General features: G+C 42.6%; 4 protein-coding genes across 5 annotated transcripts; 1 reads left to right on the forward strand and 3 right to left on the reverse strand.

Moving 5' to 3' along the window:
• Nucleotides 1-1,682: 1,682 nt before the first annotated feature.
• Nucleotides 1,683-57,650, reverse strand: LOC139422071 (serine/threonine-protein kinase 32A-like). The gene is made up of 12 exons (XM_071173217.1): nt 57,579-57,650; nt 53,348-53,403; nt 52,954-53,105; nt 40,120-40,293; nt 20,760-20,797; nt 16,828-16,917; nt 16,015-16,118; nt 15,142-15,258; nt 14,450-14,575; nt 13,468-13,596; nt 2,985-3,049; nt 1,683-2,597 (listed from the first exon to the last, which is right to left on the reverse strand). The coding sequence occupies exons 1-12, from the start codon at nt 57,628-57,630 to the stop codon at nt 2,480-2,482; spliced, it is 1,221 nt and encodes a 406-aa protein (XP_071029318.1). The 5' UTR covers nt 57,631-57,650; the 3' UTR covers nt 1,683-2,479.
• A 31,655-nt stretch (nt 57,651-89,305) lies between these two features.
• On the forward strand, nt 89,306-131,185 carry LOC139420798 (serine/threonine-protein kinase 10-like). Its single transcript, XM_071171078.1, has 19 exons — nt 89,306-89,746; nt 101,874-102,038; nt 106,967-107,015; nt 107,666-107,815; nt 109,484-109,556; nt 110,315-110,509; nt 113,007-113,088; nt 115,471-115,611; nt 118,621-119,295; nt 121,517-121,647; nt 122,496-122,619; nt 123,585-123,764; nt 123,840-123,932; nt 124,055-124,184; nt 124,745-124,869; nt 125,042-125,230; nt 125,516-125,641; nt 125,928-126,041; nt 127,952-131,185. The coding sequence occupies exons 1-19, from the start codon at nt 89,588-89,590 to the stop codon at nt 128,090-128,092; spliced, it is 3,042 nt and encodes a 1,013-aa protein (XP_071027179.1). The 5' UTR covers nt 89,306-89,587; the 3' UTR covers nt 128,093-131,185.
• A 456-nt stretch (nt 131,186-131,641) lies between these two features.
• LOC139420799 (SH3 and PX domain-containing protein 2B-like) lies at nt 131,642-216,349 on the reverse strand. 2 transcript variants are annotated; one of them, XM_071171079.1, is made up of 14 exons: nt 215,862-216,069; nt 207,677-207,757; nt 190,715-190,790; nt 168,171-168,247; nt 158,883-158,974; nt 155,927-155,952; nt 152,168-152,203; nt 150,331-150,462; nt 149,844-149,945; nt 141,791-141,908; nt 141,393-141,607; nt 136,796-136,842; nt 136,509-136,634; nt 131,642-136,333 (listed from the first exon to the last, which is right to left on the reverse strand). In XM_071171079.1, exons 1-14 carry the CDS (start codon nt 215,931-215,933, stop codon nt 134,666-134,668), a joined length of 2,868 nt encoding a protein of 955 aa, XP_071027180.1. In that variant the 5' UTR covers nt 215,934-216,069; the 3' UTR covers nt 131,642-134,665. The 2 variants fall into 2 exon arrangements, with proteins under 2 accessions (XP_071027180.1, XP_071027181.1); XM_071171080.1 differs by lacking the exon at nt 152,168-152,203 and having other exon boundaries at nt 215,862-216,349.
• A 4,418-nt stretch (nt 216,350-220,767) lies between these two features.
• Nucleotides 220,768-225,432, reverse strand: LOC139422072 (uncharacterized). Its single transcript, XM_071173218.1, has 6 exons — nt 225,044-225,432; nt 224,800-224,872; nt 223,131-223,505; nt 222,938-223,028; nt 222,400-222,533; nt 220,768-221,482 (listed from the first exon to the last, which is right to left on the reverse strand). Exons 2-6 carry the CDS (start codon nt 224,840-224,842, stop codon nt 221,316-221,318), a joined length of 810 nt encoding a protein of 269 aa, XP_071029319.1. The 5' UTR covers nt 224,843-224,872; nt 225,044-225,432; the 3' UTR covers nt 220,768-221,315.
• Nucleotides 225,433-272,745: the final 47,313 nt, after the last annotated feature.

A 272,745-nucleotide genomic window follows, 5' to 3' on the forward strand; every position in this document is an offset into this window, starting at 1 on the left:
CTATTAACTAATTTACCACATGGTGATGTCACCATGGAAGGCCAAAACTCCATCCCACCAAAAAAGGATGACATTTCAGGCGGTCTTCTCAAACCGCTCTTACACTAAAAGGGACGTATCATAATTGTCACAATTTCACAGTATTATTCCAACCTCGTAGTGTGGAAGTATATACGGTACATAAAACACAGGGAAATCGTGTTTTTGACTGCACTGGACCTTTAAGAAACCATATAGAGAGGCACAGCTCCAGGTAATAGGACTGAAAGATATACAGGCTCTATGTGGTATACGCCAAAGCAGTTTGCACAGGAGGAGCCTAATACAACCCTTTTCTCTTTCACAACTATGTTTCTTTTTAACCAATGCCTCCAACTTGTTGCCAAATCCACGAAAGGCCACATTTATCTGGCGATGTATTAAATACGCACAATGAGCAGTTAGTTAGGCAACACCTGTGAATGTACAAGGAAACGTTCAACAGTGTTTCCGCTTGTTTAGAAGCAGCGCGGTAATAAAAAGCACAAAGCAGCGGTAAAGGTCGGTGTCCCAAAGAAACGTACGAAATTAAGGCACCAGCTGCTTGACAACAAAACAACAAAACAACAAATGGCAAACAAAAATGCAGTCCTTGTACAACTCTGCTTTCATTGTGCAATTGAATTACATACATGTCTGGAAAACCTAATGCTAGTTTGAATGTCTGTACCAATAAGGGTTGTTAGAAAGGTCCCAGTAGTAGATCTGATAACTAAGGACAGGAAAAGCCTTGGATAAGTTTTGATCGGGTCAAAATAATGGCAAAGCTATTTTCCAAGACACGTATTAAACTAGAGGACGGTGATTTACAGTGTAACAAACTGACTGTGTGATGATCATTCTCTACACGGGGAAACCCAGTATGTGCTATATACAAGTTAGAAGGCACATAGGGGAGAGTGGGGTAAGTTGAGCCACCCTTGTTTCTAGGGAAACCATACACAAAATGTTTCATTTGGCCAAATATTTAGGAAGAAGTCATCGTTTCATGGAGTCTGTGGAGGAAGAAACCACATGGGAAAAAAAGTGGTAAGCAAGTTATGTCCAAATAAAGATTTTGGGGTTGGGGTCTCTATAAGCTTCAATAATGATGTCCTAAACCTAGCATGAAAGTGCATTCTTGAAGCTGTGTGGGATAAAATAGTCAAAATGTTTGCCTTGGGGTAAGTTGAGCCAATGGCCATCGGGTAAGTCGATCAAATTGAAGTGTTTTTTTTCCCAAGGCATAATTATTATGTATTATTTCATTCAGCACAGAAATGTGCAGGCGGCTTAACTTGCTGAACCTGTCCCGGGGATCCACTTACCCCAGTCCCCGGGGTAAATTGTGCCAAGAGACCACTTTTTTTTTATAACAATATATGTTTTCAAAAGTATAATGTTTGACATGAATTCGGATTATTTGCAGCGATTCACAACATCCTGACATATATGTAGATATCTTTATTGGAAAGAATACTATGTTTCCCTTGGCAGACTTGACGCTGAATGTAACAAATGGGTCAAGTTCCCCCACTCTCCTCTACTGGCACCCCTCTAAAAACCAGAAGAGAATGAGGATTCATCTACTCCTCTTTGACCTCTGTGCATAAATGCTACAACTAATGGAGAAGCGTACGCAAATCATGTTTGTGCCCGGAACAGACAATACCTATCTATTCATCAATGAAGATTTATGTACAAAATATCCCATGTCGAGCACCAGTCATTTTGGTTTGCTTGAGAGCCACATTGATGCCTAATAATGTCACAGAGACTTATTACTTTCAGCAGTTAGCGCTCAAGCCTACAGTGGTTCTCTTTGTCTTCGAAGAGGAATCTGTGGTTGGAGTCTTGAAAACAAAGGCCTCATGTCGCATACTCTAATTCTAATTCATTTTGTGTGACGCTACTCACGACCCCTCTCTCTTCCAAAAGCAAGTCAGCACTGTTTTCAAAGACGTAGTCTCTTACTTGTCAACATTATGCTTCATTTCCTGCCTGGCCTGAGTCTAGCCTCAGCATAACAGGCATAGTGGCTGTATCCTGTCTGGCTCTGCTCCCTGCTGGGTTTGTAGTTAAGTAATTTCCTGGGCCTGGCTAACTTGGTGGAGTGAGGAGAGCTCTGGGGGACCATAGCGCATCAGGCAGGTCAGGTCAGGGTAGAGTGTGAGGAGGGCTGCCCCCTGAGAGGCACGTCCCCCATCATAGGAAAAGTGAAAAGAGCCAGGGTCAGTCTGTCTGTCTAGGTCAGCTACTCTGTAAAGTAGTAGTCTATGTGAGCTCCTGAAGTCTGGGGTCTGGGCATAATAGCTGGCTGTTGGGGGAATGTGTCAGGGTTAAAGTTCAATCTGAGTGCCCTGCGCCGGCCAGGGGAGAGGGGAAGTGGACGATTGGTTAGTAGTGATCTACAAGCTGTGGCCAGGTTAGCGTGGCGACTTACGGCTCAAGCCATAGTCCGCTATCCTGATATGTAGGCTGCCGGGTCCACGTTGTTGTTCCGTCCGTCTTCGATAGCCTTGTTCTTCTCTGTCGCGGTGAGGTCTGCTACCTCTGTGTCTGCCACAACCTTCTTTGACCTATCAGGAGAAGGACAAAAGATTGATTTCTTGCTTTCTGGTAATATGATATGTAAATAAATGTGTTTTTGCTCATGAGATTCTATCATGATATGTTACTCAGTATTAGGGGACACATTCAAGATTCATTAGTGCAACTTTTTCTGTAAATACGTCCTGTTGCCTGTGGCCCAATACATTTGCCGTAGGCCATCTAAAATATGTCTAACTGTTCAGCTGAGCTTGATTGGAGGGATGGAACAGTTCTCTGGCAACTCACATTGAATCTGGACATCAAATCTGGGCGATTTTAGACAAAACTCAGTACGACAGCAGGCGCCACATTTTGGTGTTATTGTAGGCCACCATATATTGTATCTCCTTTAGGACATATACTGAGTCTCCTACCTTTCTCTGTTGAAGATGATGAAGTCCCTCTCCACATTGTTCAGGCGCTGCTGGAGCTGACCATTCTAGGGAATCAACAGAGGTTTGAGAAGACGCACGCACGCACACACACAGTCATCTTTTTAAGACAATAAAGATCCTGCAGTTATGTGACCCAGATAACGCTTGTTGGGACTCGAAGAAATGAAGAAGTAGGTAGATGGAAGAAGTTTCGCAAACTTTAAAAGGAAATACATGACCTCTCTCACAGCTCCACTTGCCCTACACTGACAGTGCCACACATTTACATATGCTAATAATGTTAGAACAAAAACAACTCCGTGACGACCTGTCCTGGTAGCTATATAGAGTTATGACAGGCGTGTCCTCGCTCTCTCTGGGCGGTGGGTTAGTGTTAAGGCAGACCGATGGGGCCAGATTGGGACTCAGACGCCTTGTTGACCCCCTTTACAGGCCTGCCGGGAGAGCTAGTACAGGTGCTCTCAGAGTGGGGCGCCAGACCCTGGCAGACAAGAGAAGTAGAGCACAGAAGGAGAGAGAGAGAGAGAGAGAGAGAGAGAGACAGCGAGACAGAGGCCTAGGGGGTAAGGGTAGCTTATGGAGGGCTTGGTTTTTCATCATATGATACAGAAAACAAGCAATTGTTACATGAAAATAAGTTCTAAATAGGAGGGGGACCAGCATCATCTCACCTCTCGTTTCATGATGGGCATATTGACACATGTAGCCTACATGGAATGGGTTTTACACACATCCAAAACGGGAGTTGGCTAAAATAATGTAGTCCTACAATACATGTAGGCTAGACAAAAAGGGGATGTCCCTTGCTGCTCCCAAACTCAATCTTTTAATCAAGTTTTGGTGATTCAGATTTATTCAAAGCAGTCTCACAAGCTAAACCCTTTATTGATAGGCTTGGCTACTTGGCGAACGCATCCAGCAAGACAAATGAAACCAAACAGGGAAAAAAACGTGTTTTTATGTTTATTAATACAATGGTTACTGGCCCAAAAATAACATCACTCTTGTTCCATGAGCATAAGGGCACTGTGCATCACCGCTGGATAGGTTGTGCTTCCGCTCACAAAATCAAGGCGTTACTGCTAAGACCTGCTTTTCATTGAAATGCGCTGGAAGAAATTGACATTTTTGCACTCGTTTTCAAGAACGCAACTCAAATATTGCCACCCCTCCCTCCTCATTGCCAGCATACTGATTAGGGGTTGCAAAGGGAGGGTATATTTGCTACCAACTTTTGAAGTTTACCAGTAAACAAGCAGAATTTTGGTATCTCTCAAGGATTTGTGTCCCGAATCCCGCCGAAGATGGTGCCTCTTCCTGTTCGGGCGGCGCTCGGCGGTCGTTGTCGCCGGCCTACTAGCTGCCATCGATTCCCTTTCCTTTTGTTTCTGTTAGTTGGGTCTAATTGGTTTTTAGTTTTGTTTGTAGGCTATTTAAGGGCACTAGGCCCGCTGGGTATTGTGCAGGCTTGTTCTCTGTTTTATGGTGTTGGTTGATTATTGTGATCTCTATTTTTCCGGACAGTTTTAGTCCTGTTTATTTGGACGGGTTGTTTCATGCGCCCTTGTGTTTTGCATGTCCGTTTTTCCACTGTCTTTGGAATAAAATATCCACGTACGGAACTACCTGCTCTCTGCGCTTGACTCCTCCACCCACCATTCATAGAAGTAAAGGTGAAATAAATCAAATAAATAAATAAAGTCTTATTTAATTTGAAGTGATCTATCACAAGACATCTAGTAGCCTAGTTGTCTGTAACTTTCTCTGGACCTCTGTGTGGCCTTACCACATGTAAAATATATGAAGAAATTGAATAAGATTATTTAAAAAATATAGAATGGCAAACCATCAACATAGTGAACACCATTAGTGTTTAATTTATTTGACTTTTATTTATTAATTTATTTGACTTTTATTTATTTGAATGTATGTCAATATGTATTTGCCATTAGTGTTTTGGCTTCAAACTGGTGGCAGTTGAGAAAAAAGTAAATAGTTGGAAGAGTTGCAGAATTATTGCAGACAGACAGACAGACAGACAGACAGACAGACAGACAGACAGACAGACAGACAGACAGACAGACAGACGGGGTTGGTATGGGATGATCTCTCCACCTGTAGAACGAGAACCCCCTGTGGAGCCGACAAGGTAGCCAGGCTGAGCAGCGTAGTGGAAGTTCAGAAGTAAATTTTGCCCAGCTGTTCAATTAAACATTTCATTTTACAAAATGAACCTAGAGCAATCGTTCTGTTAGCAGTTTTCCAGGATGGTAAAGATACAGTTGACGTCATTGTCTATTTCAATTTTACAGATATAGCCTCAAGACGTCAATTCGGTAACATCATTGTGTATAATAACTATCTGACCGCCATACCGTTGGTTCTGACCGTTTCAGATTCCGCCTCCATCTTAGTCATAGAAGTGAGTCGGGTGAATGGAGGATGGAATTTGCATACTGCCCCAATGGATCCTCGGATGACGCAATCGCCATCGCACTGAACACTGCCCTATCCCATCTGGACAAGAGGAAAACTTACAAGCTCATTACCCTGGGAAAATGGGTCCTGGACTTCCTGACGGGCCAACCCCAATTGTTGAAGGTAGATAACAACACCTCTGCAACAGTGATCCTCAACACGGGGGCCCCACAAAAGTGCGTGCTCAGCCCCCTCCTGCACTCCCTGTTCACCGATGACCGCGTGGTCCCGCACTTCTACAACTCAATTATCAAGTTTGCTGATGATACAATAGTGGTAGACCTAATTACCAACAATGAATTGACAGGGAGGAGGAGGAGGAGGTGAGGGCCCTGGCGGAGTGGTGACAGGAAAATAACCTCTCCCTCAACATCAACAAAATGAAGCAGCTGATTGTGGACTACAGGAGACAGCAGAGAGAGCAGGTCCCCATACACAGTGGAGAGTGGGAAAAGCTTCAAGTTCCTTGGCGTGCACATCACTGACAACCTGATATAGTCCATCCACACAAACAGGAGGCTGAAGAAATTTGGCTTGGCCCCTGACCCTCACAAACTTCTACAGATGCACCATTGAGAGCATCATGTTGGGCTGTGTCACCGCCTGGTATGGCAACTGCACTGTCCTCAACCACAGGGCTCTCCAGAGGGTGGTGTGGTCAGCCCAACCCAGGCAGCACCTGGTTTCACAGGAAGGCCAAGACGATCATCAAGGACCTCAGCCACCTGAGCCATGGTCTGTTCACCACGCAACCATCTAGAAGGCAGAGACAGTACAGGTGCATCAAAGCGGAGCCTGAGAGGCTGAAAAACAGCTTCTATCTCCAGGCCATCAGACTTTTAAATAGTCACCACTAGCCGGCCTCCGCCCAGCATCCTGCCCTGAACTTAGTCATTGTTACCAGCCGGTTACCACCCAGTACTCTACCGTGCACCTTTAGAAACTGCTTCCCTATGAACATAGTCATTGAACACTGGTCACTTTAATTATATTTACATACTGCTTAACCCACCTCATATGTATATACCGTATTCAGTCAAGGCTTGTCCTATATTACTACTGCTGTACACACCTTTTCTTTTCATATACTGTCTACACTGTCTATACACACCATTATATACATATACACTGAGTGTACAAAACATTAATAACACCTTCCTAACATTGAGTTGTACCTCCTTTTGCATCGGGGTATAGACTCTACAAGGTGTCGAAAGCGTTCCACAGAGATGCTGGCCCATGTTGAGTCAAGTTGGCTGGATGTCCTTTGGGTGGTGGACCATTCTTCTGGGTTGGCGCCCCCCCCCCCCCCCCCCCCTTGGGTTGTGCCGTGGCGGAGATCTTTGTGGGCTATACTCGGTCTTGTCTCAGGATGGTAAGTTTGTGGTTGAAGGTATCCCTCTAGTGGTGTGGGGGCTGTGCTTTGGCAAAGTGGGTGGGGTTATATCCTTCCTGTTTGGCCCTGTCCGGGGGTATCATCGGATGGTGCCACAGTGTCTCCTGACCCCTCCTGTCTCAGCCTACAGTATTTATGCTGCAGTAGTTTATGTGTAGGGGGACTAGGGTCAGTTTATTATATCTGGAGTACTTCTCCTGTCTTATCCGGTGTCCTGTGTGAATTTAAGTATGCTCTCTCTAATTCTCTCTTTCTCTCTTTCTTTCTCTCTCTCGGAGGACCTGAGCCCTAGGCCCATGCTTCAGGACTACCTGGCATGATGACTCCTTGCTGTCCCCAATCCACCTGGCCGTGCTGCTGCTCCAGTTTTAACTGTTCTGCCTGCGGCTATGGAACCCTGACCTGTTCACCGGACGTGCTACCTGTCCCAGCCCTGCTGTTTTCAACTTTCTAGAGACAGCAGGAGCGGTAGAGATACTCTTAATGATTGGCTATGAAAAGCCATTTACTCCTGAGGTTCTGACTTGCTGCACAACTACTGTGATTATTACTATTTGACCATGCTGGTCATTTATGAACATTTGAACATCTTGGACATGTTCTGTTATAATCCACATCCGGCACAGCCAGAAGAGGACTGGCCACCCCTCAGAGATAGTTTTTCCTAGCCACCATGCTTCTACACCTGCATTGCTTGCTGTTTGGGGTTTTAGGCTGGGTTTCTGTACAGCACTTTGAGATATCAGCTGATGTAAGAAGGGCTATATAAATACATTTGATTTGATTTGATACACACATATACCATATACCCCATTCAAAGGAACTTAAACCTCTTATCTTGCCCATTCACACTCTGAATGGCACACAATCCATGTCTCAATTGTCTCAAGGCTTAAAAATCCTTCTTTAACCACCCCCCTTCCTTCCTCTACACTGATTGAAATAGATTTAACAGATGACATCAATAAGGGATCATACTATAGCTTTCACCTGGATTCACCTGGTCAGTCTGTCATGAAAATGTTTTGTACACTCAGTGTATATGTGTTTATATTCAGGACTCTGACATTGCTCGTTCTGATTTCTTAATTTGGTGAGGATTTGTGTGTATTGTTTTGCATCATTGGGTATTACTGCACTGCACTATTGGAGCTAGAAACAAAAGCGACAACTACGATAAAATCTGCAAAATATGTGTGCCCGACCAATACAATTTCATTCGGAAGGATGGGCCTATTTATGCTGTTCACGACAAAACAAGTCCAATTTCCCACTGCATTACCTGTGATTTAATTGAGCAAATTCTACTGTCCATTATAGGTTCAACAGCAGAGGGAGAGAGAGGGGGGGAGGAGAGAGATGTTGAGAGATAGAGAACATTGTAGAGGCTGAGAAGAAGAGAGAAAGAGAGAGAAAGAGAGAGAGGGTTGCAGAGTCAAAAAAGGAGAACATAATGTGGGGAGGAAGAAATAGAGAGGGGGAGGAAGGCGGAGACAGGGAGAAAGGAGGAAGCCTGGGGTAATGAGCCAACAGCAGTGTGAGATATTTGGGCAGCGCCTCGCCTGCCATTCATACAATATTGATCTGCACTGCTTTAGAAATGGTTACACGTAATGGCTCTCTCTGTCTCTCTCTGTCTCTCTCTCTCTCTGCACTACAGGCAAGATAATTATGTGTCCTCCTTCCTCTCCACAAGTGGTCCCAGAGGTCCCTGCGTAAACACACAAACACACACTCATGCATGCACAAAGAAACACAAGCATGCGCACAATGCTGTTTTCCCATTTTAGATAGTTGTCGGGAAAAAGTATGCTTGGCTCACTGGTTTTGTTTAAAAATACATGTAGTTAAGTGCACTTCCAGCTAGAAGGCATGTATGAAGCATTCTTAGTATGGTTCACAAAATGGAACTGGGAGGCCCAATGCTTTGAGGTTCCTAACTCCAAGACGTTGAACAGTATTCTTTATGCTAATCCAACGTAATTTGTCACCGTGTTGTGAAATGGAATCTCCTTGGAAAATACATTGGATTTGAAAAAAGTCATCAACGTAAACTGTTGTTTTGACGATACAATTTCAACAACAGGATTATGTCGTCATGGCAACCAATTTTCAACATAGACAAAATATGTTGCATTTTTACCTTGAAAACAACGTCAGATCTTAACGTAATATCCACTATAAGAAAACAACTATTGGCTAAGCAGCAGGGGTGACATGCACCCCCGCAATTTGAGGAGGCACAAAGTATGTGAGGATGGCTGGAGGGTGGCTAAACATAGAATCAATACGTTTTATCTGACTGTGACTGCCGATAACTTCAGAACGAAGTTTACTACAAATACAAAATTGCCTGAGTAATTGCAATTGTTACAAACAAGTGAAGGATAGAATGATGCTTCAAATGAAAACCAAGATGATACATAGCCTATATAGGACCATGTAGCCTAATTTAATCTATTTAATGTTCAATCAATTGAATTTTATTTTGTGCCTAGGCTACTGTCTGTCATTTTTGCCACAATGTGTTTCATGATGTGTGACAACATTTGCGCAATTCTGTGCCCAATCTGTGATTTACTGCATTATTATTTGGTAAGCATAATAAGTTGCCTCAATATCCTATTTTCAGCCCTAGGTGGTAATATCGCTCTTGTGGAATGATTCTAATGTTAAGGTAAGATTTGAATGGAGAAAGCTGGTCTGAGAGCAGCTCTGCTTTTCTTTCGATCCTATCAGTATCGACACATGGTGTAACAACACTGAACTTCTGGAGAGAGTTTGCTGCACTGAAAGTAAAGGGGCTGAATAATTTTGCACGCCCAATTTTTCAGTTTTTGATTTGTTTAAAAAGTTTGAAATATCCAATAAATGTCGTTCCACTTCATGATTGTCTCCCACTTGTTGTTGATTCTTCACAGAAAAATACAGTTTTATATCTTTATGTTTGAAGCCTGAAATGTGGCAAAAGGTCGCAAAGTTCAAGGGGGCCGAATACTTTCGCAAGGCACTGTATTTGTCACTTACTATTACCAATGTTCTATCGTGAGAATGATTGTTGAAAAATCTCCACTTAATAGATTCAGTGTTGCTATCGAAGTCTTTCCAAAGGGTATGTTCAACAGAGCAAATGAAATGTAACCCTACTTCAGCAATCACATATCATCAATGATGCTATTTAGGTCTATATACAGTAGCATTTGGGAAGTAATCAACAGCTATTGTTTAAATTCAGCCCAGGATGAAACAATACATATAGGCAATGTTCGTTCTAATGTTTTTCGTCAGTGAGCACATTTCAGGTCTGCTGAGCGCAAACTTGAATTTGTGAAAATGCTGTGCAACGTCCGGTGCGCATTTAATGTGAACACTGAGGCTGTACCCGCTTTAAGTTAGTTTTAACAGTGGTCAAGTAGGATTCTGTAGCTATTTGATGATAATGTAGGCCAACCAGAGTGGCCTACCATCAAAAACAATGGAGAAAATGCATCCCATAACATTATAATATGGAAAACACAGCCCCTTTAAGTAAAAAAAAAAGCTCTTTACCTGTCTAGAAATGCACATATTTTATGCTCTTGTAGGAAGCAATCACTACACCATCGCAGACTACAAATGATATATAACTGAGCTAAAATGTCACTAACTAGCAAAGGATATGAACAAATGTACACACGTGTTTGTAGCTCTCGCTTTGATCTCAAAACAAGCGCATCTACTCATGACCGCTCATGCTGTAAAAACAGTCCAGTTCAAAGTGAATGGCACAGATCCATATATGGCAATGGTCTATTTGCATATAGGCTTACTAAAGCGCTGATTGGTTATGGCTCACCAGTCTGTGTAGAGTACGGACCTGAGTCATGCCTGTAATGCAATAGAATCCTACTCCGATGCATTCAGCCTCTCTTGCATCGTTCGTTTTGCATACTAAATCTTGCATAGTTTTTTATTTATATTGCCTTGAAAGTGGCTAATTGATTCAATCACAATTCCCACAGCAAGGAGAAACATTGATCGAGTTAACTAATGGGGAAAACTCTGGAAAGTTGAGTGAATTTCAATCTCGTGCTTCTCTGCATGGGGAGATTTATTTTTGCGTGATTGTGCCGCATTCAGCTTAGAGGGAACATTGCATATAGGCTTCAGGTTTCAAGCTTCAGTTGATTTAAAATGGAATCTACAAGTTACAATAAATATGTTGGACTCACGTCTCCATCTCAACATAAAAGTTAAAGAACAGGATTCAATCAAATCAAACTGTATTTGAAGTGCATTTCAATTTGGATTTGATTTGGTCCTATACTTCAACTTAGATTTTTGGTTGGAATGTAGACGTGAATCCGACACGTCAATTATTAACTTGTAGACAGACTGGAATTAAAGCCAGACTCAGTGGCACAGATGAAACTATCCAAGCAGAAAATACATATCTTTCAAACGTTGATATTTGGTTGCGTTGACAACCAAACACAATTCAATATCAATTTTGCAATGCAAGTTAACAAATGACATGTTGGATTCAAGTCTTCCATTTCAACCAAAAATAAAAGTTAAAGAATAGGATTAAGCCAGTGGCTCAGATGGAACTATCTAAGCGGTAGATACATCTCTTATGAATGTTGATATTTGGTTGCGTTTTCAGCCAAAAACAATTCAAGATGACTTTTGTAAGACAGCACATAACCTAATGTTAAGGCCATCTTACAAACTAATGTAACACTACTTATTAAAAATGAATAACACATCCATGGCCACATGTCGAGGTTAATGTAACAATAAATGCCTTATGTAATCACAGAAAGCGTGCATGTTCAGGGTTGCAGGTCTGTGCAAATCGTCCCAATTGCTAAATCAAGACATTGATTTCCCATTGGAACTTGGTTGTGCTTTTAGATGGTTGAAAGCATAGTGAGAACACATTGGGAATTCAACAAACGTTTGGCTGTCTTTTGAGTGGGTGAAAATAGGTTGGAATCGCACTGATCAATGTGTCGACCAAATATGACTCAATTCACCACATTGAAATGAGGTGGTGTGCCCAGTGGGTTAATACACTTACCTCATTACTATAGAGAATTTCAGTTTGTGCGAATAAACCTTCTACATTAACCCAGGGAAGAACAATCTGCACCATGTCTTTCTAAAGCACTGCAAGATTCACAGAGCACCACTTGGGCGAGTTCCCACAAGAGTTGTCAGCTTCCATAAAACATGACTCAATTTGGGGCCAGCTCTGACTTATTATTGCTACTGACGAACAAGATTTGTACCCATGCCACCCAAATGTATTACCTCTATTGGAAAAGAGTCACATAAAATCTATTTCATGTAGCTGACAACGGAGAGAAACTAAACTGAGAAACTGATATACTTTATAACGGCCCTTTGACATGAGGCGTTTAGTCGATGGTTCCTGATTAGCCGATAAAGTCCCTCCGATCATGTGCATTCATGTGCACCGCCTCGTGTTGGGTAAACAACATTTAAAAGGCTGTAACTCAATCACTCACACTGGGATGGCAAACAGAAGCAGTCTGCTGTACTGAAGGAGAAATAGAAAGTAGAGAAGCTGCACGAGGAGGGAGGGGAGAGAAGACGAGAGGAGGCGAGGAGAAGTGAGGGGACAGGAGTAGGAGGGGGTGCTGACTGGTTGTGGGACTGTCTGTCATAAGACTGCTGAACAGTTAATTAAATGGTTACCCGGGCTTTCTGCTTTTCACCCCCCATCTACAGTACATGTACATATTACCTCAATCAATCACCCCAACTACCCCGTACCCCAGTACACTGACTTGGTACTGGTATATAGCCTGTATATTTCCTCGTTATTGTTATTTTATTGTGTTAGTATTTTATTTGATTTATTTGTGAATGTTCCCGCTTTTTAACTGCATTGTTGGGAAAGGGCTCGTAAGTAAACACTTCACTGTAAACTCTACACCTGTTGTATTCGGCCACATGTGACAAATACCATTTGATTTGAACAAGTGGCATCCTTAACAACATGGCCCCCAGCAGCAGTCACAGCAGCCAGTCCAGTACAGAGCGGCACTCTCTGCCCGTAAACGGAGGAAGACGCTTGATGAATGCCCACCAGCACGGAAAAAGCACCTTTAATGAAATCACTGATGCCAATCTTTCCAGCTCTTTTTCGTGTGTTCGTGTGTCTGTACGTGTGTGTTTTACCCCCCCCCATCGCCTCTCTTACTGGGGGATCAAATTAACCTTTGGGTGTTATCCTCACGGTCAGAGTAAACACCGAGAGGACGTGGCTGATTTATGTGGACGTAGAGAAGGTGTGAAGGGGAGAAAAAAAAAGAAAAAGAGAGAGAGAGTGATTGCATTCTTCACATTCTCCTTCTCCCTCACGCATGGAAAGTCCACATCGTTCATTTATTCAGATAAGAAATGTGCTTCTTCCATCCATTACATCACTCGGGACATATTTAAGGGACAAACTAAAAGCTGCCGCCGAGCTAAATGGGCACACATGCACACACAGTCGGTTCTTGTGACTGATGGTGAGCTCTGGAAGGAAGTGGAACCATTGAGAGGCAGGGGTTTGCTGTTAGGGTGAGGCTTTACCTGGGGGGACCCATTGGAGCCCTGTTCTCTGGTCTTCCTGGCTAGTCTTTTCTTTTTCTTGTGCAGCGGTTTGGACTCCAGGATCATCTCCTCCAGCTCAAAGGTGGGGTCGCAGTTGAGCCTCCGCCTCTGGAAGAGGAACAGAAGGCCACAACACAGGAGGAACATTTAAAGGGGCAATCTGGGATTTGAAATAGATCATAGCGGCCACCCTGCCACAGTTGTTGGTAAGGAGCTGAGGAAGAAAGACAATACAGGATGAAGCTTTTATTCTATAGAGAGAGGATGTCGATTCAATCGATCAACATTCCCTATCTCTCCTACCTGGCCGGCTGAGGTGACCACAGGGAATTCACTCTATAATCACACACTACAGGGAATCCGATACTGTAATTTCCTGTTAGCTTGGTAACCAATGACAGCCGGTAGTGTTGCTGTTATCAGTCTACAGCTGATAGTCCCCTTAAATCAGTGTCCATTCATCGTTCAACTCCTCCATGAGCTGTCAGGTATGAAGCTAGGGTTCACAAGTCAAAGCTCCGCTCCCTGGCACCAAACGACCAGGCGTTGGAGGTTGGGACAAGCTTGGCTTGGTTTGGTAAGTTTGTGCAAGGATGGGAGGTAGGTACAAGCTTAGCTTACTGTGCCAACCGAACAGCTCGACCTACTGCATGACGGCTGATGACGCCACTACCTTGCATGCATCATTTTACCTGCCTGTTACACACCTGCTTCCTAACACCTGAGGAGATGCAGAGGCTGTATGTGTGTGTGTGTGTGTGTGTGTGTGTGTGTGTGTGTGTGTGTGTGTGTGTGTGTGTGTGTGTGTGTGTGTGTGTGTGTGTGTGTGTGCAAGGGGCATGAGCTTTAATGACCCGTAACGGCCTTCTCAGACCAGCAGGGGGGCCGTGGTGACGCCCCTCTCTGTTGGGGCTGTGGCAACGTCGGCGCAACGTTAGCGTAATGTTGTGGTCTGACTCACGTTGGGGATGAAGCCGGGGGGCAGCTGTTTGCTGAGCACAGCGTCCCAGTTGACATCAGACAGCAGGTCTAGATCCTGCAGCTCAGCCAGGCAGGACACACGCTGGTGCACGTCAATGCACAGCAACTAGAGGAGGAGAAGGGAAGGGGAAGAGGAGGAGGAGTAGCGGGAGGTGAAGAGAACAAGAGGAGAGGGGAGGAGAAGAGAACAAGAGGAGAGGGGAGGTGAAGAGAACAAGAGGAGAGGGGAGGCAAAGAGGAGGAAGAGCAGAAACACACACACACACCGCACACACCACACACACACACCACAGGAATGTAGATGAGTGGTGTGGGGGTAGGCTACTTCAGCACTGAGCTACAGCTTGTCTGCAGTGGAGAATTACCAACATAGAATCTGATCACTCAGCCTTATAGGCTTCCAGTTATAACCTCATGATGACAAAGGATACGGCATACATGGCTTACAAAACCGATCATCCTAGCATGTAGTAACAATTTAGTCTTTCAAGGAATGTAGGGGTCAAATACAACTATAGTTTAAGTAAACAAGATCATGGCTCAAAGGTCACCGGTTGTCAATAGCATACAGTATAAAAACAATGCAGTATTTATTATTCATTCAGGGAATTTAGGGATGAAATACAAGGTGACCAAGTGTCTACAGTATACAGTATGCAGATCTTTCTGTACCTTTCTGAGCATGGTCTTCATCTCCACAGACCAGGCTATGGGGTAGCTAGGGTTGACCTTGTGGAACATCTGGAGGATCTCATTGGCCGGTGTGCTGGAGCGCATGACGTACGGCCTCTGGAGGGCCAGGACAGAACATTATTATCAGGTCGTCAGGGTTACCAGGTCCTCACACAGAGATACACACAATAGTCCCTAAAACTGCCTGAAGAGAAATGTCTAAATCTGGGTTTAAACTAGACCAGATCATTCTTATGCTGTGTTACCTCTCTCAGGGGAGAGACAGTTTTCCTGTGTTTGGGATAGATTATGGCTGGGGCTGTGACAGTGATTGATGTGTGGTGCTTTAAGGATGCCAGGGCTGGCTGCCACTGATAGTCCAATCCAGCCGGGCCTGGGGTGAGGGGGTTTAGGGCCTGGGGAGAGGGGGTTTAGGGCCTGGGGAGAGGGGGCTCAGAGGGCTGCTGTACAGCTTGACCCTGTCATACTACAGTAGGTACTCAGCAGGGGCTTAGTGGGAGTCCTGCCCCTGCCCTCCCTGTCTTTTCCTCTCCTAACTAAAGATATGCCATGAGGGTAGTCACAGGCTGGTCCCAGATCTGTTGGTAAAACAGCACAAACAGGACCAAGCTAGGGTAATTACACGTTCATCTGAATGGTGAGGCTGGCTGAGATGGGTATTTTCATGATAATATTAAGGGGTATTTCCATGGTTATATTAAGGGATCATCTCAAGGACAGGCTTGGAGAGAAAGTTGTTGTCACTGTCTCTTCTTCTCTATCTTAAATGGCTATTCTAGGAGCAGTAACAGCATGTGTTGTAGGTTTTAGCATGCATTATTTACAGGCTGGGGATGGGCTTTGTTTCTGTACCTGTCCTCGCAGAAGCTCGTAGGCAGTGACGCCCAGAGACCACCAGTCCACAGAGAAGGAGTAGCCAGGGTGTATTCCCTCGTGTGGCTGGAACAGCTCGGGGGCTGGGGGGAGGGAGGCACGGACACTATCAGCTGTCATTGCTCATCCAGACTGGACAGTAGTACTAGTTAGTACTGAAAACCAACACTTTTAAATGGAACCAAAAAAGGAACCCATCAAAACTGCTACTGAAAACTCACGCTAGAACCAAGCCCTTCAAAACCCTTCACCAAAAAGGACTCTGGTCCTTTTTATAAATAAATGAATGTTCCTGGAGATCCCCACCCTCTGAACACTTGGAATATGAATGTACATTTTTCTATTAAATTATACATTATCCTTTACGGCAGTCTTAATTCTGGATCTAAATCCATCCTCTCCTCCTCCCTCCCTCCATCCTCTCCACCCCCTCCATCTCCTCTTCTGTTCCCTGCTGCTTCCTCGGTGTCAGTCCCACTAAACCGATCCATTCGTCATGCCTCTTAATCAGGCTGGACGAGACACACCGGTCGGCCAGGACCCGGGGTCAATGAACTCCACATTCGAATCAGTCTGTAATTCTATTAATTTACATCAGATCCCCCAGAGCAGAAGGAGCAACATTGATCTGATACTGTATGATACGTTATGAAAGGGAAATGTAAGGAGCATAAGCATCCACATTGAAAGGGAGATATATTTACTCTGAAACTAGAAGGACACAGTACTGTAGTGTTGAGCTGTGTCGTCTTTACATTAGCTCAGTGGTATAAGTGTTGTGTAGTTACTGACCCATGTAAGGTTTGGTCCCTGCGAGAGACGTGGCTCTTAGATCGTCTTTGACGATGGCAGCGATGTTGAAGTCTGTCAGGTGACAATGTCCTGTAGAACGGAAACAGGAAAGAAAGTCGTATTTGAAATTCTTGGTTACAATTGATTTGAAACGAGGTTTATAGGCAGTCTACTTAAGGCAGCATTCAGGCATCAAGCAGATAAAACTGTCTTTGCCCTACACGGTGCTGTGCTGGGTGGTGTGCATGAGTTTATGCAGTCGTTAGTAATAGGGCATTCTTTGTGTTTGAACCCACAGTTCACTCTGGCTGCATTCAAAATGTGGCCACCGTGAGTGAATGATTTGGTTGGGGGTTGAATGGTGTAGCGTCCTAGAGCAGGTCACAGAGGGAATAGCAGCCTCAGTGCCTGCTGCCAAAGTCACCAGCTAACCTTTCTGTGTGTGGGGTGGACTGAAGCCTTAGCCATGCACACTGAACACCCTTGTTTATAAGCTGATGTGTGTGTGTGTGTGTGTGTGTATGTGTGTGTGTGTGTGTGTGTGTGTGTGTGTGTGTGTGTGTGTGTGTGTGTGTGTGTGTGTGTGTGTGTGTATGTGTGTGTGTGTTTAAACAGAAGTCCCCACAACAGTAGAAACAAACACAAATTTGACCAACTGGGGACATTTTGTTGGTCCCAACAAGGTCAAATGCTATTTCTAGGGGGTTTAGGCTTAAGGTTAGAATTAGTGTTAGGGTTAGGGTTAGGGTTAGGAGCGAGGGTTGGCTTTAGGGTTAGGTTTACGGTTAGGTTTACGGTTAGGGTTAAGGTTAGGTTTTTGGGTTAAGGTTAGGTTTAGGGTAAGATTATGGTTAGGGTAAGGTTTAGGTTTAGAGTTAGGGAAAATAGGATTTTGAATGGGACTGAATTGAGTGTCCTCAGAAGGTTAGCTGTACAAGACGATGTGTGTGTGTGTGTGTGTGTGTTTTATGCCACAGAGCTAGGATCGCAAAGCTACCAGAAACTTCAGTAATTTTGGTAATTAACAGAAAATCTTTGGAAATCTATCGTACATTTGGTAACGTATACTTGAGTAACTTGAAAAAATTACTCAGACAAAGTATACATTGTTTATGTCTGTTTCCATAATGTCCATTACTTTCTAGTAGATAGGCCACATGGTTCAGGAGAAAAGCGCCTAATTAATGAAAAAAGCATGAATCAATATTGGCCTTATTTTCAATTAACTCATGAAACTATTTCAGCTATTGACTGTGTTCACAACGGCCACCAGTTTGATACCAGAACATCGGCAACAAATACATACTGACACAGTAAAATAAAAGTCTGTGAAAAAAAATACAAAGGACATTTCAAGACAAGACAAAACATTTTGGTTTACTATCCTTGTGGGGACATTTCGCCAGTCCCCATCGGTCCCCAACGGTCCCCTCTATTTTAGGCTTAGGGGTTAGGATCAGGGATAGGGTTAGAGGTTAAGGTTCGATTGAGGGTTAGGGTTAGTGTGTGCACACACATTTGTGTTCATGTGTGTGTCTGTAAAATCACAGGAGAATGACCAAGTATGGCAGTGATGAGAATGCGTTTCACCAGGCTCTCTCACGGATTATCTCTCTGCTGTGAACCCTATTAGGCATGAAAGAGGTGAATATATATTTGATGGTGCTGCTGAGTCCATGAACTACACCCGTGTCACTGGACCTAACCTGCAGAGGGCAGTGCAGGACCTAACGCCTTCTGTCACCCTATAGACACTGGGTTCGTTTGTTTATTATTTGTTGACTTGGTTCCCCATTGGCTTTCGCAGAAGCATCAGCTACTCTTCCTGGGGTCCACAGAAAATACAAAACATGACAAGTAACTAAACTCTGACAGACAAGGACAGTCACGCACATTTAAAAAACAACGATCTACAAAAAAAATCGAACAAAAAAAGTATACAAACAACACAAGTTTAAAAAAATCATGTGTATGTTTGTGTGTGTGTGTGTCCACAGTCCCTGCCGTTCCATGAGATGTTGTTTAATCAATTTTTTCAGTCATTTTGCTGTTTGCTTGAGTAATTGGGGACGGAAGCGAGTTTCATGTTATCATGGCTCTGTATAATACTGTGCGTTGCACAGACTTGGGGACTGTGAAGAGACCTGGCGGCATGTCTTGTGGGGTATGTACTGTATGGGTGTCTGAGCTGAAGGCTATTTGATTGTGCTGACAAACTGGGCATTTTCATCACAGTAATATTTCTCATGAAAACTAGAAGAGAAGCAGTTCATCTCTTGCCATCCCTTAACCAGGAAAGACTGGCATCCATGTTGTTCATGTTAGATCTATATGTGCAGTTAAGGGCAAGGCATAATGCTCTGTTTTGAGCCAGCTGCAGTTTTGCCAGGCCTTTCTTTGCTGCACTTGACCATATTACCGGACAGTAATCAAGATGGGACAAGACCGGAGCCTGATCAACTAGTAGAGTTGATTTTTGTGTCAAACATATTTTAATAACAGACATACCCCTCCCTATTTTCACAACAACGTTTCAATATGACTTGACCATGATAATTGACCATCCAATGTTATACCTCGGAGTTTAGCTTCGTCAACTTGCTCAATAGTCACACCTTTTATGCACAACTCTAGTTGAGGTTTAGGTCTTGGAGAATGTTTTGAACCAAATACAGTAATTTTAGTTGTAGGTGTATTATAAGACCAGTTTATTAGTAATCACACATTCTGGTACTGACTGTAACTCCTTATTTCAAATTTGAGTGAGCTCACTGGCTTTGGGCGCTGACATGTAAAAGTGTGGAATCGTCCGCATACATAGTGTGTGTGTGTGTGTGTGTGTATATATATATATGTGTGTGTGCTTAGAATGTGTGTGCTTTGAATGCGTGTGCCTACACGTGCTTTGTGTATGCTACCGCACGTGGCGCACACGCTTTCTGTGTTTTGTCTGTTTTTGTCTGAGAGAGAAAGACACACACAATCACACTAACCTGGGAGGACAGTTCCGGCTGAGTAGCCAAGGAAACTATATCCCTCAGCTCCCTGACACACCCCGAGGACATCACATTTAGTGCGTCTCCTGTACCCGGACATGACTTAATTGTTTTGCTGAGATACCAAATGCTATTCTCATCAGAAAGGGCACACGAGGTAAAGATAGGTAAACTCTTCCAGGACTCTGTGCTCTTTGAAAACACTTCATGGGGATGCACTTTTGACCTGTGTTGTTTTTCAAAGTTCAGTGGTAAAAGGTAGAGAAACCCAGGCTGAGCTGGACTCGGCTCCTGTGTAATGACAAATGGTGTTCCAGGAGAGCAGCTCAGTCCCGAGGCTACTGCATTCAGACATCTACTGTGGTTGACAGGCTATGATCAGGGGACGTGTACATGAGGCAGGTAATGTCTGGATAAAGAGCACAGGCACAGCATGAGAAAGAAATAACGTTGAAGTTAATAGCATCTCAAGGCCTGGGGGCAAAAGAGACAGGCTCTCTCTCTCTCTCTCTATATATATATATATATATATATAGGAGGTTAAACCAGAGAGTGGGCGAATGAGAGTTTGTGCATGTGTGTGTGTGTGCGAGCAAGTATGTGTATGGAATGGTGTGTCTGTGTGTGCTTGAGTGTGTGTGTACATGTGTGCACGCCTTCATGTGTGTGTGCGTGTGTGTGCGTGTGTGAGAATGTTTTTATGTATGGGTGTGTGTGTGTGCATGTGTTTGTGTGTGCAAGTGTGTTTGTGTGTGTGTATGCACAGACTGTATGTGGCTGCATGATGTTAGTGCCATTGATAAAATCTAAACTTATCTATCATTCATTCAGTGGAGGTTGTTCATTACACAGCATGGATGGAAAACCACACCACATAATTTGTGTACAGACATAATTTACGACATAAATCAGATATGATTGGCTGAGCCGTCTTACCGTGTTCGTCCAACAGAATGTTGTCAGGTTTGATGTCTCTGGAAAAGCGCACACACACACACACACACACACACACACACACACACACACACACACACACACACACACACACACACACACACACACACACACACACACACACACACACACACACACACACACACACACACACACACACACACACACACACACACACACACACACACACACACACACACAGAGAGAGAGAGAGAGAGAGAGAAACAGAGCAGCATTAGGTCACTGACCATCTCCATCAACATCACCATGACAATACTGTATCGTTGTTGGACAGAGAACAAAACATCAACAACAAAAAATGTGTCATGTCACGTTACATCCTTAAAACAATATCGGCCTAGAACAAATAAACAAAAACAACACACACAGAAACGCACAATATGTCAAACACAGTTATATCACTAGCAATAATGTCCCAATGTCTTTAAATTGGACTGACAGGAACTGTGCTTTCCAGCCAAACACTCAATGCATCCCAAATGGGCTGGAGAATCAGGCCCTCGGAATCAGGTTGTGTTCTAAATGGCACCCTATCTATCCAAATAGACTGCACACAGAGCCTTGTCGTCAAAAGTAGTGCAGTCTATTTGGATAGATAGGGTGCCATTTTGAACACATCCTAATTCCGAGGGCCTGATTCTCCAGCCTAGTCAGGACAACCTGGTCTCAGAAAATGTTGCATTACTCTGTTGGCAAATCTGTGTTAATTTGTGGATGTCCATCACCCATTTGGTAAATGTTATGAATTACAATTTGTATTATATGTTACAAATTTACATAACATACAATATGTTACAAATTTGCAAAAGTACAATATGTTACAAATTTGGAAAAATATACAATATGTTATTACTTGCAAAAAACGTATGATATGTTACATATTGTAGCTAGGTGGCTAACATTAGCTAGCTCGCTAATGTTAGCTAGACTAGGGGTTAGGGTTAAGGTTAAGGTTAAGTTTAAGAGTTAGAATTTCTGCCACTTCCAACAAGTCCCGGAGCCGGTGTAGTACAATTCGACCTTAGTCCTGCATTGACGCTTTGCCTGTTTGATGGTTTGTTGGAGGGCAGAGAGGGATTTCTTATAAGCTTCTGGGTTAGAGTCCCGCTCCTTGAAAGCGGCAGCTCTACCCTTTAGCTCAGTGCGAATGTTGCCTGTAATCCATGGCTTCTGGTTGGGGTATGTACGTACAGTCACTGCGGGGATGACGTCCTCGATGCACTTACTGATAAAGCCAGTGACTGATGTGATGTACTCCTTCACGCCATCGGAAGAATCCCAGAGCATATTCCAGTCTGTGCTAGCAAAACAGTCCTGTAGTTTAGCATCTGCTTCATCCAGCCACTTTTTTTACAGAATGAGTCACTGGTGCTTCCTGCTTTAATGTTTGCTTGTAAGCAGAAATCAGGAGGATAGAGTTATAGTCAGATTTTCCGAATGGAAGGCGAGGGAGAGCTTTGTACGCGTCTCTGTGTGTGGAGTAAAGGTGGTCTAGAATTGTTTTCCCTCTGGTTGGACATTTAACATGCTGATAGAAATAAGGTAAAACTGATTTAAGTTTCCCTGCATTAAAGTCCCCGGCCACTAGGAGCGCCGCCTCTGGATGAACGTTTTCCTGTTTGCGTGTGGTGGAATACAGCTGTGTGGTTTTAGTGCCAGCCTCGGTCTGTGTTGGTATGTAGAAAGCTACAAAAAATACAGATGAAAACTTTCTAAGTAGATTGTGTGGTCTACAGCTTATCATGAGATACTCTACCTCAGCCGAGCAAAACCTTGAGACTTCCTTAGATATCGTGCACCAGCTATTGTGTACAAATATGTATAGGCCCCTGCTCCATTTCTTACCAGAGGCTGCTGTTCTGTCCTGCCGATAGAGTGTATAACCCGCCAGCTGTATACTCTTAATGTCGTCGTTCAGCCACGACTCGGTGAAACATATGATATTACAGTTTTTAATGTACTATTGGTAAGGTATACGTGCTTTCAATTCGTCCCATTTATTTTCCATCGATTGAACGTTAGCTAGTATGCTCTGCTATTATAAGTAGTGGGAGGAGCAGACTGAGGGGCCGAGAAAAGTGCAAGGAACTCAAGATAGCAGTGGCAGCTGTACAGATAACTCATCCAATGTGCTTTGACTTCTCAAACACAGCGGTAAGCTACACTATATGATGCCCCGTCTCCTTATTAATTCAGCCACTTACTTCCTACGGCAAGAAAAAGTATGTAAACCCTTTGGAATTACCTGGATTTCTGGATAAATTGGTCACAAACTTTGATCTGATCTTCATCTAAGTCACAACAATAGACAAACATAGTGTGCTTAAACTAATAACACACAAATTATTGTATATTTCTTGTCTATATTGAATACATAATTTGAACATTGTAGGTGTAGGTTGGAAAAAGTATGTGAACCCCTAGGCTAATGACTTCTCCAAAAGATATTTGATGTCAGGAGTCAGCTAACCTGGAGTCCAATCAATGAGACGAGATTGGAGATGTTGGTTAGAGCTGCCTTGCTATCCACACGAAGCATTGCCTGATATGAACCATGCCTCAAACAAAAGAGATCTCAGGAGATTAAGAATTGTTGACTTGCATAAAGCTGTAAAGGGTTACAAAAATATCTCTAAAAGCCTTGATATTCATCAGTCCACGGGAAGACAAATTGTCTATAAATGGAGAAAGTTCAGCACTGTTTCTACTCTCCCTAGGAGTGGCCGTCCTGCAAAGATGACTGCAAGAGCACAGTGCAGAATACTTAATGAGGTTAAGAAGAATCCTAGAGTGTCAGCTAAATACTTATAGAAATCTCTGGAACATGCGAACATCTCTGTTGACAAGTCTACAATACCTAAAACACTAAACAAGAATGGTGTTAATGGGAGGACACCACAGAAGGAAACATTGCTTCATGTCTGAAGTTTGCAAAAGTGCACCTGCATCTTCCACAGCGCTACTGGCAAAATATTCTGTGGACAGAAGAAATTACAGTTGAGTTGTTTGGAAGGAACACACAACATGTGCGGAGAAAAAAGGCACAGCACACCAACATCAAAACCTCAACTCAACTGTAAAGTATGGTGGAGGGAGCATCATGGTTTGGGGCTGCTTTGCTGCCTCAGGGCCTGGATAGCTTGCTATCATCGACGGAAAAATGAATTCCGAAGTTTATCAAGACATTTTGCAGGAGATAGTTAGGCTATCTGTCTTCCAATTGAAACTCAACAGAAGTTTTGTGATGCAACAGGACAACGACCCAAAACACAGAAATAAATCAACAACAGAATGGCTTCAACAGAAGAAAACATGCCTTCTGGAGTGGCCCAGTCAGAGTCCTGACCTCAACCCGATTGAGATGCTGTGGCATGACCTCGAGAGCAGTTCACACCAGACATCCCAAGAATATTGCTAAACTAAAACAGTTTTGTGAAGAGGGATGGTCCAAAACGTTGTGCAGGTCTGATCCGCAACTACAGAAAGCGTTATTGAGGTTATTGCTGCCAAAGCAGGGTCAACCAGTTATTAAATCCAAGGGTTCACATACTTTTTCCAGCCTGCACTGTGAATGTTTACACAGTGTGTTCAAAGACATGAAAACGTGTAATTGTTTGTGTGTTATTATTTTAAGCAGACTGTGTTTGTCTATTGTTGTGACCTAGACGAAGATCAGATCAAATTTTATGACAAATTTATGCAGAAACCCAGGTATTTCCAAAGGGTTCACATACTTTTTGTCACAATCGTCGTATGGAGTAGAAGGTCAGGACCAAAACGCAGCGTGGTTAGTATACATTCTTCTTTATTGAAGAAAGAACATGAAGTAATCTGAACCAAAACAATAGACAAATAACGACAGTGAAACTATAATAACTGTGCTGACACACGCAACTGACATAGATAATCACCCACAAAGTACCCACAGAATATGGCTGCCTAAATATGGTTCCCAATCAGAGACAACGACAGACAGCTGCCTCTAATTGAGAACCAATCTAGGCAACCATAGACATACAATTTACCTAGAAAGGAAACAAAACCCCTAGACAAGGGAAAAAACATACATCACCCATGTCACACCCTGACCTAACCAAAATAACAAGGAAAATAAAGAATACTAAGGTCAGGGTGTGGACACTTTTTCTTGCCACTGTAGCTAACTAGCAAGTACACAGCTGGACTCTTTCTGTTGTGCTGGTTAAAAACAAACACGTGACTCTGTCAACTGTTCTGGGGAACTACGGTAAGCTTCATAATGTAAAATAATGTGACAGGTGAAATGAAGAATGTGATCTGCTTTATCTCCGAATGTATTGTACAAGTTGTCTGAAGGTATTTACTTAAAAGTAGCTATAAATGTTCACATTTATTGAAAAACTTCAAAGAAATAGTTTCAACGGTTTACCGCACAAGCCTAGTGTGTGTAGTTGTGATGCGTGTGTTTCAACCAGCAGGTAGGGCCATGGAAAAACCAGAGCAACCTGAGGAGAGTGTGGACCAGACCATCCTTTTTTGTGTGAGAACCGCACAGGGGACAGATCACACAGACTTTACCATGAGCATCAAAGATCAATGATGAAACAGAGAGAGACACTCCAAAGAACAACCCTACTGTCTTTGTTGTCCATTGTATGAAAATGACATGTGATGAAGAAAACCCTATCTTTGCATTCGTTCTCATTTTCATAAAGTTGCCCAAAATGGTCCTTCTCTGTAATAATCAGACACTACTTCATTTTCTAAATGTCCCTTAAAGGACTATGATGGAGGACAACGTTGGATAATCACCTCAGTGACAGAATAAAAAGATCTTGAGTAAGATACAGTACATGACACATCACCACATCTGGCTATGTGTCGATCAGGGCTTTGGAGATAGCTGACAACATACTGTAGAGTTCTGGATCATAACACTGGATCAATCACTCAGCGGGCTAGTAGCAGCAGCACTTGTCGGGAGATCATGTCCACTAACCATGAGCCTTTGGAGCACGGCTTCCCAGCCTCATTAGTCCTGACAGCCACATCAGCGGACAGGGTTGATTAGCATATTAAAAGGGTGCCTGCTGCAGCAGGTGGGGCGGGGGTGTCTGTGTACCCTGAGGCGTCAGTGTACCCAGCCCAGGGCCCGGGTTAAAAAGGTCAAATGTGTTGCACTTAATTAGTTGACATTTCCCTCAACGGTTGCACGGAGAGGTGTTTTATATTTAAAACCCATGGCAGCCATTGTGGAACACCAGACAGGAGCTGCTGCGCCACTCAACTGCCTGCTGATGGTTATGGGTGCGACTGTGAGAGCCGGAGCCAGCCGGAGCCATCCACAACCCACCCCTGCTGTCACCCAGACAATGACCTTGGCTGAGATATGGAAACATTGGGGCTTTATCACCCGTTCTCTAAAAAAACACAGTTTATTGTTTGGCATTTTCTATTCAGCTGAATCACATGCACTCTGCCTGCGTAATTCTAGGATGAGAGCCCCGACTGCTGTCTGATAAGAATTACCCAGGCAATTACCTTGGCCCCGCTCCTCGTTCATGGACTTTTATTAGTAGAAGACAAAGGGGTGGAAAGCTTATTTGTGTTGATAGAATGTGCTGGTGTTCAGACTTAGCCTGGTCCCAGATAAGTTGCCATGAATAAAGCACATACAGATCTTGGGACCAGAGAAGTTCAGACTCATGTTGTCTCCCTCTCCTTTACTGTTGTTGTCCTGTGTCTGCCCAGTCGCTCTGGAAAAAGAAAAGGAGAGCCACACACTCTAGGAGCTCACATGCAATTAATAATAGCCAACGTTTCGACAAACAATCTGTCCCCCCTGATGAAGACAGCTTGTCCGTGGAAACGTTGGTTATTAGATTATGAAATGATTGCATCTGAGCTCCTAGAGTGTCCTTTTCTTTTTCAAGTGTTTCTTTCACCTCTAGATTTCCCAGTCATTCTACCTCCTGGCCGACTGTCACTCCTGGTGTAGCTAGAGGCCAAATCACCTCCACCTTCCCTGGGCGTAGTATTAGCATGGGCCCCACGTTATCATTTTCCATCCTTTCAGTGGTACAGCACCGCGCTAGGCCCTCGTCTCGCGCTACAAACTCATTAGGAAATGGAATCGTTATATTCCAGCAATAAGAGATGGCCAACAGATGGACTCGGGCCTGATGTGCCCACAGCCAGCTGGCTGGGGGACTATTAAAGGTGTCACGTCAACAGGCCTATTTTTTTTGCCACTTTTAATAGAAGGATATTTGGAGGTGCTACCAAGGGCTTCATCGGTCCCCAAAAATGCTCTCTCTCACTCGCTCTTCATCTCTCTCTTGCTCTTTTTCTCCCCTTACAGAAAAAAAAACTTGTGGAATCAACGTGTTTTTGGTCTCCATCTCTCAATTCCTCTCTTGCTCTCTCTTGCTCTTTCTCTCCATTTCTCTCTCTCATCACTCTCTCCCGCTCTCTTTCATCTTTTCTAGAGCTTGCACAGGCAGCGTTTGCAAAGGCTGAGTTGTGAATAGAAAAATTGCTGTACAGTGTATATTCCCATTGATGGACACTATATTGAGTAAAGGAGCATATTTGTCCTTCAAGATCAATGCCCTTCTATGATGTTAGATTAAAAACTCATCTCCAGCATAGGCCAGCTGATTCCCTATATAGTGCACTAGTTTTGACCAGAACCATATAGGCCCTGGTCCAACGTAGTGTGTTAGGCTATATAGGGACGCGTCCTTGTTGGGATCCCCCGTCCGGAGTGAGGCTCATTGGTGATTCTGCCGAGGCAGCAATGGAAGGGCGGGGTTGAAGGGCAGTGCAACCGATCCGCCTGGCTTTTCTCTCGCTTGACTAGTCCAACAACCTATTACCTGGATCTAATGATCTCATTACACCAGCTATCAGGATGAGAGGAGTAACCAAAACCTGCACCTGGTCACCTGACACCCCTCTGATACAGGGAGACAGAGGACAGCCTGGGACAGACCCAAAAGTCCTTCAATGTGCTCCGCCACACACAGGTCAGAAGACCGGAAAGAGGGGGTTTGGGCTGTTAGGTTCTGTATCATCGTCTTTGTACATGACCCACTCTGCAGTCAACTCCTAACGAGGACTGCTTTGATGACTCCCTCAGTACTGTGGGAGGTTAGAGATAGCACCACAGATAGCGCATACAGCCGCCAGGCCTTAGGGCAGGTTCTGCCCCATGATGTCCCAGAGTAGAGCAAAGCAGGCTGGAGCAGCACAGCGAGGGAGCGCCAGTCATCCATCAGCAGAAGCCAGCCGCCCACGCCCACCAGCCATGAGAGGAATCAGCAGAGAGCAGCACGCTTTGAACGTGGAGGGAAACCTCAACTAACCACAGCAGGCAACTTACATCTAAAACGAACAGCCTCAACCCCATTAAGAGCTAAGGGGTTAGCCAAAGCAGAGCTTCCATTCACTTGAGTTTGATCAGTTAAATAATAGCAGTAATAATAACAGCTCTCACAGAAGGAGTGGCAGAGTGGAGGATGGTTATGCTATTTCTTACTCGTAGACACAGCGCTTGGATTTCACTGCCTGACGAGCGTTCATCTGGCTCCCATCTAATTTGGGCCGGTTTGAGTCGGTTGGTCTTTAGAGAGCGCCTGTTTGAACAAGGCATTCTGAGGCACGGCTCACTGAATCACAATTATTACAGATGAATTATTTACTAACTCAAACTCATAGGGAGAACGCTGAAAGTTCACAAAAAGTGGAAGGTCTTGTAAGGTACGTGACTGTAATATACAAGTAGTTAACTATTATTTTAGGGTAGACTAAAAAGGTAAATATGTTGTCATGCTCCCAGTAAACCAACGTTCACAAATCCACTGTTGTGAGTTTAAAGGATGGTTAATTTACCTTTACCTGACATACAGTCTGAAATATGAAGACATATGTCTCCTCCTGTCATTAAATAATTATGCAGACTATAGATACAGAACACTAAACTTTTCATTGGGAAGACGGAAGCTTCCTTTACTCACAGAACCATCCCTCTCAGGTGCCATAATACTGTGGGATGAGAAAGTGTTGACAAATGTGTGCCATTTATCTTCCTTTAACAAATGAGTTTCCGCGGTAGAGAGACTTGCTGAGCGAGATAATGTGTCTGTGCTCTAGGTGTTGCTGAAGCCAAGCCAAGTCAGGGACACAGTGGGCCGTGACAGAGCTGTGGGGAGAAAGATGATGAAACAGTACATTTGGAGAAACAATGTCTGGTCAGTGCCACATTCATTTGCACAGGGAACCAGAAGGATACACAGTGCCAGTTTGAGGCTGTGCTGCGCTGAGCAGAGCTGAGTTTGGCTGACTTGAGCCGCTGCAAAATCTAGCTCTCGTCAGAGAGTAAAAGAAAAAACACACAAAAACAAACCAGGGTGAGAGAAAATGAGAGAGCTCTCCAAGAGCATCAAACAACAGACATCCACATGATGCAACAGGCTTAGAAATGTTTTTATTAGGATATGCAACAAAATGTCTGGGAGAGATTTAGAGAACAGACGCACACTCCCCTATATGAACACCTCCCTGGTGAAAGCAGCCCAGCGGTGTTGGAAATAAGCATGAGAGAACAGCTGTGGGTTACTATGTTCCATTCGATAGCAATCTGAACAAAGACAGAGCCAACCTTGAAAGACTTTCAACATGGAATGAGTTTCAGTTGAGGCGGTAGAAAGGCTCAAATGTGATTTATGCATTCAGTGCTGTTGCCATTTGGGGGGTGCAGGATTGAGGCTTTGCAATCACATTTGACAATCTGACTGTATCTTTCCTCTAAACATAGCCTGGGCGTGTCTGTAGCTTCTAAAGCTCTTGTCTAAAGCTCTTGTCTAAAGCTCTTGTCTGAAGCTCTTGTCTAAAGCTCTTGTCTAAAGCTCTTGTCTGAAGCTCTTGTCTAAAGCTCTTGTCTAAAGCTCTCGTCTAAAGCTCTTGTCTAATGCTCTTGTCTAAAGCTCTTGTCTGCCTCGGTGTAAAGCAGGCGGCGGCTCTCTCTCTCTCTCAGAGCTCAGAGCACAGCGTTGTTCAGAGCCATGCTGTACTTTCACAGTGCTGTAGTCTGTAATTAATTCAATAATTCAAACTGAGACCATAAAGACAGTAGAGAGGGCTACAGTCTCTGTGGCACTTCTGTTTTTAGTTTACAACCTTCGGCCTCAACAGCAAGCAAACATCAAATTGTATTCCAGACGCAATATGACTTCTGATGTCAAAACAGATAATTTTACTTAGCTCCATAAGACGAACCACTGTCTTGGTCTGGAGCAATGGAAAACAGGTTTCATATTCTAAAATCATCTGTCAAATGCAATCTTATCTCGCTTAAGGACATCATCTACAATCTATGTGCAGACCAAGCATCTAGACATCATGAGGTTTCATCAGTCATCATGTGGTTTCATCAGTCATCATGTGCTGTTGACCCTTACCTAACAGCCCAACGGGAAGTACATTCAGCATGAAATATTAAAACCTATTGAGGATTTCAAATCACTTGGTCACTTTGGTCAAAGTGCAGAAGCTACTGTGGCGAGCTAGTGAGTCAATAACACCACAGCTCCACCACTTCCTTTTCGACAAGTCCTAACCTGTGGACTAGTGGTAATGCTCCCGGCTTGAGTTACATGGATACTGCTCCCCACTTCCACCATTCTTATTCCCACTTGCCTGTCTCCCCCTCCAACTGTCTAATCAAGCTGCTGTGGGGAGTGAGTCAATAACTCCACCACCTCCCTTTCCCTTTGTCTTGTATGAGAGGATCGTCTCTGAAGATACCACTAATTGAGATGCATCTTAGTGTTAATAATTGAAAACCCTATGAGAAGGTTCTGACAAAACAGGCCTTGATGATTTGTTACCCTGATGGTCATAGATCTATTGTGAAAAATTCAAGCTGGAGTAAATATGGAGAAGTGCACTTACAAATATATGATTTTTCTTTTAAAGAAATCGATCATCAGACCTGATGCAATGTCGTTATCAACATTATCCTCATGAATCATCCGTCATGAGTCATAGGATACTGTATACTAGATAGAAATTCTGCTCAAGGCCAGGGTATCACCAGCAGACACACACACACACACACACACGCACACACACACACACACACACACACACACACACACACACACACACACACACACACACACACACACACACACACACACACACACACACACACACACACACACACACACACACACACACACACACACACACACACACACACACACACTGAATACACAAAACTACTCACAGTGTGCACATCCAAATATTCAATTTCTATACAGATTAGATTAAAATTAGAATACCCATCTTTTCCTTCTTCACTAATAAATGCAGATTGAATGCGGTTGATTTGATCTAAACACACATCTCCCAAACACCTGCTATTAGGATCCTTTGTTGGAATGGAATGACAGAAACAGAAACTATCCCACTGAATCGATTCATGAGTCATGTATTGAGAAAAGATCACCCAGTCTATTTCCCTGCAGTGGTTTCAGCGGTCATGAGGCATTTCTAAGTTATATTCTTCAAGAATCAATGGTTACATATAATACATTTTTAAGTCCAAAAATGGATGTTGCTACTGTAGATTGTCCCTTTAAGGCCTACCACTAAATGGTGTCATTTGTTATCCTGCATGTGATTAATTAGCACTCGAACCCTGAAGCCTCCCATTTGTCCAGGTCTGATAAGGCCATTCGCCATCATTATTATCTCGTTCCCCTGCACACAGGTAGAGGGCTATCATACAACCTGAGGAAGGTCTATAGGGCCACCTCTGCCTGGAGTGTGTGTTGGCATGTTCGTGTGTCTTGACTTATCATCAAGCCAACCCCTCACTTTCTCCAGGCTGACCTGACCTTCACAATTGAAGGTCTTTCAGGTCAATCCAATTTGTCACGATGAATGACAGGACAGTCAATTCATTCGTCAGTTGCTTGAAGGAGCTTGAGGGATGCTGTTGGGTGGTAGCCATCTATGTATTTTGGCGGTCGGCCGTGGACGTCGGGGGCTTTGGCATGGCAGCATATACTTGTGCCTAAAAAGCACTTATGTGCATTCCAAGATTGAATAAGGAGTCTATGTTTTTGGGCCTAGACAGAGTTTGGACATATCATAAAGAAAATAGTCAGCCGCTCTGTCAACTGTTGTGTCAGGTGTAACTACTTTCACGTCCCTTTGCCCTTCATCAACACAGTATTCGGAGGTGCACTATCTGATGCAGCAGGAATCCAGGACTGGCAGCTCACAGTGTTGGGCTCAATTCATAATTGAATTGAGGGTGCCTCGTAAACGCCAATTCAATTCTTGAATTTGAATTAAGTTTGAATTTTATATAGTAAACAGCATACAGAATTGTAAGGAAATAGAAATGAATTCAGTGAAATTCTAAATGATGTGTAGTCTACATTTGATTATCAGGAAAAACTACAAAAAATGTATGATCAAGGAAAACTAAATCCTGTTTGTGAATATTCTAAGTTATTATATTTCATTAATCACTTACGTGTTGTTCAATATGGGGACATTACTACATTTCTCAGAATGCATTAGTTCAACTCTCAAGTTAACCCTGAGGGCTTGATAAATAAGGCAAACAAATTAAATGGTTGGTGGAAATATAATTGGCTATTCTAAGTACTAAGGGTTAAAGAGTATATGAACATTATTTCCAGGGAAAATGTATATATTCTTTGTTTTATTTTTTTGTTTTCCTGAGTGAGGGAGCTCCAAAATGCAGGTGTTTCAGCCTAGCTCAGTGCTTTCTGTGGTGGTGGGGCAAGCGGGCAGAAAACACGGAGCGTTGAGCCATGATTGGCTCAGTGATCTGTCACTCATGGGGACACTACGTCACCTAAGGGTAGACTTTGAAAGTATTTGCCCCTTGGGTGCTGCCATAGAGTTACATTTCAAGTGCCCATCCAAGGCTCAAGGTCATTGGCCACAGAGAAAATGATGACAAATCACATTATATCTACAGTAGCTTTGATTGGACTGTCAACATCATACTTTCAAAATCTTAGCTAGCAGTCATCATTATGAATGAAGTTGACAATCTACTGGCAAATCCTTTTTAATCATTGTCATATGAAGATAAATAATGAAGAGAAATTATAGATAAAACATATCGGTGCTCACTGGCCATAGGATATAAACATTACACAACAAGTTGGAAATCGCAAATTCAACAATGAGTGGTTTAGAAGGAATCAGTGGCTAACTGTGAGTTTAAGACAACTGGAACCTTGGGAAAAAATGAGCTACAACTGGGAAAATACGTTTAGAAATGTAATCCAACTCGGAATTGTAAATTGGGAACTCCGGCCTCTTACTAGAGCTACGACCTGAAGATCACTGACGTCATCATGATTCAACCTTTTTTTTTAGTTCCCAGTTGTCTTGAAAGCACCATAAATCCAGAGAATGCAAGACTTTGATGACAAAGTTTGACAACGAAATTTGCCCAAGTAGGACCGCCACGCTACCTTCCTGTTCAAGTGAGCACAGCACAACAAGGTGAGTCCAAAAATGTATTGTATGCCGCTGCATAAATTATGTAATTTGCCAGGAAGATATGTGTACTGTAGCTAAGAAAGTCATACTAAGTGTTTGTTGTGTAGTAAGCTGTTAGTAGCCCATTTGCCTCACCCTAATAATTTGGTCTATTTTCACCTCTTAATTTCGCCTAATGTTCTGACTTGGTGGTGTTTTCGAGAAATGTAGTCATTGAATAGTGTAAGAGCTTTCTTTGTCTGCTTATATGTCCCCTTTATTTACCCTATGATTCTGACTTGGTGTACAGGGAGAACACTGTAAGAACGGCCCATGAATTCTGTTGCTGTACATTTCAAAAGTGCTGAACAAATAGTTATATTGACGATGTCCATCCTTGCTCGCTCGTTAATGTCTTAATCGGAATTACGGATTACCTCATGTACTTGTCATCCACTTATGCCATAGTTTGTACATCTCAATTGTCTGTAGAAACCACATTTGTTATGGTATAGGGGATGCTTGCGTCCCACTTGGTCAAAAGCCAGGGAAAATGCAGCGCAGCAAATTCAAATAAAATTATTTAAAAATCATAATTTCATTAAATCACACATGTAAGATACTAAATTAAAGCTACACTCGTTGTGAATCCAGCCAACATGTCAGACTTTAAAAAGGCTTTTCGGCGAAAGCATAAGAAGCTATTATCTGATGATAGCACAACAGTAAACAAAGAGGGTAGCATATTTCAACCCTGCAGGCACTAGACAAAACGCAGAAATAAAATATAAAACATGCCTTACCTTTGACGAGCTTCTTTTGTTGGCACTCCAATATGTCCCATAAACATCACAATTGGTCCTTCTGTTCGATTAATTCCATCCATATATATCCAAAATGTCCATTTATTTGGCGCGTTTGATCCAGAAAAAAACCAAATAACGCAACGTCACGTATTTCAAAAGTTGCCTGTAAACTTTGCCAAAACATTTCAAACTACTTTTATAATACAACCTTAGGTATTTTTAAACGTTATTAATCAATCAAATTGAAGATGGGTCTATCTGTGTTCAATACAGGAAGACAACAAACCAAGCTACTTTTCAAGTCTTGCGTCTTCAACTCTCAACAGTGTTACGCAGTTCCTAGATGGCCGTACTTCTTCATTGCACAAAGGAATAACCTCAACCAAATTCCAAAGACTGGTGACATCCAGTGGAAGAAGTAGGAACTGAAAACAAGTTCCTAAGAAATATTGTTTCCCAATGAGAAATACTGAACAGACAGAGACCTAAAAAAAAGAAATCTGAACGGTTAGTCCTCGGGGTTTTGCCTGCTACATAAGTTATGTTATACTCACAGACATGATTCAAACAGTTTTAGAAACTTCAGTGTATGTTCTATCCAAATCTACTAATAATACGCATATCACATATTCTTGGCATGAGTAGCAGGAAGTTGAAATCGGGCACGCTATTTATCCAAAAGTGAAAATGCTGCCCCCTATACCTTAAGAAGTTTTAAGCAAGTCAGCTTTATCAGCTATCTTTTTTGAAAGGCAGTAAATGTGAAAGGCAGTAATTGAGGCTGAATGAACTGTTTCGCTGCCAGACTAGAATCCTCTGACAGCCAGGTATAGCAGTGGTAAGGTGTAGGGACTGCTTTTGGGACTCTGCTGTTGGGACAGCTTTATGTAGGCAATGCAATTCATGTATTGTTTAGTGTTGTGTTGTGTAGTGGTTTTGCAGGGAATGCATCCCACCTTTTTTTTGCCCTAGCAAGATTTACATGCAAAAATCCCCACTGAGAAGGTGCTTCTCATTTCAAGCACATTTTAGTCCCCTTTCCTTCTCCTTGCCTCCTCTCCTCGATAACCTTTGACCTTTTTCAAAAGGAGGCCAGAGAGGACGGAGGAGAGAGGACGCAGAAGTTGAGCAAATCCAATTGAGAAAAGGCTTATGACTTTGTGGAATTTCATTGAATTGCACCAAATTAAATTCTACTGTCACTCAAACTCAAATTCAATTTCTACATCCTGTGTGATGTGGTCAAATCAATTCAAATTTCAACTCATGAGTTTTGAAAATCAATTAGAAAATTATGAATTAAGCCCAGCTCTGATCGGTCTCTCTTAAAGGAGAAGTTTTATTTTTTACAACCAAATCTCAATTTATGTTGTAAATGACATATTAAAAAAGGGTCCAGACACTTTTTTTTACATGTTTTTGATAAATATACCCCAAACAGCAAATCACTTCCTCATCCTCAATCTAAGAGACTAGTCAGGATCGAGGCAAAGATGATCGGAGCAAAGTACAGAGAGATCTTTGATGAAAACCTGCTCCAGAGCGCTCAGGACCTCAGACTGGGGTAGGGCTCACCTTCCAACAGGACAACGACCCTAAGCACACAGCCAAGACAATGCAGGAGTGGATTCAGGACAAGTCTCTGAATGTCCTTGAGTGGCCCAGCCAGAGCCCAGACTTGAACCCGATCAAACATCTCTGGAGAGACCTGAAAATAGCTGTGCAGCAACGCTCCCCATCCAACCTGACAGAGCTTGAGAGGATCTGCAGAGAAGAATGGGAGAAACTCCCCAAATACAAATGTGCCAAGCTTGTAGTGTCATACCCAAGAAGACTCAATGCTGTAGTCGCTGCTAAAGGTGCTTCAACAAAGTACTGAGTAAAGGGTCTGAATACTTATGTAAATGTGATATTTCTGGGGTTTTTAAAATACATTAGCAGTTTTTTGCTTTGTCATTATGGGGTTGTGTATGTAGACTGGTGAGGGGGGAAAAATAATTTAATCAATTTTAGTAGAAGTTGTAATGTAACAAAATGTGGAAAAAGTCAAGAGGTCTGAATACTGTCTGAAGGCACTGTACTTCAAGAAATTCGGACAACCTCATCAATCACGATGACCTGAGTTCTGACACTAAGATTATCATGAAACCACGAACAGGCATCAGAGCTCAGGCCTATCGAGGACAACTTATTCAATAAAATAGCATGATCAACAGTATCAAAAGCTTTTGACAGGTTCTCAAACAAAGCAGCACATTTCATTTTAGTGTCTAAAGCATTGACAAGATCATTAACAACTAAAGTGGTTGCTGTAATAGTGCTATGCCCAGGCCTAAACCCTGAACGGTTTACATTCAAAATACATTTCTCAGATAAAAAATATCAAAGTTGTACATTTACGAAGGAAATGGGTTGATAATTATTAGAGGAAAAATCCAGACAAACTCACTCATTCCTTTATGTTACAGTGTTAAATAACATTAAGATGTGAGAACAATATTTTTTGTGAACAAATGTTTCATTTTGGCGTTATAATAAGTCTTGTAGCAACATGGAAATTTGTTGTGGAAATCTGTTGCAGGTCAAGTCGACTACAAAATCCACAATGCAATGCTGTCTCTATGGGCCAGCTGGCTAGCTAGATAGCAAGGTAGCAAGCAAACGCAATAATACACAATAATACCAAAGACAATATCAGCATGTAAAGTAGCTGGCTAGTGTAGTTTGTTTAGGTGATTTTACAGGTTTCTCCTTTCTATAATATCTCTGGCAACGGCACCATGCAATGTACCCTGGACTAAAGAGGCAGACAGGAAAAATGTGCCAGAATAAATAACACACTTTTCAAGGTAGGAATATCGCAAAAATATGATCAATGGCTCATTCGAGAGAAGACATTCCCCCGAGTTATCACTTTATCACAGTGCTACGTCATACCGGATGGATTTCTGCCTGCTTGAATGCCAATAACTCAGAAACACATGAAAACATGAAATTACCCATGGAATCGATAGAACATCAATCAGAGATGCACAAAAACAATATCATATAACCCATTTTTTAAAACATTTCCTTTAAGATCACTACTATCCCCACCCTTATGGAGAGGCAACACAAGAGCTAATTTCAATACTTTTGGAATATTCCCTGATAACAATGTTAAATAAAAAATGTGGGTTATTGAGCCAACAATGATGGGGTGCTGCACACTTGGTCGGCCGCTGTGGATTTCTTGTTGTCTATTGCTAGCAATGAATCCAGGACTTATTTTTATGTTAGTAACCTTAAAGAAAATCTTGGACAATCATTCATTTGATCATTCAGCAAGTTTCCCCTATCAGCATGCAGCCCAATATATAACGCTCGTCTGTGATGGAAGAAGAGGAGGACCAATGCGCAGCGTGGTAAGTGTTCATATTTTTAATAATGTAATGAACACTGAACAAAACAAATAAACCGCCAACGAACAGTCCTGTATGGTGCTGGAAAAACACTGAACAGAAAATAATCACCTACACCACACAGGTGGGAAAAGGTTACCTAAGTATGATTCTCAATCAGAGACAACTAGCGACACCTGCCTCTGATTGAGAACCATACCAGGCCAAACACAAAAACACCACATAGAAAAAGGAACATAGACAACCCACCCAACTCACGCCCTGACCATACTAAAACAACGACATAACAAAAGATCTACGGTCAGAACGTGACACAATATCATTGTGAATAGGCTTAGAAGTTATTTCAAAGAGGTAGCCCGCTGAAATAAAATGGTGATTAAATGCATCAATGATGCCATTTTTTTTCCTGGAACGAGGCCCATGTCTGAATTAATTTGTTATGGCAGAAAGAAGGAAGTAGAACCCTTCAGGGATTTTAAATTTTTCCAGAATTTAGCCAGGTTTCAATTACAATCCAAAAGAGCGGTTGCATAATAATTCCAGAGTGTACCAGGCATTCGATCTACCTTTAACCCTTCATTTTTTGAAGGGAGCATGATTATCCACAATAGTATTGAAGACATCTGTAAAAAGGCTGAAAGCTACATCAGGTTCAGGGACAGCTGAAATATAATCAAGGTCACTAAAATAAAGATCATGTAAAAAAGCCTGTTCACTGAAGTTTTTAAAGTTCCTCCTTGTGACGTCACTAGACTTAGATTTTTGGTATTCCTACATCTCTAACACAAAGAACTGGGCAATGTTCATTAATATCTTGGGTGAAGACACCAGTATTTTCCTCTGGTGTATTCGTTGAAATAAGATCAATCAGAGTTGACTTTTAAGGCTCTTTAGAGTTGGGACGTGTAGGCTTAGTCACCAGCTGGGTTAAGTTTAAATCATTACACGTGTCTTTTAGATTGTCTGAAGCCTGCATTTCCCAATCATAATTTAGGTCACCCAGGATAATAACTTCTGATTGAGTATAACAAAACAACAAACTAGTTAACTCCTCGAGTACACAAAGGTTAGCAGAGGGAGGACGGTAGACCCCTATGACAGTTATGGATACATTTCTCCCCAAACAAAGGTTGAAAGATAGCTCAAAGGTTTTGATAAGGGAAATGGATTTCGTTAAAGAGACAGCGAAAGGATTTTTAATAAGAATGGCCACCACCTCTACCCTGTCTATCGGTTCTAAACACATTATAACCCTAAATATTAATAACAGAGTCCCAGAATGTCCAGATTTGTCTGCATAGCCCATATCTCGATGTAATCCAGTTTAGGAAGTAAGCTCTTAATGTTCAGATGGATCAATCCAAGTCCTTTATGGATTTTAAAATCACATAACTACGTTCAATAGGAAGTTGCAGGCTCTTTCTGATGGCTGATATTGATATAGTTGATATGGCTATAAGGTTGCATAGAACTCCCCCATTTACTCTACTCTATAGAGGAAAGACTGCAACCAATGTCAATATTAGGAACTCCCAGAGTAACCAATGATGGAATGTTATTAACTGACTTGCATGGGCTTTGGTTGCTATCGTGCATCAACTCAAGTCCTCTATGTGATTTGAAAACCGAGTGGGTATTACATTGTACATTTAAACTAATAACACTGGGTGAGCAGACCACAGTGGGCTTCTCTTTTGAGCTAAAAATAGCAGATCTAAGAGTGGAGTTCAATTGAATGAGTACAATATTACAACTGACCCCTGGCAGTATCGACAACAGTACGACAGTAATGCTTAGAAAGGATGGGAGGTATTACCTGAGCAGTGCTTGGACTGTCTTGGACTGTAAAAATCTTAACGCAGCCTTGAAATGTGACAAGAGGGTCCAGGATCCTAGATGGCTTGGGTGGAGTCCATCATCTCTTTAGAGCATCTTCGTTTACAAAAAGTGTCCGAATAGTCAATACAAGTTATGAGTGGCAGCTGTCTTTAAACCAGATATGAAGTGCTATGAGCCTGCTGAACTTTTCGCAGCTGCGACCCTGCGAAGGCACGAGGCCAGAGCCTTTCAGGGTGTTGATGAGCTCAATAAAATCCTGTTTCATTAGCTCTGATTGACCCTTTTTGATGTAATCTGATTCCACATGCGCTACGACAGCAGCTACCTGTAGCAGCAGACTACACAGAAAATCTAACAGCTGGATAGGGGAAACGTCTCGTGTTGAGCAAAAGGGAATGTATAACATTGTGGATAAAGTTTGGAATAACACAATTGCATGTGTACAACATCTGAAGACCTGCATCACTATACTGAGAGCTTTGCCGTTTCTAAAAGATCGTATATGTGTGTTTTTGGAGCCTTTGTTCATGTTTTTTGGGGGCCCCCATACTACACAATGAGGATGAGGAAGTGATTTGCTCTTTGGGATGTTTCTTTAAAACGTGAAATCTCCTAAAAAAATGTCTGGACCCTTCTATAACATGCCATTTACAATAGAGGTTTAGTTGTAAAAAAAAAAGAAAAAAGATTTGGTTGTAAAAAAATAACTTCTCTGTGGATGATGATGTGGATGATGAAGGTGTCTCTCCCACTCACCTGTGGATGATGCGTTTGCTGCGGAGGTAGCCCAGCGCCAGGGCGTTCTCACAGACGTACAGCTTGACAGTGCTCTCTGAGAAGTGAACGTTCTGCTGGAGGTGGTAGCGCAGGTCTCCTCCCAGCAACAGATCCACTACCATGAACATGTCCTCCTCATCCTGGAACGAGTACCTACAGGACAGGAGAGGAGGAGGAGGAGGAGGAGGAGAGGGAGGAGGAGGAGGAGGAGGAGGAGAGAGAGGAGGAGGAGGAGGAGGGTGTGAAAGAAGAGATGGAGGAAGAGGAGGCGGAAGAGGAAGATGTGGAGGAGGAGGAGGATGAAGAGGTGAAAGAGGAGGTAGAGGAGGAAGATGTGGAGGACGGGCTTGTGGAAATGGAGAAGGAAGAGGAGGAGGAGGAGGAGAGGGAGGAGGAGGGTGTGAAAGAAGTGGAGGCAGAGGAGGCAGAAGAGGAAGATGTGGAGGAGGAGGAGGATGAAGAGGTGAAAGAGGAGGTGGAGGAGGAAGATGTGGAGGACGGGGTTGTGGAGATGGAGAAGGAAGATGAGGAGGAGGGGAAGGGAGAAGAAAAGGAGGAAGAGAAAAAAGGAGAAGAAGAAGAATATCAGCCTATGACGTCCCATATTTCTTACATTTCTTACATATCCTAACAGCTTACAAGGTTTGATATTATTGTATTGTATTGGGAGTCAGAAACCAAATTGCTGTAATGTGACTCTTATGCAACTTGCCTCGGGGCGACAGGTAGCCTAGTGGTTAGAGCGTAGGACTTATAACTGAAAGGTTGAAAGATCGAATCCCCGAGCTAACAAGGTACAAATCTGTCGTTCTGCCCCTGAACAAGGCAGTTAACCCACTGTTTCTGGGTTGTCATTGAAAATAAGAAATTGTTCTTAACTGACTTGCCTAGTTAATAAAGGTATATTTAAAAAAATAAATAACACAAAATAGAAGAAACCAACACACCAACATCTATTCACTTCAATTACCTTGGTTTGCCAATATCCAACATGTGAACACGTTCTATTCAAATTTAGTGTGAGGCATGTAATGAAAGTGGAGGGTTAAATTATCAAGGCTAAAAGACAGCGCTGCAATCTTCATGACTACATGATGCAAAAGCCAGCAGAATATCCCCTTACGTTGCCGGTGAGCTCTCACAATGACTAAGCCAAGCCAGAGATGTCGCTAGGTATTCTAAGCCCAAACTAATTCCCAGAAAAGGCTATTCATTAGTGGCTAGTGATGGAAACACCACTCCAACACACTGATAGAACTGTTCCATCGAAAGAAGAAGCTTTATGTCAGGTGTGGTATGACAGAGCACATCCATCTATCAAGGGCTCCATCCATCTAGCAATCATGCAGCGGAGTGCCACAGCAGGCCTGCCAGATCAGACCTTGCCTGTTTCACTACTCCCCATTGATTTCACATGACGGAATTCCCACTGTTATCTGTACTTTCTCCTTTTGAATGGCTGGATAATGAGTCTATGGCACTGTAAAATAATTTGTATTTCACTCAAGACCTTCCTTGCTTGACTAGCCTAGAGTGAATCTCCAAGATAATCAACACAGATCAAAGGCAACTTTACACTTTCATTCTGAACATTCTGTTAGGTTCCACAGAAGTTTCTTATCTACTTGTTCGAAGTTCAGTGTAGTCATTTACGTCAGCGATCCATCCATACACTATCTTGTCACCTGTCAATGGAAGTCAAAGGTTTATTAGTGCTTCCATGCCTTTACTTCCTCTGTGAATAATACCAATCATTCAACTAAGGATGGTGGGGGGCTTGCTGCAGTAGGAGGACATCATGTCAATGACTTCAGGGCCAGAGAGTGAAGGATGGAGGGGGGCTTGCCAACCCTAAGTGTAGGATGGAGGGGGGCTTGTTGCACTAGGAGGACATCATGTCAATGACTTCAGGGCCAGAGAGTGTAGGATCGAGGGGGGCTTGTTGCACTAGGAGGACATCATGTCAATGACTTCAGGGCCAGAGAGTGTAGGATGGAGAGGAGCTTGCTGCAGTAGGAGGACATCATGTCAATGACTTCAGGGCCAGAGAGTGTAGGATGGAGGGGAGCTTGCTAACCCTAAGTGTAGGATGGAGGGGAGCTTGCCAACCCTAAGTGTAGGATGGAGGGGTGCGTGCTTCCTTCAGGGAAAACTCACCACTTTGTCCTCTCAGCAGCTCAGGTAGAATGGCTTGTTGGTCTATGGTCTGTCATAGTCATTGCAGAATAGAGCTTAACTGGTGTTTGGTGAGATCTCACTGTAAGTGCAACACAGTGAAAGCATAACACAGAGAGTGAACACTACCTACTGAATAGATGTCACAGAGCTGCAGAGTGGCTGTCTAACATCATTCCCTCAGGGGACAATGCCTTAAGGTTCACTGCTATAGGGTATTTCTCCTAAAAGGTTCACTACTATAGGGTATTTCTCCTAAAAGGTTCATTGCTGTAGGGTATTTCTCCTCTAAGATGCATAGATTTTAAAAAAGGCTCTGTGGTGAGCCTGCGAAGCCTCAGTGCCTCGTGGGGAACGCAGGGTTGTAAATTCGGCAAAGAGTATGAGGGACATCTGCAAAACAGAGCAGATTAATGGCTGCCTTTTCTAATAAACATACAGTATTTTTTATAAACAAGTGGAGAAGAGATGGCGCCGCCCACTAACCAGTGTATTATGGTCCTGAATGGCCGGGAGCATCCTGCGCCCCATAAATCACACAGACAGACAGAGGATGATAACTTAGGCCCACAGACGATGGTGTCATGATGTCACCAAAGTTTCCCAGTGTTCCGTCACGAGAAGGGCTGAAGGAAATTGTAAACCCAAAGTTAAGGAGGAGAGGAACTCACTCCTGGGAGCCTCTGCAGCTCTGCAGTCTTTAAAGCGGCAATCTGCGATTGCTAAAATGCATGGTATATAGCCATTGATTCTTGAAGAATATAAATTATAAATGCCTCATAAGCTTAGTTCAACTGTCACACTCCATGAGAACCCCAAAAATAAGCTTGTTTTACTTGTTATTGTAAACAAATCCTGTATAGCCTCAAAACATGATTAAATCTATGATTATGGATAGTCAGTCCTTGCACCATAGCTCTGTCTATAAATTTGAGAGCGGTCACATTTCTCTAGCCCCATTACTCAGCTGTTCACCAAAACAGTGGTGGGGTGGCCGCTGTGTTATTGTTTGAACTGCAGATTTCCCCTTTAAAACATCAAGAAATCAGTTGTGAGATGTTAAAGTACCTCTGAAGAGACAGTCTGACATGTTGGGGAGCTGGGGGATAGTTTGACAGAGCCACTGAGGCAAGTCAAAGCACCTGAGATCAAACACATGTAACTATCACATTAACATCAGATGCTGTACTGTATACTCTCACTGACAGTCTTCTCATGGGTGACTGTAGGTAAGAGTGGACTAGTTTAAAGTGTTGGACAAAAGTCTGAAAAAAGAAACAAGGAATTGAACTGTTTAGAAATTACAGCACTTTTTGTACATTGTTCCCCCGTTTTTAGGGGACCAGAAGTACTGGCACAAATGAACGTATATGTGCAGTAGCCCTTTCCTGCAGTCAATGACCAAAAGTGCCCTCTTTAGACTCATGGGTGAAATGTTAATAATATGTCATCATTTCATCATTAATTAAGATAATACATTTTTTACGACAAAATTACGGTTGCCACACCTGTCAGGTGAATGGATTATCTTGGCAAAGGAGAAACACTCTCTAACAGGGTCGTAAACAAATTTGTGCACAATATTTGAGATAAATAATATATTTGTACATATGGAAAATGAATCAGATCTTTTATTTCAGCACATGAAACATGGGACCAACACTTTACATGTTGCATTTATATTGTTGTTCAGTATATATCTGACATGGTACAGGTGTCTTCTTTTTTTAAGCCCATTACCACGTGTGTGAGATACAGTATATACTTTCGTTTCAGAGTAGATTTGTTAAAGACTACCAAGAATATCGCTGTTCGAGCATAAATAGCCCAATGCAGTAAAAGGTTAATGCAGTAAAAAGTGAAGTATTTGGTCCCATATGCATAGCATGCAATTCTTACATCAAGCTTGTGACTTTACAAATTTGTTGGATCCATTTGCTGTTTGTGTTCCAGATTATTTGTGCAAAATAGAAATGAATGGTAAATAATGTATTGTGTCATTTGAGTCATTTTTATTGTAAATGAGAATATAATATGTTTCTAAACACTTCTACATTAATGTGGATGCTACCACGACTACGAATAATACTGAATAAATTGTGAATAGTTATGAGAGGTCAGCGTGTCTTTGGGATATGATATTTGTGCGTCTGTAACTAATTAAGTATGCGAGAAATGGCAGTGGAAACTGGAAAAGCCTCTATGGGCAAATATTAATATAATAACCATCATATTGAGGTAAACTTGGAGTAATACGATTATATGGTGTGTGGTCCTCCCACTATGACTCGGGAAAGAATGGAGTTTATTAGGATACAGATCAAATAAATGATGATGAACTTCACAAGGTGGTGAAAGTGCACAGTGATCTTGACGCTCCTTTCCAATAAATATCGAGGGTCCTTTTCCGGTGACATGATCATTGATGCTTGAGTGCCATTGAAAAAATAACAAAAATTCTGCTCTCATCCATAATAATCTCATCATGTAGACTATCCTACCCGCACAGCCTACACGCACTGTATCCTCGAGCTGTTGGCTACTTAGCTAGAGCGAACGTGCCAAGACCAGAGTAGGCACATTTTCTATTTAATGCAACAGATTTTGTGACAAAACTGTGGGTAGAGTTGAAAATGCGTTGGGAACACATTGAACTTTAGATTTGTATTCAGTACATGAAAACTTAAGCGAAAAAGATACATTTTGTGTGCATTATGTCGTCACACTGATTTTTATCGCAGCAAGTCCATTTGGTGGAAACACCACTGGTGGGAACACATGCATATTTTCTTTGTGCAGATTCTAGAATATTCGCATGAAAATCTGTCACCAATTGGATGGAAACCTAGTTTATAATGGAACCAAAGAAGTGATTGCCACACATTCTGATGACTAAAACCTTGTCTGGTGAGTTAGATGTGTTTAGAAGGGCTTGCCAGTCAGATCTAAGAGAATCTAAGCATCTCAGTAGTGCTGTGCTCTGCATGGCAGTGCTCTCTATTTCTCTCTACAGAGCTCCTTCTGATGTTGGAAAAATACTCCTGGCTCAGCGGAGTCTGCCGAGGTGAGAGCGTCTGGGAGCTGTCACTAGCACTTACATAGGGAGAGGGACATGAATTGCCTTGTTTCCTGCAGGAGAAATATCAGTTTATTTTCCTTTACATTGTGGGCACTTATGGGGGAGAAAAGTAATGTTATTTATTTTTCTGTAATGTAGTGGCATGATCCAGCCAGCTTCCCCTCCTAAAGCCAGTCGGAATATTCATGAAGGAACGTGTTGGTTTAGCTGGAGTGGCCTGGAGAAGGGGGGATAGCAGTTCCTACCGGGAATCGATAGTGCACGAAGAGTCCGTAGCCTACTAAAGCCTAATCTAGTAGAAAATCAGATTCTTATGTTTCACTGGTGGTTTATTATTCTTGTTCCCACAGCACACTCTACTAAAGTGGGAAGTTGGTGAAACCTAACCATTATAGAATCTTATGCGGCGGTGGGGGAAATACATTTATAGGGTGTAATACAATACAATGGGTGTTTCTCAATATGCAAACAACCGTGCTCCACACTCTCATGTTCCGAGTGTAGTCTCTGACAATGTTCTTTTTAGTACGTTCTTGTGAGGATGAGAGTGTTGAGAATGCATAAAACATTACATTTGAGAAGCACTCCCCCTACTATATTACCTCACGCTTCACCTCCCATTCACGGAACTTTCTTCCAGCCAGGTCAACGGCAACAATAGACGAAACAAAATGTACACAAAGCAAACGTTTAATTTCATAACTATCAGCTAGATATGTGAATCGTAATAATCTAGTTAACCAGACAGTTTAACAGGCAAAGTGAACTAAAACGAATTGTATGCAAAATAGATGCCAATTCTTTGTGGCTATCTGGCTAGCTAACAGTGATAACTAGTCAGTTAGCCCTATTGACATATTATGGGCTTGCAATCTAGGGTACGTAGGCAAGTAAACATGCCAAAAACTAACAAAGCATGTATTTATTAATGTATCAAGATAACATATTTTAGTCAGGCAACATATGAGATGTATAGGCAACATTTCATTCCGAAGTCGGAGTGTATTTTCTCTCGCTTCAGCTCAAATAATGGCAGCCATTGATTTCAAGAACTTTTGCATTGCTCTTAATTGGTTGCGTCATATTTCTTTGCATACTTTCCATTGAAGCTTGCATCAATGCATGCTTCAAAATATTTACAAATGGAGTACGCAATCGAGAAGTGCCCTCCGTGCTCCGTTTCGCATACTTGGATTTGGACTCAGAGGCTGACCCTCCAGTGCTCCAATATGTGTGCTCGGAGCACGGTAGTATGCATTTTGAGAAACACCAAATGTAATAATCTATAATTTATGTTCTTAACCCTGGGCAACATGGGTCTGGGAGGCTCATAGGGATATTGGTATCCACAGTACTCTTCTACCATTACACATTGTTCAATTCAATACAATTGCGCTCCCCAAAAATGATGTTTTTTTTTTTACAGAAATGCACTACAATTTAAGCTTTAAACTTTCTCTCTGCCTTATGGCAAAATGGTAGAATTGCAGGATAATAGCTTTAAAGCTGCAACAACAGGAAATCTCTCTGCCCAATGACAACATTTTGAGAATGCAGGAGCTTGACAATGGCAAAAATGTATCTCCGATGCCAAAACAGACGGGCCTTTAAAATGTTCCAAGACTTGGTTCGTACAGTCCAAATACTGCCGAAGTCATAGTAAAACAATTTACTAAACCTCGAAGCCGTAAGACTGCTAAAAAGTTGGTTAAATAGCTAACCAAAAAGCTACCCGGACTATCTGAAATGATCCTTTTTTTTTTACTCATCACATACTGTATGCTGCTGCTACTGTTTATTATCAATCATGTTGCATCGTCACTTTATTCCTACACCGAACAAAAATATAAATGAAACATGCAACAACTTCAAAGATTTCACTGAGTTACAGTTCATATAAGGAAATGTGTCAATTTAAATAAATAAATTAGGCCCTAATCTATGGATTTCACACATCTGTTGGTCACAGATACTTAAAAAAAACTAGTCAATTGACGCACCTGTGCAACAATCTAAGTAACATAATGAAAAAATCCCATCAAAATCTGTCAGTTTAAACTAGAGATGGGCTGCATCTCAATCTACCACATCCACCTATGGCGGCCTTCAGCAATTCTGTCCCTACACTCACACCATGCACGCTACAGAACTCAAGTGTCTTTGAATATGTATGAATACATAGCTGAAATGGTCATCTGCCGTCTTGGCCTCGATAAATTACAAGCAATCACCACAGCTTACTGTAGAACTAAGACTATACTGTCCTAATGAGCCACATATGAGGCAGTGCAAACTTATGTAGAGAGCAAGAGAGAGAGAAAGAGCATCCCCAGCAGGTTGTGAGGGTGGCATAAACTGCCACCTGTTCATTATTTTCAACAAGCCTGGGATTCTGATTAGTTTTCTTGGCATGGAGTCTCCCACCCAGGTCAGTTTGTTCTACCGCACATGCAGTTTGAAAACACCATTCAGGCCAATTAGGAACCAGCATATCTCACAGTATGCTACTTGAGAGGTGGAATCCCGTGCAAAGAAAAGTAATGGACTGTGGACCAAAGGGTTCCAATTGATGTTTTTCCTGAAAAATATTCACACCCCTTGACCTTTTCCATATTTTATTGTGTTACAGCCTGAATTTTAAATAAATTAAATTGAAATAGTTTGTCACTGGCCTGAACACAATATCCCATAATGTCTAAGTGGAATTCTGTTTTTCATAATTGTTTTAAACAAATTGTTATGGCAAGCCTAAATAAGTTCAGGAGAATAAATGTGCTTAACAAGTCACATTATAAGTTGCATGGACTCCTTCTGTGTGCAGTAATATTGTTTAACATTCTTTTTTAATAACTACCTCATCTCTGTACCACAGGCATATAATTATCTGTAAGGTCCCTCAGTTGAGCAGTGAATTTCAAACAGATTTAACCACAAAGACCAGGGAGGTTTTCCAATGCTTCACAAATAAGGTCCCCTACTGGTACAGTAAAAGGGTAAAAAAAAATTGAGACCATGAATATCCCTTTGAGCATGATGAATTTCAGGGATTTCACCATGAGGCCAATGGGGACCTTAAAACAGTTACAGAGTTGAATTAATGGCTATGATAGGAGAAAACTGAGGATGAATCAACAACATTGTAGTTACTCCACAATACTAACCTAATTGATAGAATGAAAAGAACGAAGCCTGTGCAGAATACAAATATTCTAAAACATACATCCTGTTTGCAACAAGGCACTAAAGTAATACAACAAAAGTTGAGGCAAGGAAATTACATTTTTGTCCTTAATACGGAGCGTTATGTTTGAGGCAAATCCAATACAACACATTAGTGAGTACCACTCTCCATATTTTCAAGCATAGTGGTGGCTGCATCATGTTATGGGTATGCTTGTAATCATTAAGGACTGGGGAGTTTTTCAGGATAAAAAAGAAACAGAATGGGGCTAAGCACAGGCAAATTCCTCAATAAAAATCTGTTTCAGTCTGCTTTCCACCAGACACTGGGAGATGACATAACCTTTCAGCAGGAGTTGCTTACCAAGAAGAAAATGAATGTTTCTGAGTGGCCGAGTTACAGATTAGACTTAAATATACTTGAAAATGTATGGCAAGACCTGAAAATGGTTGTCTAGCAATGATCAACAACCAATTTGACAGGGCTTGAAGAATTCTGAAAAGAGTAATGGGAACAATTTGCACAATCCTGGTGTGGAAAGCTCTTAGAAACTTACCCAGAAAGACTCACAGCTGTAATTGCTGCCAAAGGTGCTTCCACAAAGAATTGACCTGGGGGTGTGAATACTTATGTAAAAAATACATTTCTGTATTTCATTTTCTATAAAATCTAGAAACAGGTTTTCACTTTGTCATTGCGGGGTATTGGACGTAGATGGGTGAGAAAAAACAAACAATTTTGAATTCAGGCTATAACAACAAAATGTGGAATAAGTCAAGGGGTATGAATATTTTCTGAAGGCACTGTAAGTCCAGATATTAGTTTCGCAAAGTGGCCTATAATGCACAACATAATGTATATTCTAGCACATTTACAGCACATTTACTATAATGTATGTTTAATTGACTCCCATTTTGTATCTGTAATTGCCTCCAAATCAATGAAATGTTCCAAGGCCATTACTCTCTGGTTTACGTTGGAGTTTGCATATTTAGACAGAACAAACACACCTTGAATCAATAACAAGAAGTCTAATGAATAGCTTATAGTTCAGCTCAATTTAATTGACAAAGTCAACACAGTGCTGATAGAAATACTGGAACAACTTTCACAATCAGGTAGCCTACAAAAAGCAATCACTGACTGACACACACACACACACACACACACACACACACACACACACACACACACACACACACACACACACACACACACACACACACACACACACACACACACACACACACACACACACACACACACACACACACACACACACACACACACACACACACACACACACACACACACACACACACACACACACACACACACTTAGAGAGAGAACTGAGGCCAGCTCAGAAGTAGCTGATTTAAGCCTGCCTCTGCAGAACAGACCTGGATGAGTCCCCCCAATGTGACGGTGTTACATTGATTCCGGTCCCTCGGTTGACTGACAGCTCCCTTCAGCCAGAGGCTAATACTCCTTCAGCTGCTGTCGACCGTGGGGAGAAATTTCGCCCCATCCCAGCAGCCCCGGCTGAGGAGGCACAAACTACAATATGAGGCATCAAGGTCACGCCACTGTCTTCTGCCTTAACGCGCTTCATCTGCAGTCCACTGAGCTGCCTCCCCCTCAGCGAGACCATCCCAGCACTGTGACCTTCCACTAACTGACCTGACAACCTGCCAAAAGAAGGGCATACTAGTGTCCTGTAACATAACGTGATGTTTGAATAAACCAAGACACTGAGGGAACAGTGACGTTATGTAGAGAGGCCCCCGTGTGCATTATGGGGATTGTGGATCACTCCCTGGGTCGTTCGGTACACAAGGTATTGCAGATTGTATGGCAATAAGACTAATAGGCGTGTTTACTGTATGCAGGTAACCTTCCTGGTTAAATAAAGGACAAATAGTGAAGAACTGTTTTTGACGCATTGAGACCATTACAAAATAAGCATGTTGAATGAAAGACATGAGACACTTCCCTACCTCACTGATGCCAATGAACATTCTTGTCCATGCACTTCATTAACTTCAAGTCCTTGTTCTTCTTCATTGTCGATTCAGTAAAGCAATTTCTGCCTTGTGATGCTCGCCACAGGATGTGGTGTGAGATAGAAAATTCACCTTCAATAAAATATCTTCCTTCATTGTCTCCGCTCCATCCAGTTTCACTGACAGCAACAGCTCAGGATGACGCCCACACCACCCAGTTTCCATAAAGGCCCTGTCTGTCTCTGAGTAGGCACTTCTGCATCATCAATAGTAAAAATACATGCTTGCCTTGGTAGAGTGAGTGATGTGCAGCTGAGTCGGGCTCTGGGTCGGATGCCTAGTGTGTGTGTGTGTGTGTCTCTCTCTCTCTCTCTCTCTCTCTCTCTCTCTCTCTCTCTGACTAAGTTCAGTATCTCTTTACAATGTACTTACAGTACCAGTCAAAAGTTTGGACACACCTACTCATTCAAGGGTTTTTCTTAATTTTACTATTTTCTACATTGTAGAATAATAGTGAAGACATCAAAACTATGAAAAAAGACATCATGTAGTAACCAAAAAAGTGTTCCCAACAAAGATTCTTGAGGAATGCTTCTCCAACCGTCTTGAAGAAGTTCCCACATATGCTGAGCCCTTGTTGGCTGCTTTTCATTCACCCTGTGGTCCAAATCATCCCAAACCATCTCAATTGGGTTGGGGTCGGGTGATTGCGAAGGCCAGGTCATCCGATGCAGCACTCCATCCCTCTCCTTCTTGGTCAAATAGCCCTTACACAGCCTTGAGGTGTGTTTTGGGTCATTGTCCTGTTGAAAAACAAATGATAGTCCCTCTAAGCGCAAACCAGATCGGATGGCTATCGCTGCAGGATGCTGTGCTAGCCATGCTGGTTAAATGTGTTTTTGAATTCTAAATAAATCACTGAGTGTCACCAGAAAAGCACCCCCACACCATTACACCTCTTCCTCCATGCTTCACAGTGGTAACCACACATGCGGAGATCATCCATTCACGTACTCTGCGTCTCACAAAGACATGGCGGTTGGAACCAAAAATCTCAAATTTGGACTCATCAGACCAAAGGACAGATTTCCACCAATCTAATGTCCATTGCTCATGTTCTGAGCCCAAGCAAGTCTCTTCTTAATATTGGTGTCCTTTAGTAGTGGTTTCTTTGCAGCAATTCGACCATGAAGGCCTGATTCATGCAGTCTCCTCTGAACAGCTGATGTTGAGATGTGTCTGTTACTTGAACTCTGTGAAGCATTTATTTGGGCTGCAATCTGAGGTGCAGTTAACTGTCATGAAATTATCCTCCGCAGCAGTTAACTCTGGGTCTTCCTTTCCTGTGGTGGTCCTCATGAGAGCAAGTTTCGTCATAGCGCTTGACGGTTTTTGCGACTGCACTTGAAGAAACTTTCTGTTATAAAGACATGTTCTTGAAATTTTCCGGATTGAATGACCTTCATGTTTTAATGTAATGATGGACTGTCGTTTTTCTGTTCATGCCATAATATTGACTAGCCAAATAGGACTATCTCCTGTTTATCACCACTACTTTGTAACAACTGATTGGCTCAAAAGCATTAAGAATAAAATAAATTCCACAAATGAACTTTTAACAAGGCACCCATGTTAATTGAAATACTACCTCATGAAGCTGGTTGAGAGAATGCCAAGAGTGTGCAAAGCTGTCATCAAGGCAAAGGTTGGCTACTTTGAAGAATCTCAAATATATAACCTATTTTGATTTGTTAAACACTTCTTTGGTTACTACATGATTCCATATGTGTTATTTCATAGTTTGATGTCGTCACTATTATTCTACAATGTAGAAAATAGTCCAAATAAAGAACAATCCTTGAATGAGTAGGTGTGTCCAAACTTTTGACTGGTACTGTACTTCAATAATCCTTCACAAGTAACTACCCACAGGATTTTCAAAGACAAAAAGTCTGAGGTTTTGTTCCACTTTTTTTGTGTTGTTTGTCCTCCTCCATTCTATACGTCAAAGCCTTGGCTGAGCAAACATAAATGTTAGATTGGAGAGGGCATTCAAGCTTCTGCCACTTTCAAGGTGAGAGTCCTCTCGCTACAGATGCTTTATCACTGTATTCAAAGCCCTTGTTCCTAACAGTTGCTGTTGTTTCTTTCTTTCTTGTTCCTTTCTTTCTTTAACGAATGCCCCCCCCCCCCCCACCACACACACACACACACACACACACACACACACACACACACACACACACACACACACACACACACACACACACACACACACACACACACACACACACACACACACACACACACACACACACACACACACACACACACACACACACACACACACACACACACAGAGAATGAGCCTTACCAGAAGTTGACAAGGAAAGGATGCTCGAGGTTCCGCATGATCTGCATTTCCTTGAAAACATTGCGGACCTCGTTCCGTTCCACACACTTCAGTTTGTTCATATACTTCATGGCGTACATTTTCTTTGTGTCCTTCTTCTGCACAATGCACACCTAGAGAGAAACAGACAATAGCTCTGCATACTCTCCTGCTATCAACTTAGTTTACTGAATGGGTTCCTTGCTGATCATTGCATTGTGGTTTTACTTAGATGTAAACACAAGCTGTAAGAAAGTTCTTTGATAGAATGTGAAAGTACTGTTCTACTGCATCTGTGGCTCCTATTGTCAAGACAACTAAGAACCGATTATTTCAAGTGGAGGTTGGACTCAGCAATTTACCAAAACAGACTTACCTTCCCGAAACTTCCTTTCCCGATAGCCCTTAGGATCTGGAAGTGGTCAAAATTGACTGGGGAAAGAAGAGGAGCATCTCTTTATTTTCATATTCGCAGGCAAACAGCATACAATTTTATACAATCACAATCTTGTTGTATTACATAGAGCATGCACGAGAAAACACTAAATGGCACTAGAAACAATTGACATTCAGTGTCCTTTTTAACTTATGTGAGGCAGTGTTATTATCTCAAATGGAAAAGGATCTAAATGTGAAGTCATTTTGGCCGGGGTAAGTGGGACTACACTCCCAGTCAAAAGTGTCATGCCCATTGGGGGCACAGGGGCATGTTCCCCCTCAGATTTATCCTGTTTTAAAATATACTGTATATATATATAGTTTTAGTGGAGCATTTTTTTGTTAAATGTGTTGTTGTTTTTCTGTAATACTGCTTGTCAACTAGCAATTTTATGAAGTTGGCCCAGATAGGTTCCCAATCTCACACCTCATAACTATCTGCAAAGAAGCCATTTCAGGTTATTAATGAAGTTAGAGTAGCTAGCTTGTCTAACTATCTTAGCTGGCATGCCTGCTAGCAAGCAATAACTAAATGTACTGATGATTTTTGGGGTGCAGGACGCCCCTGCTCCCAGTCCCAATTTAACCCGAACCTGCACCAGTTATCAGTCTAATCTCAAAAAACATTTATATTCAATTGGAACCAGTTGTGGCCTGTCTTCACAGCCATGGCAATCGAAACATAGGGTTATCCCTCTTTCTATCTGCCATCTCCCAGGGTGACGTGCAGCTGCCACCAACTCTCTCTCTCGCTCTGGCCCCGGTCATGTGACCTGTCCGGTGTACCCCCGCCGAGCAGCGACACCTCACATCCCCTCCGAGTGGATGGATTGGATGTGACAGTTAATGATATGCTCTGTTAGTCCTGTATCAGTGGCACTTCCCCTCTCCGCTACTTGTGTTTCACTGTTCACTACAGGCTCTGAGCCTAACTCTGGTTCTGATGTGGTTTTAGGGAAGGACAGCTGTGGTTTGACTGCGAGGAGAGCAGAGCAGCGGGTGCACAGAGACAGAGGCTGCGGGTGCCGGTTAGTTACTCTTTCTCTATGTCTCTGTCTGTCTCCCCTCCCCCTCTCTGTGATGATCACAAAGGCAGGAAGCTCTAGCGGAGCCCCATATACACTAGTACGCAGCCATGACTGAGTAAGTCATGCGGTTGCTGTGGTGACTGAAACAGAACCCACAGGTCCCAGTCAGCCGGAGCGTGAATAAGGCATGATCACCAGACAGGCGTGCCCATTAAGAGAAGTGAAAGCCCCAGGGGACAGACAGACAGACAGCAGACATGGAGGGGGGACAGGTCACAGCTTTGGCATGATTGTCAACAGAACAAAGTCACAGAACAAAGAACACTTAATTCCCAATCCCATTCTTAATAGACTTATAAAGCACTCAGTCCTGTTGATGTACTAAATCTCTCTCTATGGTTCTCTATCTGTCATTTGTCCTGTTATTTCTCTGGCCAACACCAATCCCAGGTGCCCAGGCAGTAAATTCAGGGCATTGGAAAATTGAACACTCAGCTGCAATGTCAAAGCCACAACAACAATGTCAAGGAGCACTCCAGTTATTTTGAACTCCCAAGTATAACATTTAAGGAAATAACAAATGTTGAAAGAAATGTATGACGATTATTCTGGCAACGGCATAAGAATACCACGTGGCTGGAGTCACAGCAAACAATGTCCATAGTGTACACTCTAGAAAAGATACTGTACAATTGTACAGATATACAGTTGAAGTCAGAAGTTTACATACACCTTAGCCAAATACATTTAAACTCAGTTTTTCACAATTCCTGACATTTAATCCTAGTAAAAATTCCCTGTTTTTGGTCAATTAGGATCACCACTTCATTTTAAGAATGTGAAATGTCAGAATAATAGTAGTGAGAATGATTTATTTCAGCTTTTATTTCTGTCATCACATTCCCAGTGGGTCAGGAGTTTACATTCACTCAATTAGTATTTGGTGGCATTGCCTTTAAATTGTTTAACTTGAGTCAAACGTTTCAGGTAGACTTCCACAAGCTTTCCACACTAAGTTGGGTGAATTTTGGCCCATTCCTCCTGACAGAGCTGGTGTAACTGAGTCAGGTTTGTAGACCTTCTTGCTCGCGCACGCGTTTTCAATTCTGCCCACAAATTTTCTATAGGATTGAGGTCAGGGCTTTGTGATGACCACTCCAATACCTTGACTTTGTTGTCCTTAAGCCATTTTGCCACAACTTTGGAAGTATGCTTGAGGTCAATGTCCATTTGGAAGACCCATTTGCGACCAAGCTTTAACTTCCTGACTGATGTCTTGAGATGTTGTTTCAATATGTCCACATAATTTCCCTACCTCATGATGCCATCTATTTTGTGAAGTGCACCAGTCCCTCCTGCAGCAAAGCACCCCCACAATATGATGCTGCCACCCCCGTGCTCCACGGTTGCGATGGTGTTCTTCGGCTTGCAAGCCTCCCCCTTTTTCCTCCAAACATAACGATGGTCATCATGGCCAAACAGTTCTGTTTTTGTTTCATCAGACCAGAGGACATTTCTCTAAAAAGTACGATCTTTGTCCCCATGTGCAGTTGAAAACCGTAGTCTGACTTTTTTATGGCTGTTTTAGAGCAGTGGCTTCTTCCTTGCTGAGCGGCCTTTCAGGTTATGTCGATATAGGACTCGTTTTACTGTGAATATAGATACTTTTTTACCTGTTTCCTCCACCATCTTCACAAGGTCCTTTGCTATTGTTCTGGGATTGATTTGCACTTTTCGCACCAAAGTACGTTCATCTCTAGGAGACAGAACGGGTCTCCTTCCTGAGCGGTATGACGGCTGCGTGGTCCCATGGTGTTTATACTTGCGTACTATTGTTTGTACAGATGAACCTGGTACCTTCAGGCGTTTGGACATTGCTCCCAAGGATGAACCAGACTTGTGTAGGTCTACAATTTTTTTTCTGAGGTCTTGGCTGATTTCTTTTAATTTTCCCATGTTGTCAAGCAAAGATGCACTGAGTTTGAAGGTAGGCCTTGAAATACATCCACAGGTGTATCAGAAGCTTCTAAAGCCATGACATAATTTTCTGGAATTTTCCAAGCTGTTTAAAGGCACAGTCAACTTAATGTATGTAAACTTCTGACCCACTGGAATTGTGATACAGTGAATTATAAGTGAAATAATCAGTCAGTAAACAATTGTTGGAAAAACTACTTGTGTCATGCACAAAGTCGATGTCCTAACCGACTTGCCAAAACTATAGTTTGTTAACAAAAAATGTGTGGAGTGTTTAAAAAACAAGTTTTAATGACTCCAACCTAAGGTTATGTAAACTTCTGCTTAAACTGTAAATGTATAGGTGAAAGGTACAGCTTTCATGTATGTGTGTTTTTCTCTGAAAAGGAGAGCATTCACTCTGTCTGTCACAGCTGACCTACAAATAAATAATCATTTGCTAATGCTTTGTCACCTTCATTCATTTGATACAGCTAAACATTTGCATAACACGTTAGCCTACTCCCACTGATGTGCTCTATAAGCTGTTACAGTAACTGTATTCTAGTGAGTGAAGAAGGTTAGCTGTAGAAAACCTTAGATCATCACTTATTGGCTTCCAAAATGTAAAACACCCTCAGATGACAGCTGATTCATTATGTAATATATAGAAAAACATTGAGTCTTTAATTAAAAGGGAACCAAGTGACAGTCCTTGAATTGCTGATGTACTCTTAACTCTGTCGACTTGTTGGGGTTTTGCCAAAGTGAGTGAATTCAACCTAGAGGATTTGTCACATTCAAAGATGTTGAATTCCACTTAGCTAGTATATACTGTAAGCCCAGCACAGTGCATAATTACACATAGAACGCTATATTATAGGAATTATATGATCTCTATGACACAATGTCTGCATACCTGAATGATCATGACTACCATCACACTTTTCAGAAACACATAGCTAGCTACCTTATGAGACTTTAAGAAATCTGTTAGGAACCGTGGCTTTACTGATGCTTACATTTCTATTGATGTACTGCATCTTCTTCATCTGTTTGTTCAATCTATCGTCTTCATTTTTGATACAGAGGCCACTGGAGTACACTCAGAGAAGACAAATCCAAAAGGAGAAATGTCTAATAGTCCTCATTGCTCACTTTATAACAGGCTCGGTCATTACTCACCCTCCTCTGTGTCATCGGTGACGGAAGCCTTGTTGGATTGTCCCAGCCCCATGTCTGTTCCTGTAGTCCCCAGCCAGGCAGGTCCCTCTCAACTCAGTATGGTATAGCTGTCCCACAGCCAGGGAGACATAGCCTGGAGCCTGGGCTGGACCAACCTCCCTAGATCCACCGGTTGGGTTGATTGGAACTTGGCCTGTACTCTTCTCTGTACTCTATGGTTCCACACCCAGGGGTGTGGATCTATCTCTGACCCCCCTTAACAGGAAACCAAACTATATAAGAGAAGAACACACAAACATGACACAATGTGTCAAAATCAAGAAGGGAGGGGGCTGAGTGGTTGAGCCAACACATCACGGTAATGCTCTACTCGTGTTGGTAGGAGATTGTCGAGAGATGCTCTTTCCGATTGTGAACGTGCCAAATTCTTCGAAGGAGTAAACCCAGCAAACCAAAATTGGTTCTGTGAAAGTTCCCAGAACATTCGTTAGGTTGCAAAAAATGTTCTCCTAACACAAAAACTGTCCAGTCGTGATGATGATTATAGAATGTTTGTCTAAAACATTTGCCTGATTTTGCAAGAATGTTCCTAGAAAACATTTAATCTGTTCTTTAAAAGTCCCCAGAATGTTTAATTATATTGTGGGAACAGTCTGGTGAGAACATTGGGGTGACATAACAAAATATATTCACAACAACAACAAAAACATGTCCAGTTGTGCAGATGATTCTACAATGTTTATTTTAGGCTGCAAAAAAAAATATCACAAAACACATTTACCTGAGGTTACAAAAACATTCCCAGAAAACATTTTGTGTGTTCCCAAAACACAAATAAACTGTCCAGCTGTGCTGACATTCAGATAATGTTTGTATCAGGGTGCACAAACCATTCCTTTGATGTTGCAAGAATGTTGACAGAACAGCCTTTCTGAGATCTTTAAAGGATCCCAGAACATTTAATTAGGTTGTGGGAACAGTGTGGGTACATTACAAGATATAGGATCCAAAACCACAAATGTACTCAGTTGTGATGACATTCATACAATGTTTAAGTTAGGTTGCACAGGACATTCCTATAATGTTGTAAGAACGTTTCAGAAGCCCTTTCCTGCAGTCAAATTACCTAGTGGCCTCAAATTACCTAGTGGCCTTATTAAATGTTTTCATAATTAAAAAAAATATTAACATAACTTCAAAAACCAGCTGAAAATCTGGTGTTTCTATGTCAAACAGTTTTGTTATATTTCAGTCTTCTGTAATGTACAGTATCAGTCAAAAGTTTGAACACACCTACCCCTTCAAGAGTTTTTCTTTATTTTTACTATTTTCTACATTTAAAATAATAGTGAATACATCAAAACTATGAAATAACACATATAGAATCATGTAGTAACCAAAAATGAGTTAAACAAATAAAAATATATTTTAGATTCTTCAAAGTAGCCACCCTTTGCCTAGATGACAGCTTTGCACACTCTTGGCATTCTCTCAACCAGCTTAACCTGGAAAGCTTTTCCAACAGCCTTGAAGGAGTTCCCATATATGCTGACCACCTGTTGGCTTCTTTTCATTCCCTCTGCGGTCCAACTCATCCCAAACCATCTCAATTGGGTTGAGGTCGGGAGATTGTGGAGGCCATGACATCTGATGCAGCACTCCATCACACTACTTATTTGTCAAATAGCCATTACACTGCCTGGAGGTGTGTGGGTCATTGTCCTGTCGAAAAGCAAATGATAGTCCCAATAACCGCAAACCAGATGGAATGGAGTATTGCTGCAGAATGCTGTGGTAGCCATGCTGGTTAAGTGTGCCTTGAATTATGCTTTACGGTGGGAACCACACATGCTGAGATCACAAAGACATGGCGGTTGGATACCAAAATCTCAAATTTGGACTCATGTTGTGCCAAAAGGACAGAATTTCCACCGGTCTAATGTCCATTGCTCATGTTTCTTGGCCCAAGCATGTCTCTTCTTATTATTGGTGTCCTTTAGTAGTGGTTTGTTTGCAGCAATTCGATCATGAAGGCTTGATTCACACAGTCTCCTCTGAACAGCTGATGTTGAGATGTGTCTGTTACTTGAACTCTGTAAAGCATTTATTTAAGCTGCAATTTCTGAGGCTGGTAACTTTAATGAACTTCTGGGTCTTCCTTTCATGTGGCGGTCCTCATTAGAGCCAGTTTCATCATAGCGCTTGAAAGTTCTTGCGACTGCACTTGAAGAAACTTTCAAAGTTCTTGACATTTTCCGGATAGACTGACCTTTATGTCTTAAAGTAATGATGGACTGTCATTTCTCTTTGCTTATTTGAGCTGTTCTTGCCATAGTCTTATACCAAATAGGGTTATTTTCTGTATACCACGCCTACCATGTCACAACACAACTGATTGGCTCAAACACATTAAGGAAAGAAATTCTACAAATTAACTTTTAACTCCAGGATGCTGACCTTTTAGGCAGAGTTGCAAAGAACTGACTGGCCAATAAACAGACTGGCAAATAAACATAAAAGATTAAGATGGGTAAAAGAACACAGACACTGGACAGAGGAACTCTGCCTAGAAGGCCAGCATCCCAGAGGCATCTGTTTCTCAAACTAGACAATCTAATGTACTTGTACTCCTGCTTAGTTGTGCACCAGGGCCTCCCACTCTTCTTTCTATTCTTGTTAGAGACCGTTTGCGCTGTTCTGTGAAGGGAGTAGTACACAGCGTTGTATGAGATCTTCAGTTTCTTGGCAATTTCTCACAAGGAATAGCCTTCATTTCTCAGAACAAGAATAGACTGACGAGTTTCAGAAGAAAGTGCTTTGTTTCTGGCCATTTTGAGCCTGTAATCAAACCCACAAATGCTGATGCTCCAGACACTCAACTAATCTAAAGAAGGCCAGTTTAATTGCTTCTTTAATCAGGACAACAGTTTACAGTTGTGCTAACATATTTGCAAAAGGGTTTTCTAATGATCAATTAGCCTTTTTAAAAATTTAAAAATTAGCTAACACAACATGCCATTGGAACATAGGAGTGATGGTTGCTGGTAATGGGCCTCTGTACGCCTATGTAGATAATCCATAAAAAATCTGCCGTTTCCAGCTACAATAGTCATTTGCAACATTAACAATGTTTACTCTACACTATATTTCTGATCAATTTGATGTTATTTTAATGGACAAAAAAAATTGCTTTTCTTTTAAAAACAAGGACATTTCTAAGTGACCCCAAACCTTTGAATGTTACAGTAGTAGGTGACATAGAGACACATGGCATTTTACTTTCATTCATAAGACATTTTAACAGCCTTTAATCATACAGTACAAACACAACCCTCTTTTTTTTTACACTTCTTATGTTGACAATCTGCACATTATTTCAGTCATAGGACATTTTAACAGCATGTAATCATACAAATCAAATCAAATGTTATTTGTCACATGTGATAGTGAAATGCTTACTTACGGGTCCTTTTCCAACGATGCAGAGTTAAAGATGAAGAAAAAAAAACAAAAGAAAAATATGAAATAGTGACACGAGGAATAAATACACAGACAATAACGAGTAACAATAAGAAGTAAAAATAGCATAGCTATAACATACAGGGACCGAGTCACTGTGCAAGAGTATGAGGTTATTGAGGTCGCTATGAACATATAAGTAGGGGTAATGTGACGTACGTGGTGAGTGTGAAAGTGTCTGTGTATGTGTGTGAGTGTGTGTGTGTGTGCCATCAGTATGCATGTGTGCGCATGTTTTGTGTTAATGTTATGTGTGGGCGTATGTAATGTGTGTATGTGTGTTGGGGTGTCAGTGTAAGTATGTGTGAGTGTGTGTGCATAGATTCAGCGCAAGAGAGTTAGTGCAACAAAGGGTCAATGAAGGTAGTCTGGGTCACCATTTGATTAGCTATTTAGCAGTCTTGTTTAGCAGTCTCGTGGCTTGGGGGGTAGAAGCTGTTCAGGGTCCTGTTGGTTCCAGACTTGGTGCACTGGTAATGCTTGCCGTGCGGTAACAGAGAGAACCGTCTATGGCTTGGGTGGCTGAATTCTTTGACACATTTTTTTTTTTTTTTCCTGATACTGCCTGGTATAGAGGTCCTGGAAGGCAGGGAGCTCAGCCCCATGTGATGTACTGGGCCGTACTCATCATCTTCTGTTGCACATTCTTTGAATGTTTTTGGAATGTTATCATCCCAATGTTAGATAAAACCCTAGAACCTAACAGGAATCTTAGCTAATGTTCTGGGAATGTTCCCGGTTTGCTGGACAGGCTACTTTCATACTAGCCTCTGCCGAGTTCCCAACAACAGGGTTAACAATGGGTGGATTTGATTATGCTGAGCCGCAGGGCACCGGTCTATGGCGCGTGACTTGAATGGGCAGAAGCAATGAGGGAAGAGCACCCTCCTCAAAAGGAACAGTAATCTGCACCGCTCGGTCATGTTGTCAATAAGGCAGCATGGTGCATCATCCAGAAACATACATCTCTTTTCCATAAAATATATGTTTGAATTTTCTAACTAGTTTTCATTTGGAAGGCAGATACAGCATTTATATCAAAGGTAATCAAAGGTAATCACTTTTGAATGTGAAAACACAGAATCTTGATCCCGTGAGCTTTTGAACTGCTGGCTGATGGCCAGGAGGCAGTCCAGTTCTAAAACGAACGCAATCAACTTTCACCTGGTGTTTCGCCTACTCAGGTGCACGGGCCAGATTAATCAAATCAAGGCGACAGACAATCCATCGTAACTCCTCCTCAATTTTTACTGGATTAGTTGAACAGTACAGAAGAGAACCTCTCCCAACAGTTTTTGTTCTTCCTGTCTAGACTAGTATGCAGGGAATCTAGTTTCAGGAGTTTCATTTACACCTGCTACATTAGGTTGCTTTCATACTAACCCTAAGGAAATTGATAACCTGAAAACTGTCTGACAAATCAGGCAAGCTAAATACATTCTCTGAAATACTTAATTATTGGTGTGGTACACTGATTATTGTTTGAGTATGAGGATAAAATAGAATAGTTTCAGTTTTTTTTTTTTTTTTGCAGTGTTGAAAATAATTTCAAGCAATTCTTCTAATTTTGCCATGTGACGGAGAGAAGTATTTGCAGTCTCAAATGTAATATCCTGCAATTCTACACATTTTGCCATGTTCATATACTATCTGAGTGAGAGTGACAAAAAAAATATATGGGGGCCCTATTATGGTCAGGGCCCCTGAGCACATGCCCTGCATGTTTACTCAGTAATTTGGTGAGGATTATTTGAGTGACTGTCATAACTATTGGAAAACTGTTGACTCACTCCAAAATTTCTAAATGATTCTACTTTTCTAACTCTTAACAGCGTACTCTGCGTATAGGTGTAACGGCGTTAAGAATGTGCCCGTAAACTCACTCCACAGCTATCTTAAAATGTCGCAGATAGAGCCATCCAATTGGTACCTTTTAGGTGGGTCAACCCATTGGAATGTTTTCAAGGAGGGCCTGTGACCCAGATCGACAGTTGGACTCAACGGCCGGGGTAGCTCGCTGTGTAGCGAGTGTCGAAGGGGTGAGTGTAACGGAGAGGTAAGCTCACTCCACACGCTAACTTGAAATGTCGATGGTAGAGCCATCCAATTGGTGGCTCAACTCGTTGAAACGTTGTCAAGGAGGGCAGTTACCTGTGTTGCGAAGCAGAGGTTCACTGGTGTGAGTCCAGTGTGGGGCAGTCGGACAGTGTTGGAAGCAAAGCTGTTAGCAGCACACTGACCCCCGTTACATACAGTGCCTTCGGAAAGTATTCAGATCCCTTGAATTTTTCCACATTTTGTTACGTTACAGCCTTATTCTAAAATGGATTACATTTATTTCTTCCCCACAGAAATCTACACACAATACCCCACAACGACATCGCAAAAACAGGTTTTAGTATTCAGACCCTTCGATATGAGACTCTAAATTGAGCTCAGGTGCATCCTGTTTTCCATTAATCATTCTTGAGATGTTTCTACAAGTTGATTGGAGTACACCTGTGGTAAATTCAATTGATTGGACATGATTTGAAAAGGCACACACTTGTCTATATAAGGTCCCACAGTTGACAGTGCATGTATGAGCAAAAACCAAGCCATGAGGTCAAAGGAACTGTCCGTAGAGCCCAGAGACAGGATTGTGTCGAGGCACAGATCTGGGGAAGGGTACCAAAATAATTCTGCAGCATTGAAGGTCCACAAGAACACAGTGGCCTCCATCATTCTTAAATTGAAGACGTTTGGAACCACCAAGACTCTTCCTAGAGCTGGCCACCCGGACAAACTGAGCAATAGGGGGAGAAGGGCCTTGGTCAGGTAGGTGACCAACAACCCGATGGTCACTCTGACAGAGCTTCAGAGTTCCTCTGTGGAGATAGGAAAACCTTCCAGAAGGACAACCATTTCTGCAGCACTAAACCAATCAGGCCTTTATGGTAGAGTGGCCAGACGGAAGCCACTCCTCAGTAAAATACACATGACAGCCCGCATGGAGTTTGCCAAAAGGCACCTAAAGAATCTCAGACCATGAGAAACAAGATTCTCTGGTCTGATGAAACCAAGATTGAACTCTTTGGCCTGGATGCCAAGCGTCATGTCTGCAGGAAACCTGACACCATTCATACGGTAAAGCATGGTGGTGGTAGCATCATGTTGACAGGATGTTTTTCAGCAGCAGCAACTGGGAGACTAGTCAGGGTCGAGGCAAAGATTAATGGAGAAAAGTACATTTCCTTGATGAAAACATGCTCCAGAGCGCTCAGGCCCTCAGACTGGGACAAAGATTCACCATCCAACAGGACAATGACCCTAAGCACACAGCAAAGACAACACAGGAGTGGCTTCGGGACAAGTCTTGAACCCGATCGAACATCTCTGTAGAGACCTGAAAATAGCTGTGCAGCAACGCTCCCCATCCAACCTGACAGAGCTTGAAAGAATCTGCAGGGAAGAATGGGAGAAACACACACAGGTGTGCCAAGCTTGTAGCATCATACCCAAGAACTCGAAGGCTGTAAGCGCTGCCAAAGCTGCTTCGAGAAAGTACTGAGTAAAGGGTCTGAATACTTATGTACGTGTGATATTTCCATTTTTTTTTATATATTATTATCTAAAAACCTGTTTTTGCTTTGTCATTGTGGGGTATTGTGTGTAAATTTAAAAGGAAAAAACATATATTTCATAAATTTTAGAACAAGTCAAGGGGTCTGAATACTTTTCCGAATGCTCTGCCCACTCCCCAGAATCAAATGCAGTCACTAGATAATAGTAATAAAGTAAAGGCGGGAAAAAGGTATTGTTCCAAATTTTCCAATAAAGTCCCCCAAACTGTAGACCTATACAATAAATATATATTAGACATTTGGCTAAATTACTCCCAGAAAATGTAACTTTATTATGTTTAATAAAACACAATTTTCCAACACCATGCTAGGGTGGCTAATGCTACAATACTTCCCGATGTTTTAGCATTTGTGGCACAAAGCCCATTCAAGTCACCGATATAATGTTTAAATTATCCAAGTGATTTTATTGAGCTTCACAATCAATTTTAGATACTTCAGATGATTTGGACATGGGTGCAAAATTGCTAATATCGGTCCCATGATTTGAATGGTATTTGTGCCACAAATGCTAAAAGGTTAGCATGTGTTAACAGTGCCAGGAAAACAAAATAATGGATTGCTGTCATACCTTGTCCATAGACTGCTGACAGGGTAAGTAAACCAATATGTAATTTTGTAATTTGGGTGAACTATCCCTTTAAGTTAAGTCGCATGTATGATTCCTATGTATGACACAGCCTGCGTGGCATGGGCACTCAAAAAACACTGCACTCCATTATAATGGAATGTAACGCAAACTTACTATTTTAATTTGCGTGTTAACCTAGTGGTAGCTATAAACAAAGTTAAAAAGAAATCAGATTTTGATTTTTGTTATGCATTTTCTGGTATCCTTGATAAGGTCACCCTTGTGAATCTAAATACAATTTTAAAAACCACTTGAACGCTAAAGTACATAGAAATCGCATTGCTGACTTAAGAGGCAAACGGGGGTGGCATTCCGCTTAGAATCCAGTGACAAAATAGAAAGCATGCACTGAATAGAAAGTAGCCTAGGCATTCAAGCAGACACCATCATAACCTACCTTTAAATGCCGCGGGGCTTTTAGGTAAATAGCATGTCCAGTTTAAAAAAATGTAAGGTAGCCAGTTTGAAGAGAAGAGGACAGTTCACGGCATCACTTGCTTCTTAGGACGACGCATCCACCATACACCTGCCCCGACTCACAAGAAGGACTGTCTGGAGTGATGAGGGAAGGATGCGCAGATTGATCGTAAAACAAAATAATACAAATAAAAGTGCGATTAGTGTTCTCGTATTTTCTATACTGTTCGGGCAAAATTATTGTTGCTGCTGAGGATACAATTGTATCATGAAGCAAAACAGAACACTGCTACATTGTTGCACGAGATCAGCAGACGGCAGAATAATAGAGACCTCCACACTTCACACACCGGTATCTCGACTGGACTATAATTAAGATACTTGGCGCTACGCTGTATAGAACTCCCTCCTCGTGCGTCTCGCAAAGCTCACCTCATCTTATGGAATGTTGCCTTGCCTACTCACCCTCGCCTTATGATTTTTATGAGGCGATTTATTCGCAGGTATTTATTTTCAGCAACTATATGTTCGGAATGTCGTCGGGGGTACGCCAAATAAAAATGTGATTCACATTTTTTAAAATGTTTGCAAAATAAAGACATTCTTCACACTTTCAAACAAACCATTTATATTTTCCAACGGGGCTATACATTTGGGGGAGATTTTTTTCTCGCCTGAGTAGCCTCGTTTCACGGACAAAAATAAAATTAAACCATCTAGCGTTCAGCAAAATAACAACACAATGTCAAATACAGGTAGCCTAGACAAATAATTAACATCCAATCATCTTAACCGTTACTCTCTCGCGGGAATTCCACTAACGGTCTGTATGTAGCCAAACGCATCGAAGAGGTGCAAATATGATGAGAACTACATTGATTTGGGGTTCACTTATATTAGAGTAGTGCCTTTCCTCAGCCACAGTGTGTTATATGTTCAAAAGTACTACCTCCCAACTGGATGAAACCTTCACTCTTGGCAAGCCACAGGAGTTTTTGGATCAAAAATTAAGACAACTTTCGAGTAGTAAGACATGTATAAAAGCAACAGATACCATTAATAAGAAGGGGTTAGAAGCGTTTTATATGGTGAGCTACCGAGTGGCAAGGACAGGCAAGCCCCATACTATTGTGGAGGACTTCATTCTTCCTTTTGCCGCTGATATGGCTGGGACAATGCTGGCGAAAAAGGCCCCAAAAACTATACAGACAATGCTTTCATCAAACAACACTGTTTCACGACACATCAGTGACATGGCAGGAGATGTTTTGAAACAATTACTGCTTTGCATACAAGCCAGTGAATTCTATGCGTTACAGCTGGATGAGTCAACAGACGTGGCGGGCCTGGCAGAGCTCCTGGTATATGCCAGTTACTTTTAAGGGGCGTAAATTAAGGAAGACATCCTTTTAAATAGTGGACAGCTTTGTGACATCAAATGGACTTTGGTGGTCAATATGTGTTGGTATCTGATGGCACAAAAGCCATGACAGGGAGACATAGTTGAGTGGTAATGTGCGTGCAAGCAGTTTCTCCCAACGCCACTTGGGTATACTACAGCATCCACCGAGAGGCTCTTTCTGAAAAAGGAATGCCTGACAGCTAGAAAGATGTTTTGGACACGACAGTGAAAATTGTTAACTTTGTTAAAGCAAGGCCCCTGAACTCTCATGTATTGTCTGCACTATGCAATGATGTGGGCAGCGACCATGTAACGTTTTTACAACATACAGAATTGCGTTGGTTATCAAGGGGCAGAGTATTTACACGTTTATTTTAATTGAGAGATGAGATTAAAGTTTTCTTTACTGACCGTCATTTTCCCTTGTCTGACCGCTTGTATGATGACGAGTTTCTCACACGACTGGCCTATCTGGGTGATATTTTTTCTTGCCTGAATGATCTGAATCTAGGATTGCAGGGACTCTCCGCAAAATTGAGGCTATGATTAAGAAGTTGGAGCTCTTCTCTGTCTGCATTGACAAGGACAACACACAGGTCCTTCCATAATTGTATGATTTTTGTGTGTGCAAATGAACTCAAGTTTACGGACAATGTCAAATGCGATATAGCAAAGCACCTGAGTGTGTTGGGTGCGCAATTACATAGGTACTTTCCCAAAACAGATGACACAAACAACTGGATTCGTTATCCCTTTCATGTCCTGCCTTCAGTCTACTTACCAATATCTGAACAAGAGAGTCTCATCGAAATTGCAACAAGCGCTTCTATGAAAATGTAATTTAATCAGAAGCCACTGCCATATTTCTGGATTAGGCTGTGCTCAGAGTATCCTGTCTTGGCAAATTGCACTGTTAAGACACTGATGCCCTTTGCAACCATGTACTGTACCTATGTGAGAGTGGATTCTCGGCCTTCACTAGCATGAAAACTAAATACAGGCACAGACTGTGTGTGGAAAATTATTTAAGACTGAGACTCTCTCCAACACAACCCAACATTGCAGAGTTATGTGCATCATTTCAAGCACACCCTTCTCATTAACCTGTGGTGAGTTATTCACAATTTTCGATGAGCAAATAAAGTTGTATATGAAAGATGGCTCAATAAAAAGCAAAATGATTGATCACTAATTATATTATAATTATTACTAATTATATTATTATTTGTGCCCTAAGAGCTCTTTCTCACTTCCCACGAGCCAGGTTGTGGACAAAAACCCACACTCATTCTTATGTTTAATAAATGTATAGTGTGTGTGTGGCAGGCTTACAATGATGGCAACAAAATAACATTTGAGAGTGTGCTGACCCTGGTGCTAGAGGGTGTGCGCAGCAGGTTGAACGTTTGAAGGGGTACGGGAATATAAAAAGTTTGGGAACCACTGCTATAGAGAACCCAAAATATGACTATGGAAATAGTTTTGAAACACATTTTGGGGGTTAACACCTTCATAATTAATTGTGTAATAAACTATACAATTTAATGAATTCCATATCAGCATTTACCATGCCAAAATGTAGCACACACATGACTTTACGATGCTAGGCTATTCAAATAAAAAACGATCATCTTTATAGTCCTCAAACGTTATGTCACAGGTCACACATGGATTGCATGCTCCACATCACTTTCCACAGGCAGCCAAATTCTGCAATTTTTTCACTAATTGGTATTTTGCCCAATCATAGATCTTTTCACATCAGCTCTTTATCAGTGCTGATCTGATTGGTCAAAAGACCAATTAGTGAACAAATATCAGAATTGGGCTGCCTGTGTAAACGCAGCCTCTGAAGCCTAAGCAATGCGTTAAATCATGGCAGAGAAAAGAACGGGCAGCTTTGGGACAGAGTTCTCCCTGTGACTGCGTCCAAATCTGTCATGACTTGAATTGAGGTGGCATTAACTAATGGCTCCATAGTGTAACCATCCGTTAGGAATTGCATGGCACCGCTGCCTCCTACCTCCTAATTGTGTGGTCCCGTCCAAGGTCATGGGATTGACTGGGTGAGGGATTTGCTTACAGTGCACACTCTCTATTACTACTAGTGGATCATGCCAAAATGATTTCAGTCCAAACTATCCATCTTCATGAGACCAGGGCTCACCCCTCCACTCTCCGAGGCAAATGGCACCCCTCAAAATAAGACCAGACCACCTTTAGCCACTTGGAATGAATGATGATGCTTCTGTCATGCGACTACTGTGCTGTTTAATTGGTATTTATTGTGGGCACTGTTGTAAACTTTAAGTAGACTTTAGTTTTAAAAAACAAACATTTTAACATCATCATAATTGGTTTTTAATTTCTTAGATATAATCAAATTCGCTTTTGAAAATAGCAGGATGGAAGGAAGAACTCCTCCCTTGTAAAGCTGATACCAATTATAATGGGTGTGATCCTTTGCATTATAAATGAGCCTCTTTAGCTCCAGAGGATTCCTTGGAAGTGGAGTCATACAGAGCTATGTGTGTGAAATTAGCCCCATCTAGTGGATAGCTCTCTCAAAAATGGAATGACAAGCAGTCCAATAGTCCCTACTCATGTATCAAATCAAATCAAATAGTATTATATTAGTCACATGTGCCAAATACAACAGGTATAGATAGATCTTACAGTGAAATGCTTACTTACAATCCCTTCATTTCGGGATCAGTGTCCCATCCACGGGACAGTTGAGCTAACGTAGGCTAATGGAGTTTTAAAAAATAACAAAAACAAAGAAAGAAAAGTAAAAAATAATTCAAAAGCAGTACTAAAATACCGGTTAGTTGAAGTAATTGAGGTAATATGTACATGTAGGTACAGTTATTAAAGTAACTATGCATAGATAATAACAGAGAGTACTAGCAGCGTAAAAGAGGGGGGGATGCAAATAGTCTGGGTTGCCATTTGATTAGACATTCAGGAGTTGTATGGCTTGGGGGTAGAAGCTGTTTAGAAGCCTCTTGGACCAAGACTTGGCGTTCCGGTACCGCTTGCCATGCGGTAGCGGAGAGAACAGTCTATGACTAGGGTGGCTGGAGTCTTTGACACTTTTTAGGGCCTTCCTCTGACACCGCATGGTATAGAGTTCCTGAATAGCAGGTAGCTTGGCCCCAGTGATGTACTGGGTCGTACGCACTACCCTCGGCCTCTGGCCGAGCAGTTGCCATACCAGGCAGGGATGCAACCATGCTCTCGATGGTGCAGCTGTAGATCCTTTTGAGGATCTGAGGACCCCATGCTAAATATTTTCAGTCTCGTGAGGGGGAATAGGTTTTGTCGTGGCCTCTTCACAACTGTCTTGGTGTGCTTGGAACATGTTAGTTTGTTGGTGATGTGGACACCAAGGAACTTGAAACTCTCAACCAAACCACTTCCGCCCTGTCAATGAGAATGGGGGCGTGCCCGGTCCTCCTTTTCCTGTGGTCCACAATCATCTCCTTTGTCTTGGACAGCTATGTTTGTGCAATGTGTTCATAATGATCACATTAGCATATTGGTATATAGCTATAAACCTAGATAGGCCTACACTTACCCATTACCACACACAATGAATTTGAGACTGTTGTCCTTGGAAAAGTTCTATTCCTTTGTATACAATTGCTCAATATGCAAATACAAGATGACTTGGGGCCAAACATTGTTTGTCACACCCTGAGGTTTTTATGTCTCTATTTTGGTTTGGTCAGGGTGTGATTTGGGTGGGCATTCTATGTCCTTTATTTCTATGATTTGTGTTTCTATGTGATGGCCGGGTATGGTTCTCAATCAGGGACAGCTGTCTATTGTTGTCTCTGATTGGGAATCATACATATATTCCCTCCTTTCAGTGTGGGTAGTGAATGTTGTTTGTGGCACTTAGCCCTGTAAGCTTCACGGTTGTTTCTTTCATTTGTTGGCGACATTTTAAAATAAAGAAAATGTACGCTCACCACACTGCACTTTGGTCTTCTTCCAACGGCACCCGTGAGAGTTCTCTGAATTCCTCCATAAGGTTGCAAGGGGAGGGAGGGAACTTGTTCTCAACTAGCCTACCTGGTTAAATAAAGGTAAAATGAATCATAAATTAATAATACTGGAAACTTTTAAAGTTTACCAGTAAACTACAGTGCCAGCATTTTTATATATTTCAAGGATTTGATGTAATCTATCACAAAACATCTAGTGGCCCTTTTGGATACTTCAGATTATCGCAGATGTCTGTATTTATATCTAGCCCTCTGTGGCCTTATCACATGTAAAATATATGAAATAATTTAATAAGATGAAAATAGAATGACAAAGCTGTAACACATTATCCTAAATATAAACTAATAACATAGTGAATGCCATTGGTGTTTAATATTAAGGTTTCAGCATGAAATATCCTTTATAGTTTTTTTTACACACATTTCTTTTACTATGTCAATATGCATTTGTGTCAATGTTTTGGAGTCATTCTGGTGGAATTTGTGAAAAAAAGTCAATAATTGGAAAAGTTGCTAATAGAAGTTAATAGTTAATAAGTTAATAGAAAATACATTTTTATTAGATGCTTTTTTTCATTAATTAGGCTATTTTCTCTTGAACCGTTGGGGAGAAAAAGGGGTAAAAAAAAAAGAAAGGTATTCAAGTTTAAATTACCGAAGTTACAATATATTGCCATAGTTTTGCTGTTAATTACCAATGTTTATAATAGTTTTGCAACCCCATTCCTGCATCAACAAAAGATCCAGCATGCAATAGCATGTCTCACACCATTTTCCATTGTGGAAAACCATACAGCATTTAATGTCAGATTTGACATATGTTCATTTTGTTTGGAGTGATACTTGATGGGCAACAACAAAAGAGCATGAATTGAGGAGAGAAGTGAAGAGGAAATTCCGCCAACATAAAACCAACGACTTTGTGGCTTCCACACCACATAAATACACATACAGTAAACAATATGTACACACATTTTTTCTTTCCCCTAAAGAGAGAGGTTAATCCAAAAGCCAGAGGGTCGAAACAAGTATAAACATCAACAAAGATTCAAGCAACTTTATTGTTCAAGTGTGTGGGTGTGTGCGTGATCTTCCCCCTTCAACACAGAAATGAAACAGATAAACAATTAAACACAACAAACACTACAAAGGAATCTAAAAAAAACTTTCCAGTGTGTAATTGTCTTACTTACTTCCGAGGGTGGTAACCCAAGCCCAATGGGCGAAGACCATGACACCCTTGCCTGAACTGTCCTACAATCCAAGAAGATGCAACCGCAAATACTGGACAGTGATGCCCTTCTAGGGAAGGCCACAGGCGAAAAGCCATAGGCTCCATGATGCGACAATGGGAGAAGAAAGTACAGGAAGTGTAACAATGATGCTGGGAGTCAGCAAGCAGATGCAGCTGGTGAGTTTAATAATAATGATGACAATCAAGCGATACAAAACAAGAGCCGCGTCTGGGACAAGAACACAGAACCAATGCTGCCTGAAGAGTGATGCTAGAGAGTGCTAGATAACGGGGGTGTAATCAGGGTAGTGATGGAGTCCCGGTGTGCCTAATGATGGGGCACAGGTGTGCGTAATGAGGGTTGCCAGGTGTGGGTAATGACTGGTTGCCAGGACCGGTGGTTAGTAAACCGGCTACGTCGAGCGCCAGAGCAGGAGTAGACGTGATAGTACCTCCCCTCTGATGCGCGGCTCCACGCGCAGGACGACGCAGGCCAGGGGAACGGTCCCGAGGGCGAGGTGTGGGCCGGTCCGGATGGCAAAGGTGGAAATCCCGGATGATGTTTGGATCTAGAATGTCGTCCACCGGAACCCAACACTGCTCCTCTGGACCGTACCTCTCCCAGTCCACTAGGAACTGGAGCCAACCCCCACAACGTTGGATATCCAGGAGGGATGTAATGGCATAGGCGGTGCTTCCCTCGATGTCCAGGGGAGGCAGAGGGGTGTTGTGCGAGACGGCTTCAGCCAGGGCACCAGGAACCACCGGCCTGGGGAGGGAAACATGAAAAGAGGGTGAGATCCGGTAGTTCGTGGGGAGCTGTAATCTATATGTCACCTCGTTGACCCTCCGGAGAACCGTGAATGGCCTCAAAACTGGGATGATCGCCAGACACAATCACCAGGATGGAACACGGGAGCCTTACTGCGGTGGCGATCCGCCCGCTCCTTCTGGCGGCGGACAGTGCGCTGGAGCCTCACGGCGCCATTGCTCCAAACCTCTTCTGCGTGCCTGAACCACTAGTCCACCACAGGAGCTTCAGTCTGGTTGATAAGGAATGGGAAGGAATGGGCCCACTGCCACTGCCTGCCTGGCAGTGAATCCTCAGGAACCTCTCCAGCTCCTGGTTCATCCTCTCCACCTGCCCGTTAGACTGAGGCCTGTGCTCGGAAATGAGGCTGACCATGACCCCCAGCTTCTCCATGAAGGCTTTCCATTCTCGTGACGTAAATTGGTGGCCACGGTCAGAGACGATGTCCTCCGGAATTTGGTTTGATATGGTATGGCTATTATTAGACTTAGCTACTGCAGGTCTATCAAGGCAGTGCTCACCGGTGCGCCAACTATCTCCAACAGTTGAATTTGAGGTGAGGAGGAATGTTTTAGGCCGACCAGAGTTACTTCTTAAATGTAACAATATAATGCTTATCTTTATTTAAAAAATACTTGGATTGAAAATGTATGTATTAGCCTCCTCCTGTACGCCTGTCTGTATAATAGTAGCCTATCTGAAAATGATAAAGAATGCGTGTTGGTGTCAGGAACATGGGGCCGGCATATCTCGATCTTTCTCTCAAGGGCTAGGCCTAAACTTTTCTTCTTTTATATTTACTTTTTAAATATTCATATACAGTGGATGCCTTGGCCTATCAGCCTATATGCATGCAATGCCCTGATGCATTTAGCGCTCAAATCTCTGACAGTGGATTATTATTGTTTAAGGAAAGTAAAAACCAATTAAACAATAGGCTTTAACTTTTCAAATATGCCACACATCGAAACACAATAAATAGTTTTTGGGTGATTTATTATAGGAAGTTTTTAAGGACACATAAGTGAATGGATAATTATTGCCAAATTAACTTGTTCATTGTGGTGACTTGTAGCCAAGTGGTTAGAGTGTTGGACAAGTAACCAAAAGGTTGCAAGATCAAATCCCTGAGCTGACAAGGTAAAAATCTGTTGTATTGCCCCTGAACAGGACAGTTAACCCACTGTTCCTAGGCTGTCATTGAAACTAAGAATTTGTCCTTAACTGACTTGCCTGGTAAAATAAAAAATTGATGGCGCTGGCAGCACCTAGTTGGAGGTTTCTTTATATTCTTGGACCTGAACAGGTCTCTCGGATCCGAACCAGCCTGGGTCCAGCACCAGCACTTTTGCTGCATAGTGGCGACTGTGGGCCCGAACAACTCCCTGGGTGTCACAGGGGAATCCAGTAGGTCCACTTTTTCCTTTGTCTGTTAAGCTTGATAAGATCAGCGCCCTTTCTGCCAACACCTCTAGGCTCATGATATGACCACAACCTTGGATGGCACTACGGGAGGCAAGGGGTTTCAGGTCTGTAATCCCAAACATCTGGGTCTAGGGTGTCTTCCAGGTGCTTCTCCACCTCCTCCAGTAACTAAAGAAGTCACATTGAGAGCTCTAATTGTTTGGGCTGAGGCCTTGCACATCTTCTGAAAAACGGAGCCAGTAAAGCGCTCCACCATCCCAGGGAGTGAAGCGCTTGTGTCATTAGTAACTAACGTGCTAACAAAATATAAATGGAAAAAAAACAAAACAGTGGTACCCTTAGCAAGAATATTGCTTATGAGGGGTTTCTCCCACAAGCTCTTAGCTTCCCTGAGGCAAGCTGGTACTCCAGGGAGCTGTTATTTTATCTGGGCTGTATGGGACGTAAGTCTCTTCCCATCGTATAGGTCCTTTGACGGGCCCTGAGCACCTCCAGGAGACGGCCACTCCATGCCGAGTCTGGCCACGTGCCCACTTGCAGACACAAAGGAGCCCAAATGTTACTGGAGGAGGTGCAGCTCCCCTTCTCTTGGGGTCATCAGGTCTGCGAGAGGGAGGGAGAATGGGGTCATCAGTCCCCATCTCCTGAGCTATCTCAAGGATATCCGTGAGATTAATTCCAACATCATCCTCGTCAGACCCTAACTTGCTTCCCCTGACATTACGTTGTCAGACAGTGAGGGGAGAGGGTCAAGGCTATTCATGACCTCACACCAACTGGGCTCAGTGGGATAGCAGTGGCCATTCTAAGGAACAAGGCTTGCAAGGGGAACCGAGTAACGCCTGTTGTAAGAACAATGTATAGACGTGTATGCTAGCTAGATAGAAGCCTTGCGGCTGGTGGCTAGCAAATAGTAGCTTGTGTAAACAGCGTACCAAGCTAGCTAGTTAGGAGCCTTGCAGATACAGTTTAAGTCGGAAGTTTACATACACTTAGGTTGGAGTCATTAAAACTCGTTTTTCAACCACCACAAATTTCTTGTTAACAAAACTATAGTTTTGGCAAGTTGGTTAGGACTTTGTATATGACACATGTAATTTTTCCAACAATTGTTCACAGACAGATTATTTCACTTATAATTCACTGTATCACAATTCCAGTGGGTCAGAAGTTTACATACACTAAGTTGACTGTGCCTTTAAACAGTTTGGAAAATTCCAGAAAATGATGTCATAGCTTTAGAAGCTTCTGATAGGCTAATTGACATAATTTGAGTCAATTGGAGGTGTACCTGTGGATGTATTTCAAGGCCTACCTTCAAACTCAGTGCCTCTTTGCTTGACATCATGGGAAAATCAAAAGAAATCAGCCAAGACCTCAGAAAAAAATTGTAGACCTCCACAAGTCTGGTTCATCCTTGGGAGCAATTTCCAAATGCCTGAAGGTACCACAATCATCGGTACAAACAATAGTACGCAAGTATAAACACCATGGGCCCACACAGCCGTTTTACCGCTCCTAGAGATGAACGTACTTTGGTGGGAAAAGTGCAAATCAATCCCAGAACAATTGCAAAGAACCTTGTGAAAATTCTGAAGGAAACAGGTACAAAAGTATCTATATCCACAGTAAAACAAGTCCTATGTCGACATAACCTGAAAGGCCGCTCAGCAAGGAAGAAGCCACTGCTCCAAAACCGCCATAAAAAACCCAGACTACGGTTTGCAACTGCACATGGGGACAAAGATCGTACAGCTTGGTCTTAAATGGGTCTTCCAAATGAACAATGACCCCAAGCATACTTCCAAAGTTGTGCCAAAATAGCTTAAGGACAACAAAGTCAAGGTATTGGAGTGGCCATCACAAAGCCCTGACCTCAATCCTACAGAAAATATGTGGGCAGAACTGAAAAAGTGTGCGAGCAAGGAGGCCTACAAACCTGACTCAGTGACACCAGCTCTGTCAGGAGGAATGGGCCAAAATTCACCCAACTTAGTGTGGGAAGCTTGTGGAAGTCTACCCGAAACGTTTGACCCAAGTTAAGCAATGTAAAGGCAATGCTACCAAATAATAATTGAGTGTATGTCAACTTCTGACACACTGGGAATGTGATGACAGAAATAAAAGCTGAAATAAATAATTCTCTCTACTATTATTCTGACATTTCACATATTTAAAATAAATTAGTGATTCTAACTGACCAAAGACAGTGAATTTTTACTAGGATTACTAGAATTGTGAAAAACTGAGTTTAAATGTATTTGGCTAAGGTGTATGTAAACTTCCGACTTCAAATGTAACAGCTAGCAATATTGAGCACCGCATAAAGCCATAGCCGCAAGGCTATAGATGCATATCAACCTGCAAGGTGCGCAAACATGCTTGATAAATAAATGATTAATACATAATGCATAAATTATTGTAAAGGATTAATTACATGAAGAAATTAATGGCAATATATACCTTTAAAATAATAAAAACAGTTATTTGTTTAGAATGTCAAAGATATGCTTTGTGTAATTCTACAAAGCCCCGGGAAAAACGTAGCCCTATAGACAATTTTCGTTTCCCCTTAAAATAAAAACATTACAGTGTAATCCATTTGATCAACTTAATTTGTAGATTTGATTAGTAATAGAGGTATAGTAATTGATAAAGTCCAGTTACAGATTCTTTTGACAAAGTAGAAACCAAAAAGATGATGATAATAATAATATAACCAGCCAGGTGTGCAGGTGAAATTATTTGCTGTATTCCTAAACAAAAGCACCAGTGCATGAACAATTGTAAAGGATTCATTGCATAAATACATATTTGTGGAAATATATTCATCACAAGATATAAAAACAGTAATTTGTTGATTGTATCAGACACTGGATTGTGCCCTTATTCCCGGGTCTTTACACATGAATCAATCCCGTCTTCTCTTTATGCTTCGGGTCCACAGTCAGCACACAGCTTCAGTGCTTTGTGTGATCAAGTTCCACAAACAAATCGGTTGCACTTTGCACCGTTTTCATATGCCTTGTTTCGTGTGCACCTACCGAATTGACATTGTGTCTTATCTTTCCCGAGTGGGAGCTGTGGTGCTTGGGGAAAAGGGAGAATAGGACCTACTGCATTGGCGGCCTGCTTAGCGGTTGTAGCTTCTTTCTTGGCGTTCATGTGGTTCTCACGAAGCTCAGATGTCAGATCCAGTGGGATGCATGGTGCAGAAGATAGACACGCTCTTATTTATTTTGCACCTGTACACCATGAGTGTTGCTTTGCCACTCTCAGTCACTGATGTGGAGTACAGTATGTTGTTTTTCGCATAGGGGGGCAGCTCCCGCCTTTGTTTGTTCACTGTTCCGAGCAGGCTAGTCTTCTTTGCAATCAACTTTTCTCCCAGGGAAATGTATTTGAAGACGACAGAATAGCATATTGTAATTTATATTTATTATATTACTAGTTTTTGCTTAGTAGCCAGAGCAATGCTGTCGTGTGAGTGAGTGGTCATGTGCTGAATGCATGGACAGCACGGATATTCTTGAAAGAAGTGGAATTTGGAGAAAGCTGCACCTCGTGAAGTTTAAGAGTTATTTGACAAAGGTAAGTGTCATAGAAACTAACTTCAGAATATGGTATTTCAGATACTATATAGAAATTACAATGTTTTACCTGCATGTGACTATAAAGGAGGATTTGATAAAACTGCTCCTTTACCTGCATCTGTCAATTACAAGATTCGCCCATCTCTTCATGTACAATTTGACAACTCATATTTTGCACTCATCAGATTAATGTCAATGTAATCTTATATACAGATGGACACTTATTATGTATGAAATTAGTTTTGGTGTAGTTACAATGGGCCAGCTGTGCAGGCTAACTGGCATCGTTTCCCACACATCAACTTGGATAGAGTCAAGGATATGTTTTGCATTATTCTAAAGACTTACTGCATCACATAGCATGTTTTCGTTTCCCTTAGAATAAATTAGATTAGTAATAGAGTTACAGTAAATAAAACAGTCCTGTAACAGCTTCTTTTTACAGGTCAATTATTAACATGAGACGCCAACGCTGATAAATAGGCATAACACAAACTTATCATGACACTATTGTTTTTCTATATTAAATCAACCTCAACATTCAGTTAGGCCTAATTAAAATTTGATTGTGAAGTAACTTGCACAATTACCGCACATTCTATCCATTTGTCATTCAGTGGGCTGGCATCAGTTGCTTCACTGGATAGAGTCAAGGATATGTTTTTGCGTTATTCTAAAGGCCTACTGCAACATGTAGCATGTTTTCGTTTTCCCTTACAATAAATTTGATTAGTAATAGAGTAATAGACTGAAACAGTCCCATAACAGCTTATTTTTATGAAGTAAAACATAAAAGAGAACGGGATCAACCGCAAGGCGTGCGGTCAAATGATGTGCTGCTGATAGATAGGCATAACAAACTCCTCGTTACACTATTGTCTTTCTAAATTAAATCAACCTCTTCACCCTCATCATTCTTGGCAGATTAAGTTAGGAATAGGTGTTAAAAAACAGGTAAAAGGGCAATAAATACTTTTATTTTTGTGATTTATAAATTCTGACAAATAAGCAGTGTAAATTACAAACATTTAGGAAAAATCAGGAAGGAGCAGGTGAGCTTTTTTGGCAGCTTTTTTCTATTTACAAAATCAAATGTCAGTGACCGCTTATGGCGGTTCTAGTGTTAACGCAACGAGTGAACGCAGGTTAAACTAGAAGAGAGAGGGGAGCTAGCAATGCTACTGTGTTGCAGGTAGGGTATGCTCGTGAAGTGCCTCTTTGCAAGCTAGCCAAGTTAGCCTTGCAGCGTGGGCTAACCAGGTCTAAATAGCTAGCCGTGACGCTAGCTACCAACAGAGACTGAGAAGTAGAAAAGGTATTTCTACACGAAAACAAAACCCCGGTTAGTACTCAACCTCTCGACATGGTTTGAAGACCTACACTCTTTAGCGATATCCTTCACGGTTCACTTGTGAGCAGTTAACCCTTGTGTGTCTAAAGTGTAAAAAATGACCTGCCAATATGTTTAACAGCAGAGAAAACTCTCTAAATTATATTTTTTCAACTTCAAATTTGATGACTTTCCTTTTCCAACATTAGAAAAAGTGAAACATTTGTTCATATTACCATGTAAGCTGTTGTTGGATCCTGTGTTTTACATTATATCCATTACCATATATATGATTTAATATTATCTGCTGTTGGCTTGTGTGGATGTATGTATGTGTTATGCAACATAGCTGACTTGAAACATTGTTAAAAGCTTCAGGGCCATGGGCCTTTCTCATGATGGAAAAATACAGAAGACAGGAACTGTTCAATGAGTTGGGGGGGGGCACATTCAGAACGGGGTGTTGCGAGAACAAGCAGTCTTTTGTAAGATAACAGGAGCCAGGTGCGAGATAACGGTATCGAGCATGAGCGCATGGATGTTCTTCACAGCAACAGTTACATCTATCAACAGAAGCGCCAAGAGGCGGGGACCCGCCTGAGCGCCTGCAATAGGCTGAGCAAGTTTAAACCACGCCCAGCCTCTACTGTGATAGGCCAACAGACGGGTTGGAACTGTCTATCACAGTATAAAGAATACTGTTTACATACATCTTGTCAGTTCCCTGTTCTGCCCTGCGTGGTATTACAGTGAGCCCGTATATACGAAAGTTGCATTTGCCATTTATTACTTAGCTAATAAAAATACATAGTATAAAATCGGTGACTCATTGTTATATTTATCCTGATACCAGATTCGAATTTACGCAACTCTAACACTGTACGCCACCAGGGTACAAAGATTGTCTTAGGGTCATTTTTGACCCGGCAGTTAGAAATCATTTACACACCACAAAAACCACAAAGACACACACACACAAGGAGAAATTGAGATTATGTGTGCTAATGATTGAACTCAGCCAGCAGCTCCTGAAGAGGAAGATCACCATGGTTGGCAAAGTTAGAAATAACAAGCCTGAGCTCCTCCCTGCACTCTTCGCAACAAGGGGGGGAGAGGCTTTCTCATCAACGTTTGCCTTCACCCCCACCCCAACTCTAGTTTCTTACCTTCCAAAGAGGAAGAAGAATGTGGTCCTCCTGAGCACACTGCCCAAACCGGCTGAGATTAGTGATTGTGAGCACAGGAAGCCAGCCATTATCCTGTACTACACAACAAAGGAGGCGTGGATGACCTGGACAAGGTGATTGGAACTTACAGCTGCAGGAGGATGACTGCCCAAATGGCCACTGGTCATCTTCCATAACATCATTGATGTGTCCTCATACAATGCTTTTGTGATATGGAACCAGATCAACCCAACTTGGATGCCTGATGCAAGAGGAGGGTGTTCCTGGAGCAGCTGGGAAAGGCACTTGTAATCCTACACATTCAAAGAAGGGAGCGCCTTGTCCACACAGCAGTCTCTGCAGCGCTTGTAAAAGCTGTTCAGTGGGCTGAAGCTTGTCCTGATCCACCTGAGGCTGCAGCTGGGGCAGGCAAAATGAGGAGATTGTCATGACTTCCGCCGAAGTTGGTCCCTCTCCTTGTTCGGGCGGCGTTCGGCGGACGAAGTCATCGACCTTCTAGCCATCGCTGATCTACTTTTCATTTTCCATTGGTTTTGTCTTGTCTTCCATCACAGCTGGTTCCAATTCCATCAATTACATGTTGTGTATTTAACCCTCTGTTCCCCCCATGTCCTTGTCGGTAACTGTTTCTTGTAGTGCTTATGCAACAGTATGCTGGTATTTACCGGGTTTTGTTAGACCCATTTATTGTATTGTTCTGTTGACGGTGGTTTATGGATTATGGATCTGATTAAATTCAGTCTTTATGCATTGTGAAAAGGGAAAACCCAGATATTTGCAAAGTTTGTGATGAATGACAGGTTGTTTCTTCATTCGAAATAGATTTGAGGTATAAAATTCAATCAAACTGCTTTATTTTAGGGGTTTAGTGAAGGCGAGTCATGTTTTACCCTTTAGACAAGGGGAGTATACAGAATGTTATGACTACACAAGCGTTAAGTGGGAAAACAGGTATCCAGTTGATATGAGGAGAGCTGGAGTAGTGACACTTCGTGAGGAAGAGAAGCAAGAATAACCAGAGGGTGGGTAAGTGGCTCCTTTTAAGGAAGTGAGGGTCTCACCTCATTCGCCATTCTACCTGTCTGTCTCCAACAGATGATTTTGATAGTTACTTCCGAGAGTAAGCTGTCCTTAGCAAAACACCACATGTGAGATATCGAAACAAATAATTGAAATAGACTAGCAATGCTCAAATATAACTTTTACGGGTACAAAATGGTGAACTTTGTGCAAATGATTAAATGTACAGAGAGTTCTCTGGAATCTTTGCCTTTCTACCGTATTTGGTCAAGGAAATGCATAAACTGAAATGACCTTTTAGAAAATCAGCACTCTCATATCCTCTGAAATGACAGAATAGTTTCATCCTCCTTTTTATGCCACTGCCCTCATGTTGCACCATCATTCTGGCAGTGGGCACTGTATTTTTGTATTTACTAAAAAGGCCATTATCCCTGCTTAATGTCACGTTAAAAGCTATACTGGGTTCTTGTTTTAGGGCACTGGCATCACATGCCTCTGTGTTTAGTAGCTGGTGTTCACCGCCGATGATCGTGCAGCCTTGGATCACAAATGAGCTGGAGCCTGAAATGTCAATGTTTTTGTTTGATGGGAGGGTGGGAGGGAGAGGGACAGAGATAGGGAAACAGAGAAGGGGGAGGGACAGAGATAGAGAGATAGATAATGCTTGACTGGTTGCTATCCCAGACACCCTTGACCCACTCCAATTCACACATACTACCCCAACAGATCCACAGATGACGCAATCTCTATTGCACTCCACACTGCGCTCACCCACCTGACAAGCCGCCCCCAGGTGGTGAGGGTAGGCAACAACACATTTGCCACACTGACCTTCAACACAGGTGCCCTTCAGGGGTGTGTGTTTAATCCCCATCTGTACTCCCTGTTTACCCACAACTATGTGGTAGCGCACAACTGCAACACCATCATCAAGTTTGCTGACGACACAACGGTGGTAGGACTGATCACCAATATCGATGAGGCAGACTATAGGGAGGAGGTCAGAGACCTGGCAAAGTTCTACAACTGCACCATTGAGAGCATCTTGACTGGCTGCATCATAGCTTGGTACAGCAACTGCAAGGCACCCAGCCGCAAGGCGCTACAAAGGGTGGTGAGTACGGCCCAGTACATCACTGGGGCTGAGCTCCCTGCCGTCCAGGACCTCTATACCAGGCGGTGTCAGAGGAAGGTTCAAAACTATTTAAAAGACTCCAACCTCACATGCCAGAGACTCTTCTCTGTGCTACTATACGGCAGGTGGTACCAGTGCACCAAGTCTAGAACCAACAGGACACTGAACAGCTTCTACCCCAAGCCATAAGATTGCTAAACAAGGCTGCTAAATAGCTAATCAAATGGCTACCCAGACTACCTTCATTGACCCTTTTTTGAACTAACTCTCTTGCACTGACTCTGCACACACACTGGACTTTACCCACACTCTCACACATACTTATACTGACCTTCCAACACACACAAACACATACACTACATACGCTCACACACACACATAGCATGCGCACACATGCCTATTGATGCCACATACACACACACACTCAAACACAGTAGAGGTGCGTGGGTAAAATCTCTGGGGAAGCCAAGCCAGGAAAAGTAAAGCCATATTACAACCTGCTGTATGTGTTGTGATAATTGCGTTGTTTGCTCTACAAACAGTTACATGAGCTACAGCATGGTCAAGCAAGTTAATGTTTCCAACATTTTCAGACTACTAAATAACTATGGATTTAGAACCACAGAGTTACTGCAAGTCACAAAGAAAACAGGAGCTGCCTCCACTACTCCAGCAACATTTCAACTTCAAAATGTCAGATTTCAAAAATCAAATCACCTATGCTTATTCTAATACAGTGATAACTAAAATATACCAAAAACAATTGAGTCCAATCACTGTAAGGTAAATATGATGTGGCTGTCCATGGTTCAGATTTCTCTCTGTGTGTGTGTGTGTGTGTGTGTGTTTGTACAAAAGTACAAAAACATGTTGAAAGGGAGGGAAACACAAATGACATCCTTGTCTCTTTCATGTTGATGAAAGGGTCTATGACTCTGTCATACAGTACACACTTTTATTGTTTTGTTGTCCTAGACCTAGGCTACCTGACTAAAATGGTTGCTCGCTAGCCTAACTTCCATTCATGGGCAACGTTAGCTAGTTAACATTAGCCTTCTACATCTAGCTACATATTGAATTTCCATCCTCTCAGGCCAGGGGCACAATGTATGAATTTAGGTTTGGATCAGAATCACTGTTATAATCACTGGCCAGTATAGAGAATTAAGTAAAACCACAAGTCCAAATCCCTAGTCCAAATCCCTAGATAATTTAGGAAAGGACCAACTTAAGCTAGCTAGCCACCGAAGGACAACAACACACATTAAGTATTGTTCTTGATGTGATGTGATTGGAGTGAAGCCAAATCCAAACTAGCTTCCCTTGACACTTTTTTTTGGTGTGCCAGGACCATTCACAGTTGAGCTCACTCAGTTTAGCTCAACGCTGATTGGCTATTATTTAATCGTTTTTTTTATCAAGGGAGGCCAAATGCTCGCTGGCTTCCATTGCATTCAATTTTACAGGCAGCAACAATGTCATACTCTTTTTGACCAGACAGCATCAGATAGATGGCCTACACATACAGAGATAGAGAAGTGCTGTTTCACTCACCCGGATGCTTTCTCTGTTGAGATACAGTAAATATACAAAAGTATGTGGACACCCATTCAAATTATTGGATTTGGCTAGTTCATCCACACCCGTTGCTGGCAGGTTTATAAAATCGAGCAGCTATGCAATATCCATAGACAAACATTTACAGAAGTATGGCTATACTGAAGAGATACTTTCAATGTGGCACTGTCATAGGATGCCACCTTTCCAACAAGTCAGTTCATATATATTTCTGCCCTGCTAGTGCGGCTTGGCAGGGTCCTGTTTCGGGGGACGCATGGCTCTCGACCTTCGCCTCTCCCGAGTCCGTACGGGAGTGGCCGTGATGGGTCAATACTCTACCAATTGGATGTCACGATTTTTTTCGTAAAAATCGTATGTCCTCGGTTGCAACACTCACTACCAAGTTCCAAACTCATGAACTGTTCATTGGGAGCTTCATGAAATGGGTTTCCATGGCCAAGCAGCCGCACACAATCCTAAAATCACCATGTGCAATGCCATGCGGCTGCTGGATTGGTGTAAAGCACTCCGCCATTGGACTCTGGAGCAGAGGAGGAAAATTATGAAACACAGAGAGACAAAAGTTACATTATTTGATGTTTTTTTTCTTGGTACATTATTTGGGGAAGCCTGGCTTCCATTGGCATCTATGAACACAGGCAAGTGCTCTCTAACACACACACACACACACACACACACACACACACACACACACACACACACACACACACACACACACAAGCTTTCACACTCACCACTTACGCTTCTGCTACTGCTCCACATACACTGCTGCTACAACTCAGTCTATTATCTATCCTGTTGCCTAGTCACTTTACCCCTACCTACAGTATATGCACATAGCTACCTTAATTACCTCATACTCCTGCACATTGACTCATTACTGGTACTCCCTGTATATAGCCATGCATTTGTACTTATTGTTATTTATTTGTCATTCACTGTAACTATTTCAATTTTAAAATATATATATTTGTATCTTTAACTCTGCATTGTTGGAAAAAGATCTGTAAGTAAGCATTTCACTGTTATTCTACACCTGTAGTTTACAAAGCACATAACAAATACAGTTTGATTTGATCTGATGTGCGAAAGCCTGGGTTTGAGTGGTAGCCTATTTGTACTTTTTTGTTACTTCATGGCCTTAATTATTTTAATAAAACGTCCTTATATGATACACTGTATGATCCATCATCCATCGATCCAGATGCGATATGACTTCCCGAAAGTTCTGTGAGAAATATAAAATAGCCTTGTGAATTCTAATGTAAAAATGACATAACTGTCACATAATGGTAGATGACAGCAACAGGCTCCACAAAAATACATGTACTATGATTTTTTGCCACCTAGTGGTGCTTGTGAGCTATAGAGTGCACCAAAATATATCCTTGTAACCTCTATTTTATATTGCATTATGCAAAGCAATAATTATGAAACAGCTATGTATTTTGTACCTTACTGTAGACTGAGAATCCAATTTTGGGGACCGTTTCGGCAAAAGCCGAGGTTATACAAAATTCCAAAATTCCAATAAAACCCCTTTCTGTAGGCCTACATACTTTCCCCCATTGCTTTTCCCTTAAACGTCTGAAAACGTATTTGAATAAGACTATATGTCCATGATAGAAAACTGTGCTGTACCTGTTTTGTTGTACCCTATCTGGCCTGCTAATGACAGGTGTTTTTGCTTTCAATACCTGGCGGTGGCCACATGGAAGGGGCCACCCCTTCCATGGCAAGTGGTACCACAACTTTTTTGGTTACTGTACCACCAACTGAATTTTGCTCTGGCCAGTTGACCCCTGAAGTCCTAGTACCCCTAGTTGGGAACCACTGGCCTAGGCAACTTAAAGTAACTGTCCAGTGAAAATCTCTCTTTTAGAAGTTAATATTCTGTTAATTCATACCAGTGACAACCTGTCAGTCAGGTCTGCCCCACCTGTGTTGAGCCCCACCTGTGTTGAGCCCCACATTTAAAAAAATAAATAAAAATAAAAAGTTTTGTGGGGGTTGCCTGTTTTGCATGTTATTTTTTGCATTAATACATGTCACATATCATTGAGTTAATAAAGCCTTCATACAAACATGGTCTCTTTTTTGCTTTCTTGAGTAAGGCAGCTCCAAAATGCAGGTGTTTCAACCTAGCTCTGTGCTTTCTGTGGTGGTGGTGGGGCAGCCAGTGGAAAATATGGAGCGTAGGGGTTAGTAATGTTCTCTAGTTGCGCCATTATTGGATCAGTGTTTTGTAACTCATGGGGACACTATGTCACTTCCATATCTAAGGATAGAGCTTGAAAATTCAAGCCCCTTGGGTGCTGCCATAGAGTTACATTAGAAGTGCCCATCCAAGAAGGCTCAGGGTCATTGGCAACAGATAAATTATTTAAAATCACGTTCTATCTACATTAGCTTTGATTGGACTGATCATGTCAACATCATACTTTGAAAATCTTAGCTAGCGGTCATCATCATGAAAGTCAACAATCTACTGGCAAACCTATTTAATCCTTGTCATACGAAGAGAAATACTGAAGAGAAATTATAGATAAAACGTATCGGTGCTCATCGGCCATTGGACATAAACATTACACAACAAGTTGTAAAATTAAACTATGAGTGGTTTGGAAGGAATCAGTGGCTAACTGAAAGCATAGCAAAGCAATCACTAGCTTGCTAGTCAGTGAAGTGGGTGTGTGGTCCCAATTCTCAGATCAAGGATCTCTTTTCCAAGCTTAAAATTATAAACATTCAAAATTGGCCATATTTTAAATCCAGCATGATTTCTGCTGCGCTCAAAACAACTGTTAACTCAGAACTGGGAAATATGACTTCAGTGAGTTCAAGACAACTGGGAAATATGTTTTGAACGGTCATCCAACTCAGAATTGTAAGTCGGGAACTTGGGCCTCTTTCTAGAGCTACGACCTGAAGATCACTGACGTAATCATGATTCGATTTTTGATTTTTTTTTTAGTTTCCAGTTGTCTTGAAAACACCATATATCCAAAGAATGCCAGACTTCGATGACAAAGTTTGATGGCAAAATTTTCCCACGAAGGACTGTCCTTCCTGTTCAAGTTTCAAGTGAGCACAGCACAACAAGGTGAGTCCAAAAATGTATTGTATGCTGCTGCATAAATGATGTAATATGCCAAGGAGACATGTACACTGTAGCTAAGAAAGTAATACTAAGTGTATGTTATGTAGTAAGCTGTTAGTAGGCCATGTGTCTCACTCTAGTAATTTGTTCTATTTTCCCCTCTTAATTTTGCCTACTGTTCTTACTTGATGGTGCACATTTAGCCTATAACATGTTTTAGAGAAATGTAATCATTGAATATTGTAAGAGCTTTCATTGTCTGCTTATATGCCCCCTTTATGTATCCTACGGTTCTGACTCGGTGTACATGGAGAACACTGTAAGAACAGCTCATGTTCTGAATTCTGTTGCTGTACATTTCAAAAGTGCTCAACAAATAGTTATATTGACTACATCCGTCCTAGCTCAGTCATTAATGTCTTAATCAAAATTACGGATAGCCTCTTATCCACTTGTCGTCCCCTTATGCCATAGTTTGTACATCTCAATTGTCATTAGAAACCACATTTGTTTAAGCAAGTCAGCCATATCAGCCATGTTTTTTTTAAAGGCAGTAAATGAGGCTGAACTGTTTCGCTGCCAGACAAAGCTCTGCTGATAGCCAGGTGTAGCAGTGTTAAGGTGTTGGGACTGCTGTTGGGACAGCTTTATGTAGGCCCTAACAGTTTGTGGGCACCGTTTGTCACTGTTATAGTGCAATTAATGTATTATTTAGTGTTGTATAGTGTATTGGCTTTGCTGGCATTCATCCCCCCAAAATGTTTTTTGTTTGCCCCTCCAAGATTTACATGCTACAATTGCTACTGACTCATACCCAAATAATGTTGTTGACTCCAGTGGTGGTTGCTGAGGGGAGGATGGTTCATAATAATGGCTGGAACTGAGCTGATGGAATGGCATCAAACACATGGTATCCATGTGTTTGATGTATTTGATACCATTCCACGCATTCAGCTCTAGCCATTAGCACAAGCCCGCCCTCCCCAATTAAAGTGCACCAAGCTCCTGTGGTAGACTTATCCTATACTCATATTTGAGGCCAAAGCATAAATTGGAGATAAAACACTTCAAAACCCCCACCTATTTCAAACAGACTGTTTCATAAATGCTTTATATTTCCTCATAGAGAATGATATCATCCTCTCAATGAGCATGAGCTGACCAATCAGCGGACTTTTCACGTGAATATTTTTAATGTCCTGCATACAGGACACCATACTGTTGTTGTGGTATGCCCACACCGTTCTAAAACATAAGAGCTGCTTTTTAATATAGTTGTCATTGCCCAAAATGATAAGAAAGGCTATTTCACTTATATTGTAATTAATTATAGGTCATATTTCATAAAAATCTGGAAACACTTGACAGATATTTTAAAAACGACATGTACATCTAAACTGGGAAGTGGAATTATTTTAACTACATATCTTGCGTAAAGATGACGGATCTGCGCACAGAAAACGACATTTCCATGACACTGTGGGAGCGTTGGGGAGCTATAGGCCTGTGCTACGTTAAATATTAGTATGAACTAGGAAATGTGTAAATTTCCGACTTTTTAACTGTTTGAACGCGGCACTTGTATAACTACAATATTTTTAGCAAGTCGGACTTTTCCGAGTTTTCTAGTTCCGATTAGCATTTGAACATGGCAATAAGGTGGGGCTTCTGTCTTTTTACTCAGAAGCAACAAGTTGTTCTCCATAACTGGTTACTATGTTTCAGCAGGTGGTCGTTGTGTGCAGTGGACAAGTCATGTGAATGGAAATATTACGTTTATTTTTTTTATGACAACGCGTGATTCAATATTTTAGAACGTGTTTTTGACGGCTTATTTTCTTACTTGAAAGGTGTGTGATTATAAATCCAGGTAGTTTTCCCCCGAATACTTTTTTATTCTAACAAGAGTGAAACTCAGAATAGTTGCTGTGTCTTGAGAAACGTGGCTTTTATGAACAGCTTTTATTGCATTTTTGCGGCGAACCATGGCTTTTGCTAAATTCAGCAAAATACTTCGCCTGTCTAATTTTGACATAAAAAAGAAGGCAAAACAATATGAACACGTTCATCGAGACATCAATCCTAATGACCAATGGGAAATTATCGGAGAGTTGGGTGATGGGGCTTTTGGAAAAGTTTACAAGGTAAGCAATATGGGTTTCAACATACTTTTGGTCATGTGGTGAATGTGGACACCTGCTCGTCAAACATCTCATTCCAAAACCATGGCATTAATATGGAGTTGTTTTCCCCATTGCTGCTATAACAGCCGCCACCCTTTTGGGAAGGCTTTCCAGTAGTTAGAAGTCGGAACATTGCTGCGGGGACTTGCTTCTATTCAGGCACAAGAGCGTGAGTGAGGTCCGGCACAGATGTTGGGCGATTGGGCCTGGCTCGCTGTCAGTGTTCCAAATCATCCTAAAGGTGTATTCGATGGAGTTGAGGTCAGGGCTCTCTGTGTAGGACAGTCCAGTTCTAACACGCCGATCTCAAACAATTTCTTTATGAACCTTGCTTTGTGCACAGTGACATTGTCATGCCGTCAGCATGCCTGATTCAATCTTTTATAACGTGTTTTGATGGTTTATTTTCTTACTTGAAAAGTGGGATTTAATCTAGGTAGTTTTTTTTCCCCCCGAATACTTTTTTTATTCTAACAGGAGTGAAATCAATATTTGCTATGTCTTGAGAAACTTTTAGTTGTCTAGTGTTTCCAGCACAAGTTTCACCTTTCACCTTCACCGTAATGATCATGCTGTTTATCATCAGCTTCTTGATATGCCACACCTGTCACGTGGATGGATTATCTTGGCAAAGGGAGAACAGGGATGGAAACAAATTTGTGTACAATTTTGGGAGAAATAATATTTTTGTGTGTATGGAACATTTCTGTGATTTGTTTTTATCTCGGCTCACGAAACCAACACTTTACATGTTTTATATTTGTTCTATGAAGGTACAAGTCAAAAGTTTGGACACCTACTCATTCTAGGGTTATTCTTTATTTTTTACTATTTTCTACATATTATAATAGTGAAGACACCATAAAATGAAACAATGAAATTACACATGGAATCATGTAGTAACCAAAGGTGTTTCATTTGCGATTCTTTAAAGTAACCGCCCTTCGCCTTCATGACCGCTTTGCACATTCTTGGCATTCTCTCAACCAGCTTCATGAGGTAGTCACCTGGAATGCAATTCATTTAACAGGTGTGCCTTGTTCAAAGTTCATTTGTGACAAGGTAGAGGTGGTATACAGAAGATAGCCATATTTGCTAAAAGACCAAGTCCATATTATGGCAAGAAATGACTGTCCGTTACTTTAAGACATGAAGTGCAGTCGCAAAAGGCATCAAGTGGTATGATGAAACTGGCTCTCATGAGGACTGCCACAGGAAAGGAAGACCCAGAATTACCTCTGCTGCAGATGATAAGTTCATTAGAGTTACCAGCATTAGAAATTGCCAATTAAAAGCACCACAGATTGCACGTCACAGAGTTCAAGTAACAGACACATCTCAACATCAACTGTTCAGAGGAGACTGTGTGAATCAAGCCTTCATGGTTGAATTGCTGCAAAGAAACCACTACTAAAGGGCACCAATAAGAAGACTTCCTTGGGCTAAGAAACGCAAGCAGTGGAAATCTGTCCTTTGGTCTGATGTGTCCAAATTGGAGATTATGGATTCCAACTGCTGTGTCTTGGTGAGACGCAGAGTAGGTGAACAGAAGATTTCCACATGTGTGGTTCCCACTGTGAAGCATGGATGTTTGTGGGTGCTTTGCTGGTGACATTGTCAATGATTTTAGAATTCAAGGCACACTTAACCAGCATGGCTACCACTGCATTCTGCAGCAATTTGCCATCCCATCAGGTTTGCGCTTAGTGAGACTATCATTTGCTTTTCAACAGGACAATGACCCAACACACCTCTAGGCTGTGTAAGGGCTATTTGACCAAGAAGGAGAGTGATGGAGTGCTGCATCAGATGGCATGGCCTCCGCAATCACCTGACCTCAACCCAATTGAGATGGTTTGGGATGAGTTGGACCGCAGAGGTGAAGGAAAAGCAGTCAACAAGTGCTCAGTATATGTGGGAACTGCTTCAAGACGGTTGGAAAAGCATTCTTCATGAAGCTGTTCGAGAGAATGGGTAGCCTAGTGGTTAGAGCGTTGGACTAGTAACCGGAAGGTTGCAAGTTCAAACCCCCGAGCTGACGAGGTACAAATCTGTCGTTCTGCCCTTGAACAGGCAGTTCCTAGGCCGTCATTGAAAATAAGAATTTGTTCTTAACTGACTTGCCTAGTTAAATAAAGATAGAATAAAGCATTTTGACCCTAGTCAAAACTAACTGCATTGAACATCTTGGAAGGTGCTTTTGTACCGATTGTGTTCACCAATTTATTGCTTCCTTTTGAAGGGCAGCACACTCTGATTTCATGCCCAATACAGACGGATCAACTCCTGTAGAGCTGTTGTACTAACTGGGCTCCATTTGGACCTCCCCAGGAGACCCCACTATTACCCTCCACTGTTTGCTTCATCCAAACCCAGCTGTAGTTTGGGTTATGGGTTTATATTTAATCTGTCTTTTAGTCCTCACATTGCGACATGGCAGGAAAATGTATCTGCTCGTGCCCAGTGTAGTACAGTGGGTGTCTTTGACTTAGGGGGCCAGTGGAAGAAGTGAGGCCCGACCAGAGTACAGTGCCCCCACTCATACCTTGTGAACAGGCATGTGAGAACACCATGTGGGATTTCACTGACGACACTGAAAGGAAAAATAACATGGAGCCACCCTAATAGAAATAAAGGATCCCTTCAGTTACCCCTACCACCAAAATACACCACCTTATGCTGCATGTAGGCCAATTTTAACAGTGGCTATTGACTAAGCAGTTTTCTGTCCAGGGGATACTTTAAAATCGCTTCATGTCTCATACACTTTAGGACTCAGAATATAATTTAGTATACTAGAAGATCTCTTTGGAATGTACACTTACAATGGAAACAACACTTTTCAATAAAGACTGACACATGTGACAATACTGTCTCTACAATCTTCCCCTTGGCTAAATGTGTTTTCCAGTCGCCAGAAGTCTGGCTGTCCTGGAGTGCTTGCGGAGGAGTCAGTGCTCCTCACCTGGAGCAGTCAGGGTCAGGAGAAAAGCTATGGGCCGGAGGGGTGATGGAAACATCCTATGTGGCCCTCGGGCTACTGACTAATCCGTCTGTGGGATGGGGTCTCGGGGGCTCCATTCCACAGCCTGTCCAGACTAGCCTTCGTCCCAAATGGTAACCTATTCCCTTTATAGGTCACTACTTTGGACCAGAGCCCATCAAAAGTAGTGCACGATATAGAGAATAGGTTGCCATTTGGGACATATCAAGGGAGTTCAGGAAGCCACTAGATGACTCCCATAACTACAAGTCAATTATACCAGTATGGAGGACACTTCTGTTCACTGCTCCAGGGCCGGCAAGATCTAGTTCAAATGTTGGCTATAACAACTCCTTTTAGAACACCTGTGAAACAAATCAACTCGTTGAGTCATCTGTTTGCTTGGTCATTGCTGGTCACATGCTTCCTTTTTGATTCCAGTAATGTCTGGGAGAGTGTCGGTGTCAGTCTGGCTGGCCTCATGATCTGGGTTGGCTGTATACATCCGGGTGAACAACAGGGCTTTGTTGATATTCTCTCAGGTTGTCATGGGGGTGTCACGGTTGGGTATCACTCTCAGGTTAATGTGCCCCATTGGCCTGTCACTGTCACCAGATGGTAAGGAGGACCTAGTAGTCAGTGTCACGCAGCAGTAGTTAACTTAAAGCTGCTCTTTGAACAGTATACAGGTATCTGTATCTTGTCTGATGAACTAACCAGGAGGCGGGAGGCCTCGACTATCATTCTTAAAACGCACGTGTGCATCAATTTGTTCACTTCAGAGACCAAAGATTTCCCAGGACTACAGGTAGTCATGACGAGAGCAGAGTTGCGTAAATCTCCCCCACATGATGGCTATTGCTGAGATGGGAGAATGTCTCACTTCCTGCTGATCCCTGTGTCACAGCATGTTGTGTTTGCTGGTATGGCCGAAGCACAAGTGCCGATCGGTCCCTTTTACTTATTAATGGAACACGTGCTGCTGAGCAGGCTCCCTGGCAGCTGCTGCCTTGTACTGTGAGTTGCATTAGTTAGCATAACATTACCTGACGGCGCCATCCCAAATGGTACCCTTTTCCCTATATAATGCACTATGTAGGGTATAGGGTGCCATTTGGGACAGAGATCAAGGGTTTTCCTGTAATACAGGAGGCCTGCATGGTGAAAGCACATGTTTGTGCTCCAGGGCTGGTAATCTGTGGGGCCCAGCTGTGACCGGCCTGATAAGGATTCTCCTGTAGAGGCTTGTCCCCCCATGACTCCCCAGCCCCCTGTCGGTATGTGGCAGGTTGCCTCAGTGGTGACTGTCTTGAGATGGAGTGTGGGCGAGGGAGGGATGTTTTGTGAGACTGAGAAAATCATGAGTTAACAAGTCATAACTGGTTTTGGAATACATTGAAGCTAGCTTAAATCTGATTCGTAGCCTACTGTTTTAGCACAATGCATTATGTAACAGCAGTGCTTTGAAAAGTGATCGAACGTATGCCTTTTTGTGTAGTCTATCAAAGCACCATGTTTCACGTTTTTATCAAGATGGATGACATTTTCTACACGAGTGACTGGTACTGTACTATGTTTTATCCAGTCAAACATCAGCGAAATGTACACAACAGCTCCATGTTCAGAGCCCATCTTAAGAGATTTGCTGTGGTGAATTCTTCACTGGGAAACCTTTCATAATACCTCGCAGCGAAACTACCACATCCTGAAAGACGGCAGCACCGTACCTCTCTGGGTTAAAAGTTTGAACTTCCCTGCTGCGTCCCCCGGCCATTTTGAACAACTCTCTGTAAATAAAGATACAGTAAGAGTTTAACCCTGTGTGTAATCCTCAGCCTATTTTTATTTAACTATGCAAGTCAGTTAAGAACAAATTCTTATTTACAATGACGGCATACCGGGGAACAGTTCAGGGGCAGAACGACAGATTTTTACCTTGTCAGCTCTGGGATTCTATCCAGCAACCTTTCGCTTACTGGCCCAACGCTCTAAACACTAGGCTACCTACCGCCCCAAAAATGTAAGACGAGAAATAAAATGTTCCCAGTGGAAAGGCAGGTAGCCTAAATAACAACACATTAGTGTACACAGCCAGCAGTGAAAGCTCCTGGAAGATTCCTGGAAGACGCTAATGATTATCTCCTCTAAAGCTAAAGCTTATTTGCAGAGGGCTTAGTGTACACTAACCAATCCCCTGGCTCTGTCTTCCTGCCTGCCATGTCTGTCTGCCCGGGGACTGATTTTGAGCTGTATGACCACTTGTGATCTCCCCTGACCTGTCCTCCTGACCTCTGGGGACTAGAGCCAAGCATCCTGTGGAGACGAGACACATTTGGCATACACATTTGGCATTAGTTCAAGAAGAAGATTGAGAGGAAGCGCATCGTATGCCACAGATTGCATCTGGACGTGACATCTGTGTTTCTCACAAATGCCCTCCTATTCCCTATATACTGTCTGTAATAGTATGTTCATCTTCTATATTCTGTTTACCTTGGCATCATTTACCAAATCAAATTCCGTCTATGTACACTACCGTTCAAAGGTTTGGGGTCACTTAGAAATGTCCTTGTTTTTGAAAGAATCACTTTTTGTCAGTTTTAAAATAACATCAAATCGATCAGAAATAAAGTGTAGACATTGTTAATGTTGTAAATGACTGTTCTAGCTGGAAATGGCAGATTCTTTTTGGGGGGAATATCTACTAGCATTTTAAAAGGCTAATTGTTCATTAGAAAACCTTTTTGCAATTATGTTAGCACAGCTGAAAACTGTTGTACTGTTGTACTAAATAAGCAATACAACTGGCCTTTTAGACTAGTTGAGTATCTGGAGCATCAGCATTTGTAGGTTCAACTACAGGCTCAAAATGGTCAGAAACAAAACTTTCTTCTGAAACTCGTCAGTCTATTCCTGTTCTGATAAATAAAGGATATTCCATGCAAGACATTGCCAAGAAACTGAAGATCTCGTACAACACTGTGTACTTCTCACTTCACAGAACAGCGCAAACTGGCCCTAACCAGAATAGAAGGAGGAGTGGGAGGCCCCTGTACACAACTGAGCAAGAGGTCAAGTACATTAGTGTCTAGTTTGAGAAACCGATGCCTCACAAGTCCTCAACTGGCAGCTTCATTAAATAGTACCTGCAAAACACTGGTCTCAACGTTAACAGTGAAAAGGCAACTCCGGGATACTGGCCTTTTAGGCAGAGTTGCAAAGAAAAAGCCATATCTCGGACTGGCCAATATAAATGAAAGATTAAGATGGGCAAAATAACAGACACTGGACTGAGGAACTTTGCCTAGAAAGCCAGCATCCCGGAGTTGCCTCTTCACTGTTGACATTGAGACTGGTGTTTTGCAGGTACTATTTAATGAAGCTGCCAGTTGAGGACTTGTGAGGCGTCTGTTTCTCAAACTAGACACACTAATGTACTTGTCCTCTCATGATTAATTAGCCTTTTAAAATGATCAACAATGATCAGCTAACAACATGCCATTGAAACACAGGAGTGATGGTTGCTGATAATGGGCCTTTTTATTCCATAAAAAATATGCCGTTTACAGCTGCAATAGTCATTTACAACATTAACAATGTCTACACTGTATTTCTGATCCTTTTTTTTAATGTGCTTTTCTTTCAAAAACAAGGGCATTTCTAAGTAACCCCAAACCTTTGAATGGTAGTATAAATGTAGTTGGTGAATAAAGGTAATTCTGATTGCACTACTTTTGAACAGAGCCCTATGGGCCCTGGTCAAAAGTAGTGCACTATAGAGGGTATAGATGCATTTGGGACGCATTCTCTGTGCAGCAGCAACGTAACAGTAGCTTTTAACACCTAATAAATAACTAGTTATCATTAGTATTAGTGTGTTCTTTATATTCAATGGGACACATGCATTTTGATCGTTATCACGTTCTTTGTGCTTTTGGAGAACTCTGGCATACTTCATGGAGAAGCCTAGTCCTACTCTGATAAATAGAATGGGATGATAGCCACATATTGTGAGAGAGGCTTTATTATCAAGCGACTGACAGTTCTCAAGCGACTGACAGTTAACACCTACATTAGCTAGACCTGATATGCAAGTCATTCAATAATTTAACACACAGCCCTTGTGCCCCCAGTCCAAAGCTGCTGGAGATGTCTTTTTTTATTTTCTTCATTTTTGTCATAATGTCTAAGTCATCTATCTGTAGGCTGAGGTCTAGAATTATTGTTAACATTAGGCTGCCGAGTAAATCTTGACATCTTAACGGCAGGGCTAAGGTTAAGCACATGCATTATCTTGAGACGGGTTGGGGATGGGATCTGTGTCCTGTCAGTGTGCGTGGCACTGTGTGTGCGCTGGCAGAGTGCATACTACAGTGTACCAGCAGACAGGCCCACGCCTCAGCACACCGCCCCATGCTTACTGTATGCTGATATCTGACACTATTGATTCAGCCTGGAGGTAATTGGCCCCAGGAGGCTGTGCCAGCAGCAGAGTGCAGAGACGCACCACCCAGTGTGTCTGCTCCTCTCCTCTCACAGCCAGGTGTAGTAATCCGCACAGTCACTCCTCCAACTGGATCTCAGGCTTTCCCTGGCTTTATTTATGACCTCTATGTTCTATTTGAACAGATTATCTCCTTAAGTGTTTTAGCAGGATGATTTACTTTGGGGTGGGGTGTGAGGGGGCAGCAGTGTGTGTGCTCACAGCCATTTACCCAAACGGCATGAAACAATGGCTGATCCCTCGTTTAACTTCTTCAACCTCTGCCACTTCGTGGAGCATTGGTGTTGTTTTTTTGCAGGGAGAGGATGATAGACTGTTCTCATGGAGTGTCACAGACATACAGGCAGGCGGGCTAGCAGAGGAGAGGAGAGGGGCCAGTGTCAATCAGTTGTTACTGACATCCATGGAAACGTTGCGCAAAACAAACCACTGATCAGTTGTTTTGTTCCCCAGTATGATGATTGAGTTAGCGAAGAAGTCCAAAGCTGAGCTCCCTACGATAATGGGAGGGAGACTCGGTGGTGTGAGCCTGTTTTGCAGCCGTTTCCCGCTTCTTTATTCTGTTAGTATAGTTAGGTTAGTGTGATTTACACAGCTCTATCCTCAACCAGCACCTCTCCTCTCCCTGCATCTTCCCTCCTCCAGTGGAGAGTCTCCAGGGCCTTGATGCCTTCCAGGAAGTCAGCGCTGCCTTGTGAGGCACAATGAGTGTGGGAGGGAGGGGATGGAGATCTTGGCTGTGAAGGCTTGTAAAGTGGGACTGGTAAACATAATGTGGCGCCCTGTTGCCTCCGATGGTGGGAGCAGAGCAAGTTCCCGAATGGTGGTTTTGAAATGCAAATGCTCAGTGACGAATTGTCAGATACACTAGCATGTCTCTCTCTCCGGTCATACACCGTATGCAAATATTAGGTTAGGTTTCCTGACCTTGTTACCTCACCAGGAAAGACATGTTTTAAAAAATCCCTGGACTTATTCCAGGTGAGATCATGTGTTCAGGAAACCTCAGGTCTGTAACTATGGTAGGCTAGTATCTCGATGCCTAACTGCAGTGTTTACCCATATGTTTTCCCACAGCCCCCTCAGGTATTGGACCCCACCAGGCTGTTCAGTCTGCAGCCTCACGTCTCCAGGTCATTGGGAGGAGCTAAAGCCACACACACAAACCCAAACTAACCTGGTGGGGGGTGGCACAATTTTATAACCCTTCAAAATCCTATTTTCCCTTTACCCCATGACCTTATTAACTCTAACCCTAAACCAAATTTGAATCCTAACGCTAGTTCTACCTTAATCCTAATCCCCCTAGAAATACAGTTTTTGACAATGAAAATGCCAGTCTCAACATCAACAGTGAAGAGGCAACTCCAGGATGCTGACCTTCTAGGCAGAGTTCCTCTATCTAGTGTCTGTTCTTTTGCTCATCTTAATCTTTTCTTTTTATTGGCCAGTCTGAGATATGGCTTTTTCTTTGCAACTCTGCCTAGAAGGCCAGCATCCCGGAGTCGCCTCTTCACTGTTCATGTTGAGACTGGTGTTTTGTGGGTACTATTTAATGAAGCTGCCAGTTGAGGACTTGTGAGGCATCTGTTGTACTTGTCATTTTGCTCAGTTGTGCACCGGGGCCTCCCACTCCTTCCTATTCTGGTTAGAGGCAGTTTGCGATGTTCTGTGAAGGGAGTAGTACACAGCGCTGTACGAGATCTTCAGTTTCTCGGCAATTTCTCGCATGGAAAATACTTAATTTCTCAGAACAAGAATAGGCTGACGAGTTTCAGAAGAAAGTGATTTGTTTCTGGGCATTTTGAGCTTGTAATCAAACCCACAAATGCTGATGCTCCAGATACTCAACTAGCCAGTTTTATTGCTTATTTAATCAGAACAGCAGTTTTCAGCTGTGCTAACATAATTGCAAACGGTTTATCTAATGATCAATTAGCCTTTTTTTTAAATGTATGAACTTGGAATAGCTGCACAAACCTTCAATATTTGTACATGTACAAATTACCTCGACTAACCTGTACCCCCTGTATATAACCTTGTTCTTTACTTTATTTAGTAAATGTTTTAACTCTTTCTTGATCTGCATTGTTAGTTAAGGGCTTGTAAGTAAGCATTTCACGGTAAGGTAACACCTGTTGTATTCGGTGCATGTGACAAAAACAATTTGATGGTCAATGCAACAAGATGTTGATGACAATGATGCTGCTTGGCTTCATAAAATAAATCCACAAGTGTTCTATAATCACACTATTAGTTTGTATCTTACTGTCTGCAAACGGTTAGTTTGTCTTAGCAAGTTGTGGTAAAAATAAATTGTGTTATACGGAACCCAAACCGGCTGCACACGTGCGCCATCGTGTGACAATGTGCATAAATGCATTTCGTCCACCCACACCAAACGCGATCACGACACCAGGTTAAAATATCAAAACAAACTCTGAACCAATTATATTAATTTGGGGATAGGTCGAAAAGCATTAAACATTTATGCCAATTAAGCTAGCTAGCTTGCACTTGCTAGCTAATTTGTCCTATTTAGCTAGCTCACTGTTGCTAACTAATTTGTCCTGGGATATAAACATTGAGTTGTATTTTACTTGAAATACACACACAAAACAAAACAGTCAACCGAATCGTTTCTAGTCATCTCTCCTCCTTCCAGGCTTTTTCTTCTCTTGACTTTATAATGCGGTTGGCAACTTTCATAAATTAGGTGCATTACTGCCACCAACCTCATTCGTCTTTCAGTCACCCACGTGGGTATAACCAATGAGGAGATGGCACGTGGGTTCCTGCTTCTATAAACCAATGAGGAGATGGGAGAGGCAGGACTTGCAGCGCGATCTGCGTCAAGTAGAACTGACTTCTGTTTTAGCCCTTGGCAACGCAGATACTTGTTGGCGGGCACGCAATAATTAAATAACATGTATGTCTGTCTAAATTTATTCTGTTAGCCGCTAATCGCTAGTTAACTGTGAGTCAGAGATAGTAGCTAGCTAATAATTTCCTGATACCAGTGATGGTGTAGGCTTAAATCAGTATGTTTGTGCAACAGTGTCTTCCAAATAAGAGGAATAGGCAAAACATGAATATGTTAGCTACATGAATTAGCTAAGAGAACATTTCATCTAGCCAAAGGTTATAGGGTCCCTGAGGAAACATTGACCAACACTTTGGTTCCTACCCTGTCACAATAACGCATCCCTTGCTTTTACATTCATTGTCATGTCAAACAACTCTTTATTCAAGATGCCCATTATATTCCAACTATAGAATTAGAGTAATCATTCTATCTCTATGATTACAAGAGTTCACCCAAGTGCTTTGATCTAAATCGCAAGTCAAATTGCAATTGCAATATTTGCTAAATAAAATAAAAAAAAAATTGGGTGGGGCCCCATGTTGTGTAGAGTTGCACAGAACATGCACAGTTGTATACTGTTGGATTGAAAGGTATCAATCAATTAGAATGGAGAAAGCCCCATTTTTGAAATCGCTTACAATTTATTTGTTGCCTCCCTAGGGTCAATCACTACTCAAAGTAAATGTCAAACTTTTTTATTATTCAAAAACCATGAAATACTGCCATACCGTCAAAAAAAGTATATATTTTGGTCATATTTCCCAGCCCTACCTTTACCCCTCATTCTCAGAACTATAACTATGACACAAAAACATATACTTTCCTTCTAGTTCTAGTTATGTGCTCACCACTGACTCACCCTCCTGTTTTGATGCTTGTTTATTATTCTGTTGGGGACATGTACAATCTGTTTTGTGTTTAACCAATGTGTAGTGCCATTTTCAATGTGGATGGGCTGGCTGGCTACAGTGGTTCCTCCTCCACAGCTCTTATAGGGTGTGGAGTTTCCTTTCCTGTTGTGCTTTTTAAAGTGCGGTTAAGTAACATGTTAATTAGACTCGTGTTTGCCAGAGAATTGACTCTCCTAGGGCTTTGATTGGGTTCTCTTCTCATGAGAAAGTCTTGCGCGCTCTGAGAAATTCACTGAGTAGGCAGGGCCAAGATATGGTTTTGAAGTCCGATCGTTACTGTCAACTGTTTCCAGTATATTATCGATGTGAAGTGTAATAAACATATATTTAAGAAAATTGAATTAATTTAGCAATTTATGACGGTCTCAATGACGTATTCAATACCTTTTTTCAATTGTAGTCACATACATTTGTAATTCACTTCTGTGTTTTCTAAACAAGGTGGTTTTCACAAGTTTAATTTCCTTCCTAACACCCCCACTAGTTCGCCATACTGCCGGCCCCCACCTATGATGTTTCTTAGTATTAACCAATATAAAATTCACTGTCCTTGTATAGCCTGTTGAAACAGCCCCCTTGTGCAGAAATCATTTGTGTACTACCTGTGTGCTCGCCTTATGCTATTTTACCAGTGTCTCAATAGATAATAACTCCTTTTAAGAATGAATCTCAAAATTCATATGTTATTGCAATTTGAGAAGGCCCATTGACTGAATCTAGGCTTCTGAATGTCATGTGATGGAGGATAGAGCCAATATTCTCCCCATTTTTTTTTTTTATTTTTTTTTTAGTGTTATGTAAATGTTGACTCGTTTGTCTTCTAGGCCAAGAATAAGGAGACTGGAGCGCTGGCTGCAGCCAAAGTCATTGAGACGAAGACTGAGGAGGAGCTGGAGGATTACATGGTGGAGATAGATATCCTGGCCAAGTGTGACCATCGCTACATCGTCAAGCTGTTGGATGCCTTCTACCATGATGCCAAGCTCTGGGTAAGAACGTAGTGGCCAACAGTGGGCCAGAACTGGGCCGTGTGGAGTTTGTTCTGTTGTTACCCAACTCAATGGTTTAATCCCCTCCATAGCCCTCTATTACAGAATAGATTCTGGTCTGACCTGATGGTGAACCCTATAGGTTACTAGGAGGATCAAGCTAGATCTTTCAGTTCCTCCCTTTTTGTAGGGTACACTTTATTTGAGCTTTCCCCTGCTTTCTTATTATTGAATAGACGGCATGTTTTGCATGTACTTTGTAATCAGCCCATGTCTGCCAAGACAAATACAAGTGACCTTATTATGGAGCCGATAGAAATGGCAGCTCTGCTTCTAGCTCCTAAGCAACTTTGCAGTATTATTTTGTGTGTGTGTGTTTCTTACAATTTTAGCTCAACGTTTTATGCGCTATTCCATACAGACGGAAATAACTTTCGGATATCAGTGGCGGTAACTCACCAGCATTCCGAATTGGCTATTTTAGCCCTATTTGGTAAAAAACCGTCTTCTGTATACCACCCCTACCTTGTCACAACACAACTGTCTCAAACGCATTAAGAAGGAAAGGAATTCCACAAATGAACTTTTTTTAAAAGGCACACCTGTTAATTGAAATGCATTCCAGGTGACTACCTCATGAAGCTAGTTGAGAGAATGCCAAGAGTGTGCAAAGCTGTCATCAAGGCAAAGGGTGGCTATTTGAAGAATATCAAATATAAAATATTTTGATTCGTTTAACACTTTTGGTTACTACACATAGTTTGATGTCGTCACAATTATTCTACAATATAGTAAAAAAGAAACCCGTGAATGAACACACTCTTTGTCCCTGTCTCTGTGTCAAAAGTTTTAGAACACCTGCTCATTTAACGTTTTTTCTTAGAGATATATCGATAGAGAGATAGATCTATCTATATCTCACTTGTTTTGGTAATGTGCGTATGTAGGTTGTTTTTGGTCGCAGGTTCAGGAATGACTTAAGAATTGCAACATTTACCTGGAGCTAATGCCGCAAATAGCACCTGCTGGGTGATTTTGAAAAGTCAGTCAATCAATAATGCTCTTAGTAAATAAAATAAAAAACACTTTTGCTATCTGTAGAAAAGTTTTGAATCTTTGTGAAACATCACGGCGCAGTTGAAAAAATATATAGAAATCAAAATCGGATGGTGTTCAGAGAGGGGTTGAGGGGAGCTAAAGGGTGGGACTAAAATTAACAAAATTAACTAATATACTGTCTGTAAAATGTGTATATAGTATGTAGAAGCCTAAGTATTGTTGTCCATTAGTTTACTCCAATTAGGGGAGGGATGATGGGGGTTAGGTGAAAATAGTAAGGAAGGAACATGTGAAAAAAATATATTTTTACCCAGAAATGGGCGATTGGATATTATGCAGATAATTACATTTTATAGATTGTGGCTTCTATCTGCAATATTAAAGCTGAACTACCCCCTAAAAAATATATATTTCAAAAAATAGTTGTAGGAGATGTAGATGACGCATAAATAGAACTGTCGTACTTGGATATCATTACAAAAGAAGCATGTTCTAGTTTTAGACTCTCCCTCGCCACTCTATCTACAGTGTCATAACAACTCATACATTTCTGGGTGTGGATGAGGCATTCGATCATAAAACCTCCACACAAACACTGGCACCACAAACTGAGAGCCTCTCCCTGGCTAAGGGCCAGTGCCGAGGGGATGACTAAAGATGTGTGATCCCTGGAGCATGCCACTCTGCCTGGGCGGGATGTCTCTGCTGACGACATGCTGCAGACTGAACCAGCGGTTGGGCTGTGTGCCTCAAACCCCCCTTTTTCAGCCGGAGAGCAGGGGTGGCACATTCCGCTGCCCACCCACTCTGCACTGTAGAGGGAGAGAAGGCTGTTTGTTCTAGTTTGGGAACAACCCGCTCTACAGTGTGAGAAATAGGGGGGCCTTATAACATCGGGCTGCCACTGACTGCTGACATTAACACGCACGACTGCAGCCAGCCAGCCATGATAATGCTTTCATCTGGAAATCATCCCATGGTAAACCAATAAATCTCTATTAACGGGTGTCAACAGATGGGTATCGTGTTCAGCTGCCAGGGCCAACATAAATCCCTGCTGCACAGTCTGGATGTCATCCGTGTGCGTGTATAGTCTATACCTCGTCTGTCCCTCCTTGAGGCTCCGTCTTGACGAGGAGAGGGCTCTCCGCGTAAAGGAATGCTGCAGTGTTCTGTTGTTACCAATCAGAGGCAGAAAGAGTCCATTAAACAGGAGGTGAATGTCAGTGTAGGTTCCTTGTTCTTGAGTCTTTCCCCCGCACAGCTTCACTCCGTGTACGGTAAATCTGTCGTTATCGACTTGTTCACTTTATCTCACTCCCACTTTTCCACCGTCCCGGTGGACCTACAGTACAACGTTGCATGGAGCAGTGTGTTGTCTACCTTCCTGTTCCCCTTCCGTTCTGAATCACTCCTGAGGGAAGTGTTATGTACCCATCTGTCACTGAAACGATACTCATTTTCCATGGTGTCACAACGCATAATACTGCTGATTTTGAACATGATGGAGAAAGCATGGTGGTCTTTTTAAATACAAGTGACACACTATTTAATACCCAGGAGATTCGTTAAATTAGGTTGTAAATCGGTGTCGGTGGACAGTTGAATAAACCTAAGTCAATGTCTCCTAGGTGCTGCCTCAGCCAGTTTACTTGTATATCTAATAGTGTTTTGCAGGTCCACACGCCAGTATCGGCTCAACTTAACTTGCCCGACTGAGCAGTCAATGGCAGGAATTTAAATAGGGCTTAGCCAGTGAAACTACATCTTTTAACAGCCATTAATTAACCCATTTCTCTCCAAATGAAACAAAAGGAGGTGGATTATCACATATCCTATAGAACATCTGGGAATATTGCTCAATGTCCTTTTCACGGAACCCATAACACAGCCCTCTCAAAGACTCGGTGGTTGTGTACAGCCAATGTCTACCCTCCTAGCTCTATTGGGCTGTACGCCGGATGTATTTTGTGGCTGCCTACGCCAGGCTCTGTTGACGGAGCTGTGTGAGTAGGTGGTGGAAGAATGCGGTATGTACAATTTATTTGCGTGAGCGTGTGTACGTTGTTGTATGTACGTACATGTGCAGCCAATACAGGCTGTAGATCTGACCAGTTGGATCACCAGTGCAACATTGCTCACGTCATGAGGAAACAATCCCTCAAAGGGGAGGGGAAGTTACCGACCTAGCAGCAATAGATAGTCATCATTAAATTCCCCTAAAAACGACATGGTGTGACACGTAAATCTGACTAAGCCTTTAGGTGTTCGCCGCCGCCTTAATCCTATGTACAGTACATGGCTTGTCATCCACATCGGAATTATTTGTTGACGGGTGGATTGGCAGGGATTCATAAAGCTGACCTCACAAAACCTATTTTTAATATCATAAGAGGCCCTTGTTTTACTGTGGCGACATGGGCACCTCCCTCGGCGTGAAGGTTGGTACACCATCCCCAGCTGTGTGTGTGTGTCTAGATGTACGGTAACAAGCCACCGTTTTGTCCTCCATTTTGTTCAGTACGAAACTCCTCCACCCTGTCCAGCAGGGTTTGCCAATGCTTTGATAATGGTGTCATAGCATAGGGGCGAGTGAATGGGTTGGAGAGGGCATTTTGTGTTGTGTTAAAACAAGATGTACATCTGTGTTTGCCCAATCAGCAGGGAATTATGTAACTGTGAGATCACAGGGCAGGTATGCATGCTATTGAGCTGTCACAAGCCTTCTGAGTGCCCAAGACCAAACACATTGCTCGCACGCGCACACACACCACTTTGAACATTTTAGTGGCTCTCTGAACTCCTGGCTATAGGTTAATGTACCACAGTGACCCTCTAGAATCGTGGAATTTTATTAAAACACTTATTTATACTCTGGCTTTGTGATTAGGCCCCCCCGTTGACTTGCATGACTCATTCATGAGTAGCTTTTGAAAGTACAGTGTGGAGGGACTTGTGCTCGTGTGTGTGTGTGTGTGTGTGAGAGAGGAGGAAACAAGGATTACGTTTTTGGCAGCTGGATTAAGTCTCTCCGACAGTACATTTTTCAGACTTGTTTTCAGTGGGCCTTTTCCCTCTTGCTGTTTCACCTCAGCAGTGTTGGTATTTGGTTTATGTGTCTTGGAAGGCTGTGGAGTTAGTGACCCTCGCATCCATCGCTAAACACACTGACCGTAGTCCTGTCCTGCTCGGCCACGGTGTGTTCCGCCTTCATTGACACGAGGCAGTGCAGAGTGTTTGAGAAGGCTTTCGCCACAGGTGTCAGAGACTGGAGTGTACAACTAGAAAGGGAGATGTTGGTTTCTCTCCTGTTGACTGGGGCAGCGTCAGGCCGTCTGCTGACATGTCTAAGTGCTGTCTTTTTATTAGACAGATCGACTGGGTTCTAAGAGGCCTCACTTCCCAGAACTCCTGTCTGTCTCCCCCTCTTCTCTTGAGTTCAAATCTTCTCCCAGGGTTATACAAGACCTGTTCTCTGCTGCTGTTGAAAACAGTTAGGCTACCACTTGTCACTTCTTCTGTGGACCTTCCCTCTTGTCTCCTCTCAGCCCCCTCTTTTTTTTTCTTTACCCCTTGTCCTGTTCTTTGGGAGTCTTTTTTTTATTTATTTTTTATATATTTTTTTATTTTTATGCAATCACAGTTAAAGTTAAACACAATGAGGTTCTAATGTCTACCTTTTTGACATTGTCATGTTAATAGTTCTGTAGAAAATTGTGTTTTCACATTCCATGGAATCCCTCCACCCTGTTAGGATGTTTTGTATGTTTGCATTTCCGGATAAGTTTTTGTCTTCCATTGGAATTTCCTGAAAAGAAACTGTAAATCACAATGCTGGCTGTTTTTTTTTTTCCTTTTCCTCCTCACAGATCATGATCGAGTTCTGCCCTGGAGGAGCCGTAGACGCTACTATGTTAGGTGAGGAGACATGCACTACTGTAGGCCGGGGTATTCCTTTATAGGTGTGCAATCTATAATATGTGCTCCGTCCCTTGGAACATTGTTTTCCTAAGCTCCCCACCTCTGCCGTTTTTTGATTCACATTCCGTACCTGTGGTCGTAGCTACAACTGCCACGGCACTGTTGCTCTTAAGGATATTGCTTTATTATGAAAGGATTAGCGAACAGGGCCAAGTGATGTCTCGTTGTAATGAGTCTGCCATTGTAGCAAGGTACTAGGGGCAGATCGAGACCCACACACTGTGGGAAATACCCCTGCGCTGCTTATCCTTTGATAATCCAGCTCTTCATACAGCAGTTGTTGGCCCCAAATACAACTAACTAAACACGGAGAGGAAAAAGTCCTGTTTTAGCATGTAAATGTATTATCAGAGCCAATTTACATTCTCTTACAGCTTGTACTGGCAGCAGCTCCATCTGCCTCATGGGAAATACTCGGGTGTCTCAACGAACCCACCTTGCCTTTTCTTTAGAGGGACTTTGGTTCTCAGTTAAAGTTGTTGAGTTGTACCATTTTCCTGTTCTGGTAAAACCTTAGCCATTGATGTCACTGCGTTAGTGATGTCAGTTTCCCCTAACCTGTGTCCTCTTCTCTCTCTGGTCTGCAGAGCTGGACCGGGGCCTGATGGAACCTCAGATCCAGGTGATCTGCAGACAGACGCTGGAGGCCCTGGTCTACCTCCACAGCATCAAGATCATCCACAGAGACTTGAAGGCCGGGAACATCCTCCTCACCCTGGAGGGAGACATCAAGCTAGGTGAGACCATCTTCTCCCTCCACAATGTTTTACTCCTATAATGTACTCCTCTTCTAGAACACTGAGACCTCCTCTAGTTTCCAGAATACTAGAACCAATTTTCTTCTCATTGGATCTTCTAGATTCCACAGCATCTAGCCATCCTTACTCTTCCTCTATGCCCCTTTCCTATCAAGTGTCCATCCCACAGACCAGGGCTGTTATCCACCTTAATCAATTTTGGGGGGGAATAATACTCCAATAAGCAACAGTCTTCTCATTGGACAGTGTGTAATGATCACGTTGTCTTTGGGGTCATCTTGTTGGTCAGTAAGAGCGGGGTGGGAATGTTTACATGAATGTTGCGAACACACAACCAACCCACTTAGACGAAATCATTCCCTGAGACCTCTCCGACGCATAAAATGTGAGAAGTGTGGGAAAACAGTGTTCTGACAAGTTTTTTTTTCTGCTAAATGTGATTTGTTGCTAGTATTCTGTTGATTTTCAGCATTCCTGAAATTCGGGAGGATTTGGGTCAAAACGGTTGATATCAGATTTTTGTTGAAGCACCACTTGCTTAACAATAACCCTGCTTTGTGGAGCCTACAGTATAATAGCTTTTATAAATGTAAATTGGAGAGAAACTGAGGAGCAGGATATGGAACTGTACTGTACTCTACAGTGCTGCCCGATAACTAAGAAACCTCTGTGGACTCCCCATTTCAGCTTCTTTTTGACCAGGCCTCGGCATGGGCCTCGGCACCGTTCAGAAACTTTGTGCAGTCTGACTGATCCTTCATGTTACAAGGCCCTCTTCAATGCCCTTAAATATTCCCACAAGCAGAGACACCAGAACTTTGATTTATTGACTGGGAGTTGCCTCTGGAGTCATTAAGTCTCAGTCCAGTCGGTCTCAGAAAAACCCCTGTTGCTGCTTAACAGAGAGCTTTTAACAACAAGTTATCCAAATACGGCCGACATGTACGTGTCATATAGTAGTCTGTTATGCGTTTTTCCTTTTTTACGTTTTTTTGTTCCACAGATTTAGACCATTTTAGATTTGTTCGTCAGGTGGGAGACCCATGGTAACTATTTAATCACACGGATGGGGAAAGTTATTGAATATTTTGCTCCCAGTTTATAGGGTATTCCCATTCATCTTTCATTGAAAGTCATTGGCCCCTAAAAAATTCCTCAAGGTTTAACAGGAAACTGACACCTTGTCTGGGGAAATTTTGGATATTTTGCCTGTTCAGTAAATTGAATTTCAGCTTTGCGTCTCCCCTCAATGATGTCATGGCAGTTTACGCTGTGGAAACAAATATGATGCTTAAACGTGACATCGGGAGTGTATGATAGGAAGACTAGTCTGCTCTGCGATGGATTTGATATTATGTTTATACTGGTCACAATAAACAATGTGGTAGTCTTTTGAATGTTTTATCGAACAAAAGCTATGCGTCTGAAGGAAATAGACGCCTGGCTCCAATGGAAGCCCGTCTCTAATAAACGCTGGTTGTGTTCAGTGATTTTGAAGGAAATAAGCGCCCGGGCTATTCATTATTTTACGGTATTCCTCCCCCGAAAGAAGATATCAGGTTATAACACTGGCCCATTAATCATTCACTTTACCAAGAAATTGAATTAAAACTTTTTTTTTAACAACACTTTTCTTTGTGCTTGCAGCGGATTTTGGGGTGTCAGCGAAAAATACCAAAACCCTACAAAGAAGGGACTCTTTCATAGGGACACCTTACTGGTAAGTACTGGTACATAGACATGAAAACAGAGTAATGTAAATGGGTGTCTGCCACTGGGTGTGTCCCAAATGGCCCCTTATTCCCTTTTTAAAGAGCATTACTTTTGACCAGGGGCCATGGGTGCCAGTTGAGCGCACAGTGTTTAATGGGATTACAGTGGTACTGCATGACGAAGTTAAGAACATCCTTCCTACTATCCACGACGCCTTGTTGAACCAGTTGTATGCCCTGCTTGATATCATAAGAGCATTCCGTACAGTAGTGCTCAGTCGTTATGGTTTGATCGTAAACCTTTTACAAGGCTCTTGTGAAAGCTGATATGTGTTGTTGTGGTTCTGGACCTTGTGCTCTGACTGGTCCTCCGATCATGGTCAGGTTGAAGTTAACTATTGACCAGAGCAGGCCTCCTCCAAGGCAATGACTGTCGTCTGAAATGGCCTCTCAGTCAACCTGCCCAGGTGTTGCCCACTGTTCACTAGCTTCATAAATGAGTAACAGATGCAACTTCACTCTATGTATTTTACAGTGAATGTGAAGCCAAGCAGTATCCTATTTCTGAAGATGATGTAATATGGCACTTTTGATCGTAGGCAAACACTGGATAGGCCTCTGGTAATTGAAGTTTATAGGCCTACTCTTCACTTGGTCTGTAAACATAGCTGAATCCAAAGTGCGTTGACATGTCAAACACAAAATATACATGTGCACCAGATTTTGCATTTAGAGGCTAACCATTTTGTGCTATATTGTATTCCAGGATGGCTCCGGAGGTGGTGATGTGTGAGACCATGAAGGACGCTCCGTATGACTACAAGGCTGACATCTGGTCCCTTGGTATCACCCTGATCGAGCTGGCCCAGATCGAGCCCCCGCACCACGAACTCAACCCCATGAGGGTCCTGCTGAAGATAGCCAAGTCTGAGCCCCCTACCCTGGAGCAGCCCAACAAGTGGTGAGACCCGGGGGGGGAGAGAGCTATGCTCCAGATGGGAAAAGAGCATTCCTAGTGAAAGCTTTATTTTTCTAAGGAAATACAGTGCCTTCAGAAAGTATTCACACCCCTTGACTTTTTCCACATTTATGTCCCGTTTCAAGAAGCTAGGCATATGTTGCACATCACTACTTCACAGGAGAGGCATTTCAACGCTTTATTATTATTTGTGTTTTTAATCAAAATGCATTTTTTTGTGCAGAAATGCCTTGTAAAACATGTGAACTTCCATGTGCCTTAATATCAAACTTTTATGCCATCTGTAAATACGAATAAAATTATTAAATTCCGAGCCTAGTTGGTTTAGCCACTGAAAAAGACAGGAATCTTCCCACTAGCCATGACTGGCTGAGGATAATGAATGGGCTAGACATATCTAGAGATGAGTTCGGATTGTTCTTCCATGTCTATAACATGAGCTGCTCAGTATGTGTAAATAACCATTGATACCTCAGCTTTCTTGAAAGATATAATGTTAGCCATAGAGAACTGACAAAGTGTTGCTACGGCCCTCAAAGATCAGTGGGATGGACAAACGTTACTTTCTGCACATGGTTGACTGCAGTGTCCTGACACAACAACGGGCCAAACAAGCTGTAGCTAGCTACAAACCAAATGGAAAAGACACGCTGCCGTGACTCATTCATCCATGTATACGGCTAAGAGTCTAGCTACATTTTCAGATATATCTTTCTAATTTTGCCAATCATTGCAAGTTAAAGCATACCGTTAGCTAGCTAGCAAACGTTAGCTAGCTAGCTGGCTCGCTAGTTAATGTTATGTGTATGATCTGTGTAGTAATACTATTTGTATCGCAGAAGGCCATTCGCATTGCTTGTTATAGTTTAATGTTAACTAGCTAGCTAACATTGAACCTTTTTGATTAGCTTTAGCTACCTGCATATTCATACTCAAGCATTTCATGAATGATGACTAGCTATGCCAATCTGTATGTACTGTAGCTATGGGTTGGGATTGTGGATCATTGTTTAGCTAGCTACATGTCTAAACAAAAGACTCGACTTCGCAAGAGAATGATTACATGACCCATCAAGTTAGCCAGGTGTGTCTAGGGGTGATTACGGCCATCTATTGTATTTCATGAACATGTGTACATGTCTAGACAATAGTGATCCAACCACATAGCTAGATGTGGCTGGGGGGTTGTTATAGACTTTTTAAGTGTCTGAGTAAGCATGATATTATAAAATATGTATACAGTATCTTTATATGGACACGTTCAAAGTCAGATTGGGATCTAGTCCAAGGACTAGATAGTGTATTTTTATCTTGGGCTAAAGGTTAAGAGGGTGTGAACAATGCTGAATTAGGTGTAGACGAAGAGCTCTCCAGTAGCTGTAGCAAAACATTCAACGGCCATTTTCTCAAAAGTGGAGTTACAGGTTTATCAACTTTCAAAGCAGAATTACTTTCCCCATTGTTCCTCAACTGCAGTGTACGATTTACCATTTTCTAGTTTCTACTTTGTTTCCAATGTAAAAAAAAAACATGATTTGAAATTTTGCTACATAGGACCGAATCCAGGTGGTGGGTCAAATATTGTTGTTACAGTGGGATTAAAATGGATATAATTGTCTGTCTTTTTTTGTCAACACTACACAAGTGGTCTTGATTTAGATAATTATCCAAATTCAGTGATTACAGTTGTCTAAGCTTCCAAGGGTTTTCCATACCTGGTTTGTGTAACATTTGCCCATTTTTATTATTATAAGCTCTATGAAATTGGTTGTTGATTGCTAGACAACAATTGCTAGACAACAATTTTCAGATCTTGCCATCGACTTAAATCTGCTTGAAAATCTATGTTGCTGAGTAACAGTTTTAACTGTCTTCTTGGTGAGCAAATCATGTATATTTGGCCTTGTGTTTTAGGTTATTGTCCTGCTGAAAGGTGAATTCATCTCCCAGTGTCTGGTGGAAAGCAGACTGAATCAGGTTTTCCTCTAGGATTTTGCCTGTGCTTCGCTCCATTCTCTTTATTTTTTTTATCCTGAAAAACTCCCCAGTCCGTAAGGATTACAAATACACCCATAGCATGACGCAGCCACCACTATGCTTGCGAATATGGAGCGTGATACTCCGTAATATGTTGTATTGGATTTGCCCCAAGCAGTTTTTGTCCTGGATACAAAGTGCTATTTGCCATTTTTTTCGGGCAGTATCACTTTAGAACCTTGTTGCAAACAGGATGCATATTTTTGGAATATTTTTTTTATTCTGTACAGGCTTCCTTTTCACTCTGTCAGTTATATTAGTATTATGGAGTAACTACAACGTTAATCCATTCTCAGTTTTCTCCTATCACAGCCATTCAACTCTGAGCCTGTTCCGTTACAGCCTCAGATTGTCAAGATGTTGTGTAGTGAAAATACCACCACCCTATCTCCTCCTTTCTGTCTTCCTTTGATTAATGTTCCCGGAATTCTGTGTGTTTAAGGTCACAGGAGTTTAAGGACTTCCTGAAAAAGTCGTTGGATAAGAATCCGGAGAGTCGGCCAAACGCAGCCCAGCTCCTGGAGGTAAGATGGTCACACTATACTCTAGCTCGGCCTCTTTGATGTATGAGGACGGTTTTCCCTTATCTCATTATTCACAGGTCCACGTTCTAATCACCCCCAAACATCAGCTTTTTCAGACACGAGGATTAGGGAGATGATACAATGGGCAAATGAGCAGTAACATACAGAGGGCATCTGGGAGATAAAGGGAGAAAGAGAGCGAGAGAGCACGAGGAAAGAAAAGAGATGAGGCGTCTATTAAAATGCAGGACCCACTACTTCCTGTCTGGGTTTAAAAGCAAGGGGGGATTGCTAGTAATTTGTATTACTGTTGCTAGTGAATGGCACTTTGGGATTTTTTTTCCTCCATATTCTCTCCACCCCTGGACAATTACAGGGGCCGAGTATCCTGGCCAAAAGCCTGCTGGGAGTTTTTAAATTGCACCAGAGAGACAGGAGTGGTCACGTTCGGTGCCACACTGAAGGTTTTGATCTCTATCATACCACGGCTGTTTTTAACCCCAGTGAGATGGCGTTGATGCGACGCCTTGTACAGCTGCCAACAGCACCCGCTGTGGCTTATTGGCATGCATTGTGACACGGGGAGGAGGCTTTGGGGGTTACTTGGTCTGTGGATCACTCATTGATTGAGATTGCTGGAAATCTCATCGTTAGAAGTCAGTTTATTTACATCCATTATTCCAGTCAACACTTGGACGGTGTCCATGTGTGATATGTTTGTCCCCTGACACGTACTAAGTCTAGTCAATGTGACTGTAGCTCTCCTCTCTCCTACTCTGTTATGTCATGTCCATGGCCGCCTCATCCCATGTGGGGGAATGTTGTATACATGTTGTCTACACAACCACATGAATGAAGTATCATAATTCACCACAGCTGTAAACATTGGTCCCTAACTACAGATTTAGGATCAGATTGCCCAAGACCAAGTCCTAACGTTAACCATTAGGAGGAACAAACGATAACTTACCCTGGACCAGGGGTTAAGAATAACATCACCCATTTCCAGCCATTCTGTGCCTCTACCTCTCTGAAGCCGGCCATGTGGTTCACATTGAAGCATTTCGGACCAGCCATCCAGACCAGCCCCACCCTTGCAAACATCAGAGGGAGCTGTTAAGCCGGGCTGAGCCATGGCTGGATCAAACATGGCTGGGAACTAATGCTGGTCCGTTTGCTTTCTTCACCCAGTGAACATTTTGCTTAGTGTAGCAGTGGTGGTCCAGGCTCAGTTTTCATAGTAAACCTGTTGAAGCTGGAGGGGCAGAGTAAAGTCTGAATAAGAGTGCTGATCTAGGATCAGCTTTGCCTTTTTTTCATTATGTACATTACATAGACAAGGGAACTGATCCTAGATCAGCACTCCTACTCCATGATGCTTGATGAATACTAGCCCTGAGTTGTGAAGCTCCTTTGTGAGACAGAGCATGGGGAGAGGGTCTCATGGGGTCACAGAGGTGCTGCGGTGTGATATGTGTTGAATCAACAGAATTACCACGACCTGCCAGAAAAATATTCACCGTTTAGTTGAGCCGGAAACCAAACCAGTGTTTTTTTTTTTTTATAACGGTTATAGAGATAGCTACCATGTATACCCAGGAAGTGTTGATGCGACGTTTCAAAGAGCGTCCAAATGAGTTCTGTTGGACTTCCAGTGAGCCAACTCCATAAGTCTTAGTGAGGTGTTTCAAATGCTTCTCCCTGCTTTCCTTGAAACCCCAGACACTGCGTTGTGGTGTTCAAGTGTAGCACTTTGACTGGGGGTTTTTCCTCTCCTGTGTGATAGCTGGCACTCTGCTTTCCCCGAGTCATTGTTGACTTGATGCATTTTCTGTCATTGGAGAAGTTTAAAGCTATCGCTAATGCTATCCACACGGATGGAGGCAGCCCAGAGGGCCCCTTTCTGCCTCAGCCACACTCCTGTCACTTGCCTACCTGCCTGTGCCAGCTGGGCCAATTAAATTAGCCATTGTTCAAATCACCTGAATAATAGATGCTTGCTCTTTTATTTTCGCTGCACTTACATTTTCACAGCCTTGTCTGTGGCTGTCAAATTATCCCCTCTCAAGCCTGCTCCTATTATTATGCTAATTAAATCATTATTATTTATTTTTTTTGCCCTGTCTTATCTAGGAACTTGGTATTATAAGTACATGAGGATTTGGGGTCATCTTCATTATTTCATCAGGGTGAGCTCATACCCTGGCCTCATTGATGGTTGCTACGGTTTAGAAACGGCCATGGGTAGATACAGGTGACAGATTAAGTTTCACTCTCCTGTGAAAGTACCTTTTCCCCCTGTTTGCTTTCTATGCCCCTGTCAATCAAGTGTTGTTCTATGGATGTAACATGGTTGTCCTGACCTCCTCCCTGTCCCCCCAGCACCCCTTTGTCTGCTCGGTGAAGACCAACAGACCCTTGCGAGAGCTGGTTGCTGAGGCGAAGGCTGAAGTCATGGAGGAAATCGAGGACAATCGAGAGGAAGGAGAGGAGGAGGACACCGCTGAGCTCTCAGTCCCAGTGGTAAGACCCTTTTACTGCTCTCACTCTCTCCTGTCTCTCTCCTTTCCTGCATTCCTTTTATCCTATATCCTCCTCTCTCTTATGATGAACTTTCACATCTGTTCTTAGCAGTTTTCTTATTGTTTCCTGAAGTTCTCGTTTCACGTAGGCCTCAAAGTAGTTTGGTTTATACATCCAAGACATTCTGTTTAGCAGTCATGTATGTGACATTAAGGGAGGATATTGTGATATGTACATAGCTGAATCAAAGTACAGTACATCTACTTTTGGAATGTTCTATTTTCTTTTGATAGTTTCTGCTAGCGTGCCCCACACCCCAGAATCTGCAACTTCCTGTGTGTGTATGTGTGTGTGTGTGGTCTAGACTAGGGTTTCCCAAACTCGGTCCTGGGGTCCCCCCACCCTGGCTACATGTTTTGGTTTTGCCCTAGCACACACTACACAGCTGATCCAAATAATCAAAGTTTGATGATGAGTTGGTTATTTGAATCAGCTGTGTTGTGCTAAGGGGAAAAAAACACAATGGGTGCCCCCAGGACGGAGATTGGGAAAACTTGGTGTTGACTCAGCAGGGCAGCGCTCTCTAAAGAGTGGGGGTGTTTCTGTGGTGTTCGGATCGCACACTGAGATGGGGGAGGAGGACATACACACACTTCTCACTGAGAGGATAGAACACACATACTAGAGCACATTCTGCACACACTGATAGTCACACACTCCCTGGGCGACCTCAAACTCCAGCTGCCGTGGTCATTATGTCCCTGATGAGGACTCCATATGGTCTTTCTACTATTCAAAGACAGATTGAGCCTAGTCCTGGACTAATGGAGAATCTCCATTTTTGAAAATGGGTTTGAATTCAGGATTTGGCTTAATCTGCGTCCGGGAAACCGGCCCTAAAACATCTACTAATCAAACGCTTCCAGTTAACCGTTTTATTCAGGTTGAGCCTAATGGGTTTACTGTATATGAATGTGTGGGTCGACTGGATTAGAAAGCGAGGGGAAATCAGAGGGCACTAAATCACTGGTGCTCAAACCGAGGAACAGAATTTGGAACACTTGCTTTCACACACCCAGTTACCCACCGTTAAAAATGGATGCTGTTTGTTGTCCTGTACACTGGCACACGTATCGCGTTTGACATGTTTTCTTTTCCACAGACGTGACCTTTTTAGGTAAACATATACACTTGCCTTTAAACTGTATGCTTTCCTAATCAAACAGTACTGAAGTTGGACGTTAGATTGGATTGTTTCTAGGTGAAAATAAGTCATTCATAACTGTTATGTGATATGGACCTGAGATCATTTTGGATGGGCCGTAGCGGTCTTCATTATTGCTACCCTTAGAGCATCAGTATAGTCAGCGGTCTCTCCTGTCCTCTTGCATTCTAGCTACTGCGCAGTCGAGATCAGCATGTTTCATTCCTCATCATGACAGAACCCCCCCCAGAGGGAAATGCAAGGCCTGAGAGTGCAGCTTTCAGGAATTCTTAGTCGTCGTTCACCACACACACAACACAACACACACACACACACGAGGTACAGTATGATCAAAAAGGGTTGTTTTGAGATATTTGTAAAGTTGAATACATGAATATGTTAAATCGTATTTCAGAGTGTAGACACTCCAAGATGTCGTCTGTATCATGTACGGTCAGAGGTGGCACCACAGGTCCCAGAGTGGTCGTGCCATATTTTTCTTCCTGATGCTTACCAGCTGGTAAAACTCTAGAACCTAGTTGTAGCAGGGACCTTAAGAGTTGCCCTATTGTCTGGAGCAAGTAAACTGAGCAGTCAGGCAAGTTGAGCCTGCTCTAAAGTTGCCCAGGCGATCAAATGAAAAGCACAAAAATGTAAGGAATTTCAGCAAGCCTAAAACTGGTCTTTCTGGATCATCCCCATTGTTTAAGTGAAAGACGGACAATTTAATGGCAGCCGGGCTAGTTGAGCCTGATTTGTTGTTCCATTAGGAAGAGCCAGTTTCCCCTGGCCAAATGGGACAGGGCAGGGCGCATAGGTGTAGGCCACAGTTGATCAGAGTGATACAGCGTGTCAGATCGCTACTGTTTTAGGTGTAGGCTGCCACAACATTTCTGTAAAGTGTTTTTGCTTGTGTCGGTGGGTGAGTTTATTTTCCTGTTCGCTAAAATAATACTGGCGTGAAGTGGAGAGTGCGCACTGCTTTCTATAGCCGTGCACATGCCAGACCCGCAATTTCCGTAAATCTGATTTGGTCGACACACCCTGCAGCACTCTGGTGAGAAAGACATTGGCTACAAAATTGTGTGCGAGTTGACGAATTATGAGGCAAGGCCATCTATAAAAAGAAACAGTAAGCCTACTTTGTCCCTGTTTTCAACGCTTTTGTGTCATTTTGTATTAAACCAAATCTGAAGTGGTGGAGTTCTGCCCCCACCTAATTGAAAAGTACTGGGGGCTAATGCCTGCTCGCCACCCGTTTTGCTGGCGGCCCTGAAACACACAGAGCGTAGCAGCGGGTGTATTGGCGGAGAGGTTGTAAACAGTTGTCTCGGGGCCTGGAGAGCAGCCAGCCAGTTCTCTCCGACTGTGTCTTTTTAGAGTTCTTTCGAAAGGCTGGCCCCGGTCGTAAAGGTGGCTGATGACCATTGTTAGCTTAACGCTCTGAGGCGGCTCTCTGCACGTGAGAGCCACGGGACGTCAACAGGATCTGCACCTGTTGTTATTAGTGTTTTATCACTGATGACATACTTTATCTCCGGTGCGCAGAAGAGGTAAGTTGTATAGGTAGGAGTTTAGAAAGGAACATCTGCGTTGCTACAGACAGTACCACTAAAGGTCAACACTGCAATATGAAAGCCAAGAGAATCAGACCATCGAGCATTAAGGCGAAGTCCATTTCATTTGGCTCGTATTAGTGGGATTACTTTCAACATAGTGCTTCTGGGGAAAAGGTGCGAAAAAGGCACCCGTGTTGAAATGCTTTGTCACTGCCACACATAACCATGTTCCTCTCCTCTCCCCAGCCTCCAGGCAAGGACCCGTCTCAAACCAGTCAGACCAGTCTACAAGGGGACAGTGCCCCAGACACACTCACCAAAACCCCCGTGGGGGCCGAGGCCAAACCCCCCGTGAGACCTTCCCGCACGAGGGATGGCCAGCCGATCGACCGACAGCTCCCTGATGAGGGCATCAGCATTGTGGACTCTGACAAGCCCGAGAGCGAGGCCTCTGGCAAGGTCTTCTCCAGCTCCGACTCTGGCATCGAGGATGGGAAGAGCACCTCGGATGAGGGCAAGCCTGTGGACACACCTCTGACAGAGAACCCGGCCCTGCTGGCACAGCCCGAGATGGTACCAAAAATACCCCAAAGCCAGTTGGTGGTGAAGGGAGGAAGCGCCAGCATGGCCAGTGGGGTGGTTCCCGTGATTGGGGAAAAAGGGCCCCCCACCCCTACCCCAGACCCCACACCTTTGATCGGGCTGAACGGCAGCACGAAGAGAGGGCCTTCGAAAAGGGAGAGGGTCCCTATAGGGGCTAACATGGACAACCCGATGGCCCACCACAATGCCAATGGCATGATCTCCAAGAGGTACTCTGACGCGGGCAGCGTGTCTGCTTCTGAGAGCATGGACATCAGCCTCAACCTGTCAGGAGACATGTCAGTCAACAAGGACGATGGATCCCTCTGCCCCAGGGTGGTGAGTAACACCATGTTTAATGTCACATTTCCAATGATTTATCCTAGTGTTTTACCAAAAAACCTCAGACTTTTGTATTTCCACGGCCTGGCTCCAGTGACTTTCTGGGCCATGGTCTCGGCAGACCTGCTCTGGCTTGGGGCCAAGGCAAGACCACTGGGATATTTTGGGCAACATTTTACATAACAATGGCTAGCTGTGAGGCCTCCTGAGTGGCGCAGCTGTCTAAGCCACTGCGTCACTACAGACCAGGGTTCGATCCCAGGCTGTGTCGCAGCCGGCCACGACTGGGAGACCTATGAGGCGGTGCACAATTGGCCCAGTGTCGTCCGGGCAGGTGCATGTTCATTATTTGTTTATGGTCCATTGAACAAGCATGGGAAGCAGTGTTTAAACCCTTTTACAATGACGATCTGTGAAGTTATTTGGATTTTTCCGAGTTTATATATAGTGTATAATGTTTGACTAAAACATAACCATTTCAAACCTTGCTTACATTTGAATATGATCACGTCTCCATTATGCTTATGGATACATTTCTTAAAATAAAATCACTTGGAGCTGATTTCTTATGTCCAATAAATCATTTTATTTTCTTTTGCTCAGAGAACTTTGGGGGCCAAATAAAACCACCCGCGGGCCGTCAGTCGGGGAACCCTGTCCTAGGGTGTGATCTCACAACAAAGAACAGCTTGTCTTAAACTACCCTGAACCTGCATTCATACATGCACTTGTCAATGAGTCAAACTCCACTGAAATAAGCTGCTACGTTCAAAGTGTTGTGGCAAAAGCATCATTTCTAGCAGAAGAGGCTCTGGGATGGAATCAGACTGATGTTCTCTGTAAAATGGACACACCCCATCCTTTAATAATGAGTCTGTTTGCACTAATGCAATTCCATTTCCCATCCATTATGACCAATGGCTCTTTGTTTTGAGCTCTATTCAGTATTGTGGATGTCATTTCTATACAGCCATTGTTGCTCGGGGAGCTTCTGGTTGTTTATGGACTGGCCATCACTGGACATCTATTCATTGGACTTGTGTTCCATTTGTGATATGTATTTTTCCAGAACCGATTATTCAGCAGTTCATTTTCCGCCGGGCTAGATGAATGGGACATCTATGTTTGACCCAGTAACAGTGTGAGCCTATGAGAGATGGGCATGTCAGGAAAACCAGGGGTTTATGAATGGATCTGTATGAGAGAACACGGATCAAGGGAGGGAGGCTAGGCCCCATCTGAGCTGTTGCTGCAGTACATTCACCTGTGCCCTCGGAGCACGCTGGATGTGTGCTCAACTTGGTCACATACATTATGCACCGATGTCATCACTCTCGCTCGCACGCACACACACACACACACACCCTTGCACACAGTGTCTCTGTCAAAGGTTTAGAAGAATGGCTATAGCAGGACATGTTTACTTACAGTACCTTCTCTGGTGAGAGACGTACAGGGAACGGTGTTTGTTCTGCTGGCCCCTTCCGTTTTCACTTTTCCTCAATAGGATGATCATTATTTCCACGAAAAAGCCCTTAAAGTAGCCATGTCACCCAGGGTTGTGCTACTTTTCCTGGGCAGAGACTGGTGTGGTTCTGGACTAGTGACCTAGTAAGAAACAGTGAGTCTCAGTTTCTGTACTGGGGGATGAGAGCTCTGTTGTCATAGAGAATCCAACTTCCTGCTTGGCACTCCCTCCCTGTACGACAGAGCAGGGTAATTAAAGAGGACCGGCCCAGCAGGATCACCCTGTCTTAGGGACCATACACATACACACACACGCACCAAATGTTGATCTGCAGTTCGTTCGGCGTAGCGTGTTTTAGGGACCACCCGCTGTAGAGTTGGTTTGCAAATTACTGCCGGCACCCTGTTTTTAGAATTGCTAAGTGCTCTCAGCCAGTAAACGCCGACGGTGTGTCCATGCCTTTCCACTACTGCTCTTTCCTGTCAACTGGCAGGCAGACTATGTAAAGTGCTCTCCATACACCACCACCTCCTTTAGACACACTAGTGTGTTGTCGTCATGTATCATGCCAAGGAGACTGAACGCCCTGACTTGTTGTTTTATATATATATATATATATATATATAAAAACATTTTTTTTTTTTTTTTTTTTACTGTCCTAATGGTAAAAATAACACTACTGCAGTCGTGGTACTGTATTGTGACACAAAACACACACTGTGCCCCCTAATAACTCCCTGTCTCCTCCAGGACTCTCGTTTCTCCAGTAAGACGTTGAAGCGCACCAGGAAGTTTGTCATTGACGGCTTGGAAGTCAGCGTGACCACATCCAAGATCATCGGCGATGATGAGAAGAAAGATGAAGAGATGAGGTTTCTCAGGCAAGTCACACTGCTTCCTTAAACCCTTTTTCTCCCTGAATCAAGGTCAGGAAAAGGGGCCCGGTCTACTCCTCTCTGTATAAAATAGGATCTTTGGTATACTGAGAGTTGTTGAGTGCTTGGTGTGGTGTTTAGATGTCCTATTTTGTCCATCCTGGTCTGTTCTTTGCCCTTTGAGATCATGTGAGTCAAGTGTGAACAACAGCATGGAACATACTATTTTTGTGAGTGAAAAGGAAGGATTGTGATAAGTTCCTAACAGTGATAAGATATGCAGTATACCAGTAAACAATGTATACCAGTCACTGGTTTTGATATGGGCCAAATATTTCACTATTTTGCATGAACATGTGCGAGTCCCTAAACTGCCCCAATTTGACAACAAATAATTGAAACTTGGTAGAGGTTTCTGAAACGTCATGAGTTGAAGATCCGGAGCCAAGTGTGCCGTCATTGCCATCTAGTGGTGATCATTTGACACCACACTGTTGGTTCAGGCAGTGTCAGAGACTGGTGATGACTCGCACACTTACTACCTGGTAGTCAGATTCCTCTAAGCTCTATGTTCTCATTGTGATGGAGGGAGCAAGGCTTTCGCATGAACTCTCCTCTCGTATCTCCATTTCGAGAATATATTCCCCAGTCTGTCTTCTGATACAAGAGGCCAATTTGTCTCATGGTGCTTAGAATTGATTCAGTGTACATTGTTTTGACTATTTATTAGATCTTTTGATGTGGAATTATTTGCCTCCAACTGTTTTTACTTCAAGGCAATGTCATCTCCCTCAGATTGTCAAAAAGTCTGTCAAGGTCAAGACCGTAAGAGTATTTGAACTGTGTGTGTGCAGGCGTCAGGAGCTCCGGGATCTGCGGCTGCTGCAGAAGGAGGAGCACCGTGCCCAAGCGTTACTGAACACAAAGCTGGACGCTCAGAAGGAGCAGATGCAGCGACGCTTCGACCAGGAGATGAACGTAGGTCTAGACACACCCACACCCACTGACACTATAGTCTTGGATACCCACGGCTGTTTAATAAAAAAAAAATGTTTTCCCATGGTTGGGGTCGCAAGAATGTTCAGATATGAAAATGGGGTCGTGGACAAAAACAAAGTTTGGGGAAACCCTGGCCTAAACTCTTGTAGCCTGAATTTAACTGATGCGTCTTGCTGACAATGGGGCCCTTTTTTGTAGAAAAAAAAGTTGGGACAACTGAAAAGGAGCTGAGATTTTAAACATACGAGAATGGTTGAATTGGCTATATTTAGAGACTCAAGGATCGGCTCTCGGGAACAATTCTATGCTGGTGGGTCGGGTTATGTAGAAAAATCTGTCCTGATATCGGGTGGGGTTCGTAATTGATGGGGCTGGTGTGTACTGAGAGGCATACCAATTGACATACCAATGGTCTCTTTTTTTTTTTGTATCTACGCCCACTAATGTGTAAAATACCAGAATTTCTCCAATCTACACCAACACCATAATATCTCTCTTCTGCTGTTTATGGCAGGACAGAACCCCTGAATTAACTCGAACACCCACACTCGTGTCATATCAACATCCCTTTAGATAGCTGTCTGGTTAAGGGAATCCCTTTTCCACAACCCTCCCCTCGCCAAAAGAAACACGCGTTACATCGGTCTATGAACAAATAGGGGATATCCTCTGGTGGGATGACAGGCTCATTGGCATGGAATAAATGGAACGGAGTCAAACACATAAAATATATGAAAACCACGTTTTGACTCCATTCCAGCCATTACAATGAGCCCGTCCTCCTATAGCTCCTTCCACCAGCCTCCTGTCTCTATCCTTTTTGACATTTTCCAAACCTTCCCAGCTTTGTCCCCTCCAGGATCATGGCTACTTATGATATAAATATGGTGAACAGGTTTATTTCTTAGTGAACATGTTTAATTCCTTCCTTCTGCCCCTCCCAGGCGAAGAAGAAGTTCTACGACACAGAGCTGGAGAGCCTGGAGAAGCACCAGAAGCAGACCATCGAGAAGATGGAGACGGACCACGCCATTAAGCTCAGGGACGAGACCAAACGCATCCGCTCCGAACAGGACCGCGACTACAACAAGTTCCAGGATCAGATGAAGCGCAACAAAAAAGAGGTGAGTGCGTGTGCACAGTGAGCATAAAAATGAGAGTGTTTATTAAGTCCATACGTCTTACAATCATCTTTCCAGGTGAAGAATGAGATTGAGAAGCTTCCCAGAAAGTCAAGGAAAGACAGCATGAAACAGAGCATGAACACCTTTACACAGATGAAACAAACGGAGGTAAACACAAGCGGCTTTCTTTATCGCTCCACCACTGGCCTCTAAATCCATTTAACATGCTAACAGTAGCTAGCTATAATCACATAATAAAGTCGCATCACTGACTGTTTCCTGTGGTTTAGGAGCAGAACTTCCTGTCGGCCCAGAAGAACCACCTGGACACAACGCTGAAGAGGATAATTTCGGAGAACAAGAGGGAGATCTCCGAGACAGAGAGGCAGTGTCTCAACAAGAAGCAGAACCTTGTCAGAGGTACAAGCATCAGTCACACTGGATGGCTGGGCGCCATCAACACTGTTGTTAGAATGAGAGTAGCTGCTCCTCTGGGAAGGGGTCTAGTAACTCCCTGAGATCTGTTAAAGGGATGGTTTGAGATTTTGTCAGTTTCCACTTTCGCAGAGAGATTAACTCTGTGCAGTTTGAAGGATGCACATTGAAGGTAGTATCTGGAGGATTTGCTAACTTCCATTAGCGCAATGACTGGAAGTCTACATGAGGCAGCTAGCAATGTCTCCAGAAACAACCTTTTAACTTCCTTCAAACTGCACACTGAGGACAACATTTTTATCCATGAGTTCATCTGACTCTGGGCAAATAGAAAAAAAGGGCTTCATTGCCTAAATCTCAAACTGTCCCTGTAAAGTACACCTTTGATCTCTGTTTAAGCCCTCAACATTTAACAAATGCTTACTTAATGTTTATCTTTCACCTCAGATATATTTTTATCTCTGACTTGAGAGAATCTTTGTCTTCTTCCAACTGCTTTCCAAACCATTTTCATTCACTGGCTGTCTCCACTTTTTGTTCCTCAGACAGGGAAGCTACTATCTGGGACCTAGATGAGAAGAACCTTCACGAGAAGCACCAGTTACTGAAACAGCAGCTAAAAGACCAGTACTTCCTCCAACGGCACCAGCTGCTCAAGAAGCATGAGAAGGTATAGCAACCCTATCCGTGTGGCTGGGAAAGGAACCTCCTGCAGTTATCGGGGTTAAACCTTGTTATGCCCAGCTAATATCCTCAAACAACCCCTTACCTTTGCGTAGTGTGTGTGTGTGGGCACTTATCTGTGTGTGTGTGCGCATCCTCACACATGACTGTCTCCCTAGGAACAAGAGCAGATGCAGTGCTACAACCAGAGGATGATTGAGCTGCTGAAGGCCCGGCAGCAGCAGGAGAAGGGTCGCCTGCCCAAGATCCAGCGCAGCGAGGGCAAGACCCGCATGGTCATGTTCAAGAAGAGCCTCCGCATCAACTCCACGGGCAGCACGTCGGAGGACCGCGAGAAGATCAAACAGGTACCAGACAACTACAGAACGGCCTGGTGGGGGGGGGGCGGAACACATCAAACTTGTAGTAGTGTAGCTATGTGGGATGGAGGGTAGAGAAGGGCAAGAAGGCCAAATAGATGAGCGCTGATGTCTCTTCAAGCGGTCAGAAAACACGTGCAAGTGTTAGCTAGAAAATAGTAATATCATACTCGTGTCACAGAACTATATCAGGCCTAAGTGGTGTAAACGAATCCCTCATCCCCATCTCTCTCCCTCTCGTGTGTGTGTGTGTGTGCGCGCGCTCCTCCCCAGTTTGCCCAGCAGGAGGACAAGCGTCAGAAGGCTGAGCGGCTGCACCAGCAGCAGAAGCATGAGCACCAGATGAGGGACATGGTGGGCCAGTGTGAGGGCAACGTCAGGGAGCTCCAGCAGCTACAGGTGACCACAGTACACAACTCTCTCTGAATAATGTCCATCTATATATCTTTATCTTAATTGACCCTGGGTGTCAAACCCTTACACATCATTTTTGTCCTGAGCATACCCACCAGCCTGAAAGCCATGAGAACCTATCTGCATTAGAATGCCTGCATGTATGTGGCATAATGTACAATAATAGGAAGATCCACAAATTCAGTAGGTTTGTAAAGTAGGGAAATAAGTTCCACAGGTGCTCCATGAAAAGTGTTATGTAATGACTGACTGTATTGTGGTGTGAGAGCAGAATGAGAAGTGCCACCTACTCATTGAGAACGAGACTCAGAGGCTCAAGTCTCTGGATGAGCAGCACAACCACCATCTCAAGGAGTGGAGGGAGCAGCTCAAGCCTAGGAAGAAGGTATGTGATCATACCGTTGACATTGAAAAGTTAACATTGGGTGTCATTTGCACTTTACGTTGATGTCCATTACTGTTGTTGCCATTAGACAAGATTTAAAGTCCTACTCCAGTATTCTTTTCACCTTTATTTGTCACTTGATTTACTTAACAAATGGTATAGCTCAATAAGTGGGCCAGGTATGCCAAGGCACAACTACTTGAATGGCCTTCCCCTTAACATTTGCAGTTGTCAAAAAAAAAACCTTTTTTTTCCTCTAAACATATTTTTATACCGCGACATCAATTTTGGGATTTATGATTTAGTTGTATACATACACTAGGGATGTAACGCATTGGTCACGATTTCAAATGTTTAATATACGACTGCATCGTTCCACGGACCCCAAACCAATTCAATTTTAGCATGTATTTGTCCGAAAATTGATTAAAACGTTACAAATTGCAGATTCACTTTTTTGTTGTTGCTCATATTGCTTTCTTTCTACCTTCCAAATTTTTTACAAAAGATAGGATAACTGAGTCCTCTCTTTCAGTGTCGAAATAAGTATGTAACTGTGTTGACAGTCATCAATCTACAAGTAATTTTGCATGCCGAATAACCCCAGGGAATATCAGTAGCCTAGTCAAATTGCGCACTGTGCCCAGTTTTGCATGCTCACCAACACGAGGTAGGCGTCCTGTTCTTGATCGTGCATATCTGCGCAGCACCTTCAGCATTAAAATGCTAAAAATGGTTTTCGCGATATTAGGCTTTTAGCTGTGACAACCGATGTAATTTACTAGGCTATTGCTATGCGCTGATGAAAAATAGCCTTTTACCGGAATTAAAAGATACTGTAGACACAACTCTCATCTGACTATATGCTACCTGCTGAATGGGGCTTACAATATTTTGATTGTTCAGGTTCACCATCAGCAATAGTTCTGGTAGTATTGCTTTAAACAATCGGTGTATATGGTCATTTTTAGACAAAGTTGCTAACTTCGTAATGACTACAGCAATCACTTTGCAAGGTGTAAAGCAGGAGGACAAAGAAAGCGCACTTAACATTCAAACAGTCAAAACCATTCGATTTTTTTTGGCGGGGGGGGCTCCAAAGTTGTGCTATATATTCATTGGCGATGTCATAGCTAGTTTGTAAATGATAAATATTGATGCATTATTAGCTCTAACACTTAATCTGCAAAAATGACAAGTGGATGATGGTGATATCAGAACCAAAGTGGGGGGACAAAAAACATGCTACATTGCCCCCTAATCTGATAGTGGGGTGGTAGATGCCTAGTCACACGTGCCTACATAGTACATACATAATTTACACAAAAATCAACTCAGGCAGATCCTGCTCAAGAGAGCCCCAGCTCATAAACTCCACCAGCAGCAGATTTGAATTTAGAATGGAAAATGAATGAGTTTTATGCTAAACAATATTAGTGCGTCGTGACAAACCGGATCACATTGATTCATTCGCTAATCAAAACAAATCGCACCGTTTCAAAAATAAAATCCCAAATTATAAGCTTGTTTTTACTTCGTTTGTAAACATTTTAAATGTAAACATGCTGTCTAGCCTCAAATACTTAACTATAATTTGGGTATCTTGGATGGTCAGTCCTTGCATCCATAGCTCGGTCTGTGAATTTGAGTGGTTATTTCTCCAGGCCCATCCCCCAGCATTTTACCAAAACAGAGGTGGGAGTATATGTTATTGTTTCAACTGCAGCTTGCCCCTTTTAAGTTTGTGTACGGACTCTATTTAGTCTTGGTATATTGTTTTTCAGCAGAAAGTTTGAAATGGCTGGCGATCGTTTTTTAAAGTGTCTTTCTCTACCCATCTCTCGTTCTCTCGCCCTCCTATCTCTCCCTTGTTCTCGCTTTCTTCTCTCTCCCTCCCCCCTCTCTCCCAGGCTCTGGAAGAGGAGCTCACCCAGAGGAAGAGGGAACAGGAGGTGTTCTTTAAGATGAGTGAGAACTCTGAGTGCCTGAGCCCCAGCTCCCCAAACAAACTCACCAAGTTCCTCCCTTACTCTGAATCCTCTACCACGTAGACTGGCATCTCACCCCCCCCCAAACACCCTTATCCCACACCATGCCCAGAAGGACCACTGTCAGCTTCCTCATTCCTCCTGAACTTTTATTTCATTTTAAAGGAATAGTTATGTTTTAAGTCCTGTTTATAAGATTTTATCATTTTATTAACCCAAGATGGCAAAGATTGGTCATATTTTCTTTGAGGATTGTCTTTAACTCCACATGTGCATCAGGCTGCTTGATAGTTAGGGTGTTCTTCATCCATGCAGTGTTTCTTTTTTCATTCTTATTAATATTGCCTACAGCACCAAATTGCCAGCACCAAATTGACTCAGATCCCCATTGTTTTGTCTACCCAATAAGCATGAGACTAACCTAATAGTTAGAAGGGTGTGGTGGGGAGATGCATCCCATATCCCAAAGAGGGTCAGTTGAGGAGCAGTAGTTTAGGTGCAATGTGGAACACAAGAAAAAAATGGTCTTCAGCCAATGCTGTGTTGGTGGGAGCCAATGAAAACGCACTTTTGTTTCACTGCAATATCGGTCTCCTTCCAAAGAGTTTCTCGCTTAATGAACACACCCAAGTATGGCGCACATAAACTCAGCAAAAAAAGAAACTTCAACTGCGTTTATTTTCAGAAAATGTCACGTAAATATTTGTATGAACATAAGCTTAAACAACTGAGACATAAACTGAACAAGTTCCACAGACAGGTGACTAACATAAATTGAATGGGGGGGGGGGGGGTCAAAATAAAACATAAGACAGTAACTGGTGTGGCCACCAGCTGCATTAAGTACTGCAGTGCATCTCATGGACTGTACCAGATTTGCCAGTTCCTGCTGTGAGATTTTACCCCACTCTTTCACCAAGGCACCTGCCATTTCCCGGACATTTCTGGGGGAGAAAGCCCTCGCCTAGCCCTCACCCTCTGATACAACAGGTCCCAGACGTGGACATTGGGATTGAGATGTGGGCTCTTCACTGGTCATGGCAGAACACTGACATTCCAGTCTTGCAGGAAATCACACACAGAATGAGTAGTGGCATTGTCATGTCAGGATGAGTCTGCAGGAAGGGTACCACATGAGGGAGGAGGTTGTCTTCCCTGTAACGCACAGAGTTAAGATTGCCTGCAATGACGACAAGCTCAGTCCGATGATACTGTGACACACCGCCCCAGACCATGACGGACCCTCCACCTTCAAATTGATCCTGCTCCAGAGTACAAGCCTCTGTAACTCTCATTCCTTCGACAATAAACGTGAATCCAACCACCGAGACAAAACCACGACTCGTCTGTGAAGAGCACTTTTTGCCAGTCCTGTCTGGTCCAGCGACGGTGGGTTTGTGCCCATAGGCGACATTGTTGCCAGTGATGTCTGGTGAGGACCTGCCTACAACAGGCCTACAAGCCCTCAGTCCAGCCTCTCTCAGCCTATTGCGGACAGTCTGAGCACTGATGGCAGGATTGTGTGTTCCTGGTGTAACTCGGGCAGTTGTTGTTGCCATCCTGTACCTGTCCTGCAGGTGTGATGTTCGGATGTACCGATCCTGTGCAGGTGTTACACGTGGTCTGCCACTGCGAGGACGGACAGCTGATTGTCCTGTCTCCCTGTAGCGCTGTCTTAGGCGTCTCACAGTACAGACATTGCAATTTATTGCCCTGGTCACATCTGCATTCCTCATGCCTAAGGCTTGTTCACACAGATGAGCAGGGACCCTGCGCATCTTTCTTTTGGTGTTTTTCAGAGTCAGTAGAAAGGCCTCTTTAGTGTCCTTAATTGTGACCTTAATTGCCTACCGTCTGTTAGCTGTTAGTCTTAATGACCGTTCCACAGGTGCATGTTCATTGAACAAGCATGGGAAACAGTCACCCTTTACAGTGAATATATTTTGATTTTTACGAATTCTCTGAAAGATGGGGTCCTGAAAACGGGTAGTTTCTTTTTTTGCTGAGTTTTATATCAAGTTGACAAATGTTCTTTTGACATTTCTTTATTACTTTACAAAGATTAGCACAGAGCATGATCTTCAGAATTCACTTTTCTGTTAACACAGTGAATTAATAGAATTCCCAGCGAAATCAGTTTAACTAACTTGGACTGTAAGTCGCTTTTGATAAAAGCATCTGCTAAATGGCATATTGTATTATATATTAACTTAAAATTGCATTCAAATGCTCAGATCATTTGCCCTTGTTTCGATCAGAATAGAGCCCTAGTTTTCCAATTTGAGATAAGCTTAAACACGTAATGAATACAGGAGAAGTCAGGGAAAAGTAATTTGTAGTCCAATTTGTTTTTATTTTTTAATTTGAGGGTTGAAGAAAATTGATATTTTGAGTTGATTGTGTTCATGTCTCAAATGTTTTTCTGTGCTGCATTTTTACTGTAAAGGCAATACTAGCACACTGGATGGGAACTAAAAGGCAAAGTGGAATACTGTCTTTGTAGGAATCTTAAGAGAAGTTTTACATTTAAATAAGGGTATTGGGTTTATTTTCCATTGTTTGTTGATAATACATGTACTGTCTGCTAACGAAAGTGCAATATGTAATTTTTCCTCCACCAAATATGCCTTTCTTTGCACTGAGGAGTACATTAAGTTATGAGGTAGTGCATCGGAGCTATTTTGCAGTTAATATGTATCCTGCTGCTTTTGAAAATGGGGCTTGTTTTCTTTACCAATTAGACCTGTTAGATCACTGGAGGCCCGAGTGGCTGCGGATATTCGCTCTTCCCTTCTACTTGATTTGATAAATGAAGGTCACTGATTAGTAAGGAACTCCCCACACCTGGTTGTATAAGTCTTAATTCAAAGGAAAAGCCAGCAGGCGCTATGCCCTCCATGGAATGGGTTTGACAGCGCTGTGTTAATCTACAGTAATTTGGTCAACTGTCAGGTACAACTACTCTCTCAAGATGTATTTTAATTTGTTTGTTTTTTCTCTTTTCTGTTGTCATTTGCAATGACTGTCTTTTTCTGTCTCTGTTTACCTTTTTTTTTTTTTTAGTTTATTTTGTAAGGGGTGTGAGTGAATGACTGTTCAGCAGAAGGAACCATTGTTGTACATGAGTCTAATAATAAATGCAAACGTTCTAATGTCTACGCTTGTCCTCAAGTAAGGGCTAGATTCTAGCAGAGCCGCAATGGCCGACACCCGCATAAACTGTCAAATCCACGTGGCCCCCGGCTTTATACCTAAAGCGTACATTGCCATTGGCTGCACAGAGTTGCATTCATGAGAAATCCCATGCAGCCTTGTTTATAAGTTCGAACATTGGAATGTGATCTGTAAGTTAAACATCGATTAGGCTGATAGAAATCCTCATTTTGTTGACTGGTTTTCAATTTGAGCGTCATTTCTATATACCTACACGTTCTTGTTCGGAACTTCTAAAGCGAGTGGGATGGGTGTGGCTTCATGACAATGAAGAGCAGCTGCTCAACCGATTTTGACAGCCCCAATGCAGTGTCTGCTATCAGCGGTTAACTCTTGATCTAGGTTGCATCCGTTTCCTCAAAATAAAGGAACCTTTCCAAGGAAAACCAAGATGCCATGTAACTTAAAAAAAAAAAAGTTTATTGACTTAATATGAAAGAGAACCATGAGGGGAAATACACAAGTATTACAAATACATTACAGGACTAAGATGGGATATGCGCAATATGTCAGCGGGAAAGGTGTTTATGCTGCATATCTCAAAGAATAAAGAATGAGCAGTTTTCTTTTGATACATTTTCAAATTAAATTGACCAGTTTAGGGTAAAGCATTACTTATAGCAAGAAGACAATCCATACTGTTTTATTGTAGCGTTGACATCCCTGTGTGCCTCTCCTTATGCTTCAGTAACCAAACTGTTGAATGCATGTCTTTCCAACCCATACCCTAACCCAATCTAGGTTTCACTCACATTCCACTAACTCAGGTCTTACTCAATGAGTTGACACTAGTGTTGATCATTACAAATCTGACATGAATATCATTGTGTACTATGCGCACTGCCAAAGACGGAAAACTCCTAGTTGCTTGGATACTATGTTACTATAAGTAACTAGGAGCAGAATCAGATCAACCATATTCTGAGATTCTCCAATTAACCTGAGCTACAGGCACTCCCAGCCTTGTCAGTGTGTCTCCTAGGAGACCAACCCTCTTTCTCCATGACCATGGCCCAGTTTCCCAGAAGTATCTTAAGGCTAAGTTTGTTAGATCCTTCGTAGTAGCCATTGTTACTAGTCACACTTAAAGGCTTGTTAGGCCTATTTACCGACTGCCTCACACCACTTGAAAAGCCAAGTGCATCGTTACATGCTTTTTTTGTCCTTCCACGTCACTTTATACACAGAAGACCTCTGTTAAACACACAATCAATGGATTTTTATCCATCTGTGACCACCAATAACTTTAAATAGGCTACAAAGTGGGCAATGTCTTTGCAATTGTAACAAAATATGCTTCAAATGAAAACCAAGATGACAATAAATGAAGTACACACTACATTTGCTTATGTATTTTGATCATATTTAAATCAACATCATGTTCTATTTATCTAATCGTAGGCTACTGTCTGCTATTTCCCTCTATATATGTAATGTGTAGGAACATTAATGCAATGATGTGCCAAATATGTGATGTAATGCATTAATGGGTAACCATTATAATAGGCCACCTCGATCTTTGCAGCCATAGGCGATATCTCTCAAGGAGCTGATCAGTCGTCCAGTATTGTGACAATTATTTTAAAGGTCAAATTTGAATGGAGAAAGCGCTTCTCTAGGATCCGCTATCTTTCTTTCGAACCTAATAGTGTCGACACATGTTCCAACGACGCTCTTGCTGAATGTCCTCTCTGCGTGGTGTTTTGGGAAACACATGTTACTACTTCGGCTGTAGGAACAATGCATGATTAAGTTCCAACTACGGCAAACCAGGCCTGGCAAAGGGTGAAAAGTAAACGACAGCTGACATTACTTCATTCTAGAAGTACGATAAAACTAACTTTTGCTAAGTCTGTGCTTGAAACCAGTCAAACACTAATGTAAATGTTTTTTTTATAATTATCACACATATTTGAGCACCTTTTTTTTGTGATCCAGTAACCCAGTAACGCTGTTTATATTTCTTATTATTATTGCATCAATCGCAGGTCAATTCTCATATTTAGGGGCTGTATTGATAATGGTAGACCTAGAGTTTATGAAATCAATAGGATGTTTTCCACCTATTGTACTGTGAACACCAGGGAAAGGGTCCATTTTCATTTCAATTCAGTGCTTCCTGAAAGAAGTTGGGACTCCAACCCTGGTATACAATGCAGCTCCCAAAGTCTTGCAGCAACCTTTTGAGTGTTTTAAAACATGGCTGTGGCTTTCAATTGTACATTCTATACTTCCTCTCCATCGGTCTATTAAGCCAGGGGTTCCCAAGCCTTTTCACTGGACATTTCTGAGAAATTATAAATACCTCTAAGGTATGCAATGACAGACAAGAGGGAAACTGATGCACTGCCTAATTTAAAAATTGCACCTTGTGCATTCTATTACAACGTTCAAGAGTGAGTTGAAAGACAGGCTCACTCCCCCAGTTTGGTAATCCAGATTGCAAACCTGAACTGTCTGAATGGCTGAATAATCTGAAAAGTGCACATCTGTTACAAATCAGCCGCATCAGTATTATGCAGTTCCCGAAAGAAAAATAAACGCGTTCACAAACCTGAAAAGATCTGTATAAATGTTTAGTATTGGCACTCGTCAAAAACGTTGCTTGAAGTGTTAATATTTTAGTACTTGAAAGCCAAAATGTCCTCTTGAACTCCTATTGTAACCTCCATTGCAGCCTTAGTGGAGGAGGGGTGTTCTTTGAGGAATCTTGAGTATCCATGGCCTTCTGCCTTAGGCTGGTTTTGGCTGTTTGTTTTGTGATTATCTCAGCAAGTATTCACAAAGATTCTCAGAGTAGGAGTGTTGATCTAGAATCAGGTACCCCCTATCCATGTAATCTTATTCATTATGATCTAAAAGGCAAAACTGATCTTAAAATCAGCACTCCTAGTCAGATGCTTTGTGAATACGGACCCTGGTTCCTCTGGTGTATGGTGTGATTTATTTTCCAAATGCATTGCACTGTCAGTTATGACTCCACTCATTAGACTTAAGTATATTTTGATATACTAACTGAGAAACTAACAACCTAAATTGCATATATTTAAGCTTAAAGCACTAAACTGAGGCACAATATTATAGAAGGCTTGGAAAGACATTCATCTGTTCTATTACAAAGCTTGTGATAACATTACTGTATCATAAAATTACATTATAGGCTTGTTGATTAACATATGGCACAAAAGGTGAACAACATGAGGAACATTTGCTTGTTACGGATTTTATGCTTAGTAATTTGTAATGAGGATAAAAAGTACAAAAAAAGAACTAAACAAGATGCAAAAAAACAAACATTGCTGGTTCATTCTTGCTAAACAAATGGAATTTAACAAAGTTCAATCAAAAATGTACCTATAAATAAAAAGCTAATTAAATACAATTAGTAATATTTTTATTAAAAAGGCCAACAGAACTTGTTACCTAGGGTTTCTTGGTCAGGTAATTGGAGGGGATCCAGCCCTCTTTCATTGGCCCTTCTCCTAGATTTTTACAAAACCACCAGCCGCTGCTGTTCCGCTCCATCACCTCGAACACGGTGCCCTCCTTGAAGCCACCCATCTGATCGTCACCCTCAAAGTCCGCCACGGCCAAGAACAGCTCCTCTTTACTGGGATCCTTGATCAGAGGAGGCAGCTTATCCCTCGGAGGGCCTGGTTTCTCAATCTTAACCAGGGGCTTTGGGGCCACAGGCACTTTTGCCTTGGGCTCCCCCTTGTCCTTGTCTTTAGGCGGGGGCAGCATGAAGGCCTTAGGTTTAGGGGGAGGTGGTCTGCTGAGCTGGGGGGGAGCAGGCTTGGTGTCTGGGAGCTCTTTCAGGGGAGCTTTGGTTTCTGTGGGGCTGGATGGCTCTGAGGTCTTTTTGGGTGGAGGGGGTCGCCTAGGGAGGACGGCTGGCCTCCCTGGAGGTTCTTTGGGGGGGGGGACGGCGGGTTTGGGGACATCCTGGCTCACTTGTCCGTGGCCGTTTTGCTGCTTGGGGGGGAACTTGGGCTCGTCGCTGGCCTTGCCATTGAGAGCATTGGGGGCCGGGGGCATCTTGGGGAGTGCATTGAGAGGGGGGCTGTTGGGACGCGGCATGTTTTGGAGAACATTATTAGGAGGGGGCATCTTGGGGGGTACATTACCAGGAGGCATCTTGGGTAAAGCATTATTAGGGGGGAGGTTGGGCGGCGGCATCTTGGGGAGAGCGTTGCTAGGGCCGTTGTTTGGAGCAGCGCCGTTTTGCTGGCTTGTCTCTGCTGATCCAGAGCCTGGTTCAGCTGGCTTTGAAGGCTTCAGCTTGCTCCTCAGGTTGGTGATATCCAGCTTGTTCTCAGCTGGCGGTTCTGGCTTGGCAGCTGGGACGGGTTTGGGCCGGACTATGGGTTTAGGCTTCATGAACAGTGCAGGGCCAATGGCCTCTGGTTTCTCCTCCGGTGCATCAGGCATGGGCTTGGGTGGTTGCTTAGCCACAGGTTTCAGGTTGAACTTCTTCACCTCCTTGGCGGTGACCTTGTGGCCACACTCCAGACCCATCTCATTCTTCAAATGCAGAGGTTTGTTCGTGACCTCTCTTTTGGGCTCGGGGGGCTTGTCTGGCTTGAAGGGGGCAGCTTTGGGGGTGAGCAGGGGCATGATGACCCCCGGGGCAGGGGTTTTCAAAGGCAAGGGTTTGGATAGGTCTGGCCTGGGTTTCTCCACAGTAATCTCAATGTCCGTGCTCTTGTTGATGGACTCCCTGCGGGGTGGCAGGGCTGGCTTCTCCTCAGTCATTGGGGCAGACGGGGCTGGGGGCAGGGGAGCGGAAAAAGCAGATGCCGCCTTACTGGCACTGGACTTCCAGTCCCTGAGCTTGGGCCGGGCTACGGACTCGCTCCCCGCCGTGGGTTCGTCTGGCAGCGGTTTGGACCAGCTGTCCTCTTGCCCCGCACCGCCAGCAGTGCCATCCTCCAGCTTCAGCTGGGCCAAGTCGTTGGGCAGAGGTACAAGGAAGTTGGGGCGCGGGGTCAAGCTGGTCTTCTTGTATTTGTCGATGAAGGTGATAGGGGCCCAGCCCTCTTTGTCTTCAATCTGAATGTACCACCAGCCACTGGAGTTCTTCTCTATCACCTGAAAAAACAGAAACTAGTGAGAATTCAAGGAATCAGGAATCAATACACAGCAGGGGAAGCAGTTAATGCACTTCCATTCAATCAAAAACGGTTCTCTAGGTTGAATTTAGTAGGCTGTTCACATTCAAGCAATAACCATCTACCAATGTGTGATGAGATGTGACGAGTCTCACCTCCACTTTGACCCCAGCCTGGAAGCTGATGCCGTCGGGGATGGTGGTCTGGAAGTCTGCGATGGTATAGAACTCCTCCTCCACCTGGGGAGGGGTGGGTGGCTTGGGCAGGTTCTGCCCCCTCGGCTAAACGGAGGGAGGGTGTGAAGAAAGAGTAAGTCAGTATCAGGTTTGACTTGTGGCAGGTCAACACAAAACAATGCAAAACTCATTTAGTCAAATGTCTTTCTTTATGAGTGCTGTTGGCGTCTCATTGTGCGGTTAACTGGTTGGAGCGGGGTACTTACGATGGTGAGATCCCTGCGTGGAGGTGGTCTCTGTCTAGCCCCTTGTTCTGTAGAGGAAAAGGCACAGCACACCTCAGTCTCAAAACACTGCCTGCATTGACATCGACTGCTCATATCAGGAGATATTAGTTCCAGACAGAGGGAAACCAAGGGCTTTATTCAATCTGAAAAGATTCCTAAATTTAAAAGGTGATGATTGCGCCGACATTAGCAGCGTTTACCGTGAATGCAGTCTCCGCTAAAAGTGGGAACCCTTTCATTGACCTCCGTACAAAAAAAACACATTTTTTGTGGACAGATTCAGGGCTGCTCATAGGAATACAATGTCAGATATTTAGATTATTTATACAACAACTTAGTGTTTATCACTGTGCTTCATCTAATAGCATAACCACATGATCTGGATTACATTAAAAGTACATAGTGCAAGTGATCAATGCGGTTCGAGATCCTGCACAGATTATTACAGCAATTGTGAAGATCTCCACAGACCTGTGACCCTTGCATTATCTTGAACATGCATACTTTCTACGATTACATAAAGATATCTAGAGTTACAATAACCTCAATGTGGTCATGGGCGCGTTACTCATTTTAGCATTGAATACATACTGTCACATTAATTTAAGATACAGTTAATAGCCTAAAATTATTAACTGTATTAAAGTAATATTGAATTGTGTAAGGTTGACAACAAAACCAATTATCAACGTTTAAAGGAGGAGATGTAAAGCACAACCAAATTCCAATGGTAAAAACAATTAGATTATTTTTGTTTAGTTGTCATTACGTTTTCAGAGAGAGTCAAACCTTATTTGATTTAGTCCAACTCTTTAACTTAGATTTTTGAAGATGAAGACGTGAATCCAACATATCAATTATTACATTTGTAGGCAAACTGGCATTAAAGCCAGACTAAGTCCATGGCACAGAATGAATTATTCAACCAGAAGATACTGGATATTGAAGGAGATGTTTGTCTACAAATGAATCATTGATATGTTGGATTCACCTCTCCATCTCAACGAAAAATCTAATTTAAAGAATAGGACTAAATCCAGTCAAATCAAACATTAAATGCACTTTATGCAAAGCTTGATTTTGATTTAGTCCTTTTCTTTAACCTTAACTTTTGGTTAAAATGGAGTGAATCCAACATATTATTAACTTTAATTTTGCCTCATGCAGAGCGACACATCTCCTCTGCATAGAGTTGATCATGTTGTTGATTGTGGTCTGTGGAATGTTCAATGGCTGTGGGAAGTTGCTGGATATTGGCGGGAACTGGAGCACGTTGATCTAAAGAATCCCAAACAACATGCTCAAAGGATGACACGTCTGAGTATGCAGGCCATTTTCAGCTTCCAGGAACTGTGTACCGATCCTTGCGACATGAGGCTGTACATTATCATGCTGAAACATGAGGCGATGGCGGCGAATTAATGGCACGACAATGGGCCTCAGGATCTTGTCACAGTATCTCTGTGCATTCAAATTGCCATCAATAAAATGCAATCCGTGTTTGTTGTCTGTAGCTTATGCCTGCCAATACCATAACCCCACCGCAACCATGGGGAACTCTGTTCATAACGTTGACATCAGCAAACTGCGGTTGTGAAGCCGGGCGGATGTCGTGCCAAATTCTGTAAAATGACGGATGCAGCTTATGGTAGAGAAATCAACATTCAATTGTCTGGCAACAGCTCTGGTGGACATTTCTGCAGTCAGCATGCCAATTGACAACTGCACATTTTAGAGTGGCCTTTTATCGTTCCTAGCACAAGGAGCACCTGTGTAATTGTCATGCTATTTAATCAGTTTCTTGAAATGCCACACTGGTCAGGTAGATGGATTATCTAGGCGAAAAAGTGCTCACCAACAGGGATGTAAAACAAATTGTGCACAACATTCTTAGAGAGAAGCTTTTTGCGCGTATGGAACATTTCTGGGATCTTTTATTTCAGCTCATGAAACATGGGACCAACATTTTACATGGTGGATTTCTATGTTTGTTCAGTATAAATATAGTACATTCGGAAAGTATTCAGACCCCTTCCCTTTTTCCACCTGTTACATTACAGCCTTATTTGAAAATTGATTTTTTTTATCTACACACCAAACCCCATAATGACAAAGCGAACAGGTTTTTAGAAATATTTAAATAAAAAAAACTGAAATACCTTATTTACATAAGTATTCAGCCCCTTGCAATGAGACTCGAAATTGAGCTCAGGTGCATCCTGTTTCCATTGATCATCCTTGAGATGTTTCTACAACTTGATTGGAGTCCACCTGTGGTAAATTAAACTTATTGGACATGATTTGGAAAGGCACACACCTGTCTATATAAGGTCCTACAGTTGACAGTGCATATCAGAGCAAAAACCCAAGCCATGAGATTGAAGGAATTGTCCGTAGACCTCCGAGACAGGATTGTGTTGAGGCACAGTTTTGGGGAAGGGTAACAAAGAATGTCTGCAGCATTGAAGGTCCCCAAGAACACAGTGGCCTCCATCATTCTTAAATGAAAGAAGTTTGGAACCACCAAGACACTTCCTAGAACTGGCCGCCCGGGGGAGAAAGGCCTTGGTTAGGGAGGTGACCAAGAAACCGATGGTCACTCTGACAGCTCCAGAGTTCCTCTGTGGAGATGGGAGAACCTTCCAGAAGGACAACCATCTCTGCAGTATTCCACAAATCAGGCCTTTATGGTAGAGTGGCCAGACAGAAGCCACTCCACAGTAAAAGGCACAACAGCCCGCTTGGAGTGCACCAAAAGGCACCTGAAGGACTGTCACACCATGAGAAACAAGATTCTCTGGTCTGATGAAACCAAGATTGAACACATTGTCCTGAATGCCAAGTGTCACATCTGGAGGAAACCTGGCACCTTCCCTATGGTGAAGCATGGTGGTGGCAGCATCATGCTGTGGGGATGTTTTTCAGTGGCAGGGACTGGGAGACTAGTCAGGATCGAGGGAAAGATAAATCGTGCAAAGTACAGAGAGATCCTTTGATGAAAACCTGCTCCAGAGTTCTCAGGACCTCAGACTGGGGTGAAGGTTCACCTTCCAACAGAACAATGACCCTAAGCACACAGCCAAGACAATGCAGGACTGGCTTCGGGATAAGTCTCAATGTCCTTGAGTGGCCCAGCCAGAGATTTGTCCTGCTGAAAGTTGAATTTGTCTCCCAGTGTCTGTTAGAAAGCAGACTGAACCAGGTTTTCTGCAATGATTATGCCTGTGTTTAGCTCTATGCCATGTCTTTCCCTAGTCCTTGCCGATGACAAGCATACCTTTAACATGTAGCATGGAATATTTTTATTCTGTACAGGCTTCTTTCTTTTCACTCTGTCATTTAGGTTAGTATTGTGGAGTAATGTTGTTGATCCATCCTCACTTTTCTCCTATCATAGCCAACTCTGTTTTAAAGTCATTATTGTCATGACATTTGGTTTCTATTGGGGTGTCCATTATTGTTACTATGTCCGTTGGTGCGTGTGAATACCTGTGCTATGGGTTTTGGGCTTTCGTGCCCTTGTGGATTGCGCAGATGATTATGGGACTCGTCCCGTGTGATAATCATTGGGCGCTTGTGTTATTTATTCGAGGTCCTCCTCGCTCTTTTGTTTTGGTTTAAACCCTGTGTTTTGTTACGTGTTTGTTTGGTCTTCGTCCCCGTGCCGTTACATGGCACGCTGTAATTTGGGGCTTAATAAAAACCATTATTACGCATTCCTGCGCCTGTCTCCCGACTCTTCATACCAGCGTGACAGTTAAAACCCTGGATGAGAGACCAAAGAGATAGTTGTAGATTAACTCTCCAATAGGAGGTGCCGCCCAGCCCATTGTTTTATTATTGTAGTGGATATAATGTTGAAAATCTGACGTTGTTTCAAAGGAAAACATTTAACATTTTATACACGGTTTGTCTGAAAAATGGTTACCATGACATAATCCTGTGCAAAAAAAAAATACCCTCAAAACAACAGTTGAGGACTTTTTTTGCAAATCCAGTAGATTCGTAGATCCAGTAGATTCGTAGATTCCACATCACAATATGTTGACAATTTACTTTGAAACAACATTGGTTCAGCCAGTTGGTGCCCAGTTGGCAGAGAGCGAGAGAGAGATTAGTGAGTAGAGCGAGAGAGACCATAGAAAGAGAGCGAGAAAGGAGAGCAAGAGAGAGAGAAAGAAGGAGAGAGCACTGTTTGATGTAGACTAATTAAATCTGGAGACTGGGGACTTCGGCTCTAACGCGATGTGTAATGCATCCTCACTGATGGAGGTGTAGTTGTGGAAAGCATTCAGCTCCTCAATTACTTACACACTGTAGGAATAAAAAGGGGATGTTTTACATTACTCAGGCATTGATTTAGAGAGCCTCGCAGGAAGGAGACTGAGGAAGCATCCCTCATACAGATGGGACGTCTTGGTAACACTACTTAAGCCTGCATAATGTAGAATGCTTTATTATATCTTATAGGGTTTATAATGTATTTTAATAACGCCTACCTGCAGGCATTAAGTAGAGCGTTACAGCTCTTTGTTGTTAAACTAGTTAGTTGTTTACATTTCTAGTTCCTACTCACTGTGCTGCTTGGCAAAGGGGGAGAAGCCCTTGTCTTTCTGATCCTTGTTGTCTCCTCGGCTCTCCTTGGCTTGGTTCTGTTGACTCTGCTGCTTAGAGAATCCGTCCAGGTCGTTAGTGCTGGAGTGGCCCGCTGCCCCTGCCACCAGCTTCTGGCTCAGGATGTCGGCCTTCTTCAAGTAGGACGCCGGGGCCCAGCCCTCCTGTCCCTGGTACCTGTAGAGGGCAGCAGAGAGGTTACGTTCACAGCTTCAATAGAGAGAGAAACAACAAACAAAGGCCTTATTTAGTAGAAACAAGCAACCAACTCTGATCCACTCACTCAATGAAATGCACATGCACACAGAGCCAACATGCATTCACTGTATACAGACACACTTCTGGGGTATTGTGTTTTACCTGATCTTCCACCAGCCCTCAAGGTTCTTCTGCATGACCTCCACCGTCATGCCACTTTCTAGGTCGATCTCATCTTGGTCTCGCGCTGCATATGGGTAGATCACTGTGTACTTCTCCTCTGGAAATGGCAAAGAACACATGACATTAGGTGATGTCTTTTTCATCTTGCATACTAACTTTTAAAAGAATGTCAATCAAGCAGATGGGAGTCAACAAATTGGCAGGGACAGCACATTATGTAGCAACGCACATGCCCCTCCTATCTGAGGATCGGTCTATTTCAGCCATCTATTTCCTGTGTTTGAGGGGTGAATAATTCACCTGTCACTTAAATCTCGCTGGATTAATTGCTTTCATTTTACTCATGCGACTCTTTCATACGCTTGCTTGTGCCTGTCGTTTTTCTCCCGTTTTAATATTATGACTGCGGAAACGTTTAACGAGCTGTCAAACACACCCAGGTAATGGCTGAAATTGGCTAAATGGAATACATCGTCATTCCATGACATCTAAACTCAGCAACAAAAAAAAAAAAACACTGTTTCCCATGCTTGTTCAATGAACCATAAACAATTAATGAACATGCACCTATGGAATGGTCGTTAAGACACTAACAGCTTACAGACGGTAGGCAATTAAGGTCACAGTTCTGAAAACTAAGGACACTAAAGAGGCCTTTCTACTGACTGAAAAACGGCAAAAGAAAGATGCCCAGGGTCCCTGCTCATCTGCATGAACAAGCCTTAGGCATGCTGCAAGGAGGCATGAGGACTGCAGATGTGGCCAGGGCAATAAATTGCAATGTCCATACTGTGAGATGCCTAAGACAGCGCTACAGGGAGACGGGACGGACAGCAGATCGTCCTCGCAGTGGGCAGACCACGTAACAACACCTGCACAGGATTGGTACATCCAAACATCACACCCACGGGACATGTACAGGATGGCAACAACAACTGCCCGAGAGGCTGGACTGAGGTCTTGTAGGCTTGTTGTAAGGCAGGTCCTCACCAGACATCCCTGGCAACAACGTCGCCTATGGGCACAAACCCACCGTCGCTGGACCAGACAGGACTGGCAAAAAGTGCTCTTCACTGATGAGTCGCGGATTTGTCTCACCAGGGGCGATGGTCGGATTCGCATTTATCGTCAAAGGAATGAGAGTTACACAGAGGCCTGTACTCTGGAGCGGGATCGATTTGGAGGTGGAGGGTCTGTTATGGTCTGGGGCGGTGTGTCACAGCATCATCGGACTGAGCTTGTTGTCATTGCAGGAAAATCTCAACGCTGTGCTTTACAGGGAAGACATCCTCCTCCCTCATGTGGTACCCTTCCTGCAGGCTCATCCTGACATGACCCTCCAGCATGACAATGCCACCAGCCATACTGTTCGTTCTGTGTGTGATTTCCTGCAAGACAGGAATGTCAGTGTTCTGCCATGGCCAGCGAAGAGCCCGGATCTCAATCCCATTGAGCACTTCTGGGACCTGTTGGATCGGAGGGTGAGGGCTAGGGCCATTCCCCCCAGAAATGTCCAGGAACCTGCAGGTGCCTTGGCAGAAGAGTGGGTAACATCAGTTTATAAGAACGCTAAAGCTTTGTCGGGGATTTAACGCATCGTCTCGACACATCACAAAAAACAAAACAAAAAACTTTTGATGGGTGTTATTTTTTGGGTGGAATTTTTAAAAAGGAATAATTGAATACAGTTTAAATTACAATTTAACACAGGAAAAATACTGGACGCTCTGGCCGATCAGTAGGGTTGATCACAACGGCAGTCAAGCACCCAAGCTAACTGGCTAGCTTGCTAGCTACTTCCAGACACAAATGAGAGAACACCTCACTCTGATGATTTTACTCGCCCTAGCAGAGCTGGTTAGGCTGTGTTTACGCTATACAGAGTGTTGGTGACTGTAACTGCTGCTGGCAACAATTTAATTACGCTTTTTTTTGGCCAATGTTTACTGACACCGGCCATATTCAACAGGTGTTGAGCGTTTGTAAATTATTCTGCGCTCTGGCACCGCCCTATATCTGATCTCGCAAACAATGTAAAGCAGTAATCTAGTGCCAAACGTGTAGATTGTAAATTTGAGAGTATCCTGCTATTGACACAATTGTTGAGTTATGCAACAGTAAGTGATGACAACAACAGTAGTTAATGAGGCAGTCTAGACAGTGCAAGTATATGTAAATACAGTACAACTCATCTATATAAATGCATCTCTACCCTGTACCTTAGACTGCTTCCCTATGTACATAGTGATTGAACATTAGTCACTTATGTACAGTACACACTTTCTATTCATATACTGTCCATACACACCATTATTTAGATATGCTATCTTTATACCAAATCCTAATAACCTACCCAGGGCCATAGCTACATATGAGTACAATTGTTTTTTATGAAATCCAAATAAACTTTTAATTTTTTTTTTTAGGCACTCAGTCTGGGGATCTTAGCTTACTGTTGAGAGTAACAATAGTAGAATACACGAGGTGCAATTTTCGAAACTTGGTTGTGCATCAGCAGTTTTCCTCTTGTTAATTGACACTCAGTAACCACGTTTCCATCCACAGTTTTTATGCAACTAAAGCAACAGCTGTGATGAAACAGGAAGTCTCATTTGTTAGTTTGACATGGTAGGATATTTTTGTGTTGGTAAAATTAATTATGCGAGAAATGGCGGTGGAAACGCCTTTATGAGCAAATATCGATTATAATAAACATATTGAAGTAAAGTTGGAGTCACGCAATGACATGGTTTGTGGTCCTCCCACTATACCTCGGGAAACCATGCTGTTAATAGGCTACAGATTAAATAAATTGATGATGAACACAGGGTGGTGAAAGTGCATGGTATGAGTTTGATGCTCCTCCTTCCAATAAATGTCTAGGGTCTTATTTTGGTGACATGATGATAGATGCTTGACTACCGTCTTGACAAATCAAAACATTCTAGATCTTATCCATAATAATCTCATCATGTAGACTATCCTACCCGCACAGCCTACCCGTACTGTATCTGCAAACTGTTCGCTAGAGCGCAAATACCAAGACCAGAATAGGTACATTTTGATATTTAACGCAACAGTTTGTGAAAACTATCGGTATAGTTGAAAATGCGATAGAAACACATTGAACATTGGATTTGTATTAGGTACATGAAACCTTAAGCAGAAAAGTTGATTGTGTGCACTACATCACTCACTGATTTGTATTTGCAACAAGTCTGTTTGGTATGAATACACCACTAGTGGGAAAATGTGCATATTTTGGATGGAAAACAGTAAAAAAAAATGTTAGCTGGCTACACTAATTTACCAGTCAACCTAAACTCATTGTAATCAGTGCCGAATTACCAACCATGTGCCCAGGGTCCCTGACCTCCAGGTGGCCCCCATTTTGATTTTGTTAGTCACTCTCACTGAGATATCATATTAACACTGCATATGTCATTCCAAAATGTGTAGAATGGCAGGCAATTAGCTGTATAAAATAAATCTGTAAAGCAAAATGTATCGGTTTACCGTTTGTTAATAAAAATACATTTTTCCGCTAACAGATCCCTCTGGACGTATGAAATTATTGTTTTTAATCCAGGTCCTGAGTAAATGGATAGCGGCTAATTGTATAGCTAATAGGCTACGTGTTTGTAGATCGACTGAGGTGAAGCTGCAGCAAACAATGTTTGTTTTTGGCTGTTCTCCAAAATTGTATAGAAATTCCATAAATAAGCTACAACTTTCTTTACCTTTCTTGGATGGAATTTCTGAACCTAGTCTCCCACTATCTGCTAGTGGATGTAATGTGTTAGCCCCCAGTACACCATTCCCAGATCATAAACTAGTAATCAGTTGAACGCTTTCAGCGAGTGTTTCCTTGTAGACAGGGACTGGGCGGGATCTAACTTGTGGAGTGAGAAGACATGCAACACACATCATGCAACACAAAACATCAGTGAGACACAAGACAGAATTACAACTACGCTAGCATTAGGAGTTCAGGGCAATTGCACAGTAACATATTTGCGCTTTGACTCAGTCTTTTCACTTTAAAATGTATGCCAAACAAAAAAACATTGATATAAAGGTTTAACAATAGAACTATATCCACCCGGACTACTTTTAACAATTTCTATTATTTTTTGTAACAAAAAAACTAATTCTGTGGAAGAACTGTGCAGGTGCAAACTTTGGTAACAGATTACGGTAAAATCTCCCTCAGGTTCTTTTAAATATTTGCTCCAAATTACGATTCAAACATGTCTGCAGAAAGAATGGGGTGTAAGCTATGACATGGCACCTTGAGTTCAATATATATTTTGGTTATTGAACTACAGTAACAACACTGTACTATGCTATCCAAACTTGTGAAACATGCGTCTATGATAGGTTCAGATTTGGTCCAGTCCATCTGTGGACGTTAATATCAAGGCCAGGGTAGACTGACAAAATTTCAACTACTTTTCGATGTCTGGTGTCAGTCGGTGCTCAGAGGGTGAGGAAACTGGTTACAGTAAATGGAAAGAGAGGGGTTACATGGGTAGGTGTCATTAAGCGTTGTGAGAGGTGAAATTAATTGGATAGAGAGAGAGGGAGGGGTTTTCCAGACTCAGTTTTAACACTCTTGGTTTGACCACCAAACAGAAAGTAAAATAAAACATTTATGAACTGGACACAGCAGTATGCCAGTGGACAGGAGGACAGTAGCAGGTGACCCAACTGTGATTTGTGACTTATGATTTCCCTTTGTAGCCAATTCGGGTGCAGTAATTCCATTTAATTTTAATCACTTCATAATTCATAAACATAATTTGCATCAGTAAAATCATTATAACTAATTGGTAGGTCTACCAATACTTGTTACTTCTGTGAACTTTCATTATCCTCTCTCACAAGAGAGCGAAAATATCTTAAAGATACCTTTGTATATACAGTGTATGTGGACACCCCTTCAAATGAGTGAATTTGGCTATTTCAGCCACACCCGTTGCTAACAGGTGTATAAAATGTAGCACACAGCCATGCAATCTCCATAGACAAACACTGGCAGAAGAATGGCCTTACTGAAGAGCTCAGTGACTTTCAATGTGGCACTATCATAGGATCCCATCTTTCCAACATGTCAGTTTGTCAAATTTCTTCCCTGCTAGAGCAGCCCCCCCTCACTAAGTGCTGTCCCATTCTGTGAAGTGGAAATGTCTAGGATCAACAATGGCTCAGCTGCAAAGTTGTAGGCCACACAAGCTCACAAAATGGGACCGCCAATTGCTAAAGAGCGTTGCACGCTCAAATTGTCTGTACTCGGTTGAAGTACTCACTACTGAGTTCCAAACTGCCTCTGGAAGCAACGTCAGCGCAATAAATGTTCGTCATGAGCTTCATGAAATGGGTTTCCATGGCTAAGCAGCAGCACACAAGCCTAAGATCACCATGTGCGATGCCAAGAATCGGCTGCCGTGGTGTAAAGCTTGCTGCCATTGGACTCTGGAGCAGTGGAAATTATGAATCAAGCTTCACCATCTGGCAGTCTGACGGAAAAATCTGGGTATGCCAGGAGAACGCTACCTGCCCAATGCATAGTGCCAATTGTAAAGTTTGGTGGTGGTGGAATAATGGTCTGGGGTTGTTTTTCATGGTCTGGGCTAGGCCCCTTAGTTCCAGTGAAGGGAAATCTTAACACTACAGCATATGACATTCTAGACAATTCTGTGCTTCCAACTTTGTGGCAACAGTTTTGGGAACAACCTTTCCTGTTTCAGCATGACAATGCCCCCGTGCGTGCACAAAGCGAGGTTCATATAGTAAAGGTATGTTGAGATCGGTGTAGAATAACCTGCAAAGAGCCCTGACCTCAACCCCTTCAAACAACTGTGGGATGAATTGGAACCCCGACTGCGAGCCAGGCCTAATCACCCAACATCAGTGGCCAACCTCACTAATACTCTTGTGGCTGAATGGAAGCAAGTCCCCGCATCAATGTTCCAGCATCTAGTGAAAAGCCTTCCCAGAAGAGTGGAGGGTGTTACAGTAGCAAAGGGGGGGGGGGGGGGGGGGGACCAACTACATATTATTGCCCATGATTTTGTAATAAGATGTTCAACGAGCAGGTGTCAACATATTTCTGGTCATGGAGTGTATGTGGTTTCTGGTAACATAATTACAAGGCACTACGCAATGTATTTTTTTACTTACAGAAGGTAAATAATTTCTCCAAAGCTAAATATAAAAGTCTTTATTAGTTGGCAGGTATGGTATGTCAACATTGTGTTTTGATGCATTTCTGATTCCTTTTAAGAATTTTTCTGCTAGATGTTTTCTAAGATCCCTTTTCCATCTGTTTATTCAGAAATCAAAGCCTTTTAAATATACCAAATGTTTAAGATGGAAAATGGCTAAAATGCATCTATGCCTTCATTTCCCCAAAATATAGACTCTTAGCATCCATTTGACATGCTCCTATGAACTTCACATGTTGATGCTCATGGGTCCTTTTACATGGAAATGCCCTTCACTTGTAACAAATGGTTTTTATAACTAATCCATAACGGGTCCATTTTAGGTCTACTGAATTAAAGTGATTGTTACACAAATATTCTAGTTAGAAAGAACAAACAATCTCAAATGTCATATTTCACTGAAATAACAGTAAAAGTGAGAAACTGTTTCTCCACAGCATGCCATCGAGAGAACAAATCATACCAACATAAACCAACACATCCATTACAATCCATGCCACACATGCATGTCTTAGGCTTGGGTTGGTCATGCATGGGTTTTTCATGCTAAACATTACATTTTACACACAGATAGAGAAAAGGGAGAAAAGAGTCGTGCGCTCCACCTTGCCCAAAGCCTGTGCTGAACAGATCCCCTAACGTTCGCCGGCGGCCCACAAGGCTCGGCAGTGACCAGTATCTCCGGGACACTGACAGCAGAGCACAGTGGGCAGCAGGAAGTAAGTAAACAGGAAGTAAATACGCTGGCTCTGTTTTCTTAGTTCCATAGAAGATTATAGAGGACTCTTCATTGTATCTGCCCTATTATGGCCTCTATGAGCGCACTGGCTTCTCAATTTTTAAGTATTACTTTTTTTTCTACTTCTATGAGTTGGTAAAAAAACTGAAAGGGTGCATACTGCCATCTGGAGTGTGTTGTTTGAACAGCTACAGTATAAAGTCAAGGTTGGCGATTAATTGCCACCTGCAGTTATGGAATGTTTGCTCACAAGCATAATTAATTGGCTGATCCCTCCTGTTGACCCAGATGGAATTATGTGATCCTTCCTTAACCTATAGGAAGTCCTCAATGGCACTCCATGCTAAAAAGGGCATTTGGGCACTAGAGTCCTCTATTTATCTCTATGGTTGGTTCGAACACTGCATTCATAACCAAAGGTGGAATGTACTACATACGATTGGGAACTCGTGGGAAACACATGTATCATCCCAAAGCTCCGACTTCTCCCAACATGCTGACCTCTGACGTCACCTACTAAGGAGATGACCTTGATAACAGCATTTTCCACAGTTAAAACAAAACATTATTTATAAAAAAGCAATCTATTAATATGGTTTTTGAACAGTATAATTTGTTTACAATCATGATAGCTGTATTTCTTGTTTATAGTTGATGCAGCTTGTTGGCCATTAGCCAATTGGCATTTCTCAACAGGTTCAAAGCACGTGATAGCATCCAACTTCACAATTGGTATTTACCACCTTCCCACTTGGTTATGAACGCAACATCATCGACGGGCAGAGACAGGTGAAGGTGATAGACAGTCAGAGGTCATTTTCCCACATACATTACGTAATGTAACGATTTCAATTCCTGCTTCCAAGATTAATTCATTACAGTTCCACATTTCTCCTACATCTTAATCAATGAGGACACACTGTTTTGCGTCATAATGACTTGGCAGCAAACCTTGAGTTTTGACTATGAGCTGCTCCTTATGGCTGCCAATGTGATCAGTAATTACTGTAGGCCTATGTTTTGACTCAATGTGGCCTAGGGCAGTGCGACACACGGAGCGAGTTACCTTCCTCGCCGGGAAGGGAGAAGTCGTCAGGGTCATCCTGGGCCTCCAGGCAGGTGGCAGGGACCCAGCCTTGGGCCTCGTCTGAACTCACAAACCACCAACCTTCACACAAAGAGCAAAACACACACAAACACAGAAGAGTCCGTCACACAGCAGAGGCTCGCTCTAGGTCCTGTATTGGCCTGTATTGGCTATTTGGAAGGCTCTGAGGACAACGTGATAGCATTATGCTGCTGCTATTTGGCAGTCGTCTTGGTACACATTAAAGTACCTGTATCTCAGGTGCATTCAAGTATGATAACATTCTTTCAGTTGATGGGGGGGGGGGGTTGTTTTATAAAACACGTTAAGGGTCCCAAATGGCACCCTATTCCCCTTATAGTGGACTACTATTGACCAGGGCCATCGCTATATAAACAAGTGTCATTTGGGACGCAACCTCAGTCATTTAGCTAAAGTCTGCCGCCATCTGATCCAGGTCTCGTACCAGACTCATTCTTCTCGATGACCTCCACCGTCTGTCCCACGTGCAGGCTGATCTCAGAGCTCTCCTGTTTCTCATAGTCAGTGACGGCCACATACTGGTCTAGGAGCAGAGGGTCAGCTGAGGTGGAGTCTCCTGCAGGGAGGGACACAGAGCACACATACATGTACAGTGCCAGTTATAGTTTGGACACACCTACTCATTCAAGGATTTCTCTTTATTTTTACAATTTCTACATCGTAGAATAATAGTGAAGACATCTAAACTATGAAATAACACATTTGGAACAATGTAGTAACAAAGTGTAAAACAAATCCAAACATATTTTATATTCTTCAAAGTAGCCACCCTTTGCCTTGATGACAGCTTTGCACACTAGGAGTTCCCACATATTCTGAACACTTGTTGGCTGCTATTCCATCACTCTGCGGTCCAACTCATCCCAAACCATCTCAATTGGGTTAAGGTTAGGTGATTGTGGAGGCTAATGCATCTGATGCAGCACTCCATCACTCTCCTTCTTGGTCAAATAGCCCTTACAGAGTCTGAAGGTGTGTTTTGGGTCATTGTCCTGCTGAAAAACAAATGATAGTGGCACTAAGTGCAAACCAGATGGGATGGTGTATTGCTGAAGAATGTTGTGGTACACCTGTTTATTGAAATGTATTCCAGGTGACTACCTCATGAAGCTGTTTGAAAGAATGATAAGAGTGTGCAAGCTTGTCATCAATGCAAATGGTGGCTATTTTGAATAATCTAAAATCTAAAATATTTTGATTTGTTTAATACTTTTTTGGTTACTACATGATTCCATGTGTGTTATGTCTTTACTATTACTCTACAACGAAGAAAATAGTCAAAATAAAGAAAAACCCTGGATTGAGTAGGTGTGTCCAAACTTTTGACTGGTACTGTAGATCTGACCTCTTATCAGCCACACCACCGCAGATAGAGGATGAGGATGAAGAGGAAGCAGGCATGGTTTTCGAGACGGAAGAATAAAATGGTGGTCAGAGAGCTGAGAGGGGGAGATGTTATGACAGACGACAGGATAGGAAGGAGGGTTATGCTAATAAACCGTGTGGCTGCCACAGAGATACAGAGACAACCCGCCACCAGGACACCCCAACACCTAGACTACTACAATGCTTTAGGTTAGAACAACAAGAGGGCCTGCTCTGTAATGTGCCCTTGATGGGATGACAACCAGAGCTACCCCCGGGGATGCAGAGTGTGATGCACTCATAATATCCTCTAAATGCATAATTGTCCAGAGATGGAGCCTTGTATTTAAATAATCCTGCATCACGTCTCTTGAACTAGATACTATAGATTATGAAAACTGTCACGTCTGATACCCCAAGAGCCAACGACACAGAATGAGGATGGTAATGTTGTTGTTGTTGTGGCACAGCATGCACATCTATCAAGGTGACGATTATTTCCCACAACCAAAGACAGGGTTGATTTCAGCACAGGAGCAAGGGAGTTGGGCGGGGTGTACAGTCAGACACACACCATCTGGTGCCCTCTTGACATAACTAACACACCGCCATGCACATCACACAGAGTGAGCACCAAGCTTGCCCTACCCTGCCCTCTCTACCCCACCTGTCCCTAGCCTGGTCCCAGACCTGTATTTGCTTTAGCTTGATATAGAGACAGATGCGTTGGCTGAATCACATACAAGGCTATCCCTTCCCCCGCTCGACCCCGCACTGCCCAGGCCCACCTCAGAGAACGTCCCAGCTAAAAGGCCCAAAAGCCAAGGGCCCCTAACGGAGGGCTAGCAACCCAGGGGTCACATACAAAGTATGTCCAAGCATGAATCTGTTACTACCTCTCTTTAGGAAAGTAGTCGCTCTCTCCACAATCCCTGATGGAGGAAAATGAAGGAAATTGAAACTTGACATGGATGGAAAATATATGGGTTGGTTAGATGAAAAAAGAAGAGGCAAAACTCTGAAACAAAACACTATGTAGAAGTAGTGGTGTGTATCTAACTTCAAATAAATGTAATAATGATAGTCTTACATCTTTATATAGCAATCTAGTGTGAAAGTAATGGAGAGTATGCAACAATACAGCTAGAGGGCGCTCCAATCCCCATTGAGAAATGTAAACAGATGGATGCAAACACCACACAGAGTTTTTTTCTCTGCCAGAGGCAATAGCACCTCTGAGTTTTCAGTCGTGGCCAAAAGTTTTGAGAATTAAACAAATATTAATTTTCACAAAGTTTGCTGCCTCAGTTTGTATGATGGCAATTTGCATATACCACAGAATGTTTTGAAAAGTGATCAGATGAATTGAGTCCCTCTTTGCCATGAAATCGAACTGAATCCCCAAAAAACATTTCCACTACATTTCAGCCCTGCCACAAAAGGACCAGCTGACATAATGTCAGTGATTCTCTCGTTAACACAGGTGTGAGTGTTGACGAGGACAAGGCTGTAGATCATGCTGTCATGCTGATTGAGTTCGAATAACAGACTGAAAGCTTCAAAAGGAGGGTGCTGCTTGGAATCATTGTTCTTCATCTGTCAACAATGTTTTCCTGCAAGGAAACACGTGCCGTCATCATTGCGTTGCACAAAAAGGGCTTCACAGGCAAGGATATTGCTGCCAGTAAGATTGCACCTAAATAAACCATTTATCGGATCATCAAGAACTTCAAGGAGAGCAGTTCAATTGTTGTGAAGAAGGCTTCGGGGGCACCCAAGAAAGTCCGACAAGCACCAGGACCGTCTCCTAAAGTTGATTCAGCTGCGGGATCGGGGCACCACCAGTACAGAGCTTGCTCAGGAATGGCAGCAGGCAGGTGTGAGTGCATCTGCACGCACAGTGAGGCGAAGACTTTTGGAGGATGGCCTGGTGTCAAGAAGGGCAGCAAAGAAGCCACTTCTCTCAAGGAAAAACATCAGGGACAGACTGATATTCTGCAAAAGGTACAGGGATTGTACTGCTGAGGACTGGGGTAAAGTCATTTTCTCTGATGAATCCCCTTTCTGACTGTTTGGAGCATCCGGAAAAAAGCTTGTCCGGAGAAGACAAGGTAAGCGCTAACATCAGTCCTGTGTCATGCCAACAGTAAAGCATCCTGAGACCATTCATGTGTGTGGTTGCTTCTCAGCCAAGGGAGTAGGCTCACTCACAATTTTGCCTAAGAACACAGCCATGAATAAAGAATGGCACCAACACATCCTCTGAGAGCAACTTCTCCCAACCATCTAGGAACAATTTGGTGATGAACAATGCCTTTTCCAAACTTTTCCAGCACCTTGCCATAAGCCAAAAATGATAACTAAGTGGCTCGGGGAACAAAACATCTACAGTGCCTTGCGAAAGTATTCGGCCCCCTTGAACTTTGCGACCTTTTGCCACATTTCAGGCTTCAAACATAAAGATATAAAACTGTATTTTTTTGTGAAGAATCAACAACAAGTGGTACACAATCATGAAGTGGAACGACATTTATTGGATATTTCAAACTTTTTTAACAAATCAAAAACTGAAAAATTGGGCGTGCAAAATTATTCAGCCCCCTTAAGTTAATACTTTGTAGCGCCACCTTTTGCTGCGATTACAGCTGTAGGTCGCTTGGGGTATGTCTCTATCAGTTTTGCACATCGAGAGACTGACATTTTTTCCCATTCCTCCTTGCAAAACAGCTCGAGCTCAGTGAGGTTGGATGGAGAGCATTTGTGAACAACAGTTTTCAGTTCTTTCCACACATTCTCGATTGGATTCAGGTCTGGACTTTGACTTGGCCATTCTAACACCTGGATATGTTTATTTTTGAACCATTCCATTGTAGATTTTGCTTTATGTTTTGGATCATTGTCTTGTTGGAAGACAAATCTCCGTCCCAGTCTCAGGTCTTTTGCAGACTCCATCAGGTTTTCTTCCAGAATGGTCCTGTATTTGGCTCCATCCATCTTCCCATCAATTTTAACCATCTTCCCTGTCCCTGCTGAAGAATAGCAGGCCCAAACCATGATCCTGCCACCACCATGTTTGACAGTGGGCATGGTGTGTTCAGGGTGATGAGCTGTGTTGCTTTTACGCCAAACATAACATTTTGCATTGTTGCCAAAAAGTTCAATTTTGGTTTCATCTGACCAGAGCACCTTCTTCCACATGTTTGGTGTGTCTCCCAGGTGGCTTGTGGCAAACTTTAAACTACACTTTTTATGGATATCTTTAAGAAATGGCTTTCTTCTTGCCACTCTTCCATAAAGGCCAGATTTGTGCAATATACGACTGATTGTTGTCCTATGGACAGAGTCTCCCAGCTCAGCTGTAGATCTCTGCAGTTTATCCAGAGTGATCATGGGCCTCTTGGCTGCATCTCTGATCAGTCTTCTCCTTGTATGAGCTGAAAGTTTAAAGATACTCCTTCCATTTCAATATTATCGCTTGCACAGTGCTCCTTGGGATGTTTAAAGCTTGGGAAATCTTTTTGTATCCAAATCCGGCTTTAAACTTCTTCACAACAGTATCTCGGACCTGCCTGGTGTGTTCCTTGTTCTTCATGATGCTCTCTGCGCTTTTAACGGACCTCTGAGACTATCACAGTGCAGGTGCATTTATACGGAGACTTGATTACACACAGGTGGATTGTATTTATCATCATTAGTAATTTAGGTCAACATTGGATCATTCAGAGATCCTCACTGAACTTCTGGAGAGAGTTTGCTGCACTGAAAGTAAAAGGGGCTGAATAATTTTGCACGCCCAATTTTTCAGTTTATGATTTGTTAAAAAAGTTTGAAATATCCAATAAATATCGTTCCACTTCATGATTGTGTCCCACTTGTTGTTGATTCTTCACAAAAAAATACAGTTTTATATATTTATGTTTGAAGCCTGAAATGTGGCAAAAGGTCGCAAAGTTCAAGGGGGCCGAATACTTTCGCAAGGCACTGTATATTATGGGTCCACGGCAGGAAACTCCCCAGACCTTAATCCCATTGAGAACTTGTGGGCAATCCTCAAGAGGCAGGTGGACAAACAATAACCCACAAATTCGGACAAACACCAAGCATTGATTATGTAAGAATGGGCTGCCATCAGTCAGGATGAGGCCCAGAAGTGAATTGATAGCATGCCAGGGCGGATTGCAGAGGTCTTGAAAAAGAAGGGTCAACACTGCAAATATTGACTCTTTGCATCAACTTCATGTAATTGTCAATAAAAGCCTTTGACACTTATGAAATGCTTGTAATTATACTTCAGTATTCCATAGTAACATCTGACAAAGAGGCAGCAGACTTTGTGAAAATTCATATTTGTGTCATTCTCAACTTTTGGCCACGACTGTACTATGGCTGGACTCTTAAATACTGGTGCAGGATATGCTAATCCTAATCTATTCCAGATTATATTAAATACTGGTGCAGGATATGTTAATCCTAATCTATTCCAGATGATATTAAATACTGGTGCAGGATATGTTAATCCTAATCTATTCCAGATGATATTAAATACTGGTGCAGGATATGTTAATCCTAATCTATTCCAGATGATATTGCCCACATAAACGTAATACCACAAACAATAATAATTTATACCAAAATGTAATACAAAACTTCCTTACCTGGCTTCTTCTTTCCAATGGGTTCCCTGTAAAAGAGAGAGAAAAAAAATCATTAGATTCAAGTAAGAGGAAATATATAACTTGGACAGAGTCAGTGAAGGAGTTTGGAACGTTTTATTACTTAGAAACACTTACACCTACGTAACGACGGATATATGTCTCTGAAAACTCTAAAAATATCAAACGTTAACCCTGTGAATAACCACACTGATTCTATTTATTTAATTCAGGCAAGTTTTGGGACTCGATTCAATTTGACCACTATTCAATCACATTCAAATCTCAACTATACATTTGTTCTGCTAGTCATGCAAGCTCTAGATGAGTGAAACTAAACTCTGCAAGATCCATTACATATCTACAGATGTGTTGACCTTTGCACCAGATGAGAGGGGATATGGTTGATAGTGAGTTTCTGAAACTAGGCTGAATGAGAACATGATACTGTATCTGCTCAGTCTGCTTTATCCATTTGGACTGCGATCCTCTAGCCATTCTCATTTGTGGTAGCCGATTCAATGTCCAGATGCCCAGGGAGACTGAGGTGGCTAATTCAGCCTGACTTTCTATTCTTTCTACACTCTCTCTCTCACACACACACACACACACACACACACACACACACACACACACACACACACACACACACACACACACACACACACACACACACACACACACACACACACACACACACACACACACACACACACACACACACACACACACACACACACACACACACACACACAATCTGTCCATCTTATTTTCCTCCTGAATAAAATTCACCCTCAATCACATAATGCATTGTTCGCCAGGCAACTCTGTTATTGCGCTAGCCACAGAGCATCTGCTACATTACTTAAATGTAATATATCTACAGCCATTAGTTTGACTATTAGCGTACTGTCAAGAGTCTCCAGCCAAGACAGCCACAGCTCCACCACTAGCCTGACTTATCAAAGGGAAGCAGACGGCTAGTGGCAGACTGGAGTCAGAACAGGGTCAGAAAGGTACATTACAAGAGTTTTCCATAAGATCAAATCAGCCCTCCCCCTCACGCTAAATGAGGTTTTATTGGACCATGGATGAGTCAATCATGGTCAAGGATACATTGAATAGGAGGACCAACACATCCGTGGTGGGGATGGGAGGACTGTGTTCAATATGGAGCTTTAAAACCTAGAGCAAGCCCATTCCACTACCAGGTGCCAGACCACAAGAGGTCCTAACCAATGACGAGCTAGCAATACGGGGGCTCATCCTCTCTTCTACATCTTCCTTATACCTCTCCACTATCTCTCCTTTCCTCTCCTCGCCTGTCTTTTATATCTCCCCTCTACCGCTCCCTCTCCTATCTCTCCACTACTCTCTCATGCCTGCTACTACAATCTCGCCAATGGACAGACAGTGACATCCCTCCTTACTCTGGTAGATTTATAGAGGGCTGTATAGCGACCCAAGAGAGAAGGGCTGGTGACACGATGTCAGCCCAGCTGAACACAGTCTGCATTAGAGAGCTGTAATCCAATTTTAATAAAGACAAACCAAGGTCTTTTCTATATTCATCTACCTCTCCCTCCGACCCTCCATACCCCCCTCCCCCGTCCCTAGAAGCAGATGCTTGGAGTTTGTCTGTCTGAGAGGTAGCTAATAAGGTATGTGTCCTTGGCAACGGCCAGAGGGAACTAGCTCTCCTCCATCTGTCCGTCTAAGGAGGTGACCTGACAGCAGCCATTCATAGCGCAGTGACAGGCCTTGTATTCTTCTCCTTCCACAGAGATTCATCTCCTCTGCAGTTACTGAACACATATTGTATCAAACAATCAGGCACCAGGCAGCCATTTTGGATTTCGACCAAGGTACACATGCTGCAAGAATGTCGATGGCCAACAAACTCTGAGGAATGATAAGCATCCTTGTGTAAAATCACTGATTGACGGTGCAGAATTATATTGTTGATGTTCAGTCACATTCTATTGACTTGTGCGTCAAATGGCGCACAGCAACAAAAAAAAGCTAAATCGACAAACTAGCGCAGAAAAGTGTCTGGTTAAGATTGGACAGCCTAGATAAGATTGTAACATTACTCCCATAAACCCTGAAGTAGTTTTGGGATGTGTGAGTCGAACGCCTCTCTACATAAATAAATAGAACACATAGACCTAGTTAGGTGGCGAGAAGACTGTAGCTGAGCATGTCAAAGTACACATAGATAGGAAGCTGTTTGCTATAGCAGAAAAACCAGTAAGAAAAATGTGGGACTTGTCAAATGGTGAAGGAAGAAAAATATCATCTGAAAAGCAGCAGGTTTGATACATTTCACCAGCCATCACTGAGCAAGCAATAGATTAAAGGCCCAGTGCAGTCAAAAGCAGTCACCTGTAACCACTAGTAACCCCTCCTGCCCTCCAGGCGTCCGGTAGCTCAACAACACATACGTGATGGGGGGTAAATGGCGTGGTGACTTTATGACTTGTGTTGGCACGTTGTAACTGTCAGGCTGACTATGACACTAATGTGTTGAGTGAGATTTACAAGAGTTCATGCCGCCTCAGCAGTTCTCTCATACACTGCTCCGCTAGGCTACATGTTATGTAGCTCTCACTCAGGGCAAACCAACCGCTCCCCTCTCCAACACAGCAATACCAGAGGGAGCATGACATCATGGTCATTACACTCTATTATAACCTATTACTGATGGATTGGCTTGTTTCAACATGAAATGAAATGGTGGTCAGGAGGAGGTCCTTTCTGCTACTTCATGAAACAAAGCCTGCACAAAGCATTGTGCTTCTTTTTCTTTATTTGTAGTGTTTGTTGTTGGCCCAGTACACATGTTGAATGTTTGAATGTGCCTACTGTATAACTTATATGTATTTGTGCTGCTTGTCAGACTGTGTGACAGTGTGTTCCTTTGACAAGAAGGTGACGAATGGTGCGATGTGTAGCTTACTCTTTAGGTGGGTTGAGGTCTTCAGGACGGGTCTCGAAGAATACACGAACCTCCTCACACTGGGATACGTACACGGGCAGCTGAATCAGAGCCTGCGCATAAACACAGAAACACACGAAGGTTTGAATGTTAATCAGAACCAAATGAAGAGTTTCATTCCAAAAAGCTATGCAGTATATCCATTTTCCGAATTGTTGGTAAAGTTGCTTTTATTGATTAAAGAAATTGAGAAATTGTACATTTTTTTCACTATCTAATCATGGCATGGGGTTGTTCAATGACATACATGTATTTGTTTAAATCTATCACTTGGTTCAATTTCATGTTTTTTTGCTAAATGCTACATATCCACCTCACTCTCACAGAAATAAGTAGTACTGCTAGGTTTGACCATTGTTATGTTTGGAGGAAAGAGGGAGGCCTGCAAGCCAAATACCACCATCCCAACCGTGATGCCATCTATTTTGTGAAGAGCACCAGTCCCTTCTGCAGCAAAGTACCCCCATAATATGATGCTGCCACCCCCGTGCTTCACGTTTGGGATGGTGTTCTTTGGCTTACAAGCCTCCCCTTTTCTTCCAAACATAACGATGGTCATTATGGCCAAACAGTTCTATTTGTTTCATCAGACCAGAGGACATTTTCCAAAAAGTACGATCTTTGTCCCCATGTGCAGTTGCAAACCATAGTCTGGCTTTTTTATGGCGGTTTTGGAGCAGTGGCTTCTTCCTTGCTGAGCAGCCTTTCAGGTTATGTCGACATAGGTCTCGTTTTACTGTGGATATAGATACTTTTGTACCCATTTCCTCCAGCATCTTCACAAGGTCCTTTGCTGTTCTGGGATTCATTTGCACTTTTTGCACCAAAGTACGTTCATCTCTAGGAGACAGAACGCGTCTCCTTCCTGAGCGGTATGATGGCTGCGTGGTCCCATGGTGTTTATACATGTGTGTTATTTTTTGTACAGATGAACGTGGTACCTTCAGGTGTTTAGAAATGTCTCCCAAGGATGAACCAGACTTGTGGAGGTCTACCATTTTTTTCTGAGTTCTTGGCTGATTTCCTTTGCTTTTCCGCAGATGTACTGATTTTGAAGGTAGGCCTTGAAATACAGCCACAGGTACACCTCCAATTGATGCAAATTATGTCAATTAGCCTGTCAGAAGCTTCTAAAGTCATGACATCATTTTCTGGAATTTTCCAGGCTGTTTAAAGGCACAGTCAATTTAGTGTTTGTACACTTCTGACCCACTGGAATTGTGATACAGTGAGTTGTAAGTGAAATAATCTGTCTAAACAATTGTTGGAAAAAGTACTTGTGTCATGCAGAAAGTGGATGTCCTAACCGACTTGCCAATACTATAGTTTGTTAACAAGAAATGTGTGGAGTGGTTGAAAACTAGTTTTATGACTCCAACCTAAGTGTATGTAAACCTCCGACTTCAACTGTATATATTATAAGTCAATATAGTAGTAATATGATATCTGTATTTAAAGAATTTACATTTGACATTTGCCAGATGCTCTTATCCAAGGCTGTAAGGTTCTGCTTTCCTTTTCTTAGCCAACCTTGTTATTTTTCTTTGTGTTCTGGAATGTAGCCCTGTCTTTCATTTTTCTTCATTGATTTCACCTGTTCGTTTTTCTCACCTGGTCTCATCAGCTTCCCTATTTAGTTCAGTTCTTTCTGTTTGTATGGCTGTGCGGTATTGTTTGTTTTTGACCATTGTCTGCCTGTGACCACGATTCCTGCCTTCTGCGAAGGCTTACGAAACATCTGCTGTGCTCTGCGTGTGAACCTACAACTTTTTCTCCCTGAGTATTCACCACAAGAGAGAAATACATAAGTGCATTCATCTTAAGATAGCCAGGTGACACAACCACATATCACAGTGAAATATACAGGATACGAACATTCCATTCCAGCTAAACAATGGATATAGAGTTGTGCAAAATAAAATACATTTTCATTTACATGTTTTAAACATCTGAGCACAGTAATATTTTACACACACATGAACTTACCCATAAGCAATCATTTCTGATGAAAGAACACATGAAATATTTGTGGATATAGCATTTTGGAAATAAACTCAAATGCTGCTATTGTATTTATGCCAGTGGCAGTGGTATTGGGAGTAGTGGTGTTCACTAGGAAATATGTAGCCTGTTTCCCAGGGGAACTACTACATGACAAATAGTGATACAGCAAAGTGAATGACAGCTATAGTACAGATGCTACATTCAAATACCACGTCCTCTTGCGTAGGCAAAACAACATACAGCAGCCATTACTACCCAACCACACCAACATAGAAAAAGCATCTACTGTACCTAAATGGAGCCAAGTCCACTCTATTCTATTTCCTGTTTCTAATCTAACATCATTGATCCTTTCTCCCTGTGGGGGCCCGCAGGGCTGTGGCTCTGACCACAGCTCTGTGGATAATCTAGTGGTGGGGGAGACATGCAGGCTGACAGGGCCATTCCTCAGGAGATGAAAGGCTAACTGGCCTGAGATATCTCTCTCCCTTTCTCAGCCTCAAAGGCCTCAGCACCTCAGTGATCCAACTGATCCAATGCCTAGAACCAGCTGGTGGGTTTCTCCAACAAAACAGCCCTTATTATCACTGTGTGCAGAGGCAAGCATGCAGCACACTCCTCGCTGCCATGAGGCATTTCTCAAAGCTATCCATCTCAGCCTCAGGCCCAGCGTACTTCTGCATTTAATAAGGCTAAGTGCCTCAGTACTGTCCACCCAGAGAGGGGCAGCTCTCTCTCGCTCCCCGACAGCCTGAATTATGATATGGCTGGCCCGTATCATAAAATACTGGCCAGCCAGAGTTCAAGGTGCCCTTGTCCAGTGTGGCACCTAGCCCTTTTTGACTCACCGTATGGGAAGCCATGCCAACAGACTGCCCATGCTAAAAGTATGGGAGGATTGCCATAGGCTTAGCTGAAACCCTATTCTCCATTAGCGTCAGGGCAAGAGGGTGTGTGTGTGTGCGCGTGCATACGTACGTGTGTGACTGTCCAGTGGTCAATTACAAAGATTAAAATGCCTTTTTTAATGGGAGAAAAATCAAAATGATTCTCTGGAGTCAGCTAAGAGACAGATGATAAATGTTTTAAGTGTTGACCTCCAGAGGAGCCCCTTCATCCCCTGGTCCTTCTGACTGAATCTGGTACACTGTGTATGGGGTTAGGAAGAACATACTCCCCCTGTATTTCTCACCCCTTCACTCTGCCTGTGACCTGGTAGGTCATTAGTATTCTCCCCAGAGACTGGGAGCCGGAAGGCACATTACAGCAAATTGACTTTATTGGTGCTCTTTACAGCCGTCAGCATTAACCTAATTGTGTGTGTGTGTGTGGCGTTGAGTGCATGTGTGCAAGTCAAACAGAAAACAGTGAAGGTGGGGAGAGAACACACATATATTACATGTATATACAAGTAGATTATAGGAGTTGCAGATAGCCTAGTGTTTAGAGCGTTTGGCCAGTAACTGAAAGGTTGCTGGATCAAATCCCTGAGCTGACCAGATAAAAATCTGTCGTTCTGCCCGTTAGCAAGGCAGTTAACCCTCTGTTCCCCAGGCGCCGAGACGTGGATGTCGATTTAAGGCAGCCTCTCTGATTCAGAGGGGTTGGGTTAAATGCGGAAGACACGTTTCAATTGAAAGCATTCAGTTGTACAACTGACTCGGTATCCCCTTTTCCCTTTCTTAAACAGCATACACCAGCATTCTATAGCCCACCCTTTCCAAACAATGGCAATTCTGAAGATTGTTTCTCAATGGTAAAAGGGCAAAACTGGAGTGAAAACCTATATCCTCCAAGAATCAACGTCTCCTCTCCAACAGCAGAAACTCCAGCAAAGGTCATTCCATGCGAGTCAAGTTCAGGTTTAGGACTCACTCAGCATTTTGACAGAAAGGTCGAAATGGTGATCCTCTGAGCCAAACATGAAAGCAACTACACTGAACAAAAACATAAATGCATCATGCAACAATTTCAAATATTTTGCTGAGTTGTAGTCAATAAAGAAATCAGTACATTGAAAGAAATTCATTAGGCCCTAATCTATGGATTTCACATGACTGGGAATACAGATGTGCATCTGTTGGTCACAGATACCTTTAAAAAAAAGGTAGGGGTCTGGATCAGCGTTTGCCTCATGACACATCTCCTTCACATAGAGCTGATCAGGCTGTTGATTGTGACGTCTGGAATGTTGTCCCACTCTTCAATTCTGTGTGAAGTTGCTGAATATTGGCGGAAACTGGAACATGCGTTCATACATGAAGATCCAGAGCATCCCAAACATGCTCAATGGGTGATATGTCTGGTGAGTATGCAGGCCATGGAAGAACTTGGACAGTTTCAGCTTCCAGGAATTGTCTACAGATCCTCGTGACATGGGGCAGTGCATTATTATGCTGAAACATGAGATGATGGGGGAGGATAAATGGCACCACAATGAGCCTCAGGATCTCGTCACAGCATCTCTATTAATTCAAATTGCCATTGATAAAATGCAATTGCGTTCGTTGTCCGTAGCTTATGCCTTCCTATACCATAACTCCACCGCCACCATGGGGCACATTGTTCACAATGTGGACATCAGCAAACAACTCACCTACACGATGCCATACACGCTTTCTGAAATCTGCCCGGTACATTTGAACCCAGAATTAATCTGAAGAGCACACTTCAGCGTGCTAGTGGCCATCGAAGGTGAGCTTTTGCACACTGAAGTCGGTTACAACGCAGAACTGCTGTCAGGTCAAGACCCTGGTGAGGACGCTGAGCATGCAGGTGAGCTTCCATGAGAAGGTTTCTGACAGTTTGTGCAAAAATTCCTCTGTTGTGGAAACGCACAGTTTCAACAGCTGTCTGGGTAGCTGGTCTCAGAAGATCCCACAGGTGATGAAGCCAGATGTGGAGGTCCTGGGATAGCGTGGTTACACATGGTCTGCAGTTGTGAGGTCGGTTGGATGTACTGCCAAATTCTCTAAAACGACATTGGAGGCGGCTTATGGTAGAGAAATAAACAGCTCTGGTGGACATTTATGCAGTCAGCATGCCAATTGCACACGCCCTCAAAACGCGAGACATCTATGGCATTGTGTTCTGTGACAAAATTGCACATTTTAGATGACCTTTTATTGTCCCCAGCACAGGGTGCACCTGTGTAATGATCATGTTGTTTAATCAGCTTCTTGATATGCCACACCTGTCAGGTGGGTGGATTATCCTGGATAAGAATAAATGCTCACTAACAGGGACGTAAACAAATTTGTGCACAACATTTGAGAGAAAGAAGGTTCTTGCGATTTGGAAAATTTCTGGCATCTTTTATTTCAGCTCATGAAACATGGACCCAACACTTTACATTTTGTTCAGTATATAAAGTAAACACCTTGCATTTTTCACTCGTTCAGCCCTCTGTCTTGACCCTGGTCAAGACAGAGGGGTGCCACCCCCCAACCCCCCTCTCTCCAAACTAGCCAGCCAGACTGGACAGAACCACAGACCTTTGATCTGACCCCCCTCCCCCATTAAAGACACTCACCCAGTGGTATGGTTGCAAAGACGGGGTACTGGAAACTTTCAAACTTTACCAGTAAACTACCAGAATGTTGTTATTTTATGTAATCTATTACAAAATATCTAGTGGCTCATTTGGGTACTTGATGATTTTAAAATGAATAATTAGAATGACAACATACATCAACATAGTGAATACCATTCTTGTTTAACATGAAAGTTTCAGCATGACATTTTTTACACACATTTATTTGTCATATGTCAATATATATATATATATATATATATATATATATATATATATATATATATATATATATATATATATATATATATATATATGTCAATATGGATTTGTTTTCAATGTTTTGACCTTAAACTGGTGTCAGTTCTGAAAAAAGTCAATAGTTGAAAGAGGTGCAGAGTTCAAAATAACGAAAATAATGTCATTGCTGATTAGATGCTTTAAACATATGCATTAGGCTATTTTCTCTTGAACCATATGGTCTATCTACTATAAATTCATGGACAATATGGACACAGATATAAAGAATGAATACTATTTATTAATTTACTGTAAGTTAATAAAACGATAACAAAGTCAGTTTCAAACATCGCTGCTAATAACAGCTAGTTTCCAGACCGGACGTGTGCGTGCACCATCGTGCGCAAATAGATTTTGTCCCCCCACACCAAAACGCGATCATGACACGCAGGTTGAAATATTTAAAAAAAACTCTGAACCAATTATATTAATTTGGGGACAGGTCCAAAAGCATTAATTATTTATGGCAATTTAGCTAGCTAGTTTGCAGTTGCTAGCTTATTTGTCCTATTTAGCTAGCTTGCGGTTGCAAGCCAATTTGTCCTAGGATATAAATGTTGAAATGGTCCTCTACACCGACAATTAATCCACACATAAAACGGTCAACCGATTCGTTTCTAGTCATCTCTCCTCCTTCCAGGCTTTTTCTTCTTTGGACTTTATACGGCAATTGGCATATTTATAGTGTTACTTTTATAGTGTTACCACAACAACCGATCGAACTCTGTTCATCTTTCAATCACCCATGTGGGTATAAACAATGAGGAGATGGCACGTGGGTATCTGCTTCTATAAACCAATGAAGAGATGGGAGAGGCAGGACTTGCACCGCGTTTAGAGTCACAAATAGAACTGACTTCTATTTTAGCGCTTGGCAGCGCAGACACTTGTTGGCACGTGTGAGCAGTGTGGGTGTAAAGATTGAATAACATGTATGTATGTGTAAATGTATTTTGCAACGCTTGCGCATGTGACATGAGAGGTGTGGTCAGCATGTTACTCATACCACTCTCAGACAGTCCTAGCTACATTTTTGCTTAAGAAAATGCTCTTTGCTAAGAAGCTATTTTTGTTTATTTTTGACCATTTTTTTTATGGAAATAAGAACTGTAAGGTAATTAATTGTTACCCAAAAATGTTTTGATATTGTGATAAAAACAGCAGTATTGGGTCTATAAAGGCAATCCACCAACACAGTCAACAAAGAGACTATCGATCATAGGTGGCCGTAGATCTAAACATTGAATTATTCAATGCTGTATCCAGACGACTTTGTTAACTTCTCTAGGGTAGGGGGCAGCATTTGGAATTTTGGATGAAAAGCATGCCCAAATTAAACTGCCTTCTACTCAGGCCCAGAAGATAGGATATGCATATAATTGGTAGATTTGGGTAGAAAACACTCTAAAGTTTCCGAAATTGTTAAAATAGTGTCTGAGTATAATCAAACTGATTTGGCAGGTGAAAACCTGAGAAAGATCCATTCAGGAAGTAGGATTTTTTGTTGTTGTTTTAGTTTTCTATTCAATTCCATTACAGTATCCATTGACTTAGGACTCAAATTGCAGTTCCTATGCCTTCCACTAGATGTCAACAGTCTTTAGAAATTGTTTCAGGCTTATATTCTGAAAAATGAGGGCGTAAGAGCAGTCTGAATGAGTGGACCCTGCAGTGTCACAGAGCTTTTTCATGCGCTCGACCGAGAGAGTGCCTTTCTTGTTAACCTTTTATATTGACGACGTTATTGTCCGTTTGAAATATTATCGATAATTTAGGCGAAAAACAACCTGAGGATTGAATATAAACATCATTTGACATGTTTCTATGAACTTTACGGATACAATTTGGATTTTTTGTCTGCCTGTTGTGACTGCGTTTGAGCCTGTGGATTACTGAAGAAAACGCGCAGAGGTTTTTGGTTAAAAAGATTGACTTTATCGAACAAAAGGAACATTTATTGAATAAATGAATGTCTTCTGAGTGCAACCATATGAAGACCATCAAAGGTGAGTGATTAATTGTATCTCTATTTTTGACTTGTGTAACTCTTCTTCTTGGCTGGTTACTGTTTGTAATGATTTGTCTGCTGGGTGATGTTCTCAAATAATCACAAGGTATGCTTTCGCCGTAAAGCATTTTTGAAATCTGACACTGTGGTTGGATTCACAAGAAGTTAATCTTTAAACCTATGTAAAATAGTTGTATCTTTTCTGAATTTTTATAATGAGTATTTCTGTAATTGAATTTGGTGCTCTGCAATCTCACTGGATGTTGGCCAGGTGGGACGCTAGCATCCCACATAACCTAGAGAGGTTAAGCCCTCCTTGACAAAGAGGAGAGCAGTTGTATTAAACATTTTCTTTGTATTCAATGTGTTAATTTGTATTGAGGATGCTACTAAATCAGTATATCAAAGTCCTCTATGGAACCCAGAACAACAACAAACGTGACTGCAGACCAGACTGAGGAAGTTCTATGTGATCCCATAGAAGTGGTGCAAACTTAGTCTAAAACTATTCACATAAACCTAAACACACCCACAACACATCAACTCTAGAACCTTAGTTACCCAAAATGACCCCCTGAGGTAGCCTGACCCCTAGGCCTCCCCTCCCATGTGTACCCCATCTCTCTCACAAGTGTCCTGGCTTCATAAACAAAGGTTCTCTGGCCACATGCCAGGGAATATGTTGTTTTTTAAGAGCATGACTGAGATGGAACCACCTTTCAAAAATTCCCCAGGCAACATAAAAAGGCAGTTCTGGTTTATAGGAAAGCCCTTTAAAAGTAAACATGGCCCACTGGGCACAGACATCAATTCAACGTCTAGTCCACGTTGGTTCAACATAATTTCATTAATATGATGTGGAAACTATGCTGATTCAACCAGTGTGTGCCTAGTGGTTAAGGGCTTGTAAGCAAGCATTTCACGCTAACGTCTACACTTGTTTTATTCGGTATTTCCGCAATGTCTAATTCCTGAAGAAAATATCATATTTTCGAGGATGACTGATTTTGTTATCGTATATTTCCCAGTGGGTAATGATAAACATATAAGATATGCATGTTTTTAACATTGCTAGTGCATTGGTCTTTGTATAGAGAAACAGAATGGCTATAACAGGTCAGTGGAACTAGAAACTAGGGTGTATGAAATCCAAAACAGTCTAACTCTGACTGCCATGCTATCAGTGAGGTAAACCGGTCAGCAGGATCATGAATGCAAACCCCTGGCTCTAGTCTGAAGCTCTATCTACCACAGTGCTAATGTCCTAATACCTGAGATTTAGGTTCCTCTCCAGGCTTCTTCCCCATGGGAGGTTTTAGGGGTTCAAGTTTGGGTCATGTGGAAGATGTAATACCCCTGAATTTCCACACCAGCTGAGCAGTGGTCTCAGTCAGAGCCTACTCACCCTGCAGTACTCGTTAATAGGCCTCAGGCGCTTCATGGCCACATCCCTGATATGGCTTCTCCTGAACAGGATCTTCCCTGGAAGGAAGAAGAACAACAGTCTTTAGGATCTAATGTACATGTCTTACAAAGATACAAAGCCCTCTAGCCTCCCCTCTTATCCTATTCCTCAACCAATAGTCTCACGTTATATATAGTACATACTCAAACTGTATGATAATTCAGTATTTGAATGGTGTGGATTCACAGTAGCAATTATACAAGCAGACATAAACAATTATAAATACTCCATAACTGCAATAGTCCGTTTTTACGGATTACAATATTCACTTTTGATGGAAAATGTTACGTTTGTGCTTTTCTAATAACCAATTAGACTTGTTTCACGCAAGTGACTGATTGATCGTGCATGTAAGGAATCCTCACTATCAGTATAAGCAATTTGGCAGTACGCCCAGAACATTGTTTTGAGTACCGAAAGAGGTATCTCAGTTTCAAGGTCTCAGCTTGGAGAGAAGAAGCCTCTTGAGGTATTGGTCATTCACATGCAGGAACCACACGTTAATGATGAATTAATGATGAATAATGAATAATGTAAATCATGCAATTATAACTTGTCTGTGTAAACAGTATATAAGAGAACTAACGGGACTGCCCCGGCAGAGCTCCCAACCAACGTGTACTATGGTTTGTTGGAATCTTCTTCAGCATGCTGATAATAAAGAATGCTTCATTTAATAGGTGAAAACCAGGTGTCCCTGGTGGTCATTTCCACAACAGTTTGGTGCCTGTGGAGCTTTCTAGTGAGGGTCTGGGAGGAAAACCGGTGGCCCATTTTCTGTAGCATAAGGGAAATTCCCAACTGAGCAAAAGACGACGAGGACCCGCCCAGACCAGACCCTTACTGCGAGCTGCCCAGGAGGAGACACATAATCCACAAACAATTGAGGGACACGGCAACTGATTATGTATGTCAATTCAATTGTATGAAAATTATTACAAAATAAATTAAACTAAACATTAAAATGAAATTACGTCTATTTGGTCTGGGACCACTGTAGTCTGGGACTACTAGAAAGGTACCATAGTCTCTGGGAGGCTAAAGTCGTCTGGGACTACTGAGGTGGGTAAGGGCTGTTCAGAGAAGCCCCACCGACAGCTGTCTATAGGCATTTCTGGGAATTGTATATGTGGTCTGGGACTACTGAGTGTGTTTGGATAATACGTTTCGATATATAACGTTAGCTAGGGGTTCTGTCCTCCACCGCCCATCATAGTCTGGGACTACTAGTACTACTCTGGACTCCCGAGTGGCGTAGAGGTCTAAGGCACTACATCACAGTTCTAGAGGTATCACTACAGACCCTGGTTAGATTCCAGGCTGTATCACAACTGGCCGTGATTGAGAGTCCCATGGTGCGGCTCACAATTGGCCCAGCGTCGTCCTGACTTGCCTAGTTAAATAAACGTAAAATAAATAAAAAAATACTAGTAATAGCACAAGGTGTTATTGAGCACGGTGTGCTGTTTTATATGTATAGGAAGTAGCGGCAATAACCATTGAAGAAACATATGGTGCTTAGGATGTACTGACAGAGAATCATTGAAGATGCACATGAAGTGTTGTGGATGTGAAAACCTAAGCTTTATAATGTTATATAGGGATTATGTGTGATGTGAAAGAGGTGTGTGTCTGAAAGAATACCCTAGACAGTTCTGTGTGAGCGGAGTTTCTCGATCTATAACGTTATCTAGGGGTTCAGTCCACCACCACCCGTCGATCTACAGATAGTGAGCACTGACAGGAGAAGCCATTGACAAGTTTGAGAGGGTAACAGCTGTGATGGGTAAGGGCTGTTCAGAGAAACCCCACCGACAGCTGTCTATAGGCATCTCTGGGACATGTCTATGTGGTACGGGACTACTGAGATTTCCTCGAGAAAATGATAGGCAGCAACTCAAACAGGAAGTACCCGTGCTCAGGTCTATTCAACGCTGGTCTGACCAATTGGAATCCATGTCTCAAGATTGTTTTGATCTGGGATATGTTCCGGGTAGCCTCTGACAATAACATTGACGTATACACGGACACGATGACTGAGTTCATCAGGAAATGTATAGGGGATGTTGTTCCCACTGTGACTATTAAAACCTACCCAAACCAGAAACCGTGGAAAAATGACAGCATTCGCACAAAACTGAAAGCGTGAACCAGCAGATTTAACGATGGCAAGATGACTGGGAATATAGTCGAATACAAACATTATGATGCAATCAAATAGGTTAAACGTCAGTACAGAGACAAAGTGGAATCGCAATTCAACGGCTCAGACACAAGAAGTACGTGGCAGGGTCTACAGACAATCACGGATTACAAAGGGGAAACCAGCCACGTTGGGGACACCGACATCTTGCTCCCGGACAAGCTAAACACCTTCTTCGCTCGCTTTGAGGATGACACAGGTTCACCGACGCGGCCCACTCCCAAGGACAGTGGGCTTTTGTTCTCCGTGGCCGACGTAAGACAATTTAAGCATGTTAACACTCACAAGGCTGCCGGCCCAGAAGGCATCCCTAGCCGCGTCCTCAGAGCATGTGCAGACCAGCTGGCTGGAGTTTTTACGGACATATCTCTCCCTATCCCCGTATGCTGTCCCCACTTGCTTAAATATGTCCACCACTGTTCCTGTACCCAAGAAAGCAAAGGTACTAAATGACTTCTGTCATCATGAAGTGCTTTGAGAGACTATTTTAAGGATCATATCACCTCTACCTTACCTGACATCCTAGACCCACTTACATTTGCATACTGCCTCAATAGATCCACAGACGATACAATTGCCATCGCACTGCACACTGCCCTATCCCATCTGGACAAGAGGAATACCTATCTAAGAATGATGTTCATTGACTACAGCTCAGCATTCAACACCATAGCACCCTCCAAGCTCATCATTAAGCTCGGGGCCCATGGTCTGAACCCTGGACTTCCTGACAGGCCCAGGTGGTGAAGGTTGGAAACAACACCTCAACTTCGCTGATCCTCAACACAGGTGCCCCACAAGGGTGTGTGTACTCCCTGCTCACCCATGACTGCGTGTCCATGCACGCCTCCAACTCAATCATCACATTTTCAGAGGACACAACAGTGGTAGGCCTGGTTTCCAGCAATGATGAGACAGCCTACTGGGAGGAGGTGAGGGCCCTGGCGGAGTGGTGCCAAGAAAATAGCCTCTCCCTCAAAGTCAACAAAACGAAGAAGCTGATCGTGGACTTCAAGAAACAGCAGAGGGAGCACGCCGCTATCCACTTTGACGGGACCACAGTATTATACACATCACTGACAATCTGTAATGTTCCACCCACACAGAAAATGTGCTGAAGAAGGCACAACAGCAATATAAATATGACCCTCACAAACTTTTACAGATGCACAATTGAGAGCATCCTGTCAGGCTGTATCACCGCCTGGTATGGCAACTGCACCGCCCACAACTGCAGGGCTCTCCAGAGGGTGGTGTGGTCCGTCCAACATATCAACCACCCGAGCCACACTGCCTGCCTTCCAGGGTACCTAGAGGACCCGATGTCACAAGAAGGCCAAAAAGATCATCAAGGACATCAACCACCCGAGTCACGGCCTGTTCACCCTGCTACCATCCAGAAGGTGAGGTCAGTACAGGTGCATCGAAGCTGGGACCGAGAGACTGAAAAACAGCTTGTTATTTCAAGGCCATCAGACTGTTAAATAGCCATCACTAGCCACCACCCGGTTACTTAACCCTGCACCTTAGAGGCTGCTGCCCTATATACATAGACAGGGAATCACTGGTCACTTTAATGTTTACATACTGCTTTACTAATTTCACGTATATACAGTATTCTATTCTACTGTATTTTAGCCAATGGCACTCCGACATTGCTCAACCTAATATTTATATATTTCTTAATTCCATTCTTTAAATTTAGATTCATGTGTATTGTTGTGACTTTTTAGATACTACTGCACTGTTGGAGCTAAAACACAAGCATTTCGCTACACCATCAATAACATCTGCTAAATGTGTATATAATCAATACAATTTGATTTGATTTTCATTTGATGTTGGCATTGTTTTCCAACAACAACACCCATGCCAATACAGTATATCCTCCAAACAACAGCTTCGAGGGCATTATCACTTAAACAACACATGATCTCATGTGGCATTTAGAATGGTAACAGTAGGCCTACATAACGTATGTTACAGCTATGAAGAAGAATGAGTAAGCTAGGATATATTGAGTGGGCTTGTGTAGACACGTGACGACAAATACTAATAGAGACTGATAAAATTTTCTCACAACAAATGATCACATGGCATATTTGGGCTTGTGTAGAGATTACAGTCGTGGCAAAAAGTTTTGAGAATGACACAAATATTAATTTCCACAAAGTTTGCTGCTTCAGTGTCTTTAGATATTTTTGTCAGATGTTACTATGGAATACTGAAGTATAATTACAAGCATTTCAAAAGTATCAAAGGCTTTTATTGACAATTACATGAAGTTGATGCAAAGAGTCAATATTTGCAGTGTTGACCCTTCTTTTTCAAGACCTCTGCAATCCGCCCTGGCATGTTGTCAACTAACTTCTGGGCCACATCCTGACTGATGGCAGCCCATTCTTGCATAATCAATGCTTGGAGTTTGTCATAATTTGTGGGGTTTTGATTGTCCACCTGCCTCTTGAGAATTGACCACAACTTCTCAATGGGATTAAGGTCTGGGGAGTTTCCTGGCCATGGACCCAAAACATCAATGTTTTGTTCCCCGAGCCAGACCATCATGCTGGAAAATGAATTGTGTTCTTAGGCAAAATTGTGAGTAAGCCCACTTAGTTGGCTGAGAAGCAACCCCACACATGAACGGTCTCAGGATGCTTAACTGTTGGCATGACACAGGACCGATGGTAGCACTCACCTTGTCTTCTCCGGACAAGCTTTTTTCCAGATGCCCCAAACAATCGGAAAGGGGATTCTTCAGAGAAAATGACTTTACCCCAGTCCTCAGCAGTCCAATCCCTGTACCTTTTGCAGAATATCAGTTTGTCCCTGATGTTTTTCCTTGAGAGAAGTGGCTTCTTTGCTGCCCTTCTTGACACCAGGCCATCCTCCAAAAGTCTTCTCCTCACTGTGCGTGCAGATGCACTCACACCTGCCTGCTGCCATTCCTGAGCAAGCTCTGTACTGGTGGTGCCCCGAGCCCGCAGCTGAATCAACTTTAGGAGACGGTCCTGGCACTTCCCGGACTTTCTTGGGTGCCTTGAAGCTGTCTTCAAAACAATTGAACCGCTCTCCTTGATGTTCTTGATGATATGATAAATGGTTGATTTAGGTGCAATCTTACTGGCAGCAATATCCTTCACTGTGAAGCCCTTTTTGTGCAAAGCAATGATGACGGCACATGTTTCAGTGCAGGTAACCATGGTTGACAGAGGAAGAACAATGATTCCAAGCAGTACCCTCCTTTTGAAGCATCCAATCTGTTATTCAAACTCAATCAGCATGACAGAGTGATCTCCAGCCTTGTCCTCGTCAACACTCACACCTGTGTTAACGAGAGAATCACTGGCATGAGGTCAGCTGGTCCTTTTGTGGCAGGGCTGAAATGCAGTGACATTTTTTGGGGGGATTCAGTTAATTTGCTTGGCAAAGAGGGACTTTGCAATTAATTGCAATTCATCTGATCACTCTTCATAACATTCTGGAGTATATGCAAATTGCCATCATACAAACTGAGGCAGCAGACTTTGTGAAAATTAATATTTGTGTCATTCTCAAAACTTTTGGCCACAACTGTAGTCCATTCCTTTAGAATGGAGATCTACTAGCAGGCTAATACAGTGGCTGGCCTCATACATAACCCAACTATGAAACTACAATTACAGTTGTTAAGTGCACTGTGAATAGTTTTGCCTTCTTGTGTCTTGTCATGAATTCATGATCAAATATAGTGGATGACATCTAAAATATATGGTCCATACCACGCAGCCACAGATATGGCCACCGGCTGGTCTGGGTTTGAGGTCACCAACAATAACAAGAAATGGATACAAATGGGCCTCCGAAAAAGAGTTCCGTTTGAAAGATATATTTTTAACTGAAGTACCAATCACAGCGTCTGTTGGAAACAGAGAGGGCTCACACCACCTCTCGTCATTCTCACCTCTCTTCCTTGTGAAGAGTTCTCTAATGCTCCTGAAGCCCTGTAGAAAGGGCAAGTTTGTTTGACAGGGTCAGAAAGGTTGGATGGGAATGGGGTTTGGGTGGTATTTTGGGTGGGGGGAATGGGAGTAGTAAGATTTGTAGGGCTTTATTTTATTTTATTATAATCAGGGCTAGATAAGAGCATATATATGCTCTTATCAGGTTGGTCACATTTGTTCTGGTCAATGGTCAACTTGACACCCAAGTGCCCCCCGTGCTACAGCTCTCCCCTCAACACTTTCACAGCAGCTGAGGCAGGAAGACAAATGCTCTGTTGCTAATATGAACTATCCCCAAATCCCAGTGATATAATGCTGCCCTTGTTAATTAAAGTCTCTGTCGCATTAAAGCATCTTGCCGAGGGAACAGAGAATAAATACAACAAAAGAGCGCTACGGCACCACTGGTGAGCAAGAGTCATCTGACTAGTGGGCAACTCGCTGCAAGAGAAGGGAATTTGCACACATGTGCAGTCCACCCCTGTGTCTTGTCAACAGTCACAAAGGGATACAGTTTGCTATGAAGCCTCCCGCTTTCAACGGGGTCCTGATGACAACAGCAACTGGTGACTCAGGGCGCATACTAGAGGAGATATCCTTTCTATTAAGCAAAGGGTCTTTCAGAATAATACCAGCGGAATAGAGCCATTGTGGCTTCTACTCCCAGTACTTCCAGGTTCCCCCAAAAATGGGGGGGGGGGGGGGTACACCCCATTCTGGCTCTACGGATCCTCAACAGCTTTCTGAGTGTACACGTTCCGTATGCCTTCGCTCAATGTGCGGTCTCGCTCTGTTTGTCAAGGTGACTGGTCCACTTCAGTCGACCTGCACAACGCTTATTTTCATATACAGTCCTTTAAGTATTCACAACCCTTGACGTTTTATTATAATGAACTTAATTGTCCCTTTTTGACACAACTGCTCTTTTTTTAAACATTATTTTTTTTAAACAAATGTCAGCATTTTTCTTCCACTATCTTGATTTAGATAACTATTCAACCCCCCCTGGCAGCGGTTACAGCTGTGAATCTTTCTGGGTAAGTCTCTAAGAGCTTTGCACACCTGGATTGTACAACATTTGTCCATTATTTTTTTCAAAATTCTTCAAGCTCTATAAAATTGTTTGTTGATCATTGCTAGACAACCTTTTTCAGGTCTTGCCATAGATTTTCAAGCAGATTTAAGTGAACTGTAAATCGGCCACTCTAGAACATTCACTGCCTTTTTGGTAAGCAACTACAGTGTTACTTTGTCTTTGTTTTAGGTTATTGTCCTGCTGAAAGGTGAATTCATCTCCCAGTGTCTGGTGGAAAGCAGACAACCAGGTGAACGTCTACAATTTTGCCAGAGCTTAGTTCCATTCAGTTTATTGTTGTTTTTATCCTGAAACTCCACAGTCCTTAACGATTACAAGCATACCCATAACATGATGCAGCCACCACTATGCTTGGAAATACGCAGCATGGTACTTGGTAATGTATTGGATTTGCCCCAAACATAACACTTGGTGTTCAGGACTAAAACTAAATTGCTTTGCCACATTTTTTTAAAGTTTTACTTTAGTGCCTTTGTTGCAAACCAATAGGTGCCCTTTGCGAGGCATTGGAAACATCCCTGGTCTTTGCGGTTGAATCTGTTTTGAAATGAACTGCTCAACTGCAGGAGTTTACAGATCATTATGTGTGGGGTACAGAGATGAGGTAGTTATTTAAAAACTCTAGCTATTGCACACATTGAGTCCATGCAACTTGTGATTTGCTAAGCACATTTTTACTCCTGAACTTATTTAGGCTTGTCATAACAAAGGGGTTGAATACCAAAGCTTTTCATTTAAAAGAAAATCTACACATAATTCCACTTTAACATTAGGTATTGTGTGTAGGGAAGAGACAAATCTCAATGTAATCCATTTTTAATTCAGGCTGTAACTTAGTTGGAAAAGTAGAGGGTACAAAGTACTCTGCCGACACGCAGGAGTTCTCAGGTTTGCCTTTCAAGGAAAAGCCTACGAATACCTCGCTGTCCCCTTAGGGCTAACATTCGCTACCCAAATGTTCAGCAAGTGTGTAGTGACAGCTCTAGCACCCCTGAGAATCAAGGGACTAAGAGTATCTGCTTACATAGACGATTACATGCTTTGATCCCCGACACAGGAGCAAGTGGTACGAGACACAGCTTCTCTTGTAACCCACCTCAACGAGCTAGGGTTCAAGATAAACCAGAAAGAGTTGTTTGGTGCCAGCACAGAGAATAGAATACCTACGGGTCAAGATGGATTCTATCTCTCGTTGGGCCACACTCTCTGACAGCCTTATCACATCATTCCGACAGTGCCTCTCCCTGTTCAACAGGGGGGCGCTCGGACACGCTCAAAACGTGTCACCTAGTGCTGGGGTTGATGGCGTCCATCTTGGTACTACCACTAGGACTACTGAGCGTTGGGTAACTGCTCCATTGCCCGTGTCCACGTCTGCACCACAATCAAAAGATGTAAGTTGACCACAGACTGTCTCTCGGCTCTCCGTCACTGGAAGACCCTCTCCATCTTTGCTTCGGGCACTTCCCTAGGGTTAGTGTCTTCGAGCGAGGTGGTGACGACAGACTCACTCACAGGGTGGAGCGCAGTTCATGAGGCAAGAGCAATGAACCGACTGTGTTCACCACAGCTCCGCCACTGGTGACAGCGTTTCGCGTTTTGCTGATACACTTTCTGCCCTTCCTTTTGGAATTGTCACATCCTGGTCTGTACATACTATGACTGGTGGCATAAACCGCCTGGGGGACATTCAGTCTACAGACTACTATATATACACACAGTACCAGTAAAAAGTTTGGACACACCTATTCATTCCAGGGTTTTTCTTTATTTTAATATTTTCTACATTGCAGAATAATCTCTACATGGTTGAATAATAGTGAAGATATCAAAACTATGAAATAACACATATGGAATCATGTAGTAACCAAAAAAGTGTTAAACAAATCAAAATATATTTTAGATTCTTCAAGTAGCCACCCTTTGCCTTGATGACAGCTTTGCCCACGCTTGGCATTCTCTCAACCAGCTTCACCTGGAATGCTTTTCCAACAGTCTTGAAGGCGTTCCCACATAAGCTGAGCACTTGTTGGCTGCTTTTCCTTCACTTTGTGGTCCAACTCATCCCAAACCACTCTTTTCTCTGTATATATCAATGATGTTGCTCTTGCTGCGGGCGATTCCCTGATCCACCTCTACGCAGACGACACCATTCTGTATACTTCCGGCCCTTCCTTGGACACTGTGCTATCTAACCTCCAAACGAGCTTCAACGCCATACAACACTCCTTCCGTGGCCTCCAACTGCTCTTAAACGCTAGTAAAACCAAATGCATGCTTTTCAACCGTTCGCTGCCTGCACCCGCACGCCCGACTAGCATCACCACCCTGGATGGTTCCGACCTAGAATATGTGGACATCTATAAGTACCTAGGTGTCTGGCTATACTGTAAACTCTCCTTCCAGACTCATATCAAACATCTCCAATCTAAAATAAAATCTAGAGTCGGGTTTCTATTCCGCAACAAAGCCTCCTTCACTCACGCCGCCAAACTTACCCTAGTAAAACTGACTATCCTACCGATCCTCGACTTCGGCGATGTCATCTACAAAATAGCTTCCAATACTCTACTCAGCAAACTGGATGCAGTTTATCACAGTGCCATCCGTTTTGTTACTAAAGCACCTTATACCACCCACCACTGTGACCTGTATGCTCTAGTCGGCTGGCCCTCGCTACATATTCGTCGCCAGACCCACTGGCTCCAGGTCATCTACAAGTCTATGCTAGGTAAAGCTCCGCCTTATCTCAGTTCACTGGTCACGATGGCAACACCCACCCGTAGCACGCACTCCAGCAGGTGTATCTCACTGATCATCCCTAAAGCCAATACCTCATTTGGCCGCCATTCGTTCCAGTTCTCTGCTGCCTGTGACTGGAACGAATTGCAAAAATCGCTGAAGTTGGAGACTTTTATCTCCCTCACCAACTTCAAACATCTGCTATCTGAGCCGCTAACCGATCGCTGCAGCTGTACATAGTCTATCGGTAAATAGCCCACCCAATTTACCTACCTCATCCCCATACTGTTTATATTGATTTACTTTTCTGCTCTGTTGCACACCAGTATCTCTACCTGTACATGACCATCTGATCATTTATCACTTCAGTGTTAATCTGCAAAATTGTAATTATTCGCCTACCTCCTCATGCCTTTTGCACACAATGTATATAGACTCTCTTTTTTTTCTACTGTGTTATTGACTTGTTAATTGTTTACTCCATGTGTAACTCTGTGTTGTCTGTTAACACTGCTATGCTTTATCTTGGCCAGGTCGCAGTTGTAAATGAGAACTTGTTCTCAACTAGCCTACCTGGTTAAATAAAGGTTAAATAAAAAATAAAATTGGGATGAGGTCGGGTGATTGTGGAGGCCAGGTCATCTGATGCAGCACTCCATCACTCTCCTTCTTGGTCAAATAGCCCTTACACAGCCTGGAGGTGTGTTTTGGGTCATTGTCCTGTTGGAAAAACAAATGATAGTCCCACTAAGCGCAAACCAGATGGGATGGCGTATCGCTGCAGAATGCTGTGGTAGCCATGTTGGTTAAGTGTGCCTTGAATTCTAAATAAATCACTGACAGTGTCACCAGAAAAGCACCCCCACACCATCACACCACCACCTCCATGCTTCACGGTGGGAACCACACATACGGAGATCAGCCGTTCACCTACTCTGCGTCTCACAAAGACACGGTGAACCAAAAATCTCATGTAGTTTCATCAGACCAGAGAATCTTGTTTCTCATGGCCTGAGTCATTTAAGTGGGCTGTCATGTGCCTTTTACTGAGGAGTGGTTTTGTTCTGGCCACTCTACCATAATGGTAGAGTTCTGGCCACTCTACCATAAAGACCTGATTGGTGGAGTGCTGCAGAGATGGTTGTCCTTTCATCTCCAAAGAGGAACTCTGGAGCTCTGTCAGAGTGACCATCGGGTTCATGGTCTGCTCCTTGACCAAGGACCTTCTCCCCCGATTGCTAAGTTTGGCTGGGCGGCCAGCTCAAGGAAGAGTCTTGGTGGTTCCAAACCTCTTCCATTTAAGAATGATGGAGGCCACTGTGTTCTTGGGGAACCTTCAATGCTGCAGAAATGTTTTGGTACCCTTCCTCAGATCTGTGCTTCCACACAATCCTGTCTCAGAGCTCTACGGACAATTATTTTGACCTAATGGCTTGGTTTTTGCTCTGACATGCACTGTCAACGGTGGGACCATTAACTAGACAGGTGTTTGCTTTTCCAAATCATGTCAAATATATTGAATTTACTCCAAGTTGTAAAAATATATCTCAAGGATGATCAATGGAAACAGGATGCACCTAAGCTCAATTGAGTCTCATAGCAAATGTTCTGAATATTTACGTAAATAAGGTAAGTGTTTTTATTTTTAATACATTTTCAAAACTTTCTAAACCTGTTTTCACTTTGTCATTATGGGGTATTGTGTGTACATGAGGGGGGGGAAATTATTTCAGTGGAAAAAGGGAAGGGGTCTGAATACTTTCCGAATGCACTGTACATACATGTGCGCGCGCTAGCACACACGTACCATACGTATGTGGGCATCCCTTCTAATTAGTGCTTTTGGTTATTTCAGCCACATCTGTTGCTGACGAGTGTATAAAATAGAGACGACGGCTCATAATAATGGCTGGAATGGAGTAATTGGAATGGTATCAAACACAAAAGATGTGGTTTCCATCTGGCTGATAGCACACCATTGACATCAGCTACAGGCACCCCCCCCCCCCATCTTCTCTCCTCTTAAAGGTGTGAATTATATTTTCTCTACTTTGGCTTGCTGACAGTCCAGACACTTTCCCAGAACAGTTTATTAAAACTGAGTCAGGAGACTTGAAAGTTGACCACTATTCTCACTCTCAGTCCTCAAATAGAAAGCTTTCTTGACACTTCCAAGTTCTCTGGGGTCAAGGGGAAAATCGACTCAACACTGCCCTCTTTGTATGTTCCACATGATCATGGGTGCATTCGATGAACGGTCTATTTTTAGGGCAAAATAAAATGGCTGTTACAGTTCAGAGTCAAGGCTGGGCCAGATAGGCAAACTTCATGGCAAATCTGTGACGGCTAGCGAGGTATAAAACAACTTTTATTGCCCAGAGAGCAACTTATCTCAAGTCCTCTACTCAACACAATACCTACCCAGGGTAGCCACAGGAAACTGTCATGTGAAATAGTGTCTTTTAAAAATGTGTTGTTGGCAACAACAGATTATACAAATTTGGCCAAGGGGTCTGTAGAACAAGTTTAGAGGGTACAATACAATGTAATATTGTTAATCTACACTAGAGGCTACCCTTAGATGCACAATCCCCCCCCCCCCCCCCCAAACAATGTTGCGCTAATTTAAGCTTTAACTGCTAAATTGTCTTGCTGTCCCATGGCAAAATGTGTAGAATTGAGACATTACCATGAACTGCAAAATTCTCTGACACGAAGACTAGGACTTTTCTTTTCTTTTAATATTCTTTCCCAAGGCCTGAGACTTGGTTAGTCCGGCCACGCGCTGCAGCAGTCACAGTGTAACTCCTTGTATGCTATTTTTAAATCGCACACAAGTCAGAGTTGTGTTATGATTTTAAGTGGGTTCCTGATGAATTTGCTATCACAAAAGGGGTCCCGAGTCGCAAAAAAGCTTGTGAACCCCTGGGCTAATGAATTGCGTTTGGGGCTGAGTGCTGGAAAGAGGCATGTCTGTGGAGAGGGTAGATGGTATGTGTGTTAAGTAATTACAGGGGTTCCAGATGCTGACTGATAACATACAGCCACTTCCCATATTGCTGTAGAATGGCCTGCTTTGTTTACCGGTAAACAGCACTTAAGTACAAAATACTTTGTTATTCTCTTTAGGGGAGGCATGACCAAATGACATAGGCTACACAAGTGTTACATAAATATAGGTTCTTAATAGAGACAATTTATGCAGTTCCATGGAATTATTCAGTTCCATGGCGCCATTTGTGTAGCTGATATTTTGAAGTTAAGAGCAAATTTGCCTTGGCTCCTGGTATGAATAAATTAAGCTGTGTGGAAGCTGACATAGCTCCGTGCTGTGACAGTCACTGAGGTCGTCAGACAGCCTGGATATACAAACATTCATCATTAAATCCTCTGTCAACATTGATTCAATTGATCTCATTCACAACATTGAAGAGTCGACTGCTGACTTGTATGCCGAATCATAACCACAGTGAGGGGGGGGGGGGGGCTAGAACACTAAGCAGACATTTTGTAGATGCCACAGAATGACTTTTCTGATCCTAAGAGGCCAAAGAAGTGAAAACAAAATGAGAGGCCTTGAAGTAAAAACTAAGTCCTGACAGGAAAACCACTTTCGTGTCTTGTTGGTTTGGTCTGAGTCGACCAGATTTGCCATTTGTTCTGCAACTGTTTCCCTGACCATGTAGTCGTGAGTGCAGACAGAACTTTGCTGTGCAAATCAGGCTATGCCACAGTTCTCAAAGAGCAGCAGAAGTTAATCCGAGGCTACTAGACCCTGCTGGAAGGCTTCGCATAGCAGGTTGTCAAAGACTAACAGAATGTCTTTCCGGTCCCGTTCTGAAAGACGAGTGTGCGGAGAGGGGAGGATTTAGACATAGGAGTTCAAATGGGAACCACCTGAAATAATTTTGACCTGCCCACTTCAATGACATTTCATTCAAGGGAGACCAACGACTCAAAACAGCAGGCCTAGATGTTGATGTGATGCGGCATATGATAACCATTCCAATGTCGGCACCGTTCATTTTTGGGAAAAATAAGAAATTCTACATTTTAGTTTTGGAACATTTTTGAATACTTTAAACCAGGAATCCTCAACTAGATTCAGCCACAGGCAGATATGTTCTTGAGCAGATGGTCAGGGGCCGAATCTTTAAGTTTTTGTTAATACATTTGCAAAAATGCCCCAAAACTAGTTTTCACTTTGTCATTATGGAATATTGTGTGTAGATTGCTGAAGAAATTGATTGACTTAATCCATTTTAGAATAAGGATTTAATGTAACAACATTTGGAAAAAAGTCAAGCGATCAGAATATTTTCTGACAGCACTGCAATAACATTTAATTTGTAGACCGCAAAACTGATATATTTGACTAAAACAATTTCAAACCTTGCTTACATTTGTATACAGTCGCATACTGTAGATATGTGTGGGTATACTGTGGAACAGATTTCCTACATTAAAATCATGCTGGTGTTATTAGTCTTATGTCCAACAACTAATAAATGTTATGTTTTGCTTAGCACTTGGGTGGCCAAATTCAACCCGTAGGATGCCAGTTGCGGAACCCTGCTTTAAACCATTTATTAATGTACACTGAACAAAAATATAAATTCAACAATTTCAAAGATATATGGAAATCAGTAATTTAAATAAATTAATTACGCCCTAATCTATAGATTTCACATCACTGGTAATGAAGATATGCATCTGGTCGCAGACATGCAAAAGTAGGGGAGTGATTCAGAAAACCAGTCAGTGTCTGGCGTGACCACCATTTGCCTAATGCAGTGTGACACATCTCCTTCACAGAGTTCATCAGGCTGTTGATGGTGTAATGTTGTCCCACTTTTCAATGGCTGCAAAATTACTGGATATTGGCGGGAACTGGAACATGCTGCCATACAAGTTGATACAGAGCATCCCAAACATGCTCAATGGGTGACCTGTCTGGTGAGCATGCAGGCCAATGAAGAACTGGGACATTTTCAGCTTCCAGGAATTGTGTACAGATCCTTGAGACATGGGGCCGTGAATTAACATGATGAAACATGAGGTGATGGCGGCAGATGAATGGCACGACAATGGGCCTCAGGATCTCATCATGGCATCTCTGTGCATTAAAATTAGCATTGATAAATGCAATTCTGTTCACTCTCCGTAGCTTATGCCTCCACATACCATACCTGCCACCATGGGGCACTCCGTTCACAACGTCAACAAACCGCTCGCCCACACAATGCCTTACACGCCATATGCCTGGTACAGTTGAAACTGGGAGTCATCTGTGATGAACACACTTTTCCTGTGTGCCAGTGGCCATCGAATGTGAGCATTTGCCCACTGAAGTTGTTTATAATGCTGGACTGTAGTCAGGTCAAGACCCTGGAGAGGATGACCAGCATGCAGATGAGCTTCCCTCGTGTGGTTTCTGACAGTTTTGTGCAGAAATTCCTCAGTTGTGCAAACCCAGTTTCATCAGCTGTCGGTCTCAAACCTTCCCGCAGGTGAAGCAGCTGGATGTGGAGGTTCTGGGCTGGCGTGGTTACATGTGGTTGTGAGGCCGGTTGGACATACCACTAAGTTCTCTAAAACTACATTGGATGCGGCTTATGGTAGAGAATTTAACAAAAAATTATCTGGCAACAGCTCTGGTGGACATTCCTGCAGTCAGCGTGCCAATTACACACTCCTTCAACTTGAGACATCTGTGATATTGTGCTGTGACACAACTGCACATTTTGTGGGATTTTTTTTATCCACACCACAAGGTGCACCTGTGTAATGATCATGCTGTTTAATCAGCGTCTTGATATGCCACACCTGTCCCGTGGATGGATTATCTTGGTGAAGGAGAAATGCTTACTAACAAGGATGTAAGCACATTTTTTGAGCGAAATAAGCTTCCCGTGCATATAGAACATGTCTGGGCCCTTTTCAGCTCATGAAACACTGGACCAAAACTTTACATGTTGCGTTTTATACACTGCTCAAAAAAATAAAGGGGAACACTAAAATAACACATCTTAGGTCTGAATGAATGAAATATTCTTATTTAATACGTTTTTCTTTACATAGTTGAATGTGCTGACAACAAAATCACACAAAAATTTTCAATGGAAATCAAATTTACCTACTTAAAACAAGTCAAAATGAGGCTCAGTAGTGTGTGTGGCCTCCACGTGCCTGTATGACCTCCCTACAACGCCTGGGCATGCTCCTGATAAGGTGGTGGATGGTCTCCTGAGGGATCTCCTCCCAGACCTGGACTAAAGCATCCGCCAACTCCTGGACAGTCTGTGGTGCAACGTGGCGTTGGTGGATGGAGCGAGACATGATGTCCCAGATGTGCTCAATTGGATTCAGGTCTGGGGAACGGGCGGGCCAGTCCATAGCATCAATGCCTTCCTCTTACAGGAACTGCTGACACACTCCAGCCACATGAGGTCTAGCATTGTCTTGCATTAGGAGGAACCCAGGGCCTACCGCACCAGCATATGGTCTCACAAGGGGTCTGATTATTTCATCTCGTACCTAATGGCAGTCAGGCTACCTCTGGCGAGCACATGGAGGGCTGTGCGGCCCCCCAAATAAATGCCACCCTACACCATGACTGACCCACCGCAAAACCGGTCATGCTGGAGGATGTTGCAGGCAGCAGAACGTTCTCCACAGCGTCTCCAGACTGTCACATGTGCTCAGTGTGAACCGGCTTTCATCTGTGAAGAGTGGCGAATTTGCCAATCTTGGTGTTCTCTGGCAAATGACAAACTGTTGGGCTGTAAGCACAACCCCCACCTGTGGACGTCGGGCCCTCATACCACCCTCATGGAGTCTGTTTCTGACCGTTTGAGCAGACAAATGCACATTTGTGGCCTGCTGGAGGTCATTTTGCAGGGCTCTGGCAGTGCTCCTCCTGCTCCTCCTTGCACAAAGGTGGAGGTAGCGGTCCTGCTGCTGGGTTGTTGCCCTCCTATGGCCTCCTCCACGTCTCCTGATATACTGGCCTGTCTCCTGGTAGCCCTGGAAACTATGCTGACAGACACAGCAAACCTTCTTGCCACAGCTCGCATTGATGTGCCATCCTGGATGAGCTGCACTACCTGAGCCACTTGTGTGGGTTGTAGACTCCGTCTCATGCTACCACTAGAGTGAAAGCACCGCCAGCATTCAAAAGTGACCAAAACATCAGCCAGGAAGCATAGGAACTGAGAAGTGGTCTGTGGTTATCACCTGCAGAACCACTCCTTTATTGAGGGTGTCTTGCTAATTGCCTATAAATTTCCACCTGTTGTCTATTCCATTTGCACAACAGCATGTGAAATGTATTGTCAATCAGTGTTGCTTCCTAAGTGGCAGTTTGATTTCACAGAAGTGTGATTGACTTGGAGTTACATTGTGTTGTTTAAGTGTTCCCTTTATTTTTTTGAGCAGTGTATTTCTGTTCAGTAAAAAAATATTTTATGATTACTACAGGGAAATGGTTCATTTCCAAGGTTGACATGTTAGCTAGCATGACCAATCCAATGCGAAAACACTAGCTCAAACTTCCTCGTGTGAGTGTTGCAGCTGACTTGGCCCACTCAAGATAACATGCTACGGATCAATGAAATCAGGCTGGTTATTTAGATTGTAAGTAGCAAGCAATTGATATCATCGTAAACTTGTTGGAAGCGAGGCAGCTTTGGTCATCTTTAGTCCTTTTTTGAGCCACATTCCATTTCTTGTGATGCCTTTTCCATTTGCCTTCATTCACCTCAAAGATGTAATAGTATTAGATAGGTGTTGATGAAATGTCTACCAATTCTTACACCAATCCACTGCTTTTAAATCGTTGAGGGGGTGAGAATTCAGATTGGGCTCATGTCATCCAATAGTAGCCTAGTGCATGAAGTCTTCCAGTTCCTGCTTTCTCAGTCATCAATCATCTTTGAAGCTGATATAAACTGACTTCTCATATAAATAGCAATTAGCAGATAAATAGCAGATTTAGCTAGCTAATACACTCTGAATTACCAGCATTCAATTATTATTTTATGAGTGGTCCCAAAGATGGTCAACAATAGTGAGGAATCCAATTATATCACCTCGTCATGGAGAGATCATCTTCCAATAGAATTAAGGTAAGCTAGCTAAGTACACAACTGCATTAGTTAGCCAGACTTTATAGAGATCAGACTACCTGCATCTACTTTGTATTTGTTCAAGATAGGTCAATGTTAGTGTTGTGGGAGTGACAGGCTTGCAGTTTGACGAAAAGCTCCTAGCTAGCCTAAATGTTTCACTGACTAGGTTATTATTCCAGCAACATAGCATCCTACAAACCAGTTCTGGATTGCCTCTGCAGCTAAAAAGGGTCGGTCCCTGGATGGGAGAACATATGTAGCTGGAAGTGGTGAAAATAATCATGTGAAAAATAAATGTGGAGAGTTTTATTATGCATTTTTTTTATTTGAGGGGTGACGTGAGAAATTAACGTGAAACACCACGTGTCCGACAACATATTCAAAATTTTCACGTGAATTTTTCATGATTTTTTAAAAGTTATTTTTTTGTTGTAAAGGCTGACAAACACAGCGAGAAATACAGTGGACTTTAATAATCACAATCAATTAGCTAAAATTATGGAATTGTCAGTAAACTTTTAGGAATGATGACCTAGGTAGTTTGTGTGTTTAAAGATCTACTTGTGTTTGTCAGAATAAAATAAATGTACCTCAAAATGAAGTAAATCCTTCCTGCCCACTGCCATCTAGGCCTTCAAACAAGATCAGGTCGCAGTTAACACATGACTCTAGTACCCAGTAAATTGATTTGCTCTTTTACACACTGGTACTGTACTATTTTACTTACCTCTCTACATAGCTACAGTGCATTAGGAAAGTATTCAGACCCCTTGACTTTTTCCACATTTTGTTACATTACAGCCTTATTCTAAAATTGATTTTTTTAAATGTAAAAATCCTCATCAATCTTCACACAATACCCCATAATCACAAAGGGAAAACAGGTTTTTAGAAATGTTTGCTAATGTATTACAAATAAAAAACACCTTATTTGCATGAGTATTCAGACCCTTTGCTATGAGACTCTAAAATAAGCTCTGGCGCATCCTGTTTCCATTGATCATCCATGAGATGTGTCTACAACTTGATTGGAGTCTAACCGTGGTAAATTCAATTGATTTGGAAAGGCACACACCTGTCCATATAAGGTCCCACAGTTGACAGTACATGTCAGAGCAAAGACCAAGCCATGAAGTCAAAGGAATTGTCCGTAGGGCACTGGGACAGGATTGTGTCGAAGCACAGATCTGGGGAAGGGTATCAAAACCCGTTTTTCTCCCCAATTTCATGGTATCCAATTGGTAGTTACAGTCTTGTCTCATCGCTGCAACTCCCGTACCGACTCGGGAGAGGCAAAGGTCGAGAGCCATTTGTGTTGCACAGCTAGCAACTGCGATGCAGTGCCTTAGTGTTCTCTGGCTAGTGTATCAACACACCCAGTCACTACAAAGATACAGGTGTCCTTCCTAACTCAGTTGCTGAAGAGGAAGGAAATTGCTTGGAGGCCAATGGTGACTTTAAAACAGTTTGCAATAGGAGAAAACAACTGAGGATTAATCAACATTGTAGTTACTCCACAATAATAATCTAATGGACAGAGTGAAAGGAAGCCTGTACAGAATGAAAATATTCCATAACATGTATCCTGTTTGTAATAAGGCACTAAAGTAATACTACAAAAAAATGTGTCAATTTTTTTTCCAGAATTCAAAGTTTTATGTTTGTGGCAAATCCAATACAACACATTAATGAGTACCAAGAAGACAATGAATGTCCCTGAGTAGTTGAGTAACAGTTTTGACTTAAATCTATCGCAAGACCTGAAAATAGTTGTTTAGCAATAAGAATTTGGAAAATAAAATAATGGGCAAATGTTGCACAATCCAGCTCTTGTAGACTTACCCAGAAATATTCACAGTTGTAATTGCTGCCAATGGTGCTTCTACAAAGTATTGACTCAAGCTTGTAAATACTTATGCAATTGAGATTTCCGTATTTCATTTTAAATACATTTGCAAAAATGTCTAAACATTTTGACTTCGTTATTATGGGGTTGTGTATGTGTGTGTGGATGGGTGAGAAAAAAATATATACAATTGAAGTCAGACGTTTACATACACTAAGGTTGGAGTCATTAAATCTCCTTTTTTCAACCACTCCACACATTTCTTGTTAACAAACTATAGTTTTGGCAAGTCAGTTAGGATGTCTACTTGACCGAAGTTAAACAATTTAAAGGCAATGCTACCAAATAATAATTGAGTGTATGTAAACTTCTGATCCACTGGGAATGTGATGAAAGAAATAAAATATGAAATAAATCGTTCTCTATTATTATTCTGACAGTTCACATTCTTAAAATAAAGTGGTGATCCTAACTGACCTAAAACAGGTACTTTTTACTTGGATTAAATGTCAGGAATTGTGAAAAACTGAGTTTAAATGTATTTGGCTAAGGTGTATGTAAACTTCCGACTTCAACTGTATATTTAATAAATTTTGAATTCAGGCTGTAACACAACCAAGTGGTATAAGTCGAGGGGTATGCATACTTTCTGAAGGCACTGTAATGCAAATTTTCACCAGCAGTTGCTGTTTAAAAAATAAATAGTGACAATCAAGCTTGAGTGTTGGTGTTTCTCTCATGCCTCAATTGAATTAGAATAAAATAATCTTTGAATGATTTTCTCACTTTAAAAGCTCAACTTGGTTTCTAATGTAAACATACTGTATTTCAGTGATTTAAACAGCTCTGGATTGGGGACAATTTTGTAGTTTTCAGAACAATGAGAAGTTGGAAAAAAATCTATCCACCATGTGACTGGTTTTCCCAGGTCGCCACATATGTACTCTGTGTGACTGGAACTAGTGGGAGTTTATTACAGAGAACGAAACTAAACGTGGTTAAGAGTACTCGGAAATCATCTTTCTTCACTACTGTATGAGCATATATTTATAACAGTATATTAATCAACGTGGGAGTGATATGGTCTAGTATCCCTTGTCTGTGTTGTTCCCTCTTACGCTGTTATCCTCTCTCGTTCTCTCTCTCCTTTCAGAGTTTATTAAACAAACACAGCTGAGCACCTGATGTCCCTTGACCCTGTGTGCGACCCCCACAATGAGTTCCAGACCGACAGCTCACCTAGTACCTTGCTACCATCCACACACACCCCCTTACCAAACCCAGCAGGGGCCAGTGGTAGGGCTTTTTCGAGGCGAGGCCTTCACACCTAAACCTCACATGGATAACTCGCATGAGACACTAAAGGCTTTGTTTCAAGAGTTGCTAATAAGTGAGCCAAGTGTTAATTCAATCTGTCACCTTGTGCTTAAAGTGTTTGATGGAGAGTATTGGAGGAAATAAAATGAGTAGCAATTTACTTTGCCAATCAGTTTATAGACAAAAACAAAACTGTGCTCATGAGGGGTGTGGATTCCATTGGTGTATTGCAGAGTGCAATGTAGCAGCTCGTACTTTAATGTAGCAGCTCGTACTTTCTTAATTCTCTTAACTCTGCTGCTTTGTTGATTTGGATGCTTAGGCATAATGACACCTGTTAGAAAGTGAACTCTGTGTATCCTTCCAAGTCCCATTTCACAGTATACATGGTGATATAATTGCTTGGGCACATCACCAAATCAATACATCTTGGTTGAGTGTGTTACCCGTTTGACCTAGTTTACATTTCTAAACCTTAAATCTAAATGATAGAAGACAGGAGAAGTAAATCAGAAGGTGTATTAGTTATGTTGCTCGTCTAAAGCAGTACTTACAAAAGTTTGTGTGAGATCTGTCTTGTAGCATGTGGATGGGTGTGGCCACCAAGTGTGCAGGTGACCATGGTCTGCTCATTAAGATGACACTCAATTACTAATTGGGGGGGGGGGTTTCCTCTCTAGTCGAGCTCTTTAAAAGTATTCTGTACATTTCTGTACTGTACAGGCTATAGTATCTAAGCTGTAAAGTTGTTACTTTGCTAAGTGTTTATTGGCCTAGGTTGACAAAATGCGTTCAATTACAAGTGTTTCTTGTCACCTGGTCTCTGTCAGGTTATAAATGCTCAGGTGTAGAGCTTCCTGGGGGGAGGAAGATGGCAGCCAGTCTCTGCATGGGTTAGTTAGGGTTTTTCTGAGCTCTAGTGGGCTAGTCAGACTGATCTTCAGTCATTTAAATTCATTTTTTTTATCCATTTATTTACTTTGAGCCAGGCATATTGTTGGATGATTTGTATGTTTTATAAAAAACCTACACCTGCTCCAAGCCTCGGACAACATTAGCCAGACAGCTCCAACCATCCAGGGCAAGTAAGGGGCCTACCATCCATCCATCCTTACAGCATCAAATGAGCTGGGAGTGTCAGCCATTAGCAGTGTGTTTTAACTCTTACCTGGTAGAAAAGGGATGATTCTGCGCTTGGGGTCTTTCTGCCCTCCTTCCACAGGGAACTTATCCAGAAGCTCCATCTGAAAACAGTATGTCAACAACGCAGGGAGTTAAACACATGCTATCATACAAAACAACATCACTGCAGGGGGGGGTTGTACATTTTGTACAATTCAGCAATTCCTAGAAGGACTGGCTTCGCCAATTATTAGAAATACACTCAACAGATGGCATTTCTCGATGGGGTAGCTAGGCTACATATGCTACGTGTCCTGGAGTCAAAGAGAACAACAGTGCTCCTAGATTAAAGAGGAATGTTCATTTCCTATTACATTAAATTTACGAGCCTAGAGTGGATTGTCAGTGTCAGAACTGGGGAGAATAGATGGGGGGGGGGGGGATTTCTTCACATTGTTTTGGAGAATAGACAGACCTCACAAATACTAGATTTCTGTTTTTGTTTTACGTCTTCTACACAGAGACAGACCAGAGTTAGAATCAACTAGGTTTATGATGTGGGCAGCAAGCAGGGATCTGAATGGCTAGTGGGGCTGGTGATGTCGACACTGTCTGTTTGGAGCATTCCGCTTCCTGCACTGGTGGAAAATTACTACTGGACCATCACATCACAAGGCCCATGCAATAGGAAACACTGGTGGCGTCTTCTCCAAAGTACAGTTTGGATTTATAGATGGGCTTGTTTAGAAGGGCCTGTATTTGACTCACAGAGAGAAGGGGCCTTTTCTCTCAAACCTGTCTTACTAGTGGTCTTACTACAACTTAAAAGCCAGTAAAGTTGGGCCTCCCGAGTGGTGCAGCGGTCTAAGTGGACCTTCAACTACCTGTGCCACTAGAGATGCTGGTTCGAGTCCAGGCTCTGTCGCAGCAGGCCGTGACCGGGAGACCCATGGGGTAACGCACAATTAGCCCTGCGTCATCCCGGTTAGGGGAGGGTTTGGCCGGCAGGGATGTTCTTGTCCCATTGCGCACTAGCAACTCCTGTGGCAGGTCGGGCGCAATGCACGCTGACAAGGTTGTCAGGTGTACGGTGTTTCCTCCGACACATTTGTGCGGCTGGCATCTGGGTTAAGCAGGCATTGTGTCAAGAGGCAGTGTGGCTTGGCTGAGTTGTGTTTCGGGGGACGCGGGACTCTCGACCTTCACCTATCTCGAGTCCGTAAGGGAGTTGCAGCGATGGGACAAGACTAACAACCAATTGGATACCACGAAATTGGGGAGAAAAACGGGTAAAAAATAAATAAATAATACATAAAAAATGCCAGTAAAGTTAGCTGTAAAGCTTTCTTGGTATCCCTTGTAATCCCTTGCAAGACTCGTGCAATAATGTTGCTATCACAGTCAGCACTATGGTTTTGGACCAGTAACAGCAGAGTTCTTGACCCCGTGTACTGTCCTATGGGAATACGCAGTCTACACGCAGCTGCATAAATTAACTCAATGCAAAGCTATAGCCACACTGCAAATGGCTGTCAGTGAAAGGAACCATAAGTCTGTTGGTGGGTGAGGCCAGAGCAAACAGAGAAGAGTGAGCAGTGAAGAGGCTTGAGGTGAGAGAAAGGTTATGGTTGTGCTCCAATGCTGTGGATCCAAAGGGATGTTTGGCAAAGACATATGATGGGTGTCAAGGAGGTAAAGAACATTTTATTCGCAGAGTAAAAAGCACCTTCTATACCTTGTTAATTATCGTCACTGATCTTATCTTAAAGTACTCTAATGTTATATCCACACCTCTCTTGTGCCCATCTTCCTCTCATTATTGCAACCATGGTTAATCAACAGCCTACTGACCATACTAATTACATGAATGACTATCCACTTTACCATCATATTAAACCCTACCTGCTTGGAAGTCATATACTCCTATTTTACTGTCAACCTTGTTACTTCCTGCACCTCCCGATTCAATATCCATAATTATCCTGTATCCTTTCCTATAATCTGCAACCCTTCATCTCTCCAGAAACTAATGCTCCACCTAATACTCCAAGGACTATTCAAATCACACCATGTGCTATATATTTCCCAATAAACAAGATTTAAACATGTTTATTAAGTTAATCATCTATTAAAGCTCTTCAAATAAAAATCCCTATGTAATGTACATCTTAATTTAGTTTTAACTAAATCATTCACCTCCATATTCCGATAGATCGACCCAATAATACCCACCCCATGAAATGAAAATGTACTGAGCTGTTTCTACTAATTAAACCCAATAAAAGCTACAGTATGAGAAGAACAGACTGGTGCAGAAATAGGAGAAAAAGACAAGATCAGCAAGGAGCCAAGGACACCAGTCCTGTAAATGGCAATTAGGGAAGCGCTTGGTAAATCATACTTGCAACCACAGCATACCTTCCTCTGTGGAACAAAGAGAAAGCAGAGGAAAAAGACTTCTGAGTGACTACACATGACGACTATCTGTCTGGCTAAAGAGGCAGATGCCTCATTTCACAGATCCTCCTTAGAGAGAGAGGGAGAGAGAAAATAATACCCCACATGCTGTAATTGTTCCCATGCGTCTAGCGGGGAGCCACACCCTGACTGACTCTGTCTCTCTTCACCATCGCTCCAACACCCTGTCTGTGGCCTGTAATCAGAGCTGCTGTCTCAGATGAGAAAAAACATCTGACTGAAGGGAATACAGAGCATTAGGAAAGTATTCAGACCCCTTGACTTTTCCCACATTTTGTTACATTACAGCCTTATTCTAAATTTGACAAAATTGTTTTTTCTCCCTCAATCTACACACAATACCTCATAATGACAAAGCAAAAACATGTTTGAAATATCACATTCACATAAGTATTCAGACCCTTTACTCAGCACTTTGTTGAAGCACCTTTTGCAGTGATTACAGTCTTCTTGGGTATGACGCTACAAGCTTGGCACACCTGTATTTGTGGAGTTTCTCCCCTTCTTCTCTGCAGATACTCTCAAGCTCTGTCAGGTTGGATGGGGAGCGTTGCTGCACAGCTATTTTCAGGTCTCTCCAGAGATGTTTGAGCGGGTTCAAGTCCGGGCTTTGGCTGGGCCACTCAAGGACATTGAGACTTGTCCTGAAGCCACTCCTGCATTGTCTTGGATGTGTGCTTAGTGTCGTTGTCCTGTTGGAAGGTGAACCATCGCTCCAGTCTGAGGTCTTGAGCAGGTTTTCATCAAGGATATCTCTGTACTTTGGTACCCTTCCCCAGATCTGTGCCTCGACACAATCCTGTCTCGGAGCTCTACGGACAATTCCTTCGACCTCATGGCTTGGTTTTTGCATTGTTAACTGTGGGACCTTATATAGACAGGTGTGTGCCTTTACAAATCATGTCCAATAAATTGAATTTACCACAGGTGGACTCCAATCAAGATGTAGAAGCATCTCAAGATGGTCAATGGAAACAGGATGCACCGAATCTCATAGAAAAGGGTCTGAATACTTATGTAAATAAGGTATTTCAGTTTTTTTTTTATATCAACATGCAGAAATTGTAAACTTGTTTTCTCTTTGTAATTATGGGGTATTATGTGTCGATTGATGATATATGTATATATATTTTTAAATCCATTTTTAGAATTAAACTAACGTAACAAAATGTGGATAAAGGGGTCTGTATATTGTAGTCTCTGCTGCTGGAGACAGCCAGTTACATCATGTACACGTCACTCACATGAATGACTTGAGGATAGGTTTAAGGGTTCAAGCAACACAAGGGGACAAGGGGAGTTTTCTTGGCATTGGTACTGTTCATTTCAGTCAAAACAAAACAGTACTACATACTTTACGGATTACGGTGCAGATTGAAGAATTGAGAAAAACTAAGTTAGATCTCAGGAGTTTTTTTTATTACTCTGAATGAATGTATAAATGCCTACATTACCACGTGTAATGATAATAACATGAGAACTAACTTTGAGGGCAAACTAACTAATTCTGATGAAAAAGAGGGCTGTTAATGACTGTTAAGGAGTAAACAAGGATACCACAGCGAATGTGGCCCCAGGTGTGATGTATGCTGGGAGGTATGACATCACAGCCAGGGGAGTATAACAGGCATTCCTTTTTGGGTTATATTACTATACCTAACAGAATACAGGCCTACTAATTGGACAGAAAATTCTTGTTTGGTCAGAGAGTAAGTTAATTTGCGGCTGCCGGCTATCATTTGTCTGGTTCATATCCTCCTCTGTGACATCACACAGTCTCATCATAGCCTTCTGCTCTTCATCTGAGAGTGGGACATGAATGAATGGGACATGAATGAGTGTGTTCAAGGCCTCCTCTGACAACCACATCTCTTTCTAGAATTTTAAACCGGCTCAACAGTAGACTACAATCTCCCTCTCACTCACTCTACCCCTCCCAACACACAACACCCCTCCTTACAAGCTCCAGCTATCACTCACCCACCCCTACTCATATCTTCATGCTAAAACTCTCTGATGTGGACTATATCTCTCATTGAGAAATCTACTTTAGTGTGACACATACCAATGCTGAGCAGGGAGGGAGGACACAAGAGACCCAGAAGTTGTCAGAGAAGCATAGCAGAGAAGTTGATGTCATCAGCTTTTAGCTGATCAGAGAAGACTGGCTCCACAAGGCTTCCTTCAATCAAGATCATAAAGGGATGCTTCCATCTCCACAACCAATGTTGTTATTCCGATGGGGATATGAAAAAAAAACTACGTTGTCTTTGACAACAGCAGGAAACACCAAACTCACTAGCTCCATTATCAAACTTTTTTTGTGCCTTGCAAGGGTTCTGGAAAATGCTGTTTTAAAGGAGTGAATCATACTAAAAAGACCAACATGTGTTTTCAATCAGGGTTGTTGAAAACACTCCCCCCTAGCTGTTGAGAAACGTCAACGGACAGCACGCGAGGCAAGGAGACTTGGTTTAGACATGCATTTCCTGCCACTGCATCGGTCAGCCCTGTAAGCAATGTGCTGGCTCACCACATGGTTTACAAACTGCTGATTTTTTTGAAAGGGAGAAAATAAAATTCAAAAGGGAAAGAACCTGAGCAGCAAACTAAACTCTCACATTTCAAGTCTGGCATAGTGACGGCCGGACGAACACTAGAAACCACTTCCAACGGTCATAAACAAAGGCAGGAGACACCAGTAAGCTAGCTTGGGGGAAAAAAGTGGAGCAAAGCAAAGATACCACTCCCATCTCATTTGTCCTGCTGAAGTAAAAAATTCCTCAAGGTTTAGTCTGTCTATGATAGATCAGCTTCACTGAGACAGACAATATAACACCATTTATAATATGTTTTATTTATTAATAATAATTGTCATCAAACATGAATACATACATACAAAATCAAGTAATGGACCACAATTGCTACGTCAAGGAGAATAGAATACCCTATTGCAGGATTGCCTAACTGGCGGCCCGCGGGCAGAGGTGGGTTGTAACGCATTCCAGGTACTTAAGTCCACTGATGAATTAGTACTTTTCTAGTTACTCTCTGTGGGCTGTACTTGCCTTCTTACTCAAGCAATGTCTAAAGGAAATAACTTACTTTTTACTCTGTTACACTTTACCAAATCAATTCAGTTATTCAGCTAGATTGATACTATTATATTGTCGCTGTCAATTGAAAACCTCCAAATGTTGTGTATTTTTTTCAATATACATGAATCGATACTATCAAATCAAATATTATTGGTCACATACACATGGCTATCAGATGTTATTGAGAGTGTAGTGAGTTGCTTGTGCTTCTAGTTCTGACAGTGCAGTAATATCTAACATGTAATCTAACAGTTCCTTAACAACTACCTAATGCACACAAATTTAAGTAAAGGAATGGAATAAGAATATATACACGAGCAATGACAGAGCGGCATAGGCAAGATGCAATAGATGGTATAAAATACAGTACAGTTGAAGTCAGAAGTTTACATACACCTTAGCCAAATACGCTGAAACTCAATTTCACAATTCCTGACATTTAATCCTAGTAAAAAATGCCCTTTCATAGGTCAGTTAGGATCACCACTTAATTTTAAGAATGTGAAATGCCAGAATAATAGTAGAGAGATTTTATTTATTCTTTCTTTTATGTATTTCATCACATTCCTAGTGGGTCAGAAGTTTACATACACTCAATTAGTATTTGGTAGCATTGCCATTAAATTGTTTAACTTGGGTCAAACGTTTCGGGTAGCCTTCCACAAGCTTCCCACAATAAGTTGGGTGAATTTTGGCCCATTCCTCCTGACAGAGCTGGTGTAACTGAGTCAGGTTTGTAGGCCTCCTTGCTGGCACAGGCTTTTTCAGTTCTGCCCACACATTTTATATGGGATTGAGGTCAGGGCTTTGTGATGGCCACTCCAATACCTTGACTTTGTGTTCCTTAAGCCATTTTGCCACAACTTTGGAAGTATGCTTGGGGTCAATGTCCATTTGGAAGACCCATTTGCGACCAAGCTTTAACTTCCTGACTGATGTCTTGAGATGTTGCTTCAATATATCCACGTAATTTTCCTACCTCATGATGCCATCTACTCTGTGAGGTGCACCAGTCCCTCCTGCAGCCAAGCACCCACACAAAATGATGCTGCCACTCCCGTGCTTCATGGTTGGGATGGTGTTCTTCGGCTTGCAAGGCTCCCCCTTTTCCTCCAAACATAACGACGGTCATTATGGCCAAACAGTTCTATTTTTGTTTCATCAGACCAGAGGACATTTCTCCAAAAAGTACAACCTTTGTCCCCATGTGCAGTTGCAAACCGTAGTCTGGCTTTTTTATGGCGGTTCTGGAGCAGTGGCTTCTTCCTTGCTGAGTGGCCTTTCAGGTTATGTCGATAAAGGACTTGTTTTACTCTGGATATAGATATTTTTTGTACCTGTTTCTTCCAGCATCTTCACAAGGTCCTTTGCTGTTGTTTTGGGATTGATTTGCACTTTTCACACCAAAGTACGTTCATCTCTAGGAGACATAACGCTTCACCTTCCTGAGCGGTATAACAGCTGCATGGTCCCATGGTGTTTATACTTGCGTACTATTGTTTGTACAGATGAACGTGGTACCTTCAGGTTTTTGGAAATTGTTCCCAAGGATGAACCAGACTTGTGGAAGTATACAAAAACATTTCTGAGGTCTTGGCTGATTTCTTTTGATTTTCCCATGATGTCAAGCAAAGAGGCACTGAGTTTGAAGGTATGCCTTGAAATACATCCACACGTACACCGCCAATTGTCTCAAATAATTTCCTGGAATTTTCCAAGCTGTTAAAAGGCACAGTCAACTTAGTGCATGTACCTCTGACCCACTGGAATTGTGAAACAATAAAATAATCTGTCTGTAAACAATTGTTGGAAAAATTACTTTTATCATGCACAAAGTAGATGTCCTAACCGACTTGACAAAACTATAGTTCGTTAACAAGAAATTTGTGCAGTGGTTGAAAAATGAGTTTTAATGAAACTTCCAACTTCAGCTGTATATACATATGAGATGAGTAATGCAAGATATGTAGACATTATTAAAGTCCATTTATTGATCCATTTAGCAGCAGCCTCTCTGTGTTAGTGATGGCTGTTTAACAGTCTGATGGCCTTGAGAAAAAGCTGTTTTTCAGTCTTTCAGTCTCTCCAGCTGTACTGACCTCGCCTTCTGGATGGTAGCCGGGTGAACAAGTAGTGGCTCGGATGGTTGTTGTCCTTTATGCTCTCTTTGGCCTCCTGTAACATCGGGTGCTGTAGGTGTCCTGGAGGGAAGGTAGTTTGCCCCCGGTGAATTAGCTGTGCATCTATGAAAGTTTGTGAGGGTTTTAGGTGACAAGACAAATTTCTTAAGCCTCCTGAGGTTGATGAGGCGCTGTTGCGTCTGCTTCATCACACTGCCTGTGTGGGTGGACCATTTCAGTTTGTCCATGATGTGTACGCTGAGGAACTTAAAACTTTCCACCTTCTCCAACACTGTTCCATCGATGTGAATAGGGGGTGCTCCCTCTGCTGTTTCCTAAAGTCCACGACGATCTCCTTTGTTTTGTTGACTTTGAGTGAGAGGTTGTTTTGCTGACACCACACTCAAGTGTGCCCTCACCTCCTCCTTGTAAGCTGTCTCATCATTGTCGGTAATCAAGCCTACTACTGTTGTGTCGTCTACAAACTTGATGATTGAGTTGGAGGCGTGCCACGCAGTCATGGGTGAACAGGGAGTACAGGAGGGGGATGAGCATGCACCCTTGTGGGGCCCCAGTGTTGAGGATCAGAAAAGTGGAGAAGTTGTTTCTTACCTTCACCACCTGGGGGCGGCCCGTCAGGAAGTCCAGGTCCCGAATGCACAGGGCGGGGTTGAGGCCCAGGGCCTCTAGTTTAATGATGAGCTTGGAGAGTGCTATGGGGTTGAATGCTGAGCTATAGTCAATGAACAGCATTCTTACATAGGTATTCCTCTCGTCTAGATGGGATAGGGCATTGTGCAGTGTTATGGCCATTGATTTGTCTGTGGACCTATTGAGGTGGTAAGCAAATTGAAGTGGGTCTAGGGTGACAGGTAAGGTGGAGGTGATATGGTCTTTGACTAGAAGTGCTACAGGGCAAGAGTAATTTAGTTAACTTACCTTTGCCTTCTTGGGTACAGGAATAAGGGTGGCCAACTTGAAGCATGTGGTGATAGCAGACTGATGGGGAGGGATTGAAAATGTTCGTAAACACACCAGCCAGCTGGTCTGCGCATGCTCTGAGGACGCCGCTTGGAATACCATCTGGGCCGACTGCCTTGCGAGAGTTAACACTTTTAAATGTCTTACTCACGTCGACCACGGAGAAGGAGAGCCCACAGTCCTTGGTAGCGGGCCGCATTGGTGGCACTGTAGTATCCTCAAAGCGGGCAAAGAAGGTGTTTAGTTTGTCTGGAAGCAAGACGTCTGTGTCCGTGATGTGGCTGGTTTTCTTTTTGTAGTCCTTGATTGTCTGTAGACACTGCCAAATACGTCTCGTGTCTGAGCTGTTGAATTGTGACTCCACTTTGTCTCTGTACTGACGGTTTGCCTGTTTAATTGCCTTACGGAGGGAATAACTACAATGTTTGTATTTGGCCATAAGTCACCAGTCACCTTTCCATGGTTAAATACGGTGGTTTCAATATTGAGCGCATTCAGTTTTGTGTAAATGCTGCCATCTATCCACGATTTCTGGTTTGGCTACGTTTTAATAGTCATGGTGTGTACAACATCTCCTATGCACTTCCTTATAAACTCACTCACCGAATCATACATCAATATTATTATCTGAGGCTACCCGGAACATGTCAACTTAATCAAAATAATCTTGAAGCGTGGATTTTCCAATTGGACCAGCTTTGAATAGTTCTTAACACGGGTACATTCTGTTTGAGTTTCAGCCTATAGGAAGGGAGGAGCAAAATGTAGTCTTGGTCTGATTTGCCAAAAGGAGGGTGGGGGAGGGCCTTGTATGCATCACGGAAGTAAGAGTAGCAGTGATCCAGAGTTTTGCCAGCACGTGAACCACAGTCAATATGTTGATGGAATTTAGGTAGCCTTGTGCTCAAATTTGCTTTGTTAAAATCCCTAGCTACAATAAATGCATCTTCAGGATATATGGTTTCTAGTTTGCATAAAATCCAGTGAAGTTCCTTGATGGCCGTCGTAGTTTCGGCTTGAGGGGGGATATACATGGCTGTGAAAATAACCGAGGAGAATTCTCTTGGGACATAATACGGTCGGCATTTGATTTTGAGGAATTCTATGTCAGGTGAACAAAAGGACTTGAGTTCCTGTATATTGTTACAATTACACCATGAGTCGTTAATCATGAAACATACACCCCGCCCTTCTTCTTCCCGGAGAGATGTTTATTCCTGTCGGCGAGACGTACAAAGAATCCACGTGGCTGTAGCGACTCCGACAGCATATCCTGAGAGAGCCATGTTTCCGTGACACAGAGTATGTTACGATCCCTGATGTCTCTCTGGAAAGCAACCCTTGCCCTAATTTTGTCTACCTTGTTTTCTAGAGACTGAACATTAGTGAGTAATATACTCAGAAGTGGTGGGTGGTGTGCGCGCCTTCGAAGTCTGACCAGAAGACCGCTCCGTCTACCTCTTCTCTGGCAGCGTTGTTTTGGGTCAGCCTCTGGAATCAGCTCAAATGCCCTGGGTAGTTCGGACAAAAGATCCGCTTCGGGAAAGTTGTATTCCTGGTTGCAGTGCTGGTAAGTTGACGCGGCTCTGATATCTAATAGTTCTTCCTGGCTGTATGTAATAACATTAAAGATTTTCTGGGCTAACAATGTAAGAAGAAAAAAATACTGCAAAGGACTAGAAGTGAGGCAGCACTCTCTGTTAGCACCATTTTGTCTATTGGTTCCCCTTTACATCTGTAAGAATGTTTCCCGACCCCTTGACCAATGAAATGTATTCAAAATAGCTTGTCATCAAAACTCCATTGGCTCTCAAAGTTGTCCATCATTCCTGTATCTTCACAACAGCTCTTGAAGTGATGCGCATGTCTCCACTCCTAAGGAGATTTTTGTTTGTGTGCTCTTAGCCACATGTGATCAGAGGTAAATTGCACCTTAATTAGCTTCTGCCTTTGTAATATTATATATTTCTGGAGTAAGATATGTATTTATCGGTTTTAATTCTGCTGTTGAAATTGTTTTTAGGGAGAGTGCAAATTAAATGGCTAGGTAGCTAACCCAGAATCTGACAGAATGTTTAATCTCCTGTTTTTAGCTCCCCATATGATCTCTGCTTGTTAGCTAACTAGCCACCTTGTCATTGGCATAAAGACTGAACAAATTCATGAGATGTGTGTGGCAATAGCTAACACATTAGGTTGCCACTAGATAAACTGGCTAGGCTAGCAAGCTAGCTGGGGTGTCAACCATGTAGTTAGCTAATGTTTCCTAGATCAACCGATCCTCCCACTCCATTGTTGTCTCTCACTGTGTGTGTGTGTGTGTGTGTTTAAAATGTCATTCTGTTTTTATGACAAGACCTTTAAGCACATCTGTCATACAGTACATCATCTCAGTAAGCTTTTTGGCCCATATACTGTAGCTACTAGAAATCAAGTCAACCGAGGGGGAGGAGAATGGGCCAACCAAGAAAAGAAAAGACCCTTCAAAGTGGAAAAGAGAGGTTCGGAAGAGAAGGAGGATGCAGGGTAAATCCTACCATGGCAGGAAAAAGACTGATATCTGCAATGTTTGATTATTTGTATTACTTACATGATTCTTACCTGAATACCAACATTGATGTTTTGTTCCATGCTGAAATGTGTCTGATTTGCATTCTAGTAACATGATTGACAGTGACATTTCGATATTGATTGCTGTTTGACAGTTGTAAAACTTACCTGACCTCCTTTCCATTTCATTCTGAGCAAAAAAAGGACTACTCACACTTGGTGTAAATCTTTTTTAGTATGGATTCACCATTACATGTGCTTTAAATGATATTGTGAAATACATTTTCATTAATGCTACTGAAATTGGTAAATTATTCCAATGTCTTGAGTGCCATTTACTTTTTTTATGAAAGAGCACATTGATAGATATTAAGTCAACTTTGAATAAGACCATAATTGAAACTGTACAGTCTACGGACTTTGTTATATGTTAGTCTTCATTGGAGACTACTTGTGCTGGAGAACATCTGCAAGATGATGCTGGCAGGCTTAAATAATAAGTAAATGTCAATTGCACTAAATTGTTCTTTTTGTTTGCTATATGGTATAAAAAAAAATCCAAACAAAATTTGACACTAGTACTTCAAGTACTTTTCAAATACTTTTTTACTCTTACTTGAGTAGTTTCTTAAAAGGACTAAGTACAGATTTGTGGTACTCTACCCACCTCTGCCCGTGGGTGTTTTAATTTGCCCACCAAGTCTTCTGAATTTTTTTTTTCTTATTGTATTTTCATTGTTGGAGATAAGACTGTAAAATATTTCCAATTGATTTCCTGGTGTTTTTACAACCAGGAAATCAGTTCCAGGTGATTTTCAATTGAAAATCTGTTTCAAGGTTTGTAATTATTGTTTAAGTCAAATATATCATTTTGGGCTTCTTGCAGTCAATTCTTTGTCTATTAATTATTTGTAATTATTTAAGTTCCAGCCCCCCGTCCATCCGCTCAAGAAGAAATCTTCCCCTGGCTGAATATAGTTGATCATCCCTGCGCTATTGAATTCCTTACGTATTGTCTTTTATATTATATCAGAAAATGTATCATTTGAAGTGCTTTAGATATGTATATATCATTATGCTAACTTGTTAAGTCTTCCACATTGATTTTTTCCCCCTTTCCAAAGCATTCCAGAATTGAAAACCACTCAATCCACAACTGCTGAATTCACACTTACATTTAAAATGTTTCATTTCCATAGTACACAGTACTGCTATGTACTGTATATAAAGACCCAGATATCTTCCGTTCAGCATTTTTAAGTCTAGGCATATGTTATATCTAATTGTTTCCAGATTAAAAAGAATAGCATGGGATGCAATTTATTGCAGAGTCCAGCATCTTAGTGTGCCAGAGAGTAGGGGCATGTTTAGCTTTTGTGCAAAATGCTGCTCACAACAGGCAGCCCAATGATCTCAACAGAGGACTGTGCTGTTTCCACTTTTAAAGGGTTTTGTTGCTCCATTACCGCATGTGGAAAATATGTGACAGCTGTGAGATTCTGTGAGAAAGTAGCAAAGTATCAGCTATACATCACACCTATGCATAGGAATGGGAGTTTGTATCTAGTCGAAAATGCTTTTAGAGTTTAGAGGGCTTGAAGATTAGTTGACAAGTTAAATCAGGTGTGCTTCTCTGGGGCTACAACAAAAAGGTGTGCTGTTGGGGGTACTCGAGGACTGGAGTTGGGAAACACTGGTTTACACAAAGGTTCTGGCTTCAAGGAATCTAAAGACCAACTCTGCATTAGTAATTAGAGAGGAGTAAACATGCAGAGCTTATTTTCTCTTACCTGATGTAGCTAGCTTTGATGTAGCTAAAATATTAATGCTTTGCCTATTCCTCTCTGATTTAGAATATACCATTGCACAAACAACCTACTGATGTAGGCCTACTATACACGAGCACTAGTATCAGGGTGTATTAGCTAGCTACCTTTGCTCTGACTAAGTACATTTCGCTAGCTATCCAGCTAACTAGCGATTAGCATTGTCAGTTAACACAATTTATTTTGGCCACAACTTGCTAAGAAGACACAAACTAAGTGTTTGCAGCCAGTAAGATACAAAAACTGATGGTGTAATATAGAACGATTGCAGATTCATATTAAGAAGCAAGGAAATCAGCATTGTCATCACCAATATCTTGTTGCATCTGCAGCATTGACCATAAAGGCTGTCCCTGCCAGTGAACAGCAAGTGGTTGTGACTCATAGTAGAGAAAAAACTGCTCTCCTTGAGTGACAGGGGGCAGGGCTTGTTGTGTGTATATGGAGAGAGGAGACCCCAGTAGCAAACGGAGGCCCTGGGCGCGAACCCAGGGACTCTGATGGCACAGCTGGCGCTGCAGTACAGCGCCCTTAACCACTGCGCCACCCGGGAGGCCGTGAAATGCTTACTTACAGGCTCTAACCAATGGTGCCAAAAAAGGTGTGTGTGTGCGTAGGTAAGTAAAGAAATAAAACAACAGTGGAAAGACATTTGAAAATAACAGTAGGAAGGCTATTTACAGACACCTGTTAGTCAGGCTTATTGAGATAGTAGATAGCCCGGTTAGCCAATGCAGATAGCCCGGTTAGCCAATGTGCGGGAGCACTGGTTGGTCGGGCCAATTGAGGTAGTATGTACATGAATGTATAGTTAAAGTAACTATGCATATAAGATAAACAGAGAGTAGCAGCAGCGTAATGCAAATATTCCGGGTAACCATTGGTCTTATGGCTTGGGGGTAAAAACTGTTGAGAAGCCTTTTTGTCCTAGACTTGGCACTCCGGTACCGCTTGCCATGAGGTAGTAGAGAGAACAGTCTATGACTGGGGTGGCTTGGGTCTTTGACATGTTTTACTGGTGTAGAGGTCCTGGATGGCAGGCAGCTTTGCCCCAGTGATGTACTGGGCCGTACACACTACCCTCTGAAGTGCCTTGCGGTCGGAGGCCGAGCAATTGCCGTACCAGGCAGTGATGCAACCAGTGCTCTCGATGTTGCAGCTGTAGAACCTTTTGAGGATCTCAGGACCCATGCCAAATCTTTTTAGTTTCCTGAGGGGGAATAGGCTTTGTCGTGCCCTCTTCACGACTGTCTTGGTGTGTTTGGACCAATCTAGCTTGCTGTTGATGTGGACACCAAGGAATTTGAAGCTCTCAACCTGCTCCACTACAGCCCCGTCGATGAGAATGGGGACGTGCTCGGTGCTTCTTTTCCTGTAGTCCACAATCATCTCCTTAGTCTTGGTTACATTGAGGGATAGGTTATTATTCTGGCACCACCCGGCCAGGTCTCTGACCTCCTCCCTATAGGCGGTCTCGTCGTTGTCAGTGATTAGGCCTACCACTGTTGTGTCGTCAGCAAACTTAATGATGGTGTTGGAGTCGCGCCTGGCCATGCAGTCGTGGGTGAACAGGGAGTACAGGAGGGGACTGAGCACGCACCCTTGGGGAGCTCCAGTGTTGAGGATCAGCGTGGCAGATGTGTTGCTACCTACCCTCACCACCTGGGGGCAGCCTGTCAGGAAGTCCAGGATCCAGTTGCAGAGGGAGGTGTTTAGTCCCAGGATCCTTAGCTTAGTGATGAGCTTTGAGGGTACTATTGGTGTTGAACGCTGAACTGTAGTCAATGAACAGCATTCTCACATAGGTGTTCCTTTTGTCCAGGTGGGAAAGGGCAGTGTGGAATGCAATAGAGATTGCATCATCTGTGGATCTGTTTGGGAGGTATGCAAATTGGAGTGGGTCTAGGGTTTCTGGGATAAAGGTGTTTATGTGAGCCATTATCAGCCTTTCAAAGCACTTCATGGCTACGGACGTGAGTGCTACGGATCTATAGTCATTTAGGCAGGTTGCCTTTGTGTTCTTGGGCACAGGGACTATGCTGGTCTGCTTGAAGCATGTTGGTATTACAGATTCAATCAGGGACATGTTGAAAATGTCAGTGAAGACACCTGCCAGTTGGTCAGCACATGCCCGGAGCACACGTCCTGGTAATCCGTCTGGCCCCGCAGCCTTGTGTATGTTGACCTGTTTAAAGGTCTTACTCACGTCAGCTACGGAACAGCTGATGATCTCATGCATGCCTCAGTGTTGCTTGCCTCGAAGTGAGCATAAAAGTGATTTAGATCGTCTGGTAGGCTACACTGATTGAAGTTGATTTAACAGGTGACATTAACAAGCTTTCACCTGGTCAGTCTGTCATGGACAGTGCAGGTCTTCTTAATGTTTTGTATACTCAGAGTATATTTAGACGAATTCAACTAACTGTTATAGTTTTTGGTTCTTCATCAAATAAATATTTTTGTTTTCAAATAACTGACATATATTCATATACCTTCAAATATTATTAGTTTTTTAATACCTGCATTTGAATATCAAAGAAAATAGTTGCCTTTTAGATAACTCTATATAACCTCTATTCGACTACCTCAAGTATTTGAAAAGTTGATATTTTCAAATAAACTACAAAATACAACTATTTTCTGCTGAGGTCTGGTTCACACAGCATTTGCCACTATTGATGGGATGTGATGCACGAGACAGCCTGTATGACCATGTCATCTTTCATTTTTTTTGCCAGCCCAATCTGTTCATCTCAACCTTTCATATTCAACAATGGTTGTCTCCAGGATGGACAGCAGGGTAGGCAGCAGTGACATCAGAGGAGTGAGGGATGATGACCCAGCGAGAGACAGTGGAAGGAAAAGAGGAACAGTGTGTGTGTGTGTGTGTGTGTGTGTGTGTGGGGTGGGGTGGGGGGGGGGGGGTAATAGTTTCCAAAATAATGGGTGCCTTATTGTGAACCCAGAGAGACTATTTTTCCATTGATGCTTTACAATACCAGAGAATAGTGAAGCAGCCAGGTGATGTGTTCCACAGTGGGAGGCACTTTTCCAGCCCGGGCCATCTCATTGGTTTTATGTCCCTACTGACACCAGCCTTGGCAGGCTCTCAGAGAGATGCATCCAGGTGGGTCAGTGCACTTGGCTGTTGCTGCAGAGGAGCAGCAACAGCCAGATTAAATGACTCATCGCTCCTTCACTGTGCAAGTTCGCATCCTAAATGGCACCGTAAAGTTACTTTAAAGACAACAGGATATTTTGTACAGTGTAGATTCTGAAAGAGATTACGGTCATCTTTCTGCCCTAACTGTTTATAGTCTTATATTTCATAGCCTTACCAAACCATGATGTATCATGCTTTTATATATTATATTATTTGTAAGTAGTTAATATTGACATAATAATGAATTTGTTATGAGAAGAAATAGCATTTGTCAGTATTGGATGATCTATTTAACACAGATGGCCACAGAAAAAGGAACTGGAACTCTGATGAAATTCCCTCCACATGCAATAAACGGCCTGTGTGACGTTCTCGTCTGAAATAAATATGTTTGTGGTTATCTGTTGGAATCCACATTTAGCTTCTCCAGGCTCCATTGAATTAGTTCATTTTCAGAATCGACTCATATAAATTACCAAACTAAGTCACATGGTTCAAGACACTAACACAGACACTAACACTGTATTCCTATTGGTACACCTGTACGATGGCATTGCACAATGGTATTTTAGCCCTTAGGGGCATTATTTATTGATTTTGTTATTTGTCAGGGACAATGTACAACCATTGCACCAGATTTAACTAGATAGCTCATTTTCATCTGTAGTCCCTGGTAGAAAGTAGTGGACTACAGGGAATAGGGTGCCATTTGAGACAAGGACATATAGTGTGAAACTACGATTGTACTACAAGGTGTGCACAGTGGTTTTCCCATAACAGTTCCCAGCTCACCTGCAGGTCGAAGAACTTGCTGTAGCGCCTGAAGATGACCTCTGTGCTGCCATCAGACCAGGACACTTTGATGATGTAAACCTAAAAAATAAAAAAATATAAAAAAAGGGTGTTATCTTTAAACCTTTTTTTCCCTACAGAGCCATACCAGGTAGGTGTAACGACCAGGATCCATACCAATTGGCATGTATTTATGCTCTTGTCATAGTAACAACAATAACAGTCTAATAATCTCTGTAAGGAATTGGTAAAATCCCAAGATTTATTTTCTAATTCGTGGTCACACAATAGTCCACAATGACGTGGTTTCGAGGGAAGATGACATTTGAAGATGACATTTGAGTAAATAGAGCTGGTTCATTGTGTGGTAATTTAGTGTGATGTCTGCCTTGTCCACAGACACAGAAGGGATATCCTTCTGAGCTCACTTCCCACACCTTAAGATCATAATTTCCAATGAAATAGGAAATGATCATGCCTACTACTCACGCATATTGGGCAAACACTATTGAAGTCTAGTCTTACAAAGGATGCACGGACATGTGACATACCACCACTGCGAGACAGCAGAACATTGTATTACATTGCTAAATACCGGAAGTTTTCATCGTCAAAAACAGCCAAACTGACCGATCCCGTCTGTCTTTTTCTTTATTTTCATCTATATCTTCCCTTTAGGGGTGCAATGAAAAACTAGAGGCTTAGGTATTCCGCTTGTGACATCAATGAAAACAACCCTGTGTGTAAAGATCAACGTACTAACTAGACCGTGAATGAAAAAGAATACATCTTGCAGCCTGTCGACTGTCGTCATGCAATAATGGCCTGCTGGTGCTGGCTGGCATACAAGCACAACAAACATTTTTTAAAAGAGGAAGAGCGAAAGAGAGGCTGGGAGGTGATCGGACGTAAACTCTCCAGTGATTATGTCTGGCTGAGTGCTTCTGTTGGCCTCTGTCCCAGGATGGGCCAGCTCGGCCTGTCCCTTTTCCCCTGCCTTCCCTGTAGGTGACTAAGGCTGTGGACGAAGCTCAATGCAGGACTCAACGCATGGCACACGACCAGTGAACCAGTAAACACAGCAGATGGAGCAGACACAGGAGCTCAAGAACTTTATATCCTGCACCTCACGCTGCTCACTGTGCATTGGCATGTTAGTATTATGTAACTAGTCATCATTATCACCGTACATCCAATACTCACACCCCATATCTCCTAGGAGGACTGAGGAGTGGTTTTTTAAATAGGAAAAACATTCCTCCATCTGCCTCAGCCCACGCTCAGCTCCTAACCCTTTCCCTGTGCATTAGAGATAATTCAAAACAGAAAAGCTGAGGTGGCTTGGATACAGCGATGGAAACAGTGTTGTGATGCACTGATCACTACACCATCAGAAAGTAGAATACTGTATCGTGTAGGCATGCTTCATCACGTTGTGCAATGTGCACACAAGGTATTCTCAATATCTTTCTGATGGCTCAGGGACTTCGTAGTAGGCCTACCGCCCATTTGTAGAAGTTAAGCTTGCACGTAGTCAGGACTAAACGCAAATGGGCCAAACAGTCTCAAACAACATATTCTGCTTCTGCTCTCTATCCCAGACAGAAGTGTGCAGAAGCGCCTCCCTTGTTCAAACATTCCATCAATGCCTTGTGTACTCTGAGCTGACAATGACCTTAGGAATAGACGAGTGAGTAGTATGCTTCCTGGTTAACAAATACCCATGCCGAAGGCCATGGTTTTCTACCCCAGTGTTTGTAGCCTATAGAGGGTTGCCAGTTGACTTTTACTTTGGCGGCCATGTTGGAAGACCACCGCATCAATTTTTTCGACAACAACTGCTGAGTGGCTAACCCAAGCTGCATGATAACAGTGCCTAAAACAAGTTGATTCATCACCACGGTCAATTTCTGTGCAACAAGATAGGAAAGACAACAGGTTTTTTACAGATAACACGCAATCATGAAACACCAAGGAGATAAGACTCAAGAACTGGCAGAAAACCGAAGAAACCTTTTTACCCATCCAGACCTGCACTCAGACAGCTGTCAGTACAGGATCTGCTCCGATCATTTCATCACTGGTAAGTCTGATTGATTTATAGTTTAGTTTAGCAGTTTGTCAACCAGGTGTTAACAGCAAGACTAAATTAGCCAACATTATCTAGCTAGATAGATAGCGTGTAGTCTAGCTATTAGCATGTGTCAATGATATTCAAGTTTTGGGGAAGCTACTTTTTTCACCATAAAAATGCAGGATTGCATTAGTCTCTCATCGCATTTGCAGGCTAATGTAAGCATACTAGCCTATTCCTAATGTGATGAGTAGATTGGATAGTCATAATTTAGGCGATATCAGAGATGTTTTTTTTTTTATTACTTTGCACAGGAAAAATGTGCCCTCTGATAAACATTTTATGCAATTCTACTACACTTCATTTGACTGGAGACATTAGCATAATATTTTTTAATTCGATGGTAGCCTATGCCTACGCTGCTGACACTGACGACAAATCAATAAAAACGAAACCATGTAATCTAGGCCTATGAAAAGGGATCATAGATAGAAGGGATTGAGCTATTGTCAAATTAACATCAAAAGTAAATGCTTTTCATTTTAGCTAACCCTAACCTTTTTCCTAACCTTAATGTAATTATCCTAACCTGCTACGTTAATTCTCCTAACCTGCTGCGTAAATTCCCTTGACCATGAAAAAGGGAGACATTATTGTCCCAAAAAACTCCAGTGGCACTGACCCAATGATAATTTGTTGAGAACTTTATTCATAAGAGGGAAAATGTATGGACATTACAGCATAGGACGAAGGCCTCAATGGGATAGGACACCCTGCTGTGTTGACTATTGGTTGTTCCAGCCCAACATTAGATTTGATCTTTATATGACACAAAAACCCCTGACTGAATTAAACACAACAAAACAATTAAGAGCCCTGATGGTACAGGTGACCTGAAGAAGTGATATTCTAACATCTAACACCAGCTGACCTCTATCAGGACACCCATGTCGACTGGATTCCCACTGTGAAGACGAGCAACGCTGCAGCAGCATCAGTTTCTACTTCCACTACTTTGTCCCTTTCCTTTCCCTCAGTTATACAACGTGGTTGTCATATGCTGTGCTTTGGTCAATGTTTGTCATATGCTGTGCTTTGGTCAATCTGAATGATTTTGTTGTGCCATTTAAGTAGAGATATCACGACTTCCGCCGAAGTCAGTCCCACTCCTTGTTCAGGCGCCGTTCGGCGGTCGACGTCACCGGCCTTCTAACCATCGCCGATCCACTTTTCATTTTCCATTTGTTTTGTCTTTGTTTTACACACCTGGTTTCAATTCCCCAATTACATGTTCATTATTTAACCCTTTGTTTTCCCCATAGTTTTTGTGCGTGTTTGTTTTATGTATTTCGGTCCTATTGTGTGGGCTTGGTATTACTATATGTATTAGGTAATTTTGAGTAAAGTTACTTTTTTTAAACTCATCTCTGCTGTCCTGCACCTGACTCCTCTGCACCAGCTACACACAGATATTTTACAAGAGAGCACCTTCACCTTGTCGTCATGCCAGAAATGCCCCCTTAAATCGTATGAATATATAAAATGTAATTTTGTACAACATGTAAAAGACTATTGTTTATGACATTGTAAACATGCTGGACATTAATAATGGTGCAATGAAAAGTATTGTGTGTGATCTCTGCTTTGCCTTGCCTCATTGAATAAAATGTATTTCTAATAGACTAACTTATTTTAATTTTACAATTTAAACACATTTAGCATTGACAATGTTATTGTTGTGCTAGTCTTAGCCAAACCATCTTCATTATCACAGTGGCTCCTCCAAGTGCCAGTCAGACCTTCTGGGAGAAAAGTATCTGGCATTGAACTTGGTAGTAGTAGTTGTGTGTACGTTTCAAACATTGTCTACTGGTGTCGTTTTTTAAATTGAGAACATACAGTTGAAGTCGGAAATGTACATACACTTATGTTGGAGCCATTAAAACTCGTTTTTCAAACCATTCCACAAATTTCTTGTTAACAAACTATAGTTTTGGAAAGTCGGTTAGGACATCTACTTTGTGCATGACACAAGTCATTTTTCCAACAGTTGTTTACAGACAGATTATTTCACTGTATGACAATTCCAGTGGGTCAAAAGTTTACATACACTAAGTTGACTGTGCCTTTAAACAGCTTGGAAAATTCCAGAAAATTATGTCATGGCTTTAGAAGATACTGATTGACCTCATTTGAGTCAATTGGAGGTGTACCTGTGGATGTATTTCAAAGCCTACCTTCAAACTCAGTGCGTCTTTGCTTGACATCATGGGAAAATCAAAAGAAATCAGCCAAGACCTCAGAAAACAATGTAGACCTCCACAAGTCTGGTTCATCCTTGGGAGCAATTTCCAAATGCCTGAAGGTACCACATTCATCTGTAAAAACATTAGTATGCAGGTATAAACACCATGGGACCACGCAGCCGTCATACCGCTCAGGAAGGAGATGCGTTCTGTCTCCTACAGATGTTTGTACTTTGGTGAGAAAAGTGCAACTCAATCACATAACCACAGCAAAGGACCTTGTGAAGATGCTGAAGGAAACAGGTACAAAAGTATCTATATCCACAGTAAAACGAGTCCTACATCGACATAACCTGAAAGCCGCTCAGCAAGGAAGAAGCCACTGCTCCAAAACCGCCAATAAAAAACAGACTACGGCTTGCAGTTGCACATGGGGACAAAGATCATACTTTTGGAGAAATGTCCTCTGGTCTGATAAAACAAAAATACAACTGTTTGGCCTTAATGACCATAGTTATGTTTGGAGGAAAAGGGGGGAGGCTTGCAAGCCGAAGAACACCATCCCAACCATGAAGCACGGGGTGGCAGCATCATGTTGTGAGGGTGCTTTGCTGCAGGAATGACTGGTGCACTTCACAAAATAAGTGGCATCATGAGGAAGGGAAATTATGTGGATATATTGAAGCAACATCTCAAGACATTAGTCAGGAATTTAAAGCTTGGTCGCAAATGGGTCTTCCAAATGGACAATGACCCCAAACATACTTCCAAAGTTGTGGCCAATTGCTTAAGGACAACAAAGTCAAGGTATTGGAGTGGCCATCACAAAGCCCTGACCTCAATCCTATAGAAAATGTGTGGGAAGAACTGAAAAAGCGTGTGAGAGCAAGGAGGCCTACAAACCTGACTCCGTTACAACAGCTCTGTCAGGAGGAATGGGCCAAAATTCACCCAACTTATTGTGGGAAGCTTGTAGAAGGCTACTTGAAACGTTTGACCCAAGTTAAATCATTTAAAGGCAATGCTACCAAATACTAATTCAATGTGTGTAAACTTCTGACCCACTAGGAATGTGATGAAAGAAATAAAAGCTGAAATAAATCATTCTCTACTATTATTCTGACATTTCACATTCTTAAAATAAAGTGGTGATCCTAACTGACCTAAGACGGGGAATTCATTTTTACTTGGATGAAATGTCAGGAATTGTGATAAACTGAGTTTAAATGTATTTGGCGAAAGTGTATGTAAACTTCCGACTTCAACTGTATAGCTGAACAATATGTAAACAGTGTCTGAGGCTATTATCTGCTTCAGATGCACAATGTCAAGGGGTGCATTGCAAATGCCCAGAAGGCTAAAGCTGTAGTACTGTAGGCCTATGGCTGCATTGGCATTGCATGTCATTATCAGCTGCAAAATGGATTCACATATATCCTAATCTCCTGAAAAAAGTGTGACAATCAAATACAACTAATTTGGAGAGCTTATGACTGAACCAAAAAGGTTCAGTCAAGAATAAAACACAGAACCAGACAGATTCCCTTTCCATCTTTATTCCAGGATTGTGATTAAATCAACATAGAATATTATATTAAGTTATACACTTCACTTCAATGAAACAACACTTTCATATAATTTCAAAGTATACAAGTAAGCTAACTCATAAAGGTTAGACATCTTAGTAACAGGTAGGCTATTACTAAAGCTTCATTTCAGGTGAACAAAAAAAAGGAAATACCTGAGGTGGCCAAACTCGCTCCACTGATCCCTGATCTACTGGGTGAACAGACTTCTGTTGCAGACCAGCAATAGCACACTTGATTTTCAACTAATTAGGTTTGATAAATTGAATCAGGTGTGTTAGTGCTGGGCTTGAACAGAAGCCTGCACACCCAGCAGGGTTGGCCTGCCCTAGCTGTAATAGGTTTATGCATTGTGTGTGACTTCAACTGTATTTTTATTGACAAAATTTGCTAACATAGGTACACATATAATCCATGGTATGCAAGGATGTACCCTTATTCTCTTGGTACAGTCATTGGGACCTCATCTGCAGACTGGGTATCTGCGGACAGAAAACATCACAAAGAAACAGGCAGCATTATACTCAAATTAGACAGCACTGAATATTATGTTGCTCTAGCTCTCTGTCCTCAGTTTTCCTCACTAACCTTTTCAGAATATCCTCCCACAAAGGTACAGTACCTGCCTTATCCAGAGTAAACTACGCCCTCTTCTCTGACAGCTGGAACTGCTAGTAGTCATTTCACCCTCTTCCACGGCTGTTAGCTAGCTAGCTAACGTACCTAGCTACAAATGCATTTTAAGTTACAACAATAAATAAATCAAGATGGCTAGGTAACTAGCTAATATTAAGTTAGCTAGCTGGTGATATTTAATTCACTTGGCTAGCTAGCAAACATTATGTTAGCAGCTCATATGAGTTAGCCTGCACACAAAGTTCCTGTAGCTATCATGTTAAAAATATATTTACCTACTTAAATAGGTTCTCCCACTGCCTCCGTTTTCTGGGTCCTTAGAAAAACGAAATAATGGGCAACCTTCCAGAAGTTAAACACAGCCAGTCATGTGGACGATGAGGAGGACTTCCACCAGACTGACTCTGGTCTTCCAACATGGCGCCTGGTGCGGTTGCTAGGTGATTTGGGCTCCCGAGTGGTGCTGCATCTCAGCACTAGAGGCGCCACAACAGACCCTGGTTTGATTCCAGGCTGTATCACAACCGGCCGTGATTAGGAGTCCAACAGTGCGGCACACATTTGGCCCATCGTCGTCCTGGTTAGGCTTTGGCCGGGTTAGGCCATCATTGTAAATAAGAATTAGTTCTTAACTGACTTGCCTAGTTAAATAAAGGTTCAATAAATAATATAAATACATTTGTGACTCAATTGCAAGCCCTCTATAGGAGAGCATAAAGGCCTGGTAGGTAGGGCTACCCAAATAATCATACTGTAATGCACAGATTCTCCACTTCAGGAAAGAAATCTGGTTGTCTCGCAACCATTCTGAAATAGACATTAGACCAATGTCCTCGGGATGTTTGGAAAAGTCTGTCAGGTTTTCTAAACACAGACACCTATCATGCCCTCCACTCCTTTCAAAACCGCCATGTTGACCTCATTGTTCTTTCTCAGGTGCATAGAATTTTACTCTACTTTACTGTAATAGTCATATAACATCCAAGTTGCAGCAGTTTTGGAAAACACACTTATTCATATTTGTCTTGTGATGTGTATGTTTATTAAAGTTTGTGCGGCTAGTGGTTAGAGCTTTGGACCAGTAACTGAAAGGTTGCTGGATCAAATCCCCAATCTGACAAGGTGAAAGCCTGTCCTTCTGCCCCTGAAAAAGGGAGTTAACCCACTGTTCCTAGGCCGTCATTGTAAATACGAATTTGTTCTTAAACTGACTTGCCTAGTTAAATAAAATAAAGTCATAATCAGGTGTACATTCTTAGCAGTGTTCAAAAGGCTTTACTATCATTATTTCACTAGTAGCCTAGTATAGGCCTAAAAGGTATTTGAATTTGTATGTAAAATAGTGTTCAGGTCTAAGAAAAAATAAATATAGAAATATATATATATATCCTCCATTCTAATTTTCTTTAGATTAATGCAACAAAGTCGCACTGTAATCTTTTTTTTTTGCAGCAACTGTTTTGGTAAAATGTAATTTGATACTCCCTTTGTTTTTACCTTTCCTGACCAGAGCAGCCAGCGAACGAAAAATATAATAACTGAACTTTAATCGAAGAAAATAAGGGTTTTGTGGCGTGTACTTTCCTACAATATACAGATGTGGTCGGTCCTCTACCATAGAAAAAAATGACTTGTTGACTCACATAGTGTTTGTTCGGATTTCTCCTCTTCTGGACATCTTGAACTGTTACTTCGTGCACGGTCCGCCTTGGCATGATGTTCTCTTTCAGCGCTTCCACTAAAAACAACAGCCCGGTTTTAGAACGATCAGACCCGAATGACAAAGTTTACCCACCCAACCTTTGTCATTCACGCGGGTGAGATCCTTGATTGCTGGATGCAACAAATGCGATTATTTCTCGTAGATGGTCCACGTCAGATTTCCTGTCCCACATTCAGTCGCTACTCTTCTTGCCCCGTCCCGCAGTAGGCTATGTCCGAACTTCTCTGAACCAAACTCCCAGCCTATCCCAGCTCACCGACTCTAATTTGATAACTGGAAAGCCTCCACCACAGACCAGCCCTGCCTGCGACACTTTAAATCAGGTTGACGTTTATTGGGATGAGTCTTGTCCTGGAGGCAGAACTGAGCGATTTCTGCTTGATCCAATAGTGTGTGACTGAGGCCAGCAATTCGGGCGTTCCTGCATGTGGGCAATGCTGCGTCTGTAAAAACGCCCCATTCGAGCATCCCATTTGTTCCTGCATTAAGGCCCCCTGGAGCATGCTATCTTCATGCTTGTGTGACCCTTTTGATATTCTGGATTTCCTCTGAAATAAATGTATTATCAGATTTTTTCTGGGGCAAAGGACACTGTCTACCGGTGTCCTAGCTAGCTTGCTACCTAGCACACAGTGTCCTTCACTAACGCCTGCCCAACACTTGTCCTCGCCGTCCTTAACAGAACTGCAGGAAAAATTGCATCAAATATTATTTGTCACATGTGCCCAATACAACAGGTGTAGACTTTACCATGCAATGCTTGCTTACGGGCACTTCCCAAAGATGCAGAGTTTTAAAAAAATATTTAAAAAATAGTAACAAGAGGAATAAAATAAAATACACAAGGATGGAGCTATATACAGGAAGTACCAGTACCAGATGAATTTACAGAGGTACAAGGCATTTGAGGTAGATATGTACATGAAGGCAGGATACAAAATAATAAGAGTAAAATAAAGAAGAGAATAGCAACAGCAAATAATGAGTGTAAAAGGGTGTGTGTGTGTGTGTGTGTTGTGTCAGTATGCGTGTGTGTGTCATGTGTATGTGTATGGGTTTGTACAGTACCAGTCAAAAGTTTGGACACACTTGCTATTCCAAGGTTTTTGTTTATTTTTACTGTTTTCTACATTGTAGAAGTGAAGACATCAAAACTATGAAATAACGCATATGGAATCATGTAGTTACCAAAAAGTGTTAAACAAATCAAAATAGATTTAACATTTTAGATTCTTCAAAGTAGCCACCCTTTGCCTTGATGACAGCTTTCCACACTCTTGGCATTCTCTCAACTAGCTTCATGAGGTCGTCACCTGGAATGTATTTCATATAACAAGTGTGCCTTGTTTAAAGTTAATTTGTGGAATTTCTTTCCTTCTTAACGCGTTTGAGCCAATCAGTTGTGTTGTGACAAGGTAGGGGTGGTATACAGAAGATAGCCCTATTTGGTAAAAGACCAAGTACATATTATGACAAGAACAGCTCAAATAAGCAAAGAGAAATGACAGTCCATCATTACTTTAAGACATGAAGGTCAGTCGACGCAGAACATTTCACGAACTTTGAACGTTGCTTCAAGTGCAGTCACAAAAACCATCTCATGAGGACTGCCACAGGAAAGGAAGACACAGAGTTACCTCTGCTGCAGAGGACAAGTTCATTCGATTTACCAACATCAGAAATTGTAGCCCAAAATAACACCTCACAGAGTTCAAGTAACAGACACATCTCAACGTCAACTGTTCAGAGGAGACGGGTCGATTTGCTGCAAAGAAACCACTACTGAAGGACACCACTAATAAGAAGAGACTTGCTTGCGCCAAGAAAGATGAGCAATGGACATTAGATCGGTGTAAATCTGTCCTTTGGTCGGAGTCCAAAATTTAGATTTTTGGTTCCAACCACCGTGTCTTTGTGAGACGCAAAGTAGGTGAACAGATCCGCATGTGTGGTTCCCACCGTGAAGCATGGAGGAGGAGGTGTAATGGTGTGGGGTGCTTTGCTGGTGACACTGTCAGTGATTTATTTAGAATTCAAGGCACACTTAACCAGCACGGCTACCACAGCATTCTGCAGCAATACGCCATTTCATCTGGTTTGCGCTTAGTGGGTCTATCATTTATTTTTCAACAGGACAATGACCCAACACACCTCCAGGCTACGTAAGGGCTATTTGACTTAGAAGGAGAGTGATGGAGTGCTGCATCAGATGACCTGGCCTCCACAATCACCCGACCTCAACCCAATTGAGATGGTTTGGGATGAGTTGGAACGCAGAGTGAAGGAAAAGCAGCCAACAAGTGATCAGCACATGTGGGAACTTCTTCAAGACTGTTAGAAAATCATTCCTTATGCCGTTTGAGAGAATGCCAAGAGTATGCAAAGCTGTCATCAAGGCAAAGGGTGCCTACTTTGAAGAATCTAAAATACTAAACATGCTTGGATTTGTTTTACACTTTTTTTGGTTACCACATGATTTCATGTGTTATTTCATAGATTTGATGTCTTCACTATTATTCTACAATGTAGAAACTATTAAATATAAAGAAAAACCCTTGAACAGTTGGTGTGTCCAAACTTTGACTGGTACTGTATGTAGTGTATGTGAACGTGTTTGGGTTTTGTTTGGGAGTATAAATTAGTGTGTGATTGAATGTGTATATGGCGTGTATATATAGTCTAGTGAGTGTGCGTAGGGTCAGTGCAAGATAGGGTCGGTGCCCAATAGGCGAAGGACACTGTCTACCGATGTCCTAGTTCTCTAGCTATCTATCCCAGCACTCTCCTGCTGTGTACCGGAGTCCTAGCTATTACACAGTGTCCCTTGCTCCAGCCTGCCAAACACCTGCCCTCGCCGTTGTTAACAGAACTGCGGGAAAGCAGTGCCCCGCCTCCTAGTTTCAAAAATAGAGGTACAAAGTGGACACCCCAAATTGTAGGTCACATTTACACCCTTCTCTCTAGATGGGCCAAAGTCAAAATTGGCTACATCGTAATAATTCATGAAAACTAAAATCAGTTTATTGGTCTTACTTTAAAGTGAGGGTTAGGCATTAAGGTTAGCAGTGTGGTTAATGTTAGGGTTAAGGTTATGGTTAGGTTTAAATGACTTTGTGGCTGTGCCAGCTAGTGACCACTCTGCAGAGCTGCCACCAGAACAAGATTCATGATGAAAAATGCTAACCTGCCTCTTTATTGTAACTAATTTACATTCTGGTTATTTTGTGATTAGCCTTTAATATACTGTGAACGAAACATGACATGGACTCACCAGAGTGTGAAGATCCCAGCAGCGTTGCAGTTCTTGACACAAACTGGTGCACTTAAATATTTTGCCTTGCCCATTCACCCTCTGAATGACACACATACACAATCCATGTCTCAATTGTCTCAAGGCTTAAAAATCCTTCTTTAATTAACCTGTCTCCTCCCCTTCATCTACACTGATTGACGTGGATTTAGCAAGTGACATCTATAAGGGATCAGAGCTTACACCTGTATTCACCTTGTCAGTCTATGTTATGGAAAGAGCAGATGTCCCTAATGTTATGTACACTCCGTGTATCCTGTATAATTCAATATGATTTTATAATGTAAACATTGTAATATCTACTGTGAAACAAGATCAATAAATATCCTTATTAAGAATCAGCCAAAGACTGTATACCAAGGCACAACTTCAAGAATGCCATGGCAAGTTTCCCTCATGCCCACAATAATTTTAGACCAACAACAGGGGGTAGAAACCCAATGCTCTTATCTGTTACTCAACATCAGTGCCTGGTCTTCGTGCCTCGGTCATCATTAAATATAGTTGACACATCAAGTGATGAGGATGAGCCCTCCCTGAAGGTTGTGGTGGTGGTGAGCCAAAATTCACACAAGCTGCTGCTACTCACTCAAGCTGCAGCTGAGCTGTTGCCCATGGATGTCACCAACAGGGGGTTGGTGTATGTACAAAACCTCCTTCACTCTGTGCACACACTGTATAACTCTGAGCCGAGCATAAAAACAATGCAGGTATAATGGGTTGGCTCTGGGCGGCAGGTAGCCTAGTGGTTAAAAGTGGTGGGCCAGTAACTGAAAGGTTGCTGGCTTGAATCCAGAGCCGACTTGGTTAAAAATCTGACGATGTGCCCTGGAGCAAGGCACGTCAAATCAAATCAAATCAACCCCAATTGTGCCTTTAAATTACTCTGGATAAGAGCATTGACTAAAATATGAAACTGTAGAAGGTAATACAATGGATAAAGATGTTGATGATTTGGCACCCTCAGTGATAGAGATTCTGTTTTGGAATCCTTTCAAAAGTCCCATTTCAGATATGTACCGTGAGGAGGTAGATCAGGTGATACAGACCAAATGGCTTTTGGCACGTTTTCCCACAAGATAAATCTGCCATAAACACTTCTATAATTTGCCTTGAATCTGAGTGGTGCCATGAATAATATGCTCTTAATGTGAAATGATGTTGTCTCTACCATCTGTCTACCAGCATTGAAATTAGCTCACAAGAAAAGTAGAGCACAATTATTTATGTTTTTGTCTGGATTGACAATGAACGGGTCTTTTGTTGTTAGGAGCACATGGACTATATCTTACCTATCTTTCCCGTCTCAAGCAAAAGAAGACCAGCATCTGTCAAACAGAGCTGTCTGATCTTGATGTGAATCCAGTTGTTCGAAGGGCACTCTATACTGGCAAATATCAACTGGGTGGTTCCAGCCCTGAATGCTGATTGGCTGACAGCTGTGGTATATGAGACTGTGTACCATGGGGTATGACAAAACATTTGTTTTTACTGCTTTAATTACTTCAGTAACCAGTTTATAATAGCCTTTTTTATTGAACATGCACTACATTCATATATGGAAAAACACAGATACATTTAGAAAGACACAAATGTTAAAATTAGCTGAAAAACACACAATTAAGGGGGTTGTAGTGCTGCTTGTCCACTGTGTTTGCTTTCTTTTTTTGTTATCTTAAGAGTGCCATCCAAATAGAAGGCCCTACACACACTTTAATTGAAGCTGGCATGGATGAGCTATTTTTGTCATACATTTTCAGCCCAACACAGAGGTTTGTGTTGAGATGTAGCATCATCTTGTGGTACATTATGAATACCGCATCTAGGAACATTTTGTTGTTTAATGCCCTCTGTTGGTGCAAAGGAGAATTGCAGTTGTACCTGGCCTATTCACTCACATGGGAGTACCATAGAGACGAATACCAAGAGAAATATGGTTGTAGTTTATATATAGAGTTTTTTTTTCCCATCACATATTAGGGAAATCAGTATTTGGGGTTCAGAAAAGTATCTGTGTCCCCAGCCTCAGTCTATAGAGGCCTGTCACATGTGGCCCAGGAGTGTTCAGATGTATGGTGATGGGTCGGAGCGGTCACACATCTGCAGCTCCATGTGTGAAGTGATGCCAGAGAAGCGCTCCTGTAGGGGCAGCAGGTAACCCAGGGCCTCTCCCTGAGAGATGGGCCCCATGTAGCGGTACGGACGGATGTTGAAGATCTTCACACAGTACTCTGTCATACAAATTAAGAAAATACTGTTAATGGAAGGGAGATAACTCGGTGAACGACCCTTGCGTGATGAGTAACCTTGAGCAACCTTGCCTGAAGACCTGAAGACTTGCCCAGGTTTTAGCTCAGTGGGACAATACCATCTTGTGATGCACACCAGACCTTGGTTATGATAAAGCGTGAAACAATAGTAATATGAACAATACCCATTTAGTCCCAGATCTTCTTGCCATGATAGCAAAAACAAACTGGCACTAACACACATTAGGAAGCCGTGGAAAACGGCTTATTCCCTCATTCTTCAACACTGCACTGCAATCAGATGATCGTTCATTTGTTCCCTGTGAGGTCTAATCACGCTACAGTTTGCACAAAGATGAAAGAGTCTGACAGGACATGTGTTCCCTCCCATACTGCGGTTCAATTAGAGGTAGCGAGGACCAGAATAATGTTGTTTACCCCGTTTCCCGCGCTGCTGCTCATCAGGCCAGGATGCCCACGGCTAATGCAGACGCATGGCTGCGGCCTTAACGACGGCAATTACTGGAGATCATTATGCGTTAGCTGCCTTTGATGGGAATTCAAAAGCAGCCAGGTCCAAGTGTCAAAGGCAAAGGGGAGTTCAGTGGGATCTCAGCCCTCCTCCACTCGCGTGGCTAATCCCTCCAAATCCCTCGTTACTTCCTCCGTAACGAGACATCAGCCTCTGGCCTGGACAGAACACAGGAATACCTAATGCCCCATTACACGCTACTAGATCGTCTAGAAAGGTTATAATAATTAGTTAGTGCTGTTCAAGGTTCCACTCTCACAGTCATGGTGTAGGAGCATCCTTGAGTTACCAGTCTCTTTTTTTCGCTGAATGTGAAATCTACGTCAATGAAGCTACAAGTGTATACTGTACAGTATGAAGTGCTCACCGGAGTTGGTAAGTTTAACGCCATCGTACTGGATACCGACCACTGGCCCCCTCAGGGTACCTGAGAAGGGGGCGTTGACAATGCTGTAATCGTCACACACCACATCCACTGCCTTGTGGAGTCTGTCATCATCTCTGTGAGAGAAAACATACAAAATATGTTTAACCTTTGATGCAAACGCATATTTAGACATGCCTATTTACATGTTACTCATATAGCAGACGCTCTTCTCCAGAGTGACTTACAGGAGCAATTAGGGTTAAGTGCCTTGCTCAAGGGCATATTGACAGATTTTTCACCTAGTTGGCTTTGGAGATTCAAACTAGCAACCTTTCGGTTACTGACCCAATACTCTTAAACTTAACCGCTAGGCTACTTGCCGCCTTAGACGTGTGTTTCAACCTATAGTGTCAATAATGTAACGTAACCCATCTTTCTGTGGTTTAAACATGAGCAGTGTCAAGCTCAGAGAGGTATGATAAGCTCTGTGAAACGTCCCCAAAAGAGGATAAAATAGGCCCCCTCCCATGTCAGAGACCTTCTAGAGTTGAAGCCCCCACAGCCAAACAAGTCACAACCCCTCACTCTGTTGTTATGGTGACCGGCACACAGGACGCTCCAAGCACCGGCTGTAGGGACAAGACATGAGACTGTTACCACTGAACATAGCAGAAAGCCAAAAGACTCCTAATGTGAACTACCAAGCAGAGTGTTATGGAGTAGTGTGTCACCTGGCATACAGCACTGGTGTGTCTTAGGTGCAGCACACTTGTCCTTCAGGTACCTCCCCTGACAGACGTAGGAACTGCGTTGGCAGATGCCACCGATGCTGGAGCAGACAGTGTCGTTCCTTAACTCCTTGTCCCTTTTTGGACTTCCTGTCTCCTTCCCTTTGACCTTTTCTTTTTGGGTCAGCTTCTTTCCCTTCTTGTTGTTTCCCACTGTTGGATCCCTTTTGACCTCAACAACACCTTCAACCTTCTTCTTCTTTCCTTTATTGTCTTTTCCCACCTTCAAATCCTTTTTTACTTCAATGACATCTCCGGCCTTCTTCGCCCCTAAATCCCTTTGCTTTTCACGTTCAAGAGCAAAACCAAACAGCAGGACTTGGATGTAGGAGAGAGAGAGAGAGAGAGAGAGAGAGGGGAAGGGGGTTGACTTCTCAATCACTCTCAATGAATTAACTTGTCCTGCAACAACGCTGTAAAAAGCATGCAGGGGCCTCCACAGGTAAAACCGTAACAAGGCGCTAACTTCTAATCTTAGGGGTTAATGGGCAGGTTGTAGTTATTCTGACCGGCATCCATTGCTCCCACCCAGGCCTCAACAATAGTGTTGGATCTTCATTAACTCTATTACTCTGCACAATGAATTTCCAATCAGTCATGGCACCTGAACGCCCTTGTAATTGAAAGGAGCTACTTATCACTAAGGCATAGTCAGGCCTTACGGAAAGCAATTTTCTCTGGCACACGCCGACACCATTGTAACCTCGAGGAAATGCAGTGGGGTTGGATTTTCTAGATAAATCAATACTAATTGATTACCCAGGCAGCCCCTGATATGAACACACATCTCAAACACAACTAACTGCACATGCTGGTCCACATGGACTTGTTGTTAGGTTAAATAGCACTCACTGGTAGTTTTTTACAACCAGGAGGAGCCCTGTTTCCAGATACTTAGACAACACAACAATTTACATGGTAGAGTGTCTTATTTTACTGAGACAGACAGTAAATAGTAAGATAGTTTCATTGCCTTAATAAGAGTGTTATTTTGTTTAATTGCTGTCCTGTAATTACTTTGCCACCGTGGCCTATTTATTGCCCTACCTCTCTTATCCTACCTCATTTGCAAACGCTGCACATAGATTGTTCTACTGTATTATTGATTGTAATGTTTGTTTATTCCATGTGTGCCTCTGTGTTGTTGTGTGTGTCAAACTGCTTGGCTATATCTTGGCCAGGTTGCAGTTGCAAATGAGAACTTGTTCTCAACTAGCCTACCTGGTTAAATAAAGGTGAAATAAAAAAAAGGAGAAAAAAAAGAAAAAAAATAGGGATGCTGCCTGTTGCTCATCAGTCCTTCAACGCCACTCTGATAGCTAGCGCCTAGCACCCTGGGTTAGATGCAATGTTGCACGGAACACTCCATCATGCTGTAAATTACAGTCATTCCACCAATAAGCTGATGCAACCCCCCGAGGAGTCTGTTGACATTCATTTGCAGCCACTTAATATGGTTCTCTTCATGCACTGTTGTTGCGGCGGTGCTAGGCACGGAGTGTGTTTATTGTTTTGACTGAAATCCACTTTTAAAATGCAACCCTTCTTCCATGGTGCATGCTCTAACAGGCTGGTAAAGTAGCCTGCATTTACTACTGGACAATATACTTACAGTATGCAAGAAGAGCTGAGATCATGGAGATTCTTAACAGCATTCTGGCAGTTTGGACGGGGAACTCCAAAACCTACAAAAACAAGAATAGGAACAAGAATTGTTACGTAATGTTCGGCAAGCATTCGATTTTGAAGAGTTGATTCAAAATAGAAGACTGAATACATTCTCAAATAGATAGAGACTTTATTATAGGCAAACGTGTAAAGCTAGGTCTTGATAGTAAAGTGTGTGCAGTGCTTACCAGTCCTGTGGAGGAGTTGTGTGGGTGTTGTCAGGGCAACACAAAGAGAAGACTGTGTGAAACCAGGTCAGCCCAGTCTTGAGTATGCATCCCTCCTGGCCACAGGACATTCCACCACAGCCAATATTGATATTGGCATTTAAAATAACATATCCACCGCCCAGTCTCTCGCTCTCTCTCCTGAAGGGACCACTGTGTTTCCGCTCCTAAAGAAACTGCTATACCCAGGCTAACCTTACCAGATCTACGCATCCATTGCCGCTATGACTTTTATTCATTGTAAATCTTCATCAGCATCAGCGTCGTACTCAGCATCTTCAACTCTCCTTCAGAACCAAAACAGTACTTTTCTCCTTCAGCGCCATACCGGTGTAATCATTTCTCCAAAACACGTGTTTTATCCTGCACTAATACGGTTTTACATGTGACCGTGCCACGTCAGCGTTAGTATGGACGGAAGCCTTTGAGTCTCGTGAGTACATCTCACCGCTGCATGCCCGCCTGTCAGAGCTTTACTTAACAAGATAAAAATAAAAAAATACATTATTCTCGAGTTCACGAGATAATTAGCTTTCAGGCAGGCACACAATGCAACTCCATTCAATCAATAAAATGAATTCACTCCACTCTATTTTGACCATTCAAATGCTGCCACGTGAACATAGCACATGATGGGCAATCTGTAGGGAGCCTCTTTGATGACCAAGTGTGCCCAACAGCACAGCACCAGTTATGTCTAGTACAGCTGGGTTATAGTCCCTCCCTCCCCTGGGGGAGTTATAGGACTGGACCAGGCCACTGGTGGTGTGTCGACACACTCTGAATCTTAATGTGGTGGGAGAAAAAGGGGTTTTGGTGGCAGAGAGAGTTGAGCCTTTTCAGCCGGGCGGCTTTGATAATCAAATATCTGTTCGGGGGATTATGCTGATAGACATATGGCAAGGAATTAGAGATGGGGGTATGTTGGCTCAGAGTGCCTTTTGGGTACATGCGCCACATTCCCTAAAACTCCTCGGAGGATACTTACTCACTCTGGCTGCTTCTTTCAGTCACTTTGTTCTGGCTTCTTCAAGGAGACAGAGAGAGAGAAGAGGAGAAGCCACAAGTGTTTCCTAGCAACAGTGTGTCCGCAGCATTCCCCTTCCTTCTCTACCCCACACTCCCTCCTTCCCCAAGTTGCAGCAATGCACCACTTGCTCCAGAACCTGAAATACATTCTAATTCTCTTGACTCCCCACTCCCTTTCACAAAATGGAGGGCAACATAAAATGACATTCAAGCCTAACAATCTTTAAGGATAAGTCCCACAGAGGGACAGTTCCCTGTAAAGGTTGAGGTCAAGCAATTTTGTGGGAGTCACAAACCACTGGCAGACAAAATGAAGAAGGACCACTGTGATATTTCACAGCTTTAGAAGCTATGCAGCTACTTGGCAAAGCCTGATTTCTCTCAAAGCTGGGGAAAAGAGCTGTCTCACAAAATGCTGGAGCACATGATGGATTAGAGCTCTGCTTTGTGCAAATCAGCTATCTCAACACAGCTCCAAGTCATGACCACTTGGCCGAGTCGATCTGTAAACATATCTGAGGGACTTGGGGAGGGGGCTCAGGCAGACTGCCTCAGGGAAGAGAGGAGTTCGGAGGAGTGTTTTTCCCAGGTGTGTCCATCAGGGGGCACTGTAACACGGCTAATGTGTTCCACTGACATGGTTTCCGTGTACAGTACACCACATGGAGAGGGAATGTAGGCTACTGAAGTCGAGTTACATGTCTAGCTCTCGACACCTGCAGGAAAACTGATCGCCTCTCAAAACACAGACAGCACATCTCGCAAATGCCCTTCAGCATCCCTGAACCCCTGAACTCCCGTGGACCGTGTTGAAGGCCTGATTCAGAAAACGGTGTAATAGACTGGACCCAAAGCCTCCCACACTTCACCTCTGTATATTGGCTAGATTTGAACCCATCTAATAAAGAAAATGCAGACGTCAGCAATGTTGTTTATGTCAGTAAATGAACTGGTTTGATTGACTCCTAGTCATGGTGAAATTAAATGAGGAAGGAGATTAAATATGTCCTTGTAAACTAAGGCTATTGTTTCCACTTGTATAATGAAGATGCCAGGGCAGGGGAGTAGGAAAACATGTCTGAGAAATTGCAAATATCGGATACTCCATGAGTCACATTTTACTCTGGATACTGTGTCACAGTCCGAAATATATGGTTCACCATAGCAACAGGTAGACCTACCATTTCGAGTGATGTGCGTTAATGCTGTATATTTTACTGCTTTTGTATAACATGAAGGATAAATGGTGCCATTTTAGAGTCATGCTCAGGTGGCCTTTGTGACATTTTACTTAGATTTTGCTGTAACGTCAGCACAAAGAGAATTGAACCGAGCACGTGACAAGACAAGTAATTTGCTTTTGAGCACTTAATGAACATGAATGCCAGGTGTCTCTCCAGTCGTTGACTAGAAAGGTGACCACTGCGGTCGACAAGGCCACACATCTAACTCCCAGGAGAATTGCATGGGTAAAACATGTACCGGACTTCAAAGGGGCTTTGTAGGAGCAAAGAGAGGGAGCTGTTTGACATGACAGGCAAGGTGAATGTCACACGGGTCAATCAGATATGGATCAAAGCGGAGAGGGGGCAGATCATGACGGATCGGCGAGGTGGAGAGAATATGAATCACAGCAGGAGAGCCAAGCCACATCCCTTCGCTTTGATGAGGAAGAGGATGGAGAGTCATGGTGGAGCAGCGAGCGGCGAGATGAGAAGGAGGAGCAGTGCTCAGTGTAGAAGCATATGCAACACAGCTCAGTCACCCTGATTACCACTTGATAACAGCAGGGGACTCCAAGGAGCATTTAAACTACTGCTCACACATTCAGAGGAACAAATGAAATATCTGCCCTGTCCATGAAGCCTGCAGCAACAGTTAGCTGTTCACCCCACCAGCTGCCCCTTCAACAGTGGCAAATTCAACATCTTTTACATTGAAGAAGCTACTAAAAGAACATTTGATTATCAATCCATTTAGACTGCAAAGTAACTTCTGTTACCTCCCTTCTAAAAACATTGGACTGCTAAAGTTATGATGCAGTGTTGCTTCCAAAGTTTCACTGTAAATGTGTAAATGCGCTCTTTGAATATAGGCTACACAAGATGGCACATCTACCCAAGTCTGACTCCATCATGCACGCAACATCCAATTTGAAAGTCTGTTCATTAAGAAGCTCCTAATTACACCCACAGTATCTATAATTACTGTATTTCTACATCACACTTGGCTGATAAAGTTATTCCGCGCAGACTTTATGTATAATTACACTTTGTGAACACCGATAGCACACATAGTTAAAGCCAAAGTGATGCTCACACGCCCGTCAGCCGCTCTGAGCAAAATGTTTTTCTTACAGAAAAACAGATCCTTGTAAGGGAATACAAGTTATGTAACACTCTGGGTGAAATTCTCACATGCAAAACGGTGAGACGCAATGTGAAACAGAAAGATGAGAAAAGACAAGAAAAGACCAGAACGACAACACATCTTCAACACAGATGGACTAGAGAGAATGTACCCATATCCTTATTTGGAAGATCCCCTGTCGGTTCGCTAGTCAGATCGTTGGTGTGTACTGGGCATCAAAATATCAGCAAATAAAACAATAGATATCACAGATAATGAAAGTATCTTTAAAAGGTGTCATCATTTAAAAAAAAGTGCCTCTGTAAAATGATTGAAATGAAGAGTGAGGTTTGATACTGGCTCTTTGCTTTGCTACTGGGATGTGAGTGCAGCACATGGTATTAGATTGGCCTCTAGATGGCAGAAAGATCTTACGGGTGAAGGCTGGCTGGCTGATGAGCGAGTGAGAGAGAGAGAGTGAGAGAGAGAGAAGCACGTTGCTGCAGCATGGAACACAGAGGTTAATCAGAGCGACTTCTCATGCCAGGAAACGTGATCATTCAAACAACTGAAGAGAAAAAAATCAGTTTGCTTATTAATAATCCGTGCTGTCATAGTTTCTCCCCTTTTTTCATTTGATTCCGTATCAAAATTGAAATCCATGAAACGGTGTGTCGCGGCTGTGACAAACAAGGCTTGGTAGAAGAGCACGTTTGATGATGATCTCCTGGAGCTGCCTAGCTACCTCGTCTCCTCCTCACTCGTCCTGCTATCCAACAGATCTAACATTTAGATACGTTACTACAGCCAACAGAGCGCCACGGGGAAGATACAGCCTCAGTAAATAATGCACTCAAGTGGCCAAGGCATTTAGCCACAGATGCTGAGAGATGGCGGTGAGGATAGAAACATGTGCATGTGCATTTATCGATGCAGGAGCGGAGAGAAATGAGTACAAATACATACCAGCTAATTAGATGAGTGCTCAGCAATGTACACATACATAAAACCCGCTATGTTCAATAGCGCAGGAGTCAGACAAGATCCAACCACTCCTAGGAGAGCTCATTAATACCAGAGTTAAATAGCTGTAAGAGAAGCTCTGCTCTGTGGTCAATACAACCTGGCAGGAGACCTTACTGATCCTCTTGCATGTAAGGCCACATGCCACGCGTCACAGGAGGCTGCTGAGGGGAGGATGGCTCATAATAATGGCTGGAATGGAGTGAATGGAATGGTATCAAACAGAAACAGAAACCATGTGTTGGATGTGTTCGACACCATTCCATTAATTCTGTTCCGGTCCTCCCCAAATTAAGCTGCCACTGGCCAACTGTGGCACACATATAGCCTTGTATGTCTCAATAGGCCACATATACAGAAAATACTGACATTCCTTCATAGAAAACTGGCTGAAAGAAACTGTGTGATCATGTCACAACAAATGCAATGTCTTATTATTGTCTTAGAGTCTTATTTTGGGCAAATAGAGAGATGTATGTGACTGCATTCAGGCCTACCCTAGTGAGAGCAGATTTATTTGCAGCATATTCTGAGGTGTTCATGGAGAAAGAGCCTCTCACAGCGAGTGACTCCCTGCAGTCGAAGCACATTCACTCCACACAGAGAGAGCGAGAGGGGCAGGAACAGAGAGAGAGAGAGAGAGAGAGAGAGAGGAGGGGGCAGGAAGAGAGAGAGGAGGGGGCAGGAAGAGAGAGAGAGAGAGAGAGAGAGAGAGAGAGGGGGGGGGGGCAGGAACAGAGAGATAGAGGGGCAGAAACAGAGAGAGAAAGAGAGGAGGGCAGGAACAGAGAGAGAGGGGGGCAGGAACAGAGAGAGGAAGAGAGAGGGCAGGAACACAGAGAGAGAGAAAGAGAGAGAGAGAGAGGGCAGGAACACAGAGAGAGAGAGAGAGAGAGGGCAGGAACACAGAGCGAAAGAGAGAGAGAGAGGGCAGGAACACAGAGCGAGAGAGAGAGAGAGAGGGCAGGAACACAGAGAGAGAGAGAGAGAGAGAGGGCAGGAACACAGAGCGAGAGAGAGAGAGAGGGTAGGAACACAGAGAGAGAGAGAGAGAGAGAGAGAGAGAGAGAGAGAGAGAGAGAGAGGGCAGGAACAGAGAGAGAGAGAGGGCAGGAACAACATTGCTGGAGCTTTACTCGGCGGCCGGCAGGCGGACAGGACGGCGAGGCAGCCATGTCCAGGAGGGACTGACGTGGACCCTCTCCCTCGGTTGGCTTCACCTGTGAGTTGGACCAGAGGAGCTGCCTCCAGGAGAGTTCAACATATTTACCACTCTGAGAATGGTTTCACTTAACCTGAGACACACACAGACACTGGCACACACACACTGGCACACACACACTGGCACACACACACACACACACACACACACACACACACACACACACACACACACACACACACACACACACACACACACACACACACACACACACACACACACACACACACACACACACACAAATCCAACAATAACCAACTACCACAGGGACAGGCAGTGTGTGTATGAACGTGTGAGCATAACTGCTGCATGGGTCTGAGGATAGAGGGTGAATGAGACCAGGATACACTGTCTCTACAATATACTGCACCTATCCCAACCCCCACTGGCCTGCATGGCTGGTATGATAATGGAGAGGCGTGTTTTAGTTTTAATGGCGGGAGACGGACGCTTTATCACACATCTGCGGTGGAGCTCACTCCTCAGCTCCTCCCACATGCCACATATCTTTGCAGCTCACCTTGACTTGGCAGGACTGGCGTCATAAATCCCTTCTTATCTGGTGTCTCAAACACACCCAGGTAATATGACTGTGGAATCACACAGCAATATGTAGCGCCCATCAGTAGACGGCCCAGGCAGCAAGGCCCCTCAGTGGAGTCATGTATGGATCATCATCATCATCAGCTCTCTGCACAGACAACTGTGTCTCACCACCCGTTTCCATCACCATGGAAACTTAAGTCTACTTGTTGTACTTTTCTTATATCCATAGTTTTCACTGTTGTGAATAATAACTTTCTCTTAGTAATTTCCCTTCATTTAGCATGGGCCTTGTCCATTAAGTTTGCTTGGTTCAAGATATTCAGTGCCTTCAGAAGGTATTCACACCCGTGAACCTTTTCCACATTTCATTGTGTTACAGCCTGAATTTAAAATGGATTAAATTGATTTTTTTTGTCAGTGATCTACACCCCAAAACGTCAAAGTGGAATTAAGGTTTTATAAATGTTTACAAATTAATACAAAATGAAAAGCTGTCTTGGGTCAATAAGTATTCAACCCCTTTGTTATTGCAAGCCTAAATATGTTCAGGAGTAAAAATATCCCTTTGAGCAAAATGTGGGAAAGAAATGTACTTTTTGTCCCGAAAACAGAGTGTTATGTTTGGGGCAAATCCAAGACAACATATCACTGAGTACCACTCTTTATATTTTCAAGTATGGTGGTGGCTGCATCAAGTTATGGGTAATGCTTGTCATTGCCAAGGACAAGGGAGTTTAAAAAACATTGAATATGAATTTTCAAATAGAACAGCATATCTCAGTATTGTATTATTATTTTATACAGTCTTTTTGCTTATCTTTATCAAGGGCGCAAATCATTTTAGTCTCATAATCAAAGGGCAAACATTATCACAGGCAGAGTACACATTGAAATGTAACACCTGATTTTTTGTATCTTCAATTTGTATCTCTGTGTTCCAGTCCTCATCTACGGGAACTTCGACCTGTTTGGTCAGATCCACCTTCAAACAGGTGTCTCAAATTCACACCCCCATCCTATCACCAAGTTCCAGACACAACACACAGGGTGGAGGTGTAAAACGGGAGGGCTGGGTAGAGTTATCTGGTCAGGGCTAATGAGAACCCAAAACATGCCAAAGCCAGGAACCCCTGACTGCCACAACAGTTCGACATGCAGACATGTCTACAAACAGCAGATCTGACAAGAGCGGAGAGGGGCAGAGGAGGAGGACAGATATATACTGTAGAGAGAGAATAGGTAAAGGAGAACGAGAGAGTCAGAGAGAGTGATACTTGGGTACACTGATGGGATATGAGGAGAATCACTTTCTAGCGGAGACCTGGGAGAAGAGAGCAAGAGAGCAGGGACACAACACATGATGGAGGTTGGGCTAAGACACCCAGAGGAACATCCTACCTGCAGAACTGGCCCATGGGGCCCCTGGGGCTCTGACACAACTCCTCCCATGATTAATAGGGTTGTCATAAATGACAAATGCCCTGCTATCTACATGACCTACTTTAAGTGGGGGGGGGGGGACACACCGTTCCATCTCCTCCAACCCCAACACTCCACCTGCCTCGGCCTACTTCCTGCCCGACATCTTGGGGCCACGGTGACCTGCGTAGCCAGGCCGGGCCCTGCCTCCCCAAGGCTTTTAGAGAGGAGGTGCAGTACAAACTGCATGGCAGCTGCCCCAATGAGAGAGCCCCTTTTGAGCCAATGCCCATCTCCATATGCCACCACGGGGTCATAGCTCAGCTTGCCTACAGTCCCCTCATCCTGCACCCGGGTGTCTTGGAACCCTCCACTTAAATATGTTCCTTATGTCTGAGTTACGTGTATAAGGTTCCCAGTTGATGAGATGCTGTTGTAGGATTGCTAAGTGCTTGGAGGGGGATGCAGTCAATGATAGACCAGCTTACAAACTCTGACAGCAAACAACAAATAGCAGCTATACTGTAACTAACTCTACAGAGTTTGTTGAATGGCCAAAGGAAAATTTGTTCTGACAAGTTGTGACTATATACAGTCTGTGTCTTTTCTTAAATTCTAATAGAAATATTGTCCAGTCTTATCACAGGGACAATATTTATCAGTTGCCATGGGGAAAGCAGCTTTTTGATAGGCAGAAGCCTCTACTTTGTATGTTTGGAGAGGTGGGGCGGGGCAGAGGGAGAGTGTATGTGTGTGTCTCTGTGTATATGTTTGCACGTGTGTGTTTGCATTTATGCCTGTGTGTGTGTTCGAAAAAGAGCAAAGGGAGTGTAACGATCTTTCTCTTCATCGGATGAGGAGTAGGAAGGATCGGACCAAAACGCAGCGTCGTAAGTGTCCATGATTATTTATTATCACAGAACACGAAAATACAAAATAACAAAGTGAATGAAAAAAATGAAAATCGAAACAGTCCTGAAAGGTGAAAACACAAAAACAGGAAACAACTACCCACAAACACCAGTTGGGAAAAGTATGGTTCTCAATCAGAGACAACGATAGACAGCTGCCTCTGATTGGGAACCATACCAGGCCAAACACATAGAAAAGAAAACAGAAAAACAACAGAATGCCCACCCCAACTCACGCCCGACCAAACCAAAATAGAGACAAAAAAAAGGAACTAAGGTCAGGGCGTGACAGGGAGGCGGTATTAATTTGCTAAATATTTGTTGCCTTGCTGTAAAACCAAAAAGCATATTTTCTCTGGGATCCTCTAGAGAGCTGCAGTATCAAAGGTTAGCCTCATGCAACTTGTCCTTCCTCTGGTCAATTGTTACTGGGGAAGAAAGTGTTTACCAGGCTTTTTAACCCGTGACCCTAACATCCTGAAATATTAACGGGGAATTATTCTGCCCAAAAAAATCCTGACTCATGTAGGGGTCACATCAGGTGCCATTCTCTAAAGGCATACATCTGTATCCATTAGAAATAATTCACTAGGTTGATACCTGCTGCAGAAAATTCAAGTTTACTGCCACACAAGTCATTCTCTGAGCCAGGTACTGCATAAATAAAGAATTGTATTCAATACTCTCCCAATTCCAGGAATACAACTATCGTACAGGAATACAATCATTCAGCCATGACTTTGCTGAGGACAATCAAATCGTAGTGAATCTGAATAGTAGGGAACACTGGATGTGTCTCTAACTGCATGTTCCTGGGGACAGAGTCAAGGTCAGTTTGTCAGTCATGGGATGGAAAGAGACTGACCCCCGGTCACCCAGGGCAGGCACATCCAGGCTTTTGGGTCTGACTTGACTTTTTTGGGGTTGGCAAGCTAGAGCCTCCCTGCCTTCCTGCATCCCTGCCCATCAACATACTTCCCTCTCCCCCTCCTTGCCTCCCTGCCTGCCTCCAATGTATCCCCTTCCGCATGGGCACACATGCCTCTCTGGCTTGTCATAGAACAAAAGCTCTGCAAAACAGGAGCGGTGGGGTGCTCTGACATGGTCCAGGTGCTGGGGAAATCATACATGCAATGCCTACTGGATAACACTACAGACTCACTGTATAGAGCAGCTGCTCACACTCCATTCTGGATGTGCACTAACACATATTATAAACTGGGTGGTTCTAGCCCCGAATGCTGATTTGCTGACAGCCGTGGTATATCAGACCGAATACCATGGGTATGACAAAACATTTCTTTATACTGCTTTAATAACATTGGTAACCAGTTTATTATGGCATTGAGGCACCTCTTTGGTTTGTGGTATACTGCCAATACACCACGGCTAAGGGCTGCATCCAGGCACTCTGCATTGCGTCGTGCTTAAGAACAGCCCTTAGCCGTGTGTGGCTTACTGTGTGGCTTACTGCTTAACTGTAGAGCCATGTGTGGGGAGGTGAGAGGAAAAAGAGCATTCAGAATAATGAACACAACAATAACTGGCGGGGAGAATCAGCTCTGCCAGGGTGACCGAGCAACTGATCTTCGTAATTAGGCAAGGGCACTCTCTCTCCTCCACAAAGTCATCCACGGTGGACATGTGCACTAGTCCCCCTCAGTAACAGGATGAGACTGGTTAACTGGGAGCAGGAACACAATGACAACCAAGTAACAGTACCAGCACAGTCTGAACAGTCTGAACAGTCTGAACAGATACGCCAACTCTGACCCTTCTATAGACGCTGGGGCCTCTGACCATGCTGTCATCTCTCTGGGATGACCCAGTGTGTGTCAATGTCTATAACCTGTGTGTGTGTGTGTGTCTGTTTTTCTTTGCGCTTTTGTGTGTGTGAGCGAGCGCACCTGAACATCAGATCAAATTTGATTCGTCACATACACATGTTTAGCAGATGTTATTGCAGGTGTGGCGAAATGGTTGTGATGAGAGCAAATGTAGGTGTGTCCTCCCCACATGTCATGGAAGGGTTAACATCTGTCAGGCTGCCAGCACCCCCCCCCCCCCTGCCCTTGTGACTGTTCCCTGTATCCCTGTGCCCCAGTGGTGTGTGTGTGTGAGAGGAGATGAGAGGAGAAAGTGAGAACAGGAAATGTTCCATACCCAGGGGACAGAGACACACGGTAGCCCCTTGCCTTGACAACCTTACTGGGCCTGACTGGAACATGACAAGTTGATTTGCACATCCTGCAAGAGAAATACAAACCAACAAGCAAACACAAGCACGCACACACTCGTGGGGACATTAAATTAATTTCCATTCAAAATCATATTTTCTAACCCCTTACCATATACCCAAAACGTCACCCTAACCTTAACCCTAAACCTAACCCTTACCCTAACCCTAATTGTAACCCTAACCCCTAAGCTTAAAAAACCCTTTGTCCTCATGGGGAAGTGGGACATTTCCCCATGAGGGAGAATTTTCCTTGTTTTAGTATCCTTGTGGGGACTTTGGATTTTAGGTCCCCACAAGGATAGAATAACCAACACACACACACACACACACACACACACACACACTATCACGGTACCGGCTGATAAGGAGCTGAAATAGTGTGATGAGATTGGGAATGGGGAGATGTCATCAGTGCTGTAAGCTGAAATGATTTCATCACTCACAGAGGACGACATCCAGAGGGTTCTGGCAGCCATCACTCTGTCCCTCTCTGCTCCTAAACATCCCACAGTCTCACCTCTGCCATATTGCTTTAATTCATACTTTCTGTCCTTACAATCTATCGTTCCCTGAAAAGGCTGGCTGTGTTGTTTGTGACGGTTTGTGAACTTGTTTGTGACCTTCTCTTGCATTGAGTTTATGGCAGTGGATCCATACAGGTGTCACTATTGACATCCCTTACCTCCCAGCCAAGCATCCAATGAGGAGTCAATAGCTTAATGGAGAGGTCAGTGACTCACCATGTGTCCCCAGCTCAGCTGTGGTTGCAGCAGAAATTCCAGTCAAACACAGTGAAAATGTCATGGCTGGCTGGACCCCACTGGCATAGAATTCTTCTTTCTCTCCTCACCTCCTCTCATTGTCTGTTAGTGCCGATACACACGCGTTCAGATTATCTGGGAACATTCTTCGTGTCAGACAAGAGTGGCTGTCATCATGGATAGTCAAAGACAGATTGCATTCAGCACTTGTGAAGATAATAAAGACACTAGGAACACTGTAAGCTAACTGACTGCTCTTGGGAATAGGGGAGACATGCTAGAATAGGTGACCAGATTTTGGAAGAACAGATATTGGTTGTCACAAAATCGTGACTTGCCACCGGGAGTCTCTTCTCTCTCTCTCTCTTGGACTCTCTTTCTTTCTGTAGCACTCCAACTCTGTTATAGTCTTATTTTGTGTGAGTGTTGTGTATTTCTGCTCCCGTATTTTTACCCATTTCTTTCTCTCTCTCATCTCGTTTTTTCTCTTCTTATTTTTTTCTCTTCTCTTTTCAGTCACACTTTATTTGGATATTCCGGATAGTCCATCTATACTGTAGATGCTCTACAGATGGTCATACTATCAACAAACAATCTGTTGATAAGCAACTGATTGCTAAGGTTAGGGTTAGGTTTAGAATAAGGGCTAGGGTAAGGGTTAAGGTTAGGGTTAAGATCAGGGTTAATGTTAGGGCGAGGGCTAGGGTCATCCTAGGGTTATGGAAACGTTTTTTCTCCCAGTTAGTTGAAATGTTACTGATAGTCTGTAAAGCATCTACAGATGGACTATCCAAATAAAGTCTCTCTCTCGCATACAAGACTCCCACTAGGCTGTGTTTAGGGTGATTTTCTGGTCTGCTGCTTACTGTGAGTAGCGGTGCTGTGGAGACAGTGTGGAGGAAGATAGGGCCTTCCCAGACCCTCCATCATCTCTGAGCGGGTGGAACACATATCACTCTGCTTCACTGTGGACCGTTTCAAGTCATTTACATATAACTAAACTGCTTCAGTCAACAGCACCAGTGGAGGCTCCTCAGATGAGAAAGAGGAGGACCATCCTCCTCAGTGAATTTCATGAAAATGTAAAAAGTCATCCATTTTAGATAAAACTTTACTAAATATAAATCACATCACCAAATAATTGATTAAATACGCGGTTTTGCAAAGGTCTTCAGTAGCCTCAACAGCACTCTGTAGGGTAGCATCATGGTGTAGCCGGAGGACAGCTATACATTGACTACAGTACATTGACAGTACGTACTAAACCATTTTCTCACCCCATTCCATAGACTTACACAGTAATTATGACAACTTCCGGAGGAGGTCCTCCAACCTATCAGAGCTCTTGCAGCATGAACTGACATGTTGTACACCCAATCAAAGGATCAGATAATTAATTTAGTACTGAAACCATAAGCTACAGCTAGCTTATACAGCTGGTGCATACAATGTGGTAGGTAGTTGACTCAAAGAGAGAGAAAGAAAATAGTTGAACTGTTTTGAACAAATTAATTTATTCCTAAATGAAGGAGAAGCAAGAGATAAATAGAGAGAGTGTCATTTTTTCCACTTTCACTTACTTAGCTAGCAAATGCAGCAAGCTAGTTTAGCCTAAGAAAAAGACCCTGCTCAAACAGAGGGATGCTATGTTAGCTAGCTGGCTATGACTATCCAACACAACACTGGAACTCTTCCTAGTCAAGCTAAGCTTTTGGTTTGACTAATTTATTGCCACCGGGGCCCGCCAGTGTAACTGCTTACTGACTCTACACTAACATTACTGCATCATTATAGCGGCTTTACTAATGTGTTAGTTCTATTAGCTATGCGGACTATGACGTTACTTTAGCTAATATGGTGACAACGATGTAGACTGTGTAGCGGTTTGGCTTGGAAACGTTTTTTCTCCTGGTGACATATAGCTGATGTGTTGTGCATTGAAGTCCACAAGTGAAGGGAAGAGGTGAAAGGAGGAGAGTGCATAACATAGATGAGAGAAGGAATACAACGTGGTTGCTATGAAACTATGAACTGTGTTTACGCCTGATCAGGGGTGTATTAATTCCACTGATTCTGTTGGAAAACATTTATTAAACAGAAGCAAACGGGGATAAACATACCTGAATTTGGCCAATAGAAACTCTTGTTTGCAACTGTTGGACTAATGATTACACCCACTATCAGCTAGATGCAGGCAAGAGTGTGCAAGGCGTTATTGAATGTGTCACTGCCTGTCACATCCAATTTGTCTCTCGACCTGTGTGCACCTACGTTGGGTGTAGAGAATTTTTTGGTATCATGTAGTAGCCTAAACCTATCACTGTTACATTGAACTGGGTGATGGAATATGAATGACAGTCATCCAATATGCTGTAAAAGAAATAAGGCCGTGCTCATGAAAGAAAATCATCCTCCCTCATCTGAAACGGCACTGACCACCACTGGTGTACCCGTTGTAAAGACCACACAGAAACCTTTATAATCCGAAATAATGAAAAGGCATGTTTCCAAGATTTAGTCATTTGTAAGTAACTGAAAATACAAGGGGAATATTGTTGAAAAATGTAAAACTAAAGTTGGTCTAGTTGTTTTTTTTTGGGTGGAAATTAGGCCGGAGGTTTGTAGGCTTATAGTCAAAAACTGCAATGAGCACCATGACCTTCAATAATCCTAAGAAAACAAGTTATCAACATTTTTTAATTTACAGTTTTTTCCATCATACCTTTCCCCCAAAATACTTGATAGTCCTGATAGATAAAAGTCTCATGGCCTATTTGAGTTGTGAAGGAGAGGATAGCGAGGATCAACTTACCTCTGACAGCCTCTCATCACCGTCTCTGATCAAACTGTGACACATGCTAAAGCTGAGAGCCAGGGGAGACAGACAAACACACACATATCCAACCCTCCTCGCTGCAGTCAATTCTCTCATCACAGAGGACCTAGAGGTCTAAGTGGGACAAATCTATTACATTTCCCCCCCAAAAAACTCCACCATTTTGTTCCAGGATTTGGGGATGGCTGTAGTGTTTCCTGACCATTTCAGAGACCATTAACTTTTCAACTGGTTATTGTTCACCCGTGGCCACCGGCCTACCACTCACATCACTTAAGGAAGAAACACAATTTAAGAGGGGAAGAAGACCCTGAGAAGTGGTCTTACAAAGGTTTTTACAGATAAATCATCACCATCCACCCTGTGTCTTCTCAATCTGTTTCTCTTCCTGTATCGTGGACTGAGACAACCTATTTCCCTGGAGAAATGGGATTCCTGAAACCCTTTTTTGTTGTCATTGCTGGTGCAGACATATTGCCATCTGCAGCGCCAGCTTCTGTGAATCTGTTGCAGACTCCCATGGTGCTGTGTGTTAGTCTGTATTTACAGTAATAAAAATGTGAGCTAATAATCTACTCATCCGCACACGCACTCTATGCAAATCGAACTGCAGAGAAAACCGGAAGAAGTATTATCACTGTGAATATCATGGTGAATTAGAGAAAACCGGAAGAAGTATTATCACAAATATCATGGTGAATTATTGTTATGTTTGTTTACTGTATGTGTCAATTATTCCCATAAGGGATGGGTTGCCAACTTGCAATTTGACATGAAAATAAATGTAAATCATTCATTCATGCAGTGCTCAAGAAATGATTTCAGGCCAAAGTAGTGTACTTTAGCCTCTCGAGAGTTATAGGGCTAGTCACAAGTGGTTTTATCATACAAAGTCTCATTCCTAGAATGAGCAAGAAAATACACTGTGTATTGTTTTCCATCACATTTGGTTAAAACACTTGATTATTTTGTCTGTGTTGATGCATTTGTAGGATTAGTGAACAGGAACAAAGGTTCTGTTTTACAAACGTAAATCCTATCGCCTCAAAGGCAATTGCCTGAAGTCTTTCATATCCACAACAGCAGCAGATATTAGCTCTCAACACAGGGAATATTGGACGTTTTTGAAAAGCTTCCAGAATGTATTGTTGTTGCTTCAACTATAATTTGCCCTGACATTGAGTGTGCAATGTAACAGCCCCTGGTCACAAGCCTCCATGCCTGCAATCAGCCCACAAAATAGCAGAAATTAGGGATCGATCCGCATTAGCGTTATCTCTCATGCTCCAGGCGCTATAACCAAGGTACAGGACAGCTAGAGTGATTCACATTCCGGGGCCAAGTGCGCTCTAGTCTCCAAAATATACATGAAAGGGGTTACATTGCTGCGTGTAAACAATGCACCCACCGCTCCAGCCAGGCAATTGGGTTGTCTGCCCATTGTTTTTAGTATTCCCTCTCTGTTTGTGGATCAGGTTACCTCGACCCCACATGCCTTCTCCTTGTGACCGTCTTTTGGCTGTGGTGAATGGAAAGATCCCAAGGCTACACGGCTCTGATGACGGGTCCCAGTCCCACAAGGTTCAGTACAACAGGCTAACAGCATCCAGGTGTTGGAGAATATCTCATATCCACTTCACGGTGATGAAAGTACACTGAGATGGGATTGAAATAAAAAGGCACATTGCATTGAATTTCCACCCCCGATATAGATATGTTCTGAAAAGCAATGGAACCATGGCAACTAGGTCTGTACTTTGAAATTGATCAAAGAAGTAGGGCAGTGCTTTGAATGCATACATTGAAATCACGAAGGACTGTTTGAGTGATTTTAGCAACAAAATCCTTCCTAGTAGAAACCATCGCCAGCCTAAAAACAGGTCAACTATTGTATTGACAAAAGTGTCTTCGGAGCTCATCAAAGGTTTCTATGATGTTTCTGCCAGTGAGCAGGAACACTCATACCACACTTAATCATCTGGCTCTTAATTGTTTACCAACTGCTGAGTAATTATGGAGCAATTACGAACTACTGAATCTGCATGGACGTCGGTGGCGATAAGTAGGACCCTAAAATGTCATAAATAAATACAATTAAAACTCCATCGCTCTCTGCTTCCTGTTTGCATGATTGTTGCTGGGTACTAACACATCCCAAACTGATAGTAAAGAGCACAGACAATAAGCTGTGATTGAATGTTAAGGACCTCCTAATCCTAGCTAGCTTGTCTCCATGGCAGTTCCCCAGTAAAGTGCCACAGCCTCCACACAGAGCATTTGAACCTCCTGGTGGAAGTACGCAGAGCTGAGTGTTTCAGAACACTCAGTGAGGTGGATGATTGGTTCTGTGTTTTTGCTTCCACGCTAGTGAGAATGGCTGTGACATCTGGGCGAGGTGATCTATCAGGCTGTATCTCCCAGCCTAATGGAATGCTAACATGCAGACACACAGCTCAGAAAGAAACTAGCCAAAAGGAACTCTGTGGAGAGTACTATGGCCTGACACGAAATCCATAACCTTTGGTGTTGGCCCAGTGTGCGTACCGAAAAGCTGTTTGGTGACCAAATGTGTCCCTCAACAATAGAAGGTTCAGCCTAGACAATGCGTGTAATGGTTAGCTCACATGAGACTTGCATAGTGAGCTCCCTGCTGTCTTCTTTTAAGTCTCTTTTTTTTTGTCCTACACACCTGGGGAACTTGGCACATGTTCCACTATTTAGCATGGTATACGGTGCATTCAATAAGTATTCAGACCCTTTGACTTTTCCCACATTTTGTTATGTTGCAGCCTTATTCTAAAATGTATTAAAATAGTTGTTTTACCCTCATCAGTCTGCACACAATACCCCATAATGACAAAGCAAAAACAGATTTTTAGTAATGTTTGCTAATTAATCAACATCACATTTACATAAGTGTTCATAAGTAGACCCTTTACTCAGTACTTTGTTGAAGCAGCTTTGGCAGCGATTACAGCCTTGAGTCTTCTTGGGTATGACGCTACAAGCTTGGCACAACTGTTTTTGGGGAGTTTCTCCCATTCTTCTCTGAAGATCCTCTCAAGCTCTGTCAGGTTGGATGGGGTGTGTCGCTGCATAGCTATTTTCATGTCTCTCCAGAGATGTTCGATCGGGTTCAAGTCCGGGCTCTGGCTGGGCCATGCAGGGACATTCAGAGACTTGTCCCAAAGCCACTCCTGCGTTGTCTTGGCTGTGTGCTTAGGGTCGTTGTCCTGTTGGAAGGTGAACTTTTGCCCCAGTCTGAGGTCCTAAGCGCTCTAGAGCAGGTTTTCATCATGGATCTCTCTGTACTTTGCTCCATTCATATTTCCCTCAACCCTCCCAGTCTCTGCCGTTGAAAAACATCCCCACAGCATGATGCTGCCACCATCATGCTTCACAGTAGGGATGGTGCCTGGTTTCCCCCTAGACGTGACGCTTGGCATTCAGGCCAAGGAGAACACTCTTAGATTCATCAGACCAGAGAATGGTTTCTTATGGTCTGAGAGTCCTTTTAGCAAACTCCAAACAGGCTGTCATGTGCCTTTTACTGAAGAGTGGCTTCCGCCTAGCCACTCTAACATAAAGGCCTGATTGGTGGAGTGCTGCAGAGATGGTTGTCCTTCTGGAAGTTTCTCCCATATCCACAGAGGAACTCTGGAGCTTTGTCAGAGTGACCATCGGGTTCTTGGTCACCTTCCTGACCAATGCCCTTCTCCCCCAATTACTCAGTTTGTCCGGGCAGCCAGCTCTAGAAAGAGTCTTGGTGGTTTCAAACATCTTCCATTTAAGAATGATGAAGGCCACTGTGTTTTGAGGGACCTTCAATGCCTCAGAAATGTTTTGGTACCCTTCTCCAGATCTGTGCCCCGACACAATCCTGTCTCGGAGCTCTACGGACAACTCCGTTGACCTCATGGCTTGGTTGTTGTGTTGACATGCACTGTCAACTGTGGGACCTTATAAAGACATTTGTGTGCCTTTACAAATCAGATCCAATCAATTGAATTTACCACAAGTGGACTCCAATGAATTAGCAAGAAACATCTCGAGGATGATCAATGGAAATAGAATGGAGCTGAGTTCAATTTCGAGTCTCATAGCAATGGGTCTGAATACTTTTGTAAATAAGATATTTAAAAATGTCTAAAAAGCAGTTTTTTCTTTGTCATTATGGGGAAGTGTGTGTGAACTTCTGGAGAGAGTTTGCTGCACTGAAAGTAAAGGGGCTGAATAATTTTGCACGCCCAATTTTTCAGTTTTTGATTTGTTAAAAAAGTTTGAAATATCCAATAAATGTCGTTCCACTTCATGATTGTGTCCCACTTGTTGTTGATTCTTCACAAAAAAATACAGTTTTATATCTTTATGTTTGAAGCCTGAAATGTGGCAAAAGGTCGCAAAGTTCAAGGGGGCCGAATACTTTCGCAAGGCACTGTAAATATATATAAATATATATAAAAAATATTCCACTGGATTTTGTGAATGTTCATGTCCCTTCACAAGTATTGAAAATAAATATCAGCTTTTACAGTATGCAACTTCCCCCACAACTAGAACTTATAACAGATTACCTACCTGCATGTTGAGTGACATGAGTGATAAACACTGTACTTCTGATGTCAGAACAAAATACAGATTATGTACAGGTAATGTTCAATGTACAGTACATCTTGAGAGTTAGATGAATAAATTGTAAAGCGTGTCATACTTTTCCTTTCAGGTTGACAACTCCAAAATTCAGATGTACAGCTGTGGACTGAAAAGTGGTGCTGAACTGAGACAGATGGTACAACATTCATATGAGATCTGAGGGCCTGGGTGATTTAGAGCTGCATTGTAGAGTAACAAGAACACATAGGAAGGACAGGGGAAGGTGGGAAGTCATTACAATACACTTCAGCTGCTTGGTCTGAGATATGCAAAACATATTCTGTCTTCGGACTGTAAACATTATTGACTGGTGACCATTGCATAGATATCTGACCCAGCATCAACAACAAATCTCATGGTGGATCGATCATAAGCAGACCATTGAATAGAATAGATAATTCAAATCAGTATTATCTGACATCTTTTAAAAGCGGTTGTATTTAATGTGTAATGACCATGTTCCTGCATAGCTCCCCTTATAAGACTTTATTTGTAGCAGATTACAACGACGTCAGGAGGATTTATTAACGACATGGAGTGATCACCATAGCAGCTAGCTTCATCACCTCTCTTACTGTGGACAAACTAAGATGAGAAGAACGCGAGATCAATCCATCCCGTCTCCGCTGAGATTAAGTTGAGTCGGGTAGGGCGTTTATACCACTTTCAAGACAAATAAATTAGAGCTGATTTGGATCAGACAAGTGTGATTGAACAAAGGGTTAAACATGCTGAGGGAATGTGGATGCGATCGATCCTGCGCCGCAAAATGCTAATGAGATATGTGATTAAGGTTGACAGTGTAACTAGATCCCTGACCTCTTCTAGAACCAGTCAGTCCCCTGGTCAGCTGCTGACCACAGGCTCTCTCCACTAGCCGGAAGCCGCTCAGGGTGTTAGCTATAAATAGGCAAAGGGGTAACTTGGGTTATTTTTAAGAATTACATTAGGAATCCTTAATTGGTGTGCAGAACAGACTGCAATCAGCAGGAGGCTGCAGACAGTTTGCCCTAAGTGTTTCTGAATACACATGCCCTCAGGTTGTCCACACAACCGTTATATTTATAACAATGATGTGAATTTGGAATGTGCCACAAAAAGTCTTTGTGTTGAGGAGAAATGAGAAATCTTGTAATTCCTTCTCTTAAAAACTATTGAGAGAAAATATAACTCTTATTTAAGTTTTCAAATGTGTCAGTTTCTCATCTGCAGCCTGAGTTTTAAATAGGAATGATGCAACATTGAGCAATTTGATTGAGTGGTTTGTTTTGTCACTGGGGGACCTTGTTCAGCCCATCCATTATCTCAGTCAATCATGGCTAGAGGGAAGATTCCTGATTTTTTCCCGTGGCTAAACCAACTAGGCTCGTAATTTAACAACTGTATTCATATTTACAGATAGTATACTAGTTTGTTATTAACCTCTAGTGACACCCCATCCCGGGTCCGGGAGCGTAATCATCGACTGACACTAATTAGCATAACGCAACGGGCATAAATATTACTAGAATTTATTCCTATTCATGAAAATCATAAGTGAAATATATTGAGACACAGCTTAGCCTTTTGTTAATCACCCTGTCATCTCAGATTTTCTAAATATGCTTTACAGCCAAAGCAAGACAAGCATTTCTGTAAGTTTATCGATAGCCTAGCATAGCATTATGTCCAGCTAGCAGAAGGTAACTTGGTCACGAAAATCAGAAAAGCAATCAAATTAAATCGTTTACCTTTGATGAGCTTTGGATGTTTTCACTCACGAGACTCCCAGTTAGATAGCCAATGTTTCTTTTTTCCCAAAATATTATTTTTGTAGGCGAAATAGCTCCTTTTGTTCTTCACGTTTGGCTGAAAAATCGACTGGAAATTTCGGTCACGACAACACTGAAAAATATTCAAAATTAGCTCCATAATATCGACAGAAACATGGCAAACTTTGTTTATAATCAATCCTCAAGGTGTTTTTCAAATATCTATTCGATAATATATACACCGGGACAATTGGTATTTTCAGTAGGACTGATTGGAAAAATGGCTACCTCTGTATTTTACGCGAGAATCACTCTGAGAGCCATCAGGTGACCACTTACACAATGTAGCTAGCCACTTACGGGTATTCTTCAACATAAAGGCACAAAACTATGTCACAATGCTGTAGACACCTTGGGGAATACGTAGAAAAAGTAATCTGATTGATAGCCCATTCACTGCTCAATAGGGACGCATTGAAACGCAGAGCTTTCAAAACATGAGGCACTTCTGGATTAGATTTTTCTCAGGCTTTCGCCTGCAATATCAGTTCTGTTATACTCACAGACAATATTTTTACAGTTTTGGCAACTTTAGAGTGTTTTCTATCCTAAGCTGTCAATTATATGCATATTCTAGCATCTTGTCCTGACAAAATATCCCATTTACTTTGGGAATGTTATTTTTCCAAAAATGAAAATACTGTTCCCTAGTCATAAGAGGTTTTAAGGCAGATGAAAGTTCACATGTTTCCGAAAACATTTCTGTCAAAAAAAGGCATTTTCATCAAAAATAAATGTTTACGCTCAACGCCTCTCCTGTGAAGTAGTGACGTGTGACATATGCTTCGTTTCCTGGCCAGTGAGGGGTCAAGCCTCGACACACCTACAATTTGTTTATTCATCAAACCCCAGCCCTTTCGCACCACCGCCAGCGACTGCGCCCATGATGAAAATAGCTAACACATTTCCGACACACCCAAAAACCTTTAACGCTACCGTCAGCACCAATATTTAAGTTTGTTAAACTAGAGCCCAATATGTGATGTTGAGAGTGTCAGCTACAATGCATATCAAATCAAATGTAACTGTTCACATACACATGTTTAGCAGATGTTATTGCTGGTGTAGCGAAATGCTTGTGTTTCAGTGCAGTAATATCTAACAATTTCACAGCAATACACACAATACACACAAATCTAAAGTAAAGGAATGGAATTAAGAATATAGAAATATTTGGACGAGCAATGTCGGAGAAGCATAGACTCAGAGAGTAGAATATAATAGAATACGCTATATACAAACGAGATGAGTAATGCACAATATGTAAACATTTTTAAAGTGACTATAGTGTTCCATTATTAAAGTGGCCAGTGATTTCAAGTCTGTATATAGGGCGGCAGCCTCTAAATTCTTACTGAGGGCAATTTAGCAGTCTGATGGCCTTGAGATAGAAGCTGTTTTTCAGTCTCTCGGTTCCAGCTTTGACACACCTGTACCAACCTTGCCTTCTGGATGATAACGGGGTGAACAGGCAGTGGCTTCGGGTGGTTGTTGTCCTTGATGATCTTTTTGGACCTTCTGCTACATCGGGTGCTGTAGATGTTCTAGAGAGCAGGTAGTTTGCCCCCGGTGATGCGCTTGACACCCTCTGGAGAGCCCTGCGGTTGCGGGCAGTGCAGTTGCCGTACCAGGCAGTGATACAGCCCACCAGGATGCTCTCAATTGTCCATCTGTATAAGTTTGTGAGGGTTTTAGGTGCCAAACCAAATGTATTCAGCCTCCTGAGGCTGAAGACGGCCAGCATATTTAATGAAGCTGCCAGTTGAGGACTTGTGAGACGTCTGTTTCTCTAACAAGACAATCTAATGTACTTGTACTCTTGCTCAGTTGTGCACCAGGGCCTCCCACTCGTCTTTCTATTTTGGTTAGAGACAGTTTGTGCTGTTCTGTGAATGGAGTAGCACACAGCGTTGTATGAGATCTCCAGTTTCTTGGCAATTTCTCGCATGGAATAGCCTTCATTTCCCAGAACAAGAATAGATTGGCGAGTTTCAGAAGAAAGTCCTTTGTTTCTGGCCATTTTGTGCCTGTAATCAAACACAAATGTTGATGCTCCAGATACTCAACTAGTCTAAAGAAGGCCAGTTGTATTGCTTCTTTAATCAGAACAGCAGTTTTCAGCTGTGCTAACATAATTGAAAAATGTTTTTCTAATGATCAATTAGCCTTTTAAAAGTATAAACTTGGATTAAGTTTGTTAGGATGAAACAGTCAGATGAAAGCGCAAAATAGCTTCAGCATGTAAATCAGCTAGAAAGATCTGTCGGCATTGAATAATTGTCTCTGGCCCCCTCCCAGTTAGGGGGAGTGATCACAACTCAATCGCTGGTTGAAAACTGTTTTCTGCCCCTCCCAAAAGATAGAATTTGTAGATAATTGGCCCTCTTTCTGGGACTCACCCACAAACAGGACCAAGCCTGGCCTGCTGTGGAGTGACGGACTCCATCCTAGCTGGAGGGGTGCTCTCATCTTATCTACCAACATAGACAGGGCTCTAACTCCTCTAGCTCCACAATGAAATGGGGTGCAGGCCAGGCAGCAGTGGCTGTTAGCCAGCCTGCCAGCGTAGTGGATTCTGCCACTAGCGCAGTCAGTGTAGTCAGCTCAGCTATCCCCATTGAAACCGTGTCTGTGCCTCGACCTAGGTTGGGCAAAACTAAACATGGCGGTGTTCGCCTTAGCAATCTCACTAGGATAAAGACCTCCTCCATTCCTGCCATTATTGAAAGAGATCGTGATACCTCACATCTCAAAATAGGGCTACTTAATGTTAGATCCCTTACTTCAAAAGGCAGTTATAGTCAATGAACTAATCACTGATCATAATATTGATGTGATTGGCCTGACTGAAACATGGCTTAAGCCTGATGAATTTACTGTGTTAAATGAGGCCTCACCTCCTGGTTACACTAGTGACCATATCCCCCGTGCATCCCGCAAAGGCGGAGGTGTTGCTAACATTTACGATAGCACATTTCAATTTACAAAAAAAAAAAGGCGTTTTCATCTTTTAAGCTTCTAGTCATGAAATCTATGCAGCCTACTCAATCACTTTTTATAGCTACTGTTTACAGGCCTCCTGGGCCATATACAGCGTTCCTCACTGAGTTCCCTGAATTCCTATCGGACCTTGTAGTCATAGCAGATAATATTTTTGGTGACTTTAATATTCACATGGAAAAGTCCACAGACCCACTCCAAAAGGCTTTCGGAGCCATCATCGACTCAGTGGGTTTTGTCCAACATGTCTCTGGACCTATTCACTGTCACAGTCATACTCTGGACCTAGTTTTGTCCCATGGAATAAATGTTGTGGATCTTAATGTTTTTCCTCATAATCCTGGACTATCGGACCACCATTTTATTATGTTTGCAATTGCAACAAATAATCTGCTCAGACCCCAACCAAGGAGCATCAAAAGTCATGCTATAAATTCACAGACAACACAAAGATTCCTTGATGCCCTTCCAGACTCCCTCTGCCTACCCAAGGACATCAGAGGACAAAAATCAGTTAACCACCTAACTGAGGAACTCAATTTAACCTTGCGCAATACCCTAGATGCAGTTGCACCCCTAAAAACGAAAAACATTTCTCATAAGAAACTAGCTCCCTGGTATACAGAAAATACCCGAGCTCTGAAGCAAGCTTCCAGAAAATTGGAACGAAAATGGCGCCACACCAAACTGGAAGTCTTCCGACTAGCTTGGAAAGACAGTACCGTGCAGTATCGAAGAGCCCTCACTGCTGCTCGATCATCCTATTTTTCCAACTTAATTGAGGAAAATAAGAACAATCCTAAATTTATTTTTGATACTGTTGCAAAGCTAACTAAAAAGCAGCATTCCCCAAGTGAGGATGGCTTTCACTTCAGCAGGAATAAATTCATGAAATTCTTTGAGGAAAAGATCATGATTATTAGAAAGCTTGTTCAAGCTGCATACTGGACACTATTCCAACTAAACTACTGAAAGAGCTGCTTCCTGTGCTTGGCCCTCCTATGTTGAACATAATAAATGGCTCTCTATCCACCGGATGTGTACCAAACTCACTAAAGGTGGCAGTAATAAAGCCTCTCTTGAAAAAGCCAAACCTTGCCCAAGAAAATATTTAAAAACTATCGGCCTGTATCGAATCTTCCATTCCTCTCAAAATTTTTAGAAAAGGCTGTTGCGCAGCAATTCACTGCCTTCCTGAAGACAAACAATGTATATGAAATGCTTCAGTCTGGTTTTAGACCCCATGATAGCACTGAGACTGCACTTGTGAAGGTGGTAAATTACCTTTTAATGGCATCAGACTGAGGCTCTGCATCTGTCCTCGTGCTCCTAGACCTTAGTGCTGCTTTTGATGCCATCGATCACCACATTCTTTTGGAGAGATTGGCAACCCAAATTGGTCTACACGGACAAGTTCTGGCCTGGTTTAGATCATATCTGTTGGAAAGATATCAGTTTGTCTCTGTGAATGGTTTGTCCTCTGACAAATCAACTGTAAATGTTGGTGTTCCTCAAGGTTCCGTTTGAGGACCACTATTGTTTTCACTATATATTTTACCTCTTGGGGATGTCATTCAAAAACATAATGTTAACTTTCACTGCTATGCGGATGACACACAGCTGTACATTTCAATGAAACATGGTGAAGCCCCAAAATTGCCCTCGCTAGAAGTCTGTGTTTCAGATATAAGTGGAAGTGTATGGCTGCAAACTTTCTACTTTTAAACTCGGACAAAACAGAGATGCTTGTTCTAGATCCCAAGAAACAACGAGATCTTCTGTTGAATCTGACAATTAATCTTGATGGTCCTACAGTCGTCTCAAATAAAAATGTGAAGGACCTTGGCGTTACAATGGACCCTGATCTCTCTTTTGACGAACATATCAAGACTGTTTCAAGGACAGCTTTTTTCCATCTACGTAACATTGCAAAAATCTGAAACTTTCTGTCCAAAAATGATGCAGAAAAAATTCATCCATGCTTTTGTTACTCCTCGGTTAGACTACTGCAATGCTCTACCTTCTGGATACCCGGATAAAGCACTAAATAAACTTCAGTTAGTGCTAAATACGGCTGCTAGAATCTTGACTAGAACCAAATAATTTGATCATATTACTCCAGTGCTAGCCTGGCTTCCTGTTAAGGCAAGGGCTGATTTCAAGGTTTTACTGCTAACCTACAAAGCATTACATGGGCTTGCTCCTACCGATCTCTCTGATTTGGTCCTGGCGTACATACCTACACCTACACTAATTGTCCCTAGAATTTCTAAGCAAACAGCTGGAGGCAGGGCTTTCTCCTATAGAATTAAATTTTTATGGAATGGTCTGCCTACCCATGTGAGAAACGCAGACTCGGTCTCAACCTTTAAGCCTTTACTGAAGACTCATCTCTTCAGTGGGTCATATGATTAAGTGTAGTCTGGCCCAGGAGTGTGAAGGTGAACGGAAAGGCTCTGGAGCAACGACCTGCCCTTGCTGTCTCTGCCTGTCCGGTTCCCCTCTTTCCACTGGGATTCTCTGCCTCTAACCCTATTACAGGGGCTGAGTCACTGGCTTACTGGTGCTCTTTCATGCCGTCCCTAGGTGGGGTGCATCACTTGAGTGGGTTGAGTCACTGATGTGATCTTCCTGTCTGGCGTGGCGGAGATCTTTGTGGGCTTTACTCGGCCTTGTCTCAGGATGGCAAGTTGGTGGTTGAAGATATCCCTCTAGTGGTGTGGGGGCTGTGCTTTGGCAAAGTGGGTGGGGTTATATCCTTCCCGTTTGGCCCTGTCTGGGGGTATCATCGGATGGGGCCACAATGTCTCCTGACCCCTCCTGTCTCAGCCTCCAGTATTTATGCTGCAGTAGTTTGTGTGTTCGGGGGCTAGGGTCAGTTTGTTATATCTGGAGTACTTCTCCTGTCTTATCCGGTGTCCTGTGCGAATTTAAGTATGCTCTCTCTCGTTCTCTCTTCCTCTCTTTCTTTCTCTCTCTCGGAGGACCTGAGCCCTAGGACCATGCCTCATGACTACCTGGCATGAGGACTCCTTGCTGTCCCCAGTCCACCTGGCCGTGCTGCTGCTCCAGTTTCAACTGTTCTGCCTGCGGCTATGGAATCCTGACCTGTTCACCGGACGTGCTACCTGTCCCAAACATGCTGTTTTCAACTCTCTAGAGACAGCAGGAGTGGTAGAGATACGGAGGTGGTCCCTGCACAGAGACAGCTCAGCGGAAATTTCAGAGCGCCACCTATAGTACTCGAGTATAGTACTCAATAAATCTCAAACTTTCATAAAAATACACATGCAAGGTACTGAATTAAAGCTACACTCGTTGTGAATCTAGCCACCAAGTCAGATTTGTAAAATGCTTTTCGGCGAAAGCATGAGAAGCTATTATCTGATAGCATGCACCCCCCCAAAATACCAGCACGACACGTAAACAACAGATTTTGCGGTAGCCGGCGCTACCCAAAACGCAGAAATAAAATATAAAACATTCATTACCTTGGACAAGCTTCTTTGTTGGCACTCCTATATGTCCCATAAACATCACAATTGGGTCTTTTTCCCGATTAAATCCGTCATTGTATACCCAAAATGTCATTTGCTGAAGGCCAGTCTGATGCTGCGAAAAGCCCATTTACAAGACGCAACGTCACTTTTTAAAATTACAAAAGTCGCCTATAAACTTTTACAAATCACTTCAAACGACTTTTCTAAACCAACTTTAGGTATTAATAAACGTTAATGATGTATCAAATTGATCACGGGGCGATCTGTATTCGATAGCAGCAAGTCTGGAAATCATCGTCCATTTTTTCAGTTTCACAACATACTGTGGTGCGCCTCAAGAAAGGAGGGGTCTATTCGTGTTGTAACCAAGGTTAAATGAGTCAGATATTGATAGCAATGGCGACATCGTGTGGAAGCTGTAGGCGTTTACAGGGGATTCGCATATATTTTCTGTCGTCTTAAACAATACAATGGCGGACAAATATTTTTTTTGTGTTTTTGGTAAACAGTTTTACCAGGGATTTTTACTCCTAAACACGTTCTGTTATAGCCACAGACCCGATTTAACCAGTTTTAGTGTTTTCTATACACACATACATATCATATGCATATACTATATTCCTGGCATGAGTAGCAGGACTTTGAAATGTTGCGCGATTTTTTACAAAAAGCTGCGAAAATTCGCATCATCCATAACAGGTTAATGATCGGCTATGAAAAGCCAACTGACATTTACTCCTGAGGTGCTGACTTGCTGCACCCTCGACAACTACTGTGATTATTATTATATCGGGCCGATAGTCATTTACTTCAGTTACCTTTGCTTTCTTGGGTACAGAAACAATGGTGGACATCTTGAAGCATGTGGGGACAGCAGACTGGGATAGGATGAGATTGAATATGTCCGTAAACACTCCAGCAAGCTTGTCTGCTCATGCTCTGAGGACTCAGCTCGGGATGCTCTCTGGGCCGGCAGCCTTAGCAGGATTAACACGCTTAAATCTCTTACTCACGTCCGCCACGGAGAATGAGAGCCCACAGTCCTTGGTAGCTGGCAGCGTCGGATGCACTGGGTTATCCTCAAAGCAGGTGAAAAAGGTGTTTAGCTTATCCTGAAGCAAGACTTTGGTGTCTGCGACGTGGCTGGTTTTCCCTTCGTAGTTCGTGATTGTCTGTATACCCTGCCACCTGTGTCTCGTGTCTGAGCCGTTGAATTGTGACCCCACTTTCTCTCTGTACTGATGTTTTGCCTGTTTAATTTCCTTACGGAGGGAATAACTACACTGTTTCTATTTGGTCATATTCCCAGTTACCTATCCACGGCTTCTGGTTTGGGTAGGTTCAAATCGTCACAGTGGGTACAAGATCTCCTACACATTTCCTGATGAACTCAGTTACCGTATCCGTCTATTCAAAGTTGTTATTCTCAGAGGCTACCTGGAACAAATCCCAGTCCGCGTGATCAAAACAATCTTGGTAAGATCAGCATTGAATAGTCCGTAGCATGGGTACTTCCTGTTTGAGTTACTGCCTATAGGAAGGGAGGAGCAAAATGGAGTTGTGATCAGATTTGCCAAATGGAGGGCAGGGGAGGCCTTATGCCTTATGCCTTATAGGCATTTCGAAAAGCTGAGTAGCAGTGTTCCAATGTTTTCTCAGAGCGAGTGCTCTCTCGTTTTCCTCAGATGAGCTTTGTTAAAATCCCCTGCAACAATAAATGCACCCTCAGGATATGTGGTTTCCAGTTTGCATAAAGTCCAGTGTAATTCTTTGAGGGCCATCGTAGTATTGGCTTGAGGGGGAATATACAAGGCTGTGACTATAACCAAAGGGAATTCTCTTGGGAGGTAATATGGTCAGCATTTGATTGTGAGGTGTTCTAGGTTGTGTGAACAAAAGGACTTGAGCTTATCTATGTTATCACATCACACCATGAGTAATTAATCATGAAACATACGCCCTTCTTCTTCCCAGAGAGATCTTTATTCCTGTCTGCGTGATGAACTGAGAACCCAACTGGCTGTACGGACAGTATATCCTGAGAGAGCCATTTTTCTGTGAAACAGAGTATGTTACAATCCCTGATGTTTCTCTGGAAGGAGATCCTCGCCCTGAGCTTGTCAACTTTATTATCTAGAGACTGAACATTAACGAGTAATATACTCGGAAGCGTTTGATGGTGTGCGCACCTCCTGAGTTGTGTGCGCCTCCTCCTGTTGTGAAGAAGGCTTCAGGGCACCCAAGAAAGTCCAGCAAGCGCCAGGACCGTCTTCTAAAGTTGATTCAGCTACTGGATCGGGGCACCACCAGAACAGATCTTGCTCAGGAATGGCAGTAGGCAGGTGTGAGTGCATCTGCAAGCACAGTGAGGTGAAGACTTATGGAGGATGGCCTGGTGTCAAGAAGGGCAGCAAAAAAGCCACTTCTCTCTAGGAAAAACATCAGGGACAGACTGATATTCTGCAAAAGGTACAGGGATTGGACTGCTGAGGACTGGGGTAAAGTCCTTTTCTCTGATGAATCCCCTTTCCGATTATTTAGGGCTACCATCAGTCCTGTGTCATGCAGGGTTGCTTCTCAGCCAAGGGAGTGGGCTCACTCACAATTTTGCCTAAGAACAAAGTCATGAATAAAGAATGGACCAACACATCCTCCGAGAGCAACTTCTCCCAACCATCCAGTAAAAGTTTGGTGACGAACAGTGGCTTTTCCAGCATGATGGAGTACCTAACCATAAGGCAAAAGTGATAACTAAGTGGCTCCGGGAACAAAACAGCTACATTTTGGTTCCATGTCCAGGAAACTCCCTAGACCTTAATCCCGTTAAGAACTTGTGGTCAATCCTCAAGAGGCAGGTGGACAAACAAAACCCCACAAATTCTGACAAACTCCAAGCATTGATTATGCAGAAGTTAATTGACAGCATGCCAGGGCAGATTGCAGAGGTTTTGAAAAAGAAGGGTCAACACTGCAAATATTGACTCTTTGCATCAACTTCATGTAATTGTCAATAAAAGCCTTTGACACTTATGAAATGCTTGTAATTATACTTCAGTATTCCATATTAACGTCTGACAAAAATATCTAAAGGCACTGAAGCAGTAAACTTTGTGAAAATTAACATTTGTGTCATTCTCAAAACTTTTTGCCACGACTGTACAACCCCCTCGGTAACAGAAATATAATTAAATTAAGAAGCACAGAAAGATCCTTGTTTGAAAAGCTGAGGGATATAGGCCTTTAGACACTGATAAATTATTCAACTTTCTTATTCTTATCAATGCTGGAGAACAACTGAGAAAAATGGGGAAAAAGAACAAGAAGAAAGACAAGTCTGAGCATATAATGTTCTCTTATATTTCGTATTCATACATGAGTAGAAAAACATACAAATTATGTAACATCTGCAAATCAGTGATCTTTTTTGGACAATCTGGTGGACACATAGATATAATAAAAACATATTTAGTTGTGTATTTTATTCTAATAGGGGTTACAGGTACAACAAATAATCAAAGAAATGCATACAAAGGTAACACAAACCCATTCCCCCCACAGTCCCCACCTGCTCATATCCTTCCATCTCCCAAACCTGAAGAAAGCTTGCTTTCCACTCCTTTCCATCCCACCCAGGAACCAAGGTTGCTTATCAGTCCTCCCCTACCACCCCTTCCCCATGGGCCTGAAAGCGAAGAAAGTATCTGAAGTCTAAATCAAAATATATAATTGGTTTGTATGTGTGGGGCATTAGATGAGATTATACTTGACTCTGTAAAGAACATTGTCCAGCACTCAATTGTTCCTTGACTAGCATGATTAATTCTCACTGTCGATAATTCTAATGTCATAACTGTCACACCCCGATCTGTTTCAGCTGTCTTTGTGCTTGTCTCCACCCCCTCCAGGTGTCACTCATCTTTCTCATTATCCCCAGTGTATACATACCTGTGTTCTCTGTTTGTCTGTTGCCAGTTCGTCTTATCAGGTCTTACCAGCGTGTTTCCTGTCTCCCTGCTTTCTCAAGTTCTGTTTCCCCGTTTCTGACCATTCTGCCTGCCCTGACCCGGCCTGCCATTCTGTACCTGCCTCACTCTGACCCGTTTACGCACCTCTGCCTGTCCTGACCCCAAGACTGCCTGCTATTCTGTACCTTATTGACTCTGACCTGGATGACGGACCTCTGCCTACCTTTGACCTGTCTTTTGCCTGCCCCCTGTTTGGGTCAATAAACACCCGTGACTCTCACTGTCTGCATCAGGGTCTTATTCTGAGTTCTGATAACTTTTAATAGTAACTATATCTGGTTAAATAAAATGTAATTTTGAGGTCCACACACAAAAATGGTTGTACCGTCCCCACTCCCCAGCAGGAGAAAACCAACAATCATTATAATTGTCACGTGTCTCCTTAAACAGTAGGTATTGTTATTTTATTCAAAACTATTCAGGACCAAACTGGACAAATCTGATTCACCTAGAGGAGAGAGGAGTAGTAATGTAAATCTAACAAACACTGATTCAGCTGCCCTTAATCAGATGGCAACACAGCGGAAAGAGTTTCCACCCAATGCCAACTCTTGGAAGGAGAATGTCAAAAGATGACTGCTGTTGCACTCTAAAACCCTTCTTGAGCTTGCATGAATGTTTCTTATAACAACTCAATGCCACTCATAAAAAGTTGATACTGTCTGAGTGGTTCTAAACTGCCAAGGGTATGAGACCAAAAAACATACATCTGAAGAAAGATGTCATCATCCTCTCAGACACATTAACACATGTTCCACACAGCAGATCCCCATGGCCACTCACACCCTCACACTCTGAGACTTAACATATCTATCAACTGGCTGGGACTTCTCAGGGGATTGTCACTCAGTACAACACTTTCTCCTTTGCTCCTTCTCTCACCCTCCCAGACTACATGCTAACAACTCTTTATTAAAGATTTTGTGAAAAGTGGTCCCAATATGGGTCCCTTCTGTTTGGGGAAAAGTGTGTAGAACATATTCTCCCAAAAATATCAAAGACATGGGGCTCTATTTTCAGCTGGCGCTAAGGAGGCGCAAGTGTCAAACGCACGTTAGTTAGCAATTTTGTCAGGTAAAAACTGGCGCACTGGCCTTTTCCAGCCCCAACACCAGGTTCAGGCCTCTCGTACCGATTACCAAAGACATGCACCTCCAAGCTATTCAGTTCAGTATAAACACAGATTTTTTGGGACAATCTGCCTCGCACATAGGCAATGATACAATTGACTGGAGCCTAGTATTTATGTATAGATGTGTGAATGTTATGAGTAAAGACATTTAGGTCAACTTGTGCACACAGTGCCATGGAACGAGAGAAGCAATATATTATATCATGCTTGTGACCCGATCCTATTTAGAAATAGGTTTAAAAAACAGATTGTTTTTTGTTTCATTTAATTAAAAACCAATCATACTAATTAGAACGATTCACCGTCCATGGGTTGACAGTGAGAACGTACTGTACATGGCTCGAATGCAATGCAATTTTGTCTGCTATTTCTGGAGAAGTGGAAATATGATCTGTAAGATGGTTCTGTGATGTTTAGAAAACTTTACATTTGCGAGCAGTATAACGCTGAGTGGACATTCCCCCAGTCTCTTCATATTGAATCTATATTCAGTTCCTGTGAAAAGTTTGGATGTGTGTAAAATCCTCCATATTCTAGGTGGCTCTATCTGTATTATAGCAATTATTATATTATAGCAATTATGTTGCCTGTAACTGTATTCAGACAAGGCCAATTTAAAACAAGTTGTTGTTTCGTTTATATTAGAATTTGATTAGAATTATGCATTGTCTTTTTGGTCTCAATAGCCTAGTAAATGTAATCTTGCTTATTGACTACATTTGGCATGTTCATGTCCAGACTGCAATTTACGGTAGGCCTAGCCACTACATCAGTGTGAATGTTTAACCATGTATTTTATATTGAATTACAGTGCATTCGGGAAAGTTTTCAGACCCCTTCCCCTTTTCCACATTTTTTACCGTTACAGCCTAATTCTAAAATTGATCACACTATTTTTTACCTCATCATCCTACACACAGTACCCATAATGACAGTACCCATAATACCACAGTACCCACAGTACCCATAATGACAAAGTGAAAACAGGTTTTTAGAATACATTTAAAAAAACAGCCTGGCTGCCCTATCTGTCAGTGCCACCTTTATTTTCTTACAGTATAAAGCATGGCAATGCCCCTTTTCCATTGGTTGGGAAATTGTGTAGGACAATATGTATACGCTTCAAAAACTGAGTCAGAACACTGCTCTGTGATTTGTCCATTGCATCTCATTGTCTGTTCACTCAGCTCCATCAGTGCAATGCAAGGTCCTCCAGATCAGAATAACCCAGTTGCATTTAGCAAGTGTTGTGACTCCAGGAGGTGGGCCGGCAGGAGGAAGGGTGTGTGTGGTGGAGTTGTGTTTGGAGGGAAGAAGTGGGAAAAAATAAGAGCTTCCAGTGAAGATCTCTCTCATAAAACATGCAGCTTCTGGCTGCCTGGTGTAGGATCTCCATATGAACCAGTTCTGTCAACGCAATGCTGAGCACTCATAATGCACCCTGTAATTCATCCCTGTGTCATGCCTCCCTGACACTAGCAAGGATGTTAAAGAGTGAAAAACCAGGCTGGGTAAATACACAGCATGTGCTGGAACATGTAAACTCCATGTACCTCTCCTCTCTCCACAGCTAGGTGGGCTGGTGCTGGTGGGTTGGGAGGTAGTGTTTCTCGTCACTTTAAGTCCATGGAGAGACTCAAATAAAATAAAATGTTATTTGTTACATGTCCCGAATACCTTACCGTGAAATGCTTACTTACAAGCCCTTAACCAACAATGCAGTTCAAGAAATGCAGAGTCAAGAAAATATTTTCTAAATACACTAAAGTAATTTTTTTAATAAGAAGTAACACAATAATAAAAAATAAAAAAAATAAAATAATGAGGCTATATACAGGGGGTACAGGTTAGTCGAGGTAACTTGTACATGTAGGTACTGTAAGGGTAAAGTGACTATGCACGGGGCCTGTGGGGCCATTTGATTAATTGTTCAGCAGTTTTATGGCTTGGGGGTAGAATCTGTTATGGAGCCTTTTGGACCTAGACTTGGCACTCCGTTGCGGTGTGGTAGCAGAGAGAACAATCTATGACTTGGGTGACTGGAGTCTTTGACAATTTTTTGGGCCTTCTTCTGACTCTATAATAAGCTGTGTACAGCCATGACAGTGAGGTCAAGTCATGAGTATGGCAAAAGGGGAAGAGGCGTCAGGGGAAGAGATCCCTGTCACAAGGCCAATGTTGCAATCCTCTCCATCGCAAGATGTGAATTCATAAAACATGTATCCAAGCTGAAGTTTCAGTTCAAATCAAATCCCTAACTCCGAAACGACTTTTACCAGATGCAAAGGGTTGGGCTGACCTCCTTTTCCAGTAGAAGTGTGTTTGGAAAAGAAGAGCTGTAAGAAAAAAATACTAAAGTCACAGAGTGCAGGAAGAGTGGCACAATCAGTGAGGAAAAAGAAATCGAACATACAAGTGGCTTGAATGGATCACACGATTCTCAATCAGTTCAATCAATTCTCAAAGTTTCAGTTCAACTCAAATCCCTAACTCCGAAACGACTTTTACCAGATGCAAAGGGTTGGGCTGACCTCCTTTTCCAGTAGAAATGTGTTTGGAAAGGAAGAGCTGTAAAAATTTTTTGCAAAGTCACAGAGTGCAGGAGAGTGGCACAATCAGTGAGGGAAAAAAAATCGAACATACAAGTGGCTTGAATGGATCACACGATTCTCAATCAGCCCCATGATTAATCATACTTAGTGGCATTTTACGTTTCTCTGGCCAGAGAGTGTATCTCTGTCTCTGCAACTCCAAACTTTCTCTCTCTCAGCACTCCATTTTGTTTTTGTGGAATTCAGGTGCTCGTCTTTCATTTGTATGGTAATGGCCACCTCAGTGCAGAGATAAAGTTGTTTTTCAAGGGGAGAGAGGGAAAAACATTTTCAAGGTAAACTGAGCGTATAAATAAAGGAGTATATTTATGGATTCTGGGGCCATCATGTGAAATAATAGGCAGTGAGCTGAGGGAGGGGTGAGTGAGGCATCAGGTGAGGAACGTTTAAGCTAATAGAAACCCTTTTTTGGTGGGGATGGAGTTTGTCCCTGGCTGGCGTCAAGGACATCACCTGAGACTCACTGCCTTTATCTACCCATTCCACTCCAAATCCACTTGAATAGAAATTGAACAAGAGTCCTGAACCCACAACTCTGTCATTGCCCAAGACTGATAACAAATGTTCCCACAACTTTAGAGAACGTTCCCTTAAGACCCATTCGGCCGTTAACTAATGTTTTCATAGGAATATTCCTTTGATGTTACAAGCAATGTTTCCAAGAGATCAAATAGAACTTACCCAGAACGTGGTTACCATGTTCTCAGAATACAAGATATGATTGTTCCCGACATGTTTCATGGGAACGTTGCAAGAACATTAATGCGTGGAGTTTTCTGAGGGTTAGGAGAATATTCGATAAAAATCCCACCAAACATACACAAAATATGGCTGCCATGTTCTCAGAATATAAGATATGAACTTTCTAGAAAAATTTCCTGAAAACTTTGCAAGAACATTCATGTGTACAATTTTCTGAGGGTTATGGGAATATTCCATCAATGTCCCACCGAACATACACAGAACATGGTTGCCATGTTCTCAGAAAGTAAAATATGAATGTTCTCGACAGGTTTCATTGGAACGTTGCAAAAACATTTGTCAAAAATTCATTAAATATCACGTCTTATTATTGTTGCCGAGCCAATGAGAGCCCTGATTGTTGAACCACTGATCCATTCAAAGCTTTTTGTCTGTTGGTAAGGTTAAGGATACTCACAGTGCATTTAAGATACAACATTTTCAATTGACATTTTGACGCACTTTGAGATACATGATTACATTGTGCATGTTCAATTAATCGGTACTTATTATTCAACATGTTCTCGCCTGGGGTTTGAACTCAACTTTTTATTTCGCAGTACTCCAATCTTCCTCCTATGCCAACATGTCCATATACTGTAAGGTATCAGTTAATCTGACTATTCTCTCATCATTGATTTTTTTAAAACTTATTTCAGCAATTTTAGGGTTTTCTGTATAGTTTTCTAATGTGGGTGGGGCATATTAACCTGTTTTATTGATACTCCTGAATCACAATGATCAATAAAATATTTTCTTGAGTGCACTTTAACAGGGCTGAGATTTACTTTAAGGTGCATTTACTGTATTGATTAAACCTATCAAGTTGTTTCAGATCTACACAAGTGCCTAGGGAGGAGGGGTTATGGATTCTTAAGGGCAAGGCCTAACTATACTGGCCCAATAAGCACATGCCCTAGTGATATCCCTTATTGGGACATTGGTTAGGGAATTCATCATTGGTGCTGGTGGCCTGGGATCGAGACCCGCTAGTGGAGTTACCCTACTATCACATTCCTAGCAATACATGTTAATGTCATTATTTGGCAACAGTTACAACACACTTATCAGATCCAATTAAAATGAGTCTCATTGAAAGATAGGAATCTATAGGATTACCCCTTGAGCATGAATGATGTACACATTTCCACTACCTCTCATATACTATATGTACAAAAGTATGTGGACACCCCTTCAAATTACTGGAATCGGCTATTTCAGCCACACCCGTTGTTGACAGGTGTATAACATCGAGCACACAGCCATGCAATCTCCATAGACAAACATTGACAGTAGAATGACCTTACTGAAGAAGTCAGTGACTTTCAAAGTGGCACCATCATGGGATTCCACCTTTACAATAACGCACAAAAACTTAACTCCTTTTGTGCACCAAACAAAGAAAACCTAAAAATAAAATGCAGACCGTATTACTTCCCAAGAGAATCCGTTCACCCACACCGCGTCTCACAAAGACATGGTGGTTGTAACCAAAAATCTCAAATTTGGACTCCAGACAAAAGGACACACTTCAACCGTTCTAATGTCCATTGCTCGTGTTTCTTGGCCCAAGCAAGTCTCTCTTTCTTATTGGTGTCCTTGAGTAGTGTTTTTTTTTGCAGCAATTGGACCAAGAAGGCCTGATTCACACAGTCTCCTCCGGACAGTTGATGTTGAGATGTGTCTGTTACTTGAACTCTGTGAAGCATTTATTTGGAATAGTAACTCGATTGAACTTATCCCCTGCAGCAGAGGTAACTCTGGCGCTTCCATTCCTGTGGCGGTCCTCATGAGAGCCAGTTTCATCATAGCGCTTGATGGTTTTTGCGACTGCACTTGAAGAAACTTTCAAAGTTCTTGAAATGTTCCGTATTAACTGACCTTCAGGTCTTAAGGTAATGATGGACTGTCATTTCTCTTTGTTTATTTGAGCTGTTCTTGCCATGATATGGACTTGGTATTTTACCAAATAGAGCCATCTTCTGTATACCACCCCACCTTTTCACAACACAACTGATTGGAACAAACACTTTAAGAAGGAAAAAAATTCCACAAATGAACTTTTAAGACAGCACATCTATTAATTGAAATGCATTCCAGGTGGTCAAATCAAGTCAAATTTGTCACATGCGCCACACAGTGAAATGACAAGCCCTTATCCAACATTCAGTTTTAAGAAAAATACCTAATAAAAGGAAATAAAAGTAACACATAATTAAAGAGCAGCAGTAAAATAACAATAGCGAGGCTATATACAGGGAGTACCGGTACAGAGTCAATATGCGGAGGTACCGGTTAGTTGAGGTAATTGAGGTAATATGTACAAGTAGGTAGAGTTATAAAAGTGACTATGCACAGATAATAAACAGAGAGTAGCAGCAGCGTAGAAAGGGGCAATGCATATAGTCTGGGAAACCATTTGATTTGATGTTCAGGAGTCTTATGGCGTGGGGGCAGAAGCTGTTTAGAAGCCTCTTGGACCTAGACTTGGCGCTCCTGTTCCGCTTGCCATGCGGTAGCAGAGAGAACAGTGTAACGCTTGTCTTCGTCCTCCTCAGACGAGGAGTAAGAAATGTCAGACCAATGCGCAGCGTGGTCCATATTGTATTTAATACGAATACTGAACACATGAACAAAAATAATAAAACGATAAAAACTAACAGTCCTGAACGGTGAAGCAAAACGCAAAACTGAAAATAATCACCCACAACTCATAGGTGAAACCAGGCTACCTAAGTATGGTTCTCAATCAGGGACAACGATTGACAGCTGCATCTGATTGAGAACCATACCAGGCCAAACACAGAAATCCCAAATTATAGAAAAAATAACATAGACTGCCCACCCCAACTCACGCCCTGGCCATACTAAAACAAAGACAAAACAAAGGAACTAAGGTCGTAACGTGACAAACAGTCTATGACTGGGGTGGCTGGAGTCTTTGACAATTTTTAGGGCCTTCCTCTAAAACCGCCTGTTATAGAGGTCCAGGATGGCAGGAGGCTTGGCCCCAGTTATGTATTTGGCCGTACGCATTACCCTCTGTAGTGTCTTGTGGTCAGAGCCCGAGCAGAGTGATGCAACCATGCTCTCGATGGTGCAGCTGTAGAACTTTTTGAGGATCTGAGGACCCATGCCAAATATTTTCAGTCTCCTGAGGGGGAATAGGTTTTGTCGTGCCCTCTTCACGACTGTGTTGGTGTGCTTGGACCATGTTAGTTTGTTGGTGATGTGAACACCAAGAAACTTGAAGCTCTCAACCTGCTCCACTACAGCCCCGTCGATGAGAATGGGGGCGTGCTCGATCCTCCTTTTCCTGTAGTCCTCATGATTACCTTATGAAGCTGGTTGAGATAATGCCAAGAGTGTGCAAAGCTTTCATCATGGCAAAGGGTAGCTATTTGAAGAATCTCAAATATAAAATATATTTTGTTTTGCTTAACACTTTTTTGGTTACTACAAGATTCAATGTGTTATTTCACAGTTTTGATGTACTCACTATTATTCTAGAATGTATAAAATAGTAAAAATAAAGAAAATCCCTGGAATGAGAATTTGTTTCTAAAATGTTAATTGGTACCTTATATAGAAATCTTTGAAAGAAATAATACCATATTTCTCTTGATGTAGTGATGTTGAATGTAAAAAATGGTTCATCTCACCCCATTCTCCCCTACTCATTCATTTTGATCTCAAATCCAGGCAGGCGAAAACCCTCCCATGTGAATTCTCTAAAACACCTGTGCTCCATCTGGAGGAGTCCATTGGCTGCACAGAACACACACAGAAGAGTGAGGCAGGATGATGAGGTAGAGCACTGATATGATATGACAAGTAACCCATAACCTGGCAGAGGAACACAAAGAGAGACAGCTGTCACACATCACAGGGGATGTGTACCAGTGTCTGCTGAGGCAGGGATACGCTCAGTGCTTCTACAGCTGTACCCACACTATTGAGACACTCTTGGGAACTCAGGCCTCTTTCTTGAGCTCCGATCGGAAGATCAGTGACGTTATCATAATTCAACCTTGTTCCCAGTTGTCTTGAAAGCACCATAAATCCAGAGAATTACAATGTTTGATGACAAAATTTGCCCAAGAAGGACCGCCGCAACACCTTCCTGTTCAAGTGAGCACAGCACAACAAGGTGAGTCCAACAATGTCTTGTATGCTGCTGTATAAATGATGTAATATGCCAGGGAGATATGTATACTGTAGATAAGAAAGTAATACTAATTGTATGTTGTGTAGTAAGCTGTTAGTAGCCCATGTGCTTCACCCCAATCATTTGTTCCCTTTTCCCCCTCTTAATTCTGCCTACTGTTCTGACTGGTGGTGCACATGTAGCCTATAGCCTGTTTTAGGATAATATAATTATTTAATATTGTTAGAGCTTTCACTGTCTGCTTATGTGCCCCCTTTATTTATCCTACGGTGCTGACTTGGTGTACAGGGAGAATACCGTAAAAGTGCTGAACAAAGAGTTATATTTACTACGTCCGTCCTAGCTCGCTCATTAATGTCTTAATCGAAATTACGGATTACCTCTCATCCACTCGTCGTTCCCTTACGCAATAGTTTGTACATCTCACTTGTCAGTAGAAACCACATTTGTTTAATTAAGCAAGTCAGCCATATCAGCTATGTTTTTTTTAAAGGCAGTAAATGAGGCTGAATTAACTGTTTCGCTGCCGGACAAGGCTCTGCTGATAGCCAGGTGTAGCAGTGGTAAGGTGTTGGGATATCTTTATGTAGGCCCTAACAGTTTGTGGGCACTGTTTGTCACCATTATAGTGCAATTCATGTATTGTTTAGTGTTATGTTGTGTAGTGGCCTTGCTGATATGCATCTAAAAAAAATACATTTTTGGTTTGGCCCACCAAGATTTACATGATTAAAATTGCAACTGACCCTATGCCTTGATCTCTTTCTCCCCTCTCACTCCAGAAGAAATCCTGTGGCTAGTGATGTCTGGCCGCCTGACAAACTGCCCATTCGAACCCATCCCCTCTTCCCTTCTCCACATCATCTCTGGAGACCTACTCCTATTTCTCCCTTCCCTCATCAACGCACCACTGACCACTGGCTGCATCCCCTCTGACTTCAAGATGGCCAGATTCACTCCCCTCCTCATGAAATCAACAACACTCTGACGTCCAAAACTACAGACGAGTATCCTATCTTTCTTTTCATTCCAAAACAATTGAGCGTGCTGTCCCTGACCAACTCTCTCGTTATCTCTCTCAGAACAATCTTCTTGACCAGGTGGCTCACTCAACTGAGACCGCTCTCCTCTGTGTAGAGCTGACTTTCTTATCCTTCTGGATCTATCTACTGCTTTTGACACCGTGAAACATCCGATCTTCCTCTCCACCCTCTCAGGGCTGGGCGTCTCAGGCTCTGCACACTCCTGGATTGCATCCTACCTGGCTGGTCCTCTAACCAGATGGCATGGAGACGATCTCTGTCTGCATCACAGGCTCTCTACTGGTGTCCCCCAGGGCTCAGTTCAAGGTCTTCTCCGATTTTGTCTTTACTGGCATATCCTCACATGGTCTCTCCTATCATTGCTATGCCGTTGACACTTGACTATTTGTATTTGTATTTATTATGTATACCCATTAGCTGCTGCCAAGGCAACTACTCTTCCTGGGGTCCAGCAAAATTAAGGCAGCTTATACCATTTTAAAAACATGACAATACATTCACAGACTGTGTGCCCTCAGGCCCCTACTCCACCCCTACCACACATATACAGTACAAAATCCATGTGTACAGTTGAAGTCGGAAGTTTACATACACCTTAGCCAAATACATTTAAACTCAGTTTTTCACAATTCCTGATATTTAATCCTAGTAGAAATTCCCTGTCAGTTAGGATCACCACTTCATTTTAAGAATGTGAAATATCAGAATAATATCAGAAATAATTATTTATTTCAGCTTTTATTTCTTTCATCACATTCCCAGTGGGTCAGACGTTTACATACACTCAATTATTATTTGGTAGCATTAACTTTAAATTGTTTAACTTTTTTGGGTAGCCTTCCACAACCTTCCCACAATAAATTGGGTGCATTTTGACCCATGCCTCCGGACAGAGTTGGGGTAACTGAGTCAGGTTTGTAGGCCTCCTTGCTTTTTCAGATCTGCCCACACAATTTCTATAGGATTGAGGTCAGGGCTTTGTGATGGCCACTCCAATACCTTCACTTTGTTGTCCTTAAGCCATTTTGCCACAACCTTGGAAGTATGCTTGGGGTCATTGTCCATTTGGAAGACCCATTTGCAATCAAGCTTTAACTTCCTGACTAATGTCTTGAGATGTTGCTTCAATATATCCACGTCATTTTCCTACCTCATGATGCCATCTATTTTGTGAAGTGCACCAGTCCCTCCTGCAGCAAAGCACCCCCACAACATGATGCTGCCACCCCTGTGGTTCACAGTTGGGATGGTGTTCTTCAGCTTGCAAGCCTCCCCCTTTTTCCTCCAAACATAACTATGGTCATTATGGCCAAACAGTTCTATTTTTGTTTCAGCAGACCAGAGGACATTTCTCCAAAAAGTACGATCTTTGTCCCCATGTGCAGTTGCAAACTGTAGTCTGGCTTGTTTATGGCGGTTTTGGAGCAGTGGCTTCGTCTTTGCTAAGCAGCCTATCAGGTTATGTTGATATAGGACTTATTTTGCTGTGGATATAGATACTTTTGTACTTGTTTCCTCCAGCATCTCCACAAGGTCCTTTGCTGTTCTGGGATTGATTTGCACTTTTCGCACTAAAGTACGTTCATCTCTAGGAGACAGAACACGTCTCCTTCCTGAGCGGTATGACAGCTGTGTGGTCCCATGGTGTTTATCCTTGCATACTATTGTTTGTACAGATGAACGTGGTACCTTCAGGCATTTGGAAATTGCTCCCAAGGATGAACCAGACTTGTGGAGGCCTACAATTTTTTTATTTTCCCATGATGTCAAGCAAAGAGGCACTGTTTGTGGTAGGCCTTGAAATACATCCACAGATACACCTCCAATTGACTCAAATTATAACTATTAGTCTATCAGAAGCTTCTAAAGCCATTACATAATTTTCTGTAGTTTTCCAAGCTGTTAAAAGGCACAGTCAATTTAGTGTATATAAACTTCTGACCCACTGGAATTGTAATACAATGAGTTAGAAGTGAAATAATCTGTCTGTAAACAATTGTTGGAAAAGTTACTTGTGTCATGCACACAGTAGATGTCCTTACCGTCTTGCCAAAACTATAGTTTGTTAACAAGAAATTTGTGGAGTGGTTGAAAAACAAGTTTTAATGACTCCATCCTAAGTGTATGTAAACTTCTGAGTAGAACTATACATGTGTCCCCTACTCTTCTCCTTTCCCCCTTCTGACACCCAGGTGGCAACAGTCGTCTCTGCGTGCCTGGCAGACATCTCGGCTTGGATGTAGTCTCACCACCTCAAGCTCAACCTTTACAAAACAGAACTGCTCTTCCTACCGGGAAAGGCCTGCCCGCTCCAAGACCTCTCCATCACAGTTGAGAACTCCACGGTGTCCCCCACCCCGAGTGCAAAGAATCTTGGTGTAATCCTGGATACAACACCCTGTCATTCTCTGCAAAAATCAAAGCAGTGAGTCGCTCCTGCAGGTTCATGCTCTACAACATCCGTAGAATAATACCTTTCCTCACACAGGAAGCGGAGCATGTCCAAATTCAGGCACTTGTCATGTCTCTTGATTGATTGATGAATATATTGGACAACTTAAAAAATATGTACATATATAAGGCCGTCTAAACGGTGACACCTCCACATACAATTTAAGAAAATCATCAAGGATAACACAATAAAGCTTAAAAGCTTATTTCCATTGTGGTCCTTTTGAAGAGGGAATGGGGAATGGCGAATGCAACAAGGTTGGGCGGCAATTGTAGTGGCAACAGTCAATGACAAAAAAAATTGTTTGTTTCATAACATGAGATAATTTGTACAATTCCCTTTCCTAATAAACAACTATGGACAGGTACATCTCCCTTGTCTCACATACCCTTAATATATAAAACAATTAATCCCTAATACATACAAGACAATCACAATAAGATTAACAACAGGCACCAAAAAGGCAGACCATATGTGACTGACCGGCTCAAATCGGTCTTATGTAGCAACATTTTTTGTTGGGTAAAACATTGGATACAAGTAGAGACTCAGAGCTACAAAATGGTATATCACACACTGCATTTTTGAGGAACAATGGGAACATAATTCTGCTTTGAATGTTGATAAACTTGTAAACTCACTTTTGAGAAAAGGGCCTTTAAATGTTTTGGTACCTACTGGAGAGCTCTCCTTTGTCTGCACCCACTCAGCATTGTTCTCACCCTCTTAAGGCAGCCCCACCCATCTCTTTAAAGATTTACATGTGAGGTCATGTGTTAAACAGTGAGTAGTGTAGTAAAGATTAAGACTGAAAGTGGTAGTAGCCTACAATAAGGAAAAATTCCAGGTAAACAGAAAGTGTCCAGAATGTATTTTTTTTAATAAATATTGGATGACGCTTACCCAGACACATTTGTCTAAATTGATGGGTCATGTGAAAGAAATGCTAGAACCCCCAGCCACATCCAGTGGTGGAAAAAGTACTAAATTGTCATACTTAAGTAAAAGTATAAATAATTTTAAAAAATCCTTATATTAAACCAGATGGCACAATTGCTATTTTTGTAATTTTGTTTATTGAAGATAGCCAGGGGCACACTCAAACACTCAGATATCATTTACAAACAAAGCATTTGTGTTTAGTGAGTCTGGAAGATCAGAGGCAGTAGGGATGTTCTCTTGATAAGTGTGTGAATTGGACCATTTTCCTGTCAAAATGTAACGAGTACTTTTTGGGTGTCAGGGAAAATGTATGGAGTAAAAAGTACATTATCTTCTTTCGGACTGTAGTGAAGTAAAAGTTGGCAAAAATATAAATAGTAAAGTAATGTACAGATACACCCCACCCCCCAAAAAACGTTTGTACTTTAAAGTATTTTTACTGAAGTACTTTACTCCACTGCCCAAATGACTTCACACCAGGACATTAGCATACTTTATATACCGTTACACACGCACTTATCACATAGTATTCCATACATAAGTTAAGGCCATGCAACCTGAATTGAAACCTGAGTGAGGTGCACATGTACAGTACATAAGCAGATGCATGCACCATATATTTATGTGGTGGACACTCGATACGGTCACTTTATATTGTTGTGGTATGCCACAAAAACATGTTATGACCACACATATCAATATTAATTTTACATATCAATATTTTGCTAAATCTTGCTAAGTGGATGGTCTCTACAGAAGGTGTAAACGGTACAGACAAATGGTTACTTGCATAGTAACAATATCAGAAATAATGTCAATATAAAGAAAATATTATACAGTATGTACAAGAACAATAACAATGATGATATCAGACAAGGTAGTTATATGCATTCAATCAAGGGTAAAGTGGCTGAGCAGCAGGATAAAAAAATAGTAGCAGGAACTATAGCGTGTGTGTGTTAGGAGGGAGTAATTTAAAATGAGGCACTGCAAATAGTGCTGATGACTGGTCCCTCCAAACCACCCATGAACAAGGGAATCTATATTCGGAGAGCCTGTTTCTGTCCTGCCCTTGCCTTTGGTGCAGGGCATGTGATGTCCATAGCCTCTTTGTCACAAAGCTCCCTGATCTTCTCAAAATGATATGTTTGCATAGCTGTGTCCAGTCCAGGTGGTGCATGTTCAGGCAGACCATCTATGGGACGAAGGATGTCAGCGTTGCGCAGCAGCTGAAACCTGTTCCTGACAGTCCGAACGCTCTTTGGCGACAACAACCCCAGGCTCCAGAGCATTGAAGCTGTTTAACAGGGAATAACAACAACAAAAAATCAGAAGACCTTGCACAACATCAATTCACCTCCCAAGTTTAGATAAGAAGAATAACCTCATACAATGCAATGAAAATGATTTTCACCTGAAGTGCTGGTACTGCTTGATCTGTGGCAGCAGCCTGAAGTACGGAGTCAGGGGTTGTTGCCAGCCATAGCCTTCCACCAACACCGTATCATCCTCCAGTCCAACCAGCTGTGGGATGTTGACCCCTGTCACAGTGCTGTCCTTCAAAACACCAGCAATCTCTGACAAAGTATTCACTCTGGTCTTTCTGAAGCGTTGCATGATGAGGCCGAAGCAAACTTGGTGTGGCCTGTGATCAGGAAATGAAGGTCCAGACTGTTTGCTGGTTCAGTACGGGCCCCCAGAGACAGAAATGATGCGAGATCAATAGTGCCAATTACGTTGGAAGTCAATTAAATAATCAAAATGTGTTTACGCTTTACATACCAAGTGTTGTCATCGATTCCTTGTAGAGACGCCACACTGCTGCTTTTGCCACATGGGATGGCAGCAGCTTTCCACCAAAGTGTTAGTGTCCTGGGTGTCGCCCAGGTAATACTGTTGCATTATCCTCTGCGTAGTTGTTGATGAAGTTCACCACTCGCTGCAAGTCCTCATGCTTCAAGTGTAACTTGAGTTGGCCCAAGCAAGCACTCTTTCTAATGGGAGGCATTAGAACATTATTTTGGTATGACTGGTGGAGGAGACTCAGGCATGTTCTACTGATGCTGAAAGACAAGTTCCCGATACAATCATTTTTGCGTTATTATACAATAGATGCAAAATGGCATTCTGAGATATCACTACACACAGTTCATACACGTAATGTTAGCTAGCTAGCCAGCCATCTAACTTCAGCTAACCTTATCTAGCTAACAGCAAGCTTTAATTTGGGGTCTTTTGTTTAGACGTGTAGAAAGCTAAATAGTGAACCATAAGCCCAATCCATAGAGTACTATCAACTCAAACCGATTGTCAAAGCTGGCTAAAGTTAAACAAATAAGTTAAATGTTAGCTAGTTAGCTATCTAACGTTAGGCTGTAACTAGAAATGTGAAATGGCATTCTGAGAAAACTTTCAACCTGGGAATGGTAAAGATTTTTTTATGATTTTTAATATTTTTATTTTACCTTTATTTAACTAGGCAAGTCAGTTAAGAACAAATTCTTATTTTAAATGACAGCCTAGGAACAGTGGGTTAAATACCTTGTTCAGGGGCAGAACAACAGATTTTTACCTTGTCAGCTCGGGGATTCGATCTTGCAACCTTCCGGTTACAAGTCCAACGCTCTAACCACAGCATAATTGTTGGAGTTTAAGAATAATCCTGATTAATTTGTTCTGAGATGTCTGCAATTAATTTTTTATTCTCTTGGGGGCACTATTGTACCAAGAAGAGCATGCGTAGTCAAAGTGGCACTGAACAAGAGCCCCTGCTAATGCCCATATTGAATTATTATCCAGGTATTTGGAGGTTCTCGCCAGAAACCATGTTTTATGGTTCACTTTGGAGATAACGTTTTGTGCCATTGCTCTCCCCTGTCAAATGGTTATCTAGCACACATCCAAGATAATTAATAGAGTATTTTGCTGTGATTACTACCACCTTAAAATCAAGGGGATATCCACAGTTTCACCGAACAAGATGGACTCTCTTTTTCCAAGGTGAAGTGACAGCTTGTTGTCATACGGCCATTTACTGACATTCAGAAGATCAGCACTGAGGGCTTTTGCAACCACATTTTTGTTTTGGTAAACCAACAGTGCAATCATCTGCATAGAGGAAAAGGTCACATGTCCAGGCAGATTTCAGATCATTTATATACAATAAAAAGAAAAGTGGGACCCAGCAAACTCGCTTGGGATACCACGCAGTTCAAGATTTTGGGTTTAGACAGGGTCCCATCCAAATCC

Source organism: Oncorhynchus clarkii, chromosome 12, assembly GCF_045791955.1.
Source record: "Oncorhynchus clarkii lewisi isolate Uvic-CL-2024 chromosome 12, UVic_Ocla_1.0, whole genome shotgun sequence".
Taxonomy (NCBI): domain Eukaryota; kingdom Metazoa; phylum Chordata; class Actinopteri; order Salmoniformes; family Salmonidae; genus Oncorhynchus; species Oncorhynchus clarkii.

What these genes read in the sequence shown, in the direction of transcription:
- LOC139422071 (XM_071173217.1), bottom strand. Translation starts at nt 57,630, where the DNA reads ATGGGGCTGGGACAATCCAACAAGGCTTCCGTCACCGATGACACAGAG. An exon ending in ACGAGCTTCTGCGAGGACAG is followed by an intron (nt 15,259 to 16,014) that starts GTACAGAAACAA and finishes CTGGCCCTCCAG; the next exon opens with AGGCCGTACGTCATGCGCTC. An exon ending in GCTCCAATGGGTCCCCCCAG is followed by an intron (nt 3,050 to 13,467) that starts GTAAAGCCTCAC and finishes TTGATTCCCTAG; the next exon opens with AATGGTCAGCTCCAGCAGCG.
- LOC139420798 (XM_071171078.1), top strand. Translation starts at nt 89,588, where the DNA reads ATGGCTTTTGCTAAATTCAGCAAAATACTTCGCCTGTCTAATTTTGAC. An exon ending in TGAAGCGCAACAAAAAAGAG is followed by an intron (nt 123,765 to 123,839) that starts GTGAGTGCGTGT and finishes TCATCTTTCCAG; the next exon opens with GTGAAGAATGAGATTGAGAA. An exon ending in ACCGCGAGAAGATCAAACAG is followed by an intron (nt 125,231 to 125,515) that starts GTACCAGACAAC and finishes GCTCCTCCCCAG; the next exon opens with TTTGCCCAGCAGGAGGACAA.
- LOC139420799 (XM_071171079.1), bottom strand. Translation starts at nt 215,933, where the DNA reads ATGCCAAGGCGGACCGTGCACGAAGTAACAGTTCAAGATGTCCAGAAG. An exon ending in GAGGGCTGGTGGAAGATCAG is followed by an intron (nt 141,608 to 141,790) that starts GTAAAACACAAT and finishes TGCCCTCTACAG; the next exon opens with GTACCAGGGACAGGAGGGCT. An exon ending in CACGCAGGGATCTCACCATC is followed by an intron (nt 136,635 to 136,795) that starts GTAAGTACCCCG and finishes CCCTCCGTTTAG; the next exon opens with CCGAGGGGGCAGAACCTGCC.
- LOC139422072 (XM_071173218.1), bottom strand. Translation starts at nt 224,842, where the DNA reads ATGCTGTTAAGAATCTCCATGATCTCAGCTCTTCTTGCATACT. An exon ending in ACACCAGTGCTGTATGCCAG is followed by an intron (nt 223,029 to 223,130) that starts GTGACACACTAC and finishes TTGTCCCTACAG; the next exon opens with CCGGTGCTTGGAGCGTCCTG. An exon ending in CGTTAAACTTACCAACTCCG is followed by an intron (nt 221,483 to 222,399) that starts GTGAGCACTTCA and finishes TTTGTATGACAG; the next exon opens with AGTACTGTGTGAAGATCTTC.